This window comes from Protopterus annectens, chromosome 6.part0 (genome assembly GCF_019279795.1).
Source record: "Protopterus annectens isolate FY-2018-M chromosome 6.part0, PAN1.0, whole genome shotgun sequence".
Taxonomy (NCBI): domain Eukaryota; kingdom Metazoa; phylum Chordata; order Ceratodontiformes; family Protopteridae; genus Protopterus; species Protopterus annectens.
In genome coordinates, this window is record NC_056737.1 from 118,970,730 (window position 1) to 119,259,087 (window position 288,358).

Below are 288,358 nucleotides of genomic sequence, written 5' to 3' on the forward strand. Positions count from 1 at the left end.
TTGGGATAAAACTCAGCAATTTCCTTGCTTTGTAATTGACATAAGTAACTATAAAAAAGACATTACCAAGAGACAGTCAGAACTGCAGGATAAATGGGAACAAATCAAATCACAATTTCAGCCCTTATGGGGTATATCAAAGACAGACTGTGGTAAACTGGAAGTACCAGTGAGTGTAGGTAATCCTTTGGATTACATTCCTCCTTTTCAGAAGCAATATCCAATCCCCAGAGAGGCGGGAGAGGATATGAAGAGGTGTATAGAACAATGGGAACTATTAAATCATAAATAGAAAAGAGCATACATGCAAATAATCTGCAAACATCAGGGTACACATAAAAAGGAGGCAAGCAATAAACAGAAGGAAGGGCAAACCCCTTGCCTTACTGAAATGGGTAATTACAAACACTAACAGTATAAGAAAAATTGTATATTATGACCAGTAGAATATGGGGATAATCCTCCCTATAACCCAGATCATGGCAGAAAATAGGCATTAAAGCACAAATTAATGAAACACATGTTATCAGTTTGCAGCAAAGTACAGGGATCTTTTAAACTCAATGTAAATTAATTAAACAAAGGAGACAGGAAAAGACAGAAAAATAAATATTACTTTACTGGTTTAATAAACCAGGACGGATTCACAATAAACACAGAAATAACCTCCAGACACAGAGTAAAGTTAATACAGATACAGTGTAAAGTTAAAGTTGATACAGTGTAAAGTTAAAGTTAATACAGATACAGTAAATACATTTACAATAATGCAAATGGTGTAAGCAAAACTAAACAATGCAATTAAATGTTGGTTATGTAAGTCCACATCTACATCTGGAAATGGAGTAACATTTAAGGCAGTACCTATGACAAATCCTAAACGACAAAAGGTTATATGGTAACAAGAGAGGGTCAACCCTTCCCCCACATTAAAAATACAGTATGTCTCCAGAGGCAGCTTATGCATACAGCAAACAGGACCAACATTGGTAAAAAACAGTGACTGTAATGTCATATATTCAAAAGAATGTCTTACATAAAATATAACAGCAAAAAGTCTTATAAACAAATTAGTACAGCAAGAACATCATTAGTCAGACTGGTGTAACTGCCATCCTTGAAATAATACATAGTAATATATACAGGTAGTAAAGTACAGAGTCATTAAAAACTTAATAAAAACTTAGACAAGTAGCATTTTTCAGCTAATAAAAATCCAAGCAAAAGCAGCACACCATGCTGGTTCATAAAAATCAGTGTAAGTTAATAACAGTTAAACAGTATCAGTACAGTAACAATCTGTTAACAGTCTTAGGAAAGTTTAAATGGGTTTTTATAATAGCAATCTGTGGACAGGACAAGGCAATCTAAAAAAATGTACATGCAAATGCAAATAAAACAGTTGTAAAGAAAAAATGGGGAGAGATACTCAGATATAATAGATCATGAGAACAGGGACATCATGATTGGATACATGATTTCAATATATTTTTGGACATGCAAAATTTGTTTGCAAAAGCATGTAACAAGTCAAATTGTTGAGTTTTTAGCCACATTCCTTACTGAGAGAAAATGACATTACATGCAGTCCCTGTAGAGGTTACACATACAGGTTTTATGTTTAAAGAATCCTATAAAAATAGAGTTGTAAAACAATCAGCCATAAAAAAAAACATTTACAGCTGATGAAAAGTGAAAAAGGGATACTCTGTTTTCAAAAGAAAGGGACAGTCAGAATTGTTACTTTATACCAACTCCGGTCATGTGAAAAAGCTTGAGTATAAAATAAAAACAGCATGGGAGTTAACACATAATGTTGTGTCTTTCGGCTTTTCCCGGTTAGGGGTCTCCACAGCGGAACTCCAGTCTGCTAATGATTGGTAGTTGATTTTTACGTGCTGAGTTACCAGCCCTGATGCACAACCTTCAATGAAGGTATGCCCATTCACGCATGTCTCCATGCAGAAGATGCTCTAGTTGAGAATTGAACCAGACAGTGTCTTACTGTGAGGCAACAACTCTACTGTAGCACCACCACCACAGAGTTAACACATAATACTTCTTTTAAAGAAGACATGAAAGAGGAGAAATTCTGTTACATAGAGTATGCAGTTCCAATAATGACAAATACTCACACATTACCAGAGGACATGGTAAAAAATCACCAGAAAAAGAGGGAGGTTCATGATATAAAAAAATAGGGAAAGATTTTAAAACAGCTGGACTTAGGAAATGGTGTTATTTCAGGAGCTGAAATTTTCCACTGGTATGGTGCCAGCAAGGCAATATGAAAAGTTACAAAGTTGATAGCAAATGCAACTTATGGAGCTGTCTCAAATATAACAGAGGAAATGTGTTAAAATTGTCAAACAAGTAACTGCTGTTAACAATGAAGAAAGGCTATTAAGTACAGAGGATCACATTTTCCTGTAAATTGCTTTTTTGCATTTTTTTCCTTGATAATTAAAAATGGGGGATTGATATATATTGTAAATGTTCTTTTCCCAAAGCAATATTGAAATTAAATGTATGCTGCAATGCAAAAGAAATATGCTTTTTTCTAATACAAGGTTTTGCCTTGTAAAACAAGGGTTAACTTGATAAGATTTTGAAATAAATGCTTCTGTGTAACTGCAAGGCTGACAACTTGCTTAAGCAAGCAAGAAAGCAGTTAAGAATAGATAAGTAATAATGGCTATGTGTCTGACACCTGCGAAAATAAAACATGCTTAGTTAGTTTAAATACTGGCTAAGTGAATTGTTCTCAGGATGGTGGGGTACTATAATTTCCACATTAATTTCTCTTATTGTTATTATTTGCTTAATTACAACAGTTTGCATGTGTGTTAAGATTTCTGTTAGTAAAAGTATTAATCAAGTATCAGCCACTGGTAATGTAACATTGTATGGAGATATAGCATTGAATGCAAGGGATCCATATGTTGCAACTGACCAAGAGATTCAAAGTACTGAAGATTGTATTGTGTTGTAAATTGTCTTACAATGTTTTTGGTTTTAACTAAAAAGGGGGAATTGATATAGACTGCATAAACTAAAATGCTTTCCCCAAAATTATACTGTGTGTGCAGTAAAAGAAAATATAATATGGCTTGCTTTGCAAGAACAGTTAAGTGATGAAAAAGATTTCTTGTAAATGTTCAGCTTAGATATTAATAACCTATAGCTGTGCGCATATTGTAAATGGCATCCTGTTATAGAAAAAAAGAAGTTGACTTTCTGTGAGCTTTCAGATGCAGAAATAAATGAAATAAAATACAGACACTTCAAGTGACGCAAAGATGACATGGAGAGACTTTTTGTGAAGTCTTCAGATATAACAGAGAATCTATCCCGGACTAAGTGTAGTCTCTGTGTGCTCTTGATGCAGAAAGCTACATCTGGAAATACTATGTGTGTACTTGTCAACCTTTCAGTGTATGTCCCTCACTTGTGCCAGTGGTGAGGATTGAGGCTCCTTGATAACTGGTCCAGTGGCGGGTCATCGCAACTCTATTTCCATGTGCACAATATAAAGTGTTTCTGTATGCAGTCAGGATTGTGATCAGAACTTGACTAACTGACTCCCTGCTTACACAGCTATTATAATTGTTATTTTCTCTATACAGGACAGGTACTGCAGTAATGTATACTGCTGTTTACATGCTGATGTAGTGTGGCAGTGTATGTTTCCACATATTCAGTGAAGTTAACTATATTTGGTGAGGATTTAAAGTTTGGCATTGTATCACTTAGGTGAAGGTAAAAAAAATTTTAAAGGTACCTTGGGTTGAATGGATCTCTGGTTTCAGTTTTATTTCAGTTGAGATATATTTATGGTCAGATCTAACAAGTGATGAGGATAAGTAAGGAAAGGTGCAAAATGCCCCCATATTACTAAGGAAAAGATCCAAGTTAAACTGCATGTATCCCACTAGTGGGCACTATGACTAATTGTTTCAGCTTGTTTGTATTAACAAAGTCCAGGAATCTCTGTGCTTTTGCACTAGTGGTGGTGTAGGTTTCCCATTGTGTAGTTAGATAGTTTAGATCACCTAAGAAACTGGTACTGGGTTTAATACTAAGTGATTCTAGTTCCTATATATAGGCATTGTGGCTTTTTGGGTCATATAGGGAGTTCTATAGCTATCTAATATATGGTATGCAACCTTTCTGATGGTTATTTGGACATGAAGAAGCTCTAGTGCATCATGGTGCTTCACCAGCCATTTTGTATGAAATTTCTATGCTGAAATTGTTAATGCAACTTAAATTGTGTTACATAGGTGTTTCTGTAACGGTAGTCAATAGCTGTAAATAATTGCCCCTTTTAAATGGCTAAATGTTCATCTTGCCCTGCCCCCATGCCCTGCTCCCCAGCCTTCAATAGCTTTGGGCACCTGCAGTACTGTTGTGCTGGCATCACCTATTCAATGTCTGGTGGCTCATGATCTTGAAATTAAGGAGCCAACCAGGCAGTCAGGTCTTCTTTCTTTGTCCCACTCCTGCCTCTCCTCAGAAGAGGAGCAATTAAAAAAAAACAAGTTCCCCACTGAAGCCATTCAGGTCTCATTTCTGTGCCTTTGCCCTTTCCCATTTTCCTCACATTTTAGTTGAAAAAACCCAAAAACAAAGAAAAAAAAGAAAACAAGAAAAAAAAGAAAAAGAAACAAATCGTTTTCATTTACATTTCCAACAAGCAGTTCCTACGGTTTATACTGAGTACAGAACACTACAGCTCTCAAGTATTAATTAAAAAAATAAATCTTTTCTTTTTATAATGTAGCAGTTGCTGCAAAACAGAACACACTGGCAGTGGTACAGAGCTCACAAATGCAATGATGGCATTTAAAAGCTGGAATGCATTAAAAGAGCCGTTAGGATGGATAGGACTGGAAATTGCAGTCTCTAAAATTCTGATCCAGGGACAGTTGTCTCCTTCACCTCACTCTACCATGAAGTGATCTCGAAACCTCTTTTTCTTCATGTTTATGATGTCCTTTTCTCCCTATCAAAACTCAGTATTATACAGCTTAAGCATTTCTTCAGTTGCAGTATGTGGCAATGCATACTTACTCTAGATTTTTGATAATTCTACTTGCTATCAGATGCAAATCTATCTTCTGAACCCACTCTTTACAGTTCTTATACAAACTACCAGGAACAGACAGTCTTCCTAAAGGTTGCAGCTGCAATATGCCTCATATCTACACTTCTGACACTGCTGTGCATTTGGGCTGTACATCAAATAAGTAAGGAGATGGATATGTGCAGATGTACTGTCATCTCTAAGACTTAACTACTGTAGCTGTGATACACTGCTGAAAAGTATACACTTGTCCAATTTAAATTCAGGTAATTACATACAGAATAGCTTCTAAAAGTGTGCAAACAAATTTAAGAAATGCTATCATATTGTATAAGGAGAGCATTACTTAGTAATTATAAAGAACTCTAATGAATGTCAAGAGCAGGACAGGTGAGAATAAAATGGGAATAAGAGTTAATATAATAACTAAATCAAGGCAGTTGTCAGAAAGATGTGAGGAAGAGATATTGGAGTGAAAAGAACTCTATACAGATGTGGTGGAAGTTCATATGAAACAAAAACTAGGTCATTTGGAAATGTGGAGATGGTATTTTACTTGTTAAACATGGATAAATAATTCTACACATAAAAGATCATTTATTATCTAAGAGAATGTTGATAGATCTTTGGAAACCTCATCTGTAGAGAAGCCCCTGCTCATTTGGAGGGGGGGGGGGGTTATTCCATGTTTTGTCCATGCTCATACCAAACACTCTGTCTTATTGCCTTTCAGTAGACAGTTTGACTTTGATTTGGGGTTCTGTACAGTAAAAGTGGCCTTGAACAGATATATGGAAGCAATAAGGACCAAAACAATGGGTATTATCAGGAACATAATGGACCACACATGGAGGTTGGGGGGGGTGGGGTTCTGAGATCTGACACTGCTGGTGCGAAGCCTCACATCCATGGAAGATTTTTTATTTCCTGGTAATGCCCACCCCGGAGGTCTATTTTGTGTTTAATAGTATAGATTTCTTACATATTTTTTATATAAAATAGCTCTTTCTAATGTCTCAGACTTGCTGTAACATATGTAATTGTTGTTTGAGGAAGTATTTTACATCTGAAGATAAGTTATGTAAACATCTAATTAAACTCACATATGCACACGCGTGTGCACACATGCACACACACACACACACACACACACACACACACACACACACACACACACACACACACACACACACACACACACACACACACGTCCAGCAGTTATTGGCTTTCTTGACTGTGTACACTTTAGATGATCCACTGTGATCAAGTTAAAAAGTCATACAGTGCAGGAGATTGACCCCCCCACACACACACATATGTCTCTCAATTGTCCCTAATTTTTGGTCCGTCCCTTGAAAATGTTTTAAAGCTTATGGGCAATCAATGTAATCTGATATTATAGTTTTATACTTCTCATTGTACAGAAAATATGTGTTGATAAGTTTTACATTTAGAATCTGTCCCTGATTTTTAGGCATACTTTTACATTTATCCAGAATTCTTGACCAAAGAAGTTAAGACACATGCACTTAGCCTCTAACATGCTTTCTCCCTCTCTCTCTCTCTCTCTTTCCCATGCACATACTTTATTTTTTTTTATTTTACTTTTCGTTTCATTCTATGCTTCATGGCAGCTTAATATGCTTCTCTGAAGCTCAGCATTTTCTGTACATTAATACCCTGTTGGAGAATGTTTCTTGTCCAATAGGGTATCAGTGCACTGTCTGCCCATTATCTAGTGGAGCAGTAATTTAAATAATGCTGGACATTTATAGGAGAGTTAAGTTCTTCAAGCTACTGCTTGTTGTGTGGACTTCAGACGGTGAAGTAACTTTCAATCACATAAACTTAATTGTGACATAAAATGAAATCAGGAAGGCATGTAGGCAGCCTGCTAAAAAGTTCTGTTGTACACTAGCTCAGGTCCATGTTTTTTCTTTTTTGTTCCTTAGGAAAGGATTAGTTAGTACATAGGAGGAAGAAAGCTGGGCATAGAAAGTATAGGTTGTAAGTCTTTGTTCACTCATAGGTTCATAGATTAATAGCTGTATACTAGGCTAACGACTATTAGAGCCCTTAAAAGCCTAGCCATGAAACCCAAATTTGACCCATACATTTGATTTATATTTGATGTATAAGGGGTGATTTACTGACTGCTTCTGTCCATCAGAAATGTAGGAGTCAGACTATGGTGACTTTTCAATTACCCATCCATTGGTCCAATTTGCACTTATTTATTTATTTATTTATTTATTTATTTATTTATGTTGCAAGCAAAATTTAAGTATTTTAATCTAGTAGTTCTGATGCTTTGTTTTGCAGATGTGCAAAACATTAATCAAAACAAGGTCCATAAAAGACATCTGTATTACATGCCACTTTTCTTTTGTAGATTTTGAACCTAAGTGGAAAATTGACTTGAAAAGTAATAAGCAAGTCAACAGCATGCGGAGTGGCAGCAGCTGTATTCCTAAATAACATGCAAGTTCTTTTCACTGTATTTAGGTATAGATCTAAAATGGACAGCTACTGAAACACTAACTATACAGCAGACACAATAGTGGCAAAAGTAGCATCCTTTGTCAGGTCAACATACTGTTTTAACCTGGCAGGATCACAATGTTTCCAGAAGGCTTTTTTTAGAATAGAGCAAGTACAGAACTCTCCAAAATGTTAAGATAGATGGGAAGATTTGGCTAGTGGTATTCTCCTGTCCGACAGTTAGAGATCTCCCTTTACGGTATCCTCTGAACCATTGGATAATACCTGAATATAGTCCGATGGCCGAGAAAGACTGCTTAGAAAGAAATGATCTGCTGACATCAGTTACTATTAACAAGTCGTGGTTAATTTCGATGTATATTTCTAATTGTGAGAGAGAGCTTTTCCATTTTCATTTTCATGAACAGAACAGAATCCATGTTGAGAGATAATTAGTAAGTTATGAGTGTAGATATAATCATCATCCCGGAAAGTAAACATTTGGTTCAATATCTCAGGAAAGAGCACACCAAGATTATAGCCAATAGTTGTTCTGTATAGTATAAACATGACCCTTTGATAAAGTAATTCTTGCTGATCTCAAAAGCATGAACATTTTACTTTCAAGTATTCAGTGGTTCATCAGAGGAACAGTCATTCGGAAATAAATGGATGAAGCAGCCATCTTTAACATTTGAATTGACTGGAAACCACTGGGCAGAGAACACATGTTATGCTTCAGCAAAAGTTATTTCATGGGTCTAACTTAGATGGAGTAAAAAGTGAAATGGAGGCTGCTTTTAAATGTTCTGGGAATAATTACTGTAGTAAATGTACAGACTCTGACTTTTGGTATATTTTTGGAATTGGCATGGATTTTTTCCATTATTTTAAAAGAACTCAGAAGGAGAAAGAGAATGAGCTCTTTTAGCTGCCAGAGCTGAAATGGTTCTTCATCCTTGACATCTAAATATTGGTGGCAGTCCATTTAAAAGTGGGGGTAGCCATAGTAAAAATTCAGTAAGTTACATCAGTGACTGAGCACTTACAATATGATTTCAACTGTCATTAAAGTGAAGTATGTGGCTAACAGAGTAATAGGAAATAGTAGGAAACTCTTCTTAAACTGAAAGACAGACTATTTGGTACTGAACCTAGAAAGTGTCTGATGCTACACCCAGAATGTGTGTGCATGCGTGTGCGTGTGTGTGTGTGTGTGTGTGTGTGTGTGTGTGTGTGTGTGTGTGAGATACTTCACCCAGAAAGTGTGTGATACAAAATCCAGCATGTCTGTAATACTGCAAGCAGAATGTGTGTGATACAAAATCCAGAATGTAATGCTTTACCCTGAATGTGTGTGATAAGGAATTTAGGTTGTGTGTAATGCTAAACCCAGAATATGTATGATACAAAATCCAGTATGGATGTAATACTACACCCAGAGTTTATGTAATACAGAATGTACATGATTCTGCACCCTGAATGTCAGTGATAGTGAATCAAAAATGTGTGTGATATAAAAAATAGAACAGTTGGGTGTTGGGATAATGGCTAAGGAGCTTACCTCATAGACACAAGGTACAGAGTTTGATTCTTACCTTTAGTTATTGGCTAAGCTCACTGCTCAGTGCACCCAGCGTGCTTGTGATACAGAATCTGGAATGTGTATAGTATTAAACCCAGTATGTGTGTGATATAAAATCCATATTTTTCCAGTTGAATTACCAATAGGAGCATTTCCAAGATTCAATTAATGAACTAAAATAACCTAACACTACAAAAAAGATGATTTCTTCCCAAGAAGAGAAGAAGTGGTTATACTTAAGAAAAATAATTTACTGAGTATACTATTAGGAAGATAATAACCAAGTAAACATTAGAATATATTTGTATTTGTACACTCATTTGATCAGAAGCAGAAATACATTGGAAGTGCACAAAGTCATGCAAGTGGCTGAAAGTAATGGACATATTTATCTGTGGGGGATCAATGGGTTACATTGTACGGTTCTGACAGCAGACAGCTGCAATGCATTTCTGGGCCTTTATTCATGCCTTTATTCACTCATTTGATCACACAAAAACATCTAAGGTATACACAGTCATACACATAGCTGTAATCGAGGCTCATATTGGTCTTACGTGGTGGTGCTGCGGTAGCGTTGTCACCTCACAGTAAGATGTTGTCCTGTTTGATTCTCAGTTAGAGCATCTTCTGTGTGGAGACATGCGTGAATGGGCGTACCTTCGTTGAAGGTTGTGCGTCAGGGCCGGCAACACGGCACGTAAAAATCTACTGCCAATCATTAGTGGACCGGAGTTCCACTGTGACGACCCCTAACCGGGAAAAGCCGAAAGACACAATACAACAGTGGTCTTACTACATAGTTCTTACAGCAATGCCAGTGTGTTTGTGCATGTGTTGTGAAAAAGTATCAGGTTTATATGTGAATCCACACAGTACTGGGGACACATGGACAACCCTTCTGGCTATCAATAAAAAATGAAGTGGCTATTAAGTAATTACCTTTTAGAACTAAGGCATATAATGCATCACAGGACACCTATATTACCAGAGCTTTTAGGGCTTCCAGTGCCATCAGCTATTTAAGAGGATTTTTTCCCAGGCATGATATTGCCTGATTTACTCTAAAATCATCTCTGTTCAGAGGTGTGCACAATAAGGTTAGTATAGCTTGTGTGAAGCTGAACATAATGTGATCATTATTTAATTTCAGAGATGTATACAGAATGTCTCTACAGCTTGTGTAGGAACCACATACTCTCAAGCAGGTACAATACTTGATATATTATTATGACCTTTATTTTCCTATTTCCTCACAATTATGCATATATATATATATATATATATATATATATATATATATATATATATATATATACATTCTTTATGCAAAGCCCACTAATGGATATCTCCCCCATGCAGCCTTCTAAGTTAAAAGAAGTGAGGTAAGGTACCCACTAGATAGAAGAAAGTGGAAGAATAGCAATGGCCACCTCCAAGATTAGCTGCTATGTATGTGGCACATTATAAAACTTTTTTTTAGATGGGAGTATATACTGGTAGATGGCATCACTACATTTTAGTGTTAAATACCCCAGCAAGGACAATAGCTCACTGCAGTTTTAGCTAGGTACCATACTCTAACAAACACTTCTTTTATGTCCCTAACATATCTTGCGAAAGAGAACAAAGTTAGCCCCTTTCTGATCTCCCAGTTCTACTTCTTAAGGCTGGTAGTTAGCCATCTCAGGATATTTTTCATCTGTATTTCATTACTGCACATATAAATAGCTGTTCTTCTACTGAGCAGCTTTTTGTGTTATGACTGCTTTGAAAATTCCAGCAAAGCCATTTACCTCGCAGACACAAGGTACAGGGTTTGAGTCTAACCTCTGAAGGGGAGATTGGCTAGGCTTAAAATGGCCCACAAAGGCAGCTAGCCTAATAATTACCTATGAAGCTAAACATGAACCTGAGAACCTATAAACAAGTCATTTGAATTCAAGGGGAGAACTACTCTAATGATTTTGACTGGTGTGTGTGTGTGTGTGTGTGTGTGTGTGTGTGTGTGTGTGTGTGTGTGTGTGTGTGTGTGTGTGTGTGTGTGTGTGCATGCGCACGTGCATTTATCTGTATATTTATATGTACCTGAGGGAGACAGAGGCTCTTAAACTAAACAAGTATGAAGGTACTATTTTCAAAGTGTACCTTTGCACTATATGAAATAAAATATATCTAAATTAATAACATTTTGAAGTAATATTATGCCAACCTATAATAGTAACTATTAATATTGTATGCATGTGTTTACACAATTTGCTCACTTGTGCATCTTTTAGACTACTATTCTAACTCAAGAACTCATGGGTAAATACTACTTATCCCACACCCTAATTATTTATTTCAGCTGTTATGACCAATGATTGTTCAATGTGTCCTAAATATTTAGCCATGTTTTTGATACAGTTCATATCATGTAGTTATCCCAAACCTGAGTTAACCATGTTTTCTTTTTTTTCTATTAACCACAAGACTTGGATCCTAAATTTATTACATCACTACTGTTGCCTGCCATGGTGTTTGGATTATTTGTTAATGAGACATATCCAGTTAAAGTGTTGGAGTCTTTATTCAACATATAATAGCACTGAATCATATTTCACTGAGAATTAAAACTAACAAATACATGGTTCACTTTAAACTATACACACAAAGGACATAGAAATCATCACATCCAGTCACATTCACCATACAAATGCTTTTAAAAATACTCTACCAAAATGAATCAGAAATGAACACACACACACGTACGCACACAGACATTGCTTCAGTTATGTTTTCAACTGGAGACCAAGTGATTTAGTGCAAGCCAAACACCTTTACTGTTCTCATACTATATTTTGTTTCTAATGTTATAATACTTCTTTCATTCATGACATTTCATGGATTCTTACAAGACATTGAAACTAATTCCCTATTGTTACATAAATTTAAATGATTTATCTGCTAGCAAGGTCACCATCCAGAGGTCTTGTTACTGCAGTTCAAGCCCACTTAAAACACAGTGCTCATTTCCTTAATAGCACCTTAGCACTACTATTGATCTGTAACCATTTGAAATTTCAGGACCCACTAGAGCACGTCCTCTAATACAGAGACTGAATGGCTAAAAGATCGGACTTACATTTATTAAGTCCAAGATGCATTTCTGAAAATATTCCCTTTTCTCTGAGGTATGGTGATCTCTGCTTTGGCATACATAAGTTTGGAGGGTGTGAGGGACTTTTCTCCCCCAAATGGGGGGGGGGGGGGTGCTTGCTCATCTGCAAAAAGGTTTGAAGAAAAAGAGCAATTTTCAAGATTTGCACTTCTCCTGTGTTTTCAGTCTTTTTTTTTTTGCCTTGCTGGCACTCAAAATTTCGAGTGCTGGCATCTCATTTGGAAGCCCTTTTGTTCATGAATTCACACACATTCACACAGCACAACAAACTTTCTGCTAAGAGGCATCTGACCAACAGTAAACCATAAAGCAGCATATTTTGTCAGTTATTACTCTACTACACATTTTCCCATCCCACAAGGAGAAATTTACTCCAGTCAAAACTGATAAATAATCCTGCACCACTAATAAACCATTTCACTAATCAATATGGCATTATGCTAATTGTGTCTACTAGTTTCACTGTATAACATATTCAAGGTAGCTGATTTTAGAAAACAATTAACTTAGCTACCCCCCCCCCCCATAATATTTAACTGTATAATACTCAGTAAACACAGCAAGTGAGATCATGGCAGTCAATATAAGTCCTTTAGGACTTAGCAAATTCTATTTTCTTGAAGTGCTCATAACCAATGAAATGTTATTTAGGAGTTGTCTTCCAATTTGGCAAGTAATATTCCCTATGTTTACAGATGAAGTAAGTTTCACTACTGGGGCACCAATAGTTTTTTTTTTTTTGTTTTGTTTTGGGGTTTTTTTTTTTGCACAACCCTACCTCTTTTTTAAACAGATGTAAATCTAAAAAGAGAACGTAATTAATTATCAGTGCCAAAATAATTTGACTTGCAGTATACTTTGGCATATGTTAAAATGTTTTGTGTTTTTTCACCATTGGATTATTTCAGGTAAATGACATTATTTCCCAAACCATGAATTTCTTCATTGTTATGCCCACTTTCCAATAGCAAACATTTTCATAGACTTACACTGTGGAAGGGAATCTGGCTAGGCTTAAAATGGCCCACAGAAACAGCTAGCCTTGTATGATACCTATGAACCGGAAATAGAGTAACCTGTGAACAGAACACCATTTGCTGAAATTATCATGCCAAGCCACTAGTAAGAAAGTAGTGAAGGACCTAACTGACCTTTGTGCCATTATGTGGATAACAATATCTTAAATAAAATGCACTGTCTGAGGTGCCAGTGACATATTCTTACAAGACATATATATATAAAGCAACAGAACATGTATGAGTTTAAACAACATATAACTAAATGCATAAGCAATTTATTTATTGAAAGCACTTTGTGTTATTGAATGGCATTATAGGTTTTCATAGACATACTTTTTTTATCTTGCCAGCAACAGTAACATAGCCTTATTCATTCTCTGATTACCAGTTTATCCAGTTCATGGCTGTAGGGAAGTAATAGCTTCTCCCAACAGGCAGTCGGCACAGGCCAGTGAGACTAATCCTGGGTAAGAAGCCAAGTAATTGTAAGATACATAGACACACACACACACACACACACACACACACACACACACACACACACACACACACACGCACGCACATGCACACGTGCACACATGCACACACACATATATACACACACACACACACACACACACACACACACACACACACACACACACACACACACACACACACACATGTGTGTGTGTGCACTTACCCACTCAAACACACATGGCAAGAAACCTAGAAGCAATTTGGAGGCTTGTAGTATACCTAAGTAACGTCTCTGGAATGAAACAGGAGCAAACAGTAAAACCCACATAAACATATGGAGAATATGCAGATTCTACACAGAAGGCAAAGAGAAGGTGATAATGGCCATGAAAGAAACGAACAAATGCTGCTGCAATTGCACAGCTAAAAACATCTGCATACAGCTGAGTGAAGAAAAAATACTATAGTGAAATACCGTTTTCTTTTCTCTCTGTATTGCACTTTTTATGCCTTTTTAATACTGTTGCAATTCTATTGCCCTGATGTATTTCCAGTGTGCACTTCTATAATGTGGTGGATCATCCTTACATTTTTGGTTGATAAACACCCTTTTCTGTCCTCAGTTTGGAAAATAGCATATGAATCTCTACTTTCAGTTAAAGAATAGCAGGTCCAACCCCAATGCCCCAATTAAAGCTGTTCCAGTGTCTGGTATTACTTTGGAAGGAATTACTTCTTTTGTCCATAGTGACATTCTGAGTGTAAGCTATTATAAAATTTCTAGTTTGTGGGAATATGATCAGGTAATTAGAGCTCAAAGAAAGTTATTTTGTATTGTTATTAACTACTATAATTTTGATTCACAGTATTAAACACTGTTTGGTAATTATATAATCAGAATTTATTTTGTGAGTAAATAAAATTAATACTTTTTTACCATAGTATATTCATGGTCCATATCCAGAAGAATTAACATAATCAGAAATTCAGGCAACAGATTTAACATTTCTGGGCCTTAGGCATGTTTCTTATTGAAAAGCTTCCCAGACTTTTGCTTCATTATCAGTATTCCACATTGGAACATCTGTCAGCTAATTATACTTATTATGTACCTCAGGTACAGCAGGATCCTTGGCTTTTGTTTGCTGCTAACACTGTGGATAAAAACTTCAGACTGGCAGCTACCACAGTAAAATCATCTTTATAACAGCATGCAAATAACTTTAATAGGTTTTAGCAGGCTGATACTCCCAGCATTGCTTGTGGGGGTGGGGATGGAATATCTGAACTTTGAAAGGCTGCTTTGGGTCCTTCTGTGTTGACCATAATTTTGGACTGCTTTAAGCCAGCATGACTCATTCCTACTAAAATTATTGCTTTGAAAAGCAGTTTCAATATGACAGATGTCCTTAAAATGACTTGTTGAGCATATCCATTCATTCATTTTATTCCAACGAAAGTGCCTTTGCCACCAAATAAAATCAGAAATAAAGTAGTTATTTTTCCATTGTTGTCATGCCATGTCAAATATAGAAAATGATCACAATTTTTAAGTATTGTGAGGTTAAAATAAACTTTAATTCACCACAATGCAACCATTTAAACTAAATGGACAACAGGCAACATACATACCAGAGGAAAAACATAACATACCATTTGCTATATTGTCTTGCTTACCCCCGTTTGAAATGAAAAGTGAATTTGGCTCTTATCTCATCTTAAATGTCTGCATTTCTGCACGTTAAATAATAGTAAAATTAAATTGGATATAAATGTACAACAGTCTGCCAAGTTAATAGGTTCATAGATGTGCACCGAGCCATAGATCTGCAAATATCTTAAGAAGCCACCCCTCACATTCCCATGGTAGTTGTTATCCCTTATATTTTGTAAACAAACAATCCAGAAACATGCTGAACAAAGATATGTTGGAAAATTTAGTTGGTGCCCCTATTCATTAGGGTTATGGGAGAATGTGCAGTTTCCTATCCATTAATCCAAATTACATTTTAACAGAGTAAGAAAAGTACTATGCTTTAATGTGATGTGAATGACAGTTTCATAGGTAAGGTATTCCCTGTAATACGTACCTATCTATCCAACATGTTCCTTCAACCAGTAAATCATAATAATATTTAACGCAATGGAGGTTACACAGGTTTAATTCTGCAAAGCTATAAAATGTCTCTCTCTTAAGCAGAGAGGTTTAGACAATGTTCCCCATATCAAGTGTGATGATGTGAGGTATTGCCAACTATGCAAGGAGAAGTAGGGCAGTGGATATGTAACATATGTCAGCACAGCTAGCTGGAATTTTGTAAAGAACTATATGCCATTTGTATATCCAACTGATTTGTAGAGATGCTTATGTTGAAAAGTGTATTTGTAAAGTTGTTTGTGTTAAAAATGTACCAACCATGTGCCTTGATGGACAGAAAAAGAAATGCACATGCATTATTGTAACTGTTTAAATGTATATGTTTTAACAGATGATATTGGAAGAGAAGAGGTTAATCTCAAGCCACCTAACTTTGAAAATAGTTTGAAATTAAATTACCTGGCTTAGGCCATAAAGTTTGTATCTACAGTTCTCACTGCAGCCAGAGATAAAACGTATGTACTAGGAAGCTTTCTGCATTGTCTTTTGGGTGAACTAATTGCTACTCCGGATGGATGGAAGTTTGAATTTTTTTTATGACTTTCAGGACCTGCAGCCAAACTTAGCAAGGCTTTGTCTGCATGTATTATTGACACACATGTGCTAAATCATGACAGCTTCTAGCCGAGTGGGGTAGCATGGGTACATCTTCCTCTCTTAAAACCTGGTTGCCTCGTGGTTTTGGTGTCTTTTCAGGCTTGTTGGCTATTGGTGAAGCACCCACCAAGAGGAGAAAACGCTGAGAGAAGAAAGGAGCCACTTTTGAGACTTTAAGTATTTTTTCTCTGTTTATTTGCTAAGTTTTTCTGCATAGCCGCCTATTTTGAGCATTTTCTGGCTTGTTAAATTTGATTTCTGAATTAGTAACTGTATTTAGAGCACAACCTAGAGCTGTTTACTGAATTTCCTGTTTGCACTTATTTTTAAAATCGTTTTTTTTCTCAAAACTTGCATTTTATCTGTCTTTGGCCTAGCACTATTGTGTGGGGTCATTTACTGCACTGTTATAACTTGTTGATACTTGTTAACCTCTGCTATCTCTGAAAAAACAAAAAAAACACCAAATCCTGCTTTTTCCCACTTTTCTGAGATTTAAAAGTTCAGTTACAGGCTTGCTGTTCTTGAACTGTTTGTAAGTTTCTGTGAGGCCAGTTTTTGCTTGGGCTAACGGAAAGTCTCTCTGTTGATCAGTGGCAGTGTAAAACATTGTGCAGCCTGCCTGCCCCTGTGGGAGTGGTTACTGACTTGAAACTGTAGTTTTATTGGCCATTTTGGGTCAATTCCAAAACTCCTTCATCTTCCTCTCTTAAAACCTTCTTTTGCGGTTTTGCTGCGTTTTGAGCATAGCGCAACAGCGGGCAGCGCCGCCTAATTGGGTTTAAACTATTCCTGGCTCCACAAAGTCTGCTCTTCACTTTTTCCCTTAGAACTGCTCTATCTCTCAATTTAAACACCATATTCTCATTCTAAGGCCCTTCACTGGTCCAATTAAGTAATCCTACAAGTTAGCACTATTAAACCATAAGCACTACTTACTCTTATACTCTCTACGATTACCCTGTCCTCTATTGGTCCTTCTTAAATTCAGTTTCCCTATTACTCTAGCATGTCCAAAGGTCAGTCAATGGTTTCCTCTCCAGTTCAGCTGGTGAATCAGGGAATTTTGAGGCAATGTTACAACTGTCTCATGTACACGGACAACCCTCTCCTCCTCCAAACAGGTTCAAATATATGTGAGAGATGCAACTATTTAGCCAAACTGGAGGCTGAGCTCTCTCATCTCAAAACTGGTGTAACCAGTCAGGAGGAGAAGGTAACCTCACACAACACAATTCCAGTATCACATAGTCCCACCACATTAGCAAACCAAACACATAAATACACAAAAACATACTCGGAGGCTCTAAATAAAAATCTACCTAAGCAACAGAGACCTCCAAAGCAGACATCCAAGCAAACGCTACATCAAAACAAAACACACACAACACATAACCCACAAAGTCAGTCTGCCAAGCAGCCACAGCCCTTAAGGCTGAATAACACACCTGATACTCTTGTAATAGGTGACTCTATTGTCAGACACACTGACGTCCCGCTCACCAGGCTGGATAAAGAGAAGGTCACAGTGAGCTGTCTGTTGGGTGCTAGGATCTGACACATAACGCAAGCACTCAGGTCACTCCAAAGCAAATACAAATATGACTCAGTCATTGTACATGCTGGTGTGAATGACCTGAGACGTACCTCCCTGGACTACATGAAAAGAGACATAGAGGATCTATTTAGCCCAGGCTGGTATGACCCTGACCTTGAGCAGCATCTTACCCTCACCTAGAATTATGCCACAGTACAAAGACAAAATGATCGATTTTAACAATTGGCTAAAATTTTGGTGTCATTCAAAGGGGATCCAGTGTCTGTCAGCCTGGGATGACATGCTCGACAAGCCACGTTGCTTCGCTAGGGACGGCTTGCACCTGTCACCACTGGGCTTTCAGATATTTGCAAAGGCTCTTGCCACCCCAATAGTGCCTTTTTTAGGCAAGGCTCAAAAGTCAAACCCACCCCCATAGACAGCACAAGGAACAAGAAACTAAGGGTAATGCTGCTAAACGCCAGCAGTCTTAACCTGAAGATGCACGCACTCGAAGCTCTCCTCAGTATGGAGAACATCGATATCTGTGCAGTGACAGAAACCTGGTTCAAGGCTCCAGAGAGCACCCCAGCACTATCAGGCTATACCTCATATCATGCTTTTCGGCCCCAAAACCCGGACCGAACCACAAAAGGAGGGGGAGTTTCCATATTTATCAAGGATATCCATACCTCCAGGTTAGTGGCATTGCACGAAGTATCGGAGACCATCCATGTGCAACTAACAGTGGGCAAGACTGCTTTTCAGTTTATAGCATCCTACAGACCACCCTCTCAAAGTCAGGAATCCCATTCGGCTTTCCTGAAAACACTTGGAGAACATGAAGATCTCTCCGAACACCATTATATTGAGTGACTTCAACTACCCAAACATTGACTGGAAGCACTACTGAAGCTCCAGCACCTTAGCCCAAAGATTCCTGGAAATTATAAACTCAAATGCTATGGAACAACTAGTCACCACTCCCACAAGAGGGGACAACATACTAGACCTGATCATTACCAACATGGGGACTCTATGCTCCACACCAGAAGTATATCCCTCATTGGTAAGATCAGACCATAAATTAATTTCACTGGATGTCCACATCCTGATCCCACCCCCAGCCCAGAAAACCACAGTGAAAAACTTCTCAAAAGCGAACTTCGCACTTCTCAAAACCGAAGTGGAATCCTTCAAGGCCCCAGGGCCAGTGGAAACTACAGCCCAAACTGCAGAATCCTATATAAATGCATTCTACGGACATCTCCAGGAATGCATGGATCATGCTATCCCAAACAAAACCAAGACCCAATCATCCAAAGGCAGATGTCCAGTCTGGTGGACCCCTGCCATAAATAAACTGTACAACAGAAGGAGGAAGCTACTACATGATAGAGCAAAATCCCTAATAGGGAAGGCATCTCTAATCAGTACTAGCAAAAAATTACGATCCCTCATAAACTCCTCCAAGGCCAGCTTCGAGAGAATAATTGCACAGTACACCAAAGACAATCATAAGGCTTTTTTCAGTTATGTTAGAAACCTGGGATGCAACTCCCAGACTTGTTCTGAGTTGATTCTAAATGACAAAAAATACACTGAACCCACAGACATCGCCAATATCCTGGCAGACAGGTTCAGTGCAAACTTCTCCACCCCCCCCAAAAGAGCAAGTATCTATCCAGGCAGAGGGCTGCCTCCCAAACATCTCAGATGCTCAGGTGAAGGCTGCCCTCTCCAAAGCAAAAAACACTGCTTTCATGGGACCAGATGGCGTCCCAGGTTGCATCCTACATGAACTACAAGAGGAACTAATCTCTCAAATAAAACAGCTATACAGTCTCAGCCTCACTACAGGATATGTGCCCACAGAATGGCGCACAGTAACAGTGGTCCCACTCCACAAAGTTGGAGCCTCTACGGACCTTGGAAACTATTGCCCCATAAGCCTGACTAGCTTAGTCTGCAAGGCTATGGAGAGGATCATCATGGAGCTCATAAACAAAGACATTGGGGACCTACAAACACTAGATCCTACCCAGTTCGGCTTTGTCAAGGGCAGATCCTGCCTTTTGAACCTGGTTGACTTCTTTGAAACAGTCACCAAAGCTATAGATGAAGTGAAGGTAGTCCACACAGCCTATCTGGACCTTGCAAAGGCATTTGACACAATACCCCACTCAGGCATCATAGATAAGCTATCCAGCTTAAATATAAACCCCTATGTCACAAGATGGGTCTCAAACTGGCTCAAAGACAGAACCCACAGAGTGAGAGTTGCTAGAGCCATGTCAGACTCAAAACCAGTCACAAGTGGCGTCCCACTGGGTTCTGTACTAGGACCACTCTTGTTCGGTTTATACTTTTCTGAGGTACAGGCAAACATGGGAGGACTATGGCTCACCAAGTTCGCAGACGACTGCAAACTGGGCACCATAATCAACTCTCCAGCTGACACAAACATCCTTCAAAAAGGTCTCACAGAGACAGATAACTGGTGCCAGTGCCATGGTTTAAAGCTAAATGCCAAAAAATGTATAGTCATACCCTTTGGCAAAAACAATGTGCCCACAAATTACCACATAGGTGGAAACCCATTAAGTACAGAGAAAGTTATTAGGGACCTGGGGACCCAAGTTGATAGCAATCTCTCCTTTGAAAACCACATTGCCAAAGTGGTTAGATAGACCTTCTACATAGCCCACCTCATCACAAAGGGTTTCACATCTAGATCAAGAGAGGTAATCGTGCCCCTTTATTCATCCCTCATCAGGCCCATCATAGAATACTATGCCCCTTTTGGGATGTACCTTACCCGACACCTGCAGCAATTAGAAAGACCCCAAAAGTATCTCACCAAGAGGATCAAGGGTCTCAAACAGATGCCATATGCTGTTCGGTTAAAAAAACTCCAGCTCTACTCAGTTGCATACCGCCTACTTCGAGGCGATCTATGCCTGACATACAAAGCTATGTCAAATCCAGAATTAATGGACATGCTCCACCTCAGTAAATCTAAATCCTTTAGAGCCACACGCTCAAGGGACTTGAACCTCAGCACAGAAATAAATAGAACTTGCTGGAGGGACAGGTTCATAACCCAGAGGCTCCCTTCGCTCTGGAATAGAATTCCAGTTCATATGAGGCAGAGCACCTCACTGAATCTCTTCAAGAAGAATCTCCATAAGTGGATGGGAGATCATAGGTTTGTCCAAGGGATTACTCCCGTGTCAATATTAGACAGAGGCACAGTAAACTAAACCTTAAAAAGGGCACAGTATACTCAATTCAAGGGGTGGCGTAAGCCATACAGAATCAGGCTAGGCTTATAATTGCTCCAGGGCAGATAGCCTAGTATGAACCTATGAACCTATATGACCAGATGTATGTGATGTCATTCTGTAATCTATCACTAAAAATTATATTTTAATACTAGGTAAGACTGAAGTCTTATTGCAGTCTGTTTCTGGAATCTGACATAGAAGGAACCCTCAACTATTTTATCTTGTCTTGCTCTAGTAAGAGACAAGGAAATAGTAATTCTTTAGATCAGTCAAGAAAATATAGTGAGATTAGTTAAGTACTATTTTTCTGTATCTGTGTCAATCTATTTGTCTGTGCTATTTTAATATTTCCTGTGATGAAACTCTGGTGTTTACTGTAAATAGATATTTAGTATTTTCATCTTCTTTTCTTATTTATTATTAAATATATACCCTATACCCTACAACTAGGTTTAGGCCTATAGTTTAGGGTACAGTTTATTGCCTTCAGAGTTGTTTAGTTTCTATTTTAATGCATTTTCTCATTATAATTCCCAGCTCCCAACCTTCAGAGCTGCTCAGTTTGTATTTGAACGTATTTTCTCTTTATAATTCCCAACTTGCATAAAAAGTAAAACTGCTTTTAATATCAGTACTGTGACTCTAAAGTGCTAGCTATTGCAATGTGTGCCCTACAACTAGGTTTAGGCCTATAGTTTAAGGTACAGTTTACTGCTTTCAGAGTTGTTTAGTTTGCATTTTAATGCATTTTCTCTTTATAATTTTCAACTTGCATTTAATGTTTTCAGTTAATGCATTCATAAGTGCTGTCTCAGCTAAAGTAAAATAGCTTTTAATATTGGTACTGTGACTCTAAAGTGCTAGGTGTTGTAATGTGTTAGCATGGTCTGGATGATATTATTCTGCTGTCCTTGATTAACAGATGAGTATATGTACTTTTCTGATGTATTAACACCACACTTCCATAGTTTATGTGCCTAGTAATGGCTCCTTGATTTCAATACTGTGTTTTTAGTCACCATTGCAGTCTACAGTGACTGATATTAATATTCCCATGAAATATGGCTGAAAGTAGTCAATCATTAGCATTTTAGTCTGTCCATGCAGTAGTGATGAGATAGCTGGGATATCAAAGTTTGCATATGACCTGCAGTAACACATGCTTGTTTTTAACTACAATGTTACAATTCTTCCTGCATTGAATGTCTTATCCTGTGTTGCTAAGAAGGGTCACAAACTGTTTCGATGAGGTCTTTAACATCATTATCCTTATGTTAGTGTAATCCCTGTGCTCTACTGTTATAGTATACCTGTTTTTGCTGGGATTTTGTTACATTTGTTTCTTTTTATGCAAATTAAAGCTTTGTGCTTATTTTATTTTGTTTTAAATCTCATCCTGGTCACCTTCACCCTCCCGACCCTAACCGTTTTCCATTTTGTCTTTACTCTTTAGAAAAAATAGTGACCTCACACAATCGGCAGTTCTCCTCTCCCCGCCAAAACTGAAAGTGCTCTCCTGGACTGCCTTCCAGTGGATCATGCTGCAACAGTTTTATTACAACATTGACAGGACACTACTTTACTTTGCAGGTGAATGTAAGTGCCTCTTTCATGGTGAATGTGCTGCTAGATTTTTACACTTATAAGCTACTTTGTACTTTATTCAGCTAATTTGTCAATACTTGTATAGCGTCTTAGTGCCCACTAATCCAAGGGCAACAGCTGCATATGACACTCTTGTAACCCTCCCCCATTCTTTCAGACTAGCAGACTTCCCTTCAGTGACTCTCTTCAGTACTTCTTGTAGTTTGGTGACCCTGTTCCTCAAACGTGTATTTGGATCCAGGCTTATAATTCCCTAACAAAGGGATATCTTTAAACCTCTATCTTACTACCAGGCTTTTCCCTTGGACTTTCACAGATTAGTGCATGAAACACTTATCTGACTTTCAAAAGCTAGTGCAAGTACTTTCTTTAATTTGTCTTTATTGTAAAGCCATTCTATACTATTTTTCCTCTATTCCTGACTTACCTTGTTAGTGTCTAAACTGATACTGATAGTTTTTATTCTGCAGGCCCATTTCTGCTGTTGCTTTGCTATCTCCAGATACTGCCTGCTCTGTTCTCCCTTGCTGTGCTCACTCCGCTCCCCTACCATATCCCTATTCCCACCCACTCCAGGATCAATTTCTTTTATTCCTAGACAGGATCCTCCCCTTCTTCCTATCCACCAATCAGCACTCCACCTACACTTTTCAATTTCACTACATCTATTTTCTCATCAAACAATGTATCCACACTGAACACCATTGCTCCTCCCAATCTCCATTGCTTTCCTTACCCTTATGCACTTAACTTCCATCCACAAAATACACCACAATTTAAAACCTTTATCTATCACCTCAGCCACAAGTCCACCTACACCCAGCTACCACCTAATTCACCCAGGGCTTATTGCAGTATACAACCACTCTGCTACCAGATTTAAACTAGCAACTGAGGCAAATACTACACTAAGCCTAACAACTCTATACAAACATCCCATACTTAAAAGCAAACTAATAACCACAAACCTACCTCTCAATAAAGCAAAACCTCCCCTATGCAAGGACATCCACCCCAACCCCAGACGAACCCTAAATCCCACAACCCAACAAACCATTATGTTGATATCTGCAAGAATAATTGTCTCACTGATAAAGATTTTTGAAGTTCAAGCAAGGACTCTCACCATAGCAACTATTAACCTGCAAAGAATCCAGAATAAAATTCCAGACTTCTATGCCTGGATTTCACACAGTAGACCATATATAATAGCAACCACAGAAACCTGGCTTAAACCATATATAAAAACTCAGAATTTCTACCACATGGCGGCTACTACTGTTAAGATATGACAGACCCCATAAAACAGGTGGAGGTGTTGCATTAATTTACCCAAGTCATTTCACATTAGTACCATATACCAACCCCACCCCACAATTCGCATCTGCCGAAATTATTGTAACTTTCCTACAATTGAATACCAGCAAAAAGCTCTGCATCATTGGAATCTATATCCCACCAGGAAATAATATACCTATCCTAGAACAAATCCATGCCTGGACTTCAAAAAACTTTATCAGTGAGACTATTATTCTTACAGATGTTAACATAGCTTGGACAGAAGTCCCAAAAAATCAACGCTCAATAAATATAAAGCTATTCAATTATATCCGGATTATCAGTGAAGTAACTAGACCAAACAAAACAACAACTAATGGTTCCATCATAGACTGGATACTAGTCTCACACCAAAAGTAGCTTCAGCAGGGACCCCATCTCAAACCATAAGTGATCACCTCCCAACATACATAATATATAAATCCACAGTAGCCCTGGCCAACACCAGTGCAGACTAACTAGAAATATCTCCAGTTTTCACCAAACAACTCTAAATGACACCCTGGCACAAGTAAACTGGAGCATTCTCAAAGTTCTCCCACTAGGTGAAACTGTTGAATTCTCTAATTCAACCTTCTTAGATATTCTAAACAGTCTAGCCGCAAACGGCAAAAAAGAATGAAAAACAAAATTGTTACCTGGTTTACTCATCCCACAAAACAACTGATGTCTGAAAGAGACAAAGGTTGGAAGCTTTGGCAATAAGAAAGAACAAAGGCCCCCAATACCTCCTACGATTCAAACAACTTTGCAATCAAGCAAAACGTGCAGTAGTAAAAGACAAAATACAATTATATCTATCTAACCAAAAAAATGCCATAAATAAAACCCTAAGAAATTCTGGAATACAGTCCCAACCCTAATTAACCCAGGATCCAAACAACCCCTGTCCTGACCCAGACAAACCCCCACAGAAATTGTCACAATATTCAACTCAGATTTTATAGAAATAATCCAAATAACAATAAGTACCACAGGAAAATGTATGCTCCTGAGCAGAAAGCACAAAAATAAAATCATAAAAAATAAAGGAAACTGCTCAGGTGCAAAACCATGCAGAAAATAGCAAGCAGCATACAATGAGTCTCTTCAGACCAAAGTCATGTAAATCACACCAAACAGCATACGACAAGTCTCTCCAGACCAGGAATATAAGAATAATCCAATCCAATGAAGCAAAATGCTGTTAACTTCTTTAAAACAAAATATTTTATTAGCAGATATCTGGTAAGCGCTTTCGCCAAAGTGGCTTCTTCAAACCATAAGAGTATAAAGCAGTTCAAGACACACCTTGTATACCTTCAAGTACACCTTCAATTACTAATTAAGCCTAATGATGACATCATAATTAAAGCATATACATTTAAAGTGAATAATCAAATAGTATTACAATACACCTATACAAGTAGTAAAGGCAACATATTTAAAACATTATTACTGCATAAAAATGGACATCACTTAAGCATCCTAAAGATATTATATAAATAATATCTTTAATTAATCCATCAATAAAACAATTTATTATAAAAAATAAAAAATGTTTAAAACACTATTTAAAATGAAACCTTCTGTTTTTAAGAGCTGGTCTTAAAGGGACCTTATCATTAAGACCAGGGTGAATATGTGCTTGCAGTCTGATAATCCAGTTAGTTTCATTTCTTTCAGTATAATTCCTTAGGTCCCCTCCCCTCAAACTAGGTGTATTAATATATAAAACTAAAAACTTAAAAGTATGTGAATCATTGGTTTCTAAAACATGTTTAGACAAAGCATTGGTGTTTGACCAAATATGGATCTGATATAAGTGCTCCCTCACCCTGTCCTTAAGCCTTCTATCGGTTTTACCGACATAGAAGGCAGGGCAAGAAGAGCATAAAGCAAGATAAACTACATGTTCCGTATCACAACTAGCACTGACATCAAAGCTAAAAAATTGAGATGTATTGGGATGTATAAACATGTTCGATTCACATATAAAAGTGCAAAAATTACACTTATTACATGGTTTGGTGCCTAAATGATTTCTTTTTCATGGAATGAAGTACCATTAGTATAACATAAGAGTCTATGTAAATTCTTCTTGTTTTTAAATAAAAATTGTGGGTATTCACCCACAATTTCCCTAATATTAGGGTCAGCTGTTAAAACATTCCAATGCTTACACAATATGTCTCTTATTTGGTAGAAATTGTGTGTGTAGAATAATGAGATTTTTTTGTGTTGGTACATTGACATTAGTGGCATTACTTTCTGTAGTATAATATTCACTGCCCTGTTCTGAGAAATAAAGGCATGCCCTACCTAATCTAAAGTTCTCTATACACTGAAAACCTATAGAAATTTCATCTTCTTTGTATTTCCTTGTTAATAATCTTTTATGGAGGGTTACCAATTCCGTTTCAAAACTACCTGGCATAGGGTTTAACCTAGATGCCTGGATTGCCTGACCTTTAATAATATTGGTAAAGACATATCTAGGATGCAACTTTCCCTATGTAATAATGTATTTTTGTAGCAAGATTTTCTGTATACACCTGTGTTAAGTTTACCATTGCTAAGGCATTCAATATGGACATCCAAGAAGGGGATACTACAAGTTGAGACTGTCAAAGTAAATTTCAAAAAATTAGTAAATTAATTGATTTCTTCAAAGAAACTATTCAACTCATCCTCACTACCATTCCAAAGAAGAAACAAATCATCCACAAAACGTCTATAAAATATGACATGTTTCTTGTAAGTGGGTGAAGGAAAAAACTTCTGCTTTTTCCACATAGCCATGACTAGGTTGGCATAGCTATGCCATCCTTTTGAAGGAACAATTCATCATTAAAAAAGAAAATATTGTTTTCTAACACTGTCTCTAATAACAGGCAGATCAAGTCTATCTTGGTGGCTACCATATCAGTGTAGTGCGACAAGTACTGCTGAATACTAACTATACCTAATTGGTTAGGAATATTAGTAAAAAGAGATTTAACATCCATTGTAACAAGCAGATAAGGGAGAGTATCAAGGAGATTTGCGGTTTCCTTATACAGGTCCAACAAAAACAGTTTGGAATCCCTTAGAATAAATGGATTTAAATCTACTACGGGTCTTAACATTTTTTTCTACAAACACTGACAGGGGTTCAGTAACCCAACCTCTGCCTGCTGCAATGGGTCTCATTGGTGGATGTATGGGATCTTTATGTATTTTGGGTAATCCTTGTATAGTTGGAATCAATGGGTTTTCAACCCATAGAAAATTGTACATTTCAGATGTAATTGTACCACTTCTGTTCAAGTCATCTAATGTTTTATACACCCTAAGAACATCTTTACTTGGCCTAGGTATGGTAATACTAACAGGCAGAATAATAATACCAACAATAACAGTTTGTCATAAGCATTGGGTTTAAATGCTACAAGTGTTACCACTATTAATAGTAGTAAAAACAGTAGTAAAAACTCTTTAGATAGTATAAATGCTTTTAAAGTCCATGATGTTGTTAATAATAGGAATATGGAATTAAATGTTGATTGTCATGCAGGCTATTGAGATTTGAACAGTGCTTCACATTTAGAGCTTTAACAGGCATTATTCTGTCAGACCTATTATATTCAGAAGTCCAATGGTATCATAAACACATTTGAGGGATCTAAATTTTTTTTGCAAAATAAAGAGAAAATGTTATATAAGGATAGGTATCTATCACAAAGGGTACTGTTTTTATGAAAATGTCTTCTACTCCACATAAGGTAAAGTACTTCTCTTACTATACTCAAATGTAACTTAGAGAAATGGGTGGATAACTGCAAATTCACTCTCAGATTAGCACTCCTTGTCCCTCATGGTTGAAGGAAACATGTAAATGTCCCACCCTATCCTTCTTTGAACCATTTCTGGGACACTCTTTTGCAAAAAAGAAGAGCTAAAAACTGCCATAAGAATGTAAGGCTAGGCTTTTTATGATCCTCACAAATCTACAGCCTAGTAAGCACCTATGAGAATATCAGGCATAACTTGTGAATATCTGAATTACACATTCACAGTGCTTTTGCCCTTTTCTAATACATGGGTCTGTGATGCTATCACTATACAAATTAAGTGAGTGCTATCCCATGTATATGAAGTTACATTCTTCTTGCCACAAAGCAAAGCAAATATCTACATTGATAAAAGTTCAAGCAGGGCTATCCTTTAAGTTCGAATTCAAGTGTAAGTGCTATACAACTAACAATTCTGCATCCAATGAAAATGTAAATAATATAGCCATAAAACTGAGTAAGTAAAACATACAATTAAAATATGCTGACCAAGGAAAATCATGAGTAAAACAATAATAAGCAAATATGGTTATGTAAAATTAATTAAAAAAACTAAATAAAACAAATGGGCCTTAAAAATATCTCAGAATTTAGTTATCGTGAAGCCGTCTACATAGAAAACAGTAAAAGTATGGCCTGTCAGTCAAAAGCAAAAGTCTTGAATGACTTGTGTCCCAAAGACAGAACCACTGGCAGACTTTTGCAGCCAGCCAGATGGCACCGACAGGAAAGTAATGCACAAGGAATACTTACATGCATCCACACCACAGTACCATATCCAGGTCAAAGACAAGGGGGAGGTTGCCTTAACTGCGAGCCATTGAGATGGGCAGTTGGGATCTCAAAACAGTTGCTGAAACAACACAAGTACATTTAAGGATATTTGGATAAATTGCCACAGCTGATTTCACAATTTCTTACATGAATAGCTGTTTGTAGTATGTATGTGTGTATTGGGATCTCTAGCAAAGAACTAGAAAAATAATTTTCCTACACTTGAAGGAATTTTTAATGTTATTAATATTATTTTTTCCTTGGTCCTCAGCTTTGGGTTGTGCTAAATACCAGTTTACTTAGCTATAACTCTGCCATGTCATATACAGTCAAATAAAGTAAGACCAAAATGTTGCAGATGATACAGCAGTAAGAGGCTATCTAGTGCATCATGTTAATGCGATGTTCCAGTAAGCAATCAAAATGCAGAAACCTGTGCCAGTCATGAGAGACCCAGTTCTGAGTCCAGAGGCATAAGGTACGTGGAGCTATAATAACCAAGTTATGAATAAACCAGCTTTCAAATTCATATATCCAAGTCTTTCGGTGAAAACAAGTACCGGGTGTGTGTATTATGCCTTATGTGGAACTGTGAGTACTTAATGACAACTGACACTAGGCACCTAAGTATAAATCTGTTACAGAGGATCACCCTGCCCTTAGATACAAACTCAAAGCTATTATGCTCTTAACTAATATAAACTTTCCATGCCAGGAAGAGTGAATTCCAAGTGGAGGTATATTTAACCACTGCAAGGACTTTATTGGTACCTAGTTAAAACAAATTGCAAATCATAAATATGCAGATTCAATTTGTGTCTCTTACCAGGGAATTAAAAAATGCTATGGAGTCCTGAGGGAAAGAGAAGTAGAACTGTGTCTGTCATCAGCATAGCAATTATATCACAAACTTCTCTGAAAACACCACCCAGGGGGTGCATGCACATGACTAACAAAGCAAGGCCCTCAGCTGACCAGTGGGTGGCTCACAGTCCACAATGAATGAAGACAATGCATGGACATTAGGAAATTTCTTGTCAGTGCTAATGGAACTAGAAGGAAGCCCACTCTAAAACTAATCCTAAGAAACCACAGCTGTTTTGCAATTTTCTGAAGACCTGTGCTGTAGCCTGTCATTTGCAATACAACCGTGACATCAAGGATGACTAAAATCTGCCCCCTCAGCCCATACCTCAAAATATAAACATTTTAAAGCTTCACAGGAAATACTTTTGTACACTCACAGTCCTGTAACTTCACTTAATTGAATTCCTTGTTCACATATGAGCGATGATACTATAAGAAATACACTATCCACATTAAATTTATCCATTTTGTGATATTCATCATGTATAAAACAGAAATGGTGACAATCATACATTAAACAGGGCTGGATATTTCCAAGCAAGGTGTAACTATCCTAGTAGACAGAGGTCAAAGTCTACAAGTTACTTGATGCATACTTAAAATTATAGAAAATAAAGTCATGATAATCAAGCAAAATAAAGTGATCTCAACAATAAACAGCTGCCAGACTAGAGCCATTGACTGTAAACACACAGCAGGCACCACAGACATTCTTCTGGAGGATAAATTAGCTGGAAAAAGAAAAATGATCAGTATGTTCACATTCCTCTGCTGAAAACACTATTCATGTGGCAATACAGGTGAGGGGGCACAGTTTGTCAACTATCCAGAAAACAGCTACTATTCAATTAGTCATGTCAGCAGAAATGCAACTAACTACTCCCCCCCAGGCCATACCTTGATCTGGCACAAACCCTTCAAGTTTAATGTGAGGTGCAAAAAAAAGGTGAACATGTGTATAACACAGATCTTCATATGGTCGAGACCATATGATTGACTTTCTGAAAAGTTGAATGACACAAAACAACAAAAATCTACATTTTTGCATGGATCAAGCCCCCATTCACCCCCATGTGGGGGGTTGTGACCTCCACACCCCCTGCATATTATATATACCAACTCCAAGTTTGTACTACAGTGAGATAAATGGTAAGTTCCCAGCTCCTCACTGTACTGTGATCTCCATGCAAAAGCTTCAACATTGCAGAAAGTCAATCATATGGCCTCGAACTTATCAAGTTTGACTTTTTGAAGAATTAATCTTTTGAAAGTAGCCCTATGTCACATATGGAAAGGTACAGCACTTCAGTTCTAAGGCAAATGTAATACCAGTATTCAGTCTATGCTGGTAATGCATTAAAGACTGATTAGGATCTGCCAACTGTGCCTCATAGCTCTCTGTTCTAAGGGCAGCTGCCCATTTCAACCCACACTAGCTATGCCTCTATGTGACAGTAAACTCCTTGGATAATATTTTCATTTGGTGATGGACATAATGTTTGTCCAGCAGTTGGAAGTGGTGTGAATTCTGCTTGGGTCTTAATCCGGTCCTTTTTAGTGATCAGACTTTTTAGTCTTATTGGAGTTCATAAGTTGCTAGATTGAAACAGTATACAGTACAGAAGGCAAAAAGACCTGCTCACATAGCAAACTGGATTACAGACAGGGAGAATTTCACTTGCATTTCCAGTACAAATACAACACAGAATAAAGTACTTTAAACATCAAAGACTTAAAATTTCTGTACTATACTAACTCATGATTTAGGAAGCCACCCAGAAGAATTCGGCTACAAAGACCAGGACACCAGCTCTAATAGGAAGGTAAACTTAGCCATACCTGTCAAGGCCAACACACATCAGTCACCCATAAGCAGAGTATAAACATATCTGATTATGTAGCACTCATATGTATGAATGTGCACTGCAGGCATTTATAATAGTTAAAGTTAACCCTCAAGCATTTAGTCTTATAATACCTTTTGTTACATCTACCTTTTATTGCAGACAATCAGTCTTAACAAAACAGAAAATATATACAACAGCAGATGAACCACATAAAATCATGGCATTCAATAACAATGGTAAAAAATGTAAATACTTGCCAACCACTACTATGCTAGGTGTTTGACGCTCTCACTGCAATACAATAGTTTTACCTTTAAACGGACCCATTTCTATGATGCATTTTATCTGACCTGCACATTGGACATGGAGGTTTCATCCTCATGAATCTCATGCATTCTACTTTGTGAAGAAATTAGACTGTCATTTGTGCTAGTATGTCTGAGGTTTTGTACATCATTTCAGATTAACCTGTGTATTATATGCCATAATGACTAACTATGCTATTGTAAATAAGTTTTTACATGTTGATTTATTATCTGTTCGTACAGAATGTTTTCAAGACTTGAAAAGTGTCACTTTACATTTCTAACTGTGCATATTTGTGAAGAAGATTCTAAATGCAGACTGTCTCATAATCAGTTTATTTGCAGATGATGCCATTGAAATGTTGACAGTTGCTCTGTGTTGCTGTCAGAAGATGAAAGACAGGAAGGAACTTTAGTAAACAGCTGTTGGCTGATTTTCAAAATATGAAATGAAAATGAGAATTGGAACAGTTGTGATAGTTAGGCTAATCTATAGAAGAACCTGCTAAAGACAGTTGTTGTCAGCTAGCAGTTACAGCTGCAGTTTTCAGATGTTCACAGTTGTATTGTGCAGTAAATAGCCAAAAGTACAAACCAAGAACTGTACACCTGCCTTTGCTGTTTTGTAATTATTTAGTTTACATCAGGGACAGTGTTCTTTAGTCAGATAGGAAAATTATAACTAATCAGAGTTTTTCTAAATGTTGGATTTTCACCCTTCAGAATTGAGTTCAGTTTCCTGGTGATTTGAGTTCTGTTTGTTTATTGGAAATTTCTGCTTTATATTTATTTAATCATTTTGCTCATTATTAAATATTTTTTAACTTACTTTATGGCTGGTCAATCAGTGTTTTCTTTAGTGATTAGAGTACTTATACCTGCTTTGATAACTTCCCAGGCCACTCCGAAAGCCTAGCTGCTTTAGGTTATTTGCGACTATTTGTTTTAATATCTAATTTTAATAATTGGACACCCCTTTAAAATGCATGTGATGCTCTGATTAGTGGAAGCATGTTACCATATTATTTTGGTGAGGGGACACAGCTGAAAATCTGTGTCAGGCTTTCCCAGAAGCGTTTTGATGTATGAGACTTAATTTATTTAAGTGTGAGTGCATCAGAGATCTTGAACTGAGACACGTTGCACTGAAGTATGTAATAAGGAGTTACATTAGGGGTGGACATAAGTATACAGCCCAGTCCCAGGTTACAGAACATGTTCCTATTGTGCTCTTAGGGGAAAATTGTGAAACATTACTCCTGTTTAGGGACAGTCTCATATTGGAGTCAGTAGTGAGGACTGAAGCTCCTTAATTACTGACCCAGGATAGTGGGGGTGCCATATTATTGCTGGCAGTTCGTTGGGGTATTGACCGGATGTCACATTAATTGGTGGCAGTGGTGTGGGATTTTTAATTGGACTTCAGTAGCCTGTGAGTGGTGATCATTAAGGTGTGCAGTCTTGACAGCCACAAAGTAAACATACAGAATCTCAGTCAACCACAGTTTTATTTATTTGTAGTTAGTTAGTCAGGGACAGCAGGCAAAGATGTCAGCAGAAGACTATAGCAAGCTGACAAAGAGCCAGTTGGCTAAGAAGTGTGAAGCCAGAGAACTAGTGCATGCCAATCTGTCTAAGGAAGCAATGATTTCAGCCTTAGCTGCAGATTCAGGTCAGACCAGCTGTTCAGAAGATATTCAGCTTGATATGTGGGATGGGCAACCTGATGAGACAGGACAGCCCACCTTTCCTTCGGATGACCTGAAAATCCATCTGGAGTTAGAGAGACTGTGCCTGGAGGCCAAAGGTCTTGAGCTGGAATCAACAGAAAGACTGCGCCTGACTTGAGGCTGAGGAGAGAATGTGACATCTGGAGGCTGAGGAGAAGCAGTGTCAATATAAACTGGAAGCCAAACATCTGAAGACTGAAGAGAGACTGAGATGTTTAGAAGCCAAGGAGACTGAGAGACAGCACCGGCATAAAATGGAGCTTCTTACCCTTCAAGTGGGTCATCGACGTAATGGGGAAGGGAATAACCAGACTCCTGAAGCCATGGAGGTCACTAAATGTTTTCCTGAATATAGGGATGGGGATGACTTTGATAGTTTTAATCATTTATTTGCAAGGGTATGTAGACAGTATGATGTTGACCATGTGCTCTGGGTTCGGCTCCTGACTCCCTTACTCTATGGTAAAGCTGTTCAGGCCATGTCAAAATTGTCTGATGTAGATTTTTGAATTATGATAAAGTTAAGAACTATCTTATTGATTGTTTTAAACTAACACCTGAAGTTTATAGAAAAAAGTTGCATGAACATAGACACTAAGCAAATTAAAGTGTACGTGATATTGTTAATTTAAGTACTTACTTTCACAGATGGGTGAGTAGGTGTCACATAATTAATTTTGAGCGATTGATAGACCTTTTGGTGAGGGAACAAGCCCTCATACTTCGTCTGATAACATGAGAATCTAGTTAGCAGACAAAGAATGTAACTCTGAGGAGGAGTTGGGAAGAAAAAGGGATCTCTTCTTAACAAGTAGAGCACCAAAGCATAAGAAAGGGATACCCAATGCTGAATGCTGCACATAGACATAACAGAACCCATGGAAGCAGTCTAAACCACTTCAACAGAGTACAACAGTAACAGAGAAAACTAGTAATCCAAGTACAAGGTTAGGAATTAGATGTTTCAAATGTAACCAGAGGGGCCACATAGCAGTCAAATGTCCATCAAGAATAGGTGAGAAACAAAAGGTGAGGGAACCAGCAAGTGGTGATTAGAAACTGCCAGTGCTAAGTTGTTTGGAAATAACAGAGGTGCCAAACTATCACCAATATCTTAATAGATGATAAACTGGCGACTGCTAAGAGAGACACAGCTTCTGGTATAACCATTGTGAGGCCTGCAGTGGTTAGAGGAGAGCAGTACATGCTTGGACAGTCCACTCCAGTCAGACCTTTGGGAGGGACTCCATTCCAAATACCTTTGGCTAGGATTCATCTTGACGGGGAGGGTGGAAGAAGAAGCAAGTAGTTAGGTGTGTTTGAGGATATTCCTGATGATATCCTGATAATGAATGGCTTTGATGATGCAATACCTTGTGCACATGCAGTGACATGCAGTCAAGCTTGGTGACAGGCATGTAGGTCCAGTAGCCTGGAGGATATCCAGACAGATCTCATACCTGAACTTGGGAGTGGTGTGCTAGCTGTTTCAGAGAAGGAGCTATCATGCAGCAGTAAGTGTGAAAGTGAGCTACAGCTGTTGGTAGGTACTGATGTTCTCCTGGACATGGTAATTGCAAAAATAGAGGTGAGTGATAGTGCCCAGATTGACAGTGAAGCACAACTGCTGCAATTTACTAGGCTTCCTGTGGAAGGGGAGCTTGGGAGAGTCACAAAGGTATTGTTGAGTCAGGCTCAACTTACGGACCCTACATTACAAAGGTTAAGGGAGATGGCTAAGGAAGCACCTGGGGCTCAAGGAAGAGGGGAGTCTGTATACTGGGACAAAGGTTTGCTGTATAGAGAGTGGACTCCTGAAGGTGGTTGAGCAGGTGAGGTAATGCAGCAGTTGGTAGTGCCTACAGCTTACTGTCTGCCACTTTTAGCCATAGCCCATGGCATCCCTTTTTCAGGTCATATGGGCATAAAATGTACTAAGAGATGTATTATGCAGAATTTTAATTGGCCTGAATTGCAAAATATGTGCTAGGATGTTGTAGGACCTGTGAACAGTGCAAGGCAGGGGACAAGGGTAAGGTTCTGTTAATGCCTTTGCCTGTTATCAAAGAGCCATTTCAGAGGGTGGCCATGGATATTGTGTGACCAATGAGTACTCCAATTTCTACAGGGAAGAAATATACACTGGAGGTAGTGGATTATGCTACCAGATACCCTGAAGCAGTAGCTCTGTCATCTATTGAGGCAAAAAATGTGGCAAATGCATTCCTAGACATTTTCAGCAGAGTAGATTTTCTGAGGGAGATACTGACTGACCAAGGTGCCAACTTCATGTAAGACCTTCTGACTTGCTTGCGGAAGCATTGTGGGTTGAAACATTTAAAAACCACCCCCTACCATCCTCTCTTGTGGAGAGGTTAAACTCTACATTAAAGACTATGTTACAGGCATTTGCAAACCAGTTTAAAAGGGAGTGGGGTAAGTATTTGCCCCATTTATTATATGCATACAGGGAGGTACCACAGGAATCTACAGGTTTCTCATGCTTTGAGTTGTTATATGAGCATAGCTTGAAGGGGCCTTTAGATGTGATCAGAGATGAGTGGGAAGGTGAAAGTGAATCTCACAAGGAGTCTGTTGTGGCATACATCCTTAACTTCAGGACAAGACTTAAAGAGCTGATATGTTTGGCCTAAGAGAACTTAGCATTAGCCCAACAGCAGGAAAAAGGTTTGGTATAATAGGAATTATCATGTCTGAGACTATGCTGAGGGACAGAAGGTTATGGTACTTGTCCCTGTCAGACATAGTAAATTACAAGCAGCTTAAGAGGTACCCTTTGAAGTGATAAGGAATGTCAGTGATGTGAACTACATGGTAAACCTGGTAGGCAGGAGACAGGGACACACACTGTACCATATCAATATGATGAAACCTTATCATGAAAGAGAGGCCTTGTATTAAGTATTCACTGTGGATGGCAGGAGGAGTCTGAAGGGGATATGGCAACCAATCTTCTTGGTGTGGCTAGGACTGACACCTCTGTGGAAGAGAGAGCCATATTACAGCAGTTAACTACTAATCAAGTCCAAGAGATAAGAGCAGTATTAAAAGAATTTGGGTCATGTTCACAAGTAAACCTGGGTGTACTGACTTGGTGCAGCAGCATGTGGACACGGGACCCCAAAAACCTATCAAGCAGGCTTCTTATAGAGTGCTTGAGAGAGTTAAATGGACTCTAAAGGAGGAGAAAAGGAAATGCTAGAACTAGGAGTAATTGAGGAATCCAACAGTCCTTGGGCTTCCCCAGTAGTGCTCGTACAAAAGAAGGACCCTGATGTTAGGTTCTGTGTAGACTGTAGGAAATTAAATAGTTATAGAGAGTCAGATGCATACCCCATGCCAAGAATAGACAAAGCCTTAGAAAGCTGGGTGTGGCTAGGTATCTGACCACCACTGATATGACCAAGGGATACTGGCAATTAACCTTGATTCCCCTTGCTAGAGAGAGGTTAGCTTTTGTAACTCCTTTTGGATTGTATGAATGTACAAGGATGACATTTGAAATGAAAAAATGCCCCAGCAATTTTCTAGAGACTGGTAGATTGTGTCTTAGTAGGAGCAGGAGATTATGCTCTAGCATACTTTGCATGACATTGCTATTTATAGCCATTCCTGGCAAGAGCACCTTCAACATGTTAGGGAAGTCCTGGGTAGATTAAAAAGGGCAGGATTAACCATTAATCTCAGTAAGTGTTAGGTGGGTATGGCAGAGGTCATTTACTTAGGACATAGAGTGAGGAGTGGTAATATTAGGCTAGAACCTGTCAAAGTAGAAACTAGTTAAGTGTGGCCAGATCCTGTTACTAAAAAAAAAAAACAAGTGAAAGGATGTCTTGGGACAGTAGGGTACTATAGACAATTTGTGTCCAATTATAGTAGAATAGCTGCATCCCTTACTGACTTAACTAGGGAAAATTAAACCACATATGGTAGTGTGGACCACAGATTGCAAACAGGCATTCCAGAAACTTAAACAGATTTTGGACGGACCCACTGTGTTAGTCAGCCCACATTATAGCAAATAATGTGTTGTACAACTCAACACATCAAATTATGAGGTGGGGGCTGTACTTAGCCAAGTTTCTTCAGAAGGAGATGAACACTGCAGTGGAGTTAACAATGCCAGCGTAAATGGATTGCCCAGGAGAGGAGTGGGTTGATATTTCCAGACAGACTCATTTTTCTTAAAGATTGGTTTTCAATGGTCACTTGAAAACCATCCTTGAGTCATGGGGGTTGTGAAAAAATTAGACACTGTCATTTGTTTTAGCATGTCTGGCTGGGGTTTTGTACATACTTTCAGATTAACCTGTATATTATATGACAGCATGACTGGCTATGATATTGTATATAAATTCTTATATGTTGATTTATAATCTTTACAGAATATTTTCAAGACATGAACAGTGTCCCTTTACATTTCTAACTGTGCATATTTGTGAAGAAGTTTCTAAATTCAGATTTTCTCAAAATCCACTGATCTGCAGATGGTGTCATTAGAATGTTGACAGTTGCTCTGTGTTACTGTCAGAGGCTGAAAGACAGGAAGGAACTTTAGTAAACAGCTGTTGGTTGATTTTCAAAATTTAAAATTAAAATTAGAAATGGAACAGTTGTGGCAGTTAGGCTAGTCTATAAAAGAGCCTGCTGAAGACAGTTGTTGTCAGTTAACAGTTACAGCTACAGTTACCAGTTGCAGTTGTCAGATGTTCACAGTTGTACTGTGCAGTGGATACCCAAAAGCACTCACCAAGAACTGTAAGCCTGCCTTTGCTCTGCTGTAATAATTTAGTTTAGATCATGGACAGTGTTCTTTAGTCAGATAGGAAAATTATAACTGATCAGTTAGAGTTTTTCTAAATGTTGGAGTTCTATCCTTCAGTATTGATTTCATGTTCCTGTTGGTTGAGTTCTGTTTGTTTATTAGAAATTACTGTTTTATACTAATAAAATAATTTTGCTCATTATTAAACATTTTTATTCACTTACATTGTGGCTGGTCAATCAGTGTTTTCTTTAGTGATTTAAGAGTGCTTATACCTGCTTTGATAACTTCCCAGGCCACTACAAAAGCCTAGCTGCTTTAGGTCATTTGCTACTATTTGTTTTAATATCTAATCTTAATAATTGGACACCCCTTTAAAATGGCATGTGATGCCTTGATTGGTGGCAGCATGTTACCGTATTATTTTGGGGAAGGCACACAGTTGGAAATCTGTATCAGGCTTTCCCAAAAGTGTTTAGATGTGTGAGATTTAATTTATTTAAGTGTGAGTTCACTATAGGTCTTAAACTGAGACACATTGCTATGAAGTGTGTAATAAGGAGTTACAGTAGGTGTAGACAGAAGTATACAGTCAGTCCTAGGTTGTAGACCATGTTCCTGTTGTGCCCTTAGGGGAAAAGTGTGAAATATTACTCCTGTTTAGGGACAGTCTCACATTGGAGTCAGTAGTGAAGACTGAAGCTCCTTAGTTACTAACCCAGGATAGTGGGTGACATCATATTATTGCTGGCATTCTGGTGGGGTATTGACCAGATGTCACATACTTATCATTAATTATAGAAGTGGGAGGGGTTGTCTTTTTCCAACTTATGTTAATGGTATTTGTGCTAATAAAAAGGTATAAAATAATCTCCATTGTAGTCATTCTATTTTAATCAATGGGTTGTTTCCTAACATAAAGAATGAAGGCGTAAAATAAAGTCTAGCTGTAAATTATTAGAGAATGTTTGAAGTCCTTCCTTGAATAGTGAAGGACAATCCAGATGATATGTTTTTAGTCCAACTCTCCTGAGCAGTATCTCCAACAGGTTGCAGAAGAGGTGGGAAACGTGCATGATTCTGAAAGTTGTAGAGAAGAATATGAACAAGCACTGTCACCCAAGTGGCATTATCTTGATTTTGTAGTTTAGCCAGGGATGTGGAGGATTTTAGTCCATACTTCCTGAGGCAGATGATACCCAGTACACACTCCACTAGTCACTGAAATTTAGGAATGGAATGCTCCCTAGGAGCTGTAAGAAGCTTATAAATTCTAAACATAGACACATTCTCCGACAACTCATTGAACCCACAGAGACCACTTCTTCTTATGGGGTGTCATCATTTTCTTTGAAGTACACTTCCCAGTCAGTAACCAAAGTATATTCTCTTTCAGTTAGGAGCATCAGCATTTCAGTCAAAGTCTTCTTGCTTTGAACAAGCTGCTTCTAAAGCTTTAAGGAAGGTTTTTTTTTCCCTAGCTGATGTACAGATCACTAATGAGACAGACTCCAGATATCATCCAGAGGAAGTGGGCATAGGTCACCAATCCAAGTGGCAGTGATGCCAGATGTCAGGTTCAAAAATTCCTGAGCAATACCACCGATTGGACATCTATTTAAATAGACACCATGTTTTCTGCTTGCTGTTAAACTTGTTTATGCTTGCCTGTCTGGCACATAATTTGTCCCAGCTGTCATTAGTCAGATTATTCAACAGCCTGTGTAATAATTTTACTCTAGCGGCATTACTATAATGTGCGTGAAAGGCAGCCCAGTCAATAGAATGGGAAAGGTAATGAAGTGTCAACCCACTATTACTATAAATGTCAGTATGAGTGAAAGGCAGCCCACTCAGTGGTATGGGAAAGGTAAATCCCAACCTACCATTACTATAAATGGCAATATGAGTGAAACACAGCTCACTCAGTTGTGTGGGAAGGTAATGAAGTGCCCATCCCACCATTACTATAAATGTCAGCATGAGTGAAAGGCAGCCCACTCAGTGGCACCAACCCCCTCTTCGTTTTCCTCTTATGAGCCTTTTCACAGAAAAAAAACTCCTTAGTGGGGTGAATGGAATGCCTTGGAGGCATGCAATACTAAAGGAAGGACAGACTAGATGATACTTAGAATATTCTGGTGAAATCAAAATATAAAACACCAACAAAAGAAGAGCCAGCATACTGTGTTCAGATAATCACTTTATTAAAACAAAAAATCAGACGGGTTTCGGCCGGAAAATATCATAGCCTTCTTCAGTGCAAACAGAATACAGCTTTACTTAGACATTAAATACACCTAACTTGAGGCTTATTGGTCCATCCTAGAATTGTTCATTCAAACCAGGTGGAAATAATCCACCCAGTTTAACAATCCACTTTTTTTCTTTGTTATTTAAAATTGAGTGCCACCCAGTTTTATTGGATTTATTGCCCTTAATAATATCAATGACCATAAATGTAAATCTGGCAGTGGGATGTATCAAGTAATGTTTGTATAGTGCATTGGTAGCCTTTTTGTTTTTAATATTACTAATGTGTTCCGAAATTCTAATTCTGAATGGACGGGAAGTTTGACTGATATAAAAGGAACCACAAGTGCATGTAGCTTGATAGATTAACCAATCAGTGCTACAATTGGCAAAAAAAATTTGTATCATAAACTACAGCGCTATTACGACTAGAAAATTGTTTAGATTTAGTGACCTTGTCACAGTGGATGCAATGTCCACACGGATGGCAACCAACTAAAGGATCCCTGATAAAGTGGTTTGTATATGTTGAGATGGTTGATACATGGACCCATGTTTATAGTGGTTAAAACAGGAACTAAGATTTTTTCCTTTCCGATATGAAAACTGGCATCTTTCTGGTATAATATATGCAAGCTCATCATCATATTGTAAGATATTCCAATGCTTGTTTACACTGTGGATTAAGTTTCCAGTGTTCCTGGCATATGTTGTGACAAACCTGATGGGTTGTGCTGTTGAGATGTTATGGTCTTTGTAACTTAGAAATTCTTCTCTGTTGGTTGAATTGACCATATTGCTTGCATGCAACACATAACCCATACCATAACCCCTAGATTTAAATCTATTTGTGAGATCCTTCCTTTGTTTCTGAAAAGAAGAATCATCAGAACAAATGCGCTTTATTCTACTCAATTGCGATTTGGGGATGTTGCGGGCTATGTGTGGTGCATGGAAACTGGATGCATGGGGGATAGTGTTGTATTGGGGGTATTTCCTGAAAACTTCAGCACTCAACGTATGATCTGGTAATCTATTAATGGTCACATCCAAAAATGTGATACTGTTCAGATCATAATGGACAGTAAATTGTAAACCCCATGAGTTAGTGTTCAAATAAGATATGAATTTGTGTAACATATCTATCTCTCCCTTCCATATCATCCAACAATCATCTAGAAAATGTCTCCAGATGTCAATATGTTCTAAATAGATATTGTTCACATGATCATAGATGAGATGTTTTTCAACAAAGGCCATAAACAAATCGGCATAAATTGGAGCAAAAGAAGCACCCATCGCTGTACCTTTTGTTTGTAGATAACAAGTGACCTGATAGAAAAATACATTACTATTGAGAACATGTCTTGCTAGCTGTACCAGAAAAGAGTTAAAGTCAGAATGATATAAATTGGCCACTTCCAACCAGTATGTAAGGGCCTCCAAACCAGATTCATGTGGAATGTTCATGTATAGAGCGCACACATCAAGTGTGCACATCAACCAATCAGGTTCTAATTGGCTGTCTGAAATAATCTGAAAAAAATTGATAGTGTCCTGTAAACGAGAACGTACTAGATTCAGCATGGGCTTTAGGTGTTTGGTCAAATAGAGAGACAGGGGTTCTGTAATGTAACCCTTGCCTGAAACAATAGGTCTACCCGGTGGATGAATGGGATTTTTATGGATTTTCGGCAAAAAGTAAATATATTGGTTAGCCGGGTCATGAATCATGAGTTGATGCATGGTATCATTGGTGATAATAGCTTCATCTCTGGCCTGAATAAAAAATCATCAATTAATTTCACGAAATGATGACTAGGATTAATATGCATCTCAAAATAATATCTTCCATCAGACAACTGTCTTTTGGCCTCTTGATCATAATCGCACCAGTTTAAGACAACCACAGCTCCACCTTTGTCTGCAGAAATGATGACAATATTCTTGTTATTTTGTAGTTCCAGAATAGCTTGTTTTTCCACAGTTGTTACATTATTACATTTGAAATATGTCTCTGACCTAGAAAAATGCAGATCTTTGAGAACTCTATTCTGGAACTGATGTACCAAAGGATGCAAGGGAGGAGAAAAAGAAGATTTGTGATATACAAACTTGTCATCAGTGAAGTTGTTATCATTGTTACCAAAAAACAGTCTCAAATTTAACGTTCTACAAAAAAACATCAAATCCTGGGCAAACATATCCTCAGACACCATAAAACCCGGAATGAAAGTTAAGCCTCTATTAAGGACACTCAAATGGGCTGGAGATAGCACAAAATCAGATAAGTTTAAAACATTCTTGTTATGGTCAATAACTAGTTCTGTATTACCATTTTCAACAAACTCTGAATGTTGTCTATACCTCCTGTGTTTACACCCCCCCTCCCCCCAAGCCGATACTTGGGCCTAAAGGGGCAGACAATGGTGTCCTTTATGGGGACGGTGAACTTGATACTGACTGTAATTCATTATCTGTGCAAGAGGAAATGTCCTCAGTCGAGGATCCAGTATCATGACCAGATCTCCTCAATATGGAGCATGGTCTCTTTCTTTTAGAAGTTTTTGACAGTGAAGGTGTAAATCTCACATGCTTGGTACTATTTGAAAAAGGAATGCCCTGCTGGTAATCAGCTTGATCTCTCTGAAATTTTTAAATTTTTCTACTTCTGAGTTGTTGTTCCAAATTGTTGAGGTCCGTAGCTACTTTATTGAGATGTTTATTATAAAAGGGTTCAAATGCCCCACCTGTAAGAAAATAGTACACAACCTGCAGCAGGCTGAAAAGTATAGCTGCAGAAGATGATGAAATCACATGTGTGAAATATATCCCTGTTGAAATACTGAAACATGACAGAAGTGAGACTGCTGGAAAGGATTGTAATAACTACAGGCAAAACATGTCAATAAAGCCTAGAAGTAAGTACCATCCTGAATAGTAAAATGAAAGCAAGTGAGAGAGTGTGAGAAAGTGTCATGAATCCAGCAATACAGTAGTAATAACCCCTGAATAAAGTATACTGCAGTCAAGACAGAATGAAATGAATGTGAGAATCAAAACCAAACAGCGAAATCTGTTCAAAGTGTTGCTGCATCTGGAATGTGTATCCCAAAATCTGGATATGTTGCTCTCAGTCTGCAATATGCAGATAGGATGATTGTCTGATATACCAAACATCCACACTTGTCTACAGCTATATAAAGCAAATGTAGCAGGATGATGTAGCTGAACAAAGCTAGATATGAATGTGTATGAATAACAATAACATGTATATTGATGTTGCAGTAACAGTCCTATCACCAAGTTGAAACAGTTATCATATAGGAAACTGTAGTTAGAACAGTAGTGTGTATATATCTGTAGCTATTAGAAATGTACAGCATATGTATTGGTATTTGAAGGTGTTAATATTATTTTCTTCACCCCACCCTATAACCACATATAACCCATTCCACGTGAAAATGGTATGTGCAATCACAATTAACACCCCTGGACGTTTGTCCTGTTGGGTCATATATATTTGCATGTCCGTTGATGCATCTGCCCTGTTCATACATCCAAATCTGATGGCCTGTTGCCATCAATTAACCCTGCATGTTGTTGGACTGTGTATTGCTGTTCAAATTATGCATGTGTTATGCACGCTGTTCAATGGTGTGAATATCTGGGTGTTTGGTTAATGGGAATACTAATGCATGCTGTTACAACTAATTGTGATTGGTATTATATCTCACTAACCCAAACCGTCATGACATAATGCAAAACATAGGACGACAGGGAAGGCGGGTTCCAGCGGACCCACCTCTCCCACCTCAGCTGGCGAGTGCACCTGGCACTAGTGCCGAGTCCGGACCCTCCTCCGGTGGCCCTGTGCCACCTGCAGGTGGAAGAGCTGCAGGGGATGGGGCTCGCCCCCCCTCTGCAAGTGTGGCCAGAGGAGAACCACCACTCACCCTCCGTAGCATCCGGACTGTGGTGCGTAGGGAGATTCGGGACTCTGTTCTCGAGCCCCTACGCCAGCTTGAGGCATGGGTGGCACAACTAACGGGCATGCCTGTTGCCCGGCCAACACAGCCCCTAGCACAGCCCCGTCCTGGGCAGTGAAGGAACAGTGCCCATGGGTGGGGATATCAGTTCCACTGTTGCCATCTGTGGGCTCATGGGCTCTGGATATCCAAACCTCCATCCCCGTCAATTGTGTAACCCCCCCACACGTGTCATACACCGCCCCTGTATGCGTCTTGTTTGTCTTGTCTGTTTACCTACCCAACCTACCTCCCCAGCTGTACCGACTTCCTTCACCTGACATACCACCCTCACCTGAAAAAAAAAAAGGGCACTCTGTACCCACAAAAAAATTACGCCCCATACATAGCTGCCCATTCCGCACACATGTCTGCTGGACATGGAATCTATCAATTACAATTGGCTGTACAACAAGTATTATTGTTGTCCTGACACCTCTCTCAGGGGTGGAAGGTTTCAAATGTCACACCAAATTACATACATATGCACAGCTGTTGCTGATGAAGAAATGGGCAGCTATGGGCCTTACCTACATCCCTCCTGCAAATCCCAAGCTTGTTTCCTTACTGTCTTACCCTCTTTGTGACCCCTTTTTCACCACTTTCCTGTCTCCCCATTTTCATTTCTTTCAAAGAAAAGAGAGCGGGTGTGCACCAGAGTAAGCACTGTTAAGCGGTTGTAAGCGGGTGTGCGCGGGTGTGCGCAGAGCTAAATGCCAGTGCGCATGCGTGAGCTCCGCGCAAACCAGCGCTAACCTGGTTACAACTGCTTAAAAGTGCCTTAGTCACTTTGATTGACAGGTCCTGTACTCAGTTCAAAAGCAAAATAAAATTCCACTGTCAGTCCCGAACCCAGGATCTTGGAAACACTAGTCTGTATGACCTACCACTAAGCCATGACTCTTACACAAGAGCATTGTGCTAAAAATAAATATAACATGTAATTATAGGGATGAATGTAAAGGGAATATAGGATGTGTAGTACCCAAAGCATGTCATGTAGAATTACTGTCAAAACTACTGGATTCCCACAATAGTACTGTGTGAACACAAACAGCCATGCTAGTTGTTAGCTTGTAGTTAATAATGTCAGTTAAAGTACATATATAAATGTATGTATATGTACATATATATATATATATATATATATATATATATATATATATATATATATATATATATATATGTAAATATATATCTATATATAGTTGTAGGAGTCATTGTGCATACACACTTACTACAGGGAACATGAGAGAGGAATGGAGAAATGTGAATCTACAACACAGCCTGAATCATGAGAGAGGTACTAACTTTTACACTCACAGAACACTGTCCACAGCATACCAGCATGGTCCCCGCCCTTACAATCTGAAAGGGCGACGCCTATCCCACATACCCTTTTATAGCACTGACCTGAAATCACAGTGAGAACTGCAATCAGTACACAACTGGCTGTATGCAATTAGCAAATGCTGGCTTACAATTGGTGCAGAGGCCATCACATGGACCTATGCAGATACCTACAAAAGCATCCAGTACTAACACTCCACACATGCAATACATTCATTTCACTGTCTGGAAGCAGACAGAGGGAGAGAGAAAAGTGAGTGAGAGAGAGAGAGAACAAAAAAAAAAAAATATATATATATATATATATATACACTGTGACTCTGTGACCCTAAGCTGTTAGCAGTGACAGTAGCAGCAGCAAGCAGAAGAAGTGGTAATGCAACGAGCTGTGACAAACACAGGTAATGCAAAGTAGCAGGTTAATAGTGTGCATACTGTGAACCCTCCAAATGTGTCATAGGTCTGTATCTATAGGTATGTCCATGTGATATGTTGTGTGCACATAGTTCCACCAAAAGGGGATGACCATACATTACATGTCAATCAGTCTTAGGCCATGATCCTGGCAGCAGTTGTCTGTGCGTTGCCCCCAGCAATGGCTGTAGTGACTGCTTTGAAAGGTCAGCCAGGTTCAAAAGGCAGGATCAGCCCATCACAAAAGAACACTGGCTGGGAACAAGTTTCTGCAGGTACCCAATATCACTGCATATGCATCCCATACTGCATAATTCCATAGCTTAGCAGACCAGGCCGGTTATGCATATGATGTGGTAGTTCCCAGGATCAGTCGAGGTGCCTCCTTAGTGGTGTGGGACCACTGTCACTGTATGCCACTGTCCAGGTACATATCCTGTAGTACGGCCAAGATAAATTATCAGTGTTATATGCAGTTGTATGTCCTCTCGGAGTGCAGGTAGCACACATCCAGGGATACCATGAGGTCACAGTGATGCTGTGTGTTCTGCTCTGCTGAGGGTGGCCCTCACCTGGACATGTGAGATGATAGGGAGGTTACATACAGCTGTGATAAATATTTCAACTTGTGGGGGAGAAGGAGGGGGGATACATGCACTGAACCTGTCTGCAAGACTGTTGCCAATATCCGTGTGTTTGGTGAATGTTAAGTAGGTGTGTATTAACACAGAGCATATCTGAGGCATGTGGTCCATATGTGTAACATAACTGAAGAAGGCCTTGTGGTCATCCATAGTGTTTGTGGCCATTTCCCTCCCAGAGTAGGCCGTGGCCATTGTTATGATGGACCATAGCATAGTACCAGTGCTGACCACAGATGCCTTCCCTTAATGTGAATGTGCTGTGTCCTGCAGTAGCCTCCTGCTATTGTTATACAATCTGCCTCTGTCTGGGGTCCACCAGACAGGATGCCTAACCTTTGTGCATAGGGTCTGGGTCAAAAATGTGTGTGCAAGTTCCATGCAATCTGTGGCATGTTCGTGGTAAGCATTTTCAAAGGGGTCAGCAGTGTGGGTTGTGGCTTCCACTGGCCCAGTGTGCTGCATGAATACCATCTCAGTCCCAGCAAGTGAATAACTGTCTAATCACATACATATCAAAGTAGTCTACTGTGCTGGTGGTGGTGGTGGGATATGTATATCCAGGCCGAGTAACTTCTGTCCACATCACAGTAGTGGATGGCGTCCCACATACAGTACCTTGGGATGAACCCCCAGAGTGAGGTTGTGCATTGGACCTGTCGGTGTATGCTGACCGATGGGGCATGCTACTATGTTGTGTGGAATGTGGCAGGTATTGTTGCACAGATGTTGGCTGAGCACTGATATCTGGCCATGTACCTGTGTATCCACCATGACACACACACATGCAACATATGAGAGTAGTAGTATATCACTACACATGGGTATCATGTATAGTATGTGTGCCATATATTGCTGACATAGTCTGCTGATATCCTGTTTGTGTTCTCTTCCAGGGTGATGGTGCGTCAGCGTAATCCCACCTACTCTGTAGCGGAAGACGAGGAGATCCACCAGAGCCTGGTGTGGGAGTATGACATCCTGTTTTCCCGCACCAGTCAGAATCAGCAGGAGAGGGCTGCACTGTGGCAAGACCTTGTCCATAGGGTAAATGATATTGGCACGCATAACAGGACATATGAGCAGGTACGACATCACTGCAGTGATTTAATCTGAAGTGTCCGTCAGCGTGCATCAGATATCCACAGGCAACAGGTTGCCACAGGAGGTGGGGTGGCCATACATAACCCCTCACCAGACTGTAGGGGCTACTCCTAAGTGTTGTGGCTCCAGCCCCGGAACAGCAACAGCAGTACACCTGCATTATGATGGAGGCTGGTTCCACACAGCAGCACGACATGGAGCGTGCAGGTAATATGCCATATGTACACTTGACTGTTCTGTACACTGTATCGTATGCAATATCAATGGCACAGTTGTGCCCACTGACATTAATCTCATCATTTCTGCAGGTCCCTCCGGGGTTACAGCAAGGCAGGCCGTCCATGCTGGTGAGTGTGTTTAACATAACCTATAATAGTCCTGATAATGCTAGTAACAGTAGTGTAACTCAGTAGTGCTCTGTGTGTATACTGCGGGGTGTGCATGTGTGCATGTGTGCAGGTGTGCCTGTGCCCATGTGTGCATGTGTGCATGTGTGCCTGTGTCCACGTGTGCATGTGTGTATGTGTCCCTGTGTCCACGTGTGCATGTGTGCATGTGTGCATGTGTGCCTGTGTCCATGTGTGCATGTGTGCATGTGTGCATGTGTGCATGTGACCACGTGTGCATGTGTGCACTTGTGCATGTGTCCATGTGTGCATGTGTGCATGTGTCCACATGTGCATGTGTCCACGTGTGCATGTCTGCATGTGTGCATGTGTACCTGTGTGCATGTGTGCATGTGTGCCTGTGTGCATGTGTCCACGTGTGCATGTCTGCATCTGTGCCTGTGTCCATGTGTGCATGTGTGCCTGTGTCCATGTGTGCATGTGTGCATGTGTCCATGTGTGCATGTGTGCATGTGTGTAGAAGTGCATCACTGGTAACAATGTCTAGAGACTGTAAACTGTGTTTCCTGTCTTCCTCCCACAGGTTCTGGTGCTGCTCTGGTGACCTGCAGCAGGGAACCTGAATCTTGTGCCACGGGTACTGGTAATGATGATATTTGTGTAATGGTACAGGAAGGTGTGTCAGGGTCTGCCATTGGTCAGCCAGTTGACAGTACACAGCTGTCAACCCCATCATTGTGCACAGTCATCCTGCCAGTACATCCTTTGTCACCATTGTCCCTAGGTGATGGACAGGATACAGTGGGCATAGACCAGGGTAATGTGGTACCTGTGGCACATGCATCCCCACACAGCAGCCATGGGCAGGGTCCTCCGATGGTACCACACAGACAGTTGCCCATGGGTTCTCGTGGGAGCATCCGTGGGTGTACTGCCTCTGGCCGACGTGCCCAAAGAGGTCTGTCAACCTCAGCTATGTTTCGGACTGTCATACAGGCACAGTCGCATATGGAAAGGAAAACCAGACAGGGTCTGAGGGAGCTGAGAACATGTCGCACAGCCATGACAGACAGTATGTGTGACATTGCGGATGCTATCCGTAATTTCACCGATGTCATAGACAGACGTTGTGGAAACATATTACAGCAGTTCCACAACCAGATGTCCATGAGCCAGGGCAATGGTGGGCGTTTGCGGCATCGACATGGCCGTATGCTGGCAACAGCAGCAGCTGGCAGTCTGCGTGGATGACAACAGGCTTGCACATGCCCCCATAGTGCCAGCAGAAGCCCCAGCAATGCTGGGTCTGTGCTGTCATCGGAACGCCCCAGGAGACCATGTGCACGTGGCTCTGGACAGTCCCAACAGGGACCTGTGTCCAGTCAACACACTCCCGCTTCTGATGACAGTACCCAGTCTGGCTTAGTACTGGATACGGTCCATAGCACCCCTGCCAGGCACAGGTACCATGTCCGTGCCCACAGACACTGATCTGTATGACCTGCCAGGTGCAGTCTGTGGCTGTCCACAAACCCCTGTATATGGCAGCCATGAGGTGGAACTGTGTGCGTGCATACACACATGCTAAATGTTAACACCTAGGGTGACCACATACACGCACACACTGCACCAACACTGCCCCACCCTGTACTGATGCCCCTCACCAACACACATACACGCACATGTCAATTGGTGGTATCAGTGGCTGACTCAGGCATACCTAATCCACACCCTGTGCATGTGATGACACTGTGCCACCTCCTGCAATCTCCAACATCATTGCGGGAACAGGTAAACACGTTGCTGATGCACAGGGTGACTACATAGAAGTGTATTAGTAGTATCATGTTGGTAACAGTACAGTGTGCTGCTATGACTGTGTGTATATCCCAGCATGCCTGTTGCAGTAACTGTATGAATGTCCTGAATTGTTATCTGCACCCATAGTACATACCAAAGTGTAACAGCTGCACATAATTGCATGCCGGTGGTAAGGTTGTCAACAGATAGCCGCATACATGGGTAGCACAGGGGGAAAGCTAACGCAAGTAGTGGTATGCAATGGTGGACATGTACAGTAATGGTGTCAAGTTGCCCACAACGACTATGCAATGTGGATGTTCACGCATGTAGATATGTGTGCAGTACCAATGTAATCCAAATCACAAATAACTATGACATAATATCAGTTCTACCATGGACATCTGCGCTGTGTATTCCTGGGTACATGTTGATAGTGCCTACATATTTGCATTGTTACTTACTGTTATTGTTACCCCTTCTTTGTTGTACATTGCACTACTTCCAGCCCTATTTACTGTAGCTTTGTTTGTATGCATGTTCACTTGGGGTTCCCCTGGAACACTGCTTACACCTGCAATGCAGAGTTACAGTGCTTCTGTAGACTCCTAGTGAAATCTGCATAGCGTACGATACGTATGTCAACTTTACACATGACAGAACGTCACTGTCTGTCCTGTACACATGTACATTGCCTGTGACACATTGCACATGTCTTACCTGGCATTTACCCATGTGTGCAGTCATATATGCCAGCGGTATGAAACAGTAGCGGTACACCCACACATACACACCTTCAGTATGCTGTTCCCCATTGGCCCTATGTGTTGGTACTCACCATGGCAATCACACTACTAGGGTAGCATGTGCAAAGGTGACCTGTGAATCACCTCTATGGTCCAGTTGTGGTTTATGTGAGTCATGTGGCAATGTCACAGCTGCCACATCTATGCAGTCAGCCATCACCCTTGGCCAGGAACATACAACACATGTGTGGGATGCCACCACACAGCCAATCTGGGGACTGGGCTCTCTGAACCCAGTAATGCCATACCCTGTCAGGTGGCATGTCATATATACTACATCCTGGACAAACTTCAACCCCAATCCCTGCTGCTACTATTGATAAAACCCCTGAAGATGTTTATGATAGTTTTGACCAATTCTTTACTGAGACATTTCAAGCCCTAGCTAGCCATCTACCTCCTAGCTCCTTTGGTCCTGAAAGTAGCACCCCTAGAAACCTACTTGCATTCAGCTGCCAACCAGTCGCCACTTCACTTCTCCATACCTTGATTGAAACAGTGAAACCCACTACACTTTCTGCTGATCAACTCCCTGCCGAGTACCTATCAAAATCAGATGATGCTATTGCTTACCCAGTCTCAAAATTAATCGAAAGAACCATGGTAGAATCTAAATTTCCCACCATCTGGAAAATATCCTATGTAATCCCACTTCACAAAGGAGGCAGCTCTACTGAATTCTCCATTTATAGGCCAATAGCTATACTCTCTCCACTTGCAAAGATTATGGAAACTTTATTCATAGACAATTCATGCACCACCTAATCCAAAATTGCCTTATGGCAGACACTCAGCATGGCTTCCGTCCTCATCACAACACTACTTCAGGCCTCCTAGCCTTTACTAACACCATAAACCATACTTGCAACACTAATTATATATACTCAGCCCTCTTTTTGGATCTTTCCAAGGCATACGATATGGTTGATCACCAACTTGTAATCCACACCCTGCAAACATTCTGTCTAGATACTGGAGCCTTCCAATGGTTTCAATCCTACCTGCATGGTCGACAGCAGGCTGTCCTCTGGCAGAACAAACTCTCTAACCTTCTACCTAACACCCTCAGAGTACCACAAGGCTATATACTAGGGCCTTTGCTGTTCTCCATCTTCATTAACAACCTTTATACTGTCATCCCAAAAGTCAGCTGTATCCAATATGCTGAAGACTCTACTCTCATCTGCTCAGCCACATCTCCAGTAGAGTTATGGTCAGCTACCCAGACCACCTTTAATACAATAGAAAACTGGCTTTCTGAACATCGTCTGATCCTAAATCCCAAATAAACTAAACTGCTGTTATTTCACCAACACGTAGGTCTACCACTTTCACCTTTACCATAACATCAACTGATGGCACAATAATCTCCCCTGACCCATCTACTAAACTATTAGGTGTCATCATAGACAATAATCTCAAATGTGACCTACATGTTAACCACATTATCAAAGCCATCAATAAAAAACTAGGGTCACTTTACAGAATAAAAGCCTTCCTTGCCCCTCCAGCTAAAGGTGCCATAGCTTGCTCACACCTTCTTTCAACCCTTCTGTATGCATCCCCTCTACTCTCGAATATGAACAAGACTGTCCTTAACAAACACTCAGTTTGCTACAACCACATTGCCAGGTTTGCCACTGGGCTGCCTTTTAGGACACATCATTGCATCAATCTAAATCAGCTTGGTTGGCTTGCAATACCCAGCCTAATACAGTATAACCAACTGATTATGGCCTATAAAATCCTCTATAATCTGGACAATACTCCTGCACTTCAAATATTATCACCCCCTATAACAATCCTAGACTGCTTTGATCCTCTAACAAACTACTAATTCAGACTAACAAATTTAATAACACAGCTGGTGATTCTCTCTTTGCTAACTCTGTAAGTAGATCCTGGAACTCACTTCTAGCTGATATTACCTTACTTTCCACCTTAGGTCAATTTAACACTAGACTCAAACAACATTTGTCACTTAACTGGCTATGTCAATGTATCAAGCCTGGCTAACTCGAATGTGTAAAATCTGTTAACCAGTTTACTGTGTAATTTAATTTAATCCTGACTTGTGCTCAGGACTAACATTAACCTGTGGAACATGTTTAACTTGCTTACTTATGTAATCTCTGTAAATAATCTGTTTGTAATATGTAATGCTGGTATTATGTAATGCTGTATCTGCTTACCCTTGTAGCTTTTCTCCCGGCCTCCCTGAAATGGACATGCATCCAGTCGGACTATCCCGGTTAACAAATGTAGGATAAATAAATAAATAAAATATATTACAGTGGCTACAATACAAGTCAGACATTGACACGCACTGACAGCATGCTGAACACACTGGGGCATACGTGGGGACTCAGAATAGCATCCTGCCTGAGCATCACACACCTCCGCAGCTGGCACACAGGCATATGTTCCGTCGGAACAGAGCACATGCCACACATGCCACACACATCCCTGTGCCACACACTCACAGCCTGTAGGGCTACACAACACACCTGCTACAGACGTGTCAGGTACCTGTCTTGGGTGCTGCACTGGGGTCCCGCTCAACAGGCTGTATCTGGTGAAGGTCACAGTGATATGCTTCAGGGGCACTATGGTCCACCACAGAACACATGCATACAGGTCAGTCAAAGGCATGGACACATATGACTCACTCATTGACCGTGCCAGTATGGCTGACCTGAGACATACCTCCCTGGACTACATGATAGGGAACATAGAATGGATCTCTCAGCATGTGGTACAGGCCAGTATGAGCCTGATCTTGGTTGTCAACATACCCTCACCAGGTATGCTACCACTATATGTAGGAAGGGTGTTGTATGTCTACATTATGCTCAGTCTCCACTGTCATTCATAGGGTATCCGCTGGCTGTCAACGTGTGCTTACATGCTAGGGAAGCCACAATGATGTGCAAGGGTCATCTTGCACGTGACACCCATGGCCCGATGTATGATGGCAAAGCTCCTTGGTACATACATACTGCCTTATGCTGCAGGACATGGTTTACATAGCCACCTCCATGGGTATCACACAGGTTAGGACACTAACAGTGCTGCTACACAACAACAGCAGTGTACACCGGAAGATGCATGCACCAGACACTGTCCTCAGCACGGTGAACTGCAATGTCTGTGCAGTACCAGATTCCTGATTCATGGCTCACAGGTGTTACCCATCACTGACAGGTTATGCCCCATAACATGCCTGTCATCCCCTACACATGTAACACACATGGACAGGGGGGTGGTATCCCAAGGTACCACAGATACACACACCTCCAGGTTGTTGGCACAGCACAAAGCATCAGGGCCTAATCATGTGCAGCTAACAGTGTGTTGGACTGCCATCTGGTTCATAGCCTGGCACACACAACCCTCCCATACACAGGAAGACCACCTATCCTCCATAACAACACTGGCGATATGGCAGTCTCAAGAACTGTGTTTATATGGCTGGACTGCATCCAGCCAAACATTGTGCATGAGCATTACTGTAGCTACAACACACTAGTTGAAGGGTTCACAGCATGTGGTCACTGAATTGCAGTGGAATGACATGTTACCACTACCACAACAGGTGGGAACATGCAGCACCTGTACATTGACTACATGTACACTATATGGCCCAGATCAGATGTGTATCCCCTGCTGTAGGTATTTTACCATATACACCCATGCTGTATAGAGACATACCACGTGTGGACCCTGCACAATAAGACACAGTCATATTAGTATACATTGCAAATACCATTTATCCACTCAAGGCATGTGTCAGACATGGTAACTACTGCAGGTCACAGGTATTTATGTGTAAGTGTCACACACATACATCATGTGTGCAATGCCATTGCTGGTTTAGGCAAAGGCATGCATTGTTATGTACAAAGACCCACACAAGGTCATACTGTGTGACACAACCACACGTGGCAGTTGTGGGTTACCAAAACATACCTATCTGTACTCTGACAATGGTAATAGACACAGTAGCAGAGCGCACTATTGGCATTACTAGCCAAATAGCCCTGTTTGGCTGTGCTGATAGTGTGGTGACATCCCCTGTGTTTACTGGGGGAATATGCAGCATCTGTTGTATTGTAGTATTTGCCAAAAGGACCTGTTCTCTCACACTTGCATTTACACACACCCTACTACCGCCCCCCCACACGCACACTTGCCATTTGCAGGATTCATTCCCCTACCTAATTAGGTCACGACACATGAACGAGACGCATTAGCAAAGCGCACTATTCGGATTATTAGATAGTTCCTCTTCTCTGGCTGTACTTATAGGGTGCTGACAACATCAGTATTTTGAAAGGGTAATGTGCATCAGGTAGTGTGATCTCCTGATTGCCAAAACTAGCATTTTTTTCATACGGAAATGCACACACACAAACTCCCCACATCCAAACACAAACACACGCTATTCACAGGTTTCAAACTCCTACCTAACTACATTATGACACTCGGGAAAGACGCATTTGCAGAGTACGCTATTCGCATGATTGGGAGGCTTTCCTTCTCCTGCTGTACTTATAGGGTGCTGACATCATCTGTGTTTAGAAAGGGGAATGTGCATCCTGTAGTGTGTTCTCCCAGTTGTCAAAAGGGACATTTCCCTCACACAAAATTGCACACATACTAACCCCCTTCATCCAAACACACACACTTGCAGGATTCAAACCACTATCTAACTATGTTATGACACTCGAGATGGATGCATTAGCAGAGCGCGCTATTCACGTTACTGGGAGGTTTCCCTTCTCCTGCTGTACTTATAGGGTGCTGACATCATCTGTGTTTAGAAAGGGGAATGTGCATCCTGTAGTGTGTTCTCCCAGTTGCCAAAAGGGACATTTCCCTCACACAACATTGCACACACACTAACCCCCCTCATCCAAACACACACACTTGTCATTTGCAGGATTCAAACCACTACTTAACTATGTCATAACACTCGAGACGGATGCATTAGCAGAGCGTGCTGCTCGCATTACTTGGAGGCTTCTCTTCTCCTGCTGTACTTATAGGGTGCTGACATCATCTGTGTTAAGACAGGGGAATGTGCATCCTGTAGTGTGTTCTCCCAGTTGCCAAAGGGACATTTCTCTCACACAAAATTGCAGACACACTAACCCCCCTCCCCCTCATCCAAACACACACACTTGCAGGATTCATACCACTACCTAACTATGTTATGACACTTGAGACTGATGCATTAGCAGAGCTCGCTATTCGCGTTATTGGGAGGTTTCCATTCTCCTGCTGTACTTATAGGGTGCTGACATCATCTGTGTTTAGAAAGGGGAATGTGCATCCTTTAGTGTGTTCTCCCAGTTGCCAAAAGGGACATTTCCCTCACACAAAATTGCACACACACTAACACCCTTCATCCAAACGCACACACTTGCCATTTGCAGGATTCAAACCACTACCTAACTATGTTATGATACTCGAGACGGACACATTAGCAGAGCGCACTACTCGCATTACTGGGAGGCTTCCCTTCTCCTGCTGTACTTATAGGGTGCTGACATCATCTGTGTTTAGAAAGGGGAATGTGCATCCTGTAGTGTGTTCTCACAGTTGCCAAAAGGGATACTTCTTTCAAACAGTCGTGAACACACAATAACCCCCTCCACACACATTGAGCATGTACAGGATTCAAACCCCTACCTTGCTATGACACTCGAGACAGATGCATTAGCGGAGCACGCTATTTGCATTACTGGGCAGCTTACTTTCTCCTGCTGTACTTATAGGGTGCTGTCATCATCAGTGTTTAGAAAGGGGAATGTGCATCCTGTAGTGTATTCTCCTAGTTGGCAAAAGGGATACTTCTTTTAAACAGTCGTGAACACACACTACCCCCTCCATGCACAGGATTCAAACCCTTACTTAGCTATGTTATGACTCTCAAGACGGACACATTAGTGAAGCGCACTATTCACATTACTGGGAGGTTTCCCTTCTCCTGCTGTACTTATAGGGTGCTGACATCATCAGTGTTTAGAAAGGGGAATGTGCATTCTGTAGTGTTTTCCCAGTTGCCAAAAGGGACATTTCCCTCTCACAGCCTTTCACACACACAAACCCCACTCACCCACACACACACTGAGCATTTGCAGAATTCGAACCCCTACCTAACTATATTATGACACTTGAGGGAGACGCATTAGCAGAGCGCACTATCTGAATTACTGGGCATCTGTTCTGCACCTGTAGTATTTATAGGGTGCTGACATCTTTATTTCTACAGAGGTATGTACATGTAGTACTACCTGTCAGGTGGGGGATAGTATATATATGCATTTGCAACCACCTACGTCAGGGTCAGATATGCACATCGCACTGGCAGGTTATGTTCTATACCATGCTTTGGGACCACAGGACCTGTAGCACACAACACAACCAGTCCAGAACACCACTCCCACATCCAGGACACACACTTAGCTTCCCTGGGAACAGTGCCAGGATATGTGGGTGTTCACATACACCATTTCAGTTGTTAACATCAGGTACAGGCATATTGTGTGTGAGAACTACTCAGGCCTCTACCACTTTACCCTTCAGCCACTACAATTTGTGGGTCCATGTGTTATGGCAGAACCACACACCACAGCCACATGGGGGAATACATATTGCACCTGTCCATCTGCAACATGGGTACTCGCTGTTCCACACCAGAGGTAGACCACCATTGTTGATATCTGACCATACCCTCCTTTCCCTGGACATCCATATCCCATCTCCACCCCCAGGCAAGGTTGTCACTGCACACAAACTGTATTTAGTACAAGCAGACTCTATACTTGTGTAGACTGGGGTGGATGACTTCAGAGGACCCATGCTGGAGGACTACACTGGCCACTCAGCATAATCCTTGACAATTGCATTCTATGAGCATGTGTACGGTTTGCATTGGTCATGCTATCCCACATATACCCATGACTGCTCCACAACAAGACACCTGTCAGCTGTACACCAGACATATATGCGCCGTACAACAGACAGAGTGACCTAATACATTGCAGAGCTGTAGCCCACAGAGGGAGGACATCTGTGAACAGTTCCGGCATGGCACTTCATTCACACATACTCATTACAACACAGTGTTGACAGTGGAATCGTCCAGAGAATGCAGATAGGGCTCCCCTCAGTCTGTTATTGACGGACACCTACTGTCAGAGATCCTCAGCAACCCTCTCACAGCACACACCGACAACATGGCTGTGGCTTAGCACATTCAATCCCTGGGACCTCCACGGTGCCCCTGCTTGACAGAGGCACAGCTCACTAGCCTCACATGTTGCCTTCTGTGACCTACTTTACAGTGGCACAGTTGCCTACTATCCTGGGGACACAGATGCCAAGCACACTCTGGCTGAGCTGTCATTCCCTAGGGCAAAAAGCCTAGTATTGACCTCTACACCCATATGTTCAATTGTCGGATGCACAATATTTGTTGTGCTGTTCTACTGTTTGCAGGTCTTTATTGCCATAGCATTCCCTGTTCCTATGACCAACTTGTGTATCTGTGGAAGATGTTTGCATATGATGGCGATCCACTATATCACTTATGTCTCTGTAGTCATTTACTATGTGCACTGGGCTGATTGCTGTGTTGTGGTTGGTTCCTGGACTGACACGCACAAATACCAGATATGTGTGGCCAACTGCTAAACAGAGATATGGCCTAAGTGTGTGAGCATGCCCAGTTCAGCCTTTCCATGGCATGTTGTCTGACATATGCCTCATTTATCAAAGTGTGCGAGCATGCCCAGTGTGAGCTTTCCATATGTTGCACTCTGAAGTCCACCACATATTTGGGTGTGTGTGAACTTCAACAATATCTCACGTTTATGGTTGTGTGTTGGGTGTCATGTTGTGTACTAACTGGCCAACTGCTTCATGTCTGCCACAACAGGGATTATACTGTGCCTGCAGGGATTGCATGGGATACTTTGCAGACAGTTCTCAACATACTTTCATAATGACCTAACACTGTAGTACCGTATAGTGTACTGGTTCAGTACTTTCACTGTGGTGGACAGTATCCTGGGCTTTAGTCCTATGACTTCTTGACATCTTCATAGTGAGCACAACAGACTGTGTAGGGGCCAGTTGTGCACATATGACCATGTTGCAATATGTTCAGATATGGACTACCTACACCAGGCTCGTCCAACATTGCTAGTGTATTCCACAACATGGGTGGACATTGGCAAACACTAGCAATGTTCCCTAGGCCATTTCTGATGCTAGTCACAGGGTGTGTTTGTCCTTCGACACACATTGTAACTGGAGTTTGCCATGACATATGTCATGGTTAGTATACTGTGCCTCCGTCTACCTCTGACATAAAAGTGATACCCAGGGTTAGCCTACCATCTCCCATACACTCATCAGGATTCCTCTTGAGGGGTGTCAATATGTGACTCTCTGGCTGACCTGTACCAGGAGTTTACTGAAGAGTGGGGGTGCCTTCTGTGTTATGGATCATTCTGTACAGCTTGTCCTATGTATGTCAGTGCTGGGGTTCAGGTCTCTCATGTGCATAGCTCACTGCCATTCAGATTGTACAAGGTGCAACATGTTCATTCATTCCAGGTTGGACATGGCTTCATACATCAGGCACAGCTTTCCTGTAGCTGCGAAGGATGGCGGTCTGTGGGGCTGCAGTTTGTTTACTCAGGCAACACATGCCATCTGTTCATGCTCTTTGCTACCCCTGGTGGGGTACTGTTGTGGACTTTACAGTTGATGGAGGTGTCTCCTGTGGTATATCCCACAGGGGCTATTGTAGTCAGTTGTGACGCTGATGGAGGATGGCTGCAGAGCCACAGTGAGTTCCCCTTATCTACATCTGCCAACCTTCATGTTTGGGTGGGTATATGGTACATGTTTCTGCGAACACTACAGCCACATGTTTGTCCAGTGCAGGATATTTTTCACCTTTTGTACCCAGGTCTCACATTACATGTTAGGTACCTCATGGGTTAACACCTGTGTGGTAATTTGTGGGCACTTACTGTATATCCATGGTGGTTGTCTATACACAGTTCTGCAATGAGCTTGCTGACATGGCTATGGCTACAGTTGTCTGTTTGTAGGTGGCCCTTTTGTGGGTTGCTTGTGTCAGCTGAGGGTCGGATATGGTGGGCTGTTTGTACTCCTCTGCATACATGTTCAGTCACAGTCCTTCCATGTTGGCCTATACCTATGGGACATATATACAGAACGGGGGGGGGGGCAAGACCAGGCCTTGTGGGATGCCACTCATATCTGCTTTGTAGTCTGACATGGATGCGGCATGTCTGACCATGTCAGTTCTGTCCTTGGTCTGGTTTACAACCCCTCTACTGACATAGGGGTATATATTTAAGCTGCTGAACATATCCATACTGAACTCATACGGTATTGTCTAGAAGCATGTGCACAGTGCAGCTACGCTGTGTGGACCACATTGCCCTCATCAATGACCTTAATGACTGCTTCAAATGGGTCAGACATGTTTAGGGGCAGGTTCTGCAGTTATGACAGCCACACTGTGTAGGGTCCAGTATCAGTAGGTCCACAATAGCCTTCTGCCTGCGGTACATACTGATCCTTTCCATAGCTGTGCAGAAAAAGCTTGTCGGGATCCTGGGGTGGTAGTTTGGAGTATCCATTCAGACAACACCTTTGTTGTGATGGACCACTGTTGTTGTACACTGCTCTTTGGGTATATATCCTGTGGTAAGACTGACATTGGGCAGTAGTGTGATTTGGCATTCCATTATTCTTGGAGTCCATGTTGGCCTCAGCACAGGACACCATCACATACCTTTGCTGCTGTGTGTTCTGCTTTGCAGATGATGGCTGTTACCTCAGCATCTGCAATGTCAGAGGACCATCAGTCTGCTGGGATAGGTATTTTGCACTCGGGGGGGGGGGTGTTTGCACTGCACCTGACAGGTTGTATGTTAGCAATATGTGTGTGTGTTTGGTATGTTGTTTGTAATATCTGTGTGATTCGGAGCATGTCTGTGGATGCCCAACATGGTTCCTACCATCAGTTGGGTAACCCTTGTGATTATCCTTAGTGTCCTGTACATTTTGTATCTTTATAGGTTCATGAGTTCATACTAGGCTATACACCCTAGGCCATTAGTAAGCCTAGCCAGAGTGTGTGCGTCTTTCGCCACCCCTTGCTATGTTCAATTATGGCCATTTATGAAGTTCTTCACTGTGCCTCTGTCTGGTCATGACACAGTGAGGAACCCCAGTATACATGTACGGTCATCCATCCACTTGGCAATATTCCTGTTGAGGGGTGTCAGTAAGGGTCTCTGCCTACCATTGATTGGGATCCTGTTTCTGGGTGTGGGGAGCCTCTGGGTTATGTATCTGTCCCTCCAGCACATCTTATTTCATTATGTGCTGAGGCTGACATCTGTGACTCTCACAGCTCCAATGGCTTTGATTTCCTGTGGTGGAGCATGTCCATTACTCCTGTATTAGACATGGCCTTGTACAACAGACATACAATGCCTCTGTGCAGGCAGTGTGTGACTGCAGTCAGCTGGGGTGTCTACAGCCAGGCAGCATATGACATATATTTCACACCCTTTATCCTGTTGGTGGGGTAACTATGAGGTCTTCCGAACCGCTGCAGGTGTCACATACGGTACATCCCATATGAGTCATTGTACTAGATTATGGGTCTGATAAGGGAACAGTACAGCGGCACAGTGACCTCTGTTGATGTTGATGTGAATACTTTCATGATACGGTGTCCAATATCGACAATCTTCATAGCCACATTGGTATTGTGGGTGTCACATGACAGATTAATGTCGAACTGTGTCCCTAGGTCCCTGATTACTCCTTGCATACATAATGGTTTGACACCTATGTGGTAATTTGTGTGTACCTTGTCTGGTATTTGGTGGGACATTCATACTGTCCAGTGTCTTCGGATGTCTGGGTGGAGTTCTTGTGTGTGAGAGTGTGGTCTGTCGCATGCTACAGACTGTACAGCAGTTTTGACTACAGTTATGTGCACATGGGTGGTCTCCGCTTCTTTGTGCATTGTCAGTTACCTGGCAATATGGGTGTCTGTGCTGCATATGGATACTCCCCCTCCTTTGATGTTTTGGTGCAGGTGTTGGGGCCATAACACATGATATGTGGTATAACCTAGTAGTGCTGGTGTGCTATCACTAGGCTTGCAGCAGGCTTCTGTCACTGCACAGACATCAATGTTCTCCATAATGGGAAGTGCCTCAGGGGCATGCATATTGCAGTTTACACATCTGGCATTGGTCAGCATTACCCTTATGTTTCCTACCACTTATGTTTTCTAGGGTGGTGGGTAGTCTTTTTGGCCTTGTCTACATACGGCTCTATGGAGGCGGCAAAGGCTTTATCCAGTATCCAGACGCACACGGGTAACAGCTGCAAGCCATCCCTGGAACAGCAGCATGGCTTGACATGCTTGACATCTCAAGCAGACAGACATTAGACCCTCTTGGACTGACAGCTGTAACTGTGCCAGCTGTTAAACATGAGCATTCTGTGTTTGTACTGTGGCATCATTCTTTGTGAGGGTTGGATGCTGCACACAGCCAGTGTCATACCACCGTGGGGTACATACTCAGAGGGACCATCCATGTCTCTTTTGATGTTGACCAGGGAGGTACATCTCAGGTAATTCACACCAGCATGGACATTGAGTGCATCATATTTCTGCTTGCTTTGGGGTGACCTGCATACTTATGTTATGTGGCATTTTGTGGCAGCCTACAGGCAGCTTACTCTACCCTTTCCCTTGTTCAGTCTGGTGAGTGGGACAGCAGTGTGTCTGCCTATACAGACACCTATTACAACTGTATCAGGCATGTTGTTTCTCCTTCTGGTCTGTGACTGTTTGGCACACCAGCTTTGCGTACTATTCGTTGCATGTGCTATGTTTGAAGGTTGTGGTTGCTTGTGATCTGCTTTGGAGGCTTCTGTTGGTGTGGTGTGTTTGTAATTAAGGCCTCCGGGAATATTTGTCTGTGTTTATGTGTTTGGTTTACAGTTGTGGTAAGTCTATGTGGGACTGGGTTTGTGGTGTATGTGGTTACCTTCTCCTCCTGACTAGTTTTGACAGTACTGAGTTGGTGGAGCTCAACCTCTGGTTTGGATACATGGGTGCATCTATCACATATATTTGTATTTATTGGGGGGTGTTGTGGTTGTCTGTGTACTTGGGACTGGTGTCACATTGCCTCTGGATTTACAGATTCTACTTGTTGTGGCTGGACTTAGTGGATTGTATGTGTGGACATATGTTATTGCCATACTACTGGTCAGTGATTACTTCCCTTTTTTTATTTGCTCTATCATGTGGTAGCTTCCTCATTCTCTTGCATGGTTTGGTAATGGCTGGTGTCCAGCATGCCAGATGCCTGCGTGCATGGCATTGTGTGTTGTTGTTATTTGTGATTGCATACTCCAAGCATTCCTGGCTGTGTTCATGGAATGCCTGTACAACATGTTCTGTGGTGTGTCCCATATTCTGCACTTGCACAGGGCCTTTTGTGGATTCAACATCGGTTTTGAGGGCTGCAACCTATGCTTTACACATGTTTTTCACTGTGGTATTCTGGCCAGGGACTGGGGTCAGGATGTGTATATCCAGTGTGATTACTCTATGGTCTGGTCTTACCAGTGAGGGGTACACTTCTCATCTTGCCATCCAGTACACATGTTGCTGATTATCACATCCAGTATGCTTACCCCTCTTGTGGGAGTAGTACATTGTTCCTGGGCATTTTGATTAATGGAATCTGGGTAATTTTCTCCTACTGTGTTGGTGCTAGTATAATGCACCCAGTGTATGTCTGGGTATTTTCAGTCAAGCAATATAATGTGGTTTGGGGGGCTTTATATATTCATGTATTCCAACATAGGCCAGGTGCAGTTCCTGGTATTAAGACAGTAGTCTGCAGCAGGCTATATACTGGGAGGCAGTTTTAGCCATTGGTATTTGACCATGGCTAATCCATGCTGCTTCATGCTGTGGTACCAACATGGGGGAGTGGTTATCCTTGCCATTTCTTGCTAGTCACCCTCCTTTTGTAGCTTGTTCCATGTTTTGCGGCTGTACAGCACAGTATGAGGTGTGACCTGGTAGTGTTAGGGTGCTGATGTGAGCCTTGACCCAGTTCTCTATTACAGGACTGGTATCTACATTCTCCATACTGTGTGTGTTTACACTGCACACATCTTGCTGTTTATACATCTGTCATTGGGTAGCATTACATCTAGGTTCCTATCCATTGTAGAACCTATGAAGGTGGGTTTGTGTTTTGAGACTTACCTATTCAGGGCATGCTGTGGGTACTGACAGCCTTTGCCAGTATCCATGGGGCATGGCATGATAGGTGCACGCCACCCCTAGCAGGTGGTGCATCATGTCAAGCTCCACATGTCTTCCCAGCCTGAAACACATTGGCTGCCCTTTGACTAACTGCATTACTTCAGCCAGTTATTGCACTTGATCGTCCCATCATCATTTTGTGGCTTCATTCTTGGTGAGGGTGGATGTTAGTCAGGGTGCTCAGGTGTACATATAGTACATGGTGTTACATTACTTAACACACAGCATTCATGCCTCAGGTGGTGCTGCAGGGCTGCCTCTGTTGGATGCGCATATTACACTTCCCTGTACATGTTTGTGAGCAGGTCATGTCATTTTAGGCATCCATGTTATTATTTGAGTGAGTCAGAGGGTGTATCATTCCCAGGGTTCCTAATGAGCCAGTGTATGTGCTATGCATTGCCTCTTTGCCAAGGCCAGGGCATAATGGGCACGCCTCCTTCTGCCTACTGGGGCAGGCTGAGGTTGTTCCTCCTCCGAGTCACACTCTGCCTGTGATGGCCTTGGCAATGGTGGGGGGCTGTTTGGCCCGGCCCTATGCTGGCCCTGCTGTAGCTGTTTTCGCAAGATCATATTAGGTAGCATAGCACATACCATGACAATTTGGGTACATGTAGTTGGTGTGTACTGCAAGGCTCCACCAGATGTGTCCAGACACCGGAACCGTGACTTGAGCAGCCCAAACACATGCTCTATTACATTACATGTTTGTGCGTGTGCCTCATTATGGCATTCCTGTTCAGGTGTGTGTGCGTTTCTGATGGGTGTCATCAGCCAAGGCTCCAGTGCATAACCTGCATCCCCCACTAGGTGTCCGTGTGGGATGTCCCCATTGGCAAATGTCTGGTATAGCTGCGTCAAATGCCAGATGTGGGAATCATGGTAACTCCCAGGGCAGCCAGCACACACATTCATTATTATGCCCTGGGCATTACACATGACCTGGCAGTTGATGGAGGGGAAGCCCTTGCGGTTAATGTAGGCCCTACCCCGCTCACCGGCTGGTGCTTTGATGCGTATGTGCGTGCAGTCTATTGCACCCACTACCTCAGGGTGTTCCGCTATTTGCTGGAAGAGATGCATATTGCTGGCCAATACCTCATGGGCATTGGGGAAATATACATGATCACCGACATGTGCTGACATGGCATCCAGGAACTGGTGCAGTACCCTGGAGGCTGATGCCTGTGATATCCCCATCATATCGCCAGTTGGTCTCTGGAAGGTACCTGTTGCTAGTATTCTTAGGCCAACACATACCTTGGTTTCCACTGGGATGGGTTACCCTCTGTTGGTTCTGTGTGTGAGGTGTGGCCTGCACAGCTTAACAATTTGCTGCAGGAGCTCTCTGTCCACTCTATAGCGCTCTACTATCTCCAGCTCATGTAACCCGTGGTAGGTGACCCTGGGCCTGTACACTCTTCTCCGTCTCCTCACTGTGGGTTGTCTGGCACCATCTGCATTGTCATCACCCTCAGCAAGTCGCCTATGTCTCATTATGACAGCTATGGCAGCCCCTAACATTTCTGCTCTGAGTTCAGCTTTTTCAGTTTTCACTTCTATTAGCTTACTCCTGTCTTGCAGTGTCTCTTAAGGGAAACATCCTGCACTACTGTTGGCAGATTTGTAAGTGCTGGGCTGGGCTACTATTCTGCCTGTGTAATTGCCTGCTTCTAATTGTTTTCACCTGCTAGCTGAAGCAGTTATCCCTGCTAGCTTTCTATTAATTCTGTTGCTTCCTTTTTCCTCTCTGTTTCCTCAGGGGGGAGCAACGTGCATACTATCAGAAACACGGTCACAGTGGCTTACACGCGCGCACACGTGCTTACACGGTTCAGAATCTACTTATTCGGGTTAAAATGCACGTACACCCACGCAAACACTGTTACACGTCTGCCAACAGCCTCCAACATACTCAGCCTGCCCTACACACGCGCACACCCACGCAAACAGTGTTAAACATCTCCCAACATGCTCCCACATGCTCAGTCTGCCTTACACGCGTGCACACTGCCCTACTCACGCTTCAAGGTGCACACATGTGCACATGCACACCCAGCAAGAAACTTTGGTGTAAGTAACAGTGTACACCTTCCATTTCTTGACTTTCCATGACTTATCTAGTGGCACACCTCTTTCCATGATCTGTGTCTGTCATCTGTCATGTTACACTGGCCTCCAATGAACTGCATTTCTTTCTACCATTCCCCCCTGTGATGTCACCTATCTCCTACTCTATTCCTCCCCCTTATGTATCTCTTACACTACTCAGACTGTGCTCATTTGCTATGTGATTGTGAGATTCAGTATCCTAACCCTCATTTACATGAGATTGTCTACTAATGCTTAGTTACATGTCTTAGACTCAGCTTCCCCCCTTAGCAACCACTACACGGTGGCCATGTTGTTTTTGGTCTGCTGGTCCCTGCATTGTCATTCCATGTATTGCATGAAACCCACATTTGTGGGTTTATAACCTTCATTTTCATGTTTTATACAGTGCAGCCCATTTGCGCGGGGCTGCGCTGGGTTTAAACATCGGCGATCGCCGAAAAAAAAATTATATTTTTATTATTTTGGCATCAGGTTATATTGCCAATGGCCTCATATTTGGCCATTGGCATGCTGCCTGAGTCATATGCACCCTTTTTTTGGAGCTGACATGGCTCCGTTGTGGAATTTGCAGAAATGTACTCAGTTGTCAACTGAGTACATTTCTGCAGCTAAAACGTCTCTTACACGGACTGGTTTCTGCTTCGTGGATTGCTAATATACCTCATTTGCATACCTTTCGGCTGCAAGTGAAGTATTTAGCATGTCCACGCCCAGTCCGTGTAAGAGACGTTTTAGCTGGTCTCTTCCACAAAGTTTAGGGCTGTTCCTGGATCGCGAGGCTTGCATGGAGTGTTGCATGTCTCTTACACTCCGTGCAAGCCTTCGTGAATCCTGCCCATTATGTTTTTATAAAGAACTGTATTAGCCATGTTCCCAAAAACTTACACAAATTTGCCTTTCACCATCATATATATTTCTAGTGAACTACTGACAAGGCCCAGGGTTATCCCCTTAGAATCTAGTCAACTTCTTCATGAGCTGATGCAGATAATCTATCTGTCTGGAAGTTAATAATGGCAAGCAAAGTGAGGTTAAATATTTTTTAGCAGTTTGCATAACATAAACACTTAAATCTTTTTTGCAAATTTAACAGAATATGCCAGAGGGATAAGTTTGTATCACAGAGAATTACACTCCTATGGAAGTCTTCCACGCCACATAAAGCACTCTACTTCTTTTAACTTATTCAAAAGTAATTTGGGCAAGCGGATAAGAGAAACATGTAATTACCCTACAGATACTTGTTCAGACCACCTTTGGATATTCATATCACAAAATCATGAACTGAAACAAAATGCCAAAAATGCATTATCATATCCTTTGGGAAGTCACTAACCATGTGGAACTATCACATTGACAATACAACCTCTAAGAGTTGACCCTTTTGTTCGGGATTTGGAACTTAAGTAGTCAGCAGCCTAACTTTCAAGCAACATGTGTCTATTGTTGTAAGAAAGTCCTTCAATATTGCAGAGCTTATACACAATGAGATTAGGTTTAGATATAGTGATGCATTTGTCTCCGTTTACTCAGCCCTCATTAGGCCAATGATTGAGTATATTGCCCCCTTTGAGATTTATCTATCCAGACATGCAACAACTGGAATGCGATATGTGACTAAAAGGATACAAGACCTAAACAGTTCTACATGCACCAACTCAATGCCGTCACTATGTTTGGTATCCTACAAATTGCTAAGAGGTGAACTGTGCCTGGCATACAAAGCATTCTCTGACCTAATAGTGATGAAATTACTGCATATTAGCAAGTCAAATGGCATCAGAAATACTTGTTATAGGGTACCTAAACCTCTTCTGCATAATCAGCAGAACAATTTGGAGGGACAGGTTTATCATGCAGAAGATACTGTTGCTCTGGAACAGAATCACTGTCAATGTAAAACAAAGCTCATTCCTGTCCATATCCAAGAGCAACCTGGGTCTATGGATGGGAAAAGAAAACTTACCCCAGGGCTGCCCCTGCACTACTAATGGACAAAGGTAGCTCTTAAATTCTTTGTCCTATGTATGGGTTCCCCAAATTATCTATGGGATGATCTCATTTATTTTCTATATGGGTAATATATAATTATTGACCATGGGATGGATAAGGCCAATCTAACTTCAAATGATCTAGGCTAATTCAAGCACCAAAAGGGAAACTGGCTAGGCTTAAAATGGGCCACAAGGGCAGCTAGCCCAGTGCTTACCGATGAACCTATGAAACTTTAAGGGTTAATAATTACCTTGGGAATTTAGGGCTAGGCTTCTTAATATCATCATAGATCAATAGCCTAGTAAGCACCTATAAAGCAGTGACTCTGCAGATAGGCAGGTTCTCTGTATCTGCTCTCATAATAGTTTGTCAGTACCTTCAATATATTTGTTGGAGTAGTAAGCAATTGACCTAGATCAAGGTCCCTTACATTAATAATAAGTTTTTATACTACCTAATGTTATGACCTCATGTCTGAATAATTCTGAACTTTGGTGCAATCTCAGAGTTTAAAAGCTTCAAATTCTTTACCATTAAATCCACTTTATATTGAAAATGCCTTCTGATATTCTCCTTCATTTGTAGTAGCCACTATTCTGCACTGGAAAACTTCCTTATGTTAGATCCTGTGCATGAAATGATTCCTTCAACAACTGCCTGAAAAATAACATTGTGATTGAAACTGACCTTCATATCCATAAAATAAAGAGGCCAGTGATTTCTTAGGGGCTCCTTTCAGTATTCCAGCCCTCAAGAGGCAGAAAAATGAGTTGGTATTTGAGAAAAAAAGTCTCTTATTTATTAAGAATGAGTTTGTACTCCAATGGGGAACTATCTGCCAAGGCACAGATAAATGGCAGTAATATGAGTGAGCTACTGAGTAAATACAGAATCCCTTAACCATAAATCAATGCTCCCTAGAGATTAAGATTTTATCAATCCTGGAATATGTGCAATAACATAAGGAGGAACATGTATATCGCAGTTAAGTTTGGGTAACCAGATAATATGCACCCACGGGTCTATATCAGAATGTCAAACTAAAACAAGTTTGAATGTTGTAATATTGAACCCTAAAGTCCGAAAGCTGAAAATAGCAAAGCCACAGCACATCGACTTTTTTCCCAGTGAAAAAAATCCGCGGGCCGTTTTCAGGGCTTTGCTATTTCATCCACTGTGGTGCGATCTTGTAATTGGTATATTTAAGTGGGGGGTGTGGGGAGCACAGCCGCTCATGTTGGGGGGTGTGGTGGGTGAAGCCCCCCACTTTAAGTTTTAGGTTAAGTTTTTTTTTTGTCACGGAACTGTGTTTTTGGTTTTGTTGGGTTTTAGACTTTAGGGTTGATATTACAACGATCGAACTTTTGTTAGTTTGACGTTGTGCTATAAGACCCTGCACCCACCACTCCAAGTTTGGGTAATGAGATAATATGCACCCATGGGTCTATATCACAATGCCAAACTAAAACAAGTTCGAACATTGTAATATCAAACCTTAAAGTCCGAAAGTTGAAAATAACGAAGCCACGGCACATTGACTTTTTTCCCAGGGAAAAAAAATGGGTGTGCCGTTTTTGGGGCTTTGCTATTTCCTCCACTGTGGTGTGATCTTGGAGTTGGTATATTTAAGTTTAAGGTTAAGTTTTTTTTTTTTTTTTTTTTTGTCACGGAACTGTGTTTTCAGTTTTGTTGGGTTTCGGACTTTAGGGTCAATATTACAATGATCAAACTTTTGTTAGTTTGACGTTGTGATATAGACTCTGCACCCACCACTCCAATGCATGTCAGTTACCCCCCTGACAAACTATCCAAGGGAGGATTGGAGTCCAACCTCCAGAGTCCTAGAATTCAGAGTCCTGTACCTCTTTTCTAGGGAATTCTACATTCCAATCTCTCCTCTTCATGAAGATTTTTCCCAAAAAGACACTAATTTCCCACATAGACTTGCTATATCTTTACGTATAGCTCCCATTGGGATGTAATGGCTAACAGCTGCCTCTCTCGATGTCCATTGGACATGATGAAGGTATAGTGTTGACCTTCTAGGTGTTCCTTGATCATGACATAACAGCCTTATTTATCAGATAATGAATCTACCATTTAGAATGGGATAGCCATCCTTAATAATGTCACCACTGCACATCTTCTGCCTGCTGAGTACAATGAGGACTCTTCCCGTTAGTAAACAAAATATAATAACTTAATATGTTCCTTAGGACTTTAGTGCATCTTCTGAATAAAGAAAAAGACTGGATTAGCCTTTGTTAGAAAAACATTAACTCTAGCCCTCTTGATTGAGTTCATCAAACTATTCATATTCCATGACAATAAAGTATATGTCAAATAAGAAAAACGCTGTACCAGAGGTCGCAAAATAAATCTTTAATCCGCAGTTTTAGTACTTTCGCTCCTATATAGTGCATGTCATATATAGTATAAACCACAACAATATGCAGTTGCATCTGTTACTTCATAAATAATCACAAACTTCCATTGGTTACAAAATATACATAAAGTTCAGTCCTCACAAACAATAACCACAATAAAGAAACTCTGATGGAGTTTGCATGTTCTCCCTCTGTATCTGTGGGGTTCTTCACACCTCCCAAAAGCATGCTGAGTGTTTTCACATCAAACTCACTCATGATTGAAGTTGTCAACAGCTGCATATAATCAAAATGGTGCCTATCAGGGGAAGTGTTATATAGATCAACTAATTTAGGCATCAGCTGTGGTACGCAGTATCCTCTAGACAGGAGAACATGGATCACAGGCTGAGTGTCATGTCAGGGCTAATAACTAGACAGTGTACAAATTGGCTACAAGTGATATGATCCTGCTGACTAATATCACCAAAAATGGGCATGTGTATTTTCTGGTGATGAGTAAGTTGAGTACCTGACCTACTCTGATCTATTCTATGGACACATGCTAATGGCGTGCACACAACAAAGCCCAGTAACCCTGGTTCAATAAGGTGCTGGCCTATTGGTGTCCAGTTGCCAAGCCTGGTTACTTGAAATAGTTCTGCTGACCTAAACTGAGCTAAAGCTGGATGTAAAACCAATCGCCCTGACAAACATGATCTAAAGATTGCTACAAAAATGTGCAGGTTCTCTGACAGGATGGAACTTGGTAGTAGGCAACATGATGGTAAGGAGAAGACTAGATATCCTCTGTATCCAGGAGACAAGATGGAAGGGCAGTGCAGCAAAGGCCCTGGGCTTGGAATCCAGACTTAGGATGACAGACTAGAAATTCTGAGGGAATTGTGGTGAAGGTGAGACTGCAAAAGACAAGAAGGGATGTCATCAGCATTAGAGGCAGACTCCTGGCAGTCACACTCCAGTGTAACAGGGCACTATTCATAATCTCAGCCTATACTCTACAGCAGGGTTGTGACAACTAGGAAAAGATTGCATTCAGGCAACAACTGCATGATCTACTAGATAAAACTGGACAGCATAAGCTGATAATCGAGGACCTGAATGCACAAATTGGGACAGACAGTACAGGATATAAGGCTGGAATGGGTCCACCTGGAAGAGCAAAGGAATAAAGAAGGAGAGGTTATTCTAGACTTTTGCCTGGCAAATTGCTTGATGGTGGTCATCACATGGTTCAGCAACAGAGAGACAGTCACAAGATCACATACAAGAGTAGCCAACATGCAGCTCAGGTAGACTACTTCCTAGTAAGGAAAAGGCAATGGGGTAGAATTAATGATTACAAAATCATTCCCAGTGAAACAGTCAGCTTACAGCATAAACCATTGGTTGGTACAATCAGCTGCAAACAGTGACTAGAGAAGGTTCTAAGGTCAACAGAGACTAGACTAAAGACCTGGAAGTTGACAGGAAAGAAAAATCAAAAGTTCAAGGAAATACTCAGGGCTCTAGCACATCAGGAAGAAGAAAAAATAGATGAAGTTGCAGAAGAATGATGGCACCTAAAAAAAGCATATGTGAGGAGTACAGAACAGACATGCATCTGAGCCAGGTGTAGAAATAAGGTATATAAGGAAGGATGGTGGTAGTGGTATTCAAAAGTCCAGGGATTCATCAAAATAAAGGTTTGTGGGTAAAAGCAGGAGAAATGATGGACCAGGTTAAGAAGAAATACTGGTTAGTTAACAAAGAGTCTAAGAGAACAGTTGCAATAATGAAAAACAAGTCATCAGAGGCACTCTACCAGCTTCTGAAAAGTGATTCAGAAGATGGCAGAATGACAGAAAAATAAAAAAGATAGTCATGAGATGTCATTTGTAAGGGATGGCAACAACCTGCTCACCAGCCACAGGACATTGAAGACAGATGGAAAGTGTACTTCCTGCAGCTTCTGAATGAAGAAAACACAACAGAAACTGCATTTCCCCAGACACAGCCTACAATGAAAGACAAAAAGGTGCTCACCCTAGAAGAAGTAAGAGCAGCACTAAGGAAAATGAAGTCAGGAAAAATGTCAGGCTCAGATGAGGTCACAGCAGATATGATTAAGATGTTGGGTGAGTTGGATAGAATTGGTTCCTAAGGGTGCTCATTGCAGTATGGAGAAAAGGCACATCCCAGATGACTTGAAAATAAGCATACTACTGCCAGTGTTCAAGAACAAAGGGAATACTCTCAACTTTGGGCAGTATACAGGGGATAAAACATCTGTGTTGGGGAGGACGATTGATAAATACATACCACAGTAGTAGAAAGAAAGATGTGAGACAAGCAATTCATATCTAGATCAGGATCAGGCACAATAATTCAAGTGAGACAGAAAGTTGAGAAGAAGCTAGAGATGAGGAAAGAGTCAAACTAGGCATTCATATGCTTGGAGAAAGCATACAACAAAGTCCCAAGAAAATTGTTACAGGAAATTCTATGATGGTTCAAACTCCCAGAAACATTGGTAGAATTAGTGCAGTTTATGTGCAATGACCGAATGACAGAACTGCAGTGTTCAGACTCACAGAGGGGTTCTCAGTTGGAGTGGGTGTGCTTCAAGGTTCATCTCTGAGCCCAGTGCTGTTTATACTGGTGATAGACTACATTAGCAAATAGGTTGGAGGGGACAGATCATCAAAGTGGGTGTATGCTGATGATGTGGCATTACAGGCAGATGCTGAACAAGAACTTCAGCAATGATAGGGAAATAGAATGCAAAACTGAAGGCACATGGGATAAAGCTGAGTACAGATAAGACAGTTGTCCTAGCAGTTAATGGGGGAAATCAAAAGAAGTGAAGAACTGAGATAGAAGGGAAAATACTGGAACAGGTATTAGTTTTAAGTACCTAGGTGGGGTGTTTGAAGAGAAGAGAAGTCTGAGTGAGGTCAAATCTACAATCAAGGGGCTGCAGCTGACTGTCACAGTGTGTCAGGGTAGTGTATGACAGAAAATTGCCAAAGAAGCTGAGAAGTTAGGTGTATAAATCAGTCGTGCAACCAGTACTACTGTGTGGTACTGAAACCAGAGCAATAAAGGCAGAGCAGTTGAGGAAGTTAGAAGTAATGGAGATGACGTGGCTGTTACTAGTGGCATACTCTGGGGCAGATGAAGAAATGTGGACATCAGTGCAAAAGCCTAACTATCTCCAATTGCAGATAAGGACAAAAGAGAACAGATTACATTGGTGTTGGCGGAAAGCAGAAGACAATCTGGTGAAGGTGGTTTAGAACAGACAGGAAGAAAGCAAGAGAAAATGAGGGTATCCAGCAAAGAGATGGATGCATTGTGAGAGATGCAATATTTGACAGTCAGGCAGGACTTCAGAAGAAGGTAGGAGTCTAGCATTGAATCAAGACAGATGAAAATAGCTGATGTGACCCCATGTAGAAAATGGGAAATGGGGGGGGGGGGGTTTGACGATCATCGCGAAACTAGAAACTGAAAATATAACTTTCCAGAAAGAACTGCAGAAGCAGTTTGCAGAAAATTGCATTTGTATTAAATGTATGTACATTTGAACTATAGATAAATCAATAAATAAATAAATGGGAAGCTAATCACTTCCAAGAAGGAGGCAAATAATGCCTAAATCAAAAAAGTGGAATAAGGAGAATTGTAAAATCAACTGGGGTTCGATGCTATGGATAGCTAACCTGTCCAGCAATCTATTTGAACTGCCTGTCCTTCTTGATACAGTCATTTTATATATATTTGAACTGCCTGTCCTTCTTGATACAGTCATTTTATATATATTTTCTTCTGTGTATACAGTATACTGTTTGCTTTTAAAACACATTAACAATCTGAATCATATTAACTTAATCTCTCTGATACCCGTGGCAGCCTTAGGCCATTATCTGTTCTTTATTAAACTGATAAATATTTAAATAGGTTAAACAATTTAATTGATTTTCAGTTCCTATGGAAATCACCATTTGGTTACCTAATTGACCAGAGTCTGTAGCAAAACATCTGTCCTCTCCTGTATAACAACAACAAACGTCTTAGCTCACCCTAAGGTTTGAACTTCTGTCATATTGTCTTTTTACCTTGATGGCTGTTATACCGCCTCCTCCTCCTCCTCCTCCACTTACCAAACTCTCACAGGCCTCCCATACAAAGGTTAAATTCCATGCCTAGCTTTCTTTGCATTGTCTGAGCCTAACATAGCCTTCTAGTCAGCTGCCCATAATTATCACCTCTGTCCTGGGTTTGGATCTCTATGGGTTGCTCCTCTGCTCCCCAACCATTTGGAGAACATCTCAGCATCCATCGTCATCTACTCCACTCAGTTTCCCCATAAACTCCACATCTTCTTTTAGGTCATTTTGGTAACTGCAGACAATCTTTTTATAGGTTTTTAATGGTAATCTTTCTCTATATTTCTCTCAAACTGGTACATGTGTTGTGCGACACTTGGTCCTATCAATATGGATAGATGATTCCTCACTCTTTTATTTCACCTTCATTCCCAAGTGAGCATTATTATTGAATTATCTCCAACTTTCCAATAAAGGTACCATTTTCTGCTTGAAATGCTGACTCTGTCATGCCATTTGCTGTTGATGACCACATACATTCACACATCATTGTTTCCAACCCATACCATCCTCTTTGGTCCTCTTCTACCTCTTACACCAGGAATTGTTCATTCTTATCTTTTCCCATCTAAAATGTAATGGTTTCTTTTCTAGTATGGCACTACCCCCATCCCAGTTAATCTTTATGATTGCTGGATACACCAGGTGACCTTAGACCCCAGTAGCTTTAAATGACATACCACCTGGACTCGTTGCTACTCTTGATGTGCCTATACTGAAAAGTCCTCCACAAACCTTGACCTTCACCCTTCCCATCTCCAGGGTTCTCTTTCAGGTAGTCTTTCCTAAGATCCATTCACTCATTTGATGGCAATATACCTTTAAAGTTATATGCCTGATCCTTGCATGTGGGACACTAATTAGATCCATATCCTGTCTGCTCTGTCATTTTGAGGAGCCAAACTATCCAGTTCAGTGACCGAATCTTGCATAAATTTCATTGTATCTCCCCTCTCTGCTCCTTCTCCCACTGCTGTTATTCAGAATTCCTCTGTATCCCTGGGATCTTTTTTTCACAGTCAGGTTTTAAACTGACTATTCATCTAATGTGGACTTAATCTTCAGTATTTCACAGTCATGTCTCCTTATTTGTTTCTTACTACTAACTAGTTTTGGCTCTTGCACCAATATTTTTTTTTTGGTGAAGTCATTCAGTTTTTGTTTTAATATAGCCCAAAATGTTGTGGTTTTCCCCAACATCTAGTTTCTTTAACATTGCATTATAATATCTGTCTTCTCAATTTCCCATTTTTCAGCCATTCTTCCACACCCCTTTACCATGTAAGTAATAATAAACTTTCTTTCTTCTTTCCACCTGTGGAATTTACAGTTTAATTTCTAAGGTTTTGCATATACCAACTTCCTCTTTGGTCTCCCTAGATGTCCACCATCCTTTTCCCATCTATATCTTCTGGCTCGCTAGGTTAAAACTAGGTTAGCAAGTCTCTTATTTCCTTGTTGCTTAGTTGCTTTGCCTGTATCCACTATTGTCTGTCTGACATATTTCATTCCAAAACCTCTCCTCATGTACAGGCTGCTTTTCTAAGTGGCTGTTTTCCTTGTAGTGACCATAGTACCCCCCCCCCCTTGTATTTCTATTTTTAAAATCAGATTTGGGGTACTATTGTGAGTTAGGTTTTCAGTTTTGAGTGTTTTTTTCTATACACGTCATTTATATTTAGTCTGTAGTGGAAACTTTTAACAACTTCAGTGAGGTTTATAATACAAATGATTGACTTTCAATGTAATAAGTAATAGAAAATGAGATAGTGTTTTGTTTATAGGAGCAGTTGAGGTACCTGATGAAGCTTCCACTACTGCTAAAGATGATAAATATAAAGCATTAATAAATGCAACTTAATAGTGTAAAATGTTAATACAAATTGTGGGTATATTTTAGAAATTTACTAATGTTTTAAAAGGAAAGTCAGCTATATGTCTACAGGGTAAAATATCTATTGTTTGGAACAATTACACCTCTGTGGAAGAAGTATCTGGGCAAAGTTAGAGCACATGTGATTGTCATATAAATAAATACACATGAATGATCTTCTTAAATATATTTTTTCTATTTGTAGATATTTCCATTATTGCAATTTTCAAGTTTTATGATGATCATATTTTTGTTATAACTTGTATTACTTTAACTGTCTTTATAATGCAATGTATATGATGCAGACCATTAATTATTTAATATTAATCTCTGTCTTTTGACATATCTATTGCTAATTATGATTAAGAATTATTTCTAAGACTATAAATATTAGGGGTGTTTTTCAGTGATCCTTCTTTGTGAAATCCTGCTGGGTACTACTGCATGCTTTCCAACAAGCACCATTCTCAATACCCCCCCCCCACCAGTATTCTCAGCCATTGTTTATTAAAGTTAAATTATTATTGCCTAGAAATGAAATCCAGTGTTTGAATGGACAAATACTTGTTTTCACTTTAATGGCATATTTGGAAAAATAGGACAGTTTACATCACTATGTTGTATATTTCTATAATTCTGAGAGAGAGAGAGAGAAATGTAAGTCTAAAAGGAGTGATGGTACATTAAGGATAAATTAAATAAGAATGTCTCATTTATCCATTTTAATTGCTGATCAACTAGATCTTTTTAAGCACATTCTCATAATTAGCCTTTTTTATAAATGGTAATTCTTGACTAGGAAAATTATTATACCAAACGTGTAGTGTGTGTATAGATCATATATTTCATGCTAGATATGGTTCAGGAAAATTAGAAAAATTTATCAGATGACATGATAAAATCTTGCACTGACTCAGAAATGAAGTTGGAAATATTAACAATCATTGAAGAATGTGTCAGAGAACAAACGTTCAAAGCGCTTGTTAATCTCAGAGATATACATCGTGATAAATTACTATATATGTAGTACACTGGACAACATACACTGAGAGATGCCAGAACCTGTTGGCTCTGCAGTAGGAAAAACAGACTGCTTTATATTACAGCTGCGTTGATCTAACAGAAGCAGCTCAGTTTGTTTCCTTGGCTCAAAGCAGCAGTAAATCTTATTATCATTCTCCATGAGTCTGACTTGTATCACATGTGTGTGAGCCATAAATAATAGATCGTACGCACAGGAACATGCTCTGAATAATGGATCGATGTGAACCTTTGCAGACATTTTTTTTCTCTCATCAGCACAAAGATAAAAACTGGATAAAACAAATGCCGCCACAAGCAGAGGAAAATAAGCACACAGAAAAATATTTAAACACACACACACACACACACACACACACACACACACACACACACACACACACACACACACCACATGCTTTTGCAAACTACATTGAAAAATGTTAAAGGAGATATAGATTTTCTGTTTCTGCACATAAAATAAGAACACTATCTGCCTTACTTTGGAGTTTTAAATTAAAAAAGCTCTACACTTCCCAAGGCCACACTCCTAGTAAGACCCTTTTAGCAAAATATAGCTTATCAGGAACGTGCTGTACTGTGTCACAACAGACATTCAGACATTAATTAACTTATTCAATACAGTTCTACAATTTTTTTAAAAAAGTAGTCAAAGACAAGCCTATTTATTGTTGGTATTTCTCATTCTCTAATATTTCTCTGCCTCTTATTATATTTCCTGCTCAGTAATCCAATATAGCTATAAAAGCATAGTGGTTTTTTTTACTATATCTTTGAAGTGTCGTAAGAATGAAAGAACAGCTCGGAGTGTAATCAGTGTTTGATCTGAAATGCAGCATTAGCTTACAGCTGAGCAAATTTTCATTGTTTACCTTCCTCTGACAGTTTTTTTTTGCCTTTGTTATTAATTTTAACTATGTAACTTATAAGAGATATTTTGCAGAAATTATGTCACTGGCCAGAATGTGTGCTTGTATTTACTATATATTAGGCTCATTGAATGCAGCCACTTAAAAATGTAATACTTTTTATTGCTTTCAAATAAGAAGCAGAGAAGCAGAAGCTACTACTTCAAAATTATTACACAGGTGCCACACTAAATGTACATTTCAGCATTTTTACCTTACACAGCCCTTCATTTCAATGCAGCATTATTTCTAAACAATGTTTTTCACGGCAGACCTATAGCTTACAGCCTGCAGTATAAAGGAAGAGGCCTAGTTCATATTAAATATAATAGTCTAAATATGTAGACTAAAACCAATTTGGTACATGGTATGCATTACCAAAAATAATATTCATTTAATGTTTATTTTAGTGACTGGTTTGTCAAAGACCAATCCATTATGTAGTGGATATACAAAGATAAAATCTCCCAAGTAAATGGAACTAACAAATGCTTATAGACATTAGAAGCAGTAATTAGAACTAACGCAACAGACATTTAATAGATATAAAAAATATCAGAATGACACAAGTCGATAAGAAAACAAATATGTTACAATCTATAAAAGCTGTATATTACAAAAGTAACAGTGGAAAATTATGTTATATGCACAATTGTTAATACTTAGTTTCATGACAGCATAACATGCTCTTCAAAGTATGAACACACCATACAAGGAATAAAGCCTAATGCTAGTATCTACCTCTGATATATAATGCAATTTTGTACACTTGGAGGTGCATTTAAGTTATATGGATGCTGAAGACATTATAAGCAAGATGATGGGAAATAGATGAAATGTTTATGAGAGCAGATTAGCAATAAAGACAGACATGCAAATGAAGAAGTCAGGAAGCATGAGGAAACAAGAAACAGGGAGACGGTGCAAAGTATATGGAGGAAACATGGCCACAGGGATGGAAAGAACGAAGGGACAAATTAAGTAAATTGTAAAGATACTGTTGTGTGCAAGGGAAATGATGAGCATGTAGTGTTAACATAGTAGTTCTTGTAAAGGAAGGCTGACAGTAAGGACATGAGATTCTTGTGCCACCATAAATAAACGTACAGCGTTTCTTATAGTTCTTGTAAAGGAAGGCTGACAGTAAGGACATGAGATTCCTGTGCCACCATAAATAAACGTACAGTGTTTCTTATAGTTCTTGTAAAGGAAGGCTGACAGTAAGGACATGAGATTCTTGTGCCACCATAAATAAACGTGTAGTGTTTCTTACCATTCTCTTATCTTCTTCTTATCTTTTGTGCCTCCATCCCCTACTCCCATATCTCTCTCATCATACCTACCAAGCTACCTACTTCTTTTGTTCACACCATCATTCTCTGCCTCCTAACAAATATTGCAACTTTCCTTACTATACTCCCACCCTTATGCTCATCATGCTGAATGCACCACATATAGCTTATATGTTATTATGTGTGTTTTATTATCTATTGTTAAGTGTGATTCATATTATATGCTGGTAGAACCCTACCAATTTTATGTTGCATTAAATAACTCATTTAATGTATTTTGGTTAAAATTTGCTCTGTGTGTACATTTTTATGTCATATTTGTGGAGCTTTTCTCCCAGGCCTCCACTGAAAATGGATTTCTGACACAGTGGACTTTCACAGTTAACAAATGTCAATAAATAAATAAATAAATAAATAAAATTGTATGCAAGCTCAGGGGAGAGAGACAAGGAGGTTTGGCAGACAAATATTGGTGGGTCTCACTCAGTTTGCTATTTGAGCAGATGCAGCAATGCTATTTTCTTGAATGAGCTGTAAAACTGCCCATATTTGCGGCTGGAAAAGGGTAATCAAAATAATTTGCAACCACAAATACACAGTCAAGGCACCCATGTTTTGAGAAAAGCCGCTAAGGTATTCCTCATCTGCAAACTGAGAACATGCTATGAATTAATGTATTGTATGGCCTAGTCTTATTTTAGTGATTAACAATAATTGATCTAAGGTATTGTTCTTAGATATATCAGCTGATAGAGAAAGAGAAACAGATGTCATCAAATAATGAGACGTAAATACTAGTATTTTTGCAAAGGAAATACAGAATGCTTAATTTTATTACTAATTTGAAGTAAATATAGTTTCTAGGTAGATGTACAATTGGGTTCTCCACAACAGACATTGAGAATGAAACTAGCTACCCTGCAGTAGGTGATCTTAAATCTGGATAAAATGGAGAAGTTTAGATTAATGAAGAGGACTACACTGAGAAACCTCATTTCAACACAATTAGGTATTTACAACTTTAGTTTTAGACAGTAACCCTAGAACCAGATTTTGTCACTGGACTGATTATACTAATTAAATATTATATCACTGACAGAATTAATTCCCAGATATCTTGTAGATACAAAAGATTCTGTCATAGCTGTCTGTGAATCATTTAATATTTTTAAGCTACTGTTCCAAAACATCATCATGCATTTTGTTTTGCCAGTGAATAACTGTAGTGCAAATACTTTTATTTAGTCTTCTAAGCTCCAGAAACCTTGCTGTAAGGTAGAATGAACAGATGTTGAGTATTTATAATTGTGAATAAGAGTTGAATCACCTTCATATTGTCCTTACTGTTGACCCACAGGCCTAAGAAGGCAACTGCTGAGCACAGACCTGTGTAGCACACAGGCACAGGGTAATCATGTTATAAGATGCAGTGAGCTTATATGGCCTATGATGGCGACAGCTAAAATAGGATTAAGGCCAGTTTATCCCAGTTTACTTAGTGTAGTGCAATGCCCTTTAATAAAGACTTCAGATTAGCCCTCATTGCATTCCAGCTTACAAGACTGCCATCATTTAGGTGAGAAAGGATACAGCCTGACAGTCTTTTAAACTGAATGTGACAGTGTCCACTCCATGCCCTGCTTGAAAACCATAGTGAACTTTAGACAGATTACTATTCAACATGGGATTTAATAGTTGCTTGTGAATTATTATTTCAACACCTTTAGCTAAAGTTATGAGTTTAGAAATACCTTGTTACCTATCAAAGGAGAAGTGCAATTGCTTTTAGCAGATACGTACCTTCATGTGTGGTTTTGCTGAACAGGTTGGAGACAGACAGTGTTGAGAAGCTTGCATCCAGTTTCAGGGATACTGATCATATACCAACAACAGCTTGAGCATCCAATAGTTTTATGTACTTCATAAGATTCTTATCTTATCAGTGGCTTATTAGACAAAAACTAGACAGTTTCATAAGGAAGTGGGATGTACCCTGATTCAGTATAGACAATGGAATAAGTATTGATAGTTATTTTTCAGAATGTAGATGTTTACAGCTATACTGCATTTTTTTACTCTGTCACAATTATGTTTTTTGAGTAATTGATGGGGGCAGATATCCATTTTGCAGGTTAATAAAATAGTTTTGATTAACATTCTTAATTAGAACTTTAATGGTAGCATGCTGGTTCTTAACATGGGAAAAGTTGAGTGTTTTTAACTGACTCCATTGTTTGTTAGAAGAGTTTGTAGTGCATTTAGTGAAACTTTGGGGGTCAAGATAATCCCTGTTACCATTACAGTTACATGATCTCACTAAGGCATGTATTTTTTCATCACTCCTGCAGATCATTCTGGTGTTTACATGTTGTAGTTTGAAGTCAGTGTACACAGAACAATTCCCACCACGTGATCTCTGAAAGTTTGCACTGTAACATCTGATGTCATCAAATTATGTCCTCACATTTCAAACAAATGCTAATATCTCTGGAACCATATGGGTTACTAAAGAGGTGCAAATGGCAAACTCTTCAGTACAGACTATTTTTATATGAAAATAACAAAACTTAAAATCCCGAACCACAGACTTTTTTCCAGGGCAAGTAAACACTAACCCAAAACTACACAGTACACACAGTACCATCTGAGACCCACCTAGGTGGGGAGCTGCACCCCCGCAACTCCCAACTATATATAACAACTCTGTGATCACACTACTGCTGGGAAAAGGGCATATTTTCCCACAATGGGCAAGTGTTTATTTGCCCTGGGAAAAAGTCCATGGTTTGGGATTTTAAGTTGCTTTATTTCATCTCAAGATCGTGGTCTTTTGATATTTAAAAGGGGCTCCATATATATATATATATATATATATATATATATATATATATATATATTATGCATGTACTTACGTAGGCTACATTGCATGAATTTTGACTTTCCTGTTCTACTGTGGTCTATAAAAGTAATGTGCTAATTTTCTTTATTCTGTACTTCCAAGGCTGTGGCTGAAGTGGGTCCTCTTTGGATCAGCCCATTACTGCAGTCATCAAACCTAAATAACTAAATAAATTAATTAAAAATACATTTCTATTATCTTCATTATTATCAAGCTCTGACTTTTTTGATGAATTCAGTACACTTTTCTCTGTATTCGCTAGCCATATGAATCCCTCATCTGTCTATACCATATTTTTCTTTTTTAAAACTACTCCACCTGAAAGTTACTGAATTTTTCTCCTAGAAATTCCACAGAGGATCAGATAACTTATTCCCTTGGTCCATCTACCACTATAAAGATTACATCCTAACTCCTCTTGAGCATATCTGCAACCTTAGCCTCACAAAAAGATTATGCCCACACTGTGGAAAATAGCATTAGACCTACCTCTCCCTAAACAGCCATACCTCATCAGCACCACACACAAGCTTGTAATCTCAGTCCTTCACGATCAAAGCAACATGGCTCCTCTTCTGACCATACCACAATAAATACACTTCGGTCAATTTGTAATAAAATACTTTCTCACGTGGCTAAATGGTGTTTACTGTAACTATGTTCACTGAAATTGCCAAGGCCCCTTTATTTAAAGGAATCTCCTCTTTTTTATCCTCTGTGTCTGAACAAGCAAGCATATGCCATGCAAGGTGCGTCTAACAACTCTACACCTACTAACACTGACAAAATGATGCTGGATTAGTAACATTCATGGGTTTGCAAAGTGTAAGGTATTTACAACATAACAGATTCTAGTTGTCATTAAACTGGTACACTTGGTTAAGGTTTCCAGGCTTTGTGACTGTGAGCATCCACAGACTGGTTACTCCTTCATGCTCAGTTATTTGACAGCAAATGTTATGCACTGATTTCAGCTAGAGCAGCACAGATTGCCTATAAGCCAATACCCAATTCTGGCAAGGATATTGGGCAAGTCAGGTTGAATGAAAAAGCATTGAATGAAACTGAAAGCAAAATTATTGAACACATTCTTTTTTGAGGGGGTAATCACCTCAAACATGGAGAACTTCACTCTCCGCCCCTTCTCCCTTGTACACACACATAGAAAGATAGATGGATAGATTGACAGATATAGTTATAGATATACAAATAGATATATAATGTATATAACATATATATAGGCTTGGCCCATGCAAAAACATATTAATGTTTATTTACTTGTTTTTTGTTTTGTTTGTCTGCTTTTCAAGATGTTTGCTTTTCTAACAGTTTTATTTGATGAAACAGACTTTAAAGACATTGTAGTTCAAAGGTTCATTCTGTACCTATAGCTATATATATGGGTTACTGACCAATTATAGAATGTTCAGTTTATCACACGGGTTGCAAGGTGGCATCATTTTATCGAAATGTCATCTTGTCGCACATCCACATTTTCAGAATGCATCTTTTCAAATATAGTTATCCCAGTGACTGAACACAGCACCTTGTACAAGATGTAAAATGCCATGAGGCATCATGAAATCTGTACACTGCTGCAGTAATAAATAAATGAGCAGATACTTGTGATATCACCATGGAAATTATTTGGAGAATTACAGTAAGTTATTGCTCATAGACTCACATAACATACAAAAGGCAGTGTGTTCCTCAAGAAAAGCATATCTGGTCTCCACATTGTTGACATGACTTGAGTTGCTCCTGGCATACTAGGAAGTATGTGCTGTACTGTTAATTCTCTGAGACAGAGGGATAGTTTGAATATCAGTGGATACCTTTACACCTGCAAGCAGGAGTTCAAGGGGAAGTAGTATTGATATCAAAGTCAGAAAGTGCAGGATCAGTGCAAAGGATGGATGATCACTACCACTGCAAGTACAGGTGGGACATTTTAAAAAGTACAGCTGACAGCCATGTGTCCAATTATATTAAGGAGCAGAAATGCACTATCATGGCAGATTGAAAGTTAACAGTGGATAAATGCATAGAGTATCCCATGCTAGTGATGAAGAGTCCAACATCTAAGACACCAATGGAAGGGGCTATTCAGTTGTTTTCAGGCAAGAGTTAAGCTCTGGTACTTAACCAGTCATGGAGGAAAACACAAATGCCAGCCATACATAGAAATGACACTTTACAGAAAGTAAGTATGGTTTAAAAGCAGCATAACAGTGGTCCATTTATATCTAAAACTGCCTATGACAACAGTCCTAATGCTAACAATCACCCACAATTTAACTGGTATATGTGTTCAGGAAATTATTGATAATGGACAGTGCTTATTTTGAATAAATATTATGACTGTAGGCAAATGTACACAATACATGAGTTTATTGCTGCTGTTAGGAGAACTAAAGTATTTCTCTTTGTATACATTTTAGTCTTTATAGGTTCATAGGTTGGTACTAGGCTATCAGCCCTAGGGCCTATACAAGCCTAGCCATAACAATTTCCTGGATATTTCTTCCCACAATATTTCCTTCCCTGGACCCCTGTCTAGCAGGGTGACTGACGTCATCCCTGGGGTGAATTTCCTATCTCCCATCCAATTGTCAAGGGTCCTTTTGAAGAGGGCCAAGGAGGCGCTCTGTTTGACATGTATGGGCAGTCTATTCCAGAGTATAGGGAGTCTCAGCAGTGGTGGCTGGTGACTTCAAATCAAAGGGGGGCTGCAAGAGACAGCTGAAAGGGTGGGTGTCAATGGGAAGGAGTGCGGCTAACTAGAAAGGGGAGGAGCTATGCTCAAAACCACAAAAACTTTAACTTTAATTAAATACGCTGCCCTGGGTGCCAAACCATCATTATGGGAGTCCAATCAAGACAAAATGAAATGTAAAAGAAAAAATATTTCAATGCATTGGCTGCATGACAGCTTACTTAATATCTAGATGGAAACAAAAAGGTTGTGAGGCATAAAAAAATAAATTACTTTTTAAATACATTACTGGAATGCCAGCCAAAATCAAGTATAAGAAAAACAAGCAGCTCTCAACTCAAACCACTTCTCCTTGCACTGCAGTTATAATTATAATTTATATTCAGCTTTATTAAAGTACTAAGTAACATGATGAAAAGCAAAAAAGAAACAAGCTCAAGATACATTGCTTAAAAGATTACTGCACAGGTTATGGACCACACATGATAGATTGGCATTTTGTTTAGTTTACAGGTAAAGCTGGCAAAGATGATTGCAAGTCTCCAACAAATGTAATGAGCTTCTTAAAATAATGTAATCCTTCCCTTTATTACAAATATTGTCATATGCATTTCAATATCCAAGGCTTATACGTTATCTAGTTATGTAAGTATTCTCTGCAAGGCAACAACAGAAAGGCTTTCAATGTTGGCAATTCATTAACAGTATGCTTATTAAAGCTTACTTGCATATGACAATCTTAGACAAGCTTACCTGATGGTCATTAAAGCATTGCTACTTTAAAGTAGCAACAGGCACTTTCTGAATAATAATAAGCATAACTCAACAGTCTAAAAATATGACAAATCAGAACATTCTACAAAATCAAGGACAGATGAAAAGCCACTGTAGTACTTGTGTCTACCTTGGATGGGGGGTACTCTGCACATTTACAATGCATAACTGCTCCTTGCCTTGCTTGGACACATCCAGAATCACTATATGGGGGAGTGGGGTGCAACAAGTATGTCACAATTTTAAATGTCTCTGACTGACTGTGATGGCCCTGACACATTTGTCATACCTCTCAACCTCAGAGCAAGAAATTTGGACAAAGCCATACATAGAAGTGGGACAAAGGCCCAAAAATAATGACAATTTTTAAGTATTGCTCTTATAAACTGAGAAAGATAATAGAATAGTAGGTCTTGCATTAGTATGAATTTTCTGAAGGGTATGAAATCTAAAACTCAAATGTTTGCCATTATTTTCTAACTTCAGTCTTTAATGATTTGCCACTAATTTGCCAAAACAACACAATTTTATGAAAAACAGAGCAAAAATGTGATGTAAAAATATAAAATAGCTACACAATACAGCTGGGAACTTGTCAAAGAAGGGACACATTTTTAATATTAGTACTACTAACTTGAGCAGCTGACAAAATAAAAGAATCTACATGCATTTCTGAAATAAAAGTAATCTATAACTCTGATTATTGCAGTTATTTATTAGTTGTAAACCCCACCACGTTTTCTTCTAAAATTACCATTTTTCAGAGGGATTATTAGGGGAAGAGCAACATTTTGAGCCAAAATCGGGGACAGTTGAGAGGTTTGGATATGCCTAATTCTATAAAGCAATTTATTTGCACGTACCGCTCAACCTGTTAATGCTGGAAATCTGGACAAGGCCAAATATATCGGGGGAACATATAAACAGTATTAAAAATTGCTCTTGTATAAACTGAGACAGTTGATAGAATAACAGGTCTTGATGTAGCATGCATTTTTCTGAAGGTTATGAAGTCTGAAACTCAGTGTCTGTCATTATTTAGTGACTTAATTCCTAAATGATTTGCCAGAAAACCACAAATTTTATGAGAAACAAAGCAAAAATAAGAAGCAACAATCTATTAATTCTGCAAAAATCTGGACAGCTGAGAGGTATAGTTCAGCCATGGCTGTCTTTGAGTTTGCTGCCCTCCCCCCTCACAAAATCATGGTCAAATGGAGCCAACCCCTACAGCCATTCCAGTGAACCATTACTTGGCTATTTCAACCCATTTACCATAAACACTAATGTGCATACTGCTTTACTTCTGCAATGATTTGGATTTCATTTGAAAGTTTTATTTTGCATTTTACAGCACAAACACTAATAGATATCAGCTAAACATACAAATGCAGTCTCACAATGAAAACGGACTTAGCATTAAAACTTCTCTGCCCTTGAAACTCACATTCATTGAAACAGCATTGAAACCCACATTTAAAGAAAATACATTTTGCCAGTGGCAGATAAAGATTAACTCTGGGCTGTTTTGCTATGCTAGAAGTCTAAATCTCAAAATGCACTGACACGAGGCACTCCTTAAAATGGAGAACATCGATATCTGTGCAGTGACTGAGACCTAGTTTAAGGCTCCAGAGAGTACCCTTGCACTACCAGGCTATAACTCATACCACACTTTTCAGCCATGTAACCTGGACCGAAACACCAAAGGTGGAGGTGTGTCCATATTCATTAAGGATATCCACACCTCCAGGCTAGTTGCTCATCATAATGCATTCAAGGTTATCCAAGTGCAACTAACTCTGGGCAAAACTGCAATCCAAATTGTAGCTTGCTACAGATCCCCCACCATGCCCCAGGATTCCCACTCCCCTTTTCTTGTTGTACTGGAAAATATTAGGGTTCAACCAAATACCCTAATAATGGGAGACTTCAACTACCCCACCATTAACTGGGAAAACTACTCGTGTACCAACTCCTTAGCTCAACACTTTCTGGAAATCATAAACTCCAATGTCCTGGATCAACTTATCCACATCCCCACCAGGGGCAACAATATCCTAGACCTAGTAATTACCAACATGAGTAACCGGTGTTCCACACCTGAAGTCAACTCCTCGTTGGTCCGATCCAACCATAAGCCAATCACCCTTGATATCCACATCCCGCCCCCACCCCCCATTAAGGAAACCATGGTAAAAAAATTCTCCAAAGCCAACTTCATGCTTCTTAAGACAGAAGTGGTGAACTTCATAACACCCATGCAGATGGACAATACAGTTACAAGTGCTGAATCCCACACAAATGCACTTTATAAGCACTTACATGAGTGCATGGATCGTGCTATCCCAAACAGAACTAAGACACTATCCTTCAAAAAAAGGAAGCCAATCTGGTGGTCCCCTGCCATAAACAAACTGTACAACAGAAGGAAGAAACTCTTGCAAAAGAGAGTAAAATCCCATGAGTGGAGGAGCTCCCTGGTCAGCCTCAGTAAGTAGCTGAGATCCCTTATAAGATCCTCCAAAGCTAGCTACAAAAAGAAAATTGCCACTAATTCTAAGAACAACCACAAAGCATTCTATAGCTATGTCAAGAATCTCAATGGCAACACCCAGATCTGATCTGAGTTGCAGCACAACGGCACAAAAATTACAGAACCAACTGATATTGCCAACAGATAGGTTCAGTGCTAACTTTACCCCCCCCCACCTCACCCATATCTATATAAGAAGAATGCAGAGTCCCAGTAATCACAACTACACAGGTAAAAGCTGCACTCTCTAAAGCCAAAAACACAGCATCCATGGGACCAGACAACATCCCAGGCTGCGTTTTACATGAACTTTAGAATGAACTGGCTCCCTACTTAAGCAGCATCTTAAATAATAGCCTCGCATCAGGCTTTGTGCCCACTGAATGGTGCACAGCAACAGTTATCCCACTCCAAAAAGGGGGATCCACCATTGATCCTGGGAACTATCGACCTATCAGTCTGACGAGCCTGGTCTGCAAGGCCATAGGATGTATCATCATGGAACTTATAAACAAACACATTGGTAACCTCCAAACTCTGGATCACACCCAGTTCGGGTTTGTGAAAGGCAGATCATGCCTCCTTAACCTGATCGACTTCTTTGAGCCAGTCACCAAAGCCATAGATGAGGGTAAGGTAGTCCACACAGCCTATCTTGACCTCACCAAGGCTATCGACACCATCCCCCATTCTGGAATTATAGCTAAACTCACAAAACTAGGTATAAATCCCTACATCACAAGATGGGTTGCCATCTGGCTCACTGACAGAACTCACACTGTAAAAGTTGCAGACTCCAAATCTGACCTCAAAGCAGGGACAAGTGGAGTACCACAGGGTTCCGTCCTGGGACCTCTTCTGTTTGGTATCTACTTCTCTGAAGTACAGGCTAACACAGAAGGCCTCTCACAGATGACTGCAAACTAGGAGCCATAGTCAAGTCCCCAAATGATGTGGACATCCTACAGAAGGGCCTCACTGAGACAGATGCCTGGTGTCAGAGCCATGGCCTCAAGCTAAATGCCAAAAAAGTGCAGTGTCATCCCCTTTGGTAAAAACTCTGTACCCATGAACTACCACATAGGCAGCAATCTACTCAACACTGAATGTGTGATAAGAGACCTTGGGACCCAGGTGGACAGTAGTCTCTCCTTTAATAGTCTCATTGCCACAGTAATCAGGAAGTCCTTCTATGTGGCATACCTCATCATAAAAGGGTTCATCCAGGTAAAAAGAGGTCATTGTTCCCTCTACTCAACACTCATTTGACCCATTATAGAATACAATGCCCCTTTTGGAATGTACCTCACAAGACATCTGCAACAGCCAGAAAGGCCACAGAAGTACCTCACAAAGAGGATTACTGGCCTCAAACAAATGCCATACACTGACCGCCTCAAAAAACTCCAGCTTTACTCTGTAGCATATTGCCTACTTCAAGGTGATCTCTGACTAACTTATAAAGCTATGTCAAACCCAGAGTTGTTGGACATGCTACCCTAAAGAAATCCCAGTCCCTCTGAGGTACACATTCTAGAGACCTAAACCTTGTCACCACAATAAACAGGACATGCTGGAGGGATAGATTCCTGTCCCAGAGACTTCCCATACTCTGGAACAGGCTACCCATCTATGTCAAGCAAAGTTCTTCATTAGCACACTTCAAGAAAAATCTTGATGAGTAGATGGGAAATAGGAAATACACCCCAGGGATCACTTCTGTGTCTCTGCTTGACAGTGGCACATTAAAATAACTTTTTTGGGTGGCGTAAGCCAAGGAACCTTGTTGGCTAAGTTTACGTAGGCCCTTGGGCCGATAACCTTGTACCTACCTATGAACCTATGAACCTATGTTTTCAAATCAAAGACCCCTTGCACACGAAACATACACATGCTCTTTGATACACCTTCCTGATTGTATTAAATTATATTCCTTGTACAATACAGGACAATTTTAGACGGCGTTTTAAATTTATTGTTTTGAACATTTTTCCAGTAAACAATGAAACAAAATGCATGCACCAGTAATGGCAAAACTGTCCAATTCAGAACATATCCATCAGAAAAGTCTACTCAAACTTCTACAGTCCACCAGTATCAGTAAATATGCACAATCTCTGAAGAAGTAAAAGTCATCTAAATAATGCCACATTAAAAAAATCTGAAACTAATGAAGAGGTTGCTGCTACCAAACAACTTTATATTTCATTGTTTCATCTACAAATAAAGTGCCTGTTGCACTTGAGGAATAAATTGCCTATGTTACACTAATAAAATGATAAGCTAGTAATATTGCAATAGGGAATGGATGGCAAACTGATATTGGGTTCATAGTTATTAGGTATCTTTACCAAAAAGGACTGCTGCATCCACCCCTTTGCAACACAGTAAAGTATCAGCAATGCAGCTACCTCCTGTGGGAGTAGAACCTACAACCTTCTGCATCAAAAGCAAGTATGCTACCTGTTGTACTATTAACAATGCAAGCAGACTCAGCATAAGCAGCACTAAACCTTTGCTCCCCTGCAGCTCTCAGCTCCTTGTAAAATCTACTCAACACTCAGCTGTATCTCTGAACTTTGCAGCACAAGAAATCTGGCCAAAATTTATAGGGGGGGGGGGCAAAAGCCCAAAAACCAGGGACACATTTTAAACATTGCTTGTATAATGTTAGAAAGTTGCTAGAATAAAATGCTATGTTACCACCATGCATTTCACCACCAAGTCTTAAACCCAGGACTTCTGCAAAACAGTCAGAGCAACATACCACTATGCCAAATCAGCTGTTTTGTGAAAAACAGGAAAACTGAAATTTAAATGGCTACCATTTAATGAATTCGGTTCTCATCATAGCTGTCAACCTCTTAGCACAAAACGCCTGAACAAAGCTAATAATGGGGGAATACAGCCCCCAAATATAGTCAGTGAATTTAGTTCTCACCATAGCTCTCAACCTCTTAGCAATAAACACCTGGACAAAGCCAGTAATAGGAGAATATAGCTCCCAAACATATTCAGTGAATTCAGTTCTCACCATAGCTCTCAACCTTAGCACAAAAAACCTTGACAAAGCCAATAATGGGGGAATACAGTCCCAAAAATAGGGACATATTTCAAATATCCATCTGATAAACTTAGAAAATTGCTAGAATAAAAGGTTCTGTGTTACCATGTACTTTCTGAAAAATATGAAGTCTGAAATTCAAATGTTTGTCATTTTTATTTATTTAACATTTGTTAATCAGGAAAGTCTAACTTGGAACAAATGCCAAATTTCAGCAGAGGTCCAGGGAGAAACACTCCAGTCACATGTATTTGTATGATGGGAGGACACCAGACCACCCAGAGGGGGCTCACTTAAACACAGGGAGGACATGCAGACTCCACACAGAGGGCACCCCAGCCAAGAATCAAACCAGAGAACCTGTAGCTTTCAGGCAACAAGGCTACCACTGTACTACTGACTGTGTAAAGACACAAAAATACAGAAACCACAGATTTTATGAAGAACAGAACAGAACAAATATGAGATAAAATCTGCAATTTTTTACAAATGGTGGTAGCTAGGGAATTCAGGCTCTTGCCACCTGGGCCCAAGGTATAGTGTTCAAGCCTGTGGTATTCTCTATCCACTACCATATAGCAACTGGGGAATTTTACACTCACACACCACTCTGAGCCCAAATATTCCTTAGTGCATGCAGTTCCATAACTAAAGTCTGTAAAATGAGAGAAGCCCAAATATTCCTTCCTGCAGTTCCAAACGTTCGTGACATCCAAAAGCCTGCACTGAAAACAAGTCCTTCCCATGAGAACAGAGTAAGCTGGTTGCTACCCAGCCTGCAGACATTGCAGTCTGATCCCCTTCCAGTCTATGCAGTTGTAACTGCATAGACATAAGGGATATTGCTGCTGAATGCTGTCTTCCTAATCCAGACTGCTGGTGAGACAGTCTGGATTCAGTGTGCGTGCTCCAGACTGGTTCACCAGCAGTTCAGATATTGGGAAATGCCATGAGTGTGCATGTGTGATGTTCCGCAACTCACATTTCTTTTATTTTTTTATTTTATTTTCTTTCTTGTTATACAGCTTGGTGGGCTGCAGTCCTGCAGCCCAATAGCACGAGCTGCCCCTGAGTCTCTGGGTCAGGAACCTATCCCTCCAGCATGTTTTGTTCATTGTGATGACAAAGTTTATATCCCTGGAGCATGTGGCTCTAAGGGATTGGGATTTCTTTAAGTGGAGCATGTCCAACAGCTCAGGGTCTGACATGGCCTTGTGTGTTAAGCAGAGATCGGCTCTGAGTAGATGATATGCCACAGAGTATAGCTGGAGTTTTTTTAGATGGTCAGCATAGGACATCTGCTTTAGGCCTATTATTCTTTTAGTGAGGTATTTCTGTGGCCTTTCCAGCTGTTGCAGATGTCTTGTGAGGTACATACCAAATGGGGCGTTGTACTCTATAATGGGTCTAATGAGGGATGAGTACAGTGGGACAATGACCTTCTTTTTTCTGGATGAAAAGCCCTTAGTGATGAGGTGTGCCACATAGAAGGATTTCCTAACTGTTGTGGTGATGTGGTTATTGAAGGTGAGACCACTGTCCACCTGTGTCCCCAAATCTCTCATCACACTTTTGGTGTTTAGTGTACTGCCACCTATGTGATAATTCATTGGTACATGTTTTTTCCCAAAGGGGATAACTATACACTTCTTGGCATTAAGCTTGAGCCCATGGCTTTGGCACCAAGCATCTCTTTCTGTAAGGCCCTTTTGTAGAATATCCACATCATTTGGGGATTCAATAATGGCTCCCAGTTTGCACTCATCTGCAAACTTTGTTAGCCAGAGTCCCTTAGTGTTGGCCTGTACTTCAGAGAAGTAGATGCCAAACAAGAGAGGTCCCAGGACTTAACACTGAGGTACTCCAATTGTCACTTGTCTGGAGCTTGATTTGCAGTTGGCTACTTTTACAGTCTGGGTTCTGTCAGTAAGCCAGTTGGCAACCCATCGAGTGACATAAGGATTTATGCCCAACTTCGTAAGTTTATCTATGATTCCAGAGTGAGGGATGGTGTCGAAGGTCTTGGCAAGGTCCAGATAGGCTGTGTGGACCACCTTACCCTCGTCCACAGCTCTAGAAACTGATTTGAAGAAGTCAATCAGGTTCAGGAGACAAGATTGGCCCTTCACAAACCCAAACTGGGTGGGTTCAGTGTTTGAAGGTTTCCAATGTCTTTGTTTATAAGTTCCATGATAATGCGTTCCATGCCCTTGCAAATCAGGCTCGACAGACTGATGGGATGGTAGTTCCCAGGATCCAAGGTGGATCCTCCCTTGTGGAGTGGGATAACTGTAGCTGTGCACTACTCAGTGGGCATGAAGCCTGAGGTGAGGCTATGATTAAACATGACACTTAGGTGAGGTGCCAGTTCATTTTGTAGTTCATGTAGTACACAGCCATCGATGTCATCTGGTCCCATGGATTATGTATTCCTAGCTTTGGAGAGTGTGGTTTCGACCTGTGTGGCCATGATTACCAGAATTTGGCAATCATTTGGTGTTGAGGTGGGACTTTTAGGGGGTGAGAGGGAGTGAAATTGGCACTAAATCGATCTGCCAGGATATTTGCAATATCTTTCGAATCAGTATATTTAATGCCATTCTGTTGTAGCTCAAACCAGATCTCAGCATTGCCACTTAGATTCTTGACACAACTATAGAATGCTTTGTGGTTGTCTTTGGAATCGTTGGCAATTTATTTTCGTAAGTAGTTTTGGAGGATTTTATGAGGCATTTCAGTTTCTTACTGAGGCTGGTAAGGGTGTTTTTTGCATCCTGGGATTTTCCTCTTTTCTGCAGCAATTTCTTCCTTCTGTTGTATAGTTTGTTTATGGTAGGGGGCTACCAGATTGGCTTCCTTTTTTTGGAGGAGAGCATCTTTGTTCTATTTGGGGATGGCACGATTCATGCATGAGTAGATGTGCTCATACACTGCCTTACTGTAGGATTCAGCAGTCGAACTTTCAGCTCCCATCTGCATGGGTGTCATGAAGTTTGTCACTTCTGACTTGAGTAGCATGAAGTTGGCTTTAGAGAAGTTTTTACAGAGTTTTCCTTACTGGGGGGGGGGATGTGGATGTCAAGGGTAATTAGCTTATGGTCAGACCTGACCAATGAGGGGGTGACCACTGGTGTGGAGCATCTATCTCCCATGTTGGTAATGACCAGGTCTAGGATATTGGAGCCCCTGGTGGGACAACGGATTAGTTGATCCAGGGCATTGGAATTTATGAATTCCAAGAACCACTGGGAAAAGGTGTTGATACGATACCCAAGTAGTTTTCCTAGTTAATGGCAGGGTAGTTGATTTCACCCAGTATTAGGGTGTTTGGTTTTATCTTAATATTTTCCAGTATGTTTAGAAAGGTGTATTGAGAATCTTGGGGCATGGTTGGGGATCTGTAGCATGCTACAATTTGGATTGCAGTCTTACCTAGTGTTAGTTGCACCTGGAGAATTTCAGATGCATTGTGTTGGGCAACTAGCCTAGAGGTGTGAATATCCTTGGTGAATATGGACACTCCTCCACCTTTACTGTTTCGGTCTTGGTTTGGTGGCCAAAAAGTGTGGTAAGAGCTGTAGCCTGGTATTGCAGGGGTGCTCTCTGGAGCCTTGAACCAGGTCTCAATTAATGCACAGATACCAATGTTCTCCATTATTAGGAGTGCCTCAAGAGAGTGAATTTTGAGGTTTAGACTTCTAGCATTGAGTAGCATTACCTTCAGATTTTTATAATGTCCTCTCTGGCTTTGAGCCCACAACTGTAAGAAGTATCAGACAAAATGCCAGCTATATTAAAGTTAAAGGATACCCAAAAGCTATGGCATACGATACAGACATCTGACTTAGTTTCCTAGTATGGTTCATCATTGCTCTTCCAGTCTCTTTGTAAGCAGCTGCTTGCATTTTGTCTTCTAAATCCATCTGACATTGTATTGCCTATCACCTCATTCAACACATATGTCCACAAGATGCAGCCCCATTATTGTCGTACTTTGAGGAATACTATGTTTTCAGGAAGGCTAGGAAAATGACTACTCAAGGATGTATGGAAACCAGAAATACCTCCCTAAAAGAATCACTGGCCTAAAGCAGATACCCTACGTTGAACGCCTTAAAAAACTCCAGCTATACTCTGTCGCATATCGTATACTCAGAGGCGATCTCTGCTTAACATACAAGGCCATGTCAAACCCAGAGCTGTTGGACATGCTACACTTAAAGAAATCCCAATCCCTCAGAGCTACACGCTCCAGGGATCTAAACCTTGTCATCACAATAAACAAAACATGCTGGAGGGATAGGTTCCTGACCCGGAGACTCCCCAGACTCTGGAATAGATTGCCCATACATGTCAAGCAGAGTGCCTCTTTGGACCTCTTCAAGAGGAACCTTGACGATTGGATGGGAGAAAGGAAATTCACCCCAGGGATCACGTCAGTCGCCCTGCTAGACAGGGGTCCAGGAAAGTAAATAATGTGGGAAGAAATAGCCAGGGAATTGTTATGACTAGGCTTGTATAGGCCCTAGGGCTGATAGCCTAGTACCAACCTATGAACCTATGAACCTATGAACCAGACTACTGCCATTATTTTGCCCAACTTTGTGGAGTGTTGCTGTTTTGAATGACTGCAATCTGACATAGAAACAGAACGTTGTGGAAGGTTGGTACAAGAGTTTTAGATACCTCACTGCAAGGAGGAAAGGTGATTTATGCTGTGTGTTATGTGTTATAGTTCCAGTAATGAATAGGACTGAGGATGCTCGTGAATGTTGTTTTTGTATGAGGCAAGCCCGTTTTGCACCCCCATCTCCCAATATTATATATTGTAAATACAAGATTGAACAATGTTTCAGGAAAGGGCATTTTCCTCTTTCCCAGGAGTTTATTCTTTATTGCAACACTGTTGACCATCTACTTTGTCAACCAAAGTGGGTCAGCAATACAAAGGTTAATACAGACACACACACGCGCATGCACATGCATGCATGCACACACACACACACACACACACACACACACACACACACACACACACACACACACACACACACACATTAATACTTTGATTGCATAATATCAGGAAAACGTACAGTAGTACCCAGAGAACGCAGTATAAAATAATGACTGTTTTGTTTTCAATATATGAATGTATCTTTTTGAAGTCATGGATGCTAAGCTAAAGGTTAATTTGCTCTCAGTTTCATTTCTACCAATAAATGACAGAAGAAATTTCCTGTATAAGAGGTAGTGAAAAAGTAACATTAATAAAAATATTCAGCAACCTCATTATTAAGACTCAAGCTCGAACACAGAGCAAAATCTAAAAGCAGGACATGCACATATGCTGACAAGTAGCAAAGTAACATTTTAGACTTCACTGTAATGAACAGAATAGAAAAAAGATGTTATAAGCAAATAATGAACTTCATTATGCTTTGAAAACATCAAGTGCTTGGAGTTAAAGAAAAAACATGATTTAAATGTTTTACTGTAATGTGTACAAATTTTATTGAAACTGGCAACAGCAAATTTTGTTTTGTCTGTGCAAGTAGAAGACCTTATGAAACATATTGCACTAGATCACACTGCCTTTTGTCATGCATTGTAGAAAAAATTGACCATACACTTTCACGCAGAGAAACCATGTCCAGTACACAAAATTATTGTACTTGTAGGCTTCAGTAGAAAATCAGTCAGTTTATTACTGGCAGTTAAAAAATGTTGTCCAAAAAAGCTTTTAAAAGAATGAATTTATCTTCCAAGGAGAATACATAAATCTTATGACTCATGAGGAACTTTCTGAAATTAATAACATGAGGAAATAGGAAAGAAAGTTAACATTTTCAGAAATGATGGGAAAGAGCATACAAGTACATTACAATTTCTTAGCCTTGCAATGAACAAGATAATAAGGGTTCCTATTAGAATGACAAAAACGCTTTTTGTCAAATGCGTTTTCGTCGACACATGTAGGGCGAACAGGCAAAACAGCGAAGTGGCTGTTCAGCAAATTCTTTCCCTGGGAAAGAAATCGCTTGACCACTTTGTTGCTTTGCCTGTTCTGAAGTGTAGTGTATAGTTCCCGAGCATGATTGTGCAACAGTTACTGACTTTAGGGTTAGGGTGCAGTTTAAGGTAAGTGAGGTAAGTGCATATGTATGAAAGTGTTTACTGTTTTTTATTTTGCATAGATGTATGTTTGAGTTACGTGTGTATATGTTTTCAGCTGTTTACTTTTGTTTTGGGGGAGGGGTAGGATTAGGGTTAAGGTAAGTGTGTATATGTTTGGAACTGTTTATGTAAATGTGCGAGAGTTACTGACCTTAGGGCTAGGGTGCGGGTTAAGGTAAGTGCATATGTTTTAAAATGTTTACTGTTTTTTTTTTCCCTTAGATGTATGATTGGGTTACGTGCATATGTGTATTTAGTTGTTTACTGTTTTTTGGGGGTATATAATTATGTTTACGGTATGTGTGTATGTGCTTTGAAGTGTTTAATGCTTTTTTTTTTGGGGGGGGGGGGTTGAACTGCGATTTCTTTCCCTAGGAAAGAAATCGCTGTTCTGTGGTTTCGACATTTTCAGCATTCGCTGAATATGTGTCAATGAAACACCATTCACTGTTTTAATATGAACCTGAAAATAAATAAACAACATTATTTTTGGCAAAGAAAACAGATTAGCTGATCTAGTAGAACATATCTTTCAATATCCTAGCAAAGTCTGTGCTCAAAGTCAGTGTCCTTATTCTAGACTTCTCGATGGTCAACAGCAATAGAAACATTTTGTTAGCTATTTAATAAGGATTCTGAGAACAGAAGGTAACATGATCCAGTGCTAAATGATTACAAGGTATTCTGCTTACACAGACAAAATAAAACTTGCTATTGCCAGTTTTGTCAAAATTTGCACACATTAAAGTAAAGCATTTAAAAACATTTTTAATTCTGTTACTCTAAGCACTTTACACTTTCAAAGCATAATGGAAGTTCTATACTGAGCAGTGTCTGCAAAAGCCAAAGAGTTTGGAAGCATGTATAAGCACAAATACAGGACTAGCCAACTGGGGTGTGAATATTGTGACACCCAGAACAAACACACACAGCCATACATACTCATACACATGTACACATCCAAATACACAAACGTGCATGCCACTTGCACAGACATACACCCATGCACTTCTACAACAGTCATTGCCACCGTCACAGAAACAGGTTCAGGAAAGGTCTACCATAATAAACATATAAGTTTGACAAGGCTTCTGTAAGCTATTTATACAAGAGTTGGAAGTATGTGTATACATTATATCTTATGGTTTGCTTTAATGGCTTATGGTTCAGCACTTACATTTCAGAAATCTGTTTTATTCAGCAGGAATACAAGAAACATATTAAAAGAAAACATTCCATAGTCATTATTGGTATGCATGTTTTATACATCCAATATGACTGTGGCTTATGGAAAGAGTCAAAAAATGTTCCAAATATGTCACAATGTAAGTAACCTGATTTGACCAGTTAATGCTCCTTGCAACTACATGGAGAAACTTTAACATTCCAGTAGTAATTTTCCTCATATCATAAATCATTGTCACACTCACTGTCTACATATATTGAATTTCTGCACTGGAACTGAACAAATCTTTTAGGTATAATTTCAGTGCAACTTTTGCTATTTGTCTTTGTTATTTAGCTTCAAAGAAGAATTTCACAAGAGTAGAACAAACAGAAAAAAATAATACTGACCACATCTGAAACAGCAACAATGCACACAGGTGTCAACAAGGACTATGACAACTGGAAAAAAGCTTTCATATATATAAAAAATAATTCTGTTGATAACTTACAACAAATAAAAGTGTTTGGCCAAAAGTTATTCATTTATTAATTAATTTGTTTACTTACATGTATGCCTTTGTGCACTGTGAACTTCCATCTGTGCAAAGTTTCTGTGACAGCAGGGAAATACTGCCAGTCCAGCTATCTAGAATTTTGTAAATAATTATATGTCACTTGAAAATATTAATCTGATTTATATAGAAATGTGACACTGCCAGCCCCGCTATTTGGAATTTTGTAAATAATCGTATGTCATTTGTGAATACTAATATGATTCATATGCTTGTCTTACAAATGTAAGAGAACTCTATATGCGCATATTAAGCTATTGGTGTAGAAGTGTGTGTTGAACTGTATGTTATGTACTGAGCTTCAAGAATATAACCACAGTGTACCCTACTGAAAACGAACAGAAATGTATATAAACTATATACCTGTGCAAATGTATGTGTTAATAGTAGAGGCTGAAACATACAGAGTTGAACTTGCAAACCCTCAAGAAAATAAGTGGAAATTGTTTTACGATTCTGTTATCTCAGTTTCAGTGCAGCAAGCAGACACAATGTCTAGAGCTAGAGATTTTCCGATTGTCTTGAAACAGAAATAATTACTAGGTTTCAAATGTAAAAGTGCTTAATTGTTTTACGACTTCCAGTTCTAGGCAAACATCTGAGAGATATGTATTTTTCACAGAGAAATGTTAAATTTTACTAAGTTTCTGTTAGCCTAGGAACTGAAGGCAGGTGACAAAGAGTGATGGCATCTGAGCTAACCCAGCAGTAATGCTGATTATTAATTTAAGAACTCTGTCAGAGAAAGTCTGGGCATTTTGTATCTTGTCTTGGACCTAGAAACATTCACTCAGCACTTCTGCCTGTGTGTTGCTCTGTAAGTAAAATTTAGGCATAGTTTCTCTTTTAGAGATAGATAGGAATATAGTAAGATTAGTTTAGATGTTTTCTGCATTTATTTGAGACTGTCCTGCAATGTTGTTTTAAAATACTTCCTGTGATTCTGAACTCTGTAGTTACTGTGTTTGAGTATTGTCTTGTTCTTCTATTTATTATTAAATATATTTAAAACTTTTAATTGTGGCTGGTTTGTTTAGAGATATTTAAGCTCTTAGGGTACTTCCATATGTCTTTGGTGACATTGTACAGGCCAAACCTAAATAGCTATGAAGTCTTGGTCACACCTACCATTTGGATAATAGTAACATTACACAGTAGGATTGCTCACCTTTTGTAAGGGACTTTATAGTAGCTGATAAGTAGTGGCTGGTGGCAGCTGGTATGACAATTTAGTCTGGGCAGAAGTGGGCATAGCTAGTAAACCTGTGCCAGCCTTTCCCAGGTGTGTGTTTGTGCATAAATCAAATCCCAAAGTGTGTCCATGTCAGCTACTTGGGCAGGGACACTAAGCACTGGCTGGACAGAGAGGGTGCTGGAGGTTTTGGCTTGGCCACTCAGCTGAGATCTTAATCCTATAGCTGTGCCAGTGGGGCATTTTATTGGGGATCTGGTGAAAGAGGGAGAAACCAGCCCCCAGATTGACTGTGATCTCTCTGTGCTCTTAAGGGAAATTGTACTTTACTGTGTGTGTACTTGTCACCCTCCCATTGTGTACGTCCCTCACTGTTACCAGTGTTGAGCATTGAGGCTCCTTGATTACTGGTCCAGTGCAGGAGTGTCACAGTCTCACTTCAGCAGAGCCTCAAGGAGAAAAGCTCTGCATTACTGAAAATAGTCAGCATGAGTTTACAGTACTAAAATACATATTCCCTACATATGACTTCTGAAAGTTTCTGCTCTTAGATCCAATGGCTGTGCCCTGAGCCTTTTAACAAAATCAAATTCAATCCTCACAGTTTGAACACGTGTTAATATATCCAGAATCATAAGTGTTAACCAAAGAAGTGTGAATGCAAAATGTCACCAAAAACTAATCTTTACAGGGACTGCATTTACTTGATCTTCAATCTAACATGGGATTTTATAAATTATGTAGCTATCATTGTTTGTAATGTTTCTAACAACTTAAAATATCTTGATAACTCTTCAAATCTGGAAGGGCTACATCCACAACATCTTATAAACAATAACATAATGAGTGTGACCAAAATGCATGTTTCAATGTTTCAACAAAATAACAGCACAAAAAAAACATGCACATGGCTAATTACTTTAAGCAGTGGAATACTTTGGGTCGATGGACAAGAAGACTGATTGCCTTATGCATAAGAATATTTTATTTTTCAGCTACAACATTCACCAAAAAAAGATGTGAAATCATCAAAACTGCACAGCATGTTTGGCATTTTATGAATCAGTAGATCAACTGCTGTTTCACTGTTGAAAACTGAATGAATGAATTAATAAATTATTTTATTTATTTATCCTTTTGTTGACCGAATTAGTCACTCTAGGCTAGCAATCTCTTTTTAGCAGAGACTCAATGTACTATTCATTCTACAAGGAGAAATTTTGACCAGGGCATCAAGGAACTTCCCCTACTCATAGTTTTGCAGCTATCAAGTGAACATGCATGTCCTGGCCCTAGCACAGTGGTGGTTAGAAGGATGGTGTGTGAGTAGCAGATCATGGTGGTGAAGCAGAAGTGAGGAGTACTGAGAAAGAAAAAGATCCTTGTGATATTTTAGAGGATTCAAAGAGCATTTTCCAGAGTGAGGTTTTGCTTAGAAAAGATGAGTCTGCAAAAGATGAATGTTCTTTGCAACTTTCAAGTCAGGATACTTGTAGGATGATATTTTGCAAAAGACGATTGCACAGACTAAGCCAGAAAATGCTATGGATGTCTCTTGAAGGAACATTATAGATAAAATTCAGAAAGATCAGGCAAAGAAGCTTAAAAAAGTACTACAGAACAGAGTAAACAATTGTATGCAGAAACATTATCAAAAAGGATTAAAGAAAAAAGAGACAAAAAGTGAATACACAATGAAAAAAAAGAACTAAATATGTTGTACAAATTTTAAGTAAAGTAGATAAAGAACTGAATTGGTATGACTTTTGGGACAGTGTGATGATTTCTTTTGGTATAAAAGTACAAGAGGTAAAAGCATTTATTTTCATAAATAAGGCAACTTTTTGTGACATTATATTTGAGACTGGATATAGTATGGAGAAGTTTTTTGTGTGAAGATGAAAAAATGAAAAAAAAATTATGATCATCCCTGGAGTTTGCATGGGATAAACACATATAACAAAACCAATTATGAGTTGAAACTAGCTTCCAAAACAAAGAGAAACCACAAGTCCTTTTTGTCAGTTATGTTAGGAACCTTCATGGCAAAGCATAAGTTTGTTCCGAATTAATACTTAATGGTACCACTTACACTGATCCTGCTGAATTAGCCACCCTGCTAGCTGATAGGTTCAGCACAAACTTCACCCCCTTATCACCCTCTAAAGGCCCACTTGACATTCCCGATACTTGCTCACACCTCACATCTCCATTGATCAAGTGTTAAAGGCCTTATCCAAGGCAAATAACACAGCTTCCATGGGATTTGATAATATCCCATGCTGTATTCTGCACCATTTCCCTCAAGAACTAGCTTTGCCACTGAGCACCCTATTCAACCATAGCCTAATTACAGGATTCATTCCAGCAGAGTGGAGAACCACAATTTTCATCCCCTTGCACAAAGATGGTGCCACTACTGTCCTGGGAAACTATTGCCCCATTAGCTTGACAAGTCTGATCTGTAAAGCCATGGAGTGTATTATTATGGATCTCATAAATAAGGGCATAAGCAATCTCCTAACACTCAAACCCACCCAATTCAGATTTGTCAAGGGCAGGTCTTGCCTGTTGAACCTGGCTGACTTTTTTGAGACTGTCAAAGTCCAAAGAAATGGTGCTACAAGTGCTCAAAGAGAAAACCAGATAAAATAAAAGAGCACAACGTTGCGAGTCCACAATACTGTTTTAATATTAAAAATAATAAACCAAAGTTGCTAAGTGCTTTCATCAACTAGTATGACTTCTTCAGGACAAATTGCCATTAAAAATTTTCACATTTAAATACATGTTGCTGGTTTGTCATTGGTTCTAATCCAACCAATTCCATCAATGAAAAATCACAACTCCTGAATATGTAAACACCAGTTAATTAAAATAGAATAAAATTGTTTTACTCAGTAATGAATATAAAAAATCAAATATTCTCAAGACATAAATAATATAAAATACTAGTCCATTACATGAACTCATCATAACAAAAAAGTATGTATAAATATATTCACAAATATGTTTACAGATGTCTTTGATATTGCTCAACTGAGTCTGCCTTTTCCTTGAGAATTGGCATTATAGTGATATGCTCGTTAAGCCCTGGTGGATAATCAGCAGCTAGCCTTAATTGCCACAATAGCTCCTTTTTATACAATGCATTTTGCCAATCTCCACCCCTTGCTTCCACTGTTACAAATTCAAGTATACCAAACTTAAAACATGTAAACTTGGTGCATAAAATACTGTGTTTATATAATGCATTAGTATCTTTGTTGTTTTTAATATCATAAAGATGTTCATATATTCTAGTTTTGAACATTCTCTCTGTCTTCCCTATATAAAAGGAAGAACAGGTGTTGCACCTAGCTATATAAACTAATTTGCTGGAGCAACAATTGCCACTTTTTAAAAAAAACATGACTTTTGTTTTTATTATCAAGAGAAATAGAAGTATCTTGTAATATATAAGGACAATAGGAGCACCTGCCACAAGGTTTACTTCCACATCTTTTACCCTGTTTATTGTTGGAAACAAAACCTGCCTCTAACAAGGACTTCATGTTAGGTCCTACCTTTGTAGAAAATATGGGTTTATCACCCAATATACGGAATATCTCAGTATTTGTTTTAAAGATATTCCAATTTTTTGTCAGGATTCCTTTAATCTGAGAATTCAAAGGACTATATTTCACTACACAAGCTTGTGGAAGTAAACCTTGTGGCATGTGCTCCTATTGTCCTTATATATTACAAGATACTTCTATTTCTCTTGATAATAAAAACAAAAGTCATGTTTTTTTAAAAAGTGGCAATTGTTGCTCCAGCAAATTAGTTTATATAGCTAGGTGCAACACCTGTTCTTCCTTTTATATAGGGCAGACAGAGAGAATGTTCAAAACTAGAATATATGAACATCTTTATGATATTAAAAACAACAAAGATACTAATGCATTATATAAACACAGTATTTTATGCACCAAGTTTACATGTTTTAAGTTTGGTATACTTGAATTTGTAACAGTGGAAGCAAGGGGTGGGGATTGGCAAAATGCATTGTATAAAAAGGAGCTATTGTGGCAATTAAGGCTAGCTGCTGATTATCCACCAGGGCTTAACGAGCATATCACTATAATGCCAATTCTCAAGGAAAAGGCAGACTCAGTTTAGCAATATCAAAGACATCTGTAAACATATTTGTGAATATATTTATACATACTTTTTTGTTATGATGAGTTCATGTAATGGACTAGTATTTTATATTATTTATGTCTTGAGAATATTTGATTTATTATATTCATTACCGAGTAAAACAATTTTATTTTATTTTAATTAAATGGTGTTTACATATTCAGGAATTGTGATTTTTCATTGATGAAATTGGTTGGATTAGAACCAATGACTAACCAGCAACATGTATTTAAATGTGAAAATTTTCAATGGCAATTTGTTCTGAAGAAGTCATACTAGTTGATGAAAGCGCTTAACAACTTTGGTTTATTATTTTTAATATTAAAACAGTATTGTGGACTCGCAACGTTGTGCTCTTTTATTTTATCTATCTTTTTTGAGACTGTCACCAAGGTCCTGGATGAGGGGAAAGTCAGTGCATACAGCTTACCTTGACTTGGCCAAAGCCTTTGACACAATCCCCACTTGGGCATCATCTTAAAGCTAACACAACTTAGTGTTAATCCCTATCTCATCAGGTGGGTGTTAACTGGTTCACAGATAGGACCCACAAGGTCAAAATATGTGCTAACACCTCCAACAGCAGATCTGTTACTAGTGGTGTTCCCCAGGGATCTGTTCTGGGAATCCTACTATTTGGCATCTACTTCTCAGAGGTCCAGGCAAAGACAAGGGGCCTGTAGCTGACCAGGTTTGTGGATGACTGTAAGTTGGGTGCTATCATTGACTCCCCAAATGACGTTAACGTACTGCAAGAGGGTCTCACAGCTACAAATAAGTGGTGCCAAAAGCATGACCTTAAGTTAAATGCAAAGAAATGTATTATCATACCATACAGCAAAAACATGGCCCCTACTGATTACCACATCAATGACAACTCCTTAAGCACACAACCCATGGTGAGAGACCTGGGTGCCCAGGTTGACAACAATATCACAGTTGACTAACATGTGGTGTCATTAGTCAGAAAAGCTTTTTACTTGGTTCATCTCATAAGTAAAGGGATTGTATCCAGAAAAAAGGTGGTTATTACCTCTCTGTACTCCTCCCTCATTAGACCTATATTTGAGTATAATGCCCCATTTGGTATGTACCTTTCCAAACACCTGCACCAACTGGAATGACCACAAAAATACCTCACAAAGAGAATCCATGGCCTCCACTACCTGTCCTATGTGGACAGGCTCAAATCACTATCACTTTACCTGGTAGCATAGAGATTGCTTAGACATGATCTGTGTCTCACCTACAAGGCAATATCGGACCCTGTCCTACTAGAGATTCTCGATATCCATAAGTCTAACTCCTCACACATTACCCACTCAATAGGCCTAAACTAATATGTGGCATCAACAAAACCTGCTGGAAAGACAGGTTTGTCTCCCAGAGGCTGCTCCTTCTCTGGAATAAACTTCCCATACATGTCAAACAGAATATCTCACTGACCCTCTTCAAGCACAACCTTGATGAGTGGATGGGAAACCACCAGGGGTTCCACCTTTGTCCCTCATTGACAGGGGTGAGAGGTGCTGACTGAGGTTTCTTTTTTTGGGGATAAACTCTTGACTAGGCTTGTAAGGGCTTCAGTCCATTAGCCTAGTAACCTCCTATGATCATACGATTCTATGATATAACTGGGAGAAAAAATGTGTGTGCAGTTTCACACTGATGTTGAAAAAGAGATAGTGAAAAAAACATCTGCAAGAAATATGTAATAATGTAATGGACATTTCAAAAGTTTATGATAATAGGGCTTTATAGGCCAATGGACGGGAATGTATTGTTATATTAAAGCAGAAAATGAAAAGAGTGGATTTTGAGCATATTACATGTTGAGGGGAATAAAGGTGTGTTAAAATACTGGGGGCAAACCAAGACATGTTTTTTTTCTTTTTCCTGTGGAAAAGACAGTGGTCATTTGAGAGATAAGTGTAATAAAACAAACTGCTTTGTATGCAGGTAAATAAGCTGTGAGGCTAAAAAACGTGCGTTAAAATGCTATAGATGTAAACAAGTGTGTCTTTTTTTGAAAAAGGTTGAAAACTAGATTTAAATTAGAATAAGGAACAAAAAAGTAAACAGGAACAAAGTGTATTAAAGGAATTACTAGAAAATTTATGAAAAGAGGAAAATATAGAAAAAAGGAAAGAAGAAGAGGTTGAGGAATGTCTTGAAATAAGTGATGAAGAAGATATACATTGTAAGGCATTAAAACCAATTATGTTGATAAAACAGTGAAACATAGGAAAAGGAAATATAAACGTAGAAATGCAAAAGATAAAAAGAAAGGAAATGGGTGATTGTAAAGTAAATAATTTGAAAATGTTTTGGTGAGGAAAGGTGTAAAAATGGTCAAGAAAATATTCATGTGGGGAAAGAGTTAAAAATGTTTCAATATACATTCTTCTAATTCAAAAAGAAGGAAAAGTAATAATTTTAGAGTGCTTTCAGTAAATGTGAATAGTATTATTAATTTTGCAAGAATGATAAGCTAGGATATTGGAATGGTGCGTTAAATGTGATGTTTTTATGTTAGGGTATATATGTTTTTTGAGAAATGAAGAAAGATTGCAAACAGAGAAATTATGGGGTGAAATATAATATGAAATTTAGAAAATGAACACTGTTCTGGTGTGCTTGTGATGTGGAGAAACACAGTTAAGATTTTAGATATAACATAGGTAAGGATGGGAAGGTTGACTGTTGAGGATGTGAGATTGAAAGAACATTTTTATAGAAAAATACACACAAACCGAACTTGAAAACAAAATAAAAAAATGACGCCAATGAACCAAACAGAGACAATAAATCCAAACACAGGACTGCAGATATAACGAAGTTAAGTGCTTTCACTCACTTTAATTCACATGAGCTTCATCAGAACAAAGTTTATTTCATTCAACATCACTTAAATACTATTTAACATTGAATCACATGATTTCCATTAAAAATTTTTTAAAGAAATCTTCCTATTAAATTCTAAATGTATCAAATACTATGTAAATATATATAAATAAAATACTATGCTTACAAAAATATCTATATGTATATATTTCATTGACAAATTTAAATATATAAATAAAATATACTTTGATGTAATTTGATGAAATCTTGATAGTAATAATAAATAAAACTGATGAATTTATCTATTTCTGGCCATCTGCAAACTACATTTCATGTTAACAGTACCATTAAGGCCAGGAGATTCATCAGCTATCAAAAGTATTTGCCACAAACTTTCCGTGCACTCTAAATAGGTCTTATAATCACCGTAAAACAAATCAGTGTTAATTCTTTCCAAAACAAAAAAAGAAAATTTCTTGAAAAGTACACATTCTATAGCGTAAACTGCCAAAGCATTATTACCATCTTTTTTTTCTTATGGCTAAACAGTGCTCATAAATTCTCCTATTTAATGCTCTGATAGTTTTACCAACATAGAACTTTTGACATGTGTCACATGTGGCACAGTATACCACATTAGTGGTGTTGCAAGTGTAACGACCTCTAGCCACAAACTTTCTTCCCAAATGTTTAAATTCTATGCTGGACACATTGCTCATGTATCTACACTGTTTACACGTGCCACATGAAAAACTTCCTACAGAACAAATCATTGAGCTCTTGGTCACTTGATTGTTCTTACACTCTAGAATCTGCTTAATACTAGTGGTCTTCTTGTAAGAAAAACAAGGTCTATCACCCAGAATCTTAACAAGTTCTGTATTACCCATTATCACTTTCCAATGATCCAATAACATTTTTCTTATGAGACCCATCTCATTAGTAATCGGAATAGCAAAGGCTAAAGTAAAATTTGTACAATCTTTATTTTGAACACTAGGGGACGCTGCCCTAGAGGTAACAATTTTGTCCAAAATAGGACGAGCAGAAGTACCCCTAAGCTTCAATACTTCCTAAACTATCTTTTGGAGCCAAGTCAAATCATAACCTCTCTCTTGGAAAAACTGTAACAACTTGTCGAACTCATTTGAAAAGACTGAGTGTTCTGTGGTCAATCTACTGAGTCATATAAACGGACCCTTAACAACTCCGCTTTTCATATGGACTGGATGTAGACTTTCTTTGTGTAAATATTGATTCACAAAGGTGTTTTTTCTAAATATCTGGCTTTTAAATCTCAGGGAACTGGTGTCAAAGGTGAGATGTAAATCCAAAAAATCTATGGACTCCCGAAAACTGCCAATAGTAAAGTTCAAAAAGGTGGTACTACGATTAAGATGTTCAACAAAAAATAAAAAAACTATCATAGTTGCCCTTCCAAAGAAAAATCGAATCATCTATGTATTGCCTATAAAACAAAATACTGTCTGAAAAAGGCAACACATTTCTTTTTTCAATTCTCAGCTGGCGTGTCTTCTGTGAGGAGTACATATGTTCTGCCTGTGTTCATATGGGTTTCTTACAGGTACTCCAGTTTCCTCCCACATTCCAAAGACATGCAGGAGGTGGACTGGGCACCGAAAATTGGCCATAGGTGTGAGGTGTGAGTGTGCGTAAGAGTGTGTGGTATGGTAGAACTACAACAACAGGGTTAGCCACTCTGTAGTGTAAAGCTTGTCTATAGATGATTGTCAGTGTGTTGGTGTGACACCTCGACCCCATGTGTAAAAATGGGAAAAAGGAGTTGGGAATGGATGTATGAATATATATATATATATATATATATATATATATATATATATATATATATATATATGTGTGTGTGTGTGTGTGTATATATACCAGAACACCAGCTACTCACATTATATACATATTAAAGGGAAAGACACTCAGCACTCATAAAGCTTATGTGATCTGCATAAAGTGTTATGTTACAAATATAACACACTACTGAAGTCTTTTCACACACGTTTTACACAGTCTGAGAACAAATAGAAATGTAATAACATATGACACATACTTGCTCTGTGAAGGAAGATAGTGCTGAGTGTAAGGAGAAATACAATTTACTACAGTGACAACCCCACCCTCAGGTCAAATTATAACTGAGATCAATCATTTTATAGCCAGAACAAAACAATTAACAAACGGATGCCCCAAAACAGGTTGTCTGTCACTTCCTGAGACTAAAAAACTGGCATATGCGGTACAGCCCACTGGGTAAGCAAAATAGGATAGTGGCCAACTTAGTAAGACGTCCTTAGTGAGTACAGACTATTTCACAGAGATTTTCAATCACAGAGCAGGCATGGGTTTAACGGATTAAAGTTAATATGTTGCAAGGTTCTTCATGATAAATATGCTTACATTAAACACTGACAAAATTCTCAGTAAACCTGTAGGTGTAGGGACTTATTATAGAGCTCCAGTAATATTGAGGTCAGACGTAGTGAACGCAGGCTATTAAACACTGACAAAATTCTCAGTAAACCTGTAAGTGTAGGGCCTTATGGTAGAGTTACTGCAATATCGAGATCACATGTAGTGACCTCAGGCAATAATACATTGACAGAATTCTCAGCAAACTTATAGGTGTAGGGCTTTATGACAGAGCTCCTGCCAGACTGAGGTCAGATGTAGTGATCACAGGCTATTAAACACTGACAAAATTCTCAGTAAATATACATGTAAATATAGCAAATATATTTTCACAGTATATATAGTGTAAAGGGGAAAGAATGTCAGTAATTATTAATGATTTGATGGAAATTGTGGATGGTATTATAAGTAGAAGAGAGGATGTGAAACTTATGAAATGTCGTATTAGTAAAGCATTTGTTACTAGAGAACATGATGCTTTATGGGAAGCTAGGGAGAAGTATGAAGTTGGTGATAACATTAGAAATGTTGGTATGTCAGTCTATACAAACAATAGCATTAGACTAGTACTGAATAAATGGCTGAGTAAAGGGATATCTGTAAGGTGTGGTATAGAACAAAGATGTTCATAGAATGGAATACTGTTTGCCTTAGTAATAAATGCAGTAGTGATTAAAGTAGTTTGTAAAATGAAAAATGTTTGATATGTGATACAAAAGGAGTTGTTATTTCCAGTGTTTTTCATATATTCAGATGTTATAATCATAGTTACTAAGAATACGGGTCTATATTACAACAGTGAAGAGGCGTTTAATTGAACGCCTCTTTGCTGACACATATAGAGCGAATGCACTAAAGCGCAAACACTTTCCCTGGGAAAGAAATTGCTTGGCCTTCCCTGTGTGTTTGCCCCTTTCCCCACTCTAGTGCGATCTCACAGTTGGTATATTTAGTTAGGGGGTGTGGGGGGCACAGTCCCCCACATTGGGGGGGGTGGGGGGGGTAGAGCCTCCCAAATTGTAATGTTTGACAGTGTGTGTGTTTGTGTGTTAGTACTACCGATTTCTTTCCCAGGGAAAGAAATCGGTGTTCTGTGCATTTGCACTTTAGTGCGTTCGCTCTATTTGTGTCGACGAAGAGGCGTTCGATTAAACACCTCTTTGCTGTTGTAATATAGACCCAAGAATACAGTATGGATGAGGGAAGTACTGTTTTGTTTGAATGGATGTTTAAAAGAAATGGCAATGAATTTGAGTAAAGGAAAGAGTAAGGGTTTGGGTGAAGTGGTGAAATTAGGGTGTGCGTATTTTCCATTAATTAAGTATCAGTGCCAGGAATAAAGTTTGGGAAAAATATGTAGTTAAAATGCAACTGGAGAAATTGATAAAGGAAATTAAATAAATATGTTTTCAATAGAGAACATATAGTTTGTCATTCCATAAAAGGGTTTATCTGGAGAATCTAACATAAAAAATAAATTGTTCAATTGTTTTTTTTTCCCTTCATATGCAGGTTAAGGTTAAACCCAGTCAGAAGAGGTGTATTGTATATCACTGAAGATGAATTGGGATTAGGGTTATAAAATCCAGTTGTCCATCCTACTTGTTTAAACTTACATGGAGTAGTAAAGTGAATAATGAAAAAGAATGTTTAGTAGTGAAAATATTTAAATGTAAGTACAAAAAATGGGAAATAATGAGAAAAAAGAGATAAAGTATGTAAATGAAAAAAATAAAAAATATCAAAAAATACAAAGATGAAAAATAAAAATTGATAACATGGAGAAAGAAAGAAGGGTGTGGTATAAAAATGTGATGATGCAATATTGTTATATAAATCCATGAGAAAGTTTATCTGAAGAAATCATTAAAGCCATAAAAATAAGGAAAAAGTGGTCTATCAAGATAGCAGAGTATGAAGATGTTTAATGTAGCCTTGTAATAAATAAGTGACCAGTAAAAGGGAATATGCAATAAGAAAGCTGAAAGAGTGTTGTTTTGTGGACAGGAAGAGTCAACAGAGCATGTTTTCTCAAAATGCATACAATAATGAAATTATAGAAAAAGTTATGTGAAGAAAGTTTTTGAGAATATTAGGCACATACATAAGATACATATGAATATAATTATGTATGAAAATTATAAAAGTAAAAAAATGATAGATGAAAACATATTTTATGCGGTATGGGTTATTTAGAATGAAAGACCGAATGCAATTTTTAATGAGAAATTGATTTAGGCAGATGTATTGAGAAAAATTAGATCATGGTAATGGTAGGAGCAGGCACAAAATTATGGAAAATAAATATTAAGATGTAAAAAAAAAAAGAAAAGAAATAAAAAGGAATTGTAAATATATATGTATGTGAATATGTATTAATATGTATATTTTTGTAAATATGAGAATAATGCTTTATATAAATAAAGGACTTCTACTATTTTGGTAGGAGCCATGGGATCTTTAACATCCACCTGAGCTACCACCAACTCAAGCAGATGGTCCCTCAGTTTAATGTCTCATCTGAAGAACAACACACTCAGGAGTGCAACACTCCTCTTATGCTATAATGCAATAATGAACTAGAATGCACATCTTTCTGCACCAAAGGCAAGTGTGGTACCTATAAATCCACTGACACTGAATCTTCAAATTGTATTCATCATTTTTTCTTTCATATAATCAAATCAATTTTCAAGAAGAACTTTCTGTAGTTATAAAATTATTTACATTTTAAACTCCAAATGTAGAATGAATGTCATGATAAAAGAACAAAAAAGGTTGACTTGGAGCTCGGTGCATTTTATTACTGTATACAGGAAGTAGACTTGGTAGATGATAGTGGAGATACAAACAGTGATGCAGCAGGGTGACGGTGGGCATTGCTAGCATCACAGAAACATGGACCAATGACAAAAAAGGAGTGAAGCATGGTGATGCCTGGATATAAGTTGTCAGGGAATGTCAAACAAGGTACAGATGGATGGGGAGCAACAATCTACTTAAAGAAGAGCATCAGGTGAGATGTTAGAAAGGTGGACATGAAATTATGAACTGAACTGGGGAATTGAGAGGGTCAGTACCTAGGTTAGGTACCCTTCCAGCTAAGGCAGATTAAGCATTATAAAGTTAGAGGAGTCACACAGTATGTCATTTCAGAGATGCATAAATGGAAGATGGTGTGAGACTGAGGAGAGAAGAAGGAGTATGGTAGGAGGAAGAGAGCAATACTTATGGCGGACATGAATCTGCCAGGAGTACACTGGGATATTTCAAGCTCCAGAATAATGACAGAGTAAAAATTCACTGAAGTCTTAGAATATGACAGAAGTTGAAGAACTGCAGCACAAATCTTAGAATTGTAGGCATAGATTTAACCAGTGTACAGAGAGTAATAGATGTCCAAGTTAAGGTCCAGCTAGCTAACAACAATTATGTCACTGTGTGGTTTAAAGCAGGTGGGAGGAGTAAAAGTATAAAGACAAAGAATATACCCTAAGGTATTCAAACAGTACATCACGATGTATTGATGTAGATGTTCAAGGATGAAGTGAGGCAAGAAACAAAAATTAGAAGTATGCTAACTCTGGGAAAGAGAAAGGCTCATCCAGACTCTGCTACACTTTGCTGTGAAGGAAAGGTTAGTTTGCTTTTATTTTTTGTATTACTGTATTGCCTTTCTATATTTTGAATACTGTAGTTTGTTTTTTTTACCTTGTGTTTTGCTTGCATTCTGATTTAACAGCATATTAAAACTTCAAAAGAGACCACAGCTCTCTCTGTTCTGAGACAGGCAGAATTTTTTCCCGACCTCCCACTCATTTAAGTTGTCTTGTTAAATACCACTGTCTTTCTAGTTGCCCGCCTCTTATGTTAATCTGACCATATATCTCATTTCTCTCTACTTTCACTGGCTTATGTGAGTAATCACAAAATCATCATTTTTGAAATCCCACCCCTTCAATTATTTAAATTTATTGGCCATCCTACAGTATTTCATAGTACCAAAATACAAAAGTGACCACCCCTTTCAATCCATCTTGCTGTTTTAAAAATAGTAACTCTCCACTAAACCTTAACTTTTAAACAGGTAAAACTCAAGTTACCTACTTTCACATCTAACTTCTCTAGTGCACACTGCAGAGTGCATTCTTTTCAATCTTAACTTTAAGCATCCCTGTGACTAGCACTTTCTCTAATACCTGCTGGAAAGCACTAGGAAGCCTTAAACTCATACAAACACTGAACTCTCCTTGTTAACAAGGAGAAATTAATAGCAGGCACTAAACAGCCTATAATTACAAAGTACCTTGCTAAGGAAACAGCTCCTATACTTTACAAAGAAAAAAAAAAAAGCCCCAAACCAGGCATGTCCAAGGGTCAGCTTCCGGTGATTTCTCCTGTCCACCTGGTGAATCTGGGCATACTGGGGCAATGCAGCAATTGCCTCATGTACACAGACAACCCTCTCCTCCTACCACCCAACACTACAACCTGTGAGAGATGCACTTACATAGCCAAAATGGAAGCAAAGCTCTCTCCACCCAAGATTGTGCTAAACAGTCAAGAGGAGAAGGTTAACACCCACACTACACCTCAAGCAACACATAGCCCTTCTAAACCCGCACCACCAACACCCACATATAGCAACACTAAATCCACATATGCAGAGGCCCTTAACTGTAACCTGCCCAAGCAACAAAGACCTCTGAAGCTGAAACACAAACAAACACCAATCACAACCAATGTGTCACATAGTTCACAACACCAGTGTGCTACCCAGCAACAGCCCCTAAGGCAAGACAATGTACCTAGCACTTTAGTCATAGGTGACTCTATAGTCAGGCACACTGATGTCCCTCTCACCAGGTTGAATAAGGAGAAAATTACAGTCAGCTGCCTGTCGGGTGCCAGGATCCGCCACATAACGCATGCACTCAAGTCACTCCACAACAAGTACAAATATGACTCTGTCATTGTCCATGTTGGAGTGAATGACTTGAGACGTACCTCCCTGGACTACATGAAAAGAGACATGGAAGAGCTCTCGGATCATGTGGCCCAGGCAGGTATGACCCTAGCCCTGAGTAACATCCTGCCTTCACCCAGAATGATACCACAATATAAGGATAAAATGATTGACTTCAACAATTGGCTAAGCTTATGGTGTCATTCAAAGGGGATCCAGTATCTGTCTGCCTGGGATGACATGATTGACAGACCATGATGCTTTGCCAGAGATGGTCTGCACCTGTCAACCCTGGGATTCAGGTTACTGGCTAAGGCTCTTGCCTCCCCTATAGTGCCTTTTTTAGGCAAACTTCAAAGGACAAAACCACCACCACCATAACAGGTACAAGCATGCAAAATCTGAAGGTAATGCTACTCAATGCTAGAAGTCTAAACCTCAAAATGCACTCTCTTGAGGCACTCCTAAAAATGGAGAACATCGATATCTGTGCAGTAACTGAGACCTGGTTCAAGGCTCCAGAGAGCACCCCTGCAATAACAGGCTAGAACTCTTACCACACTTTTTGGCCACCAAACCAGGACCGAAACACTAAAGGTGGAGGAGTGTCAATATTCACCAAGGATATTCACACCACCAGGCTAGTTGGCCAACACAATGTGTCTGAAATTCTCCAAGTGCAACTAACACTAGGTAAGACTGCAATCCAAATTGTAGCTTGCTACAGATCCCCCACCATACCCCAAGATTCTCACTACACCTTTCTAAACATACTGAAAAATATTAAGATAGAACCAAACACCCTAATACTGGGTGATTTTAACTACCCTGCCATTAACTGGGAAAACTACTCATGTCCCAACACCTTTGCGCAACGGTTCTTGGAATTCATAAATTCCAATGCCCTGGATCAACTAATCCATAGTCCCACCAGGGGCTCCAATATCCTTGACCTGGTCATTGCCAACATGGGAAATCAATGCTCCATACCTATGGTCACCCCCTCGTTAGTCAGGTCTGACCATAAGCTAATCACCCTTAACATCCACATCCCACCCCACCCCCAGTAAAGAAACCACCATAAAAAAACTTCTCCAAAGCCAACTTCATGCTACTCAAGTCAGAAGTGACAAACCTCATGACACCCATGCAGACGGGAACTGAAAGTTCAACTGCTGAATCCTACACTAAGGCACTGTACGAGCACATCCACTCATGCATGAATCGTGCCATCCCAAATAGAACCAAAATGCTCTCATCCAAAAAAGGAAGCCAATCTGGTGGTCCCCTGCCATAAACAAACTTTACAACAAAAGGAAGAAACTTTTGCAGAAAAGAGGAAAATCCCAGGATGCAAAAACTCCCTTACTAGCCTCAGTAAGAAACTGAGATGCCTCACAAAATCCTCCAAAGCTAGTTACGAAAATAAAATTGCCAAAGATTCCAAAGACAACCACAAAGCATTCTATAACTATGTCAAGAATCTAAATGGCAATGCTCAGATCTGCTCTGAGCTAAAACAGAATGGCATTAAATATACTGATCCGAAGGATATTGCCAATATCCTGGCAGATCGATTCAGTGCCAACTTCACCCCCCTCTCACCCCCTAAATGGCCCATCTCAATACTGGAAGATTTCCAAATTCCAGTAATAACGGTCACACAGGTACAAAACGCACTCTCTAAAGCCAGGAATACAGCATCCATGGGACCAGATGACATCCCGGGCTGTGTACTACATGAACTACAATATGAACTGGCACCTCACCTAAGTGTCATGTTTGATCATAGCCTCACCTCAGGTTTTGTGCCCACTGAGTGGCGCAGAACTACAGTTATCCCAATCCACAAGGGGGGATCCACCTTGGATCCCGGAAACTACCGTCCCATCAGTCTGACAAGCCTTATCTGCAAGGCCATGGAGTGTATTATCATGGAACTTATAAACAAAGACATTGGCAACCTTCAAACACTGGACCCCACCCAGTTTGGGTTTGTGAAGGACCGATCTTGTCTCCTGAACCTGATTGACTTCTTTGAATCAGTCTCCAGAGCCATGGACAAGGGTAAGGTGGTCCACACAGCCTATCTAGACCTTGCCAAGGCCTTTGACACCATCCCCACTCTGGAATCATAGATAAACTTACTAAGTTGGGCATTAATCCCTATGTCACCCAATGGGTTGCTAAATGGCTTACTGATAGAACCCACACTGTAAAAGTAGCCGACTCCAAATCCAGCTCCAGACAAGTGACAAGTGGGGTACCTCAGGGTTCAGTCCTGGGACCGCTCTTGTTTGGCATCTACTTCTCTGAAGTACAGGTCAACACTAAGGGACTCTGGCTAACAAAGTTTGCAGATGACTGCAAACTGGGAGCCATTATTGAATCCCCAAATGATGTAGATACTCTACAAAAGGGCCTTACAGAAACAGATGCTTGGTGCCAGAGCCATGGGCTCAAGCTCAATGCCAAGAAATGTATTGTTATCCCCTTTGGGAAAAAACATGTATCCATGAATTACCATATAGGTGGCAGTACACTAAACACAGAAAGTGTGATAAGTGTCTTAGGGACACAGGTGGACAGTGGTCTCACCTTCGATAACCACATCGCCACAACAGTCAGGAAATCCTTCTATGTGGCACACCTCATCACGAAGGGCTTTTCATCCAGAAAAAAGGAGGTCATTGTCCCACTGTACTCATCCCTCATTAGACCCATTATAGAATACAATGCCCCATTTGGTATGTACCTCTCAAGACATCTGCAACAACTGGAAAGGCCTCAGAAATACCTCACTAAAAGAATCACAGGCCTAAAGCAGATGCCCTACGCTGACCGCCTTAAAAAACTCCAGCTATACTCTGTCACATATCGTCTACTCAGAGGCGATCTCTGCTTAACATACAAGGCCATGTCAAACCCAGAGCTGTTGGACATGCTACACTTAAAGAAATCCCAATCCCTCAGAGCTATACGCTCCAGGGATCTAAACCTTGTCATCACAATAAACAAAACATGCTGGAGGGATAGGTTCCTGACCCAGAGACTCCCCAGACTCTGGAATAGATTGCCCATACATGTCAAGCAGAGTGCCTCTTTGGACCTCTTCAAGAGGAACCTTGATGATTGGATGGGAGAAAGGAAATTCACCCCAGGGATCACGTCAGTCGCCCTGCTAGACAGGGGTCCAGGAAAGTAAATAATGTGGGAAGAAATAGCCAGGGAATTGTTATGGCTAGGCTTGTATAGGCCCTAGGGCTGATAGCCTAGTACCAACCTATGAACCTATGAACCTATGAAAATGTCAGGGATAGTTATTCAGGGCTATGGACAATGGTTTGGGGAACAGACATACAACAAAAAGAGAAAGTCAATGTGGCTATACAGGAATGTAAGTCTAACAGCAATAGGGGGATTACAAGTGATGGAAAAGAGGAAGTGGGGAGGTGATGGAGACAAAGAACCAGAATGCTAACTTAAGAACAAACCAGATGGTGAGGAGAATAAAGATGAATGATGGAAAGAAGATAGGGGAAGAGATTAAGATGTGAGTCAAGGGCTTTACTAAAGTACAGAGCAAAGGAGAGTGGAATATTACAGAAGGCTGGAGAAAGAAAAAGTGCTAAATGAATACGTTGATAAAGTTTAATAAAGGAGAGCAAAAATCTGAAGCCGTGCTGGGAGGGATGCAGGACAGAATAAGCAGAATAGTAGACAGGAGGGAACTGTGTCTCCTTTGGGAGGATGCAGCATAAAATTAAGATGGGCTACTTCACAATTACTTGCAGATCAGGACAGCATGGCAGAAAACCATCTGCTGGTGATCTTCAAAAGTCAATGTAAGACAGTGTATAAAGACAGAATTGTACCCCTGTATGGGTGGCATCAGGAAATATGGAAGTAACTACAGGTCTGTTAAATAGCAGTCAATGGAAAAGTCATGGATAGATTACTGAGTGGAAGGCTGGTAGTGTTTCTAGATGACAGTAAGCTTCAGGACAGCAAATGAGGCAAGTCCATTGCTAGAAAACTCTTCCCATCAAAGCTGATCAGGTTTGACAATTAGTTACTGGCGAGCGTCAATACTTCATTTTAAGTTCTCAGGAGCACAGCCACATAAGAGGCAAGCTTGGTGCATGTCACTAGTAAACTCTTGTTCATCGACCCTGTTTCCTATGCACTCATTAAGTAGCCTTTTAAGAAGACAAGAGAATATCAGTAAACATGCACTACCTTGATATCAGTAAGGCCCTTGGCACTGTGCCAGAAAAAAATTGCAGCCTTCCTTTACAGAAAAATTATACAGTTAAAAAGTAAACCACCAGGTTTGCTGCAGACAGGTATGAGGGAAGAGAACATAATTAAAATCATCATTTCTGGTTCATTTTGAAATATTGCACTTGGTTCACTATAACCTTCATGTAAAGTGCCAGCTGATAAGAGAAACAACTGGTAAAAGATAAGGAAAAGGATATGAGCGTGTTGCTCATACCTGACTAGGACCACCAGGAATAATTTAAGAAAGATAGGAGTAAGCGACAGCAGAAGTAACCAGAATGTTGAAGTAGTTTCTCAAGGAGAAAATTTCCACAAGTAAAGAACAAATGCTGCACCGTTACTGAGCTCTTGTCAGATCATGGTTTGAGTACTCTGAGCTTTTCTTACACCTATGGAAGGGATGGGATATTGCGTTATTACAAGAAATACAAAGGAACAACCAGGGGTGGCTCTTACTTGGGTACATGTCTCCAGCAGTATAATAGTGTACCTTGGTTAAAATATTTGTATTATTATCTTGTAGGCAATGTCCTTGTGCACTCAAGGTCTCTGTACATTTAGCAGAGCTTGTATTGGCTTCTGAAATAGAGTGAGCCTTTTTCTATGAATTACAGGGGCTCTGTGCATTTTGTATAGCTCAAGCTGAGTGACGCCGTAAACAACAGAGTGAACCCATTTCTGTATATTATAAGGGTTCTGTGCATTTAGCAGAACTTGTATCATCTTTTGTAGCAGAGTGAACCCATTTTTGCATGCTATAGAGGCTCTGAGCATTTAACAGAGCTTATGTCAGTTTCTGAAGCACAGTGAACCTGTTTCTGTGCATTACATGGCTTGGTGCATTTAGCAGGGCAACAGATGAGTGAACCCATTTATGTGTATTATGAGTGCTATCTGCATTTTGCAGAGTTTGTTTCAGCTTCCATAGAAGAGTGAACCATTGACTCTTGGACAGCAGAGTGAACACATTGAACAGACAAGCTCTGGACAAATATGTAACAAGATTGAATGAGGTAGCATTAAGCTTAAATAATGTCATCCATTTCCCTGTGACACTGAAGTGAAGTGTATCTGGTAAGTGAGGTGTGTGTGTGTGTGTGTGTGTGTGTGTGTGTGTGTGTGTGTGTGTGTGTGTGTGTGTGTGTGTGTGTGTGTGTGTGCACACGTGTGTGTGCACTCCTCATATGCAAGTATAGAAGCATAACCAAATTATTACCCCAAATCAAGGGCGTTATCTGGTTAAGAGACTTGCTCAAAGTTACACAGTAGGCAAATGGTAGAGCAAAAAATGAAACCCTCACTCAACCAGGAGCACTATCTGGTTAAGTGATTTGCTAGAAGAGGTAAAAATAGTCAGACTCTGTAAATCTTAACTGCAGGAAAATTAAAAGCTGTTCCATGTCTTACATATTGTGTCTCTGATTATTGAGCTAACAATTTGAGAGGGTAGAGGGGAGTCACAATAAGTTTCTTTATATGCTTCTGTTAGCAGAGAACTGATATTTCTTTCTGGGATGTAATTTATGAATTTATTCTATCACTTGATCTTAAGCAGATATCTCAGGTGTACAGTAATACAAGTGGCTGAGGAGCAAAGGCTTCTGTTCTAATCTGACCCATATTTTTTCATGTTTACTGTCTGTTCATCACAAAATTTCTGGGTTTCTGGTAAAGTGTTATGGACTGCAGTCACTAAATATTGATAAACATGGGGGTTTCAGTCTTCATACCATTCAGAAAATAGTTGCTAATGCAAAACCTGTTATATTAGCAACTTTCAAAGTATATAACATCAATATTTAAAATCAGTTCCTGATTTTAATCCTTTGTCTGCCATTATTTTTTGGCTTTTTCCCTGATCCTTGTGTAAACAGACTGAGAACTGTGGGAGAGTTTCCTATAGCAACACATTCAGCCCTGATGTAATGACTTTAAAGACACTGCTTTGTTTATTTTTTTTTACAATTTTGGCAATCACAGATGGTAGCCAAAAATTACTGTTTATGGATAGGGAGGCAGCATTGCTCTCAACTGTACTTCAGCAGAGCAATGTTTTTTCTGTCTGAGTGTTAAAATGTCCATGCATCATGGTGTTCCACATTAAAAGAGTCAACCCGATGTTCATTGTTTTTAACAAATATCCATGATAAATAAAACTGAATTACATCAGTGCATCAACATAATTTTAAGTACATTATTTTATTTACCATGCTGTGAGCTTCCTAAAAGTTGTTAGCAAGGGTTCCATATTTTGCCTTTTGTTCCATAATGTTAAGGGTAGTGTTGTGTTCCATATTTTGGAGACTGAAAACTATGGGGATGCAGTTAGTGGAAGAAAGCAAATGGCAGGCTGAGGCTGACCACATTACAATGCCCATTGCTATGGCTTGATAGAAGGTGTTTACAGAATTCATTATTTGAAACCTCTCCACTGAAGTACATTGCTGTGATAGGTTGTTCTTTCACTTTTTCCTGGCAGAAAGCTAGACAGATTTGTGGGCAGTAGAAACTTTGCGTTTATTTTCTGTTTTATTCTTATGGCAGTTAACATTGGAGTGGACTGCTGTTTTTTTTTCTTTTTCTTTTTCAGTGAGATATCCAAACTATAGAGAATGATGTAGGTGTTGTTTTTGGCAACAGGTGATGTATGACAGCAAACAGTAATTACAGTATCACTTCTGAATCATTACTGATATAGCTTGCTGATTGGGCACAGTATCTGTCTAAAGGCAACATGGCACTATATTTGTGTGATTCCTTCACAGTCAGTGGTAGTGTACTTTACATTCCACCAGGTCGCAATGCACGTGTTTTGTACACAAGTGTCTCTTTTTATTCCAAACTACCAAGCTACCTTTAGGGAACTGGCATATGTCCTCTTATATACTGCCAGGAAATGTATTACTTGGTAAGCAGGTAGGGGTGCTGGTCTAAAGAACTTTTTCAGCCAGGATCAGAATCCAGCATTACAGGGACTTTTGTTGTCACAGTCTAAAAGTACACCTGATTTCCATTTGGAGGCTATTTATCCTCTGATGTGCATAATATATGTATACCAAGTTCTCATTATGTTGGAAGTAGCTGAATGATTTGCAATGAAATCTCAAAGTGGTACAAAGGTATAACTATTCAGTGAAAGGTCCCAGTGACTTTAGTTCATGTGCCTTTGCTGCCACAGCTGATAATGATGATGATTAATAATGATTGGATATTTTGCATTGCACTTGGCTATTGTTAGGGGTGCTTTGGTGAAGTTGTGCTCAATAATACTACTTCAATGAATTTTCATTACATCAGAAGTAAAAATCCAATTTATTTCTAATTCATGGAGAAGCCTTTTATCAATACACCTATGACAATCCCACCCCAGTTTAGACTCATGGACAGTAAACTGTATTATGAGAAGATAAAGCAGTGTGTGTGTGTGTGTGTGTGTGTGTGTGTGTGTGTGTGTGTGTGTGTGTGTGTGTGTGTGTGTGTGTGTGTGTGTGTGTGTGTGTGTGTGAGTGTGTCTTACAGCTGGGGCAACCACCTAAATGTATTTTTTATCGGGGGGGAATAAAGATATATTATTATGAGAAATTTGCAATGATACTTCATACTGTTACAGAGAAATTGTTATTTATTGCTAGGTACCACAGGCAGTCTTATGGAGGCATTTGGATGCTTCTATGTTATCTTTCATGTCACAAAAATAAAAAAAATAAAAATACCTGTATATTTATAACATGTCATCAAGTTAACAATCCCAGAATGTAACTAAACCATATTATTTGTCTGATATTATAAAATGAGAGCCAACAATTTTTTTTCTACAAAAATGTAGGATTTTTTGTGATTTTTACATGTTATAGCAAAAGATGCATATTTCACATGCTCTACAAGACAAGTCCATATTTCTGATTCTGTTGTCTCTTCTTTAAAATGTGAACAAGAGGGCTTGAGGCATGCACACAGTAGTAGTATCCAAAGTTTATTCTTCAGACTTTACTTCAAACAAGCAATAAAAACAATAAAAAACAATAACCATAAAGCGCATTTCGTCTCACCCCTTAGTGAGACTTCATCAGACAGTTGCAACCAGAATGTTTCAAACAGTAAATACAAATTCAAACCATGTCAACTTCCTCCAAGCAAAAGACAATCCCGCCTGGGTGCTTCGTGTCCCTGCCAAGTAGCTGACATAACACACACACACTTTGAGATAAGTATGTATACAACTTCACAGACACTCCTAGGAAAGGCTGACACAGATTCCCAGCTGTGCCCCTTTACCCAGACCATACGGTAGTAATCTCTGCCACCACCCAGCTAATAATATCAGCTACTTAAAGGCCCTTAAAAGGGTGTCCAATTATTACTGTGCAATATTATTATCCAATGGTAGTATGACTAACAGTCATGGTTTACTTTAGAGTGGCCTATTACAATAACCTCTATAAATATGCAATGTACTCTAGAGCTTACCTCTACACAAACCAGCCACAGGTAGACGTTTTTAAAAATATTTAATAATACATAATTAAAACACAAGACAAAACTACTACACCACAGAGAAAACTAAGAGTTTTGAGATCACATAGAAACGTAAAATAATACAGTAGGACATGTCTGATTTCAAAAAAAAAATACCTAATTAATCTTTACTAGCTTTAATTATTCTTACATGAAATCAAAGTGCTAGAAAATTCCATGTGAGCTTAGGCAGAGTGCTGAGTTAGATATCCAAGATCAAAATGCTCTCCAGTCTCTTGTGAGAAAAAATATTTAAACATTACTAACAAACATGTTTGCTGGGTCTCTCCTAAATTACATCATGTTGACACTTAAGTTTTCCCAGGCAAGCAAACTGCATTATTTAGCAATCTAACACCTGCTCAGAAACTTACAATAGAAGACATTTCACATGTATATTCTAACAGAAACCAGAGCAATAAAGCACATTCCACATCTAAATTCTGGTCTAAACTTTAGCCTTAAAACAATGGGCATGAAAGCTTCATCCAGATGTACTGGAGCTGAATTCTAACATGAAAGGGTCACAACATGCTTCACTGGGCCAGTAGAGTGCAATGTCGTCACATATTTTGCAGTTCCACATTTCACAGTGTTCTTTTACACTCATGAAAACATGCCTATATTTTACATTTATTTACAAATGCCAGAATTATATATCAAATTATATTTGACTAGGCTGACAGCCTTCGCCCATCTCTCCCTAATTGTCACATCTCTTCCCCCACAGGGAACTCAAGCAAGTTTTTCAAGTGCCCCTTGAAACACCGCTTGAGTGTTTCAGGTATATCTGGGTGTACCTCACCCCATTCCCTGTCTTGAGAACCCATCTGCACTGGCATTGCTACTTCCACTATGGTGCTGCACTGACATATCATATCATATGATTGCAACCTCAGGCTCCATCTTAGCAACTTGGTATTTTGCTGACTGGCTCTGTTTAACCATGTTAGAGGGTTGTGATCTGTCATCACAGTGAATTTTCTTCCATACAGATAAGGCTGAAGTTTTTGTAGTGCCCACACTATGGCTAGACATTCCTTTTCTACCACTGCATTGCATTCCTCCCTGGGTTGGAGCCTATGAGTAAGATAAACCACTGGGTGCTATTCTCCCTCTGAAGAAATCTGGCTAAGTACAGCCCCCACCCCATAGTTTGAAGCAGCCACCTGCACAACAAATTTGTTGCTATAGTCTGGACTGGCTGACACAGGGGGTCCTCCCAAAACTTTCTTAAGCTTCTGAAATGCCTTCTCACATGCTGGGGTCCACACTACCTTATCTGGCCTGTTCTTCCTCGTCAGGTCTGTGAGGGGAGCAGCTATGGTGCTATAATTGGGAATGACCTTTCTGTAGTACCCTGCTGTCCCCAAGAATGCCCTCACCTGCTTTTTGGTGACAGGTGCAGACCATGCCTGAATGGTTTCCACTTTGGCAGGTTCTGGCCTTATCTTACCACTCCCCACTCTATGTCCTAGGTAGGAGGCCTCTGCCATTCCCACCTGACATTTGCTTGGCTTAATGGTCAACCCTGCCCTCTGTAGTCTACCCAGCATCTCCCTGACATGCTGAAGATGCCCTTGCCAGGAATGGCTGTCGATAGCAATATCATCCATGTAAGCAAGGGCAAAACCTCCTGCTCCTGCTAAGATATTACTATACTAGTTATAGCATCTTTTACTTCTTATTCCTCCTATTCTTACTTAAATTACTAACACTCGTAATGGAATGTTGCATGCTAATTACTTAAATTACTAACACTCGTAATGGATTGCTACATGCTAATTCCTTGTAAGATAGACTAACTGATGGTCCTAAATTCATATGCTGATAAACTCTCTCTCTAGTATAAGTATTAAACTTATTAGAGTAATTTCCTACTCTATATTATTATTACTTGTTGTACAGCATACGTTTTTATTTCTAGGCAGTATTTCTTGTTGTACTTTTATTATAATCCTTTCTGTTAATTTTTAATTTTTAAGTTCTATAATTGCCGGAGCTTTTCTTCCCAGGCCTCTACTGAAAATGAAAATATATCCAGTTAGACTAGCCCAGTTAACAAATGTAAAATAAATAAAATAAATAAATAAGATATGATCTACCAGCCTCTGGAAAATCCCTGGGGCATTCTTCATCTCAAAGGGCATCTTTGTGAACTCATACAAGCCAAAAGGAGTCACAAAGGCTGACTTCTCTCTAGCACTGGGAGTCAAGGGCACCTGCCAGTAACCCTTTGTAAGATAAATGGTTGTAAGATACTTAGCCCCGCCCAGCTGCTCTAGGGCCTCATCTGTCCAAGGCATGGGGTAAGCATCTGTCTATGTGTGACTATTTAATTTCCTGTAATCCACACAGAACCTGGTGCTGTCATCCTTCTTTGGCACTAGTACCACTGGGAGGCCCAGGAATGTTGGACTCCTGAATCACCCCTAGTTCCGACATCTCCTGTACCTCTTCCCTCAGAGTCTGTTTGACTCTCTCAGGCACCCTATAAGGGGCCTGCCTGATCGGCCTTTGGGGTCCTGTATCAACCTGGTGCTGTGCCAGGTGGGTGCTCCCTGGTTTCCTGGTGAACATGTCCCCAACTCCTGCAACACTGCTCGGATTTCATGAAACTGGATAAGAGATAGCTACTGGGACATTGCTACCCTTTCCACCGAGGTGTCAGCCTGAGCATCACTGAGGAGATCAGTCACAAGATCCCTCTCAGACTCCTCCTGCAATCCACTGCAAATGTTCAACACAAGGGCCTCCCTATCATGGTAAGGTTTCATCATGTTAACATGCTACAGTCTGTGACCCTGCCATCTGCCTAGCATGTCCGCCATGTAGTTAACATCACATACCTTTCTTACCACCTTGTAGGGTCCCTCCCAAGCTGTTTGCAACTTGTTGTGTCTGACAAGAATGAAACCCATCACCTGCTACCCTACAGCATACTCTCTAGCTCAAGCATTCCTGTCATACCACACCTTTTTCTGTTGTTAGACTTCTGCCAGGTTCTCCTGGGTCAGGCCCATGAGTTCCCTGAGCCTTGTCCTGAGGTTCAGGACATATGCCACAACAGACTCCTTGTAAGACTCACACTCACCTTTCCACTCATCTCAAATTAAAGCTAGAGGACCCTTCACCCTATGCCCATAAAGTAACTCAAAAGGTGAAAAACCTGTGGATTCCTGGGGAACCTCTCTGTAAGCAAACAACAGATGGGGCACATATTTGTCTCACTCCCTCTTAAACTGATCTGCAATTTGTCTCACTCCCTCTTAAACTGATCTGCAAATGCCATAGCATGGACTTGATTGTTGAGTTTAACCTCTCAACAAGACCATTAATCCGGGGATGGTAGGGGGTGGTTTCATGTGCTTCACCCCACAGGACTTCCACAGACAAGCCAGCAGGTCAGACATAAAATTGGCACCTCTGTCAGACAGTATTTCCTTTGGGAAACCTACCCTGCTGAAAATCTCTAGCAAAGAATTTGCCACCTTCTCTGCCTCAATGGAGGACAAAGCCACTGCCTCAGGGTATCATGTAGCATAATCTACAATCACTAGGATAGACTTTTTTTCCGGTGGAACTTGGGGTTCTCAGAAGAACCACAATATCCATAGCTACCCTCTAAAATGGCTCCTCAATCACAGGCAAAGGCTTCAAAGGAGATCTCACCTTGTCTCCTGCCTTGCCTACCTCTTGGCACTGCTCACAGGTCCTGCAGTACCCTGTTACATCTCTGGAAATTCCAGGCCAATAGAAGTTTTGCATACTATGCCTCTTGTACGTTTTATGCCCATATGGCCTGCAAAGGGAATATCATGAGCTATGGCTAGAAGTGCCAGATGGTAAGTTCTTGGCACTACTAGCTGCTGTACTCTTTCACCTTCTAGCCCTCCCTCAGGGGTCCACTCTCTGTATAGTAATTCTTTGTTCCAGTATACAGATTCCCCCTTCCGTTGAGAATTAGGTGCCTCTCTAGCTACCTGACTCAGGCCTTGCAATGTAGGATCTGAGAGCTGAGCCTGTCTCAAGTCTCCCCTTGTAACCCTTCCCAGCTCCCCTTCTACTGGAAGTCTGGCGACCTCTGACAGTGGTGCCTCACTGTCAGTCTGGGTACTACTACTTACCTCTGCCTTTGCAGTTACCCTGTCCAAGGGAACATCAAATACCCACTATCAGCTGTGGCTCACATTCAGTCTCACTGCTACAGCGTACTTCACTCCCTGAAGTAACCACCTCAGCAGTCTTGGCTGCAAGTATGCAGTCTGTCTGGGTCTTCCCCAGGCTATCAGACCCACATGCTTGTCTCCTAGCCTCACTGCATGTAACTGCATAAGTACATAGTACTGCCTCATCCAAATCCTTCCCTCTCAGGACACCTGCAGGATGGTAGTTCCATACCCCTGTTGTCTCAAGACAACCTTATATTGGCATTTTGTCTTTCCCACTTACTGGCTCCCTCACCTTTGGTTCCCCCCCTTGCCTCCATGGACACCTGTATGCCACATGGCCCCACTGCTTGCATTCAAAACATTTCACCCTAGGTCCTGGACATGTACCTGGACTAGTGGCTTCCCCTGCTGCTGGCAGATTCTGTCGGGGCAGTCTGTGCTGCCCACCATGGGTTCCTTTAGACCCATGAGCAGTACTGGGGGTCCCCTTCCTGTGCAGGGCTGCCCTGCTTGCTAGGTATAGGTCTCCCTTCTTCCCCAACTCCTCTGAAGTAGCACACTGTCTATCAGCTAACCAGAAACTCATGTCCTCAGGCAAAGTACTAAGGGCTTGTTCCCTTACCAAAAGGTCTGCCAGCCCTTGTGGTGACCTGACATCCACTCACTCAGCTATGAAAATAAGTGTTCAGTTCAACAACATATTCACATACATTTTCATCTGCCTTGCATCTATGCTTACAAAACTTTTTCCTATACATTTCAGGTGTTAGCTTAAAATATTTCAACAAGTGTCTTTTTACAGCAGTACAATCAAAACAGTCAGCGTCATGCATTTTTGCTAAAGAAGTTACAGCTTTACCATGGAGAAAGGGGGTCAGGAACCATACCCAGAGCCCTTGGTCAACTTCATACGGTTTATATACCCACTCAAACATATGAATGAAGCTATCAAAATTATCCCCTTCTTTAAACTGCGGAAGAAATTTATTGACCTTTTGTGTTTCTGAGGTCCGGTTACTCCCTTCCCCATTACCTCCATGACTCTGGGAAAGAGTCAGCATTTCCCTCTCATGCCTCCTCTGCCGTTCATTTTCCTCAGCTTGTAGACTCCTCATTTTCTAAGCTGCTTCTAGTTACATATGTCTGGCCTCCAACTCAAGTCTCTTTAGCTCCAGCTGGATTTTTAAGTCCACTGCAGAAAGGTTGAGCTGTCCATTTTCCGAGGATATTGCATCTCCATTGTCAGTCTGATTGTCCTCCAGGCTGCTGTTTTCTGATGCATCTGTAAACAAGGCTGCAATCAGGTCTGCTTAAGTCAGGTTTCCATGCACCAGTCCCCTAGCCTGGCACATCTCTGCCAGCTGGCTCCTTGTCAGCTTTACATACTCCTTTGTTGACATGCTGCCTGCTCACCCTGACTAACACTAAGCTAACAAAAGAAATAAAACAACTGTGATCTGAACTCTGAGTATACACTGTGTGGCTGTTTTAGAGTACAAACACTTTTAGAGATCACTGTACATAAGCTGCTGGAATTCGCTCTACTCACACCACTACAAGCCAATTAGTATGTGAAGTAGACCCCATCACTGCCACCACTTGTGATGACCGTGCCCTGGCCCAGCAATCAAGGAGCCTCAATCCTCACCACAAAAACCAGGGAGGTCATCTCACAGAAGAGAAAAGGATAACTAACACACACAGTAAAGTAAAATTTCCCTTAAATGCACACAGAGATCACAGTCAGTCTGGGGCTAGTTGCTCCTTTGCTCACCAGGTCCCCAATAGGACTCCCCACTGGCACAGCTATAGGGTCCAGTTCTCAGCCTAGCTGGACAAGCTAGAACCTCCAGTACCCTATTTGTCCAACCAGTGCTTCTTGTCCTTGCCAAGTAGCTGAAACAACACACACACACTTTGAGATAAGTATTTATACAACTTCACAGACAGTCCTGGGAAAGGTAGACACAGATTCTCCAGCTGTGCCCCTTTACCCAGACCATATGGTAGCAATCCCTGCCACCACCCAGCTAATAATATCAGTTACTAAAAGGCCCTTCAAAGGGTGTCCAATTATTACTGTGCAATATTATTATCCAATGGTAGTATGACTAACAGGCAAGGCCTACTTTAGAGTGGCCTATTACAACAACCTGTATAAATATGCAATGTACTCTACAGCTTATCTCTACACAAACCAGCCACAGGTAGAAGGTTTTAACATATTTAATAATAAATAATTAAAACACAAGAGCCAACTATTACACCATAGAGATAAAAAAGAGTTCTGAGATCACACAGAAACTTAAAATAATACAGTAAGATAGGTCTGATTTCAAAGAAAAATACCTAATTAATCTTTACTAGCTTTAACTATTCCTACAAGAAATCACAGTGCTAGAAACTTACATGTGAGCTAAGGCAGAGTGCCGAGTTAGATATCCAAGATCAAAATGCTCTCCAGTCTCTTGTGAGAAAAAGTATTTAAACATTACTAACAAACATGATTGCTGGGTCCCTCCCATATTACATCATGTTATCACTTAGGTTTTCACAGGCAAACAAACTGCATTATTTAGCAATCTAACACCTGCTCAGAAACTTACAACAATAGAAGACATTTCACATGTATATTCTAACAGGGACCAGAGCAATAAAGCACATTCCACATCTAAATTCTGGTCATAAACTTTAGCCTTAAAACAATGGCCATGAAACCTTCATCCAGACACACTGGAGCCAAATTCTAACATGAAAGGGTCACAACATGGTTCACTGGGCCAGTAGAGTGCAATGTTATCACATATATTGCAGTTCCACATTTTACAGTGTTCTTTTACATTCAAGAAAACATGCCTGCATTTTACATTTATTTACAAATGCCATAATTATATATCACATTCTATTTGACTAGGCTGGCAGCCTTCACCCATCTCTCCCCAATCGTCACATGGTAAATCAGACATTTCCTGCGTCTGCAAAAATAAAAGGTGAAAATGACAAGAAGAAAAAGTCCAAAGTTACTAGATTACTAATTATGATTTTATATATATCTATATATATATATAGAGAGAGAGAGAGAGAGAGAGACACACACACACAAATATATATATATATATATATAGATATATATATATATATATATATATATATATATATATATATATATAAATACATTATTATTATTATTATTATTAACTCTCTTTAGTATAGGATTGTCCACTCACTTCAGGTTGTTTAAGTTTCTGCACAATCTGACTATTGCATGATTCATAGGTTAACTTGGGATTTGAGAACACTTTCTGTACTTTGTTAAGAGAACCCATCAAATGTCTCTGTTAAATGGTAATGAATGATGTTGTTTTGTTGCTCTGTCAGTTTAAAAGGATTTTAGATAGTGAACAGGTCTTAAATATCAGTAAATAGAAGAACTGAAAATGACAATGATAACCAAGGTACATTAACCTGAAGTTAACATCTGATTACAGGGCCAAACAGACTTATTAAAACAACATAGTTGTGTTTGTTACAAAAAAAAATGTCTGCAACCATTATATAAAATTCAGTCTGGCAGCCTCACATGTAAAATTGATTAAGAGTTTACACAGGAAAAGGTCAGACTTTAAGGAAATAGAGGACTGGGCACTAACAACGTTTAGCAAAATGTAAGATTTCCAAGGTTTGGACACATGGGCTTAGGGAGAATGACTTTTGAGCATTCATATTCAAATAAGGATGTGCCTAACATCTATCAGATGTCTTCATTCTGAGCAGATGAAAGGCCAATCAGATGGAATAGGCTTGTCTCACAGTGTAGTATACATCCTCTGTAACAGTATTTATAGTAGAATCATGATCATAAAAAACTATGGATGTGACAACTGGATCTGAAGAAGTCTACAAGGGCAAAAGCACTTATCACAGTAAAACTTATAAAAGGGATAATCTGGAATCCGTCTTTCTCTTTCTTTTTTTGTTTTGAAGAAGGAAGAATTGGAACTTGATTTCTTTTGTTTTTGGAAATAAAATTATTTAGTTGAAGTGATTGCTCTAATGTACTTGGAATCTTGACAATCCTGTATTGGAACAAAGACAGTTGCTAGGATAACAGCAGGGCTTGGGATTAAAATCACAATGGAAGAGCTGCACTGTCATGTGGTTAAATTGGAATACACAGATGACAAGTTGTGAGGTTCATTGTCAAGAACAAGGGAACTCACTAGCTGAAATTTAAAAGGGTCATTTTGGAGGTGTAGAGTCCAGGACTCTTTAGTGCATTCATTTCAGAGGTAGCTGATGAAAGCCAAAGATCCAGATCAACCTGTTTACAGATGCCACAAAAGTAAGAGCAACGGTGCAATATTTCAGGGAAAGTTTATGAAAGGAAGAACTTGTAAAAGCTGTCCAGGAGAGCAGAAAGATGATAGCTAATGTGCATTATTAATAGAAACAAAGTACTGTACTTGAGGGAGAGAGAGGGAGGGAAAAAATCCTGACATGATGTATCATCTACATGGAAGAGGAAAAAAAAAGAGCGGAACCACTATTACACATCAGAGCATAAGTATAGTCCACAAGCAGCCCTGTCGCAATTAAGAATTCAGGGACATGTCACTGTAATAAGATATAGGCTCCTCCTCAGCATCAGACACTAGTGAGATCATTAATCATCATCATACTGCAGGGGAGCAGTCAGATAGTCACATGCTAAAAGTGTGGCCCTTAAAGCTCAGCATTGCCAGTTAATATTTTAGAACATCAATTTCAGTTAATGCATGAGGTAGGCCAAATAGTAAAAACAACAACTTCCATATGTAGGCAATTGTACTGCAGTTAATATTCCAATAATACTATAACATCCTACTGCTCAATACAGTTCCTGGCACAGGTGGCAGACATGGTTGAAAAGTGGAAGTATGGAATGGATTTATTCACAGAAAAAACACATGGGAGGGGCTGAGAGAAAGGCCACTGTCTATGGTATAGTTCACCATCCTGCTGTGGAAGGTATAAAATTCATCTCCTGTCCAATGAAAAAAATCACAAACAACAATCAGTGACCATGTTCTAGGGAAGATATGCTGACATAAAATCACAAACAACAATCAGTGAAGTTTTAGGGAAGATATGTTGTAACAACATCAGAACCAATAATCAGTAATTGTGTTCTAGGGAAGTTAGGCTAAATAAAATCACAAACAACATCCAGTGACCATGTTTTAGGGGAGATAGACTGTAAGAAAATCACAAACAGCAATCAGTGACCATGTTCTAAGGAAGATAGGCTGTAAGAAAACCATGAACAACAATCAGTGACCATGGCGTAGTAAAGATAAGGTGCAAGAAAATCACTACCAGCAAACAGTGATTGTGTTCTAGGAAAAATAGGCTGTAAGGAAATCACAACCAGTAATCAGTGATTGTAAGGAAGATAGGCTGTAAGAAAATCACAACCAACAACAAGAGTTTATGTTCTAAGGAAGACAGGCCGAAATAAAATCACAAACAATCAGTGACCATGTTTTAGGGGAAATATGCTCTAAGAAAATCACAGCCAACAATCAGTGCCCATGTTCTAGGAGAGATAGGCTGTAAGACAATACAAACAATCAGTGACTATGTTTCGGGGAAGATAAGCTGTAAGAAAATAACAACCAACAATCAGTGAGTGTGTTCTAGGGAAGATAGACTGTAAAAAAATCACAGCCAACAATCAGTGAGTGTGTTCTAGAGAAGACAGGCTGTAAGAAAAATCACAAACAACAATCAGTGACCATGTTTGTAGGGAAGATAGGCTGCAAGAAAATCACAATCAGATAGGCTGTAAGAAAATCACAATTGGCAGTCAGTGATTGTGTTCTAGGGAAGATAGGCTGTGAGGGTGAATGACTGAAATAGTGAATTTAAGCACACGTTCAGTGGGTGAACATAAAAAATGTACCCCCAATTATACTGATGTGGAGGATATGTCAGATGTGAACAAACTATAAGGTAAGTATTAATTTGGACAGGATCTAAGAGAGGGAGAAAAGCAATAGATAGCAAGGGAAGAAAGGAGAAAGGAGAGAGAGAGAATCACCATGCACAAAGAATGGGGTAGTAATAGAGGGGGATAAGAAACAACATGGGTGCTACTCAAGTCACCCTTCATTTTCTTCACATAGATATTATAATGTAAGTGCTAGAGGATGTCAAAATTATATGGTCAACACAATATTTAACATTTCTAAAATCCCTGTTTAAAGATTAGAAATGCAGTTCATCTGGAATCTTGGGCTGTGGCAAATGGACTCTTGCCTTCAAATCCTGGGATCAGATAAAACTTTCCAAGTGACAATGCTTGGGATGGGGCACAAGAACTGTTTTAAGTTTGGAAATGTAGACTAGCTAGACCTAGTCTGTGGCTATGGGACTCTTCTTTCAAATACAGGAAGCAAATAGTAACGTTTTGATGGGCAAAGCTTGGGATGGTATAAGAACTGGCTGAAAATGCAATACATTTCCTTGCAGAGAACAAAGGAGGCATACATGCTATTTGTTTTCTTGCATTACAAACAGAAATTTATAACATTATTTGGGCCGTCATTTGCTTTATTGCAAAAAAACATTCAATATCAAATGCATGTTATGGTACAAAACATAGGCTGGGGTAAACTAATATAGGAAGAAAATGCATTATGCTGTCTAAAATAAGTCATTTCAATGATGTTGCTAGTAGCTTGTTTTCTTATTATTACTACTAATGAACACAATAATAAATTGTCATAGTCACACTACATGGTTGTCATAGTCACACTACATGGTTGGAAAGCAGAAAAAAAAAGATGTGCCCCTCATAGGGTATAACAAAAACAAACAGAAGGAGATTGGACTCGTGCTTATGACAAATCTGCAGAACAACATGTGCTTGTATTTTATTCATAATTTGGGCTATTTTGTCAGCAGGGTTCACAGAAGAAAATAATGTTTGCTTCCAGAATTAGATCTGTAAATGCTACAGTGAATATATGCCTTCTATCTAGTTTATTTTGTAGAAAAATAGGTTTTATTGACAGCTTCTATTCAGAGAAAGAAATATCTACTTCTGCCATCAACATGTGTCTAATATATATGGAAATAGTCTCCTGAGTAATGCAGAAATCAATTTTTATTCCAAGTTATTCAACTGCATCAGGCTCATAACCATTAACAGTAAGGAACTTAGCTGCATGAGTCTTATATTCACAGTTCAGAAAGAATAAAGTCTATCAATATCCCCTATAGGCAGCTGTTCAGATGCCAAATCTAATCTATCATATAGGGAGGGTTGATGATGGCTGGGAATTAGCTAGCAATGTCACTTAAAGGCATAGTAAAAAGGCATGTATGGTTATGAAAGATTAAATTATTAAAGCGATATCCCCATGTGGGTATTAAAGGCATACACACACTGGCAAAGCCAGTAGCATGGCATATCTTTTATGCAAATAAGTAAACTAAAACAGCTTGCAAGCAATTTCTATGAACAGAATGCAACCTGAGTAATGTAGACACTGTCATTCATATGCTCCAGTGTGATCTTGGTAGTACTTGTCTATGAGACCAATGACAGCTTTAATTTTACAAGGATGATTCAGTTTTGGTGAAGTATTTTAGGTCACTTAATAGTGGTACAAAAATTGCAGTCTCCCCATCACAGGCTTTTCATTGACAATACATTATTGTGGTGCATTATTATTAATGAATTATAATGCATATCATGCTTTAATATGAAGCAGTTTGAAAATTCTGTTTCATACTAGAAGTACAGTGCACTAGTAAATAGTTTCTCTATTTTATCTGTAACTTTGTTGGAAGCTTCTTGACTTTTTTTCCCAGAATCAAGCTGTCTATACCAGTAGTGACAAGAGTATGGAATGATAACCATTCACCATAATGGTTATCATGGAAAGCCAGCCAGCAGGTTCTTTTATTCTGAGAGGAATCCAGGAGACCTATGACATCTCTGAAGTCCTTACATTTTGTACCTCTAATGATAATTACTTTAATAAATTACCTATAAGGCTGAGCACCTACACCTTACATAGTCCTCATCCCAATAATAACTCAGTTGGCAGATTTTTGAATGCATTTTATCATATCAATAATGTTAGTGGTACAACAGGTCATACACTTGCCTTTGGTGCAGAAGACTGTGGGTTCTATTCTCACACCAGGTAGATCAATTTTTTGACACTGTAGTACCACATAGGCTGAGGGGGATGCTGCACTCCTGAGTGTGCCGTCTTTCAGATGTGACACTAAACCAAGACTTGATCTGCTTGAATTGGTGGTAGCTCAGGTAGACATAAAAGATCTCACAGCACCTATCAAAAAGAGTAGGAGATGTTCTTCAATGCATTGGCCAAATTTCCCCTTAGTATTATAAATACCACCTTGAGTCTCCCGTGAAAAGAGTCCTAATGGGACTAAAATGGACAACAGTGGATAATTAATACATTTCTGTATGGGTGTTGCATACATATACCAAAGCCCATATCTCTAGTGGAATCAAATGGTGAGCAGGAGTAAAGAAGGTCACTGCTGCAGGAATAAGAAACTGACATTTTCCCTCATGTCCCTCATGGGCTGCAAGACTCAAGGGGCCAAAATAAATTAGATTAACTAACTAACTAACTAACTAACTAACTAACTAACTAACTAACTAACTAACTTACTAAAAAAATCAAGCAAACACGTAAATAAATGTGGTGTTGCCTCATCATGTTGTTATAGGCTGCATTTCCCTCTTCCTTATCGACAATGAGACTACAAATGATTTCATAATGCGGGAAGTATTAATATCAGTACTATGGCTAGCATTCTGGCAAAAGAAATACCAAACCTTACTTTTATTCTTCTGTGTAGGCACCAAATGCTTATAATATCTTAACAGTTCTGATACAAAAACTTGTGCACATCTATTTAAAGATACTCTGAATTCTTTCTTTAAAAACTGATTCGAAGTACTTTTGATTATTATTTACATATTCCCATATGTTTAAACTATGTTTTGAGATGTGTTTCATGAAGGCAGAGTGCATTTAGTGGTATCATATGACTTGATCATCAATATGTTCATTGATTTAAATTTCTTCCAATTAACATTCTCAAATATAGTGTGGGTGATAATAAAAGTGACTACAGAACTTTGAATACTGAGAAGACAGTTATAATGTACTCACAAGTTATATCTTTCTACTTTATAATCTTTTGTCAATAAAGACTCACACAGGGTTAGTTGTTTAAGAATCATTTAATGAGAATATGTATTAAGCATGACTTTATGATTGTGTTTATTTTTGTGAAATGTAGATGTTTATTTTTAAACATTTTGTGCTTAGATTCTCCTATGACAGAACTAAATAATATTTTAAACTGATTTGGGTTCAGTGCAGCGTCTTTGACTGTCTGCTGATCCTTGTATCCTTATCCTTGCTGACTCTCATAGGTTCATAGGTATGTACTAGGCTAGCCAGCAACAGGGCCCTTATAAGCTTAGTCATGCAACCCAAAAGTGACCCACAAATTTGATTTATATAGGTACATAGGTGTGTGCTAGGCTAATGGCCCTGGAGCCTTTACAAGCCAAGACCATAGAAGTGCCCTGGCATTGTGCCGCTTGACATTAGTTCTCATTGCCTTTATCAAGTACAGCCACTGGAGTGATTCCCAGGTTGAACCTTCTATTTCCCATCCACATTCTCTTGAAGAGGGCGTGAGGTGCTCTTCTTGATATGTATAGGAAGTCTATTTCAGAGCATGGGCAGTCTCTGGCTTATGAACTTGTCCCTCCAGCATGTTCTGTTGATTGTGGTAATGAGGTTGAGGTCTCTGGAGTGTGTGGTATGGAGGGATTGGGATTTCTTTAGATGTAGCATTTCTAACAGAGCTGGGTCAGACATGGCTTTGTAAGTCAAGTAGAAATCGCCTTTAAGTAGACGATATGAGACAGAGAATAGCCGGAGGTTTTTCAGTCTGTCCATGTAGGACATGTGCTTAAGGCCTAGGATCCTCTTCATGAGGTACTTTTGTGGCCTCTGCAGCTGTTGCAGGTGTCCAGTGAGGTACATGCCAAATGGGGCAATATACTCTATGATTGTTCTAATGAGGGAAGAGTAGAGAGAAATGATGACCTCTTTCTTCCTGGATGCAAAATCCTTGGTAATGAGATGTGCCACATAGAAGGACTTTCTGACCACAGTGGCAAAGTGGTGGTTGAAGGAGAGGTTGCTGTCAACCTGTGTCCCCAGATCTCTTATAACGCCTTCAGAGTTTAGTGGGCTCCCATTGATGTGGTAATTAGTAGGAACTGAGTTTTTCCCAAAGGGGATGATGAAACATGTTTTGGCATTAAGCTTAAGGCCATGGTTTTGACACCAGTCATTAGTTTCAGTGAGGTCCTTCTGTAGGATGTCTGCATCATTTGGGGAGTTAATAATAGCTCCCAGCTTCCCAACTTACAGTCATCTGCAAACTTGGTCAGACAGAGTTTCTACGTGTTGGCCTGGACGTCTGAGAAGTAGATGCCAAACAAGAGAGGACCCAGGACCGATTCCTGTGGGACTCCACTCGTGACTGGTTGGCAGTCTGACTTGGAGTCTGCTACTTTCACACTGTGGGTTCTATATGTGAACCAATTTGTAGCCCACCTAATGATATAGGGGTTGATGCCTAGTTTGGTGAGTTTATCAATAATTCCTGAGTGAGGAATGGTATCAAAGGTCTTGGCCAGATCGAGGAAGGCTGTATCAACTGCCTTACCCTCATCAACAGCTGTAGTGACTGACTCAAAGAAGTCAACCAAGTTGAGCAGGCATGATCTACCTTTCGCAAAACCAAACTGCATGATATCTAGAGTTTGGAGATTCCCTGTATCCTTGCTAATTAAGTCCATGATGATGTGCTCCATAGCCTTACATATCAGACTCATCAGGCTATAATTTCCAGGGTCTGCAGTCGCTCCTCCTTTATGGAGAGGGATGACTGCAGCAGTGCTCCATTCGGTAAGGACAAAGCCTGAGCTGAGGCTGTGAGTGAACAGGGCACACAGACGTGGTGCCAATTCACTTTGTAATTCATGCAGAATACAGCCAGAGATATTATCAGGTCCCATGGAAGCTGTATTCCTGGTCTTGGACAGTGCAGCTTTAACCTCTGCTACAGTAATGCTGTGTGCCTGGCATTCTTCCAGTATTGCGATTGGTCATTTAGTGGGGAGAGAGGGGTAAAGTTGGCACTGAATCTGCTGGCCAGTATGTTGGCAATATGTGTTAGCTCAGTACAGGAGGTACCATTGTGCAGTAACTCAGAGCAAATCTGGGTATTGCTGTGGAGATTCTTGATATAAATATAGATGGCTTTCTGGTTATTTTTAGTGTCTGCTGCAATTCTGTCTTCATAGTTGGCTTTGGAGGTTTTGATGAGGGATCTCAGCTTTTTGTTGAGGCTAATAAGGGAATTTTTCCAGTCTTGGGACTTCACCTATTTCTGAAACAGTTTCTTCCTTCCATTGTAGAGTTTATTAATGACAGGGAACCACCAGATTGGCTTCCTTTTTTTGGAGGAGATCATCTTGGTTCTGTTGGGTATAGCTAGTTCTATGCATTTATGTATGTGTTCGTACAGTGCATTGGTGTATGATTCAGCAAGTCATGCATCTATTTTCCATTGGTATGGGTACCATGAAGTTAGCCACCTCTGTTTTTAGAAGTCCAAAGTCAGATTTGGAGAAGTTGTTCATTGTGGATACCTTTGTTGGGGGTATGGGTGAGATGTGGATTTCCATGGTGATTAGTTTGTGGTCAGATCTAACCAGGGAGGCACTAAAGGGGTGGAAAGAGCCTTAGCCAGTACCCAGGGATGACAGATGCATGCCATCTCTGACAAAGTATTGGGGTCTGTCAGTCATTTCATCCCAAGCAGACAGATACTGGATCCCCTTAGAATGACACCAGAAACTTAGTTAATTGTTGAAGTCAATCATTTTCTGTTTGTACTGCAGTATCATTCTGGGCAATGGTAGGATGCTGCTCAGGGCTAGGGTCATACCTGCCTGAGCCATATAATCCGAGAGCTCTGCCATATTTCTTTTCATGTAGTCCAGGAAGGTGCATCTCAGGTCATTCACACCACATGGACAATGACAGAGTCATACTTGTACTTGTTGTGGAGTGACCTGAGTACATGTGTTATGTGTCAGATTCTGGCACCTGACAAACAGCTGACTGTTACCTTCTCCTTATTCAACCTAGTGAGTGGGACATCAGTGTACCTCACTATTGAGTCACCTATGATTATTGTATTGGGCAAGCTGTTTTGCCTTAGGGGCTTAGGTTGAGGGGCACACTGTGTAGGTGAGCTATCTGTCTTGTGGTTTGTGCAGTATTTTGGTGGTTGAGTACGTTTCTTCCTTGGAGGTCTCTGCTGTTTGGGTAGATTTCTATTGAGAGCCTCCGTGAAGGTGGGTGTGCGGTTTGTGTTTTTATGTGATGGTTGTGATGGTGGGTGTTCTGGAGGGTATATGTTCCATGTGGTGTGGTGCAGGTGTTGACCTTTTCCTCTTGACCAGCTATTCCAGTCTTGGCTGGAGAGTGCATAGCTTCCAATTTGGAGATATAAGTGCATCTCTCCAAGTCTGAGTGTTTTGAAGTAAGATGGGAGGGTTGTCTGTGTACATGAGGAAGTTGCTACACTGCCTCACAATGCCCAAGTTCACCAGATTAATAGGAGAAAGCACAGGGTACCTATCTTTAGGCATGCCAGGAGGAATGGTTATCATTACTAAGTACTCAAGCTGTTTCTTTATAGGACATCTAGAGCTGATAACACTTATGTGTGCTACAATAATTGCTACAAAAAGCCTGATGAAGTGCTAGGCAAATAAGCTAATTAAAGTGCAAGAGAGAAGAGAACTAACAAGAATGGCACCGGTAATAGTTTCCCCCAGCTTAGCTGTGCTGCATGGCATGCAAACCCACGCAAACTTGGGCTTTTAAACCTTAAAGTTGAAAGGGATAGAAAAACTGCCCAAACGGCCAATAAACTACAATTTCAGAGCCAGAAACCAATCCTGTTGTGGTAGATGGACTACCTAGTGCTTACCACTCACACTGATAAGCTGCAAGGCTTCCTTTGAACACAGAAAGGTCTGGGGAACTCAGAAACTTAAAAAAACAGTCCTGGATACAGCAAATCTTTATCTAGAATACTCTAGTAACAGGAGAGGCAGGAAACAAGCTTAGAACTTTTTTTTTGTTTGTTTTCTTGCAGAAAAAAAACAGTTAATACAGTAATAAAAATACTTTAAGTGCAAGTTAGCACAGTTGAGTGTGTACAATATTAAAGCAAATACAGTTAAAATAAATGCAGTTAAATGAAAAAAATCACGTGCAGAAAACAGTATAATCAGAAATAATCAAAATGGAGGCACTTAAAGTCTCTCTTTCTCCTTTCTGTTGCTCTTGTAGTCTGCAGGGACACCAAATCAGGATCAGCAGAGCTTAAACAAGTGCAAACCCTTGCAAACACAGGCTTTTAAACCAGAAAGTTGAAAGGGGTAGAAAAACTGCCCAAATGGCCAATAAACTCTAATTTCAGAGCCAAAAACCACTCCTCTTGTGGTATATAGGCTACCTAGTACTTACCACTCCTACTGATAAGCTGGAAGCCTTCCTTCTAACACAGAAAGGCCTGCGGAACTCAGAAACTTACAAAACTGTCCTGGATACAGCAAATCTGTATTTGGACTACTCTAGTAACAGGAAAGTTGGGAAACAAGCCTAGAACTTTTTTTTTTTTTTTTTTTGCAGCAAAAACAGTTAAAACAGTAATAAAAATAATTTAAATGCAGTGTAAGCTAGCACACTTGAGTGTGTAGCAATATTAAAGCAAATACAGTTAAAATAAATGCAGTTAAATGAGAAAACGACTTAAATCAAGTGCAGAAAGCAATAAAATCAGAAAAAATCAAAATGAAGGCACCTAAAGTCTCTCTTTCTCTTTTCTGTTGCTCTTGTAGTCTGCAAGATGCCAAAACAGGATCTGCGGAGCATAAACAAGTGCAAATCCATGCAAACATGGGCTTTTAAACCAGAAAGTTGAAAGGGATATAAAAAACTTCCCAAATGGCCATTAAACTACAATTTCAGAGCCAGAAACCACTCCTCTTGTGGTAGATAGGCTACCTAGTGCTTAGCACTCCCACTGATAAGCTGGAAGGCTTCTTTCTAACACAGAAAGGTTTGGGGAACTCAGAACCGCATCAAACAGTCCTGGATACAGCACATCTTTATCTGTGCTACTCTAGTAACAGGAAAGGTGGAAAACAAGCTTAGAACCTTTCTTTTCTTTTTTCTTTTCTTTTTTTTTTAGAAAAAAACAGTTAACTTGTAGCTAGAATACCTCAAAAAGGGTTTAAAACCATGCAACTGAAGCTATGGATGCTGCAGACCTTTATTTAGATTGTGCTACTCAATTTTAAGGTTAAGAACTTCAGTAAAAAAAAACTCACAATGAAGCACAGATTTAATCACTTATAGTCATTTGACACCCACGTTGCCAAAGTGGTTAGAAAAACATTCTACCTTGCACACCTCATCATGAAGGGATTCACATCCAGATCCAAGGATGCCATTGTACCCTTATATTCCTCCCTCATCAGACCCATGATTGAGTACAATGCCCCATTTGTTATGTACCACACCCTGCACTTGCAACAGCTGGAGAGACCACAGAAGTACCTCACCAAAAGGATCGAGGGTCTCCAACATATGTCTTATTCCACCAGACTAAAGAAACTTCAGCTCTATTCAGTGGCATACCGCCTGCTCAGGGGTGATCTCTGCCTGACGTACAAGGCCATGTCCAATCAGGATTTGATGGACATGCTCCACCTCAAAAAATCCAAATCCATCAGGACCAAGAGAGCTAAAGACTTAAACCTCGGCACAAGTATGAATAGGACATGCTGGAGGGATAGATTCATAACCCAAAGGCTTCCCATGCTTTGGAACAGGATCCCAGTTCATATTAGGCAGAGCCCCTCACTAACTCTCTTCAAGAGAAATCTTGATGAGTGGATGGGAGATCAAAAATTTACCCCAGGGGTCACATCTGGGTCACTGCTAGACAGGGGCACAGTAAACTAATTCTATTATATAAGGGGGCCTTCATTGTGTCACTGCTAGACAGAGGCACAGTATTCTAGATTTATTCTGTACATTTTTGTACCATTTCATGGGGTGGTGAAAGCCACATCACTATGGCTAGGCTTACAAATGCCCCAGGGCAGATAACCTAGTACTATACTATGAAACTATGAAACTAATAGCACCTGAAGTATGAAAAAATACAGTTAAACAGCAATGAAATGCAGTAAAATGTAGTTAAACAGTAATGAATTTCAGCAGATAGGAATGAAATATAGTTAATCTGTAGATTGCTTTGAAAGAATAGCTCACAAATCACAACAGTAACAGACAGCACTAATAAAGCAGTGATTCAGTAGAATACTGTCATCAATTTAATGAGGCTACCAACAGGCAGTAATAAATATGGCAAACAGCAAAATGAAGTAGAAGGAGCTACCTTTTTTAAGAAGAAGAAAGTGAAGACATAGAAGATAATGAGATAATTCAGAAGCTAAAGGAGTGGGCCTTTATGCCTCTGTCCATCAGAGATATAGCAGCCAGACCAAGGCTGAATTTCTGATTACCCATCAATTCGTCCAAGTTGCACTTAAATAAGGCTAGGGAGCAACTCTGCTTCACATGCATGAGGAGCCTGTTTCAGAGAATGGGAATTCTCTGAAAATCATATGTGTCTCTGCAACATGTCCTTTTTATGTCACAAGCAACATTTAGGCCTTTTAACTCATTCCCTCCTCTATAGCTCTTTTGAGTATGCACCTTTAACTCCAGTGGGTGTGGCTTGAGCCTTTAAAAAAATGAAGTTATCACTTTACATTTCAAACAAATATTTATATCTCTGGAACCATAAGTGTTCCTAGAAAACTATAAATGACAAACTATTTGAGATAAATTAATCTTTATATTGGTGGGATTCATACAGTCTGATGCCTTAAACTGGATATTTCAAGGTATCAAACTGAATGAATGCCACGAATATAAAGATTAATTTATCCCGAATAGTTTGCTATTTACAGTTTATTGGCAGTGAATATTAATTTTGTAGTGTTATGTAAACAGCTTATGATATCTCAGTAACCATTCAAGCAAGGCACGTACTGCCAGCAGCTTTTCTTCATACAGCTGTGAGATTTCATATGAGGCTAAGTAGTTCTGTGTTATCTGAATGTTGAGATATTTAGAGAAGTATGCAAATTATTACAATACAAATAAACACCGTACAAATATTATCTCTGATGATGCCTTTACTGAATGCAAAAGCGTTTAGCAATTAAATTATACTTGTTTATTCAGCTGTGCTGTTTCCAGTCCATTCATTTCAGTTGTGGTCTGCGGAGCATACAAATAATATTTAATATCTCTTTAGCTGCATTAACCAGAGGTCAAATATCAATACAATTGTGTTTGCCATCATGTATGGTTTAAGATGAAATCTTCTGATACCTTGTATGTAGCATGCTTTTGGAGTTATTAATGCAAGTATGAACAAGCAATATTTGACGCCAAGAGGCATCAGTAGGACATAACTGCAGAAATGTCTGGAGGTGCACTCAGCTGCTTGTAGCTCTGATGCTGTTTATTTTGCAGATGTGCAAAAGAATCACCAAAAGAGAGTCCAGGGATACCTTGCATGCTAGGAAAAGATCACTTCTCAGACGTCTGTATGATGCTAAGTAAATTGACAAGACTTTGAGGTGATCAGCCTAGGACATTGTGTTTTCTCCCTGTAGTCTTTTTATAAGGAACCATTACTGACATTTCAGTTGCTGCAGGTACATCCTGAAGGGGGTTTATACTCTATGATGGGTCTGATGAGGGCTGAGTACAGTGGTATGATGAACTCTCTGCACCTAGATGCAATGCCCTTGAACAACATAGAAGGATTTTCTTACTACCTTGGACACATGTTGGTTGAAGGTGAGGTTACTATTTACTAACTACATAAGTGCTCAAATGCCTGTTGAGTGAACCAACTTTTAAGGGTGTTTGAAGATGTAGTTACCTGTGAAGCTAGACTTCCCAAAAGGTTCTATAATGCATTTCTTGGTATTGAGTTTTAAGCCACAGCTTTAGCACCAAATGTTTGCCTGTATTAGATCTTCCTGAAGGGTGTTCTTATCTTGGGAGGATTCACTGACTGTTCCTAGTTTGCAATCATCTGAAAACTTGGTTAGCCAAAATCCTTTGACATTGGCTTTGACATCTGAGAAGTAGATCCAAAGAGGAGGTGGCACAGCACAGAAAGGTGGAGGACACCATTGGTGACAAGCCTCTTTGTGGAGGTGACTTCACCATTTCTAACCTCCTGGGTTCTATCAGTAAGCCAATTAGAAGTCCAGTATCTTATAAAGAAGCTTACATCTAGTTCAGTACGTTTGCTGAGAATGCTAGTGTGGGGTGCTGTATCAAATGCTTTAAAGCTTTACCCAGATCTAGGTAGGCAGTATGCACCATTTTCCCCTTACCCATTTCCTTAGTAATCCTTTCAAAGAAGTCCATCATACTCAGTAAGCATGACCTTCATCTGACAAAGCCAAACTGGGATGGATCCAGTGTGTGAAGGTCTCCTATGTCCTTGTAGATAATTGACATGATAATTCTTTCCATGGTTTTGCAAATAAGACAAGTCAGACTAATGAGTCTGAAATTTCCAGGATCTGTTGATGGTCCTCCCTTAGGATGGGGAATGACTATCACAATACTCCATTCATAAGGTGCAAAGCTTGTTTTAAGACTATAATTAAATAATGACTCCAGGGTTCCTGATAGGCCATTCAGGGGGCATGCTGGGATGTTATCAGGGCCCATTGAGGCAGTGTTTTTGGCTTTACTGAGTGTAACCAGTACATGCTCTTTGGTTATAGTTAGAAGGGTTATGTTTAAAGGTGTTTTTGAGGGGATGGTTGGGGGTGAGAGGGGGATAAAGTTGAAATTAAACTGGTCCACTAGCAGGTTTGCTATATTGCCAGGTTCAGTGAATGTTGCACCATTATCCATCAGTTCAGCACATTGCTGTGTACTGTCTTTGAGGTTTCTGACATAGCCATAGAAGGCCTTGTGATTATCTTTCATCTGGAAGTTTATCTTAACCTCAAAGTTAGCTTGGCTTGATCTAATTAGCCCTCTTAGTTGCCTATTTACTTTGATGAGAGAGTTTCAATCTTTATGGGAATTACCTTTTCTGATTTTTGCAATAATTTGTTTGCTTTTGCTGTATATCCTGTTTAATTTGGGATGCCACCAGGGTGGTTTGTTTCTGGAGCTACTTCTGGGCTTATTTCTGTAGGTACAGCAGCTTCTATCCAGCCTCTGACATGGCTGTACAGAGTTTCTGAGAACAGTTCAGCACAGGCTGCTGTTCTTGGCTTGGAGGGCCAATGAATTTTGACAATACTTCACTTAATAAAAGGTAATTTGCCTTGGAATAGTTCCTAACTGTACTGGTTTTATTGAGGTTACAGAGTTGATTTTGTCTTTGATGGAGACAGCTTTATGGTCAGGCTCTAGCAGGTATGATGAGACATTGGTGGAGAGTGCAGCATTCTTCCATATTCACAACCCATGTAATTCCATTTGCATTACGTGGCTTTCTCCCTATTCCTAGGCCACCAGCTCAGGGCTAGCTTGTGGGTGAAATACATCAGCAGGACCAACAGGGATGGGTAATACAGTCTGGTGCCTTATCGTGTGCACTCTGACATGACCTTTTCTGTTATAACCTAGTATTTCCCAGGATGCTAGGAATGCAATAGTGTATAATGTATGCAGCCATAAATGCAGAGCAAGAATGCCACAAGGCAGTTGAACTGGTCATTCATTGCAGAAGACTGTGCTAACAATGATCCTAAGGCAAATTAAATTTCAGCAAAATGTAGTTGCAATGAGAATGCTTCCTTATGTCAAACAATAGTATTTGCAGTGAATGATAAAATAACATTACCAATAGCTGAACCAGTGTGCCCATAATACTGACACTGAAGTACAGGCACTTGCAGTAGATGTGCAATATGTGATTCAGCAGAAGATGTAGAAATTAATATAATATTTTGCAGGTGGGCTTGGCATCCCTTCATCACCTGGTGATTGAGCCATGCCCAGATGCTAAATATGTTAACTCCATTGATGTTTTACCATGAGGTAAATTAAATACTTATCATCACTTAAGAAAATAAAGTATTCCTTCTACTTGTGAGGTAGTGTGATTACAGAATTAGTATTTAGTATGAGAAGGAGAGGGACACCACACCCCCTCCCACTTAAAATGTCATATTTAGTAATCTGACTTAGATTCTACATTACAAATGATTCATATATTTAAAGTTTTCTTTCAGATTTGTGCCATACAGTTTCATTATGGGAGCTGCAGAAAATAACCACATTGTTAGTGATGTAAGAAGCATTTGTTGTCAGTCAGTAAAGAGGACTAAGGCTCTAAGCTGTTAATGCTTCCTGCTCCTAGGGTACAGGGTTTCATTCTATTCACCCTCATCTGCCTACTGCTTGACTCTGAAAGCATCACTCAACCAGACAGTGCTCCCAGATTTCCCCAGAAAAGGGATAATTTGTCCAGTGACATAGCTGGCAAACAAACTGGTAAAATTGAAAAAAAAAATACTGTAGAAAAGTTTTTTTGCGGAAAGAGTGTTTGAAACAGGTTGTCTCTGCACTTGACCTGTATGGGTCTTGAGACTATATAAACAATGAAATCATTATGTGAGAACTCAGAGGTATATTGTGCAATTGCCTGTATTAAAACATTAGTGTGTCACTACTCACGTATGCCTGAGGAAATTCCTATTTTTAGTTACCAGCATGGTACTTCAACCACTGCCACTATTCTCTACAATGACAAAAAAGTATATTTGTAACCATAATAAAACATAAGGTTATTAATCTGTCATTGTACCACAAGTGACTAGTCCTGTACAAGAGATCAGAATAATTATGTTGTAGCATTTAATTTTTTAACAAGATTCTTCTCTTACAGTGTAAATAATATGTGGAAAATGTGAAACGTTTAGGGTAAGCCAGCACCTTGGCTAACAACTGAAATCAAGCCAACCTTTAGATGATATGCAGTTAACATTCCAGGTCAGAAATCGGTTTTCTGCATCATTGCATTTTTAGAAATAACTGTGAGATATGGATAACAAATCTTATGAAACAAAGTCAAGCATTATATTATGCAAAGATTTCTGGAAAGAATTTAAATACTCTTTACACAAAAATTAAAAACAAGTCACATCTTTAGTAATATATAGCTAACGTGTTGCTGGATTTATAGTAATTACCTAATTTTCCTGCTCATTTTGCAAAATTGGTCTTCTTCATCACTAATGCCTTATTAACCACAAATTCTAGAACCAAGGAAATTATTTGCTTTCACAACAGTCTCAGGCAATTCAAAAATTAAACAATTCAGTGAATGTAAACCAATCATCTGCAGAAAGAATCAGCAATGAAATTTATAGTAATAAAGTTGCCATCATCGGCTTATCAATGCTACATTTACATGTAGTCACAAAGACAGAAATTGTCCAACAGTACCAAATGGTAAGTTCCCCAATAAATGTAGCAAAGTCTGAAAAAGAACAAATATGTGACAATCTGTAAGAAAATCCATAGCAGCATTTGTTAACTACCCGTTAATAAATGATTGTCACTGGATATGTGCCTTTTTTTGGTATTCTTTTGTGACCAAAGCTGAGGGAGGTGGGGATGGTCTGTATGTCCTCATTGTGGAGACGGGATGTAGTAACATTTAATAAGGGGTTAAAGAAGGAAACGTCTCAGGCATGGATGACATGGTGAAATGATCTGTGAAGCTATATATTTACACACACACACACACACACACAGACACACACACACACACACACACACACACACACACACACACACACACACACACACACACACACACACACACACACACACACACACACACACACACACACACACACACACACACACACACACACACACGTGTGTGTATATATATATATATATATATATATATATATATGTATATATATATATATATATATATATATATATATGTGTGTGTACAGAGCTATGTAAACATAACAAATTACCATGACATCGAGTTGCAAAACATCAAGACAGAAGCGACAAAAGTTTACATTCACTTACGTCCAGATCATTGGAAGTTTTCGCCGAAAAAGGAGTGAGTTGGCCAATGTGCTGAACTTTACCATTTTCTCCACTGTAGTGCAATCTCAGAGTTGGTATATTTAGTTGGGGGGATGTGGAGGGCAAAGCCCCCCACATGGGCGGTTGTGGGGAGTGAAGCCCCCCACTCGGGTGTGTTTTATTTGCTTTGGTTTGTTTTTTTTATTTTTTTTTGGCCAATTGTTTACTTACCAGGGGAAAATTTACGACGATCTGGATGTCCATGAATATAAATTTTTGTTATTTCCGTCTCGCCATTTTTTAATTTGATGTTATGGCAATTTGTTATTTTGACATAAATCCATAGTTACATACATAGACATGGATCTACATTTCTTTATCAAAATTTCACAATCTTGAAAAAGAAAAGTAAAACCTCACTGTCGTGAAAGTGCACTACATTGAAAGTGCACTTTTGCGAAATCTGATTCACTCAATAAGAAAAAAAAAACTACTGTAAACACTGCTTTGCAGGGGGGTAAGCCCCCCAGCCCTCCATGCGGGAGGCTGTTCCCCCCAAACCCCCCTATTTAAAAATATTAACTCCAAGATCACACTACAGTGGGGAAAAGGATATATTTCCTTATCCCTACTGTAATGTGCCTCGGCGAATCGTCTTTCACAAACGTGCACTTCTGATGTAGTGCACTTTCACTTAAGTGGGTTTAACCTTCTGTTTCTTGATAAACTATGTTTTCGACAAAACAAAAGGAGACCCATATATATAAATATATATATATATATATATATATATATATATATATATATATATATATATATATATATATATATATATATATATTTATATATATATATACTATGACAACATTGAAGTGGATTCGGTCGATTCCACTTCAGACCAAGTCCAGAGGCCGAACGGCGACAATGTTGAACCTGACATTTTCAGACTACAAATCTCGTCCCATGTTAAAGCTCATTCCGAGGTAGAAGTTGAGATGTATTTCGACAATGTCCGAATTCGACATTGTCACTTTCGCGGATGTGGGTTGATGATCCCATCATTCGACCGAGTCTGCTTCGACATTACCTTAGTAAATATATATAAACATATATATATATATATATATATATATATATATATATATATATATATATATATATATATATATATATATATATATACACATATACACACACACACACACACACACACACACACACACACACACACACACACACACACACACACACACACACAAAGACAAAACCAGGGTGATCACCAGCACCAGGTAGATCTCGGTAAGGATTGTCTTGCAGAAGTATAGTTTGAATTGTTTGAATTTGCTTTTGTTTAAGGATCACACAACATCCTGTGACTACTGAAAAATGTTGCATTGATACTTGGCACACAGATGGTTAGGCTGGCTAGTCATAGGAAGATACAGAACGCAGAGCTTAATTTTTTTTTTGAGCCCTACACTTTAGGATTAAAACTTATGCAAAACCTTTTTTGTGGCTCCTGACTGCTTAACAGGCTAACTTGAAGCAATTAAAGCTGATTATTAGGTTAATATAGCTTTAAAAACATCATTATTAAAAGAGGAACTTGTTTTGTAACATCGTATCATTATTTAGACGTGTTAAATCACTGTGAGAATGAATTTGTTTTATTTTGTAATGTACAATTCTGTCTTATATTTATTTTCTCTATATTCCAAATAAGGGACGTGTTGAATTGGTATTACAACATGGAACTATTAATATGCTCTCCTATTTTACTTTAAAAGAAAAATTTAGAAATAATTAATACTTAATATTGTCTACATATAAAAATAATAAATGCATAATATATTTATTTTAGAGTATAATATGATTCTTACAGCATAATCATTGCTCCATAATCTTTTTGAAAAGATTAAGTTCCATGTTTTCAGGAAGCTTAGCTGATTATCTCATTCATGCATATCTATACATCTGTTCAGGTATCATTTAAATATATGAGGTGATTGCATTCTTTTAAAGGTGAGAACTCTATATATGGGGTTTCTGTTGATGACTATATTTTGTATGTTAGTCTTTTATTTGCAAAGTGGAGATAGTGTTTCATGGTCAAGGAATCAAGACATTGATCCCACCAGATACACTGTGATGCTGTTAAGCAGATCTACTTCAATGATAGCAATACAGGTTGCCAAATTCTTGTCTCTACTTAGTGAGGAATCTTTTCATCTTGTCAATATGAATCTGAGATTTTGCTTAATGTTTTGCATCGTTAAGAGCTCTATAAAAATTATATTCTTTAGAATAACACTCTTTGATCAATTATCAGCTTTATTTTGTCTGATATATTTATTTAATGACTGCAGTTTTTTTGTTTGACATCCTGTCTGTAAGTATTTTATTTTCTCTGTTAATTCCTTTTTCGCTGTTTTTGCTTTTAATTTTACTGGTTTCATTTTCATATTGTTCAAATGTTTTGGACAAGAGCAGTATAGTAAAATAAAAGTTGTTGTCTGGAGCCTGTGGACAGCAGTTTTGTACAGTATTACTGGTCAGGTAGGAGGCAGAAGGAGGTGTAAGGGGACATAATGTTCTCCCTGGAGTGACTTGCAATTTTTTATGGTTATACTGAAGGCTTTTCTTTACTGTGGCTGACTGATTGTTGAAAGATAGACCTTCATCTATAACTATACTAGTATCCTATATGACTTGATCTTTAGTGATACTTCTTTGATGCTATAGGGGACAGGGACCCTTTGCTTGCCAAGTTGACAAAGCTGTACTTATTTATTTTTGGTGTGAAGCTATCATGTTTACAGTAGTTGTAGTCTCTACTCAATCCTGTCTGGAGAATTAAAACATCAGGTAGAAAAGAAAATGCTTCACAGTTGGTAGTGCTCTGAACATAGTACATCAAAATATTTCATCTTGCACCTGTATGAAAGAAAAAATTCCAGAAAACCATGGCCTAAGTGTAGAGGTATATGGCACTCTACTGTATACTTAAGAGTTTTCCTTCCAGCCATGCAACTTGGTTCTGAGAGCCAATTTTAAATGCAGGATATAACATAAGTATTAACCACTAGCTTCAAATGTTTATTTATAATATGAGTGTGTAGAATAGTTAGATTCTTTGACAAGCGGATAGTTGGGTATGTGAATGCAAATTTCTTATTCTGGCTAGGTGTAACATCCTATTAAAAGATATTCAAGTTTAATGAGCATTGCCAGTCCTTTTCAAATCCATGGTGAATTAAGGGGACATCACCAAGATGACAGAGTAATAGCAGCAATGTTTGGACCTTAGAAACTTCAGCATATATTCTGACAGATAAATATAAATATAATATATAAATATATTCTGACAGAAAGATAAAAATATCTGAAGTGGTGTCTCAAAATTTTTAATTAAACAAAACCATTGGCTCCTTACCAAATAAATGATATGGAAATAGAATTAGAAGAAACAATATTAGAATTTATGGGATACTGGAAGAATACAAGAGCTACAGCATAATCAGTTTTTAACAACCAGTCTGCATAAGAATTTAGACTTACTTGAAGCCTTGTCTTTTGGTACTGAAAGAGCAAATAGTTCTTTGGCACCTACTTTGAAAAAGAAAACAGTTCATCCATGCTCCATGATTGCAAAATTCATTTCTAGTGTGAAGAAGGGCTTAATATTAAAATCAGCATGGATTAACCCCATCCTAAAATTGGAAAAACAAACATTGTCATGTATAATAGTATAAAATTAGATTCTGGAGCATTTCTCCCTGGGCCTCCACTGAAAACAGGATCTGTGGAACCTAGATGGACTTTTCCGGTCAACAAATGTTAAATAAATAAATAAATAAATAAATAAAACTAACTCTGTCTGGGCTACTGAACAAAAAGAAGAAAAAAAAAAAAAACAAAGGGTGAAAAGAGAAAAAGTCCTATGGTCCCTGTTGTGCGTGTTTGAATCCTATATTGCTTTCAACCACTGTATGCATAGAACTTTATTTAAGTGATTGAGTTATGGGTATTTTATTACTTAAAATATGTCATATATTTTCTGCAAATTTTGTTGAACCTGACTATGTGGTCACCTGGTGTGATAGCAGAGAAGTATAAGGCATAGTGTAAACATATCCTTAGATATAAGTTGATGTGCTTTTTTATAGTAAAGGTTTTCTTTGCACTTACATTTGAGTGATGCTTGTGACTAGAGAGTGCAGAGTTTGAAAGAAATGAAACTTATGTGTAGCTTGTTGTTAACCTGCTCATACACCGAGTTTTAATTTAATGAAGAATACTAGAAAAGAAGGACACGTGAATGTGAAAGTGTAGAAGCTATGGTCACTTCTAAAACTGAATTCATATTCTTTGCTAGATAATATTGATTCATGCCTACAAAAATAAGGTATACGAATGGGATAATGAAGAAGGGAAAAGTTAATATAATGCACATTGACGATCCCCAGGAAGCTCTAAAAGAAAACAGAGTTATTGTAAAACAGAAATTAAGAAGCTGCAGCAAAAAATGCTTCATATGTTTTATTTCATTAATTAAATCGTGGGACTACAAATGGGTAACTTTAAATGTTGTTAGAGAAGAAAAATTTAGATGATTTCTGATACTGTTGCTACCAATTGTATGAAAATGTCACCTAAAAATACGATAATGTATTTTCTCATGTACTGAGCTGGCACACATCTATAGCAGAATTGAGTATAAAACAACAGGTAGTTTTCAATAATATTTTTTCTTTTCTTGTCTTTTTCTCTTCTCATCTCATTCTGCAGTTTTAAGATAAAACAACAATTTAAGACTTTAATCTTGATTATGAATGATGAATACAATTGCATTAATTGTGCAAACCAGAATGAGATGGGACAGCAAAGCTATGTAGTGGAAGAACAAAATGTTTGTTTTTATTAGAAGGAAGTATTACTTTTTTAATAGCTTTAGTCTGTTTGTATTATGTTAGACTTGTAAGAAAAACATTGACAGTTGAGGAATAAAAAGTGACATGGTTGAACCAATGGAGAGAAGATATATTTAGTGTGAACATACATTAATGAAATTTGATAAATTCTTCATGCCACTTAGTCTTTAAGATGTTATATTGCTACAATATGCACTAGTATTGCAGATAAAATTGCTTTTTGTTAAGACAATTATTTGTTCTGCAAATAGAGCTACATGTACATACTATTTAACATTAATTTAAAACTCTAATGATATGTCTATCTGACTAGAAAATGTATGACTATTCTCAAATTTTAATTGCAAGTTAAGAAACTTTCATAAATATGATAAAGTATATAATTGATTATAAGTTATATGTGATTCATATAAGGATTGTTAGAGATTTGATTAGGTTAGATATTTTTCTATGTCTACAGTCAAACTAGGGACAGGTGGTATCCATGTAGAATTGTTCTGCACTGTACTTGAGATGTAATATTTTATTATATAAAAAGACAGAAAGGAAACCAATTTAATTAGTGGTAATCTGTTTAGTTAATGCTATTAGCAAGCCAAAAAAATCACTTCCTGTACAAAATATGAATGTATACAAAGCTATACATATTGATACTAACAGATGCTAAGAGCTTAAATAATGGCAATAAAGTAAGATTGTTAATGAAATACTGAATAACAAACAATGGTGATAGCATAGCCTTCAAAGAAACTAATTTAATAGAGAAAGATGTTCAACTATTAAACACTGGTAATTGTAAGCTTATTGTCTCATCTTCTTTTGTAGGAAAAAATAAAGATGCACAGTTACATTGTAGAAAGATCTCCAGCCACTGATTGGATTATTAACATGCATTTTATAGTAAATATTTAATTTAATAATAAGCGTTGCACCCTAGCTAACTTTTATTGAATAATAAGTCTTAGCATTGCAGGCAGGATTAATTGTAAAATAGATGTGAGTGCTTGTCAAAACACTGAAATAACTGCTTCTGTGAAATATTTGAGTTACTGGATTGCTTATAATAATGCTGAAGATACAGTAGTAAAGCTGAACGTTTTTTAACTTTTTTCACACATCACTCCTGTGTTGACAGAATCCATGTTTCCTCAGATTTATTGAATAAAATTGAACATGTTAACAATACTTCCTAACCTTTATCAAATTATAATGGGATATGTATGGGTATAATAATGGATAAAATAAATTGTCACAGTATATTTAGAATGCAAGCATATATCACCAAATTAGAAATCTTGAAAATATTTTCACGAACATATAGAAGAACATGTGCCATTTAATTATAATGGACCAGTAAACACTTATTTAAAACTCATTTAAGTGGAAAGATGAGTACAGGGTTATGTAACAAAATTGAAGACTAGAATAATGAAATTTTAAAAATACAAGAATATAAAAAACATTTATAAAAAAGTTTAATTAATTCCGTAAAATAAAAAAGTAACTTAATTGATATCAAAATGTTAAAGTAATGCCAAGATACCTTAGAGTCACAAACTGCTTCAGAAAATTTTAAAAGGCTTACTTATGATATGTCCCCAAAGGAATTGAAGAGACTGGATGACAACAGTAAAATTATATATAGAGATACTCAGATAAACAATATTTTCAAAACCTTTACAAATAAATAAACTTCAGATACTGATGGAATGTTACTAATTTTAAGAAATGCCATGCTGACTTACATTTTTAGTCACTTGGTTTTATATTTTATGTGTTTAATATGTGAATAGCAAAAAAAGAGCAATACATGTAACAAACATTGACACCAAACTTAATAAACAGCCAATATTTCTAATCAATAAGTCAACCTCAATGAATGAAATTAAAGTATATATTAAGAAAAGTAAAATAATAAGGCTCTAAGACTTGATGGTCTAATTGCTGAAATTTACAAACTTTTTCCCTCTTACTATTCTCACTCTGATTAAGAAAGCATTTCAGTAATCCAACATTCAAACTTGATTTCTCCATATTGGAAATACCAATTAGATTTCTCCTATTCATAAAAAGATAAAGCAATAACATATAGTATCCTCATACAGATGTAGTTCTCTTCTTAGTAGAGGTTACAGAGCTTTCAAGGGTCTTAAATAATGGATTAAAAGGCTTTATGAATAGCATTACTAATAAAAACAGACAGGCTTCATAATGAATATATTAATTCATGATCAAATCAAATGAGTAATTTCTGTCTTTGATATAATCAAAAAAATATGTAAAGAAAACTATCCTTAATTAGCCTACATATTAAAGGAATCTTTGATTTTGTAAATTTAAATTACTTATTCTAAACTTAAAATTATTTGGATTCCCTGAAAACTTTATTAAAATAATAAGAACACTGTATATCCATTCATTCTAAAGCCTATATTAAAATAGGATCATTTATTTATCTGGTTGTCATGGCCTTTCTTTACCCCTGGCCAGTAATGAAAAAGCCTCAATCCTCACCACTGACAATGGGGAGAGGTGGTGACTAAAAACAGGAATGGATTTACACAGTGTTTCAAATGCAGCTGTCTATATCAAACACAATTTCCCTCAACAGCATGCAGGGAAGATGCTCTAGACCTGGGATTGGACTCTCTGTCTCTCTAGATCCCAAACAAGACTCACTTTGGAGCACTGTGTCCCAGTTGCAAGTAGCTGACATACCCACACCTCGATATTTGATTTTCACACACACACACACACACACACACACACACACACACACACACACACACACACACACACACACACACAAACACAAACCCACACACAAAAACTCTCCTGGAAAAGGCCAGTACAGATTTACTATTTACTAACGGTACCACTTCTGCCCAGACTATAAGCCAACTATGCTGCCATTAGTCAACCACTCTCAGGCTCTTACAAGGATATTCAATTATACTGAGTAAAATCAATTCTAACATAAATGGTAGAGTGCAACCAAAAACAGCCAGGACTTTAGGAGTGGCCAAGGCATTGCTAGAATAAGCACAAGTACTCTCAAGACATCAAAAGTATTCTGTAAACGACAAGCCCGAATGAAAGGTATAGAAATATTTAATAATAGATAATAAAACAGAAAACATGAGAATACTAAATATCTAAGTACAATAAACACCAGAGTTTCAATCACAGGAGGAATAAAAATAACACAGTTGGACAGATTCAAACAGATGCAGAAAATCAATACTCAGCTAATCTCACTGTTATTTCCTGACTGTATAAAGAATAACTGTTTCCTAGCTAACTTAATGCAGACAACAAGGCAAGATTAGATGCTGAGATGCTTACTTCCACAATGCAAGGTGATGAGCTTCAAAACAAACTGACTGACTGTGATAACTGTCATAGCTCTTTATATCAGGTTCCAAAGTAAGCAAAACAAAACAAACTGATGTGAAAGTTCCATCCTCTCAGTACTGGTTATAGAATGATATCATGTTTGATCACCTGACTTTTGTACAATAAGCACTCAGAGCTTTCTGTTGCAGGATCTGAAAATTATAGAACAATTTCAAAAACTTCTACTCTTCCCTTCCGTAATTCATTGTTTAAACATATACATTTAATCATTTATAATAACACTGTCAAACACTTTTTAACACAAGCATCAGAATAAATCAGTGTGAAGTCAAATGACACAAAATTATTTACAATACTCCAGCTAAATATGCTGGCATATATTACACAAGCACTGCCCTGTTCTCCCTGGCATAGATGGCAATACCTCACATCATTGCACTGACATCCAGTCTTAATAAAGGAACATAGGAGGGATGACTGCTATCACCATTAGTGTTGTCTTTGGCTGCTGATCGTCTTACAAACAGTATTTGAAGTAATCAAATATGGAAGGGTTCATGATAGCAAGAAGTTTCCAATATGAAATCCAACTTTTTGCAGCAAATATTTAGTTGACCATAAGAAATATAAATGTTTCAATTCATGAACTAAGCAATGAAATTACATTACTTCCTCTTATATCACCAATGAAATATAATGATAACAAAACAATCTTAATAAACCAAATACAGCTTAACTGTTATAAACAAATAAATTACCTTAAAAACAAATTCAAATACATGTAAAATTAATTATCAAGAAAATGTATAAATCTTATGTAATACACATTCTAGTTACTGAAACATAGAATGGAGGTTTCTTTACATTTGAAGAGATATTATTACTCATGAAGATGATCATATTACTAAAAATTTACTTATTATAGCCGGGAGCAATACTGCTGGAGAATGTTTTGAAAACAATGGGCAGGATTCATGAAGGCTTGCACGGAGTCTAAGAGTAGTGTAAGACTCCATGCAGCCTTCGTGATCCAGGAACAGCCCAAAGTCCGTGTAAGAGACAAGCAAAAATGTCTCTTACACGGAGTGGGCGTGGATAAGCTAATCACCTCACTTGCAGCCGAATAGCATGCAAATGAGGATGATTAGCGATCCAGGAAGCCCAGAACAGCCCGTGTAAGATCCGTGTTAGCTGCAAAAATGTACTCAGTTGACAACTGAGTATGTTTCTGCAAAAACTGCAATGGAGCCATGTCAGCTCCAAATAAAGGGTGCATATGTGTCAGGCAGCATGCCAATGGCCAAATATGTGGCCATTGGCAAGGTAACCTGATGCAAACATATTAAAAATATAATTATTTTTTTTCGGTGATCGCCGATGTTTAAACCCAGCGCAGCCCCGCACAAACGGGCTGCGCTGCATAATAAATAAAAATGAAGGTTATAAACCCCAAAATGTGGGTTTTATGCAATACATGGATTTTCAATGCAGGGACTAGCAGACCAAAAACAACATGGCCACCGTGTAGTAGTTGCTAAGGGGGGAAGCTGAGTCTAAGAGATGTAACTAAGCATTAGTAGGCAATCTGATGCAAATGAGTGTTAGTATACTGAATTCCACTGTCACATAGCAAATGAGCACATTCTGAGTAGTGTAAGAGTTACAGAAGGGGGAGGAACAGAGTAGGAGATAGGTGACATCACAGGGGGGAATGGCAGAAATAAATGCAGTTCATTGGAGGTCAGAGTTACATGACAGATGTCAGACACATATCATGGAAAGAGGAGTGCCACAACATAAGCATGGGAAAGTCAAGAAATGGAAGGTGTACACTGTTGCCTACACCAAAGTTTCTTGCTTGGCATGCATGCGCACGTGTGCGCGCCATGAAGCACGAGTAAGACAGTGTGTGCGCGTGTAAGGCAGTCTGAGCATGTGGTAGCGAGTTGGGAGATGTTTAACACTGTTTGCACGGGTGTGCATGCATTTTAACCCGATTAAGCAGATCCTGAACCGTGTAAGCATGTGTGCGCGTGTGTAAGCCACTGTGAGTGTGTTTCTGCTGGTATACACGCTGCTCCCCCCTGAGGAAACAGAAAGGAAAAAGGAAGCAACAGAATTAGTAGGAAGCTACCAGGGAATACTGCTGGAGCTACGAGGTGAAAACAATTAGAAGCAGGCAATTACACAGGCAGAATGGTAGCTCAGCCCAACACTTAAAAATCTGCAAACAGCAGTGCAAGATGTTTCTCTCAAGAGACACTGCAAGACAGGAGTAAGCTATTAGAAGTGAAAACAGAAAAAGCTGAACTCAGAGCAGAATTGTTAGGGGCTGCCATAGCTGTCATAATGAGACATAGGTGACATGCTGAGGGTGGTGACAATGCAGATGGTGCCAGACAACCCACAGTGAGGAGACGGAGAAGAGTGTACAGGCCCAGGGTCACCTACCATGGGTTACATGAGCTGGAGATAGTAGAGCGCTATAGAGAGGACAGAGACCTCCTGCAGCAAATACTGGAGCTGTGCAGGCCACGCCTCACACAAAGAACCAACAGAGGGGAACCCATCCCAGTGGAAACCAAGGTATGTGTTGGCCTAAGAATACTAGCAACAGGTACCTTCCAGAGACCAACTGGTGATATGATGGGGATATCACAGGCATCAGCCTCCAGGGTACTGCACCAGTTCCTGGATGCCATGTCAGCACATGTCGGTGATTATGTATATTTCCCCAATGCCCGTGAGGTATTGGCCAGCAATATGCGTCTCTTCCAGCAAATAGCAGAATACCCTGAGGTAGTGGGTGCAATAGACTGCACGCACATATGCATCAAAGCACCAGCCGGTGAGCAGGGTAGGGCCTACATTAACCGCAAGGGCTTCCCCTCCATCAACTGCCAGGTCATGTGTGATGCCCAGGGCATAATAATGAATGTGTGTGCTGGCTGCCCTGGGAGTTACCACGATTCCCACATCTGGCATTTGACGCAGCTGTACCAGACATTTGCCAATGGGGACATCCCACACGGACACCTAGTGGGGGATGCAGGTTATGCACTGGAGCCGTGGCTGATGACACCCATCAGAAATGCACATACACCTGAATAGGAACGCCATAATGAGGCACACGCACAAACACGTAATGTAATAGAGTGTGTGTTTGGGTTGCTCAAGTCACGGTTCCGGTGTCTGGACACATCTGGTGGAGCCTTGCAGTACACACCAACTACATGTACCCAAATTGTCATGGTATGTGCTATGCTACATAATATGATCTTGCAAAAACAGCTGCAGCAGGACCAGCATAGGGCTGGGCCAAACAGCCCCCCACCATTGCCAAGGCCATCACAGGCAGAGCGTGAGTCGGAGGAGGAACAACCTGAGCCTGCCCCAGTAGGCAGAAGGAGGCGTGCCCAGTATGCCCTGGCCTTGGCAAAGAGGCAACACATAGCACATGCACTGGCTCAGTAGGAACCCTGGGAATGATACCCCCTCTGACTCACTCAAATAATAACATGGATGCCTAAAATGACATGATCTGCTCGCAAACATGTACAGGGAAGTGTAATATGCACATCCGACAGAGGCAGCCCTGCAGCACTACCTGAGGCATGAATGCCATGTGTTAAGTAATGTAACACCATGTACTATATGCACACCTGAGGACCCTGACTAACATCCTACCCTTACCAAGCATCATGCCACAATATGACAATGAGATGATCAAGTGCAATAATTGACTGAAGTATCGCAGTTAGTCAAAGGGGATCCAATGTGTGCCAGCCTGGGATGACATGCTGAGCATGACATGATGCTCCACCTGCTAGGACTGGCGTGCACCTATCAGTGCAGGCCGTATGGATACTGGCAAAGGCTGTTGTTACCCACAGCTTGCCCTGAATAGGTAAGGCTCAAAACACAAACCTACCTCCATAGGTATCAGAAGGGATAAGAATAAGTTAAAGGATAAGTCGAAACAGCAAGATGCATGCAGTCTAAACTCACCCAGTATGGAGAATGTTGATATCTGTGCTGTAACAGAAAACTGGGTCAAGGCTCACAACAGCACCCTAACACTACCAGGTTACACCTCATACTGTGCTGTACAGCCTCAAAACATGGAACAAGCTACAAAAGGAGGGTGACTAGCAATAATTGTCAAGGATAACCACACCCCCATGTTGGTACCACAACAAGAAGCAGCATGGACTAGCCATGGTCAAGTAACAGTGGCTAAAACTGCCCCCCAGTTTATAGCCTGCTACAGACTACCATCCCAACACCAGGAACTGCACCTGGCCTATGCTGGAATACATGAATATATCAAGTCCTCCAAACCACATTATATTGGGTGACTGAAAATACCCAGACATAGACTGGGAGCATTATACTAGCTCCAACACTGTAGGACAAAAGTTCATAGAATCCATAAACCAAAATGCCCAGGAACAATGTACCACTCCCACAAGAGGGGTAAGCATACTGGATGTGATAATCAGCAACATGGGTACTGGATGGCAATACGAGAAGTGTATTGCTCACTGGTAAAACCAGACCATAGAGTAATCACACTGGATATACAAATCCTGACCACAGTCCCTGTCCAGAAAACCACAGTGGAAAACATGTGTAAAGCAATATTTGTACTCCTCCAAACTGATGTGGAATCCATTAAAGGTCCTGTGCAGGTGCAAAATATGGGCCACACCTCAGAACCTGTAATATAGCCATTCCATGAACACTGCCAGGAATGCTTGGATTATGCAATCCTAAATTAAAACAAGACACAATGCCATACACGCAGGCATCTGGCATGGTGGACACCAGCCATAACCAAACCATGCAAGAGTATGAGGAAGCTACTACATGATAGAGCAAACATAAACAATGAAGTAATCACTGATCAGTAGTATGGCAATAAAATAAGCCTAGCACTTGTTCTCAATACTTCTCTACTAAGTAAGCACTCTCGTACTAAGTAAAGCACTACATCTACTTACCACCCCTGTGAATATCCACTTCCCTTAAAAGTATACCACTCCCTTATACTGTTCTTGCATGTCGAGTGGTAGATTACTGGCATTGTCTCCAGTTCAGCTGGTCAATCTGGGTATCTTGAGACAATGCTACAATTGTCTCATGTACACAGACAACCCTCTCCTCCTCCCAACAAACACAAATACATGTGAGAGATGCAACTATATAGCCAAACTGGAGGCTGAACTCTCTCAACTCAGGGCTGGCATGACCAGACAGGAGGAGGTGGAAACCACACACGCAACAATCTTAGCCCCACATAGACCTACCTCAACTGCAAACCAAACACATAAAAACACAAAGACATACTCAGAGGCTCTAATAAAAAACTTACCAACACAACAGAGGCTCCCAAAGCAGACATCCAAAAATCCACCACCTCAAAACAAAACACATGCAACACATACTTCAATAAATCAGTGTGTCGACCAATCGCAGCCCTTAAGGCCAAACACCTTGCCTGATACACTAGTAATAGGTGACTCCATAGTCAGACACACTGATGTCCCACTGACCAGGCTGAACAAGGAGAAGGTGACTGTGAGCTGTCTATCAGGAGCTAGGATCCGCCACATAACACACGTACTCAGGTCACTCCAAAGCAAGTACAAATATGACTCTGTCATTGTCCATGCTGGTGTGAATGACCTGAAACATACCTCCCTGGACTACATGAAAAGAGACATAGAGGAGCTCTCCGATTATGTAGCCCAGGCTGGTATGACCCTGACCCTGAGCAGCATCTTGCCCTCACCAAGAATGATACCACAATACAAACACAAGATGATCAGCTTTAACAATTGGCTCAAGTACTGGTGTCATTCTAAGGGGAATTAGATGCTACAAGATCCCCTGGCTTTAATGACGCCTTAAGTTTAAGTAGTATACTTAAACTTAGAAGGGCGAAGTTATAATAGTTATATACTTATAAATTACAGTCCATTAAGACGCGCACAAAGGTATTTTAAAAGTGTGTTGTTTTTTATTTCTCATATACATGTAGTGGTAGCACATTACAAATGATTTTTGAATTTTATTAATATCTGCTGGTTTTTTGCAATTAAAATATAAAAGGATTATAATGTGTTTAAACATTTTATACTTTACATTTTATTTAATATAAGTGAGCACAAATTTGCAATGAAAGCATGTATACATAGATGTTTTTTAAAATTGTTTTTAAAGCTTTTCATAATATGTGTTTTAATACTCACTTTAAAGGGCAAAACTTGTAATCAAACAATTAATAATGTTTTAATTAATTGATTGAAAGACTAATTACATTGTTAATTGGCAAGGTTTAGTATAAATAGATCTATTGAAATGTGTAGTAGTTTGTCTTGAGAAAGCCTGGGAGAGCCTGGGTGAAAGCGCTTGATGTATTGGATGTATTGGATTTTCTGTTTTGTGTCGCTATCAGCTTACCATTTGAATTAAATATGTAATCAGCACTTGGTTCTCAGTTCGTGGACTGTATTCTTGTTTACCAGTTTGGTATTTGGTGTTTTACATTGGTTTTTTGGGTCATTCTAAGGGGATCCAATGTCTGTCTGTCTGGGATGATATGTTGGACAAGCCACGCTGCTTCGCAAGGGATGCCTTACACCTGTCACCACTGGGCTTCCGGATATTGGCTAAGGCTCTTGCCACCCCCATAGGGCCTTTTTTAGGCAAGGCTCAAAAGACAAACCCACCTCCTTAGAAAACAAAAATGGAAAAAAACTAAGGGTAATGCTGCTCAATGCCAGAAGTCTAAATCTCAAGATGTAGGCACTTGATGCACTCCTAAGCATGGAGAACATCGACGTCTGTGCAATAACTGAAACCTGGTTCAAGGCTCCTGAGAGCACCCCAGTGCTACCAGGCTATACCTCGTATCATGATTTTCGGCCCCCAAACCCGGGCCAAACCACAAAGGGAGGGGGAGTGTCCATATTCATAAAGGACACCCAGACATCCAGGTTAATAGCAACACATGAAGCATCAGAGACCATACAGGTGTAACTAACCATAGGCAAAACTGCTATACAACTGGTAGCATGTTACAGACCACCCTCCCAATCTCAAGAACCACACTCAGCCTTCCTGAAGACATTGGAGGATATGAATGTATCACAAAATACCATCATACTGGGAGACTTCAACTACCCAAACATAGACTGGGTACATTATTCTAGCCCTAATACCCTAGCCCAAAGGTTCCTGGAATTCATAAATTCAAATGCACTGGAACAACTAGTCACCTCTCCCACTAGGGGAGATAATATATTAGACCTGATCATCACAAACATGGGGACAAAATGCTCCACACCGGAAGTATACCACTCACTAGTGAGATCTGACCACAAACTAATCACCCTGGATATACATATCCCACCTCCACCCCCAGCACAAAAGACCACAGTGAAAAACTTCTCAAAAGCAGACTTCACTCTTCTTAAGACTGAGATGGTATCCTTTAAGCCCACTGTGCCAGTGGATACCACATCCCACAATGCCGAATCCTTCACTAATGCTTTCTATGGACATCTCCAAGAATGCATGGATCATGCAATCCCAAACAAATCCAAGTCCCTCTCCACCAAATGTAAGCGTCCTGTTTGGTGGACCTCAGCCATAAACAAATTGTATAACAAAAGAAGGAAGCTACTGCACGTCAGAGCGAAGTCCCATGAAGGGAAGACATCACAACATTAGCAGAAAACTATGTTCTCTCATAAAAACATCCAAGGCAAACTTTGAGAGAAAAATCGCCAAGGACACTAAAGATAACCAGAAAGCCTTCTTCAGCTATGTTAGAAACCTGGGCGGAAACCCTCAGATATGCTCAGAGTTGATTCACAACAACAAAAAATACACTGAACCCACAGATATTGCTAACATTCTGGCTGACAGGTTCAGTGCAAATTTCTCCCCTCCTTCACCCCCAAAAGAAGAAATACTTATCCCAGCTGAATGTAATCTCCCTGTCATCTCAGATGTCCAAGTGAGAACCACCCTAAACAAAGCAAAAAACACAGCATCAATGGGTCCTGACGGTATCCCAGAGTGCATGTTACCTGAACTCCAAGAGGAGCTAAACCCACACATAAAAATGCTACTTAACCTTCGCGATATGTACCTGAACACTGGCGTATAGCAACAGTGGTCCCACTCCACAAGGGGGGTGCCTCTACAGACCCTGGAAACTACCGCCCCATAAGCTTAACTAGCCTGGTCTGCAAAGCTATGGAAAGAATCATTATGGAACTCATAAAGAGAGACATAGGGGACCTACAGACACTTGACCTCACCCAGTTCGGCTTTGTAAAGGGCAGATCCTGCCTTTTAAACCTGGTTGACTTTTTTGAAACAGTCACTAGAGGCATTGATGAGGGCAAAGCAGTCCATACAGCATACCTGGACTTTGCTAATGCCTTCGACACAATACCCCACTCAGGCATCATAGATAAGCTAAACAGCTTAAAAGCAAACCCTTATGTACCTAGATGGGTTGCAAACTGGCTAAAGGACAGAACCCATAAAGTTAAAATCGCTGGAGCAATGTCAGACTCAAAGCCAGTCACAAGTGGTGTCCCACAGGGATCTGTCCTGGGACCCTTCTTCTTCGGCATTTATTTCTCAGATGTTAAAGCAAACATGGGAGGGCTGTGGCTGACAAAGTTTGCAGATGACTGCAAACTAGGCGCCATAGTCGATACACCAGCAGACACACACAACCTACAAAAAGGCCTCACTGAAATGGACAACTGGTGCTGTAGTCATGGCCTTAAACTAAATGCCAAAATGTATAGTCATCCCTTTTGGAAAAAACAAAGTACCCACAAATTATCACAAAGACAGCAACCCAGTGAGTATGGAAAAAGTAATCAGAGACCTAGGGACCCAAGTAGACAGTGACCTCTCATTTGACACCCACGTTGCCAAAGTGGTTAGAAAAACATTCTACCTTGCACACCTCATCATGAAGGGATTCACATCCAGATCCAAGGATGTCATTGTACCCCTTTATTCCTCCCTCATCAGACCCATGATTGAGTACAATGCCCCATTTGGTATGCACCTCACCCGGCATTTGCAACATCTGGAGAGACCCCAAAAGTACCTCACCAAAAGGATCAAGGGTCTCCAACATATGTCTTATTCTGCCAGACTAAAGAAACTTCAGCTCTATTCAGTAGCATACCGCCTGCTCAGAGGTGATCTCTGCCTGACGTACAAGGCCATGTCCAATCAGGATCTGATGGACATGCTCCACCTCAAAAATCCAAATCCATCAGGACCACGAGAGCTAAAGACTTAAACCTCGGCACAAGTATGAATAGGACATGCTGGAGGGATAGATTCATAACCCAGAGGCTTCCCATGCTTTGGAACAGGATCCCAGTTCGTATTAGGCAGAGCCCCCACTGACTCTCCAAGAGAAATCTTGATGAGTGGATGGGAGATCGTAAGTTTACCCCAGGGGTCACATCTGTGTCACTGCTAGACAGGGGCACAGTAAACTAATTCTATTATATAAGGGGACCTTCATTGTGTCAATTACTAGACAGAGGCACAGTATTCTAGATTTATTCTGTACATTTTTGTACCATTTCATGGTGTGGCAAAAGCCACATCACTATGGCTAGGCTTACAAATGCCCCAGGGCAGATAGCCTAGTACTATTCTATGAAACTATGAAACTATGAAATATGTCCACACGTACAATCCACTAAGGCCAGCCACAACAAGTTGAATCTGTGAATCTTGAGGCAATGTTACACCTGCCCCAAGTACACAGACAACCCCCAACTCCCCCCAAGAAATACAAATATATGTGAAAGATGCAACCATCTATCCAAACTGGTGGCTGAGCTCCCTCAACTCAGTACTCCCAAAACTAGTCAGGATGAGAAGGTAACCACACACACCACAAACACAGTACCACATAGACCTATCAGAACTGCAAACCAAAGACATAAACACAGAAAAACATTCCTGGAGGCACAAATTACAAACACAGCACACCAACAGAGGCCTCTAAAGCAGACACCCAATCAAACAACTTCCAAACATAGCACATGCAGCACATAGTACACAAAGCTGGTGTGCCAAACAGTCACAGGCCAGAAGGAGAAACAACATGCCTGATACAGTTGTAATACATGACTCCATAGCGAGACACATTGCTGTCCCGCACACCAGACTGAACAAGGGAAAGGGTACAGTAAGCTGCCTGTAGGCTGCCACAATACGCCACATAACACAAGTATGCAGGTCACCCCAAAGCAAGTAGAAATATGATGCAGTCATAGTCCATGCTGGTGTGAATGACCTGAGATGTACCTCCCTAGACTACATGAAAAGAGACATAGATGAGCTCTCTGATTATGTAGTCCAGGCCGGTATGACACTCACCGTATGCAGCATCCTACCCTTACCAAGAATGATGCCACAGTACAAACACGGAATGATCAGTTATAGCAAGTGGCACAATTACTGGTGTCATTCCAAGGGGATCCAATGTCTGTCTGCTTGGGATGTCATGCTTGACAAGCCACGCAGCTGTTCCTGGGATGGCTTGCACCTGTTACCCCTGAGCATCTGGATATTGGATAAGGCTTTTGCCACCTCCATAGAGCCTTTCGTAGGCAAGGCTGAAAAGACTAACCCACCACACTAGAAAACATAAGTGGAAAGAAACATAAGGGTAATGCTGACCAATGCCAGATGTATAAACCCCAATATGCATGCTCCCGAGGCCATCCCCAGTATGGAGAACATCGATGTCTGTGCAGTGACAGAAACCTGCTGCAAGCCTCCTGACAGCACACCAGCACTACCAGGTTATACCACATATCATGCGTCATGGCCCCAAAACTTGGAACAAAACATAAAAGGAGGGTGAGTATCCATATTCAGCACAGACACCCATACGTCCAGGTAACTGACAATGCACATGGCATTGGAGTCCACCCATGTGCAACTAACTGTAGGCAAGACTGCTGTACAGTCTGTAGCATGCTACAGACCACACTCTCACACACAGGAACCCCACCCAGCTGTCCTGAAGACACTGGACTGTATGAATGTCCCGCCAAATACCAAACAAGGTACCACAAATTACCACATAGGTGGTAAACCATTATGCATGGAAGGAGTAATCAGGGACCTAGGGACACAAGTGGACAGTAACCTGTTATGTGACACTCACATTGCCAATGTGGCTAGGAAGACTGTCTACATTGGACACCGTATCATGAAAGGATTCACATCTACGTCAACAGAGGTCATTGTGCCCCTATACTGTTCTCTTATCACACCCATAATCTAGTACAATGCCTCATATGGGATGTACATTACCTGACACCTGCAGCAGTTAGAAAGACCTCAAAGGTACCTCACCAAGAGGATAAAGGGTCTCAAATATATGTCATATGCTGCCTGGCTGTAGACACCCCAGATGAATGCAGTCACATACTGCCTACACAGAGGCATTGCATGCCTGTTGTACAAGGCCATGCCCAACACAGGAGTAATGGACATGCTCCACCCCAGAAAACTCAAAGCCATTGGAGCTGTGAGAGTGAGAGATGTCAACCTCAACAAATAATGAAATAGGATGTGCTGGAGGGACAGATACATAATCCAGAGGCTCCCCACACCCTGGACCAGAATCCCACTCCATGTTAGGCAGAGCCCCTCACTGACACTCTTCAACAGGAATTTTGCCAAGTGGATGGATGATCCTAGAGTTACACTGGAGGTATTCACTGTGTCATGTCCAGACAGAGGCACAGCAAAGCAAATCATAAATGGCCATAATATTCACATAGCAAGGGGTGGCGAAAGCCACACGCACTCTGGCTAGGCTAACAAATGCCCTAGGGTGGATAGCCTAGTATGAACCTTTGAACCTATGAAGATACAAATTGTACAGGACACTAAGGATAATCCCAAGGCTTTCACAACTGATGGTAGGAACCGTGTTGGGAATTCACAGATATTCTCTGAATCACACAAATATCACAAACAACATACCAAACACACATACATATTGCCAACATACATCCTGACAGGTGCAGTGCAAACCACCACCCCCCCCAGAATGCAAAATATCTATCCCAGCAGACTGCTGGCCCCCTGACATTGCAGATACTGAGGTAACAGCCAACATCTACAAAGCAAAACACACATCAGCAATGGTATGAGATGGTGCCCTGGGCTGAGTCCAACATGGACTCCAAGACGAATGGAATGCCAAATCACACTACTGCTCAATGTCAGCCTTACCACAGGATATGTACCCAAAGAGCAGTGTACAACAACAGTGGTCCTTCTCAACAAAGGTGTTGCCTGAATGGATACTGAAAACTACCACCCCAGAATCCTGAGAAGCTTGGTCTGCACAGCTATGGAAAGGATCAGCATGTACCGCAGACATAAAGATATTGGGGACCTACTGACACTGGACCCTACCCAGTGTGGCTTTCTTAAGTGCAGATCCTGCCCCTAAACATGTTTGACTCAATTGAAACAGTCATTAAGGTCATTGATGAGGGCAATGTGGTCCACACAGCATAGCTGGACCTTGCAAAGGCTTCTATACAATACCCTACATGTTCATTATAGATATGCTCACCAGCTTAAATATAAACCCCTATGTCAGTAGAGGGGTTGCAAACCAGACCAAGGACAGAACAGACATGGTCAGACATGCTGCAGCCATGTCAGACTACAAACCAGATATAACTGGCATCCCACAAGGCTTGGTCCTGGGATCTCCCTCATCTGGTATATATGTCCCATAGGTACAGGCCAACATGGAAGGACTGTGTCTGAACATGGTTGCAGAGGACTACAAACTGCTCACCATATATGAACCACCAGCTGACACAAGCATCCCACAAAAGGGCCACATAGAAACAGACAACTGGTGCCATAGCCATGTCAGCAAGCTAATTGCAGAAAAGTGTATAGTCAACCCCTGTGGATATACAGTAAGTGCCCACCAATTACCACATAGGTGTTAACCCATTACGTGCGTAACATGTAATGAGAGACCTGGGGACACAAGGTGATAGATATCCTGCATTGGACAAACATGTGCTGTAGTGTTTACAGAAACATACCATATACCCACCTAATCATGAAGGTTGTCAGATCTAGATAATGGGAGGTCATTGTGGCTCTGCAGTCATCCTTCATCAGCATTACAATTGACTACAATAGCCCCTGTGAGATGTACCTCAGCAGACACCTCCATCAACTGTAAAGTCCCCAACAGTACCTCACCAGGAGTATCAAAGAGCTTGCACAGATACCATGTGTTGCCTGATTAAACAAACTGCAGCTACACACACTGCCATACTGCCCACACAGAGGCAAGCTGTGCCTGATGTATAAAGCCATGTCCAAGCTGGTATCAATAAACATGCTGCACCTTGTACAATCTGAATGGCAGTGAGCTATGCACATGAGAGACCTGAACCCCAGCAATGACTTACATAGGACAAGCTGTACTGCATGATCCATAACACAGAATCCACCCCCACCCATGAGTAAACTCCCAGTACAGGCTACCCATAGAGTCACTTATCGATTCTCCTCAAGAGGAATCTTGATGAGAGGATGGGAGATGGTAGCTTTATCCTGGGTATCACTGTCATGTCACAGGTAGACAGAGGCACAGTATACTAACCATGACATATGTCATGGCAAACTCCACTTACAATGTGTGTCGAAGGACAAACACACTCTCCGACTAGCATTAGAAATGGTCTAGGGCACATCGCTAGTGTTTGCAAATGTACACCTATGTTGTGGAATACACTACCAATGTTGGACAAGCCTGGTTTAAGTAGTTCATATCTGAACATAATGCAACATGGTCAGATGTGCACAACTGGCCCCTAACCAGGCTGTTGTGCTCACTATGGAAATGTAAAGCAGTGATAGGACTAAAGCCCAGGATACTGTCCACCACAGTCAAAGTACTGAACCAGTACACTATACAGTACTACAGTGTTAGGTCAGTGTGAAAGGGTATTGACAACTGTATGCAAAGTATCCCATGCAAACCCTGCAGGTACAGTATAATCCTGTTGAGTTCACACACAAAGCAGTTGTACAGTAACTACACAACATGACACACAACACACAACCATAAACGGGAGATATTTGTTGAAGTTCACACTCATCCACAAATGTGGTGGGCTGCAGAGTTCAACATATGGAATGCTCACACTGGGCATGCTCACACACTTTGATAAATGAGACATATGTCAGACAACATGCCATGGGAAGGCTGAACTGGGCATGCTCACACACATAGGCCAAATCTCAGTTTAGCAGTTGGCCACACATATCTGGTATTTTTACGTGTTATTCCAGGAACCAACCACATTACAGCAATCTGCCCAGTGCACACAGTTAAATGACTACAGAGACATACGTGATATAGTGGATCCCTCCCATATGCAAACATCTTCCACAGATACACAAGTTGTTCATACAAACAGGGAATGCTATGGCAATAAAGACATGCAAATAGTCTATCAGCAACAAATAATGTGCATTTGACAATTAAACATATGGGTGTAGAGGTCAACACTAGGCTGTTTGCCCTAGGGAATGACAGCTTAGCCAGAGTGTGCTTGGCATCTGCCTCCCCACAGGATGCACATTCCCCTTTCTAAACACCAATGATGTCAGCACCCTATAAGTACAGCAGGAGAAGAAAAACCTCCCAGTAATGTGAATAGCATGCTCCGCTAATGCGTCCGTCTCAAATGTCATAACATAGTCAGGTAGGGGTTTGAATCCTGCAAATGCTCAGTGAGTGGGGTTGGTGTGTGTGGGAGAGAAATGCCCCTTTTGGCAACTGGGAAAACACGCTACAGGATGCACATTCCCCTATCTAAACACTGATGATGTCAGCACCCTATAAGTACAGCAAGAGAAAAAAAACTCCCCAGTAATGCGAGTAGTGTGCTCCGGTAATGCGTCCTTTCTCGAGTGTCATAACATAGTTAGATAGGGGTTTGAATCCGGCAAGTGTGTGTGTTTGGTTGAGGTGGGTAATTGTGTGTGAGGGAAATGTCCCTTTTGGCAACTAGGAGAACAGACTACAGGATGCACATTCCCCTTTCTAAACACTGATGATGTCAGCACCCTATAAGTACAGCAAGAGAAGGGAAACCTCCCACTAATGTCAATAGCGCGCTCTGCTACTACATCCGTCTTGTCATACATAATAGTTATATAGGGGAATGATTGTAAGTGTGTGAGGGAAATGTCCCTTTTGGTAACTAGGAGAACAGACTACAGGATGCACATTCCCCTTTCTAAACACTGATGATGTCAGCACCCTATAAGTACAGCAGGAGAAGGAAAACCTCCCAGTAATGCAAATAGCGTGCTCTGCTAATGCGTCCATCTCGAGTGTCATAACATAGTTAGGTAGGGGTTTGAATCCTGCAAAAGGCAAGTGTGTGTGTTTGGCTGAGGGGGGTTAGTGTGTGTGAGGGAAATGTCCCTTTTGGCAACTAGGAGAACAGACTACAGGATGCACATTCCCCTTTCTAAACACTGATGATGTCAGCACCCTATAAGTACAGCAGGAGAAGGAAAACCTCCCAGTAATGCGAATAGCATGCTCTGCTAATGCATCCGTCTCAAATATCATAATATAATTAGATAGGGGTTTGAATCCTGAAATGGCAAGTGTGGGTGTGTGTGTTTGGCTGAGGGGGGTTAGTGTGTGTGTGAGGGAAATGTCCCTTTTGGCAACTAGGAGAACAGACTACAGGATGCACATTTCCCTTTCTAAACACTGATGATGTCAGCACCCTGCAAGTACAGCAGGAGAAGGTATGTGGCATGGACAATGACTGAGTCATATGTGTCCATGCCTCTGACTGACCTGTATGCTTGTGTTATGTGGTGGACCATAGTGCCCCACAGGCATATCACTGTGACCTTCACCTTGTCCAGCCTGGTGAGCGTGACCATACTGTACCGGACAATAAAGGTAGCTAACACAACTGTGGCAGGTGTGTTGTCTAGCCGTACAGGCTGTGACTGGCACACAGGATTTGTGTGCTATGTGTTATGTGTGATGTGTTCAGGCATAATGTATGCCTGTATGCCAGCTGCAGAGTGTGCCGCTCAGGCAGGATGCTATTCTAAGGCTCCACGAATGGCCCAGTGTGTTCATGTGCTTGTATTGCTGTCAGTGTAGGTCTACATCAGACTGGTATTGTAGTCACTGTAGTATTGCATGCCACCTGACAGGTTATGCCAGTACTGGGTTCAGAGTGCTTAGTCCCCAGTTTGGCTATGTGGTTCCATCTCATACATGTGTTGTATGTCCATGTGTAGGGGAGAGGGTTGACTGTGTACATGTGGCAGCTGTGACATTGCCATATGACCCACATATTCCACAACTGTAGCATAGAGGTGACTGACAACTGACCTTTGAACATGCTACCATAGTATTGTGATTGCCATGGTGATTAACAGCACATAGGGCCAATGTGGAACAAGGTACATAGGTTCATAGGTTCATAGCGTCATACTAGGCAATCTGCCCTAGGGCATTTAAGAACCTAGCCAGAATGTGTTTGGCTGTCGCCATCCATTGTAAATATATCTTGCCATGCCCTTTTCCGAGGTTAGTATACTGTGCCTCTGTCTAACAGTGACACAGAAGTGATACCCGGGGTAAACCTACAATGTCCCATCCACTCATCAAGATTCCTCTTGAAGAGAGTCAATGAGGGACTCTGCCTAACCTGGACTGGGATTTTATTCCAGAGTGAAGTGAGCCTCTGGGTTATGAATCTGTCCCTCCAGCATGTCCTATTTATTTCAGTGCTGAGGCTCAGGTCTCTCAAGCGTGTATCCCAATGGGATATGGATATTCTCAGGTGCAGCATGCCCATTAATTCCGGGTTCGACATGGTGTTATACATTAGGCACAGATCGCCTCTGAACAGGCGGTATGCCACTGAGTAGAGCTGGGGTTTATTTAACCGGTCAGCTTATGGCATCTGTTTGAGCCCTTTGATCCTCTTGGTGAGGTACTTGTGGGGTCTTTCCAGTTGCTGCAGGTGTCTGGTAAGGTACATCCCGACAGGGGGATTGTACTCAATTATGGGCCTGATGATGGATGAGTAAAGAGGCACGATGTCCTCCCCTGATGTAGATGTGAATCCCTTCATGATGGGGTGGGCTATATACAATGTCTTTCTAACCACTTTGGCCATGTGGTTGTCAAATGAGAAATTGCTATCAACTTGGGTCCCCAGGTCCCTAATTACTTCTTCTGTATGTAATGGAGTACCACCTATGTGGTACTTTGTGGGCACTTTGTTTTTGCCAAAGGGGATGACTATACACACTTTTGCATTCAGCTGGAGGCCATGGCTCTGGCACAAGTTGTCTGTTTCTATGATGCCCCTTTGGAAGATGCTTGGGTCGGCTGGAGAGTCGATTATGGTGGCCAGTTTACAGTCATCTGCATATTTGGTCAGCCACAGTCCTTCCATGTTGGCCTGTACCTCCGATAAATATATACCAAACAAGAGAGGTCCCAGGACTGAGCCTTGTGGGACACAACTCGTAACTGGTTTGGAGTCTGGCATGGCTCCAGCAATTCTAACCATGTGGGTTCTGTCCTTGAGCCAGTGTGCAATCCATCTAGTGACATAGGGGCATATAATTAAGCTGGTGAGCTTCTCTAGAATGCCCGAGTGGGGTATTGTTTTGAAGGCTTTTGCGAGGTCCAGGTAGGCTGTATGAACCACCTTCCCCTCATCAATGGCCTTGGTGACTGTTTCAAAGAAATCAACCAGGTTTGAGAGGCAGGATCTGCCCTTAACAAAGCCAAACTGGGTATGAACCAGTGTCTGTAGGTCCGCAATATCTATATTTATGTGGTCCATGATGATCCTTTCCATAGCTCTGCAGACCAAGCTAGTGTGGCTTATGGGGTGATAGTGTCCAGGATCCATTGAGGCACCACCTTTCTGTAGATGGACCACTGTTGCTGTACGCCACACTTTGGACACATATCCTGTAGTAAGGCTGGTATTGAACAGTAGGTTTATGTGTGGTAGAAGCACATCTTGGTGGTCATGTAGGACACAGCCCGGGACACTGTCTCATCCCATTGATGCAGTGTGTATTGCTTTGGAGAGGGCGACTCTTACCTGAGCATCTGAGATGTCAGGGGGGCAGCACTCTGCTGGGATACATATTTGCCCTTTCAGTGTGGAGGGGGGTGAGAAGTTTGCACTGAACCTGTCAGCTAGAATGTTGGTAATGTCTGTTGGTTTGGTGTTTCTATTGACATTTTGGACTACCTCTGTGCATATCTGGGAATTACCACCCAGGTTCCTAACATAACTAAAGAAAGCCTTGTGATTATCCTTAGTGTCCTGTGCAATTTCTCTTGAAGCTGGCCTTAGACAATCTTATGAGTGCCTGTAGTTATTTGCTAATACTGATCAGTGATGCCTTCCCTATTTGTGAATTTGCTGTATTATTTAGTAGCTTCCTCCTTCTATTGTGTAGTTTGTTTATGGCTGGGGTCCACCAGACAGGACGTCTGCCTTTGGAGGATTGGGTCTTGGTTTTATTTGGGATCACATGATCCATGCATTCCTGAAGGTGTCCATAGAATGTGTTTATAGGGGAATCTGCGGTCTGGTCTGTTGTTTCCACAGGCCCGGGGGCTTTGAAGGTTTCCACCTCAGTTTTGAGGAGTGTGAATTTGCTTTAAAGAAGTTGTTCACTGTGGTGTTCTCGGCAGGGGGTGGGGTTGGGATGTGAATATCCAGTGAGATTAGTTTATGGTCCGATCTTACCAGTGAGGGATACACTTCTGGTCTGGAGCATAGAGTCCCCATATTGGTGATGATCAGGTCCGGTATGTTTCCCCTTCTTGTGGGAGTGGTAACAAGTTGTTCCATAGCATTTGAGCTCATATATTCTAGGAATCTTTGGCCTAGGGTGTTGGAGCTAGATTCATGCTCCCAGTCCATGTTTGGGTAGTTGACATCGCCCAATATAATGGTGTTTGTAGAGACCTTCATATTTCCACTGTTCACAGGACGGCCAAGTGCAGTTCTTGGGTTTGGGAGGGTGGTCTGTAGCAGGCTATAACCTGGAAGGCAGTTTCACCCAGTGTTAGTTGCACATGGATAGTCTCTGATGCTTGGTGCTTTGCCACCAACTTGGAGGTGTGGGTATCTTTGATGAATATCAATAATCCCCCTCCATTTGTGGTTCGTTCCAAGTTTTGGGGCTGAAAAGCATGGTATGAGGTTAAACCTGGTAGTGCTGGTGTGCTCTCAGTAGCCCTGAACCAGGCATCTGTTACTGCACAGATATCGATGTTCTCCATGCCAAGGTGAGTTTCGGGTGCATGCATCTTGAGGTTTAGACTTCTGGCATTGGGTAGCATTACTCTTAGTTTCTTATCCCTTGTGATACCTATGAAGGTGGGTATGTCATTTGAGCCTTGCCTAACATAGGCACTATGGGGGTAGCAAGAGCCTTTGCCAATATCTGAAAGCCCAGGGGTGACAGGTGCAGGCCATCCCTAGCGAAGCAGGTGGTTCAACAGAAGATGAATATGTGAAGGTGTAGTGCCTGTGATTAGTTAGCAGTAGCATATATGACTGCTCATGTGGACACATGCCAGGTAAGTCATATGCACTGTGTCACAGGCAATGTACATGTGAACAGGACAAACAGTGACATTCTGTCAAGTGAGACATGGACATACATATAGTAAGCTATGCAGATGACACTAGGAGTCCACAGAAGCTCTATAACTATGCATTGCAGGTGGGATCAGTATTCCAGGGTAATTGCAAGCAAACATGCATGCAAACAAAGCTACAGTAAACAGGTCTGCATGTAGTCCATTGTACAACAAACAAGCTGTACCACTTCCAGTAGGTAACACTGCAAATATGCAGGCACTATGCACATGTACATGGAAATACATGGGTCAGATGGCTAGGGTCCAGTCTCAGCGCGCACAAGTGTACAGACCATGTACTGTCAGGATGTACAATAACTGGATGGAAACCCATGTGCTCATACCTGCAGTAATACACATGTCAGATAACAGACACTGTGTCTTCACTCAGTGGTTCCATACTTAGTAGGATGTATGCTACCTGGCCTGCCACCACAGTATCCCTAACATATATGGGGACTCTCCCTCCTGTGACAGTTAGTTTTGTGTGTTGGGGCTGTGTAGCATGGTACGAGATATGAGCTTGCAGTGCTAGGGTGCTCCTGTGTGTCCTGTACCAGTCGTGTAGTACTGCACACATATCAACATCCTCAAACATCCGCATTGCAGAGTCCAGTGTGGGCAACATGCCACTTGCAGTTTACATGTCCATCATTGCGTATTACTACATTCATTACCTTATCCCCTGTGCTACCTATGTATGTAGCCTTCTGTTGACATCATTACCACCAGTATGCCAACATGTGCAGATGATACACTATGGTACTTACCATGGGTGTAGACAACAGTACATGACAATCACACTCTTACTGCATCAGGCATGCTGTGATATACCCACAATTAATTCAGCACACAGTACTGTTAACAACATGATACTATTACTACACGTCTATGTGGTCACCCTGTGCATCAGCAACATGTTAACCTGTACCTGCACAGTTGTTACAGATTGCAGGAGGTGGCACAGTTTCATCATATGCACAGGGTGTGAACTTGGTATGCCTGAGTCAGCCACCGATACCACCAATTGACATGTATGTGTATGTGTGTTGGTGAGGGACAGCAGTAGAAGGTGGGGCAATGTTGATGGAGTGTGTGCATGTATGCGGTAGCCCTAGGTGTTGTCAATTTGCATGTGTGTATGGATGCACACAGTTCCACCTCATGGCTGCCATGTACTGGTGTTTGTGGACAGCCACAGACTGTACCTGCCAGGTCATACAGATCAGTGTCTCTGGCCACTGACACGGTACCTGTGCCTTGCAGGGGTGCTACGGACTGTATCCGGTACCAACCCAGACTGGGTACTGTCATCAGAAGCAGGTGTTTGTTGACTGGACACAGATCCTTGTCGGGCCAGGCCAGAGCCACGTGCACATGGTCTCCTGGGGCGGTCTGATGACAGCACAGACCCAGCATTGCTGGGGCTGCTGCTGGCACTATGGGGGTGGCCGCGGCCCTGTTGTCATCAGCGACGACTGCCAGCTGCTGCTGTTGCTGGCATACGGCCACGTCGATGCCTCAACTGTCCACCATCGCCCTGGTTCATGGACATGTAGTTGTGGAACCGGTCTAATATGTCCCCACAATGTCTGTCTATGACATCGGTGAAATCACGGATGGCAGCCACAATGTCACGCATACTGTCAGTTATGGCTGTGCGACATGCTGTCAGCTCCCTCAGACCCTGTCTGGTGTACCGTTCCATACGTGACTGTGCCTGCATGACAGCCTGAAACATAGCTGAGTTTGTAAGACCTCTGTGGGCATGTCTGACAGGGGCAGTACACCCACGGATGCTCCCACGAGAACCCCTGGACATCTGTCTGCGTGGTACCATCTCTGGGCCATGCCCATGGCTGCTGTGTGGGGAGGCATGTGCCACAGATACCACATTACCCTGGTCAATGCCCACTGTATGCTGTCCATCACCTAGGGACATTGGTGACAAAGGGTGTATTGGCAGGATAACTGTGCGCATTGATGGTGTCGACAGCTGTGTACTGTCAATCGGCTGACCAATGGCGGACCCTGGCATACCTTCCTGTGCCATTACACAGATGTCATCATTATCAGTACCCATGGCACCTGATTCAGGTTCCCTGCTACATGACACCAGAGCAGCACCAGAACCTGTGGGAGGGAAACAGGAAACACAGTTTACAATGTCTACACATTACCAGTGATGCACACATGCAAACATGCACACATGCATACATGCGCACATGCACACATGCACAGGTGCACATGCGCACATGCACGCATGCACAGGTGCACACATGCACACATGTGCACATGCGCACAAGCACACATGCACACATGCGCACATGCGCACATACCCACATGCACAGGTGCACACATGCATACATGCACACATGCACAGGTGCACACATGCGCACATGCACACATGCACACATGCACAGGTGTGCACATGCACACATGCACACATGCACACATGCACACATGCACAGGTGCACACATGCACACGTACACATGCACATAGTTTCACACAATTGTACAGTACTCAGTATGCGTGATATCAACACACAGGCACACACACACCTACATGCATACAAAGAGCACTACTAAGTGAGCCTAATATTACTATTACTATCAAGACTATTACAGGTATTGTTAATACACACTCACCACCATGGATAGGCTGCATTGCTGTTACACCGGAGGGACCTGCAGACATGAAGAAACTAATGTCAGTGGGCACAACTGTGCCATTGTTACTGAGTATGATACAGGTCAGTAGTACAACAGTCACCTTTCACAGGTCAGCTGCTAATATTGAGGATATCACACTTGCACATTAAATACTATGGTGACAGCTACAAACCAAGGACACACCTCACACATGCATTAACTACCAGTGTACACAACAGTCAACTATACATATGGCATATTACCTGCACGTTCACTGTCTTGCTGCTGCGTGGCTCCAGTCTCCATCATAATGCATGTCTGCTGCTGTTGTTGTTGCTGGCGGACTGGAGCCACTACACTCATGAGTAGTCCCTCCAATCTGGTGAGTGGGGGATGTGTAGCCACCCCACCACCTGTGGCGACCTGTTGCCTGTGGATATCCGATGCACGCTGATGGACATTTCTGATTAAATCACTACAGTGATGTCGTACCTGCTCATATGTCCTATTATGCGTGCCTATGTCATTTACCTGACGGACCAGGTCTTGCCACAGTGCAGCCCTCTCCTGCTGATTCTGGCTGGTGCGGGAAAAGAGTATTGCATAATCCCGCACCAGGCTCTGGTGTATCTCCTCATCCTCAGCTGTGGAGTAAGTGGGATTCCGCAGGTGAGCCATGTACCTGAAAAAGAAAATAACCTGATATCAGCAATATATGTCAGCAGTATTTGGCACACTTACTACACATGCTACTCGACTGTTATGATACATGTCTCACATATATAGCATCTGTCTGTCTGTTGGTGGATACACATGTAAATGGCCAGGTATCACTGCTCAGCCAGCAACTGTGCAACAGTACCTGGCACACTCCATATGACATACTACCAAACCCCAGCAGTCAGAACACTGATTCAGGTCAAGAGCACCTCATCAACTACTGTGAGCTGACCACACACTAATTGCCCTGGATATACATATCCCACCTCCACCACCAGCACAAACAACTATAGTGAATAACATTGCAGATGCAAACTTTACACTTTGTAACAGTGACATGGTATCCTTTCAGCCCACTGGGCCAGTGGCAGATATAACCCACAATGCTGACCCCTACACAAATGCTTTCTACAGACATCTCCGAGAATGCATGGATCATGCAATCCCATATATGACCAAGACACTCTCCACAAAGGGACAGCATCCTGTCTGGTGGACCCCAGCCATAGACAGATTGTATTACAGAAGATGGAAGCTACTGCAAGACAGAGCATAATTCCATAAAGGGAGGGCATGTCTGAGTAGCACTAGTAAGGATCTATTTTCCATCATACAAACATCCATGGGCAACTTTGAGAGGGAAATCAAGAGGGACACTACAGATAACCAGAAGACCTTCTTCAGTTATGTTAGCAACCTGGTCAGAATCCATCCTCTATGCCCATAGTTAGTACACAACAACAAATATTTCACTGAAACCACAGATATTGACAACATTGTGGCAGACAGGTTCAGTGCAGGTGTCACCCCGCCCTCTCCCCCAAAATAAGACATAGTTATCCCAGCTGACTGTAACCTCCCTGTCATCACAGATGTCCAGGTGAGAGCCGCCTCATGAAAGCAGAATACACAACATGACTGGGACCTGATGGTATCCCCAGTTGCATGCTACATAAACTCTGACAGGAGCTAAACACACATATAGAAGTGCTATGTAACACTAGCCTGACTACAGGATATGTACTTGTACACTGGCGCACAGCAGCAGTGGTTCCACTCCACGAAGAAGGCACCTCAACATACCAATACAATACAACACAATACATTACATTACAATACAATACTATACAATATGCTATTGCCCCTGGGACTACAGCAACATACTGTTCTGCTACCCTGACCATTGTGACACATGTGGTGTGATGGTACCTGCTGCTGTCACACAGTTACACAGGGTGACTCATATGGCATATTACCTATCTGACTAACATTCAGCAGGGGTATGTGTGACATGTACTCATGGGGAGTCTTGCTTCTTAACACTGTGTGGTTTATTGCAGGGTATGTCTTATCTGTGGGTAGGAACTTTTACCTCCACATGTGCTCTCTATTGCAGTGACATGGACAACACACAGCAGTCATTTAGGTTGTGGATGGTGTGAGGTGTTACTATGGTTGTTGGACATCTGTCATGGGTGTGACTTACGTATGTAAATCCAGGAGTGGTAACCTCTATGTGGGTAGTATATGTGTACTCTGTGGTGTTGTCAGTCACTGTGCATTGGTAATGTGTTTGAGTGCATTGTCACAGTGTTGTACATGTCACTGTGTCCTTCTCCATATCTGTAGCTGTCATGTGAGGTCCATACCATGGCATCCATTATGTGGTGTGGAGGGTACACCGACCTACATGTCCATAGCTGACACACCATGTCTGCTGACACATACCATGTGCAGGTATTCCAGGAATAGTGTGCCACTGTGAATATCATTGGGGCCACTATTGTACACATTTATGACCCTGTTCACCCCTGACACATGCAGTGGTGGGCAGCCAATCACATATCTGGTGGTTACAGGTGTAGGTGATTTGAAATGGGGTATGATACTCCTGTTTTGACACTGGTGTTCACTCCATGCCTTTGCCACCAGGCACCTGTTGCAATACATCTGTACACATGTACCTCACTCAGAATTTATATACATCTCTCTCTCTCTCTCTATATATATATATATATATATATATATATGTGTATATAGATATATCTATATGTATATATATATATATATATATATATATATATATATATATATATATATGTCTGTATACATATGCACATATATATATTGATGTACATATATTGCTATAGATGTGGAGGGGGGGACACAGAGGGGGTGAGAGTGACAGAGGGGGTGGGACAGGGTGTGTTGAGGTTGTCATATACAGTCATACCTGTAGATAGTCAGATCAGTCTGTCTATGTATATGTATCTACATATATCTATATCTGTATGTGTGCATTACATATATATGTTTGTACATATTCTATCTATCTACATCTGTCTATGTATTCCTACATCTCTCTCTATGTATGTATACATATATGCATATTATATATATATATATATATATATATATATATATATATATATATATATATATATATATACATACAAACATATTTTGATATACATACGTATCCATATGATAGACAGGTATATCAACATGTTTGTCTACCATACTGTATACACAGACTAACATACTGCTAAACATACATAACTGTGAAACCTACTTTGTACATTGCACTACAACCTACAGTCAACCAACATTGATATGTGCACATAGATGCTCTCACATACAAATGTATGTACAGCCTTCACTGATAGTTGCTGTATGTCCCCTGCCCTTTACACATCTTCATATACATATGGATACAGACCAATGACACATATGGAGGGTTCACAGTATGTAGACCTTTATAGTATTACTTTACATTACCTGTGTTTATCACAGCTGCTTGTGTTGCCATCTGGTTTTCTGTCCTGCTGCTCCACTTCCCAGTTGTCAGCTTTCAGGTGGCTGTTGCTGAACAGTTTTGTTTGTGTCTGCTTAATTTCAATTTTCTCTGTCTCTGTCTCTCTCTCTCTGTCTGTCTGTCTGTCACGTTCTCCTCAGTGTGCAATGAAAGTATTGCATGTGTGGACTCGGAGTACAGCATACTTTTGTAGGTATCTGCATATGCCCATGTGATGGCCTCTGCACCAATTGTTAGCCAGCATTTGCTAATTGCATGCAGCCAGTTGTGTACTGATTGCAGTTCTCACTGTGATTTCAGAACAGTGCTATAAAAAGGTATGTGAGATAGGCATAGCCCTTTCAGATTTTAAGGGCAGGGACCATGCTGGTATGCTGTGGACAATGTTCTGTGAGTGTAAAGGTTGGTATCTCTCTAATATTTCAAGCGGTGTTGTAGATTAACATTCCTCCATTCATTTCTCCAGTTTCCTGTACTAACTGTGTATGTACACTGACACCTACAACTACTACTACTGTTAATGTGTACAGTATGTGCTTTCCTTTCACTTTTGCTTTCACTTTGTTGCTAAGGCTTCAATATTTGCCCTTTACAGTCACTACTTGTATGCCTGCTATGTGTCCTGACTGTAGTGTGCTGCTGTAGCTTTCCTATTTTCCATGTACATTCACACCTTGGAATGCTTGCTATATCTGCTAGGGTGTTACAGCATGCAGTGTGGTCTGGCCATGGTATGGGCCTTGACATCTATTGTATTTGAGTATGCTGCTGAGCAGGGCCCAGAAACTCTCAGGTTCATCTGTTATCTGCCTCATGGAATGGTACATATCAGTGGGGTACACCCATTAAATTGTCTGGTATGCTGCAGTTGTGACTGTGGGTTAGCATGAGCATATGTATTACTACACTTATTCTGCCATGCAAGTGGTGAATACTTTCAGGACTCCATAGTTACCATTGCATGTGTTGTTACACCTTTCTGCCTACTGTTTGTACATTTCACATGGAGTCTGTGGGGCATCCTGTAAGTCATTCACTGTTGCTATGTCTAGGCTCTTAACTATTCAAATATGGTGGTGTCAGACCTCTCATGTGTACAAATATTTGCAGGTTGTCCACATTTCTGCCTCATATTTTGGTCAATATCTCATGCACAGCTTTTTCTGGCAAATCACTCTGGGCTCAAGTCAGAATATAGTGACAAACATTCAAGTTTCAGACTTCATACCCTTCCAAACATCCCACAAAATGCAGACCCTGTTACTCTCTGAACTGCCTGCGTTTGTTGTAACATTATTTGTAATGTGTCCCTGGTTTTGGGCCTTTGCTCCACATATTTTATTCCTTGGTCCAGATGTATTCCTGTAAGAGGTTGTGGGGTATGGGCAGTGATTATCCTGCTGTGAGTATGTGTGTGGCTTGCAAGGTGCTACAGTGACATTATTACCTACTAGCTACCAACTAGCATGGCTGTTTCTGTTCACACACTACTATTATGGAAATCCACTAGTTTTGACAGTAATTCTAAATGACATGCTTTGTGTACTACACATCCTATATTCCCTTTACATTCATTCCTACTATTACATGATGTATTTATTTTAGCACAATGTTCTTGTATAAGAGACATGGCTTAGTGGTAAGTCATGCAGACTACTGATTCCAAGTTCCTGGGTTCGGGACTGCCAGTGGGATTTTATTTTGCTTCTGAACTGACTACAGGACCTGTCAATCAAAGTGACTAAGGCACTTTTAAGCAGTTGTAACCGGGTTAGCGCTGGTTTGCGCGGAGCTCACGCATGCGCACTGGCGGTTAGCTCCATGCACACAAGCGCACACCCGCTTACAACCGCTTAAACGTGCTTACTCTTGCGCACTCTCGCACTATTTTCTTTGAAAGAAATGAAAATGGGGAGACAGGAAAGTGGTGAAAAAGGGGTCACAAAGAGGTTTAGACAGTAGGGAAACAAGCTTGGGTTTTGCAGGAGGGATATAGGTAAGGCCCATAGCTGCCCATTCCTTCATCAGCAACAGCTGTGTATATGTTTGTAATTTGGTGTGACATTTGATACCTTCCACCCCTGAGAGAGGTGTAAGGACAACAGTAATACTTGTTGTACAGCCAATTGTAATTGATAGTTTCCATGTCTGGTAGACATATGTGCGGAATGGGCAGCTATGTATGGGGCGTAATTTTTTGTGGGTACAGAGTGCCCTTTTTTTTTTTTTCAGGTGAGAGTGGTATGTCAGGTGAGGGAAGTCGGTATAGCTGGGGAGGTAGGTTGGGAAGGTCAACAGACAAGACAAACAAGACGCATACAGGGGCGGTGTATGACACATGTGGGGGGGGTTACTCAATTGACGGGGATGGAGGTTTGGATATCCAGAGCCCATGAACCCACAGATGGCAACAGTGGAACTGATATCCCCACCCATAGGCAGTTGCCACTGTTCCTTCACTGCCCAGGACGGGGCTGTGCTGGGGGCTGTGTAGGCCGGGCAACAGGCATGCCCGTAAGTTGTGCCACCCGTGCCTCAAGCTGGCGTAGGGGCTCGAGAACTGAGTCCCGAATCTCACTACGCACCACAGTCCAGACTCTATGGAGGGTGGGTGGTGGTTCTTTTCCAGCCACACTTGCAGAGGGGGGCGAGCCCCATCCCCTGCAGTGCTTCCACCCGCAGGTGGCACAGAGCCACCGGAGGAGGGTCCAGACTCGGCACTAGTGCCAGGTGCACTCGCCAGCTGAGGTGGGAGAGGTGGGTCCACTGGAGCCCGCCTACCCTGTCGTCCTATGTTTTGCATTATGTCATAACAGTTTGGGTTAGTGACATATAATACCATTCACAATTAGTTGTAACAGCATGCATTAGTATTCCCATTAACCAAACACCCAGATATTCACACCATTGGACAGCGTGCATAACACATGCATAATTTGAACAGCAATACATAGTCCAACAACATGCAGGGTTAATTGATGGCAACAGGCCATCAGGTTTGGATATATGAACAGGGCAGAGGCATCAACGGACATGCAAATATATATGACCCAACAGGACAAACGTCCAGGGGTGTTAATTGTGATTGCACATAGCATTTTCACGTGGAATGGGTTATATGTGGTTATAGGGTGGGGTGAAGAAAATAATATTAGCACCTTCAAATACCAATACATATGCTGTACATTTCTAATAGCTACAGATATATACAAACTACTGTTCTAACTACAGTTTCCTATATGATAACTATTTCAACTTGGTGATAGGACTCTTACTGCAACATCAATATATATTTTATTGTTCTTCATACACATTCTTATCTAGCTTTGTTCAGCTACATCATCCTGCTACATTTGCTTTATATAGCTGTAGACAAGTGTGAATGTTTGGTATATCAGACAATCATACTATCTGCATATTGCAGACTGAGAGCAACATATCCAGATTTTGGGATACACATTCCAGATGCAGCAACACTTTGAACAGATTTCGCTGTTTGGTTTTGATTCTCACATGCATTTCATTCTGTCTTGACTGCAGTATACTTTATTCAGAGGTTATTACTACTGTATTGCTGGATTCATGACACTTTCTCACACTCTCTCACTTGTTTTCATTTTACTATTCAGGATGGCACTTACTTCTAGGCTTTATTGACATGTTTTACCTGTAGTTATTACAATCCTTTCCAGCACTCTCACTTCTGTCATGTTTCAGTATTTCAACAGGGATATATTTCACACATGTGATTTCATCATCTTCTGCAGCTATACTTTTCAGCCTGCTGCAGGTTGTGTACTATTTTCTTACAGGTGGGGCATTTTTATTTCAGAATTTATGTCAGACATTTTCATTTTTCTGTTTGGCTTACAGGCTGTAACACACTTTTGTAATCAAGCAATACTTGCAGACACTTTCACACTGTTACTTGCACATTTTATTCCTTAGTGACTACACTGCACTCTTTTGCTGACTGTCATACTTTTATATTTCTTTACAGTTACTGGTAGTGGATTACTGACCTGCCTGGTGGCGCAACCGCACCAGCCTATCGCCATAGGCTCTGCGGTTCACAGAACGGACACCTGCAGCTGTAATATAAATGAAGTAATATTGGAATATACATCTCCACAATATCAGCTAGTTTAATTTCTTGCATACATAATTAAATGTAACTTACTCAGTAGTGGGACGTTGGGCATTTGCTGGGCCTCCTGGATCCAAAGGTTCAGTTGGTCCTGCTTGCATCTCTTCAGGTCCGCATGGTGGTGACGGACCTGCTCACCAGTCCTTGGAATCCCTGTGGCACTGGTGAGATCATGAGCCAACCGGTCCCACGCTTCAGCCTTGTATGCTCCCTAGAGGACCTGGCCCTGCATGAGTTGGGCCTCATGATTGTGGACTAGGAGCCAGACCATGTACCTGGACTCCTCAACGCCCCACCTCTGTGCTCAAAAGCAACTACCCTCTCCTACTCCTGTCATTCTGCCTGCAGTTCAGTTCTACAATTGTTTATGCTGTGTATTCCTGCCTATGGGGCTTATATAGTCTGTTTTTCCCGCACATATCTGTGATTGGCCATTTTGGAATTGTATCAACTTCAGTAAACCTGCATTGTCATGCTCCAGTTTGTATTCATTCCTATATATTAGCTATTATTGCATTTATAGGTACTGCTGTCATGGCTTAGTGGTTTGGTAACTTGACTATGGTGTATAGTATCCTGGGTTCGAACCTGGCCACTACTTTTTATTTTTTATGACTGTCTAGGCATGCTGAGGGGTGTGTCTGTGTAAAGGCAGTTTTGATACGGCTTGCTCAACGTTGCCCGTCAGTTAGCTTGTTTGCGCAGTGTGCAGCTCCACGCAAATGGGGTAGACTGGTTTAAGCCTCATTTGGCTATCAGCACGCATATTATGCTCAGCTCAGTTAGGGGCACATAGATTTAGCGTGTTAAACCACAGCTCATCTACGGGCACTCATTTTGCACCAGGTAAACCACTGCTCACCTACGGGCAGATGCACTCACCCTGTTAAACTGTAGCTCAGCTATGGGCACATCTGGCATTTTTTATTGTTTTGTTACCTCACATTTCTTCAATATAAATGGGCTATTTCATTACATTTTACATAAAATGTGATTTTATGTGTACATATTTGTCAGGGACTTGTTTCGTGCTTATTTTGCTAAAAATAAAAATTGGCGTTGTGTGGGCTCGAACCATGAATGCCTGCTCTTCAGCCAACATCTCTACTGCTACGCTATTACTTCTTGGTTTACTTTGCATATTTAGTTCTTATATGCTTTCCCACTGACTGCTAACTGTAGCTGCGCTACGGGCATGCCATAAAGCGCACTCACGGTTAAACATCTTTACAATTTAAAAAAAAATATGTGATGTTCATTTGTACATTTTATGTTCGTAGTCTGTGGGGACATGTGTTGTGTTGTGTTTATTCACATTTCCATGGACTCTGGTGTGGGTGTTTACTTTGGGCACTTTTACTCTTCTGGGGGTGTGTCCGCTTACAGGGCTCGGCCTACGGACACGCCCCCTACTGTCTTACATGGACTGTGTTAGCCTTAGGTGTGATTCAGCATGCTCTCATGAATATGCAGAGCATGCTGACATCACTCCATTTAACTGCAGCCTCCATGTAAGAGTTATAACTTTTACACAGAGGCTTCGTGAATCCTGCCCAATATGTAAAAATACTGATGTTTTTTTCTTTGGTATCCTACAGAACCAAAAGCATAATTGGTGGCATAATGGCATAGGCTTTCCAGACTTGGAATATATTCCCTATCAATAATATTCAATATAATTATACTTGATTAGGTTCCTCATTCAACAAAGGGAATGCATGCATGGTCAGATAATCAAAGCATTTAGAAAAAATGTAATAAACTTGAAATTATAAATAATATATTCTTATATTATTAACATTATTTTGTGGACTTGTACAAAATAATTTGATTCCACTATATAAACTTCAACTGAAGACCTTCAGAAATTCTATTCACAAATTCCCCTCACTTAAAATGGAAAATTTGGACATTCTCTATAATGCATACAATAGGATTTAAATAGAGTCAAAACTTTGAAGACATATAAATGTGAAAAAAATAACAATATAACAATGGTATTTTCAAATTAATAAAAATTTAATAAAAATATTGATTTATATCTACAAGTAGTAGATGACCAGTATCCCAATGAATAAATGTTAGAACTTTCTTCTCCATAACCCAGCAGATGATGGTGATGAGGCTGATGGTACTAAAAATTCTGGCTACTTACATATTTCAGATATGAAGCATGTAGAGAAACTTTTCATTAACAGGATGTAAAGGGGACTATTAGGTTAGATTTAACTCCATTAAGGTAGCTTACCTGAGATGTTATACAGGCCAAAAAAGTGGTATAAATATAATGAATGTTCATCATTAGAACTGATTTAAAAATGGTATTACATACGTTAAATGCATGGGAATATTTTTATGGATGATAACTTGATGTGAGCCAAAAGATCCACGTGAATTGGCTGCCAATTTTTCTCTTTTATTTTATCCACATTTCTGGAAAACATTCATCCTAAAAGTTGTAATATGTTAACTGGTGCTACTGGCAGGTACATTTAATGAGCAGATCTGTCTGTGTTGCGTATGATAGGTAATGATCGTTAAAAAAGTTATGTGGAACAACCAAGAAGGGAATGATGTGGAGCAATGAAACTTGCAAGTTATTCAAAATATTCTCCCCAAAGTTCAACACACTTTGTGCATCATGTCTGAAGTGTCTGTATCCCTGCCAAAAAAGTCTGAAGTCTGGTCACTGAAATACTGCTCTCCTGCTGCAATCACCTCCAAATCACTCAAACATTGCAGCCCTTTCAAACTTTTTTTAAGGTTTGGAAACAGGAAATCATCAGATGGAGCAAGATCTGATGAGTAGGGTGGATGGTTTATTTTTTATTTATTGTATTTATTTTACATTTGTTGACTGGAAGAGTTCAACTGGAAACATGTCCATTTTCAGTGGAAGCCTGGGGAGAAAATCTCCATAGATTAAAAACTAACAACTATGAGATTTCTACATAGCAAGCAAGTATTTATAGGAAAATACATGATTTAACAAGATTCCATAGTTTTAAAGTTACAAAGTACAATATCCATTGGTAGTCGCAAGTTTTAACAAAATTCCATAGTTTAAGTTAGAGTAAAGTAGTACTTAGAATGTACTGGTTTCCAGTAATAACATGCACTCAAACCCATTTTCATCAAAACATCCATCATTTTGCCAGCCTTATGATTAGTTGCATTGTCTTGTAAAAAGAGAATTCCTGTCTGCAGCTTCCCTTTCTTTTTTTTCTTTCAGTTCCTCCTTTAATCAGTACAGTAAATTACAGTAGTATTCTGCATTAACTGTTTGGCCCCTTGGAAGATAATCAGTTATTACACCTTCCTGATCCCAAAAGACTGTAGCCATGACCTTTCCTGCTGACTTTTGGTCTTGAGCTTCTTTGGCCTTGGTGAGACTGAGTGCTGTCACTGTGTGGACTGTTGTTTTGTCTCAGGATCATAGTGGTATTACCATTCATGTAACCATGTTTCATCAACAGTAACTACCCATTACAAAAAGTTGGTACCAGCTCAACAAAAATGCCAGAAAATCAACTTGGAAGTGTCCACTCAAAGTCTTTTCTCATTGGCATTCAAACATTTGGACATCCACTTGGATGACAGCTTCTGCATACCCAGATGCTCATGGATTATAAACTCAGCATGTTCTCTGGATATCTGTAGTGTCTCAGCAATTGTTTTAGCCAATATTTGTTGATCTGCCAAAATCAGGTCATGGACATGGTTAACAATTTCAGGAGTTGACACCGTTTGAGGCCTCCCAGATCTTTCTGCATCTTCAGTCTCAAAATCTCCATGTTGAAAGTTTGCACACCACTTCTTCACAGTTGAATAAGAAGGGCACTTGTCACTCAATGTTTGCATTAAACATTCATGGATTTCCTTTGGAGTTTTCATCTGCAGGAATAGGAACTTCATGATGGCTTGGAGTTTCACACTTGAAAATACACACTTTTCATTGACATGCTTAAATCAAAGATCTAAAACAATGTTAAAAAATAGCATTACAATTTTGCAAATTGGCACTTTACAAGATGAAATAACCCTCTTTTCAGCTACAGAGGTGAAATAATTCTCAGAATTTAGAAAGTTGGTTGGGCTTAGAACTTTTCAGCAACCCTTGTACACTTGAATAAATGCATGTGGGTGGGAGGTTGACGTAATGCTTAAGGTGTTTATGTTACAGACACAAGGTACAGGGTTTGATTCTCATGTGAAATAATTGGCTAGAATTAAAATGGCCCACAAGGGTAGTTAGCCTAGTACTAATCTATGAACCTATGAACCTATAAAACTGAAGATGATGACAATCTGTTTGACACATATATGTGGGTGTATATTAGTAACACAAGGTCAGCTCACCTAGCTAGCTTTATTCAGTCTTTTGTACATTATCATTCCTCCTCGTACTTTACAAATTTCATAAACTCTTACTCTTCTCTTTCTCTCACACCTCACAAATAACTACTATTCCTCCTCTGTCCATTTATCCTCTGCTCATTTCCATAATTTCAGGAGTAAAAGCACACAAACAGCAGCTAAAGCCCAGTAATGTATAAAAAAGTAAAATAAAACCGAAACAAATGATCTGGTCACCATAGCTATCTTAAAAATAAAGAACTTTAATCAAAAATAAAAGAAATACAAAAGATTGGTGTTTTCAGGCAAAAACCCTTTTTCAGATTTTAAAAGCACACAGCAAAGCAGCACTTAAAAGCACAAAGAAAAACACAAGGCATAGAGAACCAACCAGTGGACACAAAGTATCAATTAAACAATTTCCTTGCCCTGAGTGGTGGCTTTAAAGGAACAGTGCCATTTAAACCAGGCAGACTGTTAGCTCTCAGCTTAACAATCCATTTCATCACAGCAAACTCACTGCTCTGCATAATGTCCTCAGCTCTCTTATTTCTATAAATCAGTTGTATCACCATAAACTTAAAACTATGTCCTGGAGGTTCCACTTCTAACCATCAAAATTTCAAAACATCAAAATTCTCATCATCGAGACCAGAACATTGAATTTTGAAATATTGAAGGTTACAAGTGTAACCAAAAAAAAAAGAAAGAAATTTTAACAATTGTAAGCTCCCCTGCACCCTCCCCCCTACTTTAATATTCCAAGTCTGAGACTGCACTACAGTGGAGTAAAGGGAATCTCCAGTTTAACAATATATGCAGAAGCGCTAAACAGGAGATTTTCCATACCCTATCTGTAGTGCCCTCACACAGATGGCACATAGACACACACAGTATGTGGGCACCTTGGTGCTCTGCAAATACACAAACATTCCTCCACCTACATTTACCTTTTTCTTCCCCTTCAAACCTTTGATGTTTTACAACTCGATGCTCAGGTCTCGATGATCTGAACTTCGATGTTTTAAACATTTGATGGTTTGAAGGGGAACCGTCCTGGAAAATTCTTTATGTGTTTTGCAAGTACATTGGTTGTATTCTGTAGTCTAATGCCGCTAAGGTGTTTCAAAACTCAATCCTTCAACAACATATTAGTTTTGCTACATAAAAACAAGAGCACCCATCACATAAATCAAAGCATACCAACTCCATACTGCTTTAATTTGCACATAACCTAAAATCAAAAACTTGTCCAGAGCATGTGTGGTGAAAAAAATTGCAGAACAAATACAAACACAAACCTTGCACAACCTGCAAGGAAAAGTACCAAACTTTTTGGTCACAGAGGCAGAGCTCGCTCTAGTACACAAATCTCTATAACACAACTGCCTCCTAAAACAAAGAGCATTCCTGAAGCTAAAGCAGGGAGAGAGAGAGAGAGAGACCAACAACCCTTGGTATGTTCTCATCAAGCCTTAAAATTGACCAATTTTTCCAAATAATATCACAGACAACCCTGAATACATCAGAGTAATACAGGTGGTATTTACTGGGTGATGTGTACACTTAGATGGTAAATCGGCCTTTCACAAAAAATAGGAGATCTACTAGTGGAACAGAGCATCAAGCTTTCATGAAAATGTTTCTCAACCTCTTGAATTTTGTAACCCCTATCCACAAAATCATTCACCAGATTCTCAGTGGTTGTTCAAAACTTTAGATCATTTGTGTGTAACTTAGAGGTCCGTAAACAGTGAATGATAAATGTGTGCTGGATGCATACTGGAAAGGTGTAGCAAAGTGTTTTTACAATAATATTTTCTAAACAACTCTGTACCAACACTACCATCTTCATGTATCACAAGATGTACATCCAAAAAATCTATATTGTCACTTGAGTGCACACTGGTAAACTTAAAAAACATAGTAGAGCTGTTCAAGAACTCAGTGAAACTATTCTGTTCCAAAATGGTCCCCTTCCATAAAAGAAAAACAACATCCATGGAGTACACAATATGCTGGATAAAATTATTGTTAGAAAACACAAACTCCTTCCCCCATCCAGCTATCACCGAGTTCCCATAACTGTTCACACAGGGGGTCACCATGGCCACCCCAACTCTCTGTAAAAAGAACTCTTTACCAAAGAGAAATACATTGTTTTTTAAGAATAAGGTCAAGAAGAGAGCAAACCAACTCAGTCCAGTGGATGGGACAATCAGTTCTCTTAACGAAATATGTTCTAACCATCTCAATCCCAACATCATTAGATAAATAAATTATTAGGTAGAACTGAGGTAAATAAAGTACAAACATCATGTATAACCATAAGGTAGCACCTGGCATCACCAACAGCCTTCAGTCATTGAGAAAAGGAGCATAAAAAAATCCTCTGTATCCTTAAAGACACCAGGTGTGGCATCAACCACAGCTCTAATAGCATTTTCAACTTATATAGACAATGTCTCTGTGACCCAACTGTGTCCCGAAACAATAGGGCACATAGGTGGGTCAGTCAAGCTCTTGTGTATCTTAGGTAAACCATGAATGTCCAGTATAACATGTGAGTCAACCAGGAAATACTCATATATGTCACTCGCTATAATACCAGACAAATGGAGATTATACAAGGATGTATTGACATGTACTAGAGTGAGCTATGCTTCTGTGACCAATAATTTTGGTACTTTTCTTTACAAGGCTTGTCTTTGTATTTCTTCTGCAAGTTTTTTCGCCATCCATTCTCTGGATAAGTTTTTGATTTTAGGTTATGTACAAATTGCAGGAGCAAGGACTTGGTATACCTTGCTTTATGTGGGTCTACATTATATCATCGAATGCTTAAAAAAGCGAACGCTGATTGATCGACCTAATCTAAGCGAAAGCTTACAATCTCGAACTGTCAGATCAGCGATTTTTTCCCCAGGGAAAAAAATTGTTGATCCAAAACACATACACACAACACAAGCACACCAAACAAACAGAAATCCACACACATACACCTAAAATCTGATACCTAACCCTACACTAAACTATGCACACACCACTAACTACCCACTTACCTTAACCCAAACCCTAACCCTAAAGTCCGTCACTATCGCACACTCACCTCACTCGCTCCCTAACCCTAACTCACTTAAATCCGCCCTAACCCTCATGTCCACTCAATCGCACACACACCTAACCCGAGCCCTAATCTAACTCATCTAAATCATCCTAACACTCACAATCGCACACTTACCTGAATCTGACCGGTAACTTTCCACCATAACACTGAAAATACCGAAGCAACAGAAACGGACAACCAAATTCTTTCCCTAGGAAAAAATTTGAGTTTCTGCTCCTTCGATATTTTGCAGTTTCACGAAAATAAGTTAGATCAATCAGCATTCGCTTTTTTAAGCATTTGAGAATATAATATAGACCCCTTTATGTGATGGGTATTCTTGTTTTTATGTAGGCAAAAGTAATATGTTGTTGAAGGTTTGAGTTTTGAAGCACCTACTGGCATTAGACTACAGAATACAACCAATGCACTTGCAAGACACATAAAAGATTTTCCAGGACATAGTTTTAAGTTTATGGTAATACAACTGATTTCAAGAAATAACATAGGTTGGGACATTGTTGCAGAACACTGATTTTGCTGAGATGAAATGGACTGTTAAGCTGAGAGCTAACGGTTTGCCTGGTTTAAATGTAACTGTTCCTTTAAAGACAGTACTCAGAGCATGGAGATTTTTTAATTGATACTCTGTGTCCATTATTTGATTCTCTATGTCTCAAGGTTTCTGTAGTGCTTTTAAGAGTTGCTTTGCTGTCTGGTTTTAAGATCTGAAGAAAGGCTTTTGCCTGAAAGTGCTCATGTTTTGTATTTCTTTTGTTTTTGATTAAAGTTCTTTATTTTAAGCTGACCGTGGTGACTGGATTGTTTGTTTTGGTTTCATTTCCATAATTTCTCCATTCATATCTCTCTTATCATCAGATTTAAGCTACATTGCTGCTTGTATGTCTGTAAATCATTACTAACATCAAAAACACCCCAGTTTAATCTTTACCCTGCAACCATCAAGCTATAAATACTATTCTATTTTATTTTTTAATAATTAGCCAATATCTGTTAAGTTCTCTCTTTTTTGTGTTAAAATGCTATATTTATGTAGGAAATACTTATAAATTATGTAAATAAGCTCATGTAAAGATGTTTTAATAAATGTGTATCATGTGCAACATAAATGTAGACCTTTCATCCCCAGGCCTCTGATGTAAATGGGTTTTACCCAGTCAGACTTTTCAGTAGGTTCATAGGCTGATACCAGGCTATTGGCCCAGAGACCCTTATAAGCCTAGCCAAGAATTTTACCCCTGTTCAAGGTCAAAAAAGACAAATAAATCAATAAATAAATAAACTCAAGGCTGCTTCCATCTGATCATGCAGTGTGTTTGGGGAGTCATTCGATGGTAAAGCAGTGGTCCTACTTAGTTGGGTAATGTAAATGATTCAAAATTAGTTTTCAAGGATATTGCTGACATTTTGCCACTCCGAGTATATTTAATCATTCATCTCAAGGCACTTAGTATTGTCTCAAAAATGTTCTTATGTAATATGTAATTACTAGCATATATAGATAGACAGACAGATAGAGAATGGGTTCCACTCAATTGAGTAGTTGGCTACAGAGCTTGAAAATGAACTTCTAGAACATTGTAGTTTAGTTGCATGAGACTGCAATACAGTGGGGATCAGTGAATTAGCCCATTCCCCACTGTAGTATGATCTCATAGATGGTATATATAATTAGCAAAGGATATATATATATATATATATATATATATATATATATATATATATATATATATATATATATATATATATATACTGCATATATAGATATGGTTACTGTTCATTTTGTTAAGTTTTGCTTTGGGCAACAAATACTAGGACTGATTGAAATTGTTGAATGTCCAGATAGTCAAATATCTAATATCTCAAAGTACTATTTCTTCAAAACAGGTGAGTGTGGATTGCGAGGCAGTTAGAGTATGTATGTGTTTGTGTTTGGGTGTTAGGGTTAGGGTAAGGATTAGGTAAGGGTATAGGTGATGTGTGTTTGCATGTGAGTGCATGTATTTTAGAGTTAGGATTGAGGTTATGTATGGGGTTCGATTTTATGTTTGTAATGTGTGTTGGTGCATGTTTGTATGCCTGCATATGTCTTTTGTGGGTCAGTGTAACAGAAAGGGTTTTTGAATGCACAGTGTGGGGTTAGGATTGGGGCAGGGGCGGAGTTAAGCTTAGGGCTAGCACACATTACTGCATTGATACAGGTGGGAAGTTCCTTTCCTGATTTTTATACTGAACTACTTCCTCAACATTACAAGTATTCAGAAAAATTGGAGGCTAGTATTATCAGGTGGTTTAATGTAAAGATCAAGAAAGAACTGGTTTACCTTTTCAGTCTTTCATAGGTTGAATGTTTAGGTACTTTGGTCTTATGTGTGTTCAGTCTTATTTCTGGCTGTGTATTTTGTTCTATATTAAGTAAGTTTATTCATACATAAATAATATATATATATATATAAAGAGAGAGAGATAAATAATTAAATCTTATGAATACATATAAGCTTTGCATTTGCATGGGTTTTGGCTCAATTAACTCAAGCTGCTTTGTGTTTGGCAGCATTTACCAGAGTTCTACAATGTTTCTGCTTGAATCCAAGCCATCAAATGCTAAGAACAAGAAATTATGTTTATTTTCAGCTGCACTTTCTCAACTGCATTCAGCTGTTTTACTGCAATAGCTGTACCTTTTTGACCATTTTTTCTGTTTGTGCCTGCTTCATTATCTCCACTTGTTTTTCACTGTACTATTAATTATATAGCATTATATAGCATAAACTAGATCTAGACTTGCTGTTTTTGATACACTTGAAGTCAAATACAACCATCTTACATTGAGAACAGCTACCCTGTACCCCTGTGGCAGAAGAGCATGGATAGAGCCTTGTCTGAGCTGGGAATTGCTGGAGGAAGGATCATTGTGTGATTTCCTATCAGCAGACTAGTTTAAAACTGTTTCATTTCACCTGTATATAAGTCTTGCTTTTACATGTAGCTGAGCACCACTCAACAGAGGTTAGCAGTGCCCTGTATATACACAAACACCTAGAAACAATTTTTCTCTAGATGCCTGTCATTTGAACCCTCCCAAGATTCCTTCCTGCACTGTGGGACAACTCAGCTGCACACTGCAGCACTGCAGGCAACTCAGCTGAGCACTGAGCAATGTCACCCCGCTCCTTCATCCCTAATCCTCAACAGAATAAGTCCCCTTGTTAGTTAGTTGAGTTAGTCCTACAGCAAAACCTGATCCAACTTGCTTACTCCCCAACCAGTATTTATGGTTCAACCTGCTGCAATGGACAGCCAGTTTCCCAACATTTCACCAGCCAGCCTCATTGACATAGGCATTGTCTCATGTACACTGACAACTACTTGCACCTAAAGTGAGATGCAACTATACCATGAAACTAGAATCAAGCTTCTCACATAACAATAAACAAGAAATCAAGTAAATCAAGCAAGTTGCCAACACACAAACCTCTCCTAGTACACACACCTCTGCAAGCACACACAAATCTCCCAGCATGCACACATCTCCCAGCATACACACCTCTCCCAGGCATGCACATCTCTTCTAACACACACACCTCTCCCAGTATACACACCTCTTCTCTCACACACACCTCTCCCAGCACATACACCTCCCCAAGCACACATACCTCTCCCAGCACACACCTTTCCCAGGACACACACCTCCCCCAGCTCACATACCTCTCCCTGTACACACACCTCTCCCAGCATCCCAGCACACACACCTCTCCCAGCATGCACACCCCTATCGGCACACACACACACACACACACACACACACACACACACACACAAACACACACACACACACACACACACACACACACACACACACACACACACACACACACACACTCACACACACACACACCTCTCCTAGGGCAGACACACCTCTCCCAGCACAAACACACACCTCTCTGAGCACACATACACCTCTCTGAGCATGCACACCTCTTCCAGCACACACACCTCTCCTGTTGCACACAGCTCTCCGAGCGCATACACCTCTCCCAGTACACACACCTCTCTCAGTATGCTCACCTCTCCCACCACACACAGACCTCTCCCAGCACACACACCTCTCCCAACACACACATCTCTCCTCTCACACACACCTCTCCCAGCATGCAGACCTCTCCCAGCATGCAGACCTCTCCCAGAACACACACTTCTCCTCTCATATAAGACAAGGTCAAGTCACATAGACCCACATACACTGAGGTACTCACTAAGAGACCACTAAGAGCCTACCAAAGGACAATAGACCTACCAATTGCAAACAAATCACACCTTCTGGAATATGAACAGACCCCACTGCACATAGCAACACACATACAAGTGTCTCAACAAATAAGCCCCTAAGGCAAAACACCTCAAAACCTAATGTCCTGTTCATAGGCAATTCCATAGTGAGAGACACAGATGTCCTCCTCACAAGGCTGGATAAGGAGAAAGTCACAATTAACTGCCTGAAAGGTGCCAGGATCCATCAAATCACACACACTCTCAAGTCACTCAACAACAATTACCATTATGACTCTGTCATAGTACATGTTGAAGTGAATGATATTAGACGTATCTCTCTGGACTATATAAAGGGAGACATGAATGTACTCTCAGATTACATGTTCCAGGCAAGATATGTCCCTAACACTAAGTAGCATTTTACTTTCACCCAGGATGATGCCACAATGCAAGCAAAAAATGATTGACTTCAACAGCTGGCTTAGCTTCTGGTGTCAATCCAGGGGGATCCAGTATCTGTCAGCCTGGGAAGACATGGTCATCAGACTACGCTGCTTTGCCAGAGATGTTCTTCACCTGTCTCTTCAAGGCTTTTGAGTACTGGCAAATATGCTTGCCTACCCCACAATGCCTGGGGGGGTGTAGGGGGGCTTGTCCCCCTGCTCAGAGTGTTGAGGTTAGTTTTTTGTTTTAATTTTTTGTTATATTTTCGATGTTTCAAACTTCACTCATATGTTGTTGAACATATGAGGTTCGAAGTTTTGAAACTTCGAATATATACTATAGACCCAGGAAGATACCCTCCATAGCTTGAACAAGTAAATCAGATGTCTTATAAAGTCCTCTAAAGCTAATTATGAGGCTAAATTAGCATCTCTATCTAAAGACAATCATAAGGCTTTCTTTAGCTATGTCCAAAATCTTAAAGGGAATGCCTAGCTATGTGCTGAGTTGATTGTGGATGGCACCACTCACACTAAACCTGAAGAAATTGTCAACCTGCTTGTGGACAGATTTGGTGCAAATTTCACTCCCCTGTCCCCACCAGCCATACCCCAAAACATTCCTGTCACCAGTCCACTACCTAGTATGTCCAAATAGCAGGTCATATCCGCCCTCCCCAAGGCCAAAAACATGGCCCCAATGGTACCAGATAACATCCCAGGCTGCTTACTAAACAATCTAAAGCAAGACCATAACCTGAGCACTAGCTTTGTTCTAGCACAGTAGAGAACAGTAACAGTAATCCCCTTTTGTAAAGGAGGTCCATCAACTGACCATGGGAACTATAAACCCATAAGCCTAACCAGCCTTATTTGCAAGGCCATGGAAAGAATCATCATAGACCTTATCAACAAGGACATAGGCACCCTCCAAACTATTGATCTGACCCAATTTGGCTTCATTAAGGGTAGGTCTTGCTTATTAAACCTGGTAGACTTCTTTGAGAATGTCACCAAAGCCCCGAATGCAGGAAAAGCAGAACATACTGCCTATCTTGACTTAGCCAAAGCTTTTGAAATAATCCCCCACCATACCTCTCAATCATACTGAATTGCTCAGTATTTACCAGCTTTGATGGCAAAATAATGGAACACCACACATTTTCAAGTGGCTCCTTCAATTCCCAATTTTTTTTATTTTTATTTACAGTTTTAAGTTATGACTGATGTCACCACACATTGCCAGCATATCCTGCAATGTCATCAACATGCTGGGGCATGAGTGCTGACATCAGCTTCATAAGGCAGTTTCTGACTGCCTGTGGGACTGAGAGAATGTGGTAAGAGTTTTAACCTGTGGGTGGTGTTGTCATTCATGGCTGACTCTTCCCTGAAGAATGTACTGCAATTGTGCCCAGCTGGCCCCCAAACCAGTTTAACAACTTCATTCTAAAAGTAATGCAAGACAGCAAAGTCTGTAATCACATTGGATGTAAAGGAGCAATGCACGCTTCATAATAACTTTGCTTGATTAAAGTCAGAATTCAGTCAGTTGGTGAGTCATAGAGCAAGCATTCCACTTAGTCACTTTTACTAGAAAGAAGTGGCATAATCAAGATAAAACCACTAACTGTAAAGTTGGCAAATTCTATGTCTGCTGGCCAGGTTACATTCCGTGGAAATCAGTAAAAATGTATAAACATTTTGTTATTGTTGATTTGGGTAATACATGTCACAAACTTGTAAAAGTCATTAACACTTCAGATCAGTATTCAGTAATAATTTGGTACCCTGAAAAATCGCTGTTAATTACAATATTGATAATTAAAGCTAACTGGTCTGGCATGTATGTTTTTGCCCACTTAAATATTTTTCAGGAGTAAAGGGCAAGTATTCGTATATTTCCTAGACTGCAGAATAGGTTGCTAATCAAGAGAAAGTATATGTGCAAAGATATTAAAACAAACATATACTATAGCAATAACCCACGCCTGGGTGTGGGTAATGCTGGATTTACCCACGGTTGGTGTGGTTTGGTCACGAGCGCGAAGCCCGAGTGACCAAACAAAGCCAACCGTGGGTAAATCCAGCATTACCACACCAGAAGTGAGTTATTGCTATTATCTAATGACATTATTTAAGAAAAAAAATAATTACTTTTCTTAAATAATGGCATTGTATAATGCCCCCTTTCTGCCCTTCCGCAGCTGTCTGGTACTCTGGGGCAGTTCTGATGTACTGCGCATGCGTATGCCTACGCAGTACATCAGAGCTGTGGGCAAAAGCAACGGAGAAAGCAAGATCTCCATTGCTTTTTACAAACTGTTTTCTCTATGTTAAACTCATTTAACATAGCGAAACAGTGAGAAAAAAGAGTTATAGTAATGGAAAAAGTCCGGGCGACTGGACCTTTTTCCATTACTATAACTCTGATTTACAACGTGCATGCTGACCAATCAGAGTGCACGTTTTTGAATATTAATGGGGGGGGTTGTATAATTTTCTTTTTTTACTAGAGGCTATATACAGGAAATGAGTGTCAAAAGTGCACTCACTGCTATAAGCAAATATTTTGGCTCCTGTTAAAGCAAATGCTTTCACAAACATTGTGCACTATTTTCCTGCATGTAAGGTTTTACTCTACACAGTGATCCTGCTCTCTCTCACTTCTGCTTTAAAGCAAATACAGCTATTTCAATGTTTTGCATCCCCTCCCTGACACACACGCATACACACACACACACACACACACACACACACACACACACACACACACACACACACACACACACACACACACACACACACAAACAAACATGCACACAAACACACAATCACTGCCATCAGGCTGTTGCTGTCCAGTCTTCCATCAGATGCATTGTCCATGTTCAAAAATAGGGATCAGAGCTTTCAATGAATCAGGAAAAATCAGGGACACTTTCAAAATATTAGTGCTACTGCTATTAGCTTGAGACATTGACAAAGTAAGAGAATGTGAATTAATAGACATTTCCAGAAGTAAAAGAAGTTGATAACTCTTTATTATTATTATTATTATTATGATTTATTAAGTTTAATTCACCACCATTTCTCCAAATGTCATCAGTTTTATATAAATCTGAGTCAAACCAGGGACATTTGAGAGGTATGATGGGGATACACACTATTTGTCCACTGAAGGGGAATGGAAAGCTGCTGAAGTGTAAGTGTGATAAGTTTACAGCTGTATTGTGCATCCACATTGTTGCACTCTTCCTTGAACTTACATTCATTGTAATTCAGAGTCCTCCCTTGGCTATAAGACTGAAGGACATACACCGCAGCGGTGGCACTTCTGTTTAGGTTTTCGTGCTAGGGCATAGCATGTTCAAATTGCAGTATGCCATAATATGCAAGCTAGATGTAAAAAAGAAACTGTGATGGGTAAAAGTTGACAAAGGTAAATGGACAAACCATAATAAAATAAAAACTAAGTCAACCACCACAGCAGAGGAATATATAAAAAACTCTACTGTGCCAGTTTACTTAGTTCTTATTTTATTACATAATAAGCAAGCTACCAATAATTGTTGTGCCAATTATCCCGGTAGAAAAGTGTTCTATAATATGCTACTGTCTTTGTTTCCAGCTTTTGGCAGCAGTGAGACAGGGGTGGCCCTGGAACTCTGAACTGTTTAGACATACTGTCAAAAAATCATGGCTGAAATGATAGGGATGAAAAAGTGTTACAAGGTGGGGTTTCACCTGTTACAAATTTCAGTCAGTATATGCATTGCTTTGCAGCAGGACAGTACCAAACAACAGACTTTTATTTCAAATGTAACTATTGGTGTAGTAGTTATACAAGTTACTTCCTCCACCACAAAACACACCTACAAAGACTCTTTGCAACAAAATAATCAATTTCTAAACATTTAAATTAAGATTCTGCTTGCTAAATTCAGAGATTGAGGACTTAAAGATACAAGGAACTGCACCCCATGCATATGCATGTAGCAAATTACATTAACCAGTGCTTTGTTTATAGCTCACCTTTTAACTGCAAAATAAAGTAGCATCTGGGTTAGGGTAATATTTTATTAACACAACAGACAGAAACCTTATCAAATCAAGGAAAATGTCACAGTTGAAAAAATAAAAAAAAAATAAAGTGATTCATCATGCCAGAATGTATTATTTCATTACTTTGTCCAGTGCAGACAGTCTGCTGAGTCTGACAAATAAAATAATTCCCTCCTTCTGAATACTTACTCAATCAGGCATGTTTTTTTCTTTTTTTTTACATGTACCATGTGATGCACTTATTTAAAGCAAATACAGTAAAACCATATAAAATGACAGGAAAAAAAATATTTTACAAAGCTGCATATAATATATATTACATATATGATATAGATATAGATAAGACATGCCACCTCATGAAGGTGCAAAAAGAATCAGAGAGATATGTTCCAGGCTCCAGCTTTAAAAAAAAAAAGTATAAGTCTGTACCTGTTTACATTCTTCATAAGGTTAGGAGATTACTGCTTGTCAAGTTATCCCATTTGTTTTGCCAGCAAAAAGATGTCAACATGCAATTTCTCAGAGCATAATGGTGGGATAAAGGCCCAAAAATAAGGATAGATTTTAAATATTGCTCATGAAAAACTAGGATAGCTGCTAGAATAACAGGTTTTGCATTATTATATATTTTCTGAGAGATATGAAGCCTGAAATTCAAATGTCTGCCATTATTTATTATTATTTAGTGACTTCAATCTTCATGTTGGTATCCCTCAATTCCATTGGAGTGGGTGGGGATACATTATTATGCATGCAAATTTTATGTTAATGAGTGGACCAATTCTTGGCCAGTTGTACCTGCTTTTTATGGGCCTTTTTCCAGATTTTTGATGTTTCCAGGTTGAGAGGTAAGTCCCCCACTCAGGTATCATTGAGAAACTCTCTCAGCTGGGGATTAACCCCCATATGTCACTTGATGGGTAGCAAACTGGCTTACTGACAGAATTCATACTGTCAAAGTTGGGGAGTCCACCTCCACCACTAGACCAGTTACCAGTGGTATGCCACAGGGATCTGTGCTGGGCCCTCTACTATTTGGAATGTATTTTTCAGGTGTCCAGGTGAAAGCAGATGGCCTGTGGCTTACCAAGATTGCAGATGACCACAAACTAGGTACAATCACTGAGTCCCCCAATGGTGTTAACATATTACAAAAGGGGTAACACAGACTATTGGTTGGTGCCAGAGCCATGGACTAAAACTAAACCCAAAAAAGTGAGTCATTATCCCCTTTGGTAAAGAAGTATCACCTGCAAATTACATTATAGATAGCACCCCCTAAGCTCAAACACAGTGGTGACAGACTTGGGAACACAGGTTGATAGCAATCTAAACTTCGATCATCATGTGTCCACAATGGTAAGGAAAGCCTTCCACACTGTCCATCTCATAAGTAAGGACATCACATCCAAGACTATGGATATTATAACTCCTCTATACTCGACTCTCATCAGACTACTAATTGAGTACAATGCTTTCTTTTGCATGTACATTACCAGATACCTGTAGCAACTGGAGAGACCACAGAGGTTTCTAATCAAGAAAATGCAGGGCCTCCAAAACATGACCTACATGAAATGACTGAAGGCCCTGTCTCTGTGCTCTGTATATTACAGGCTGCTGAGAGGTGACCTGTGCCTGGCCTACAGAGCAATCTCTGACCCTTCCCTAGTGGAAATGCTGCATGTTTACATATCAAATGGGACAATGGTCACTTGCTCAAGAGATCTCAACCTAGCCTGTGATATAAGAATGTGTTGAAAAGACAGCTATATCTCCTAGAGAGTGACACTCCTCTGGAATAAACTCTAACTTTACATGAAGCATAGCTCCCCAATGACCCTATTTAAGCACAACCTTGACAATTGGATGGGAGACTGTAAATTCACCCCTGGGATGGCACCTATGTCTCTCATGGACAGCAGCAGTCAGTGTAACCACTTATTCATTCTGCTAACAATGGCTATCTAACCATGGTCAACTAGTGAACAAGGCTATTACATGGCTAGTCTTGTAAAGGCCCTAGGGCTATTTGCCTAGTAGCCACATATGAACCTATATACACTAACATATTATATATATATATATATATATATATATATATATATAGAGAGAGAGAGAGAGAGAGATGTATAGATATAGATATATATGATTGTCATTGATTTGTCTGATAACACAAGTGAGTGAGTGACAAAAACTGAATGAAATCACAAATGAGTGACTGCACATTTATGCAACTAACATTTGGTTACATCCAAGATTAATACAGCACAGGTATATAGACATGAGCAGGAATATGAATGTTTGACAGAAAAGGTGGTGGTTGTGAAAATGTGAAGGAATGCATCATAGCAGGAAGTGGGGAGTGTGAATGTATGAGTCTTCACAGGTTAGTGTTAGAGTTAGTGAAAGAGATAAATTTAATGTTGTGCCTGTTTGGTGCTGTGTGTGCTTTGTGCTGCTTTGTCATGATTAGTGTTGTTATTAGGGAAAGTGGTTTTATAATATAATGTATAGGGGTAGGTGTATGGTTATGATTAGTACACATGAGTAAGGTGGTACAGGGGTAGAGAAGACAAAATAATGAAATAATGTTATTCCAAGAATGCCATTTGTTGAAGTATTTTAAGAAAGGGAAAAATCTTCAGACTGTTCTTCTCCAATACAATATAATGGCATGCGTATGTCAATAACTACAGAAAAGACTGAGGAACACAATCAAAATCTAAATTATTTCTTTGGGAGTAATGAGTTGCAAGGAAATCTTTTGATTATTACTGTCCAACAACTGCATAATACTACAGCTTTAAAAATCAAGAATATGCTTCATAAATTAAAACTAAACAATTAATCTGTCTTTGATGGAACTAGTAACAGATTTGAGAGTTATCTGATCAGCTCTGTGGATCTGTCAAAATCATTAAATGAAGCTGAAATTACCCTTGATTGGAGGAAGGCAATTGTTAAACGTATAAAAATAAATGCAGTCCTTCTGAAAAGGCAACACATAGATCTATTTAGTCTTTTATCCTATCCAGGGTAAGCAATAGAGAAGCAAGGATTGGGTTTAAGGAGAACTTAATGAGACTTAAATATACAAATACCGATCTTCATCTATTCACGAGCCAAGCAGATTTTAACTCTGGCATAGAAAAAAAGTCAGTCACTATAAACTTATCTAAGAAAAGGACAGCACATGCAAATGTTCTGTTGTTTGCATATAAACATATTACTATTTTAAGAATGCAAAAGTACCATGTAGACAAGCTGTTTTTATTTTTAATACTTTGATCTTTTGCCTGTAATTTATACATTTGTATGTATTACCAGGGACTGAATAAGAAAGAGGTAAGCCAACATTTCTGCATACATAAATCTATAACAGTTATCTCCAAAAAAAGAAACGTAGATTGGTATACTCTGTGCTGTGAACGTTTATGTAAATTAGACTTTTTTTTATTCTGTCAGATGTACTCCTTGGTTTTCCTTTATATTTAATCTTCACATTTTCAGTGATCTAATGATATTTAGTTGTTTATTATAGCCATCACAGAGAAGGAACATGTGCTGCCTTGTTAACTAAATCTGTAAAGGCCTGTATATAGTTAGGCAGACTCACCATTTACTTTTCTTAACCTATTGTTTTTCTGATTATCTTAACCAAGAGAAACTCCTGAGAGTCAGATCCCTTTCAACAGTGTATCTCTACTGAATTCAGCATTTGACATTTCCTGCCTCTGATGTTTATGAAATTTAATAAACACATGACCTAACTTCCATGCAAGCATACATCTCTGTACAGTAGAAGACGCTGACCTGATTAATTTTGCTTGCATTTGTTTTACAAGCAGCTGTTTGTTTTCACCACCTGCTGTTGTAATACACATTATTATGCATGCGCATACATAGGATCATAGGATCATAGATCATAGAGTAGTACTAGGCTAACTGCCCTTGCGAGCCACTTTAAGCCTAGCCAATTATCCCCTGTGAGATTCAAACCATGTACCTTGTGTTTGTAAGGCAAACACCTCAACCATTAGGCCACCCTCCCAACCCATGCATACATATGCACACATACTTGCAAGCATAAACTCAAACACAAAATGCACAGACATACACAAACACAATGGTGTAAAATTAAACAAGTTTAAGAGTTAAGTTTATCTAACTAGTTTTGCTATTGTCAGAACATCAGTAATGCCACTGATATGCTGTATAGTCTAAGTAGTGAAATTGTGACAATGTTTTTGTTATTGTCTAGTTCAGCACAGTCATACAACAGATTTTGCACAGTAGTGCTGCAGCCTTTTATAAAGTCATTATTATGATCACATTCATGACACTGTGTGTGTGACTATTTTCTTCTTTCTCATCTGCTACAAGAGAAAACTCATGTAATATCCATATACAAGCAGGAGTATATTCTGAAAATGTTGCGTTTTCATGACATTGCTGAGTTTTATTGTGCTTATGACATGCTATCTGGATAAAGAAAACTCAATCTTTTGAAAGTACTATTACAATTTCAGTTGCTTGATTTATGGTTTTAATATGATCTCCTGATTTTATGGTTTTAATATGATCTCCATTCAGTCACAAATGCATCTAATTTACATAAAGGTCCATGGCAGTACCAATCCACATTTCCTTTTTATGTAGATAATTGTTTTAGATTTATGTAAGATGTGTTTTAAGTTTTGCATGTAAAGTAATCATATGTTGATTGATGTTTACAGTACAGACAAAAATATTCAAAAGCAAATAAATTTATCACACAACCAAAAATCATCATGCATCATACTCTGTGATCAAGCATTCTTTGCTACCTTATAGTAGGATGATACACAAGTGTGTATTTCATTGAAGCTGTATTTATTAATATACATGTAGACATCTTTCTAAAGTGTATTTATGTTAAAAGCGTGGAATTAGCTGACAAAAGCCTAGGATGGTCTTCACTAATTTTCCTACACTTTTTAACAAGTTCTAGCAGGAGCTAAGAGGATGGCAAACAATGTGGTCCAGTACAGTTCAGCAATGCTTCAAAGAGATAAGAGACAGAATTTCAGCACCCAGTGGGTTTGCAATGCATAAAACATGACAACAACATAGGGTGAAAGCAAAGCCTTTTGACAGGGTTAGAGATCATGTGCGCCTGCTGACTACAGCAGCAACTAATAACAAGCTTGCACAGAAAGTTTCACTATAGGCAATAGTTATTTCAGGTAATTAAAAAACAAAAATTACAAGATCAGAGTTAATGTCTCTTTTTACACAGAAAAATATGCCATTTCCCTTCACTAAGCATTAAATCCTTCTCAGACTTTGAAATTATCTGTATTTGTAAAGTTATTCCTTTACTAATCTGATCAAAATATTAAAAAAACTTGATTGGACTTCTTTGTTTATGCCAGAATTTTAATCTTGACAATGTACCTTATGTAGAATGTAATGGTATAAAGGATTTTATATGAGCTGCAGTAAACATGTTTCATTAATTTATAGTAGATGAATTAGTAAGAAGACATAAGTGACACAGAACATATACACATATTTTAAGAAATGTACCTTTCTGGAGCTGTACAAAATTGATATCTTGAAAGTTTTATGCTTTGACTTAAGAGTCATGGATAATGAAAAACAAGTGGTTAAATTATTGTCTTTTTTCACTTATTCACATTGGTGGCTGGTGACTTCAAATTAATGGGGGTTGCAGGAGACAGTGGAGTGGGTGTGGCCAATGGGAAGGGGTGTGGCCAATGGGAAAGGGATGGAGCTACGCCCAAAAACACAACTGGAACTTTAATTAAATACGCTGCCCTGAGTGAATACCATCATTACGAGAGTCCAATCAAGACAAAATGAAGTGTAGAAGAAAAAATATTTCAATGCATTAGCTACATGACAGCTTACTTAATATCCAGATGGAAACAAAGAGGTTGTGAGGCATGAAAAAAGAAATTACTTTTTAAATACATTACTGGAATACTAGTTAAAATCAAGTATAAAAAAACAAGCTTCTCCTTGCACTGCAGTTATAATTATAACTTATATTCAGCTTTATAAAAGTACCAAGTAACATGCTGAAAGTAGAAATCTCTGTGATACCCCCACTTGTAAAAATGTTTCTTATCCAAAAAAGACCTACTGCCTGACAACAACTTTTTACTTGTTTAATGGGGAAAACATGATCAAAGTAAAAAATGAACAGCAAACAAGAAACAAGCTCAAGATAAATTGCTTAAAGGATTACTGCACAGGTTATGGACCACACATGACAGATTGGCATTTTGTTTAGTTTACAGGTAAAGCCTGCAAAGATGACTGCAAATTTCCAACAAATGTAATGAGCTTCTGAAAATACTGTAATCCTGTCCTTTATTACAAATACTATTATATGCATTTCAATACCTAAGGCTTGTACATTATCTAGTTATGTAAATATTCTCTGCATGGCAACAACAAAAAGGCTTTCAGTGTTGGTAATTATTTAATAGTATGCTTATTAAAGGTTACTTGCATCTTACAATACCAGACAAGCTTACCCAATGGTCATTAAAGCATTGCTGCTTAAAAACAAAGCAGCAGGGTACTGTGACAGCATGCATTTTCTGAATAATAAGAAGCATAAATCAACAGTATAAAAATATGACAGAAAACCATAACATTCTGCAAAATCAAGAAAAGATGAAAAGCCACTGTCTTACTTGTGTCTACCTTGGATGGGGGAATACTCTGCACACTTACACTGCATAACTGCTCCATGCCTTGCTTGGACAGATCCAGAGTCACTACATGGGGGAGTGGGGTGCAACAAGTATGTCACAATTTGAATTGTCTCTGGCTGATGGTGATGGCTTTAACACTCATACCACTCAACCTAAGAGCAAGAAATCTGCACAAAGCCATACATGGAAGTGGGACACAGGCCCAAAAATAAGGACAAGTTTTAAGTATTGCTCTTATATACTTGGAAAGATAATAGAATAGTAGTAGGTCTTACATTAGTATGAATTTTCTGAAGGGTATGAAATCTGAAACTCAAATGTCTGCCATTATTTTCTAACTTCAATCTTTAATGATTTGCCACTAATTTGGCAGAAAACCACAATTTTCTGAAAAACAGACCAAAAATGTGATGCAAAAATATAAAATTGCCACACAATGCAGCTGGGAACCTATCAAAGAAGGGACACCTTTTTAATATTAGTACAGTTAACTTGAGCAGCTGACAAAATAAGAGCATCTACATGCATTTATGAAATAAATGTAATCTATAACTCTGATCATTACAGTTATTTATAATTGTAAACCCTCCACGTTTTCTTCCAAAATTGCCATTTTTGTGGAGGGGTTATTAGGGGGAGAGCAACATTCTGAGCCAAAATTGGGGACGGTTGAGAGGTTTGAATATTCCTAATTCTATAAAGCGATTTATTTGCTCGTACCTCTCAACCTCTTAATGTATGAAATCTGGACAAGGCCAAATATATATACTGGGGGAACATACAAACAGTACTAAAATTGCTCTTGTATAAACTTAAGATAGCTGATAGAATAACAGGTCTTGTTTTAGCATACATTTTTCTGAAGGTTATAACGTCTAAAACTTGATGTCTGTCATTATTTAGTGACTTCATTCCTAAATGTTTTGCCAGAAAATCACAAATTTTATGAGGAGCAAACCAAAAATAAGCAACAAAAATCTATTCATGCTGCAAAAATCTGGGCAGTTGAGAGGTATAGTTTAGCCGAGGCTGTCTGAGTTTGCTGACCTTCCCCTCTCACGAAATCATGGTTGAATGGAGCCTCCCCCCCTGCAGCCATTCCAATGTCCCCTTCTTTGGTTATTTCACTCCACTTAGCATAAACACTGTAATGTGCATACTGCTTTACTTTTGCGATGATTTGGATTTCATTTGAAAGTTTTATTTTGCATTTTACAGCACAGAACCTAATAGATATCTGCTAAACAAAGCAATGCAGTCTGACAATGAAAATAGACTTAGCATTAAAACTTCTCTGCCCTTGAAACTCACATTCATTGAAACAGCATTGAAACCCACATTCAAAGAAAATACATTTTGCCAGTAACAGATAAAGATTAACTTTGGGCTGTTTTCAAATCATAGGCCTCTTGAACACGAAACATACACATGCTCTTTGTTACACCTTCCTGATTGTATTAAATTATATTCCTTGTACAATACAGTACAGTTGTAAGAGGGTATTTTAAATGTATTGTTTTGAACATTTTTCCAGTAAACAATGAAACAAAATGTATGCACCAATAATGACAAAACTGCCCAATTCAGAACATTTCCATCATAAAAGTCTACTCAAACTTACATTTCCATCATAAAAGTCTACTCAAACTTCTACAGTCCACCAGCATCAGTAAATATGCACAATCTCTGAATAAGTAAAATTCATCTAAATAATTCCACATTAAAAAAATCTGTAACTAATGAAGAGGTTGCTGCTAGCAAACAACTTTATATGTTATTGTTTCATCTACAAATAAAGTGGTTGTTGCCCTTGAGGAATAAATTGCCCATGTTGCATTAAAAAAATGATAAGCTAGTAATATCGCAGTAGGGAATGGATGGCAAACTGATAACAGGTTCATAGTTACTAGGTATCTTCGCCAAAAAAGGCTGCAGCATCCACCCCATTTATAACACAGTACAGTATCAGCAATGCATCTATCTACTGTGGGAGTAGAACCCACAGCCTTCTGCATCAAAAGCAAGTACACTACCTGTTGTGCTATTAACAATGCAAGTAGACTCACCATAAGCAGTACTAAACTTTTGTTCCCCTGCAGCTCTCAGCTCCTTGTAAAATCTACTCGACACTATGCTGTATCTCTGAACTTTGCAGCACAAGAAATCTGGAAAAAGCCAAAATTTATTGGTGGGGGGACAAAAGGCCAAAGACCAGGGACACATTTTAAACATTGTTTGTATAAGGTTGGAAAGTTGCTACAATAAAATGCTGTGTTACCACCATACATTTCATTGCCAAGTCTTGAACCCAGGGGAACCCTGTGCAAAACAGTCAGAGCAACATACCACTATGCCAAATAAGCTGTTTTGTGAAAGAGAGGAAGACTGAAACTTAAATGACTACCATTTAGTGAAGTCAGTTCTCACCATAGCTGTCAACCTCTTAGCACAAAACATCTGAACAAAGTCAATAATGGGGGAATACAGCTCCCAAACATATTCAGTGAATTCAGTTCTCACCATACCTCTCAACCTCTTAGCAAAACACACATGGACAAAGCTGGTAATGGAGGAATACAGCCCCCAAACATAGTCAGTGAATTCAGTTCTCACGATAGCTCTCAACCTTAGCATGAAAAACCTGGACAAAGCCAATAATGGGGGAATACAGTCCCAAAAATAAGGATAAATTTCAAATATCCATGTTATAGACTTAGATAATTGCTAGAATAAAAGGTCATACTTTCTGAAGAATATGAAGTCTGAAATTCAAATGCGTGTTATTTTTATTTAACATTTGTTAATCAGGAAAGTCTGACTTGGAACAAAAGACCATTTTCAGCAGAGCAGGGAGAAACACTCCAGACACATGTCTTTGTAAGATGGGAAGACATGCAGATGCCACACAGAAAGCACCCCAGCCAAAAATCAAACCAGAAAACTTGTAGCTGTCAGGCAATAATGCTACCAGTGCACCACTGCACTACTGACTTTGCCAGGAACAACAAACATACAGAAACCACAGATTTTTATGAGGAACAGAACAAATATGATGCAAAAACCTGCACATTTTTTACAAATGGTGGTGAGTAGGGAATTCAGACCCTTACTACCTGAACCCAAGGTACAGGGTTCAAGCCTGCATATTCTCTACCCACCACCATGAGTTCTTTCTAGCCACCAGTATGTAGCAACTGGGGCATTTCACACACAAACTACCTGCAGCAGATCCATTCCTCCATGGCAGCTAAGTTCTCTAATCAGCTGTCTATGGCAGCTAACATTGTCTGTAGCAGCCTGAATCTGTCCTCTGCATCAGTCTGATCAACTGTCTGTCCTCTGTAGCAGCCTGTGCAGGCTGCACTGGTTTCCCTGTGAGATGTGAGTAGGCTGGAGCCTCCAGCCTGTGGGCGATGCAGTCTGGTGTTCTTCTGGTCTGTGCAGTCATCACCTCACAGAATTTTGGGCTAGCAGGGTGGAGTTCCCTTCCTTCCCTATCCAGACTGCCTAACACAGCAGTCTGGAGTTCAGGAAATAAGCATGCATGCTTGCAGTTCTGGGACTTGTGAATTCTTTTTTTTTTCCATTAACTTTCTACGTGGTGGGACTCACAATTTATTTTTCTTTTTTCTTTCTACAGGTGGAGGGGCTGCAGTCGTATAGCACGAGCCACCCCTGACTGTTGTGTTCTCTGACCTACTTCTTAGTGTGTAAGGAACTGTGCTTAAAAGTACAACACTTTGTATTGCCCTCATAACACTTGCAACATCATTAAACTAACAACAACAACATAGCATGTCTTATGAGAATTGCCGCTGCATAAGTCAATATGTAATGAGCAATAATCTAAATAAAGAGTAACATCTCTAAAGTGGCATACTCTGGTAGTATGAATACATCCTGGCAGCTATATGAGTACTATTAAGATTGTGTTAAGAAACATCCATTTGCACTCCTTCATCTGGAAAACCACTCCATTCTCACTAAATAAAGAAGTTTGTTCCCCAAAAATAACCTATCTAGCTACAAAATAAAATAGAAGACATAAGAGATCATAAATTACATATCTAATACTATCCTGTCTAAGACTGCATGCAATTTAAAGAACAGTGTTATAATGCATATCAGGTGCCGTTGCTCTGAACACTTCTTCTCACTGCCTAAGTAGGTCAGGATGGTGTTTCCTTAGGTTACCATTTTTACCGTCTCACAAATCACCATAGGTACATAGGTAGGTACTAGGCTATCAGCCCTAGAGCCCATACAAGCCTAGCCAAAAAATGTACCCTGGCTTTCACCACCCAAGAAAATTATTTTCCTGTGCCCTTGTCGAGCAGAGCCACAGAAGTGATCCCCGGGGTAAATTTCCCATTTCCCATCCAATCATCAAGATTTTTCTTGAAGAGTGCTAATGAAGAGCTCTGTTTGACATAGATAGGTGGTCTGTTCCAGAGTATGGGAAGTCTCTGGGACAGGAATCTATCACTCCAGCATGTTCTGTTTATTGTGGTGACAAGGTTTAGGTCCCTAGAGCATGTAACTCAGAGGGATTGGGATTTCTTTAAGTGGAGCATCTCCAACAGCTCTGGGTTTGACATAGCTTTGTATGTTAGGCAGAGATCGCCCCTGAGTAGGCGATATGCGATGGAGTAAAGCTAAGAGAAGGATATGCAGACCCTGCCAAGCATACACTTAATACTGAGTATACTAATAAGAAATTGCAATCAGGCAATCACATTGTCCTCCATGCAGCAGATACAGAAATTTCTTACTCTGCTGTACCAACAGGGTACCTAAGTGCCCTTAAAAATCTTGGCCATTCACTAGGTTATGTTGCAGAGAACTGTGTAGCTGTCTCATAACAACGTGACTTACAGCATTGGGAACCTTGTTTGAGTGACAAGTTGCGGTGTCATCATTGCTTATCACACAAGTTGATGGCATGGAATGCTGGTCTTAATGACTACTGGTATGTAAACTGACTTCTAGGTAAATGATGCTTCACTTAACTGTGAAAGCATTTCACTCTTTGGTGCCACTAAATTTCCCCACCCTCCTTAAGGGTGTTACTGACCCACTCACACTTGCCAAAATGCTTTGTATATAACTACACATAGGTAAGTGAACATTGGTCATAGCTGCAATGAGTAAAACTTCACTGTTATGAATATACATAAGCTGACGACTCATTTCTCTGACTGCCATACTAAAAGCTTCAAAATTTCATGGTATAAGCTCCTCTTGTCACCATGGGCTTCATCTTGGCAGCAACTAAAGTCTGTTAAATGTTTGGAGAACAGGTGTTTTCAATTAAGCTTATTTGTGGGAAAGGTAAGTGTATGTGCTAAGAGTTGATATTACCTGCTACTATGCCTCAATGTATGTCTGAGGATGCCTCTATCAAAGCTTTCATTCTCTAATGCCTACCAAGTTTAGGTAAGGTAGGAGGTGCATGAGGTGTTATCCTCCTTGTCATATTTTGTGACCAAGCCCCAGTGGCAAAATTTTAAATTGTTAGGAGGATCCTCGGATGGGCCTGCATTCATAGCTTCTCTTACCCTGAATAGACATAAGCTTCTTTCTATTTTGCCTTGCAAACTGTGGGTCTGATTGCAGGGAAACCTAATTTTTTTATACCATGTTGCAATAATTGTATACCCTCCTCCTTGGTGTGATTGCTTCACATTGGATGTAATACCTCCATATTACTGGACTGTTAGTCTCAGAATCTCTGAATGTCTGTGATTTCTTGGACACCTCATTTTCCCTTGGAAGTATCCCTTAATCTTGTTCTACATGTTTCTTGAAAAGCCTCTCACCTCCTTCCTACAGTCTCTCCGACCGAGGAAGAAATACCCCACTCTTTCTTCTTGAAATAATTTAACACCAAGTCAGTTGCATCACATTTTAACAGGCGTGTGAAAGTCAAGCTGTCCAGTTGCACTAACTAGCACTGAATTCCAACATGGCTTCTCCATCTATGATTCTTATTCTCAGACTGACTGAGCACTATGAACCATAACCCATGTAAGGTGTTTGGATGTTAATACCCGAACTAAGGACTTTATCCATGGCCATGAGATTCCCAAAACATTTATTACACTACTTGATATGTCTACCATGTGTCTTCTGAACTTTATGCATAAATAAATATGGGTCTATATTATAAGCGTGAATGCTTAGGTTGTCAAATACAGCATGATCGACACCTATTAAGTGAACGCACAATTCACTGAAACCTCAAAACACGGAAATACACATCACCGAATTGTTTTGTTTGGCCAACACCGTTCCACCCAGTGATAAAAATAAAACATACTTCCCACTACATCACTCGCTACATACTACACACCCAAACAAAATAAATAAACCACATACATACACTAATCTAAACCCTTCTTCTAACCCTACACTAACCCTTACATACATTACTATCTATGAACTTATCTTAACCTGCACCCTAACCCTAAGGTCAGTAACTATTGCACACTTACCTTATGGAGCTATACCGCAGAAAGGCCAACTATGCCAAATTGGGATTTCGAATTTCATGGTTTCTGGCATTTGGTGTACTCGTGGTTCACTTAATAGGTGTCGATCATGCCATATTCGACAACCTAAGCATTCGCGCTTGCAATATAGACCCATAAATACTGTGTCATGAAGATTTCATAAACAGCCCCTGGCTATTGTCACAGCCATAAGATATATTAACCCAGGAACCCAATTGTCTCAATACACCCACAGGATCTGGTGGCCGCATGCTTCCAAAGTGATACCAGTGGTAAAGTATGATTTTGCACACTGGGGCAATTAAGCTAGGTGTTCCTTTGCACTGGATCTTGATTGAGCAATTCAAATATTTTGATGTACTCCCCTTTCCAAACCTCCTTAACTCACTCATGCAAATTATCATATCAGGGAACATTTCTGCATTCATCCAACTCTTCTTGAGGTGCTACAGTATTAGTGGGTTAGTTCTAAGTGCTCCCTGTAGGTATGGGACACTTTAATGGAACAGTAAACTCCCAGTTTTATGACCAAAGTATAAACAGTGAATGATCTGCAACTGGTTACACTTCATAAATATACCACGGTTTAGTGCTACTTCCATTAATAAAATAGAAAACTCAACTTCACATACACCATCTGAATGATGGTGCCCTTCACAGCAAGTCAGTGGAAATGATAAAGCATTAGTGTACGAACCACTGCATTTGATTTAATTACTCCCCACTTCAAATCAGCAGGGGTGCAGAAATAGTAGTTAGTATTCACTCACATACAGGCTGAACTAATTTTTCCAACTCAGAGGATATGACATATGTTCTGGCAACAAACTGGAGTTAGTTAATCTATTGTGGAACTTGCATATAACCTCCACTCCCCTACCATCAGGTTATTTTATTCCATATCCATGAAAGAAGGGTGCTGCAAAAATAGCATCCATTTCTGTTGAGGAAAAAAAAATCTTCATTTGAGATAGCTACAGAACCTTTATTTATATAGACTTAGAAGGTCTCAGGATTATGCATCAACATGGCATTGGAACAGTGGAAGAAGTTAACAGAGCAGAAGACAACTAATTACCTGTGTCCATAATATGGAGTTTGTAAGGGTAGTTATACAACATGCCCAGGCTTCAATCTCTTTGTCAGAAATTTTCTGAGGGTAGTACTGATACAAGTGGCATCATGCAGAGCCATATGAGAAAGTTAAATGTGATTTATGAGATCCCTAATAGAAATTTTGAAAGGTAATTATGGCAATCCTGATCATATCAGGTATAGCACATTCATCATACAATGAAGTTATTAAAAGATTAATTGTATGAAGCAAAAAAAGTAAGTTGCAGTGAAAAAAATGGTTTTCATAGAACTGAAGTAGCACAAGCTATGAACCCTTAAACTTTGAAAAAAGCTTGCCAAAGGATTAAGAAGACAACAGGTTCAGTATATTACAAATATTTTACAGCACTCAGAAACAGATATATTGAAGAATGTGTCATGAGGTATACAACAAGCATTTGTGTAAATTGTTAAAATGTCTTCTTTTGGCTGTTCCCATTACAGGTTGCCACAGTGGATCATCTGTTTCCATTTCTTCCTGTCCTCTGCATCTTTCTCTGTCACACCAACCACCTGCACACCATCTCTCAACACATCCATAAACCTTATTTTAGGCCTTCCTCTTTTCCTCTTACCAGCAGCTCCATCCTTAGCATCCTTTCCCCAATATACCCAGCATCCCTCCTCAACACATGTCCAAACCAATGCAATCTTGCCTCTCTGGCTTTGTCTACAAACCTTCCAAACTGAGCTGACCCTCTAATATACTGATTCCTAATCCTGCCCATCCTTGTCACACCCAATGCAAACCTTAACATCTTTAACATTGTCACCTCCAACTTTGACTCCTGCCTTTTTGTCAATGCCACCATCTCCAACCCATATAACATAGCTGGTCTCACTACTCTCTTGTAGACATTCCCTTTCACTCTTACTGGTACCTGTCTGTCACAAATCACTCCTGAAACTCTTCTCCACCCACTACAACCTGCCTGTAATCTCTTCTTCACCTCTCTTTCACACTCACCATTACTCTAAACTGTTGATCCCAAGTATTTAAACTCATCTACCTTCACCAACTCCACTCCCTGCATCCTCACCATTCCTCCATCCTCCTTCTCATTCACACACATATATTCTGTCTTAGTCCTGCTAACCTTCATTCCTTTCCTCTCTATAGCATATTTCCACCTCTCTAGGGTCTCCTCAACCTGTTGCCTACTCTCATTACAGATCACAATGCCATCTGCAAACATCATAGTCCATGGGGACTGCTGTCTGATCCCGTATGTCAACCTGTCCATCACCACTGCAAATAAGCAAGGGCTCAGAGCTAATCCTTGATGTAATCACAAGTCCACCTTAAACGCATATGCCACTCCTACCGCAGACCTCACTACTGTCACACTACCTTTGTACATATCCTGTACAACTCTTACATACTTCTCTGCCATTCATGACTTCCTCATGCAGTATCACAACTCCTTTCTAGGCACCCTGTCATATGCTTTCTCTAAGTCCACAAAGACACAATGCAACTCCTTCTGACCTTCTCTATATTTCTCCATCACCACTTTCAGAGCAAACAGTACATCTGTAGTGCTCTTTCTCAGCATGAAACCATACTGCTGCTCACTAATCATCACCTCCCTTCTTAACCTAGCTTCCATTACTCTTTCCCATAACTTCATGTTGTGACTGACCAGTTTTATCCCTCTGTAGTTACTACAACTCTGCACATCACCCTCATTTTTAAAAATTGGTACCAAACCACTTCTTTCCACTCCTCAGGCATCCTCTCTCTTTCCAAGATTTCATTAAACAATCTGGTTAAAAACTCCATTGCCATCTCTTCTAAACACCTCCATAATTCCACAGGTTTGTCATTTGGTCCAACAGCCTTTCCATTCTTCATCCTCTTCATAGCTGTCCTTACTTCCTCCTTGCTAATCTGTTGCCCTTCCTGATTCACTATCTCAACATTATCCAACCTTCTCTCTCTCTCATTCTCTTCATTCATCAGCCCCTCAAAGTGCTCTTTCCATCTGATCAGCACACTCTCCTCACTTGTAAGTATGTTTCCCTCATTATCCTTTATCACCCTTACCTGCTTCACATCTTTCCCAGCTTGGTCCCTCTGTATAGCCAATTGGTACAGGTCCTTTTCTCCTTAGTGTACAACCTTTCATACAACTCTCCATACGCATATGTCATTTGACAAAACTATTACACTGGATGCCCTTCCTGACGTAACTCTTCCCATTTATCCGAGAAATGCAGTGGCTTGTGCATCTCCAGAGCTTAGGTTGTGAATCATTAAAATGTGAGAGATGATAGTGAGTCCCATTTTTCTGATAACTTTCCAAACATCCACTACAGAAGAGGCACACATGAAACCCATGTATGGTCACCTCTATATTCTAGCACAGCATCTTGTCCACTTAAATCTTTGAGACAGATTTCTAGTGAATTTAATAGGTAGTAATTATAATATAAGCAGACATCTGTATTGTTTGCTGACCTTTTCTGGTCACCAAAATATAGACATATACAATTTGTAAACCATTTTCAAGAATTTATTAAGTTTTTTGAATATTTTCTTTCCTAAATTAACAGTTTGGCTCAAAAAACTACAATAAATAGTGGGTGTAGTCTTGATAGAAGTTAAATTTGTTTACAATGTCTGAAACCTATTTACCTATAATTATTCAAACATTAAGTTTTGAATCATTTGCATAAAACAAATCATCAGACTACTATAGAAAGGTGGGAGCATACACACATATCCTAATGAAACAAAAGTTTGTTGTGCTAAAACTGATTATGTGTCCATAACTATTATATGTGATATGGATTTAAGAGGAAGATAATGTAATTGGTTTTAGTGGCATGCATACTGACGGTCTATCTAAAAATGATGGTTGGAGTCCTAGCTCTCACAAATTAAAATTTATGCCCAACTCTGTGACATAGAGGGATGAAGCTTTGACTATGAGCCAGATAACCCAGGAGAAATTACCAGCTCATTTGCTTGAAGGCAGTGAAGGATATCATCAAAATTAGTGACAGACACATGGCAATTAGACTCTATTGTAATGACTGGGCAGTATTCATGATCTCAGCCGATGTCCACAGCAGAGCTATAATAGTGAGGATAAGAGTGCATTCAGACAGCAGTTGCAGGATTTACTGGATAAAGCAGGAAAACATGAATTGGACCTGAAAGCACTTATCAGGACAGAAAGAATAGGATATGAGGGATGCCTGGGTCTACATGAGTGGGGCAACAGAAATAAAGGAGAGCCCATTCAAGATTTCTGTCTGGCAAATGACTTGACAATAGCACATGGTTCAAAAAAGAGACAGTCAAAAGATTACATACTAGAGTGGCCAACATGCAACACAGGTAGACTTCCTTCTGGTAAGGAAAGGACACTTGGGTAGAATCAGTGATTGCAAAGTCATTCCCAGTGAATCAGTCAGCCCACAGCTTAAGTCACTGGTTGCTGAAATCAAGTGTAGGTAGTAGTCAGAGAAGGCTCTAAGGTCAACAGAGACCAGGCTGAAGACATGGAAGTTTACTTGGAGAGAAACTACAACAATTCAAAGAGTTACTCAGGGGTGTAGCACCCCAAGAAGAGGAGGAAACAGCTGGATTTGAAGAAGAATGGCAGCATGTGTTAGGACTACAGTACAGATATGTGGGTCCAATCCAGGTTTGGAAATGAGGTAAATAAGGAAAGCTGGTGGTGGAATGCAGAAGTCCAGGATGTCATCAAAAGAAAGAAAGAGTGTAAGAAAAAGTGGAAGATAGAAAAGACAGATCAGACTAGGAAGTAATACTGATTGACTAACAAAGAAATTAAAAAGGAGCTGCAATAGCAAAGAATAGGGCATTGGCTGCACTCTACCAGCTCCTGCAAAGTGACTCAGTAGGTGGCACAAAGAAAATATATCAGGTTGCAAGGCAAAGACAGAAAGATAAAGAAGATAGTCTGACACCCTTCATAAGGGATGACAGCAACAACCTGTTCACAAGGCCACAGGATATCAAAGGCAGATGGAAGGAGTACTTCCATCAGCTTCTAAATAAAGAAAAACCCACAAAAGTCATACAGCCCCAGACATAGCCTACAGTGAGAGAAGAAGAGGACCCCCACCCTAGAGGAAGTAAGAATAGCTCTAAGGAAAATGAAGTCAAGGAAAGCAGCAGGCTCAGATGAGGTCACAGCAGATATGATAAAGATGCTGGGTGAGATAGGGGACAAATGGCTCCTGAGAGTATTCATAGCAGCGTGAAGAGAACGGTGTATCCCAGATGACTGGAGAATAGGCATACTCATACCAGTGTACAAGAACAAAGGGGCCATTCACAAATGTGGGCAGTATAGAGGCATTAAACTCCAATCACATTGCATGAAAGGTCTGGAGAGGGTGATTGATAAATGGATATGCAGAGTAGTGGAATGTAAGATGGGAGATGACCAGTTCAGATTCAGATCAAGATGTAGCACAACTGACCCAATGTTTACAGTGAGACAGATAGTCGAGAAGAAGCAATAGATAATGAAAGAGTCCAACTGAGCATTCCTATACTTGGAGAAAGCATATGACAAGGTCCCAAGAAAGCTGATTTGGGAAGTACTGTGGTGGTTCGAAGTACTAGAAACATAGATAGAAATAATGCAGGCTATGTACAAGGACCAATGACTTAAGTATGATCTCACAGAGGGGTTCCCAGTAGGGAGTAGGTATACATCAGGGTTCAGCTCTGAGACCACTGCTGTTCATACTGGTAATAGACTATGTTAACAAACAGATCAGAGGGGCAGATAACAAAGTTGATGTATGGAGACTATGTGGAATTACAGGCAGATTCTGAGCAAGAACTTCAACAAAGGATAGGAGATAGAGTGCAAAACTGAAGGCACATGGGATGAAACTAAGTACAGATAATACAGTGGTAATGGCAGCAAATTGGGGAAATCAGAAGAAGGTGAGAACTGAGACAGAAGGGATGGCAATGAATCAGATTGACAGCTTCATGTATCTAGGAGGTGTGGTTGATAAAAAGGGATGTCTAAATGATGAGACCAAAATTAGATTCAGAGGGGCTGTAGCCAACTGGCACAGATTGTCAGGTGTAGTGTATAACAGTAGAATGCCAAAGAAACTGAAAAGTAAGGCATACAAAACAGTGGTGCAACCAGTAGTACTGTACAGAAACCTGGGTAGTAAAGACAGAGCAGATAAGGAAGTTAGAGGTGATGGAAATGAAGTGCCTGAGATGGGTGGTAGGATGTACACTGTGGGACAGAGAAGGACATAAGAGCAGAGGCCAAAGTAGCTCCAATTACGTAAAAGATCAAACAGAACAGATTATAGTGGTTTGGACACATGGAGAAAAGCAGAAGACAATATGGTGAAAAAATTTGTGGCAGACAAGAAGAAGGTAAGAGGAAACGAGCACATCCAGCAACGGGGTAGATGGGTTGTGTGAAAGAAAACCTACAAGTCAGGCATGAGTGTTGAATAAGGCAGGATTGTAACATTGGATTGAGAGAAATGGTGACAGTTAACATGACACCCTGACCCCATGTAGAAAAATGTGAAAAAGGGGTTGATGATGATGGTGATAATGATTTGCTGGAACTCTGGGTGTGAGAATGTGAGAGTAAGCGACCCGTGTCTGGGTATTCATCCTAGGAGTAGGGAGGAAGTCTGTCCCACTGCAATTCTAAGAGTTCCTATTATGTGATCACCGATGCATTTTGTCGAATGCATCTTGCTTGAACGTAAAAGAATGAAAAGGCAAAATAGCAAAGCAGCTTTTAAGCAAATTCTTTCCCTGGAAAAGAATTCACTTGGCCGCTTCTGTTACTTTGCCATTTTCAGCACTGTAGTGCGATCTCGGAGTTGGTATATTTAAGTAGGGGGGGTGTGGGGGTACAGGCACCCACATCACGGGGGGTGTGGGTGGTGAAGCCCCCTACTTTATGTAATGTTTCCCTTGGGAAAATAATCGCTGTTCTGAGGTTTCGACATTGTAAGCTTTCGCTTACATAGGGTCGATTAATTATCGTTCGCTTTTCTAAGCATGCGATAATATAATATAGCCCCCAATTCTAACATCTACTGGAGAAAGTGTGAGACGTGCAGCATGCAGCACTATGGGCTCCATCTATATGGCAGACTTCAGGGGGTGTGGGCAGAGTTACACATGCCCACATAGAAGGCATAGCAGACCATCAAATGTGATGCCTGGACAGGGGAACATGTGCATCATACCTGCCTGGATAATTACTGTACAAAGAACTGCAATCATTCTGATGTTGGGTAACAACTATGGGGTATGAGAAAACTATAATATAAAAATTTGGAATTAGAATCATATGCAACATTGCTATAACTATTGATTTTTTTAGCTACATCCTAGTTATGAGGCCTAGTTAAAAAGTAAGTTTGCAAACTTTTTTTATGTCACACTGAAAGAAGATAACCTTTTTTAAATATAATTCTTTAAGGCATTTTAAAGAATTTATTTCAGTGCTCTAAGTACACAAGTGTTCTGCAGTTGTTCGCTATCTATCATAAGTGGTAAGTGGCAGATATCTGGAAATTTTACAGAGTGCGCAAATCAATGTGTACCACACTTGCCTTTAATGCTCACTAGATCAAAATGTGGTGGATTTTCTTTGATTCATGTTCTATGTCTGATACGTGTTGTTGTTGTTGTTGTGTCTTTCGGCTTTTCCTGGTTAGGGGTCGCCACAGTGGAACTCCGGTCCACTAATGATTGGCAGTAGATTTTTACGTGCCGAGTTGCCAGCTCTGACACACAACTTTCAGCGAAGGTACGTCCATTCACGCATGTCTCCACACAGAAGATGCTCTAGCTGAGAATCGAACAGGACAACGTCTTACTGTGAGGTGACAACACTACTACAATGTGGAATTAGGAGAGGTACTGCACTCCTGAGCTGCAATCCTTTGGGTAAGATATTAATTTGGGAGCCCCTTTGTCTAAGTTGATGGCACCATCTTAGGCCTCTCTTGAAAGTATAACGTAGGTCAATCAGCAAAATAAATAAATCTTATGCAGCCTTTGCAGCAGGAGGTTACTTTGGCTGGAGGTGGAGACAACATCTGACCACACAAAATCATCATGACATTTTCCAGCAAGCTTTGCAGTTCTTCCTTCTGAGTAAATAATTCTACAGTTTCATGTGGATTATGCCAGTAATTCAAAACAAAAAGTGAAGAACAGGAAGCCTTGTTGACGATGCTAAATTATGAAATACAGCAAATGGGCCACTTCAAAATTTAGTGCTATTTACATTAAATCAAAATCCATGGAAGCTTCTGTGCCAATGGAAATAAATTTTAACCCTCTGCCAAGGAATGATTCTGCAATTTGTGGATTTAAAAATGCTTTGTCTTAATATTTTATCATTGATTAATGAAATACCACAAATGCAAACTGAACAAATATAAGCTACTATAAGCTATACACACACACACACACACACACACACACACACACACACACACACACACACACACACACACACACACACACACACACACACATATATATATGAATCTAATTTGTCAAAAAGACACTTAGTGAAATTCAAAACATCAAGAGCACTTTGCTGAAATGGCATGTCATTGAATACCTGGAACATTGCAATTTTACTCAGGGAAATGAAGCACTGGGCCACCATGCTGAACTTTGCCCTTTTGTCCACTATAGTGTAATCTCAGAGTTGGTATATTTAGTTAGGGTTCCCATTAGAAAGATGAAAACGCATTTTGTCGAATGCATTTTCATCGACACCTAAAGAGTGAACAGGCAAAACAGCGAAGCAGCTGTTCAGCGAATTCTTTCCCTGGGAAAGAAGTCACTTAACCGCTTTGCTGTGTTCTCCACTGTAGTGTGGTCTCAGAGATTCCCTTATCTGGTAGAGCTCCTGAGTGTAAATGTGCAACAGTTACTGACCTTAGGGATAGGGTGCAGGTTAAGGTAAGTGCATAGGTATCAAACTATTTACTTTTTTGTTTTTTGCAGTATGGTTGAGTTAAGTGCATATGTGTTTTAAGCTGTTTACTTTTGTTTCGGAGGGGTAGAATTATGGTTAAGGTAAGTGTGTATGTGTTTGGAATGGTTTACATAAATGTGCAACAATTACTGACCTTAGGGTTAGGGTGCAGGTTAAGGTAAGTGCATATGTTTTAAAATGTTTATTTATTTATTTATTTTTGTGTTAGATATATGGTTGAGTTACGTGCATATGTGTTTTCAGTTGTTTACTTTTTTAGGGGGGATAGAAGTAGAGTTAAAATACGTGTGTATGTGTCTGGAACTGTTTACTGTTTTTTTTTTTTTTTTGGTTGGAACAGTGATTTCTTTCCATAGGAAAGAAATCGCTGTTCTGAGATGTTGACATTTTCAGCTTTCGCTGAATAGGGTCAATGAAACATCATTCTCTGTTTTAAGCATTCAATGTTTTAATATAGACCTTTTAGTTAGGTGGTAGGAGTGCAGTCACCCCATATCGGTAGTGTAAAGCCCTCCACGAGTGGGATTGATTTGATTTCTTTTTTCTGTGTTGGTGTATAAGTGGTTAGTTTCCAGGAGTGAAATTGCAATATTCTGGTTGTTTGATAATGTGCTTTTTCAGCAAAGTGGTTTCAACGTTTTAAATTTCTTAAACGTGTTTTTTTAACAATATAAAGTAGCTCCATGTATATATATATATATATATATATATATGTGTGTGTGTGTGTGTGTGTGTGTGTGTGTGTGTGTACATATGTATATAAGGGCATCCTCTTGAGAGACTGAAAAGGAAGTAGCCATGAAATACTGAATGGAAGTGGAGAGACTTTAATTTAAAAAAAAAAAACATATGCAAAGAAATAATACTAATTTTAAAGTTTATGATAATACAGATTTATGGACTGGTTCATGGGGCTATAATATTTCCTGAAATGGAAATGGGTAAAATTGTACATATTCCAAGTGTTATAAATGTTGATGGTACCAGGGTTGGGGTGAGATATTGGGGACACCTGAAGACTTGTTATTTTTATGGAAAAGAGGGACATTTAATTTATAGTTGTGACAAGAAGAAATGTTAGATATGTTGTAAAACAAGGCGTGAAGCAAGTACTGTAAGCCTGAACTTGAATGTTATAAATGTAAAAACAAGGGGCATTTATTTATGGATGGATTGTAAAGAAAACAGAGGATGAGCCAAGGGTTACAAATCAGGGTAAAGAGAAAGCTAAAGAAAGGATTGAAGAGGAGACAAAAATAGATGAAACCTTAGAAAAAAGAGGATATGCAGAAAAACATAATAAAAGAGATGAATTACAGATAGAATCAGAAGTTAGTGATAAATAATATATAACATGAAAAATTGTAAGAGGAAGAAAGACTTCTATTGGTAAAAGAGTTAAAGACAGAAAGAATGTAAAGATATTAACACAAAGAAAAAACAAAGGGATTGGGTGAAGCATTTCTTATAAGGAATTAGTACAGGATGAGATTTCCTAAACTGAAAAATAAAGAAATAAATAACTTAAGAATTATTTCTGTGAAAATTAATAAAATGAAAAATAATATAAGAAGAATAGCGATTTTAGAATGGTGCAAATGTGATGTTGATATTCATATTTTGGAATGCATAAGGATTCTGACACAAGAAGAAAGACAGCAGACACAAAAGTATGGAATGGGTAAATATTATAGAATATAGGGAATGAACAGTGCTCAAGAATAACAATTCCATGTAAAAGGGTAGTAAAAATGTTGGGTGTTATATTAGTAAAATGGGAAAAACAACTATTACACATTGGGAAGAACAACTATTATAGTTTAAGATGCAAGAAAAAGTGTATATAATTATTGCTTACATATATATACATATATATATATATATATATACATATATATATATATATATATATATATATATATATATATATATATATATATTTATACGGATCTAGGACGTTTGCTTGACTGAGCAAATGTCTGAATCCATAAAACCTGAACACACTTTAACAAAGGGCTTTTATTGAAAAAGCGCTTTCATTAAAGCATGTGACAAAAAAAAAAAGAACACTTCATTTACATTTGCCCTCAACACCTCCCCTACTTTAATATTCTCCCTCTGAGACTGCACTACAGTGGGGAAAAGGGAAATTTCTCTTGCCCGCACCATAGTACAGCCTCGGCAACAGTCATACTTATGCGAAAGTGCTTCTTTGGTGAAAAGCACTTTCACGTACGTATGCCTAGCCGTTTGGATTTCGGTCGTTTACTCAGTCAAGCAAACGTCCTAGATCCATGTATATATATATATATATATATATATATATATATATATATATATATATATATATATATATATATATATACCGTATTTCGACCAGGTCTTATAGTCTTTCCCCTGCCAAAATACACATTAGGGCTTATTATCAGGGGATGCCTTATTTATCCACACCATCCAACAATCTACCTTTATTCATTTATTCATGTACAAAAATCAACATTTATTAATGAACACAAATTGACATTTATTCATGTACAAAAATTGACATTTATTCATGTACACAAATTGACATTTATTTCGTACTTTTCTGTTATTGGACAACAGCTCTAACGCATTAAAACAGTTGTGTGAGAATTCTGCATAAACAGTGCACCAAACATTTCAACTTCAGAATATCTTCACCTTGGCTTTCACAGTTATTCAAATACAGTCATGTCATCTTCTTCTGGAACATTGTCATAAGTGTCCAACCCCCGAATTTTGACCTGAATTTCTTGTGACTCCATTTCCTGTAGTACCATTGGCCCCAATCTGTCATGCCTAGCAATAGAGCTCTCCTTAAATGAGCACTGCTTGTCCAAGTAGCCTGCTCGTAGTGCATTGGCAACACATCTATCAGTGATTTTATCCCATGACTTTTTCACCCAAGTCACGACCTCTTTCAGGCTAGGCTTCACAAAGTTTCCATGCTGATTTCTCTCCATTCTATTTTCAATGTAGTCATTGAGTTCCATGTGCAAATGGTCCTTGAATGGCTTGTTTATTGCAATATCAAGAGTATGGAGATAGGCAGTCATTCTTGCGGGAATCATTATTTGATCTATTCTTCTCTGTGCAAGGAATTTCTTCATTTCTTTAGCGCTGTAAATGCTGGCTGAATCCCAGTCTAGCAGACCTCTTTTGCCACCTCGCAAAACAAGTGGCTGCATTACATCGACCCACTTCCTTATAGCTGCTTGTGTGCACCAGGCTTTTTTGGTTTTAAGAATGCAAATGCCTGAAACATGTTTAGTCTTATTTTTCTTGCCCTTACTAATGATTAGAGGTGGGATTTTCTTTCCATCTAGACGAATTGCCAAAATACAGGTAACGTGCACTCTCATAACCAGTGGAGGGAATGTTGATTGATGAGGCATCCCTTTGATCAATTGTTGTTTGAGATTCTTGGCCCATAAGCAGTGCAGTTTCATCCATTGCAATCATGTGGGAGAGTTGGTATTTAGAAAAGTCAATGCCATCAACAAAGGACTTGAACACAAGTGCACGTTTAATAACTTCATTATCTTCCAGCTTGAACAGTGTTGTTGATCTTCTTAGAGACAGTTCATATCGCTGAAGGAAGCCATCCAGCCAATGTTGTGATGCTTTGAATTCTTCTGGGGATATTTCTAACTGTGGTGCCATTGCAAGGGCAAAGGCTTGGATATCAGCCCTGCACACAACCAAAGCCTTTGCTCTCCTGTTAGCAATCCACTCACAGATGATGTCTTCCAGCTCAGGCAATAATGGTTGACGACCTGATCCACACTTGCACTTCTTAGCATTTCCCTCATTAGCCTGTTGACTGAGGTTATTGTACACTGCACGCCATTTTCCAACCATTTGGAGATCTAGCTTCTTCTCTTTGCAGAAAGTCATCAGATTCTTTCCCCGGGAGTCTGCCATGATTCCTTTCTTGTACTCCATGGAATAACTCTTTCTTTTTGCACTCATCTTGTCTGGGGGGGGTTAATTTGAAGACTTACGAGACTGGAGTGGCAACACAAAATGGTGCTGTTTACAAAAAGAAGGCACAACCACAACCATGGACTATCACGTGCATGCACTTTATGCAAGTTGTCTGTACTTTGACCAATCAAAATACACCTGCCAGTGTTTATGGGCAAAGGATCTTAACTGTCAAGTGTGGGTGATGGTTAGGGTTACAGCAAGAATTGTGGAGGACTCCCAGGCAAAGAATCTTATGATGTTCTGCAAAGAGAAGTAGTTGGGTGTCCGAATGGTCTGAAAATGGGGAGCAGAGTACAATAACCTCAGTCAACGGGTGTCAATAATATTATTTTATAATTCAACACATCCATCATATATTGTTGACAAGCTTAACTGGGGCTTATTTTTGGGGTAGGGTTTATGTCATAACCACCCTGGAAAACCATGCTAGGCCTTATTCGCTGGTTAGGTCTTATTTACAAGGAAATACAGTATATATATATATATATATATATATATATATATATATATATATATATATATATATATATATATACATATGTAACTATTAAGGAAAGAGATCATTTATTTCAGAAAATACTGGATTATGTTTTTGTTAACATGGATATAATATGTTTTTGTTAACATGGATATAATAATTGCAGGAAATTTCATTTGTGACTTAAGGGGTAATGAAAAACAAAGAGGAAAAGACATAAAAAAGATGAAAATAATAAAATGTGGAAATTTATTTTGATGGAACAAAAATGGACTAATGAGAGAGGTAGATTAAAATACATAAAGAGGCAATAAATAATTTAGAAAATAATAGTAGAGATTATTACAAGAAAGAAAAAAGATTTAAAGAAAAATATGGGAAAATTAGAGAAATATTGTGTAAACAAAAGTATTTTTACAAGAGAGAAAAGAAGTTTAACCTTATTTAAGTAAACTAGTAAAAGTAGATATTAGTAGAATGAGGGAAATGAAAGACAAAGAAGATAATAAAAAGAAATTCAGCAACAAATTATGGAAATTGTTGTAAGTTGTGTAGAAGAAATATTTAGTAAAAAAAGAGACATAATATAAAGGAATAGGAAGTTAAACCATTCTCTGAGCAAAATAATAGAGAACTTAGAAAAAAGATTATGTTACCTGAGTTAGAATTAGAATTTAAGCAGTTAAATGTAGAATCAGTATCAGGCCTAGATGGTATTGGATTTGAAATGCATAAAAGTCTAGAAGGATATCAGAAAAAAAATAATATTAGTATTTAACAAATTGTTGAATGATGGATGAAAATATTAGAAAATGTGTAGTGGAATATTAAAATTTATATGGAAAAAGGAAGAAAGAGAAGATATAAAACATGGAGACTGATAGTTTTCAATAATACCGATTATAAGATATTTATGAAAAAAATACAAAAGTGATTTGAAAATAAGATACAGTATAACATGGAGTAAAGTATGCATTTTATACGAGAAAATGGATGGCAGGAATTAGTAATTATAGTAAGAGAAATTATAGATGATATAAACAGAAAGAAGATATGTAAAACTTATGGTGGGTGATATTAATAAAGTATTTGATTCTATTTACATAATATTTTTGGAAAATAATGGATATGTACAATAGTAATAATAAGTTGCATAACAGGCTACGGGAATAACAAAATAAGGATTTTATATTGAGTAGATAAGTAAATAGATATGAATAATGGTATAAGGTAAGAGTGTCCCATGAGCAGTATTTTGGTTATGAATACAGTAGTTATATAATTATGATATTATCATTATTAGTAGTAGTATTTATTATTATTATTATTATTATTATTACATTATGATATTATTTTAGCAACTAAAATATTATTATAGCAACTAAAAATACAGAGTGGGTGACAGAAAATATTTATTTGGCTGAAAATTTAAGAGAAAGAGGTAAGATATTTAGTAAAGAAAAGACTAAAGGATTTGATGGTACAATAAAATAGTAGGTATTCAATTTTCTATGAAGAAAATATTTGTTTTAGGGATAAACTTTAATAAAAAAGTCCACAAGAAAGGATAGGAATTAACAATAAAGGAAATAACAGATATTTGTATATTATAGAAACTGTATAGATTAGTGTGTAAGAAAACATGTATTTGATTAATTAAGTGTTAATAGGAAAGATAGCATATTTGTCTTTTGTCATGATTCCTAGAAGATATGAAAAACTGTTATTATAAATATTTTCTTTTTTATGGAGATCAAGAGTAAATCCTGCTAAAATGGGTACTTTATGTATGGATAAGGAAAATGGGGGGTTAGGTATGAGAAATCCATAGTGTATGTTGCTTCATAAAATTTATGTAATGTATTGAAATGGCTAAGTGAAAAAAATGAGCAATTAGTGACAATTACATTCAAATATAAGTATAAGGAATTTTGGGAAAATATAAGAAATAATAAAAGAACAAAATAATACTTAAAAAGAAAATCACCATCAAAAGACAAGAATGCTGAAAATAAAAATTGATGAAGTTAAAAAAAAATAAGAATGGTATAATAATATCATGGAAAAATATTATTGCATAAATTTATGGAAGAATGTCTCAGAAGCAAAGATTAAAGCAATTAAAGAAAGGAGCAGGCCATATAAGTACAATGTTCAATGTCAAGATTTTTTGTGGATGTTGTGAATAAAGAAATTACCTGTTAAGGCAAATATCCCTTATAAAACTAAAAATAAAATACTATGCTTATATTGTTGGGAAGAAGAAATAACAGAACAAGTTTTTTTTCCTTAAAATGTGAGAGAGTTAAAAAATGTGGCATAAATTATGTATAGAAAACTTTTTGAAAGTATTAAAAATTATGAAGATATAAAAAGTATGAAGATATAAAAATGCCAAGACTGAATATGGATATTATGAAAATATAGGTAAAACCTGAAGATAGCTTTAGATAAGAAAACATTTTATGTAGTATGGGTAATATTGAATGAAAGAATTAATTAAATTGTGTTTAGTGGAAAAGGGGTATTGCCAATTATACTAAAGAAAATAAGATTATTATTAAGGAAAAGGGCATGGGGATTGATACAAAATGTCAAGTTTTGATGTATAAAGTCTGAAAATGAATCAAAATGGTTATATAAACAAGTAAATATATGTAAACGTATATAAACATGTAAATATGTGTGCATATATGTAAATATGTATATAAATAAAGGACCCCTACTCTTTTTGATAGGCTTTATATCCACTTGATCTACCACCATCTCCAGTAGATGTGTCCTCAGTTTAATGTCTCATTCAAAGGGTGACATACTCCGGAGTGTAGCAATGCCCGTATGCTGTACTGAAGTATCAGAAATACATCTACTAGAACTTACATCCTTCTGCACTACAGGTGAGTGTTCTTTCTCTTCCACCATTAACACCTTGTACTTTGTTTTTATTTATGTGGATTCGAATGGGAAGGTTCATTCCCTGGTGCAAACATGAAACTATCTTAGAGGCATGTCATGTTAAGCATATCTATTCATGTTAATGGTTTTAAACATTGTACAAAAAGAAATAACATGAAACATTATAGCAACATTTCCTGTTTGACTCCTAATAGCTGAGTATCAGCTGGCTCTCATCCTTCTCATCTACTTGGTCTAAGCTTCGGCACTAGAACTGACCTGTCGATATAGCTGGTGAAGTGATTCAGTACCATGGCACCAGCATCATTCTGTTGTTGGGGACCATTTTATACCCCTTCCCCACCCCTGTGCATGTTAATTAACACAACATGATGGGTGGCTGTATTGGAAGAGGGTGGCCATGGTGGTGCAGCAGTTAGTGTTGTTCCTCACAACAAGTGGTTCTCCAGTTTGTTTTTCAGCTGAGGTGCCTTCTTTGCAGAGTCTGCATATCCTCCCTGCAGTCACTAAGGTTTCCTCCAGGTGCTCCAATTTCCTCCCACATTCCAAATACATGCAGTAGGTGAATTGAAAACTCTAAATTGGCCATAGGAGTGAGTGTTTGTGCAAGTGAGGGTATGGGTGAACTGCTATGATAGGGCTAGTCACCTGGCAGTGTAAGCCTTGGCTCGAGATGATTGTCACAGTTGAAGTGACACCTCAACCTCATGTGCAAAATAGGAAAAGGGGGTTGAGGGTGGATGGATGGATGGATGGATTAGATGAACAATGGGTGGAATACTGAATTGCCCCTCACTCCTATAAGTTGCTGACATCATTTGGATACCCCACCTACCTTCAGGCAGTACTTTTCAATGGTCTCTGTCAGGGAAATTAAACTGCAGTAATGTGCTCTAAGCATTCATCCAATCCACAGAATCGACATGCCCATCATCTCTGCCTGCATCATGAAGTGCCCAAACTGGTATTCAGAGTTGGATAACCTGGCCTGTAGTTAGTGAATTATCCCCCTACACCACTGATTCTAGCTTACAAGAAGTCCACTCATTTTCTGAGAAATGTTTAGTGCTTTCTTTTTAGAAATTATTTAAGTTGTGAATAAGTCAACTGTTGCTGCTGATATGTTTCATTCCACAGATTTTATGTTGGCTGCTAGATTTCAAGACAATGAATGTGGAATACTGTTGGTTAAAACTCAATACAAGTCCAAGGTCTGTGTAATTGGTTCATGTAAACTTTGTGAGGTATGGTTTCTTCTGCATACTTTACTCCCTGGTGTACATCATTTAAATTGCAGTGACATTTATTATTGGAAATGTCTGTTTTTTTTTTTTTTTGTCAGGTGTGGAGTACCACTCATTTAGACCTTAAGACTAAGAAACAGGCAAGATTAGATTTTTTTTGTGTCTCTAACTAGATGCATTAACTGTGATGATATGATAATTTAACCAAGATTTTTTTCTCATTAGGATCCTATTATTATTAAAATTAAATATGTTAAAACTAAAACTATTTAAAAGTTTTAACAAAGAGATATTGCATTTCCTGTTATTATAAAGGCTAAAATCTGAAACTATTGGAGTGCAAATATCTCAAGTATTTTATTTTTCAAAACTGGGCTCCTGTAAAGTCCTGTATTTCTGCTTTAATATTTCAAATAGCCTATGGGCTAAGATAGGATTAGTAAATTTATTTGAATACATTTATCAAACGGCTATTAGTAATGGGTAAGCTGTTGAAAGTTAGCTATATTTATAAAAAGTAGGAGTAACTACAGTTCTGTACTGAACTTATCTCAAATGGTACCTCCTTATATTAACCCAATGGCATTGCTAAAATTCTTGCAAATTCCTTCAACTTCATTCGATCTACCCTCCCCTCTCACCAATCCATTTCCTCTGACACTCCCTCCCTCTCTTGATATCAACTTGAACCAAGTCTTTTTAGCATTTTAAAAAAAACTAAAAACACTACTTGCATGAGTCCTGACCATATCTCTGGATGCCTGTTGAGATGTGTAAAGTTCCATTTAGCAACTCCCCCCTGTAAACTATTCAACCTTAGTGTCACCTCACTGGTTATATCCCTGGGGAGAATGGCAGTCGTGGTGCTTTTGCATAAAGCTAATTACTACTGATCCTTGAAATTACTGAGCTGCTAGTCTCAAAGTATTATTTTTAAAACGTTGGAACATTTTATAGCTGAACAAATAAACAATGATATAGGTATCTGTGTATCTCTGGTTACATATCAGTTTTGCTTTGTAAAAGGCAGATCAAGCCTGCTCAATCTGTTTGTGTTCTTTAAGGTTACTGAGATCATGGGGAAGGGACCTACAGTCCATGCTATTTATCTAGACCTTGTTAATGCATTTTAATCTATCTCCCATGCTAGGATTAATGATCATCTCTCCTAACTCAAAATGAATTCATACATAATTCTCTGGATTGGTAATTGACTGTCTGGCAGAACCCATAATGATAAGGTTCAGGGTATTTATTCTAGACAGAAAATATTACTAGTGGTGTCCCACAAGGCTATGTCCTGTGTACCCACCTCTTTGGTATATATTTCTGTGACATAAAAGCTGATATCAAGAGACTTTGGTTAACCAAATGTGCTGATGATTGTCAACTGTAGGTGGTTATCAAATCCCTTTCTGATACTCAGATTTTCCAGCAAGGGCTGGAACAAACACATGCTTGGCATATTAATCATTGGTTTACCCTTAACACAAATAAATGCAGAATAATTTTCTTTGGTAAATGTAACATCACCACTGATTGCCGTATAAATAACATTCAATTTAAGTTTGATACAGTCATTATGGACCTGGGTGTATATACTGATAACAAACTCTTCTTTGATGGCCATGAATCTATGATGGTTAAAAACTCATTTTACCTTGCACAGCATATCCTTCATGTTGCATCTTCTCAAAGTCCAAAGAAGTTTTAGTTCCACTTCATTAATCATTTATTAGTCACATCATTGAATATAGTGCAGCCTTTGTCATGTATCTCATTAAGCACTTAAACCAGCTTGAGACACCTCACCTTTTACTTACCAAAAAGATCTCTGGTCTCAGTACCCTTAGTTACTGTGATAAACTAAAAGTTATTTTACTCTACTCAATGTAATACAGACTCATAAGGGATAATTTACATTTATCTTTCCAAGCTATGAATAATCCAGTACTCTTCAAAGTCCTTCACCTAAACAGAACAAAAAAACACCAATCTAGGGACCAAAACATACATTATTGCATCAACAAGTTGATATGGCATGACAGAACTCAAAGTGGACCACTTTACTGGAATAGGCTTCCCTTCTTTATCAAGTAGAGCACTTTCTTAGAAACCACTAAAGCCAGTCTGGATGAGTGGATGGGTGCTCTCACACTTTTTCCAGGAATATATGGAGACAATCTGTTTAATGGGGAACACTGACAGTTTCCCATAGGCACTGGATGATGAATATATTCCATTTAATAACCTCACCCAGGACAAGATAAAAACATTGACTGTATGACCAACCATACACTTGGTTAAATCTTGTAAATGTTTAATTACTGACACTGTGGAAATTACTCTCATTTTTTATATAAAACTTGAAACACTTTGAAGAACCAAATATACTTTTAAACAGGGAGATTATACAATTCTAACAGAGCTATGACATTGCAAAGTTGTCATTCTCTTCATTCTAAATAAATTTCAACTGTTTTCCTAAAGGAACTCTGTAATTACACAAACAAGGTCCTTGTAATCATACTGCCTACTGAGTTTTACAAAAAATGTTCTGCCTATCTTGTTTTTTATCTATTGACATTATTTCACATGCTTATCACTTGAAGTACAGAAGATTTAAACATTTGTTGAAAGAGCAGTAGCCTAGTTGAACTGTAACTGTAAAATGTGCATTTTTTATTCTTTTCCTGCAAAATTGCTCAGTCAGTTTAGAATTATACCTCAAAGTAAAATAATTGCATTCACCTAAGTTTCACAGATTTCTTAAAAACTATATTGGTGATTTAACTAAGAGAAGACACAACCTTTTATTACATAGATGTGCATAATGCATTTGACCTGGTTAACAGATAGCACCTTTTTATCTTACTGAAAAAATATGCAATAGTTGATAGCCCCTATTATTTATGGTAAGGTTCACATGTCTATACCATTCAATTACTAAAAAAATACAGTTCACTTAACTATCAGGAAACATTACTAAGACAATACAGTGAAAGATGAGCTCTTTCATCTCCTAAATATTTTCAAAAGCTGTTGACTTTTTGGGCTAGTCTTAACATTGTTCTGAAGAAGTCCATAGTTCTTGGAAAATAATTTGGCAGATGAAAGTACTTTTATTTCACTTTAGTGACTCAATAAAGTTTCATGCTAGTTTACTTGAACTATGTTTTGAAGTCTTACTGAAAAAAAAAATTGCCTAACATGATTGCAAATGTCACAAGAACATTATTTCATCAAGCTTTATACACAATGTTATTATTAAACAGATCTGAATTGGTTATTAAGAATGGTGAGTATTTAAGGGCTATCCTCTTTTCCTAGCTTTATTTTGGGTTGTAAATTATCCATTACTTAAAATTACAGAGAATGTTTTGGTCCTAAGTCTATTACAGTAAAAATATTTTCTACAAACATAGATTTTTTACTGATGACTTGATGCTAGCTCTTCAATCAACTCATTAAGTTATTTCTTATGCTGACTAATCAATTGCAGCCTGATATACATTTAAGTCATAATTAAACAAATATACGGATGATTGCCAAATGTACACCATTATTATTTTTTTAAATCAACTACATACCAATCTAAAATGTTTAGATGAGCATTGTATGTATAATTATAGTCATTCTGTTTAACTACAACTAAATCTGACTTTTAGTAAATTGAAAGAATTTGTGAAGAATTAGTTAAATGTACAGCTGTCTTTCAGCAGGAGGATATGAATGTTTTGTTAAAAAAAAATTTGTTCTCCTGTCAATATAGTTGGTATATGAACTTTTGTCAATTATTGTAAAGATTTATATACAAGAAAGGATTCCTCATATTTTAGTCGTTTCAAGTATGTTGATGAGCCATGAACATAGTGTTTTTGTACAGTTGTATATTAAATACCTGTATTTGCATTTACAACCAAATATCTCATGGTTCAAATTATTTAAAACACTTAACATACACAAGGATATCTACCCTATATGTATGTATTTAGTCATGATCTATTACATTTTTGATACCTATTCCATATAAAATATTTAGCAAATTCAAACATATATTATCTGACTTATATTCCATTTCCTTGGCAAGCCTTTTTACTACTTAGATGACTACCAGAATCAGCAAGCTTTAAAGACAGGAAATCATCTTTGTTATTATTAAAGTTTTCCTAGTTCATTGGCCCATTAAGAAAATATTTTTTGGAAACTAATTTCTTTTCATGTTAATTTAACTGTTCTTGATGTCAAGACTACAACAACAAAAATGATTAACAAGTATTTTCTTTTTCTATTGTAACTGCAACTTCTTTAATTGGAAGAAAATAAAACTGCTGAAAAAAATTACAGATATTTTATGTTGTCCTTTTTTAAGATTATTTAGGTAACCTGTTTGTTGATTGGAAATTAGAGTTATTCCCCCAAACTGGATCTATCTCAATGTTTGGGATTGTGGGTGTCCACACATTTTCTTTAGAGCCTGTTGCGTACCTCAAAACTAGGATGGCTTATTTCTTTCTAAAGGGAATTCTGTCATGGCTGTTTGACTAAAGGAACCTCATATCACATGTTGCCATGTCTATTTTTTCCATCAGAGTTTATTTTCTTTTCTACTTATTACTCTTAGGTATTATGGCTGGCAGACCATAGTGACATAAATGTAAGGACAAATTTTGTTTCAGCAAGTATGCTTAGAAAGGGAATTCTACTTCTCAGCTCGAGTCATCTTATCACACTTTACTTTTTTGTCTTTCAGACTAGTAGTTACAGTTTACTGAATATCTATAGTTTGAAAATATTTTAAGAACACACAGCAGTATGAATAGGAGGGGGCGGATGATTTTCTTTCATTAATTTTTTTCTGCAATTCTGTTTATTAAAATTGTATCATTTTGTTGAACTAAAGTGTTAACATTCATGCAACTTTCAGGTTAACATTAAATCTCTGGTTATATATTAGTTTTTGGTATGGAAGAAAAAAACAGTTCATTCATATAAATTCAAGAAATGGCAGAGATGGAAATAACACGTAGATCAGCAATGAAGCAAACCAAATAGCGTACAAACTTCTTTAATGACCGCTTTCATCTCACGACTTCATCAGAATACATTTTCCCAAAAAAACTGATTCCTTAAATACATACCTAATTGATAAATTAACACAATTAATTAAAATTTTTAAAAACACAGTAATCAAATACCAAATAAATGGGACAAATCCCTTTGCTTATTAATACCTAATTTTCGATATTTTAAAAAACATTTAACATTAACAGTCTCATTTAAACCAGAAAACTTGTCTGAATTTAATCTAACTTGCCATAATGTCTCTCTTTGTTCCAAATAATTTTTAAAATCACCAGCTCTATTATCTGGTTCACATAATTCTAAAACAGAAAACACAAATTTCTTAAAAGATGAACATACTACAGAATGTTTATATAATGCATTGTTGTCATCCTTACACCTTATACTATATAAATGTTCTTTGATACGAGTACTTAAACTCCATGTGGTCATAAGCAAAGGGATTTGTCCCATTTATTTGGTATTTGATTACTGTGTTTTTAAAAATTTTAATTAATTGTGTTAATTGATCAATTAGGTATGTATTTAAGGAATCAGTTTTTTTGGGAAAATGTATTCTGATGAAGTCGTGAGATGAAAGTGGTCATTAAAGAAGTTTGTACGCTATTTGGTTTGCTTCATTGCTGATCTACGTGTTATTTCCATCTCTGCCATTTCTTGAATTTATCTGGTTTTGGTTCTATTTGCGGTCATTTGTGAGTTTTGTGGTTTGATATGGCGGAGGTTGCAGATGAGTCTTTGCTCAATCTGTCTATCCACATTACACCCTCTTCGGGGGGTGGCAATGTTAATAATATTCTTCTAACAACGTTGATTGACATTCAAGCTTCGCTGAAATTTTTAATGGCTAAGGCAAGCAATTGCGATACTGGTTTACAAACATCCAGTCCAGCGGTATCTTTTCATGAGGGTGATACTGTGATTGACCCCGGAAGTCCAACGTCAGGTGATAACGGATGAGGAGCAAAGAATAGATGTTTGCCGTGTCCCGTCCGTGAAACAACAGGCGTTTGCTGCGAACAACTACTTAGTAGGAATGAAAATCCATTTAACACCTCTAAACACAGTTTGGAAGACTTTAATCATGGGTCGATTTCGGTACAACGTGAGCAACTTTTGAAGTTGCTAAAAAGGTACAAATCTTTGCATCTTGAGAACTGCTACTTTGCTAGATGCATTGAACTTGGTATTGTTCCTAAGGGATTGCGATTTTTTTAAGTGCCCGAATGGGGTCGGGTTAGGCAATCCTATGTTCAGTGTTTTGGTGTCTTTTTTCAATGAAGCGGGTTTGAATTTTTTAAAGCTGCTCATTGATAATAATATTCAGAAGATGGATTTATTAAAGACTGAGATTAATAACATTGAGGTTAATATTAAAAGCCAGTTAGCAAGTGATAGCTTTGATGCACTGTTTAAATCTTTGTCACATGAAGTAAACGCGCATGCTTTGGAGGTTACCAACTGGAAACATACTAAATTGAGGCGAGATATTGCCTCTTATAATAATAAGACTGCATATAATAATTTTGCCCTTAACATCCGCGGTAACAATTTTAAGGAGCAACAAGTGCATGTAGGTGATAAATTGAATCAGCGTTCCTTCAGTGAGGTTGTTGATGCGCCTAATTCTGGTGTTAAAACTTTTTCTGATAAAAATGAGAATAACAACGTTTTGAATAAAGCTGATGCAGTTTTGAATGTGCCGACTGATGACATTTCAATTGATACCAACCAAGGTAATGGTATCATTAACACTAACATTAAACAACAAAAAACTTTCATGACTGGTTTATCACCAGCTAATGTTCAACAAGTTAAAAGTGTCAGACATAAAGTTATTAATGATTCGACAACTGCCAGAAGGAATCAATCTGGTAATAGCAATAAGTCAACTGTACTGACCTGTAGCCGTACTTTTTGGGGGTCGAACTCGTCGGGGGACGAGGCATGATGGAACATACAGATTGTTTTGACATTATAAACTTGACTGGGCATGTTTTCAGTAGTGTGGAATTAAATGTTTTAAAGTATGGTTTTAATGTTGTACCTTATAGTAAAGCCAATTACAGTAAAACTGTAGTTGATGTTAAGAAGTTTACTAGGAATTTAAATTTAACATATTTAATGCATGATTTACCACATTCTGATAATGTTTTAGTTAAACCTTCAACCTTCACGCCTAGGTTGCATCACACTATTAAGGTGTTTGAACAATTATGTATTGAAGACCTTAATAAAATGTTAAAAAGTAGAAGGAATGGTAAGGATAATTTAAATAATGATGAATGAAAGGCTCTGGGACATCTTAAATCTTTAAGAAGTACTTTTAGATTCATGAAAAGTGATAAGGGCTCCAATGTAGTCATTATGGAGCAAAAGGTTTATCAGACTAACATGCAAGAAATTTTAAATAATCAGGATGAATATCAACAGATCACTTTGTTTGATATTCATAAACAATTTAGATTTATTAATTCCTATTTATATGATGCCCTTATGTCTGGTTATATTAACATTGAGTTATATAATTTTTGTATAGTACAGCAACCTAAAATTGGGGTGATTTTTGGAATTCCAAAAATACATAAAGACCCAAATAATCCCCCTTTCAGGCCTGTAGTCTCGTCCCCACATTCTATTACCGAGGGCATCTCTTTGGTTTTAGATGCCTTATTGGGACCCCTTTTGAATGATAATTCATCTTTTGTGAGAGATTCTTGGCATTTTCTAGAGAAATTAAAAATTTTTGCTAAAAACGAGGTGTTTGACCCCAATAAGCACATTATTTTCACCCTTGATGTGGTATCTCTGTATACCTGTATTCCGCACTTTGATGGAATTGAGGCAGTACGTTGTTATTTATCTAAGAAGAAATCATTTTCAAATGATATTGTTTCAACTATTTGTGGGTTCTTAGAAGTTGTATTGGAAAACAACTTCTTTATGTTTAACAACCAATACTACAAACAGAAAAGGGGAATTGCTATGGGGTCTTCTGCTGCCCCTGCTTTTGCAAATATAGTAATGGCGTGGTGGGAGTTGGAAATTTTACCAGTGTTGAGTAAAAAATTTCATATTAATTTCTTCTGTAGATTTATTGATGATTTGATTTTTGTAATTGAAGGTGATGCTACCACTGTTGAGGCATTTATTTCTAACATTAATATGTTGTCTGATTTTTTGAAATTCACCAAAGGTGATATTGGTCTGATGGTTAATTTTTTGGACATCTGTTTATGGTGGGACCTAAATGAAAATAGGTTTCATAGTAAAATCCATAGGAAGCATACTTTTACTAATGGATATTTACATCATAACAGTAATCATCCTAGGCACATGATTAAAAATATTCCAAGAGGCCAATATATTAGAGCAAGCCACATGACCAGCAGGATTGAGGACTTAGTTTCTGAATTTCATTTCATAGCCTCTATGTTTTTGGAAAGAGGGTATGATGAATATTCTTTGATAGCTAGTGGTAATGAGATTTTTAGTAAACATCATTCTCATTATCCAGCCATTTTAAATGATTCCATTAACAGTAATGTTATTCAAGCAAAACATTCTAATTCAGATAGGTTTAATTCTGAGGTAGTATGTTCGTTTGATATGAGTGGTGACATGAACAGTATTATATCGGTACTTACTACAAACTGGAGAGTTATTCAAGGTAATCATGATATTACACGGGTAGTTGGTAACAAACCTTGTTTTGTATTTAGGAATACTAATAATCTTAAAAAAATGTTGGAATATAACAACTGTGTATCTAACAAAGTTAATACAGGTAGGAAAGGCATGTTTTGTTGTCAGGGTTGTAGAGTATGCCGATATATTTCTGTAGGTTCCAGCATTTCTATAGTAACTAATGATAGAATTTTTGAAGTACCAGGCTTTGCAAACTGTAATTCATGTGGGGTGGTATATGTTGGCATGTGTACAGCATGTCCAGCGTTTTATGTGTGAATGACCACACGGAGTTTAAGTACTCGTATCAAAGAACATTTATATAGTATAAGGTGTAAGGATGACAACAATGCATTATATAAACATTCTGTAGTATGTTCATCTTTTAAGAAATTTGTGTTTTCTGTTTTAGAATTATGTGAACCAGATAATAGAGCTGGTGATTTTAGAAATTATTTAGAACAAAGAGAGACATTATGGCAAGTTAGACTAAATTCAGACAAGTTTCCTGGTTTAAATGAGACTGTTAATGTTAAATGTTTTTTAAAATATCGAAAATTAGGTATTAATAAGCAAAGGGATTTGTCCCATTTATTTGGTATTTGATTACTGTGTTTTTAAAAATTTTAATTAATTGTGTTAATTGATCAATTAGGTATGTATTTAAGGAATCAGTTTTTTTTGGGAAAATGCATTCTGATGAAGTCGTGAGATGAAAGCGGTCATTAAAGAAGTTTGTACGCTATTTGGTTTGCTTCATTGCTGATCTACGTGTTATTTCCATCTCTGCCATTTCTTGAATTTATCTGGTTTTGGTTCTATTTGCGGTTATTTGTGAGTTCATTCTTATATTTTGGTAACACAATGAAAGAAAAGTATTTATGAAATATAGTTCTCTCACTTAACCTGGACATAGTTATAAATTGAGGCTACCATAATAAGCACCAACTGAATTTCTTTTCGCTGACCAATGACAGCTTATTAGTCTATAAATTATAAATACTTATGTACTCTGTTTTAGAAAATGGACTTTTCCATATTTACATTCACTACTAGAAAATTTTAGCCCAATGTTCTAAACCAGGGTTTGATCCAAATGTTAAGGCAGGGCATATGCTTTTGAGGAAAACTAGTGTGTTATTTCTGTTTGGATATTTTTCAAAGCAAATACGATTAACAGAATTCTAAGCTATAATCTTTTATTTTTGTGGATTTAATATATTCATTGTTTTGCAGTGATGCAAATAACATGGTACAAATAAGTATCTGTCTTCATTCTGTAAATAGGGAAACCATGGAGACCGGTGTTATTATTGTCATACTAAAATAAGCTCAAATAACTCAAGAATAACCTAATAATTTCAAAATAAAAAATACAGATACGTTATACCCCATGCAGAATTGCACACTCATACTATTGATAATTATTCATATAATAGAATCTTCATCTCACATTCTACCATTTTCATAACTTTACATAATCCACAATGAATGTTCCTACAAACAGGGATAAGTTTTTGGGGATGTCTGTGTTAGGAAATAAAACTGCAACTGTATATATTGAATGGCCTAATAAAAATCTAGATTTTTTTAATTAACCTACATGTTACTATAAAGTGTTGCTTCCTTCTTTGAACTAGTAATATAGGTTAGGTTCATAGGTTAGTACTAAGCTAACTGCCCTTGCGAGTTATTTAAGCTTAGGCAATTATCCTTTGTGGGACTCAAACCCTGCACTTTGTGTTTATAATGCAAACACCTTAACCATTAAGCCACCCTCCCAACCCCTAGGCAAGGTTACATACTAACTTGTTATCATCGATAAACTAAATTTCTGCTAGAAATCTTATGTATAAATAGACAATTATTTATTACAAGGAGAAAACATTATGAAGGAAGATATGACAATATAATGTATGCATGTGGTAGGGCAGATATAGAAGAGGTATCTGGCAAGAGTTAGAATGACATAATATCATTAACCTCAGTAATGTAATTAGCGCTCCTTGTAAATGTAGCCATCAACTTGCACTCACAACTTTGTTGGGAATAAGATATGTTGAGGCAAGTAGCTAATAATCAGGATACACTGTGCAAAATCATTTATCTGATACTTTCACAAACACTAAACACATTAAGAGATGTCAAATCTTAGCGATAAATTCCATGCTGCCTCATTTCCATACTGTACAGTTTTCTAGTTAAGTGTAATATGTATGAATGTTGCTGTGTCTTTCGACTTTTCCCGGTTATGAATACATACCATATTTTCTCTTATCTTTATATACATTTTCTGCTCTCCTTGATTTTATTCTGTCTCATCCTGTTTCCTCTCTTTTTCACTCCCATCCCTTTACTCATTTTGTCTTCTCTCCTCTCATCTTGAATCACTGTTCTTTTTATTCCTCATCTCCTGTCTTCTCCCAGTGGTCTTCTTCACTTCTTTTTTTATTGTGAATTTTGTTGTACATCAGGAAAGGTGTTCCAGCTCATCACAGAGATATACAATAATTTCTAATGAGCTTATAAGTCTAACAAACAAGTAAAATATGTGCTAGTCATGTACTATTGTTCCAAGATTTATGCCCCTCATATCTGGACCTTAAAACAGAATATGCATGCATATTCATTTCTCTTGGCCTGGCAGAAAATATGTGAGCCTGTTAAATTCAAAGATGACTCTTTATACAAATTACATTGTACTGCACTGCATAAAATTCACAAAACTGTAAGTTGTTCTTTTATGAATCTCTTACTACTAAATTAACCATTAAAAATCCTTAATTAGATTGTTCAATGTAGCAGATTTTTTAGAAGGAGTGCTAGGCACTAAATATAGGTAATACTTTTTTTTACAGGGCTGTAAAGACTTTAGAACACAGTAGGCTGTATTTTGGTGCTGTTTGTGTAATGATGATATGAAAGTGTGTCACATAAAAAAAACAGAGCTGATATGCTTTGTGAAACATTAATTGTGAATAAGCAGGGGTGACTTGTGCTATAGGACTGCAGGACTGCAGCCCTCCCACCTAGAAACAAAAAGAAAACAAACCATGAAACAAAAAATTAAGAAAAAAAAAATGTATTTTTCACAAGTTCCAGAACTCCACGCATGCGCAGACGCACTCAGACTGCCCCGCAGATGCCCAGGAATCTGTACGAACTCAGACTGCCTGAGTCAGCAGTTTGGATACAGGAAAGGCATTTCTGCCCTGTAGATGCCCAGGAATCTGTGCGGTGACGACTGCACAGAACAGAGGAGCTCCAGACTGCTTCATCAGCAGACAGGACCAATCAGGAGAAAGGTGAGGTGAGTTTTAAACTCTTGTGGGGGATTACATTTATTGCGGACTTGGATTTCGAGCGGGCTACTTGCTGCTTCATGGATTTCGGTCTAACAGGTAGGTGTGTTGCTTGAAACTTGGATTTCAAGTGGGCTGCTTGTACTGCTGCTGCTTCATCGAAGCAGGGGTCTGGACACATTTAAACAGGTAGGTGTGTGTGCGTGAAATGCCCCAATTGCTATATACTGCTGGCTAGAGCAAACTCATGATGGTGTGGTAAGGAATACCTCAGGTTTGAACCCTGTACCTTGTATGCAGGTGTTAAGGGCCTGAATTCCCTACCCACCACCCTTTGTAAATAATTTGCAGATTTTTGCCTCATATTTGATCTGTTCTATTCCTCATAATATCTGTGGTTTCTAAATGTTTAAATGCTTGATGTTTGATGGTGCAGTGGTAGCATTGTTACCTCACAGCTGCAGGTTGTTAGGTTTGATTCTTGGCTGGGGTGCATTTTGTGTGGGGTCTGCATCTTCTCCCTGTGTTTGTGTGGGTATGTTTTTGTGTCCTCCCATGTTACAAAGACATGTCTGCATTATTTCTTTCTGGGCCTCTGCTGAAAATTGTTTTTTTTGTTCCAAGTCAGGTTGTCCTGGTTAACAAATGTTAAATAAAATTGACAGGCGTTTGAATTTCAGACTTCAGGTTTTGAATGTTTAATTCCTTGCATAGTTCATGGTGCAGTGGTAGCATTGTTTTCTTGCAGCTATAGGTTTTCTGGTTTGATTCTTGGCTGGGTTGCCTTCTGTGTGGAGTCTGCATCTCCTCCCTTTGTTTGTGTGGGTTTGCTGTAGTGTCCTGCCACTTTATAAAGACGTGTCTGCAGTTCTCCCTGGGCATCTGCTGAAAATTGTTTTTGTTCCATCAGAAGTAAAATTGACAGGCATTTGAATTTCAGACTTCATATTCTTCAGAAAATACATAGTAACACAACCTTTTATTCTAGCAATTTTCTAAGTTTGTAAGATGAATATTTGAAATTTGTCCCTATTTTCTGGACTGTATTCCCCCATTATTGGTTTCATCCAGGTTTTTTGTGCTAAGGTTGACAGCTATGGCAAGAACTGAATTCACTGAATATGTTTGAGGGCTGTATTCCCCCATTACTGAGTTTGTCCAGGTGTTTTGTGCTAAGAGGTTAACAGCTATGGTGAGAACTGAATTCACTAAATGATAGCCATTTAAGTTTCAGTCTTTTATTTTTTGTTTATTTATTTATTTAACATTTGTTGACCGGGAAAGTCCGACTAGGTTCCACAGAGCCTGTTTTCAGTGGAGGCCCGGGGAGAAATGCTCCAGATGCATGTCTTTGGAATGTGGGAGGAAACCAGAGTACCCGGAGGAAACCCACGCGAACACAGGGAGAACATGCAAACTCCACACAGAAGGCACCCCAGCCGAGAATTGAACCAGAGAACCTCTTGCTGTGAGGCGACAATGTTAACCGCTGCACCACTGCACCGCCCAATCTTCTTCCCCATCTTCTGTCCCGTCTGCACCACCCCATCTTCCTCTCTTTCACAAAGCAGCTGATTTGGCATAGTGGTAGGTTGCTCTGACTGTTTTGCACAGGGACCTTGGCAGTAAAATGTATGGTGGTAACACAGCATTTTACTCTAGCAACTTTCCAAGATTATACAAGCAATGTTTAATGTGTCCCTGGTTTTTGGACTTTTGACCCCCCCCCAATAAATGTTGGCTTTTTCCAGATTTCTTGTGCTGCGAAGTTGAGATGCAGTTGAGTATTGAGTAGATTTTACAAGGAGTTGAGAGCTGAAGGGGAAGAGAAGTTTAGTGCTGCTTATGGTCAGTTGGCTTGCATTGTTAATAGCACAACATGTTATGTACTTGTCTTTGATGCAAAAGGCTGTTGGTTCTACTCCCATAAGGGGTGGATGCTGCCGTACTGAGAATGTCTTCCTTGATGAAGATACTAACTATGGGCCTGTTATCAGTTTGCCATCCATTTCCTCTTGCAATATTACTAGCTTATCATTTTTAATGTAATATAGGCAATTTATTCCTCAGGGGCAACAGACACTTTATTTTTCAATGAAACCATGAAATATAAAGGTGTTTGCTAGCAGCAACCTCTTCATTAGTTACAGATTTCTTTAATGTGGATTTATTTAGATGACTTTTACTTCTTCAAAGATTATGCATATTTACTGATAATGGTGGACTGTAGAATTGTGCATATTTACTGATAATGGTGGACTGTAGAAGTTTGAGTAGACTTTTTTGATGAAAATGTTCTGAACTGGGCAGTTTTGTCATTATGGGTGCATGCATTTTGTTTCACTGTTTACTGGAAACGTGTTCTGAATTGGGCAGTTTTGTCATTATTGGTGCATGCGTTTTGTTTCATTGTTTAATAAATTTAAAACGCCCTCTAACAACTGTACTGTATTGTACAAGGAATATAATTTGGTACAATCAGGAAGGTGTATCAAAGAGCACATGTATGTTTCATATGCATATTCATTGTGAGACTACATTGCTTTGTTTAGCAGATGTCTTAGTGTTTGTGCTGTAAAATGCAAAATAAAACTTTTAAATGAAGTCCAACTCATCATAGAAGTAAAGCAGTATGCACATTAGTGTTTATGGTAAATGGAGTGAAATAGCCAAGTAATGGATCATGATTTTTTGAGGGGGAAGGGCAGCAAACTCAGACAGCCCCAGCTAAACTATACCTCCCAACTGTCCAGATTTTCAAAGAATGAATAGATTTTTGCTTCTTATTTTTGCTTTGTTCATCATAAAATTTGTGGTTTTCTGGCAAATCATTTAGGAATTAAGTCACTAAATAATGACACACTGAGTTTCAGACTTCATAACCTTCAGAAAAATGCATGCTAAAGTAAGACCTGTTATTCTATCAACTGTCTCAGTTTATACAAGAGTAATTTTTAGTACTGTTTATATCTTCCCCCAATATATTTGGCCTTGTCCAGATTTATTGCATTAACAGGTTGAGAGGTACATGCAAATAAATTGCTTTATAGAATTAGGCATAGCCATACCTCTCAACTGTCCCTGATTTTGGCTCAAAATGTTGCTCTTCCCCCTAATAATCCCTCCACAAAATAGCAATTTTGGAAGAAAACATGGAGGGTTTACAATTAAGAAATAACTTTAATAATCAGAGTTATAGATTACTTTTATTTCATAAATGCATGTAGATTATTTTATTTTGTCAGCTGCTCAAGTTAGCAGTACTAATATTAAAGTATTCCTTCTTTGACAAGTTTCCAGCTGTATTGTGTGGCTATTTTATATTTTTGCACCACATTTTTGGTCCATTTCCCATAAAATTGTGGGTTTCTTTTGGCAAATTAATGAAAATCATTAAAGACTAAAGTTAGAAAATAATGACAGACATTTGAGTTTCAGATTTCATACCCTTCAGAAAATTCATACTAATGTAAGACCTATTCTATTATCTTTCTAAGTTTATAAGAGCAATATTTAAAAATTGTCCTTATTTTTGGGCCTTTGTCCCACTTCTATGTATGGCTTTGTCCAGATTTCTTGCTCTGAGGTTGAGAGGTATCACAAATGTGTCAGGGTCATCACAGTCAGCCAGAGACATTTCAAATTGTGACATACTTGTTGCACCCCACTCCTCCATGTAGTGACTCTGGATGTGTCCAAGCAAGGCAAGGAGTAGTTATGCAGTGTAAATCTGCAGAGTATCCCCCCATCCAAGGTAGACACAAGTGCTACAGTGGCTTTTCATCTGTCCTTGATTTTGCAGAATGGTCTGGTTTGTCATATTTTTGTACTGTTGATTTATGCTTATTACTCAAAGTGCCTGTTGCTCTGTATTTAGGTAGCAATGCTTTAATGACCATCAGGTAAGCTTGTCTGAGATCGTCAGATGCAAGTAAGCTTTAATAAGCATACTGTTAAAGAATTGTCAACATTGAAAGCCTTTCTGTTGTTGCCATGCAGAGAATACTTAACTAGATAATGTATAAGCCTTGGGTATTGAAATGCATATGACAGTATTTGTAATAAAGGACAGGATTACATTATTTTAAGAAGCTCATTACACTTGTTGGAGACTTCCAGTCATCTCTGCAGGCTTTACCCGTAAACTAAACAGAATGCCAATCATGTGTGGTCCATAACCTGTACAGTAATCCTTTATGCAATGTATCTTGAGCTTGTTTCTTGTTTGCTTTTCATTTTTTACTTTGATCATGTTTTCCCCATGAAACAAGTAGATAGTTGTCAGGCAGCAGGTCTTTTTTGGATAAGAAACATTTTTACAAGTGGGGGCATCACAGAGATTTCTACTTTCAGCGTGTTACTTGGTACTTTAATAAAGCTGAATATAAATTATAATTAGAACTGCAGTGCAAGGAGAAGTGGTTTGAGTTGAGTGCTGCTTGTTTTTCTTACACTTGAGTTTGACTGGCATTCCAGTAATGTATTTAAAAAGTAATTTATTTTTTCATGCCTCACAACCTTTTTGTTTCCATCTAGCTGTTAAGTAAGCTGTCATGCAGCCAATGCATTGAAATATTTTTATTCTTCTACACTTCATTTTGTCTTGATTGGACTCTCATAATGACGGTTTGGCACCCAGGACAGCGTATTTAATTAAAGTTAGTTTGTGTGGTTTTGAGCATAGCTCCTCCCCTTTCTAGTTGGCTGCACCCCTTCCCATTGACCTCACCCATTCAGCTGTCTCCTGCAGTCCCCCTTTGATTTGAAGTCACCAGCTGTCACTGCTGTGGGCACGTTGGCCCATTTTACTTTTCAATAAACTTAGCTCATTTACATACACCTAATTGCATATACCCTAGATACTGCACTATGCCAGAGCCTATGTCCTTAGCAACCACTATAACCTGCCATTGTATGAGTCTGCATGCTGGCCAGTATAACGGGAAACTTCAATATAGCTTTAAATATCATATTTTACAATGTATTTATTTATTTATTTTTGCAAGCTAGCATGTTTGCTTGTTGCTGCGTGCCACTTATATGTGATAAAAAAAGGTTTAGTTTTTCTTTAATTGCATCACTTTTAAATGTCAATGGCCATAGTTTTGGCCATTTGCATGCCTAATGCACTTAATACATGCTTTTATTTCAGCTGTCACAGACCCTGTTTTATTTTTACATTCTGCTGCACGGTTAGTAACTGCATACATTTTTCCTGTAGGCACTTCACCTACATGAAGCCCTTTCTGCTTTCTGGATCCCAAATCACCTCATTTGCATAGTTTTCACCAGCAGATGAGGTGATTTGCATTTTGTGATCACTGCCATGTCTACGCAGTGTCTGGGAGGCGCGTTTCATGGATCGCTCGGCGAACATATTCCATGTCCGAGCATTAACACTATTCCTACTCGTAAAATAGCTCTGTGAAGACTTTATTGAATTACCCCCACAGTATTTTTACTTCTGGGATACTGCAAGCTTAGTACACATATTATAGACATTACCTTTTCACAGTCTTTTGTACAGAAGTCCAATAGCTCTCAGGTTGAAACCAAATACAATACCAGACTGATAACAAAGGACCTCTGAAATGCTAGCTTTAATAGCTGAATACATGATGCTATGATAGTTTCCTGAATACATTTCACAGTTAAAAAAAATTGGGACTTGCAATAAGGTGCAAACACTCAAGTTTTAATAAGGTATTTTGATACAAAACACACATACTGTCCCCCTCCAGCAAACCATATCAATGATCAATCAGAAGTCAAACTAGCATTTGCTTTCATATACCACCTACTCATGTCATTTGCTTTCATTCCTCACCTGCCTCAGCCTTTTTTGTAGTGATCTCATACTACACAGTGGAAGCCAAGTATAATGCCAGACTGATAACATAAGCCCACTGAAATGTTGGTTTTCCTAGTTATATAAGAGGTTTTATGTCAGCTCCCTAAAGGCAGTTCACAAAAAATAAAAACAAAAAAGAAGGAATTCTAATAAGGTACTTTGGTACAAAGCCTAAACATTGTACCAGAGAAATGCCCCTTTTCAGAGGGTTAGGGTATACTATGACTACAAATTCATCACAAATCTAATAATTATATTGCTCTTTGATAGCTACAGCACCGCACCTAAATATACCAACTCTAAGATTGCATTACAGTGGGGAAAAGGGCAAATTTTCGATGACAGCAAACCACTGTTTTTCCCTATGAAGAAATTCGATTAAACAACCATTTGATATAGTAAGATTTTGCCAAAGTGGGTTCGCCAAATAGTGATTCAACAATTAGTGTTTTTGACAATGTGATATAGACCCCTTGTGACATAGACAATCATACATTTATACAAATGAAAACAAACCATATTGACATATTTTCGGTAGCAAATGTTATACATCACTTATAAATCTGTCCACTCATTGTCAGTCAAAGATTACAAAGCTCATTCAATTCCTGCCTTCCCTTAAACCTCATTCCTCCTCCAAAACATTATTCTGCCAGAAGTAAACTCAGCAAGGCCTTACTATGTATAGGCAGTTCTGATTTTGAATCGTAGTACAAAAAATGATTTCCTTAGTTATACGTATTTACTCACCCAGTATTTCTGTTAGTCTGTATGGAATTTTTAAAGTCTGCCAACTCATTATCCTCCCAAAAATATGTTCTCAGTTAGCTCTTTCTTCCCCATCACACCTCCAACATTTGCAATCTACCTGAAAAAAAATTCTTTGTCATCTGCTTGGGGTATAAAAATGCCAAGGCAAGCACTTCCAGCAAAGGTACTAAATCTTTTGAACTTTGTTGCATATTTGGGAGTCATATGTATATCCAACTACTGTTTGTTTTTGAATTGCTTATCCGTTCTCTCTACCCAATCCTCTCTAACCTCCTCTGTCTGATTCCTCTAGTTATCATGCAATATTTGACATGCCTTACTAATTATCCCCTTTTTAAAATTTCTACCAGTGCTGGTCTTTCACTTAATAACCTCCTATTTCTTTCTCTTTGCCTATACTCTGATATCAATCCTTGATAAGGAAGGCAATCTCTAGTCTGCAGTCCAAATGAATACTTCCTCTTCCCATTCTATTACCTTTCCCTCTCTAATTATTTGCTCCCAATTCCTTGGCTCCTTTGCCAGTTTTCTTCAGTAAATTCCATCCCCCTCTTGCCTATTCTTTGTACCCCTAATTTCAGTCATGGCTATTGACAAAATATGCTTTCTCTGTCCCCATGTTGGCTTAGTTCTTAGAATACTTTCTGCTACTTCATGAATATAATATTATCTATGGTTATTATTATTCTCCTTAAGGATTTGCGTTAAAAATCCCAGTCTGTCCTTGTTTCTTGAGCTTTCCCCCTGTTTACACATCATACATTTCCACTTTGAATTATATATTTCTGCTCGTGCTTTGTATAGGTGCCTTTACTGTATAGCTCTGAAATACCCCTTCACATCAGGTAATCCTAAATCAACTTGTTTTATTGAAAGATCATCATATCCCATTTGTTTCTTGCCCTCGTCCCTTCCCAAATAAAATCGTTCAACTGTTTATTAATTGCTATCAAAAAATCTTCTCTGGTTGATAAAAATATGGCTGGCCTGTGTATAAAACTTAAGGGACTGAAAATATTTTCACTGCTTGTATCTTGCTATCCATATCCATAAAATAGAGCTTCCAGTCTCTCAGTTTTCTATTATCTTTTATTTAGTCTCTTCCAACATATCCTTAGCTGCTAAAACAGAATCCTTGTTAATCCATATTACTAAGTATTTCATTTTAACATGTCCCCATAAATATGGGTATTGCTGAATCAATTTGTGTGTGGGTACATAGTTTACAGCTATTGCCTTTATCTTCATTAATTTTGTATCCCTAAAAGGCTTGAAACTGTCTCAGAATGTTCCACAACACTGAAATGTCCTTTTCTGGTTTTATCAGGTATTAAATAATACAATCTCCAAATAAAGCCAATTTTTCTTGACTACCTTACCAATTGTATCCTTGAATTAATGAGTAAATTATTTTCTTCGCAAATGGTTCTAAATAAAATTTAAATAACAAAGGGGCAAGAAGACACCCCTGCCTGGTTCCTCTGCTCAAAAAGAACTTATCAGAGAGGGACCCTTCCACTTTAATTGTCACTTCCAATCCCACATATATCTTCCTAATCATCCTTATAATTTATCAGCTAATGCAAATGCTTCCATTTCCCCTACTCGTAAAATCCCAGCTTCTAATGCAGTTTTGGTACAAAACACACTGTTCTGGTGGAAATGTGCCCTTTTAGAGAAGGTACACTGCCATTTGCGAAGAAAATAAGGAATCACATTAATATAAAGGCCATATAGCTCTGTTGACAGATATTGTGATCCCACCAACAAACCATAGAAATAATCAGCCAAACGTGATCCTTTAACAGGCATTTGATTTCATAAATCACCATCTCCATCCACTTGTGCACCACAGGTGGAGATCAAACATTATGCTAGACTATAACAACAAAAGGCCTTGGGAATTTTGCATATACTAGCTGTGTAGAAGTCCCCATATGTTAGTTTTCTGATGACACTTCAGAATAACAAACAAAAAAAAATCATGGGCTTCTAATAAGGTACTTTCGTACAGAACACACAACCATATTGTCCAAGTGGAATGTGCCTTTGACTTGCAAGAGATTATAGAAGTACAATGGTTCATAGGTTCATAGGTTTATACTAGGCTATCTGCCCTAAGGCATTTATAAGCCTAGCCCAAATTTTTGTGGCTTACGCCACCCCTTATATGAAAAAATACTGTGCCCATTAGTTTGGTGTGCCTCTGTCCAGCAGTGACACAGAGATGATTCCCGGGGTAAACCTACGATCTCCCATCCAAAGGTCAAGATTTCTCTTGAACAGAGTCAGCGAGGTGCTCTGCCTCACATGGACCGGGATTTTATTCCACAGCATAGGGAGTCTCTGAGTGATAAATCTATCCCTCCAGCATGTCCTATTTATATCCGTGCTAAGGTTTAAGTCACTTGCTCTAGTGGTTTTGGTGGATTTGGATTTTTTGAGGTGGAGCATGTCCATTAATTCCGGGTTGGACATGGCCTTGTATGTCAGGCACATGTCACCTCTGAGCAGACCGTATGCGACTGAATAGAGCTGGAGTTTCTTCAATCTGGCAGCATATGACAGATTTTGGAGTCCCTTTATCCTTTTAGTGAGGAACTTTTGGGGTCTCTCCAATTGCTGCAGATGTCGGGTGAGATACATCCCGAATGGGGCATTGTACTCTATCATTGGTCTGATAAGTGAAGAGTACAGGGGAACAATGACCTCACTAGATCTGGATGTGAATCCCTTCATGATCAGGTGGGCAATGTAGAAGGTCTTTCTAACTACTTTAGCAACGTGAGTGTCAAAAGAAAGGCCACTGTCAACCTGTGTCCCCAGGTCCCTGATAACCTCTTCTGTGCTTAGTGGATTGCCACCTATATGGTAGCTTTGGGTTACCTTGTTTTTCCCGAAGGGTATGACTACACATTTTTTGGCGTTTAACTTCAGGCCATGGCTCTGGCACCAGCTATCTGTTTCTGTGAGTCCCTTCTGAAGGATATCCGTGTCTGATGCACTTTCCACTATGGCTCCCAGTTTGCAGTCGTCAGCAAACTTTGCCAGCCAAAGTCCTCCTATGTTGGCCTGTACTTCTGAGAAGTAGATGCCAAACAATAGGGGGCCAAGGACCGAGCCCTGTGGGACACCACTTGTGACTGGCTTGGAGTCTGACATAGTGCCAGCAACTCTAACCCTGTGGGTTCTGTCCTTAAGCCAGTTTGCAACCCATCTTGTGACATATGGGTTTACATTTAAGCTGGTAAGTTTTTCTACAATACCCGAGTGGGGTATTGTGTCGAAAGCCTTTGCAAGGTCAAGGTAGGCTGTATGGACTGCCTTTCCCTCATCAATGGCCTTGGTGACTGTTTCGAAGTCGACCAAGTTCAAAAGGCATGATCTTCCCTTGACGAAGCCAAACTGGGTCGGGTCCAATGTCTGCAAGTCCCCTATATCTTTGTTTATGAGTTCCATTATGATCCTCTCCATAGCTTTGCAGACTAGACTTGTTAAGCTTATGGGGCAGTAATTACCAGGGTCTGTAGAGGCGCCGTCTTTGTGGAGTGGGACCACAGTTGCCGTACGCCACTCCTTGGGCACGTATCCTGTGGTAAGGCTGAGATTAAACAGCTGCCTTATGTGCGGGTTTAATTCCTCATTTAGCTCATGTAGCACACAGCCGGGGACACCATCCGGTCCCATTGATGCTGTGTTTTTAGCTTTAGAGAGAGCAGCTTTCACCTGCGCATTTAAGATGTCTGGGAGGCTACACTTGGCTGGGATAGTTATCTCTCCTTTAGGGGGGGAGAGGGGGGTGAAGTTTGCACTGAACCTGTCTGCCAGTATGTTGGCAATGTCTGTGGGTTCAGTGATTTTTGTATCATTTTGGACTAATTCTGAGCATATCTGGGAGTTTCCACCCAGGTTCCTAACATAGCTGAAAAAGGCCTTATGATTATCCTTTGAATCCATGGCAATTTTCTCTCAAAATTGGCCTTAGTTGATTTTATGAGTGCTCGTATTTTTTTACTAATAATGATCAGGGGTGACTTCCCTTTTATGGATTTTGTTCTATCATGTAATAGCTTTCTCCTCTAATTGTAAAGTTTGTTAATGGCTGGGGTCCACCAGACTGGACGTTTGCCCTTTGTGGAAAGAGTCTTGGTTTTATTTGGGATTGCCTGATCCATGCAGTCCTGGAGGTGTTCATAGAAGGCATTTGTAAGGGCTTCTGCAGCTTGGGTTGTGGTTTCCACTGGCTCAGGGGCCTTGAAGGATACCACACCAGTCTTGAGTAGTGTGAAGTTTGCTTTAGAGAAGTTCTTCACTGTGGTCTTTTTTGTTTGGGGTGATGGGCGGGATGTGGATTTCCAGTGAGATTAGTTTATGATCAGATCTCACCAATGAGGGATATACTTCGGTGTGGAGCATTTTGTCCCCATGTTTGTGACAATGAGATCTAGTATATTTTCTCCTCTCGTGGGAACAGTGACTAGCTGTTCCATGGCATTTGAATTTATGAACTCCAGGAACCATTGGGCTAGAAAGTTAGGGCTTGAGTAATGTTCCCAGTCTATATTCGGGTAGTTGAAGTCACCCAATATGATGGTGTTTGGAGATACATTTATACCCTCCAGTGTCTTCAGGAAGGCTGTGTGGGGTTCCTGAGTTTGAGAGGGTGGCCTGTAGCATGCTACAATTTGTAGAGCAGTTTTGCCTATGGTTAGTTGCACCTGGATGGTTTCCAAAGCTTGTGCATTGCCACCAACCTGGAGGTGTGGGTATCCTTTATGAATATGGATACACCCCTCCTTTTGTGGTGTGGTCCGGGTATTGGGGCGGAGCATGATATGAGGTAAAACCTAATAGTGCCGGGGTGCTCTCAGGAGCCTTGAACCAGGTTTCAGTTACAGCACAGACATCGATGTTCTCCATACTGAGAAGGGCCTCGAGTGCGTGCATTTTGAGATTTAGACTTCTGGCATTGAGCAGCATTACCCTCAGTTTCTTCCCATTTATGTTTTCTAGGGTGGTAGGTTTAGAATTTGAGCCTTGCCTAAAAAGGCACTATGGGGGTGGCAAGAGCCTTAGCCATTATCCCGAATCCCAGGGGTGACAGGTGCAAGCCGTCCCTTGTGAAGCAGCGTGGCTTGTCAAGCATGTCATCCCAGGCAGACAGACACTGGATCCCCTTTGAATGACACCAGACATTAAGCCAATTGTTAAAGCTGATCATCTTGTCTCTATATTGTGGCATCATTCTTGGTGAAGGAAGGATACTGCTCAGGGTCAGGGTCATACCTGCCTGGGCTACATAATCAGAGAGCTCCTCTATGTCTCTTTTCATGTAGTCCAGGGAGGTACGTCTCAGGTCGTTCACACCAGCATGGGCAATGACTGTGTCATATTTGTACTTGCCGTGGAGTGACCCGAGTGCTTGTGTTATGTGGCGGATTCTAGCGCCCGATAGGCAGCTTACTGTGACCCTCTCCTTGTTCAGCCTGGTGAGTGGGATGTCAGTGTGTCTGACTATGTAGTCACCTATGACAAGTATGTTTGGTGTTGTATTTGGCCTTAAGGGCTGTGACTGCTTTGCACATTGCTTTTGTGGTTTATGTGTTGCTTGTGGGGTGTCTTGAGGTAGCAGTTGTTTGGGTGTCTGCTTTGGAGGCCTCTGCTGTTTAGGTAAATTTTTACTCAGAGCCTCCGAGTATGTCTTTGTGTGTTTATGTGTTTGATTCAGTGGAGTGGTAGCATTATGTGAGGCTGGTTTTGTGGTGTGTGTAGTTGCCTTCTCCTCCTGTCTGGTCTTGCCAGTCCTGAGTTGAGAGAGCTCAGCCTCCAGTTTGGCTAAATAGCTGCATCTCTTGCAAGTAATTGTGTTATGTGGGAGGAGGAGAGGGTTGTCTGTGTACATGAGGCAGTTATAACATTGCCTCAAGATTCCCAGATTCACCAGCTGGACCGGAGAGGAGATTGACAACTGACCTTTGGACATGCTAGAATAATATTGGGAAATCCTTAATTGAAAACAAGGGCCAGTGGGGAGTGAGGGTGTAGTGCTTTTAATTTTTAGTGCTGACTTATATAATTGCTTTAGTGAGCAAGTGCCAGGTAACTTGAGTGCAATGTGTTACAAGTAACTAAATGCAAAAACGACAAACAGTAACTTTCTTTCAAGTGAAACAAGGAAATAAGTACAGTAAGCAATGCAGATATCACTAGTGATCCACAGAAGCGCTGAGAAGTTGCGTATTAGGTGGAATTAGCTTCCAGGGAAATAACAAGCAAACAAACAACAAGCATATAAACAAAGCTAGATTCAGCAGGCCTGGATCTAGTCTATGCTAGAGCAAACAAGGTGTACCAATTTCAGTAAGATACAGTTCAAATATTCAGGCACTATAAACCTTTAACCAGAAATTCCCAGCTCAGAAGGGCAGAGTCCAGCCTCTTCTCCCACAAGAGTGCAGACCACGAACCTTCTTAATGTAAAATAACTGGCCTGAAGCCCAAGTGCCTAAACCAGAACTAATACACTTGGACACTGGGCTCTCAATCAGCAGTTCCCAACTTAGAAGGATGAAAGCTACCTGTCCTGCCACCACAGTGCTTGCCACAAACCTTCCTAATGTAAAACAACTGGTCTGAAGCCCAAGTGCTTAATCCAAAAGACTTGGTCATAGTAATCTTTGGCAGATAGTGTCCACCTTCAACAAACTATCAATAATCAATTGGAATTGATCCCTTAATTCTCATCTGTGTTCATACATCACATGTCCTGCAAAGAAGTTTAACATTTTAGTATAAAATTAATGCATTGTGAAATGGTATGGTACAGTTAATTTTTAAAGAACTTAATAGCTCACTTTAAGGGGTTCCTATCAGCATTTTGAATGCTGAAAATGCCGAAGTCAATTTCATCAAACTGAAATGTTCGAAATCTCAGAAGAGTGAACTGACGGAACATCAATTTCTTTCCCTAGGGAAAGAAGTCAGTGGGCTGTTTTCGGAGTTTGCTATTTCCTTCACTGTGGTGCGGTCTTGGAGTTGGTATATTTAAGTAGGGGGGTGTGGGGGACGAAGCCCACCACTTCTGTCAGTGTTTGAAGTATTTAAATTTTAGGTTTTTTTTTTTTTTCACGGAACACTGATTTCTTTCCCTGGGAATAAAATTGTTGTTCCGAGCATTCACTGTTCTGAGATTTCAAAAATTTCAGTTCGATGAATTTGTCTTTGGTGTTTTCAGCATTCAAAATGCTGATATCGATGCCATTTTAAGTGCATAATCCCTTTACTAGTTCTGTGGTTGGTTTAATGTATTATAAAAGTTGCAGATTCCAGCTTAGCAAGGATTGTCTCAAAGTCTGACCTTAAAACAATGTAGTCAACTAAAACAAGATGCATCCCTAAGTCATGCCAATATGCCATTCATTGTATCACTAAATTCCACAGCTTTTGAGTTACTACCCACATCTGTCATTTAACTAATCTCTAGCACTCTCCCTTGAATGAAAAAAAACACCTTACTGACAATATTCTTTTGACAGTAGCGTCATCTCACGTGTACCTTCCAGATATTTTAGTTTTAACAAACAACACAGAACCTCAAGCACAATTCAAATAATTCTCCACAATAAAGTCACTTCTTGATTGACCAAACTACTGGGCAAATGGCAAAGCCTTCACTGACCAGGGTGGCATAACAAATCTACTGGCCATGTAAATTTAGCCCTCACTTGATCACCACACCCCCTCACTATTTCCCTGTGAAATCCCTTCTAGCATATCCTCCCACTATCAACAGGGAAGAGGTCATGCAGGAGCTTGCTTAGGTCAAAAACACTGCTTCAGTGGGCCCTGACAATATCCGTGTTTGCCTCTTAGGTGGGCTAAAACATGACCTAGTAGGACTACTTAAGGCACTGTTCAACTGCAGCCTTAAAATAGGTTGTGTGCCAGATGACTGGAGAGCTGCAGTGTCATCCCTCTTCATAAGGGTGGAACAACAACTGACCCTGGGAACTACAGACCCATCAGTCTGGCAAGTCTAATATTCAAAGCCATGAAACAAATTATCATGGAAATGTTCAGCAGGGACACTGGTAACCTACAGCTTCTGGACCAATCCCAGTTTGGCTTTGTTAAAGAAAGATCTTGCCTGCTTAACCTGGTAGTCTTCTTTGAGAGGGTTACTATGGCAATGGATAAGGGGAAATGGTGCATACAGCCTACCCTGACCAAGCCAAGGCATTCAGTTCAATAACCCACTCAGGTATCATTGATAAACTCTCAGAACTAGGCATAAATTCTTACATAATTCACTAGATTGCAGGCTGGTTCACAGATATGACCCAAGAAGTCAGGATCTATGAGACTACCTCCAACAAGACACCAATCTCCAGTTGAGTAGTACCCCAGGGTTCTGCATTGAGCCCTGTCCTGTTTGGCATCTACTTCTGGGAAGTCAAGGTTAAAGTCACAAGCCTCTGACTCACTAAGTGCACAGATGACTGTAGAGTGAGAACTATCTATGACATCAACATTCTACAACATTCTACAACACAAAGAAATGACTGTTGAGAAAGCCACAAATTAAAACTCAGTCTAAAGAACTGCATTATATTGCCCTTTGGGAAAGCATCCACCAAAGATAATTACTTCATCGATAAAACATTCCTAAGAATTGACTTGATAGTTAGGGCTCTGGGAACATATGTAGACAGTAATCTGGTATTCAACCAACATGTAGCCAAAATAGTAAGAAAGTCATTCTATGTCACCCAACTCATAAGTAAGGGTATGGCATCCAAGTCAAAGCATTAATAGCATTGCTCTACTCAGTCCTTATCAGACCCATCATTAAGTACAATTCCCACTTTGGCATGTATCTAGTCAGGTACTTGCAACAGTTGGAACACCCACAAAATGTCCTCACTATAAGAATCCAGGGTATGAATACCCTGTCCTACATAGATCACCTTATGGTCTTGTCACTGTACTCAGTCTTCTACAGGTTCCTGAGATGTAGTGATCTATGCCTAGCATATAAGGCTTCCTCAAATCCAGCTCTGATGGATCTATTGCACATCCCCAAGACAAACAATATCAGAAACACTCGATCAAAGGACCTGAAGTTTGTCTGCAACATAAATAGAACCTGCAGAAGGGACAGATATGTGTCTCAAAGGATCCCTCATCTATGGAATAAGCTCCCATCTAAGTGAAGCAGAATTCATCCCTAACCCCGTTCAAAGGAAACTTTAGTTATTGTATGGGAAATGGCAAATTTACCCCCTGCCCTGTGCCTCATGTCTCTGATGGACACACACACATACACACACACACACACACACACACACACACACACACACACACACACACACACACACACACACACACACACTCAGACATAATACTTAGCTACCTCCTTCCAAACATACCCCATCATATAAGTGTCCAAGAAACTTTAGGACAAAACTGGGTTGGGTTGCACAGCTAGGCCTGGTATGAACCTATACACTAATATAAATTACTCTTTTCTTGCCCATATTTCACCCTTCAGTAAACGTCTGTTATAGTCTCACAGTAGAAATCTGAAGAAACATCAAAAACGCACAACTCCCTGTCCAAAGTAGTGTTCACTTAAAATCACACAGCAGTAGCTCTCCCTTCCTCTTCAAACCAGATTTAGATAAAAATGATTCACATTAATAAAGCTGTCATGTCTCCACTTCCCTTCTATCTATAATTCATACTAAAGCATAATACTTGGTCCTAAAATTGTGGAAGAATCCTGTTACTATCAGTTCATCAATTGCCATCGCATCTAATGCCAGTGGTCATGACCACAGTTCATATTTGTACTTGCAACACTGGCAGACTCCTAAAATTCCATATGTCTGTCATATATAATCTCTTCCAATGAACCTTTAGGTACTATATTAACCTCTAGAAACGGTTGCACCCCAAATTAAAATTCACTATTTTGCATTAAAAAATATATTTTATCATGTGGTATAATCTTTATTTCTTACCTACCGTAAGCAGCACTCTCACTAAAATCTTCTTATTGAATATTCATTAACTAGCCTGCCAGACTTAAGCCACAAGCCAGCAATTCTCTGTACTCAAGTACCAGACATCCCTAACCATTCTACTTTTTTATATGTTTATTTTTATGTTTATTAACTGGACTTTGTAGAACTGAACTGGTTCAGGGACAGTTTTCAGTCATGACCTGGGTCCAAAGCATACAAGGAAATAGGACTGGTATGCTATGACAGTGACGCGCAGGCTATGAGTCATGACATTTTTCTTGGTTTAGTTGAATATGTCTTGCCTTTTGCAGGATCTAATCCAGGTTATGTATTATTAATATTATTTCAAGATGCACACAAAGCAAGAGTTCAAAAATTAAAACATGTCAATATACTATATTTACTTCTTATACAATTATATTAAGCATTGTAAAGGAAAAATATGAAAATGCAAACTATGTAAAATGTCAAAGGGAACAATTCCAGCATGATATTAGAAATAAGTAGTGGGCCTCCTTGGGTATGTCTAATATGTGCAAAATAAGAAATACAATGCAGACTATATGACCATCTTTCTCTGAATGTATGTACAGAGTTCACTCATCCTACATTTTTGAAAGAGGAAAGTGTGCTGGTCAGCTTTGAACCTAAATAAAACTTATCACATACATTTGCAGGGTCAGTGGCAGAATGTAAAGATCTCCTGATATTTACTGCTCTGATCACTTTAAAGGCAGGAAATTGCATTTCTGGTTTAAATGTACATTTCTCAATTTAGAAAACCACATTGAATAAGTGCTGTGACTTTTCCTTCAGAGCAGCTACATGTCAGAGTTGAGTGAACAGTAATTTCTTTTGGAATTTTATTACATGTTTTACTCCTATCCAAAGCTTTCATTTGAATATGAAAGCCTGCAGCCTTGAGTCCTTAAGCAGTAACACACAGCAAAATACAATATTTGATTAACTGTGTAAAACAAACAAGAAAAGGTAATATATGTGCATTCATTCTTTATAGATAAATGTCAGCTTGCTTCAAATAAATATTCGCAGGCATGCCAAAGATTAAGCAAGAATTCATGTAGGGAAAGCACAGATATCTGGCCAGAATTTTATGCTACCAATAATACATAGCTGCTTCTAAATTTGAGATATTCCAAAACTTATTTCTTGCTCCAGTAGGGATTTTCTAAGCTCAAACGACTCATCAAAGTGCAAAACAAAACAGGCTAATGTAAATCATAAAACGCAAAGTTATTTGTCTTCGATGCAGTCCTACTGGCACTCATATTGGACTCTAACTGTGACTGAGCAAATTAAGACTCTATGAATTCTGGCCTCACATGGAGATATATAACACAGCTCTTGAAATGTCTTTTCCAGTGGAGAAGAGTTGTTTTCCAGACAATTGATCTAAATGTCATGTTTTAATGTTTTTTTTTTTTTTCCTAGGGAGATAGATTCATCGTTGAGTTCTAAAGTAAACAGTTTGATATGCGTAAGAAACAGATAACTTCTGATGGAACATTAATTAAAAAACATGAGAAAAGAGAGGATAAATAATGTGTAAGATCTAAAAAGTATGTCATTATATTAAGTATGTCATTATATTACTGACAACTTCCCTACATTGCAAAGGTTATTTATAGCACCGTATGCTGACTTTACAGTACTGATTGGTTAAAAGTCAAGATAAAATATTCATATATTTTGATATATGAAAAAATGTCTTGTGCAGCTACAATCATATTTATAGTTAAAATGAAAAAGAGAATAATAATTATAAAATATTTCTCTGCCATAGCACATCATGCTAGAAACCTCACATAGCTGACATTGGAGGGGATCGGGGTGAAATTCTTTATTTGCTTAAGGTAGAGACTGTCTGTTGTTCTTTATGTGCTGTGATCTGCAGTTATGAGATGAAAATGCATTTAGAATTATTTGAGGATTGATATACGAACTGTTTCAAAATTAAAATATAAATATAATCAAAATTCTTAAAGAATACCATATGCATTTATACAATATATCAACATTATTGCTAGCAAAATGTTTGTTTTCAATACATGTTCTTTTCAGATAATGCTTCGTGCTTAAAGCTCTTCCTGTCTTCACAGCATTTGTACTAATACATAATGCATTAGGATTAGACCTGTCATGCCACAAGCAAGAAACCTGACTCCAGAAACAGACAGAATTTGCTTTATTTTCTATATATATGTGGCAACAAAATGGAACATCAACACACAATCATTTGAAAGGGAAAATAGGTGAAACAGGGATATGGGATTATTGCAGGTGGTGAGTTACTTAATAGGAATGTTGATACAGTGCTCAGTAATGTTGAAGAGGTATAATATCAGCAATTAGGGAATAAGGACTGGGGTACAGTGCAATATATTCTTAAGGAAATGGGTTTAAGAATACAGAAGGAAGGGGTGGGTGATGTCAGCCAAACTAAATAATATAGTAAAAGATAGTACATAGAAATGACCATGCAAGGTAACATCTGTGGTAAAATGTAGAAGAGCATAAAGGAAGTAGTGGGCGTGGAGAATGACTAAATACATCAACACCCTCTAGGCATAAGAGAACATGTAAAAATATTATTCAACAACCTTCGATCAGACTTACTGTACAAGAAAAAAGAAGAGCATAAAGGATGGGAAGAAATATGGAATGGCAGCCATGTGTTTGCGAAGATTATATACTGGCCAAGGTACAGTATAGAGAAATAATTACTCAGTTAAAACATAAGAAACCAATGGCTGTGTTAAGAGGTACAAGTCTGGAATTAGAAATGTGACTAATGAGGTACTGCAAGGTCTGCTCTGAACTGAGTTCTCCCCTGTGTATTTGTTTAAGCCAAAGCTTAGGGAACAGAGGATAGGACTAACCAAAATTAAGTGAAGAACTGAGAGGTGGGAAGAAGTCCAGGGAACCATTTGAAAAGGCTGAGCAGGTAGAACTATCCCCAAGATTCAACAAACTCTGTGTAGGTTTCACACAGAGCCTACATGGAGTGTTTTCGGGTACGCAGTGTTGCTCATCGTGCGACATCATGCCATGCATTTTAATGAGGCATTATGTGTGTAAGCAACGTTTTGCGGCTCACACCAGTGTTGCTGCCCATGAGACCTCTTACATGAATGTAAATCACACCTTTCAATCTTTTAGTGCAAGAAATCAAGACAAAAACTAAAATATTGGGGGGGGGGCAAAAATAGGGACAGATTTTAAATATTTGTTCTTATAAACTTAGAACGTAGCTAGAATAATAGGATTTGTATTAGCATGCATTTTCTGAAGGATATGAAGTATGACACTCAAATGCATGTCATTATTTATTGACTTCAAACTTCAGTGATCTTCCCAAAAACCACAAATTATACAAGGAATAGGTCAAAAATATGAGGCAAAAATCTGGATGTTCTGCAAAAATCTGGACAGTTGAGAGGTATGATGTGGATAGCATTTCTATGTAAGGTTGCTGGCCACAAAAGCAGATTGTGTGACAGCACAACAATAGCTTTTCCCTTACTTGAGTTTTCTTCAATAAAATTTGTTTGAGGCAGTGCCATAGATTGTTTTTCCTCATTTTAAGTATTTCTCCCTTTTTTTTTCTTTGGGCCAGTGTTTGCTCGATGCACATATTTGTCCATGCTCATCTAGTCTGCGTGAAGCGCAACAGTGCACAAACTGGATGAATGGACTACCCAGGTTACAGGACCCAGACAGCCACAAACATAAACCAGATGCATCAACTAATGCTACTGGCCATTATGCAAACACAGTAAGTGATGTTTTTTCTGCGATTAACAATAAGAAATTTAGAATGAATACTAAAATAGGGAATGTCATGTAAGTTCTCATGTGACACAAGGTTTTAAGTGTAGGTAAAGAGTTCAGATAGTCCTGAGTTCTAGTACATGGTGTGCAAACTCTGTTTTCCTATTGTGACATTGCAGATTATAGCAATTAAGTGCAACATACACAGCTATTTCTGTAACCTTCTTGTGGGAACAGCTGTAAGCGTAGGACTACCGTGCACATGGCCCAGGGTTTAAATACAGTATATTCCATAGACTTTTAATGTTGTTTCACTTCACATTAATGTCACTCTCATTTATAACACTTGACATAGTGCATCTGACATTAATATTTATATGTGTGAGGAATGAGGCAATAATATTGCATAAGTTACTTATTTATTTATCTATGTATTTTCCATTTATTATCAAAATTATGACTGTGGGTATACTGCTTACTATGTTCATGCAGGTATATTTCTGCTATCTGGACTGCCATGGTCATCTCATTTGACTAACACAATTACACAACTGCCTGTATATCAAATAACTTTGAAATTGCATTGCTTGCCACCTTCATGTATTGCTTACTATCATGGAAACATATTGCCTGGCATTCCGCACCCTCAACTACCATGTTAGCATGATGGTAAGTGATATGCGCAACCTTTTCAAATGTTGCAAAACCAAAAACTGAGCAGTCTCAGCGAGTGTGATATGTGCAATTGGTGGGAAAACATCAGGATACAAAATGCAATTCACGGGAAATGCTCATTCTACAATGGGCTTGATTTATGGTAGTCATGTCTGGTATTTCTGGTGAGGGAATGTGCTTCTATGTGCAAAGGAGGGGTGTTCAGGAGTCCTAAGTCTTTACTGGACTCCTAGTTAAGGAGCATAGGCCCTGGTTGCTGCAGCTGGACTCTTCAGGCTCTAAATAGCATTGCCAGGACAGTGACCAGTCCAGGTATCACCCACACTGGTGAGCAATGCCACCATCATTTTGATGACCTCTGCAGGAGGAAGCAGGATACCCTTGACTATTACACTGGGGAATGTAGTACAGGGAACACCCCACAAATGTGTAAGTATCAATTACAGTGATTAATTGTAAGATATAAAAGCTGAATATAGTCAAGACTGGTATAAATAATGCTATTCTGCTCTCTTCTGTTCTGTTTTTTCCACAGCTGTCATGGAGTGAGCATATAATGTGAGATCCAATGCCACACAATTGGCATGGATGTGAGTAGCATCTGGTATGTATGCATCAGAACAGTACTGTTACTGTAGCATTAAAAGTTAAGGAAGGCTTAGTTGGTATTTAAAACAATTGTATCAAACTGAGTATGCATACCTGAACTGTAAACTGTAGAAGGAAAGTATGCATGCAGTAGTCTGTAGGATAAGTTAACAGTACAGTATTAGAGAGTAGTTAGCAGTTGTGGGTTCAAAAAGCACGCTTCCCATATATACAATACTGTTAGGTTTTCATCATTATTGCAATGTAACTTCAGACCTTTATACCCGTGGTACAAATGGCCTTCTGTAAACTATAATCAGTGTAACTGGAGCACACATATGTGCAATATATGCACACATCAAGGATTGCTGGTCGCAATCTGTAATATAGTGAGCATCTGTTATGAACTGGGTAGTCTTAAAAGTAATAAAAACATCTGTTACTAGTTTGTAGTATTAAAAGTAAAGGTAACAGAATAGAGTCAAATATGTCACATATAAAGTCACTAATGTTTTCCCTTTTTCTTCTGTCACCCCAACCCTAATCTTCTATTTTATTTTGGTTGTTTTTTTTTTTCCCCACAGCACAGCGGGGTAGGCCTGTCCCATTTGATCCTCCTGCCCCCACTCCACTAGCTACAGCAATGCTGTCCAGCATGTATGGTGCATGATCTGGCAGCATCCCCTCTGCTGCACCTGCATTACCTAGCCCCTCAGGTAGTTCTGCACAGAGGATAGGGGGTTTACTATTGAAATGTCAGATGGCATTCACACAAACTGGAAATGGTCGAAAGGCTAATTTCTTTGTCACAGAAGGTTGAACTGAAAATGGTTGGCTCCAGAACAGAGAATGCTAGTATGCATTCAATGTTGTGAGGTCGACATTTTATCTAGAGATTGTGGTTCAGTGGAGAATGGGAAATGTGCCCATTTCCTCACTGTAGTGTGATCTCAGAGTTTGTATATATAGTTAGAAGGGTGTGTAGGGAGGTTTGTCCCCTGCAGAACATTACTTGAGAGTGACTAGAAACCAAGGTATGCTGGGTAATGTCGACTTTGTTGAATGGGATGGGTCAACATTACCATTTTCATTATTTTGCCTATCTGATGTTTTTATTTTCAGTATTTTTTTCTATGATGTGGTCACTCAACAGCATCTGTTTCGGGATTTCAGTAGTAAGCCAGGATAGGCCTGTGGCTCACTCCAGGAGCAATGGTGGAGGTGGTAACTCTATCACCTGATAAGAAATGCCAGGGATGGTATGTAGGATTGTGCACCGCACTGTGGGTGCATGCCTACAGTGGATGGAGTGCCTGCTCTCCATCCTGGTCCAAAACCTGAAGGAGATTCAGACGCTGGGCACTGCAGCCACTGATGCAAATAGGTGACAGTCATGACAATCTAGTGGGTGAGGACTCGATTCTCACTGTCACACAGCTTGATGTGCATGGGACCTCAATTTCCAAACACTATACACAAATATGGGGTTCACCCACTTCTTGTATCCTTCACTGTCCCTGTGTCTTGTCTTGTATGTCCTGTCTGTCTGACATTTCTTCCTCATCTACCCAACTTACTTGACCCAGACATACTTACATCCCTTCCCAACATCTCTCTCTCTCTCTCTCTCTCTCTGCAAGAAAAAAAGGCACTTGTCCCCCTTGATTCAGTATAATTGGTTTTGTTTTGGTCACTCCTCACTCTGGTGGTGACAGTCCAAATTCAGCTAATATTCTGCATATATGATCATGGCTTACTGTTGAAGAACTTAATAGCTATGGTTCTTTCCTACATCCATCCTGCACATTCTTGCCTTTCTTTCACTTTGCTCATCCCCCTGCTTGCTCCCCATTTCACCACTTTCCTGTCTTCCCCATTTCTTTTCTTTAAAGCATATTTGTGTGATATTCCGCATTGCATACCAACACAAAACAACAGTGAATGGCAGCAATATAAGTAAATGTATTTAAAAGTATCCCACACACTTGTAAAATTACTACTTACACCTGTATTCAAACCCAGCAGCATCTGCCTCCAACAACAATGCATTAACATGTCCTGCCACAGAGTCAGTTTAGTAGTAGATGTATTTTATACAATCAATAGTAGCTGTCACAGTTTAACAAGGTTTCCCTTTGTACTCACCCGTGCTTGCTCCATATATCACCAGTGTGATATCTTCCCCGTTAATTTTGTATGAAGCATCATTGTATGATCCCCAGTAATGTTTATAAAGCATTAGTGTGCGATACCCATTTAGTTTTATAAAGCATTAGTGCAATGCTAATATAAAAGTAATTCAATGTATTAGCTACAGCTGTATTCAGGACCAGTGCCACCTAGCCCCAAAAAAGGAATGCATCACTGCATTAAGTGAATTAATACCTGCAGCCAGAGAGTCAGTTAAGTAGTAGCTGTATCCAAAAGTAGTTAAGTTTTCTATTTGCTAGTCTTTCTCTAAAATACACCTGCTACTCAGCTGAGTCTGGAGCACCATCTGTTAATGCATTGACCCATTTATTTTCATGTTCAGATGGTACTGGGATCAAATCAAGGTGTATGCAACAGTTTCAAATACATTTACAGGTAAATCCAAATTCTAAAGTGTGATAGTTGGCATGACATCTCTAAAATATACCTGCTAATTAACTGACTCTCTGGCAGCATGTGTTAATGCACTCAGTGGAGTAATATGTACATTTTTAGGTTAGATGGTTCTGGTTTCCATTGCAGCTTTATATAACACTTATAACTACTTTTTGCCATAGCTGCACATTAGTACGAGATGCATACCATCCCTCAGCTTGGGTGCCTTCTGTATGGAGTCTGCATGTCCTTCCTGTAGTCGCGTGGGTTTCCTCCAGGTGCTCCAGTTTCCTCCCACATCCCAAAGACATGCTGTAAGGTGGATTGGGCACTCTAAATTGGTCCTAGGTGTGAGTGCATGCATGCGTGTGTCTTCTGTGGAAGGTTGGGTGCTGGGCTGGCAACTCAACACCATAAAACTCCACTGCCAATCATGAGCTGACAGGTGATCTACTGTGGAAACCCCTAACCAGGAAAAGCCAAAAGAAGAAGAAGTACAAGATGCATACCATAGTGCAATGATGCTTTAAAGAAAAGAAATGGGAAAGACAGGAAAGTGGTAAAATGGGGAGCAAGCAGGGAAAAGAACAAAGTGAAAGGAGGGTAAGAATATGTAGGAGGGATGCAAGAAAGAACCATACCTATCACAGGCGCCGGAACCATAGAGCGAGGGGGAGGGAGCAGCACCCCCCCCCCACTTTTACAGCTGCAAGACCTGTAATGTTTTAGGACCCAATGGATAGCACAAGCAAATTTTAAACACAAAAGTGCACAGGTTCAACATCATTGCTGCTAGCTGCTGATGCCAGAGTCACCGATGGTAAGCACTGCTCCGTTTATGTTATAAAGGCAAAGCTCCATTTATGAAGTGTGTGTTATGAAGGCAAAGCTCCATTGTTTATGTTAGGCAGAGGCAGCTCCATTATTTATGTTAGGCAGAGGCAGCTCCATTGTTTATGTTAGGCAGAAGCAGCTCTGGTGTGTGTGTGTGTGTGTGTGTGTGTGTGTGTGTGTGTGTGTGTGTGTGTGTGTGTGTGTGTGTGTGTGTGTGTGTGTGCTGTTTATGTTAGACAGAGGCAGCTCCTTTGCTTATGTTAGGCAGAGGCATCTCCGGGGTGTGTATGTGTGTGTGTGTGTGTGTGTGTGTGTGTGTGTGTGTGTGTGTGTGTGTGTGTGTGTGTGTGTGTGTGTGTGTGTGTGTGTGTGTGTGTGTGTGTGCATGTGTTGTTTATGTTAGGTAGAGGCAGCTTCGTTGTTTATGTTAGGCAGGGGCAGCTCCGGTGTGTGTGTGTGTATGTTTGTGTGTGTGTGTGTATGTGTGTGTGTGTGTGTGTGTGTGTGTGTGTGTGTGTGTGTGTATGTGTGTATGTTAGGCAGAGGTAGCTCCATTGTTTATGTTAGGCATCGGCAGCCATGTTGTTTATGTTAGGCAGAGGCAGCCGATGCCTAACATAAACAATGGAGCTGCCTCTGCCTAACATACACACACACACACACACACACACACACACACACACACACACACACACACACACACACACACACACACACACACACACTCACACACACACATACACACACACACTGGAGCTGCCTCTGCCTAACATAAACAACGAAGCTGCCTCTACCTAACATAAACAGCACACGCACACACATACACACACACACACACACACACACACACACACACACACACACACACACACACACACACACACACACACAAAAGTTTCCCTTACATTCCTTTAATTTTCCTGACAACAGATATTTCACTGAGAAACTTGGTGTTCCTGATCATGAAATATATGTGTTCAGTCAATGTATTGTAATGCTATTTCTTTTTTTTTTATTGAGGAATTCAAGCCACTGTATGGACTTGGATATTGAACCTGTCTGACCCAATTAGCATTTCAACTGAAAGTAGTCATTTGGAATAGTTCCTTATTGTTAGCATAGAAAAACTTTGCTTCCAGTTTTGAAATTTCCCTTGTCAGCTTTTTCCATTAAATTTTTGGTACCCCTTCACTTAAAAGAAAAAGTAATTAAAATCCTCCAATGATACTTTTCTTACCAAGCATTACATATATATTTATTTAGACCTACTGACATACGTTTCATCATAAATTTAAGACCTTTCATCTTTAAAATGAAAATTGTTATAGAAAATCAATCTTAAATATAAGCCTGAATTAATCTGATAGTGAGTTTCCTCAAATATATAACTTCATATTCTTAAACATATGGAAAATGGTTGCATGAGTCTGCAGACTAATACTGTAGGTGGGAAAAAGTTTGCTGTCAGGCAAACACATCTTTTCATTAGATAAATCAATTAGAAAATGTGATGAAAGTCATTTGTTTGAAAGCCTTGCATTTTGCTGTGTGATTTCAGTGTTTTATATTGCTTACCGCATTTCTGTAACAAACTAAAGTATTTAGCCTTGCAGTGGTCCTGTATGGATTCTGTATGATGGTTTTCTTCAAGTCATTTTCTTTTGCTTTACCATTAATTGTAGTTTTAATTTAAAACTAAAAAGGAAGAGCAAAAATCTCACACTGCTAACTATTCTTAATTAGACTGTGTCACTTCTTGGTCACTGTTGATGTTAGATTTCCAACAACTTGTGATTGCAAGCAAGAAACATTGTATTCTTCCCATTCCCCTCTAGGAGCCAGGTCCCTGTGATCAAAATATTAGAGTACCCCATCCTCTGCATGTCTGTTTAGAAGAGCTATGGGTTGAAGGTTTGATTATAACTCCCTTGCCAAGCCTTCAGAAGCCAGGGCTAATCCCAGGTCCCAGTCTTTACAGGTTTAGATGGATGGATGCCCCTCTAGCAGTGAACTGTTTGCTTTCGAGTTTGTGGTTTTGTATACTTAGTAACTTGATACTCTGAATGTTAGTGACTGTCCATCATTGTAGGGCATTTTAAGATGGTTGAGGTTTTTCACACACATTGATCAGAACAGATAACCATTCCTGTGTGATGGTCCCATCAGCATCCACACACATTGGTCAGACGTGTGTGTGTGTGTGTCTGTGTGTGTGTTTGTGTGTATGTGTATGTGTGTGTGTGTGTGTGTGTGTGTGTGTGTGTGTGTGTGTGTGTGTGTGTGTGTGTGTGTGTGTGTGTGTGTGTGTGCGGTGGTTAGAATTACCCATGCTCCAACCCTGTACCTTAGGTACAACAACCTGCATTATCTGCCCACACTACTTCTGATTCAGGGAGTTGAGTCCATAGCTCTCAACTCAGAATATTTGGTTCATATGTCTGGTCTGTTCCTCTTAAAATTTGTGGTTTTCTGGCAAATCAGTGAGAACAGAATTCACTAAATGATGATAGCCCTTTACGTTGCAGTCTTCCTATCTTTTTGGAAACACATGGTAACACAAAACACTATTTTAGCAACTTTCTAAGATTATACAAGCAATATTTAAAATTGTGTCCCTGGTTTTGGGCCTTTGTCCCCACCCAAATAAATTTTGCCTTTTTACAGATTTCTTCTGCTATGAAATTGCATGAGTTAGTTGTATCAAGTGAATGGTGCAGTGGTAGTATTGTTGCCTCACAGCAAGATGTTCTCTGGCTCAATTCTTGGCTGGGATGCCTTCTGTGCAGAGTCTGTATGGGTTTCCTCCCACATTACAAAGACATTTATCTGGAGTATTTCTCTCTAGAGCTCTGAGGAAAATTTGCTTTGTTGGACTTTCAAAAATTTTACAAGGAGCTGAGTGCTTCAGGGGAAGAGAAGTTTAGTACTGCTTATTGCAAGTCTCTTTGCATTGTTAGTAGCACAACAGGTAGTAGCCTTTCTTTTGATGCAGAAGGCTGTGGGTTCTACTCCCACAGTATGCCGATGGATCACTGATACTGTACTGTTATACTTTAAAGGGAGTGAATGCTACAGTCCTGTGAATGTCCTCCTTTGGAGGTTACCTAGTAACTATGAACCTGTTATCAGTTTGCCATCCATTCCCTATTGCAATATTACTTGGTTATCATTTGTAATGTAACATAGGCAATTTATTCTTCAAGGGCAGCAGCCACTTTATTTGTAGGTGAAACAATTAAATATAAAGTTGTTTCCTAGCAGCAACCTCTTCATTAGTTAGAGATCCCTTTAATGTTGAATTATTTAGATGACTTACTTCTGCAGACATTTTGCATATTTACTGATATTGGTGGATTGTAATGACAGATGTTTGAGTGGCCTTTTATGGTTGAAATTTTCTGAAATGGATAATTTTTAGTTTTGTCATTACTGGTTCATACATTTTGTTTCATTGCTTACTAGAATACTGTTCAAAACTACAAAATTAAAACACATTCTAACAACTGATGCTGTATTATACAAGGAATATAATTTAATGCAATTGGGAAGGTGAATCAAAGAATGCATACATGTATGCAAGGCCCAGAAAATGTTTGAAAACAGTCCAGTGGAAAGTGTGAAAGGCTCAAAATCATGGGCAAATTTTAAGCTTTACTCTTGTTACCAAAGCAATGGATGAAGGTAAAACAGTTCACACCACATTACCATGACCTAAACAAGCCTTTTGACAGTCCCCTACTCAGTTGTAGTACAAAAGATGAATAATGTAGGAGCAAGCACTTGCATCACTAGCTGGATTGCCAACTTGCTCACAGGATGCAGGAAATCAAAATAGGGTAATAGACCAGTCACCGATGGAGTCCCCCAGGGTTCGGTGCTGAGACTTTTTTCTGTTTAGCATATACATCTTAAACTTAAAAGGAAATACCAAAGGGCTTTGGCTGGCTATGTCTGAGATGACTGCAATCTAGTAGCAGTTATTGAATTCCCAAATGACTTAACTATCATGCAAGAAGGTTTGTTCCAAATAATAACTTGTGTCAAAATCATGACAATGCCCTCTGAGAACTGACCCAAATGTTTGGCATTTGGGAACTTGTGTGTACAGTGACCTAACTTCTGACCAACGTGTGCCGAGAGTCATAAGGAAGCCTTTCTATATTGCACTGCTTATAAACAAACTGATTGTGACTAGATCTACAGATGTTGTCCCCCTTTACAAAGCTCTCATTAGGTCAATCATTTTGTATAATGCCCACTTTGGCATGTATCTATCCAGCCCCATGCAACAATTGGAATACCTTCAGAGATACCTTACTAAAAGGATACAAGACCTAAACAATAGGTCTTGCACGGACCACCTCAAAGATTTATTACCATACTCAGTATCCTACAGCATGTGTAGAGGTGACATGTCTAGCATACAAGGCATACTCTGACCTATTACAGATGGACCCACTGAACATCAGCAAGTCAAATGACATTAGAAATACTCAGTCCGGGTATCTAAACTGAATGTTGTGGACAGATGGATATATATCACAGAGGCTACCACTGTTCCAGAACAGACCATCCATAAAAATAAAACAAAGCTCATCCATCCATATTCAAATGCAACTTGGCTCTTAGGATGTGTAATAGAAAATGTACTCCAGGATTGCCACTCATGCCACTAACGGATAGAGGCAGTTCCTAAATACTGCATTCCTTACATGGGTCCCCTCAAATTATCTATGGTATGATTGCAGTTATTCTCACTAGGGCTAATATACAATTATCAGCCATGGAATAGGTAAGACCAATCAGAACATGTTAATTCAAGCTTCAAAAGGGAATTGGCTAAGCTTAAAATATCCTCCAAGTGAACTTATGTTGCGGTACTAAATAGTTATAAAAAATTGTCCTTTTTAGATCATTAAGTACCCCTCTCACCCTCTGCCCCCCCCCCCCCCACAGTCTTCAACAGCTTCCGGCACCTATGATAGCTATCCATTTCTTCAATCATAAAAAATGTTCAGATGTGCAGCATATTAACTGAATTTGCAATATCAATCCCAGAGAGAGGGGTGACCACAACACAATCATGTTGTATAACTAATGGGACTGAATTAAGTGTGTCATGATAACATGTGTGTAAAATGTAGAGCTACGTATGGGATGACCTTTTTTTGGGACATGTGCCTCTTTTAATTTTTTTTTTTGAGAGAGAGAGAGTAATGTTGGGGAAAGGACATAGGCATGTCTGGATCAGGTAGGGTGCGTAGCTTAGGGGCAATCACAGACAGACAGGACATACAAGACAAGATGCAGGGATGGTGAAGGACACAAGAGGTGGTTGAACACCATGTTTGGGTGATGGTGAGGATATAGCAAACCCATGAACTTCAAGCTGGGTGATAGTGAGAATATTGTCATCATCCACTAGACTGTCATCAATGTCACCTCACTGCACCACTGCCTGCAGTGTCTGACATCTGTGTCCCCTTGTTTTATTCAGCATAATGATGGAGAGCAGTGTCTCCATCTGCCATAGGCAAGGAGCAACTGTGTGGTGCACAATCCTATGCAGCAACTCTGCCAGTTCATCATGGGTGATAAAATCACCACCTCTGTAAATGCTCCTGGAGGGAACCACTGGGCTATCTGGCAGGGCAGAACTAGCTGAAGGGACAGGTAGTTCAGGGACAACAGAAGGGGTGCTACCAGGTTGTATCTCAGATGTGCTGGGCCTCGGTGCAGTAGCTGGTGGAGTGTGGGCAGGTGGCTCCTGTGGGGCAGACCTAACCCACTGTGCTGTAGAAAATAAATAAATAAATAAATAAATAAATAAACAAACAAAAAAGAGAAGAGAAGGGTTGGGGGTGAGAGAAAACAAGGGAGAACATTAGCAAATTCATATGTGACATACAATGTGTTGATACAATTATTTGACTATATTCTGTTACCTTTACTTTTAAGACTACCAACTCCTAAAAAATAACGTTTTTATTGTTAAGACTACCCAGATCATAACAGATGCACACTATACTACAGATTGCAACAAGCAATCCTTGATGTGTGCATACACTGCACATATGCATGTTCCAATTATACTGATTACAGTTTACAGCAGGCCATTGGTGCCACTAACCACAATAAAACAAATAGTTAGTTGGTGCCACTGCTTTAGAGGTCTGATGTTACATTGCAATATTGATGAAAACTTAACAGTATTGTATATTTGGAAAGTGTGGTTTTTGAACCTGCAACCTCTGACTATTCTCTAATACTGAACTGTTGTTTTGACCTACAGACTAATGCATGCATACTTTCCTGTTACAGTTTTGAGATAAATGCTCAGTTTGATACAACTGTATAATAAACCAAAAAAGGCATCTTTACTTTTAAAGCTACAATAACAGCACTATTCGGCTGCATACATACTGCATGCTTCTTGCATCCATGCCAATCTAGCAGAATGGGTTCACACATTCAGTTCTCAGTCTGTGATGGCTGCGGAAAAAAAAAAAAGCAGAACAGAATACTATTATGAATACCAATCCTGACTATATCCAGCTTTTAACTCTTACAAGTAGTCTCTGTAAGTGATTCTTACACATATGCGGGGGTGCCCCCAGTCCTACATTCCTCTAACCAACATTAGATGATTTCCCTCTTCCTCATCTGGAGGTCTCTATAGTGATTCCAACATTGCTCACCAGTGCGGGCGATAACAGTAGCACTGGTCAAAGCCTGGGCAAGACTATTCCATACCTCTTATTTTTTTTTTCTGAAAATATTTTATTAAGTTTTCCAAGAAAAGTAAAAGACAACAAATGACAAATAGTATTCTCATTCTAAGACAAATTATTAACAAACAAGGTAAAAATTATTTGCAATATATACATAGGCCTGACGCAAAACTGCAGATCACAGTTAAAATACACAAGTTCTTTAATATAAGTATCAGTTCAGAAAGAGTTGTGGTCAATTTGTAAAGTCTCAATAAGTGCAAAAATTTTTGTCCAAGGATTATTAACAAATGTCTTTGGATAGATTTTAAGTTCTTTGGTCTTAGTTTCTTTGATTGTCAGGTCTTTCACTGAAGACAATAAATTCTCAACATTGGGTGGGCAGCTAGTATTCCATCTTCTAGTGATGCATTTTCTGGTGATAGCAAGCACTGACCATAGTAAATATGAATTATTCTTATTTAAAAGGTAACCTTCATTCACATTAAAAATAACTAATGATTTAGACAATAAGAAGGAATCCGTGAATAATGCTTTGAGAAAATCTTCTATGCTAGTCCAATAGCCCTTTAATTTAGGACAATCATAAAAAAATGTGTGCCCAATCAGCTTTAGTATGTTCTGTATATCTCCAGCAGGATGCGCTGGAGCTATTATTGATTTTAACTATCTTATCTGGTGTCAGAAATGCCCTATGGAGATATTGCCAAGCAAAAATACTCCAGTAATGAGACCATAAAGTATGCTTGATGGATAACAGAATTTTTTGTTTTTCATCATGTGAGAAATTAAAAGAACAGCCTTTGAACATAAAGTTCCAGTAACTTTGATTTATATTAGTCTTATAAACAATTAACATGTTATATCATTTTTGAAATAATGGTATTTGTATTAGAGCTGTTATGTAAAGTTTCACACATGAGCATTATCATCTCTGGTGTTTCTTGAGAAGATGAGTTTTTAAGTATTATGCATAAATTTTGAGACTAAGTTAAGATACTTTGTAGAATTAACCAGTTTTGAGGAAGTAAATCATGCTCTTTTATAAGAAACTGAGACTCTAAAACTTTAGTGTCATTTATGCATTGACACCAACATATAAAGTTCTTGGATTCCCAACTATCTAAAACACTGAGATTTATTTTATCAGGAAAATTGTAATTTTAAAGGATATTAACAGTTCAAACCAAGTCTTAATATCAGCATTAGAGTTAACACATTTTCTGAAGAAATTAAAATAGTGATTTAATGAATTAAATTTTGTGGGTTTGGCAATATTGTGTTGGGCAATATGGCATAAGAAGTACCAGAACTAATTAGAAGAATTATTCAATGGAAGTTTGGCTAACAGGGCATTTTCATTAATTAGTAATGTTAGATGTAATATTTTCTAACTAGGGTGATAATTTGGATTAATCCAGTTTAAAATAATCTTAAATATGGATGCATTGATATATGTTTCAATATCCAGGAATTAGATTCCTCCTTGCTCCCAAGATCTAATGTGATGTAAAAAAAGCTATTCTGTTTCTTTTGGGGAACCAGAGGAATTTCATTAATAATCTGTGTATATCTTTAATGTATTGATATTTATAAGAAAAGTTAAGAACTAGAGCTATGTAAAGTATTTTGGTAAAAGTGTCATTTGTATTAATTGTAACCTGTCTTCAAAGGTGATGAGAATTTTATTCCATCTATTTGTATGCTTATTTATTAAATTTATAATATTTTTAAATTATATTCAATTGTGTTTTCTGTGGATTTACAGAGTGTTATTCCAAGATAATCAAGAGAATCTGAGATTGCACCAATAATGTGATGATTATTCAATTGTACATTTCCCTTCTTATTTAAGAGCATATGTTTAGATTTAGATCTATTGAAATGCAAACCCGAGATTTTCTGGAAATGGTTCATCACAGAATCTAATTTTAATAGAACTGATTGTGAATTACTTAACATGAGCAAGATATCATCTGCATAAAGCATTATCTTGGAATTAGACTGATTGTAAATATTTATGCCAATGATCTTTGGATTGTCACGAATAAGGGCAGCAAATATTTCAATGGCTAATGCAAAATAAAATAGGAGATAAGGGACAACCCTGCTTAGTGCCTTTGGTTATTTGAATAGATTCAGAAGTGAAGGGACCTCATTTAACATAAGCTACATTGTTTTGGTATATATTTTTTATTAGAGAAATGAAAGAAGATGTAAAGTGAAAATGCCATAACACTTCAAACATATATTCCCAGTTGATAGAATCAAATGCCTTTTCTATGTCTAAACTAATCACTAGTGCTTCTTCATTTCCCTTGCTCAAATATTCAATAAGTGTTAAAATCCTTTGGTTGTTATCATAAGTGTGTCTTTCATGTATGAAGCCTGATTGATCATCATTTATCATTTGCGTTAATGGGACCTTTAATCTATATGCAAAGATGGACATAAAGATTTTATAATCATTATTTAATAATGATTTGGTTATGTAAGGACTACAAAGCTGTGGGTCTTTGTTGGCTTTTATGATAGGTGAGATCAAAGAGTATCTCCAGGAAGGTGGTATAGTGCCATATGATTGAACTTCTAGAGTTTTGTGAAAGAGGGATAGTACAGATGAGGGGAACAATTTATATATTTCAATGATTATACCATCTATCCCGGGGGCTTTATTGGGCTTACATTTTTTAATTTTTTTGTTTAATTTCCTCTAGTGAGATTTGTGCATCAAGAACTATATCAAGATTCTCGCGGGGGGGGGGGGTTAACTGATTAAGTGAAGGAATATCTAAATGTATATATTCATTAATTGAAAGATTGTAGCCAAAATGTTTGGAATAATGAAACTTGAAAGCATCTAAAATATCTCCTAAGTCAGAAACAGTTCTATTAGAACCTTCATGTAGTAGTTTAGTTATATTATTTGATTTAGAATGTATCTTGGCTCATTGTCAGATTATGCATGTGTTTAGGTGATGATGCATAGGAGTTTAATTTTAGTCTTTCCAATGCCAAATTTGTTTTATGGGATATGATATCTGAATACTGCTTATTAAGCTCCTCAATTGTTTTCATCTTATCAAGGGTAAGTTGGAAGGGATCAGATTTAATGTTTAAGAGTTGAGGTTAAATATTTTGCAAATAGAAGTCCCATTTTTTTTTTGTTTATTTTTGAACCATGTTATTATTTTACCATAAAGATAAGCTTTTAAAGCATCCTGCACCATGATCATGTTGGATTCTGGGGTGAGATTGGTCTCCAGAAAAAATGTACCTCTGATGTGAACCAGGACATAAATTCTTTAATTTGTGTTACATAGGCTAGGATTCTGGTTATGGGAATAAGTCTTCTATAGTTAACACAAAATTCTAGGCAGAGATGTTTTCTAGCAGTTTTTACTCCCATTCCAGGGATCCAGTAAATGTTGACTAGGCTCCAGATTCTGTTATTAAATTTTAGGGTGAATATGGTTAAAAGTCCTTCTGGATCTTCATATTTATATAGGATTTGGGGGAGAATGACACTATTCCTCCATAAGATCATTACCCCTCTTTTTTTAGTCTTATATGGGGCATGAGCAAGAGTGATAGTTACTGGGAGTCCAGATTTCATTTTCAGAAAGCTTAAAATATGTTTCTTGCAGGAAAACTACATGAGCTTTATTAATATTCAGATAATTTCAACTTTTATGATCACTTTGCTAGATACACTACTTATCAATTTTTTCCTTTATAGGCCTGATGTTATATTATACACTTCCAAAATTTCAAACTGGAGTTTCTTATCACATTGGTGTCAACTGATAATCAAAGTTCATTTTTATATCCAGGAGAAAGGGTTTCTGGATCACAATAACAGTAGTCACATGCATGTCACTCTATTCTTTCCTACCTGAATATCAATGGCTCTATCTTTAATGTCTTTAAACATTAATGGACTAAATAATCCAAGGAAGAGGTCAAACTTACATGCCTCTGACTTGTAATGTGAACCACAATAGTCCCTCTGCAATAGCCTGGGCCCATGTTCATTGACTAGGAGATAGATTTTTTCCAACTTTGGACTCCATCTTTAAGCACAGAATCTCAAAACCTGTCCAAGAATGCCTCCTATGCTTAACACAGATCAAGACCAATGTAGAATGATGTTTTCCTGCTGATTGCAGGTATCACACTTACTGAGAATGCATACTTTTTGTTTTTCCAAAATTTGAAGATGTTGCATATCACTTACTATCGAGCAAACATGGTACTTGAGAGTGTGCACTGGCATACAATGTGTTTGCACGATCGCTAACAGTATTAATTGAATGCATCCAGTTTATGTTTGTGACTCTCTGGGTCCTGTCTGTGACCTGGGTGGTTCATTTGTCCTGATTGTCCACTGCAACACTTTGTGCAAACCAGATGAGCATAGCCAAACACCTTTGTTCTAAGTGGCACATAGCATAAACAGTGCACCCCCCAAAAAAATAAACAATACAGCTGAGAAATAGTTAAAATTAGCTAAGTCAATCTATGACATACATAGTAGAAAATGTTAATACACATGATATATGTCTACATAGGTCTGGATTTCAACTCTCAACTACAATGCACCTTTAGAAAACAGGATGGGTGCCTTATCCATCTTTGTCACACAAACCGTTTTACAACAAAGAAATGAAGTAACTCCTCACACAACCAAGTGCAACTGAATGTACATTGATATCAAGGCATAAACTGTTATTTGTACATTTATTATATTTAATATATTTGGATGTACTACCCTTGGTGAACATACAACCTGCTATGATTATCACTTGCAAATAAATAGCTCTGTCTTACCTTTCTGTGTTTCTTGGCCATTCATCAGTTATCTGACCAGTACTCAGAGACATGCAGTGTGTAAGCCACTCTATATAATTTACCTTAAAATGTGTGATGATATTAACTGGGAATACTACAATATGCAGTTGCCATCAAATGAAGGGCAGATTGGATGGCATAAACAAGCAGAGACTGAGACTCCTTTTTTGGGGGGGGGGGTAAAATTGAGCTACTGTTATGGCACAAACTAGGATATATTGCCCTTGCTACCCTCCTTGTTTTGCATCCAGCCTGTTTAATCTTGTGAAGGTTGCAAAGTCAGAAACTGCAATGTGCCTTATTACTTTCTAATTCTCTCTGTAATGATTTCCCATTACAAACATATGGTTCTAAACTAAGGGCATGCAGTATGAATATATGAATTTTTGATGCCTGAGGCCTACTACCTGCTAATGCACACATACAAGTCAAAAACCTTTCTGCTGTCATGTGTTACTTTAATTTCTGTACAAATCTCCCACCTTTTACTTGCTTACTGTACCAAGTGATGAACTACAAAGACATGCAATAATATTATTATACAATGCAGTACATGTTTAGGACTTACCTTGTAAATGTAACAGTTTCCACAATGTAATTTCAGGGCTGACCATGATGCAAGCAGTACACACCTAATGCATGGGGATTTAAAGGCTCTGTCTCTGTGTTGAAGCTGGTAGAGGTCACAGAGTTCCTGTAGTGTACCCCTCTCTGCCATCCACCAGTCTACAATGTCCATGTTGTGTATGCTGTGATAAGTTAAATGTGGCCTGAAAACTCTTCTCCATCTTGACCTAGGCCTACTGGCAGCAGCAGCAGCATTGTCTGCTGCCTCTGGCACATACAAAGGCATTAAAGCAGCAACAGCAGCTCCTAGCATTCTGCCTGTGTAGACTTTCTGTGTCTGTACTTCAAAACTTTTGAAATCTTCAGGAAAAAACAGCATGGAGTCTACAAGGATGCTTTAAAACTTTGTTGAATAGCTCCAACAGATTGATTGATTAGCATGCAATTCAGCTGTTTATACTGTAATTAGAATCTCTAAAACACAGGCTAAGATAGATGCAATCCATTAACTCCATTATAAAAAGGCAAATGTGTAGCTAACCAAAGTGACAGTGAGGACACTTCTTACATTTTTTTCAGGACTTCACAGAAGTGTATTATTCACAAGATATCTTTACAGAGGAGTATATATATATATATATATATATATATATATATATATATATATATATATATATATATATATATATCTATATATATATATATATTGACTAGCATATGGCCGAATCACAAAACATCGAACACACATATACGAAATTGCTTATCATCGAAAAGCACTTCTGTGTATGTGTAATTCAAAAAAAAATCTACGTTTCTGCAGAAGGGCTTCACCCCTGCACTCCCCACACCCCCCTACTTTATTATTCTCACTCTGAGATCAAACTACAGTGGGGAAAAGGGAATTTTCCCTTACCCGCACTGTAATCCGATCTATGAAACAGGCAAACATACATGGAAGCGCATGTCAATGTTAAGCGCTTTCATGTATGTGTGTTTGATGTTTTGTGATTCGGATATATGCTAGTCGAGCATGTGTCCATATCCCATATATATATATATATATATATATATATATATATATATATATACACACAGTGGTGTGTTAGCATAACAAGAGGATCTCCGGTTTGATTTTTAGCTGGAGTGCCTCCAGTGCAGAGTTTGCATGTCATCCCTGTGTTCTTGTGGGTTTCCTCAGAGTGCTTCAGTTTCCTTCCACATTTCAAAGACATATGTCTGGAGCATTTCTCCCTGGGCCTCCACTGAAAATTGGCTTTGTTCCAAGTCAGACTTTCTCACTAAACAAATGTTAAATACATAAATAAAATTTATGAATAATGTGAAGCAAAGGCTTTTACACTTTTGTCTGCATTAGTTAGAAGTGTAATGACGGCATAGCCTTATTTGTCAAGCCATTTCAGAGATACACATGATTGACAATACATGAAAATTAATACTGTATGATAAATATGTACAAATGTTTCAGGGACAGGTCCTTTGAAAGCACTTTTAGCATTACAAAGATTTTTTATTAGCAAAATGGTTAATTTCCTATTCTTTTGTGGGTGGGTGAGCAAAGAAGAGCTACTGTTAATGTCACAAACTAGAATGGACTGATCTTTTGGGGGGAGCACAGTTGAGTTATTGCTATAGCAAAAACATGAATATGTTGCTCTTACTACTCTCCTTGTTTTGCTTCCTGTCTGTTGTTAGTATTTCATATCTGTTGCATGTTTTATGTTTTTCCAGTGGGTAATACTGACTGGCTACCTTTACTGTTTTATCTGGAAACAGTTACTTTGTAATTATGTGATACTTATGTATATTATCTTACTGTTGTCTTTTAGGACACAAACAATGTCAGTGAGGCAGAGACCCCCATTCAGTGATGTGGAGAACAACATAATTGTTGATGTTCTCTGCCAACATGTGGCATTTCTGTTGGGTACCTGTGAAATCTTCGAACGCTCAAAATTTCAAACGTTACTTGGTTGAGACCAAATGTTCAAAATTTTGAGTGCACGAAGACAGACTTTCAACAGCGCCGTACAGTGCAGATAGGGAGAATTTCCCTTTTTTGCATTGAAGTGCAGTCTCGGAGTTGGTATATTTAAGTAGGAGGGATGTGGGGGGTGCAGGGGGGCTTGCCCCCCTGCCTACACTGTTAAATTGTGTTTTTATGTTTTTACTTTTTTTTTATTTGATGTTTGAACATCCAAATGTCGAACATTTGGTCTCAACCGTGTAATGTTCGACAGTTTGGATGTTTGAACATTTAACATAGACCCTTTCTGTTGGGAAGGGGTTGGCCCAATATGGCACACAAGATACAATTACAGCAGCAGACTGTTGAGAATATCCGTTCTGTGGGTGGCCACATCCAAACCTATGAACAGGTGCACCACAGGGTCAGTGACATGATTAGAGATCAATTTAAAGAAATATCATAATGTGTTATTTTAGACTTGTTGTGTGTATTGCTGTACTGTCTGAAATAGTGTCAGCACTGTTAGTTTATTAGCATATATCCCATTATAGTAGTGCAGGTATTAATGTATTCCTGTGTTTCTTGGGAGTGTGGACCCTGTGCCTCCTGATGTCAGTGTCTCAGCAGACATTGATGATGATGGTGGCAAGACTGAGACATAGTTGTGGTGGGCCAGAGGTTGAATGTGACACAGCGGTTGACATCCAGCCACCTACTTTATTTTCCTTGGACACAGCCAGTAGGCCTATGCCTACTCAGTCCACTGAGCCCACAGATATTATATGGGTGGAGGATGAGGACATTGATCAGGCAAGTGAGGCTACTACCGTTTCAGTGCCTGTTGACTCTGGTCATAGCCACAGTGCAGGTGAGGTGCCATCCAGGAGGGTTGATAGGGGTGCTCAGAGGGAGCTGCTGTCCCTCCTCTACCTGGTGCAAGTCTCTCTTCTTGTGTCACTCACCATATGTTTAAGGCTGTTATGGAGGCACAGACACAATCAGAAAGCTGGTCCAGACAAATGCTCAGGGTTGCTGATGTGGCACAGGCTGACATGCATGACTGCTTCCACTGTGTTGCCAATGAAATGATGATGCTATCCACTGTATAACTTGGGAAGGCAAATATAAGTGACAGGTAGAATTATCAGTTCAACAACA